Source organism: Anticarsia gemmatalis, chromosome 11, assembly GCF_050436995.1.
Source record: "Anticarsia gemmatalis isolate Benzon Research Colony breed Stoneville strain chromosome 11, ilAntGemm2 primary, whole genome shotgun sequence".
NCBI lineage: Eukaryota > Metazoa > Arthropoda > Insecta > Lepidoptera > Erebidae > Anticarsia > Anticarsia gemmatalis.
Window position 1 is genome coordinate 13,009,549 of NC_134755.1, and position 288,358 is coordinate 13,297,906.

Sequence of the window (288,358 nt, forward strand, 5' to 3'; positions counted from 1 at the left end):
ATTGATTTTGTTATATAAAAAAGCGGACTTTGCATAGTATTGCCTTTTAGCGTACGTAGTCTTAACATATTCTGTCGGTGCAACGCGATGTTTTCGTCTTCTTTCCGTTAGAAGTGGCTTGTAGGGCAATACTTTGTGTAATTTTATCACAGTATGGAGAATGAATAATTTTCTGACTGATAGTATATTGCTGAGGGAATACAGCTCGTTGGTTGGAAATCTATATGGCTTGGAATACATGACCTTTATTAGAGACCTCTGTGCTCGCTCTAGCTCAATGAACTTCGTCTTCGTTGCTCCACCCCATACGGGTATGCAATAAATCAGAATTGACTGAGCCAAGGAGACATAGATTTCTGTCAGCATTTTTTTAGTCATTACATGTCGTAGGTTTTTAAAAATCCATATCAGTTTCCTGGTACGGGCAATGGTCATGACATTAACCTTTTGCGAAAATATGATAACATTTTTGTGTCTGGTTAAGCAACGTTGCTTAAAATGGGTGTTGGATGGGTGACTATCGCAAGTGTAGGTCAGTATCCTGTGTCTTTGGAAAGGTTGTTTTAAAAGCAAAATGATTTTTTCATAAAATACTCCTCAAAAAGATCTGTAGAAACATTACATTAAATTGTAGATCATTACCCTCTTTGCTTATTGAAATATTTATTTATAATCATTTATTTAGTTTCTTATATGTGTTGTATTACACTATTTATTATAAGTAATTAGGGTGTAGGACACGATAAAATGACTCCATATTTCCAAAGAAGTAGTCAAATTTGAAAAACGTCACTTTTAACTTTCTCTGCAAGCTTTTTATTCATTCACATTTCGAATCATAAATTATAACATACATCATTCAATTAAACCTCACAAAATAAATTATACAATGTATAAGACAAATAAATAATTAATATTGATAACTTTATAAGATCATTCGGAACTATTGACCTGCATGCAAAAAAAAGTACCAATAAAACTTGACCTCCTAAATAACACATATTACTTGAAACAAAAGGTCAACTGAAACTGGTTTTATTAAAACAAATATTTTGGTACAGATTTGTATTTGCGTAATTATTTCAATTAGTAAACAGTTTAATGCACTTAAGTTATTGTTCATAATGTGGTTTTACTTCAAGTCGGACTGATGTCAATTAAGATAACATGTCAAAGGCCTTTGTGTGACACAACTTTGACACCTGTTAATAAAATAACTTTACATCTAAATATAACTCAAAGGTGACTGACTGACATAGTGATCTATCAACGGACAGCCCAAACCACTGGACGGATCAGGCTGAAATTTGGCATGCAGGTAGATGTTATAATGTGATGGGGTGCGTCTTGTGGTACTAGCTTAAAACGGTTATGCGGCTTTGCGGAAGCGGTTGGACACTCGTCAGGTTTTTAGTGGGCTCTACGGTGGACCACATACCCCGCTTGCCAGTGCGGCGGGGACCTAGCCAGCGGGTCGACTCTTTACAGCGGCCCTAAAGGGTTTCCTTGACGAAAAAAAAAATGTAGATGTTATGACGTAGGTATCCGCTAAAAAGGATTTCAATCAATTCCCGGACAATCCCTGAAATCCCGGCCTTCTGGCAACCCTAGTGTGACCGCGTCAACGGTTGCTTAATCCACTGATCAATTACCGGTGATAGTCACTTAATCAAAATAACGGTAAGGGTTTTCTCGATCGTGTTGTAAATCTTTATAAATATTATATAAAATTGTAGAGTTTGTTTGATCGTGCTAATCTCAGGAACTACTGGTGTGAATTGAAAAAATATTTTACTGATGAATAGCTTATTTATTAAGGAACGCCATATAACACGCTAAGACCAATAGGAGCAGAGTACCAGTAAAAAATGTTACAAAAACGGTGAAAATGAGGACCGATTCTCTCTTATGTGACGCAAGCGAAGTTGCGCGGGTCAGCTATATAACATATAACGGCTTATTTTTTCTCCAATAAGATATTTTTTAATAAAAAACTATTATGGTCAGACCGCAAGGCCTATTAATATAAAGTTAATCGTACTAATCAGTTAAATGTTTGTTTTTTTATACTGTTATATAACTTAATTAATATGATAAACAAACAGTTTTTTTAGATGATTCTCGTTTATTTATTATCAAGAGATAAAACAGTTAAGGTTGCGATAAACTAAAAATACTTGGAATTGGACTTCAATTAGAAGTAGGTAGTAATTAACAAAGAAAAGGAGATTCAGTGTGTGAACTGTTATGTAATAAATGCTTGAAGTCTTAGTTCTAGAGGCGGTTCACCCCGCGGACCTATTGCTGATTGAGGGCTTTTAAAAAAACCGGCCAAGTGCGAGTCGGTCTTGCGCACGAAGGGTTCCGTACCAAAAAGTTAGGCTTATAAGATATAGCCTGGAGACAGACAGACAGACAGACAACGGAGGCTTAGTAATATGGTCCCGTTATACCCTTTGGGTACGGAACCCTAAAAAAAACTACCAACTGGCAAGAGTTTGACTAGTTTATGAATCATATTTGGTGTAAAGTACTCTAGAATTACTATTAAAAGGTCATTTGTCGGCTGTTCTCAGAAAGTAGTCAATATGTGGTCACTCACACAGGCTTTTTAAAACCTTGATGCCTTTCTTATATAGGAACAAGATTTGCTCGCGACTTCGCCTGTCTGGAGTACTTTTTTAAGATAAGAGGCTTATGCTACATGTCAATGTGTGATATACACACAGACATAAATACCTACATATAAATTTTGACAAAATGCTCGCCCCTGTATGCTATTTGTTATAATTTTTACTGCAATTACATAACAAGACCCTATTTTTTACAAACAGAAATTAGGCCTCCTTATTTTTTAAACTATTTTGTTTTAAGCCCCTTTAATTTAAGAAGTAAACATATTACAGACACCATAGAGTTATGAGGTATTTATGTAGTACTACAATTTTAAAGTATTAGCAACTTGATATGGACATTAGCACAAAGTATATGTATGAGGAAAAATCTGCGTATCTATGCCTAGAATCGAGATACCTTAACCATGATGTAAGGATATAAAAATAAAGATATACATATATTAATTGAGACATGACAAAAACTACCAAGTGCGTTAAAATTTAAACATTATCCAGATAACATAAACATTTAATTATTAAAAACCTCTGATCAAGGCTGCCTTCATAGCGTAGTAGTTTAGGTCGCCACGCCACTATCACCGCTCCTCGAATTTTTTTATTCAAATCGATACCGGAAATTTCAATTGTCGTAAAGGACAAAACACGAGTTTTCAGTAGAGGCAAAAAACGAAAAAAAAAAAAGTTTTTGTGTAATATCTTTGTCAAACAAAATAGTATAATTATGATGTCAAAAGACACTCCGACTAATTTTTCATGTTCTATCCTTATAATTTAACTAAATAAATCAAACTTAATTATTTACGAAAATGAGAGTCCTTTACAGCCCACAAAAATCGAACTGAAGTACTTTACAGCCACGAAAAATTGGATATGATAAAGTCAGATGTGTCGTAAAGGAGTAATCTTGATCATCAATGGGTAGTGCAAGTAATAAAATTAAAGACCAAGGGGGTAAAAGGAATAAAAAACCTGAAGATCTAACTAATTAACAACTACAATAGGTAGTAAATGTATATTATATAAAAGATTTTCGATTGGTTTGTATTTATTAATCAAAATATTTAGTACAAAAGTGGCAAAAAATGTTATTTTAACAGAAACTCAAAATTTAAACAAAATGTAATGCTTTTTATTTATTTAAATCGTAAACAATCATTGCTGTAATGCTGAAAAATTACTTTTTTTTTTTTACAAAGGTTTAAGCATTGCCATACAACGTGGCATTGCTGCGAGCATTCTGGGAACGTTCCCCGCGCTACCCTTCTTTTATATTCTTTACTAGCTGACCCGCGCAACTTCGCTTGCGTCACATAAGAGAGAATGGGTCAAAATTTTCCCCGTTTTTGTAACATTTTTTATTGCTACTCTGCTCCTTTTGGACATAGCGTGATGATATATAGCCTATAACCTTCCTCGATAAACGGACTATCTAACACCGAAAGATTTTTTCAAATCGGACCAGTAGTTCCTGAGATTAGCGTGTTCAAACAAACAAACAAACAAACAAACAAACAATCAAACAAACAAACTCTTCAGCTTTATTATATTATTATTAGTATAGATTTTTTTTATATATTTGTTTTTTTTCGTCAATGTGTATATATAGTTTTAATTTTAATAATCTAATGTAAATATTTAGTTATATAAGTTCTGTACTGTAAAATAATCTTATTTATTAGTAATAAACTAGTGTCCATTTTTAGAACAATCAGTATTTTAAGTAATCTATAGACTAGTCAATAATTTATTTATGACTCGATAAAATTATAATTGTTTTAAAAACAGTTTTAAACTTTAAATAAAATATAATTACGAAAATGATTATTAACTTTTCTTACACCAGAGGCCTTTACGACCTCATAAGTAATTAAAACATGACTTTACGCTCTGTATTGAAAATTAGTCTTACGATACATCCCAAATAGTTAAAAAAAAAGAGCTAGAGCTGTTGAAAATCCAGGTCGTAAGGGACTTTTTTTTAAAGATAGGATTATGTTAAATATACCAATCGATAGAGCTCGCAACGCTGATTCCGAATATATATATAACTCATTTTCGTCAAAATGTCCTTTACGACAATTGAAATTTCCGGTATCGAAATGGTTCGTGAGACAATGATTGATTCCTTTTTTGATGATCAAGGAAAACGCTATGGGGAAAACTTAGAATCGAAGACGAGCTACCTAGGTATGTATAATAATGAGTAATAATTTTTATTCATAACTTGACTTGAACGTTTTAGAAGTAACAATTTCTCAGCGCTGAAATAAATTGTAGCCTGGGGAACGGCGCACTTGAAAGACGTAGATCATAATAATATAAATGTCTTTCAAAACCCTGGTTTGAGCCAAAAAGTCTTTTCTGAGATTTCTGTTAAAAAAGAACTCAGTCAGGAAGTTGAGGTCGTAGACCTCCGTGCCTCGGAGAGCACGTAAAGCCGTCGGTCCTGCGCCTGACTTCTCTCTGGTCGTGTCCAAGTCGTCACACCGGACTAAGAGGGAAGGAATAGAGAGTGTACCTGTGTATTGTGCACACACTTGGCCACTATAAACAAAGTTCTGCACAGTTCGGCCTGATATCAAATTCTTCAAAAACCGGCCAGGACGATATAAATGTCTTTCAAAAGTGTATAAAAAAAGCAAGCAAAATAGTTCGTAGAGTATGTGGCGTTTCATTAGTTTCTGCAAACCTTTATAGGAAAAACGTCTCATATAGAGTCCATCTAGTAGAAAGTACCTTTCAAACAGCGAAAGTTTAACAACACATACACCGGATATTACTATTGATACACTTATATAGGAATATCGATTGAAAATCGTTCGCAAAACATAGCCAGACTAGATAAATATTTGGTCCGTATACATATAAGAATTGAACCCAGGACACGAGGAGTAATGATAGCTACTTTAACTATTGCACCACATTTGTCGTCATAATTAATACTGATACGAACAGGTTTCTTTAATTACAGATTTAAATTCAAATTTTCAAGATTACATCACATAACATCGTAATACATACATTATTAGGTCGTCATTAAATTCAAATAGGTCGTGGTAAATCCCTAATTTTTTTGTAGATATAGGTACCTTGCTGCGTTCGACCAGTGGGTTTGCCCGCGTAAAGTAAATAATATATGCAGCCCATAATTTCTTACCCCGGTATAATATGAAGAAGCAAAATTTAAACTTGGTTTTAATACTTTTAATAGTTAAGTCCTGAAAGACATAGTATAATTTTCATTGGTGTACGCAAAATCTGCTGAAAAAAATTTGTTGAAGTTTAGTACGCAGATTATAAACCTGAAAACTTTTAACCCGAAAAATCTTTTCACGCGAATTGAGTAGCGCTCAGTATCTAATAGTCTACACAAAGCAAGCAAAGGTCAAAGGCGTAGTACTCGTAACCGGCGGTACTGTTTGACAACATGTATAAAATGCGAATAAAGTATGGGTAGTTTGTAAGGATCCGTAGCAAGTGAGATTTTCTGATCCCTACCTACCCCTATAGGAAAAAGACGGTAATTTAGTTAATTATTTTCTATCATATAGTTAAAATAAACTATGAATGAGATACAGTATCGACCCTGAACTGCGTCGAGGTCGGCTCGTGAATTTGGCACCGGCGTCCGACTGCAGCGGCTGATGATACAGTTAAATAATAACACAAGTGAGTTCAGTTCGTGTATTAAATTGTTTTATAAAGATAGGGTTCCTTTCGTAGTTTAAGATAGGTGTGTTAAATAATAACACAAGTGAATACAGTTCGTGTATTAAACCTTTAAATATAAGTTTCTTAGTTTGAGAAAGGTGTAGTGAGAAGTGTGAGACGATAGATTGGCATTTTTTTAATGATCGTTGTTACATACTTTGAAGTTTTTTAGACTAGTAAATAAGAATTTTTGATAGTAAAGCGTGGTTTATATGGCGGCATTTTTTTAAATATACAGTGAATGAAGGTCGAACAGCAATGGTAAGTAATGTTTCGTGTATTGAAGAAAAATAATGTTTTCACTTTCGATGTTTAACACTGTTGAATAAATAGTGTTAAGTGTACTAACCGCGATAGTTTAAAAACGTTTAATGTTAACGCAGATCGCCATTTCGCTAACTGATGTTAAAGTCCAGGCTTTTTAATGATTAAGTGCTAAAATTCAGATATATCTGGCTTTTTAATGATTAAGTAGGTTAGAAAACCCTAACAAGAGAGCTCTTTAAACAGTTTTTGAAGGCATGCAAAGGTCGCCAAATCACACATAACCACACACATTGCCGAGTTGTTGGACTCCGCAGTCCACACTTCTATTTCATTCTCAGCCGCCTTCGCCCAATAGTGGGACACTTTTTTTTTAAAGGCAACTCTCACTCTTATTATTGCTTTTGTGTCGCGGGGACTTTTACAAACATATTTTTTTGTTAGTGTATGTGTAGAGAAAAATTGCTGCTGTCGATTTATGGTATTAGTAGGTATAGGGTCATTGACCGCATAGTCTGGTCAGTATGCCCTGTATTTGAACCTAGGTATCCTGCGTGGGATGTGCTAAAGACTGAGGTAAGTGCTAGATTAATTTATTTACATTACTCAGTATGGTGTGACCTTAAAAAATATTTTTATTAAATTAGCGAACTTTGTGATTCTTTGGCAAATATTCTAAAAAACTACACTTTTTTTTTATAAGGAATGTTTATTTCAGTTTAAGTATAAAACGTGAGTACAAGTTACGATTCCTGTAAAGATTTTAATGACTTAATTACGTCAGGGATACTACTAAACCTATACTAATATTATAAAGCTGAAGAGATTGTTTGTTTGTTTGTTTGAACGCGCTAATCTCAAGAACTACTGGTCCGATTTGAAAAATTCTTTCAGTGTTAGATAGCCCATTTATCGAGGAAGGCTATAGGCTATATATCATCACGCTACGACTAATAGGAGCAGAGTACCAGTGAAAAATGTTACAAAAACGGGGAAAATTATGACTCTTATGTGACGCAAGCGAAGATGCGCGGGTCAGCTAGTACATACATAAAATCAAACCTTTTCTCATAGGCATAGGCAGAGACCAAATTACTTCTACCTACTGTTACTTTTACCATGATGAATTGTGTGATCCACAATCATTTTATCACTGTTCATAGAGCCAGTATATTGTATCCTGCCGATATAAAGCATTCCAAGGTTAAGGCGGGTTCTCGTTGATTCCTATTATTATGAAATATAAAAATATATAAAAAGAAAAAAAAAATACCCATTAATGTCCCACAGCCGGGCAAGGGTCTTCTCCCGTAATGAGGGAGGGATTAGACCTTGAGTCCACCACGCTGGCCAAGTGCGGGTTGGGTTATTATTATGATAAACTAGAAATATATTCTTTATAAATTATGAGCATACCTTGTGGCCATTGTTAGTTTTTTTTGTAAAAGTCTTCGAGACACACAAACAAATCTTATTGCGAGAGTTGTCTTTAAATGGAAAAATAAAATGTAGGTATGTATATTGTTACGCGAATTTTAAAGATTAATTAATCATTATATTTCAAGTCGCGCAAATAAAAAAGCACAGCATCTTCCTTATTTTTTAACAACGAGTTCGTTGATCTATCACTTTATCCTCATGAAAACATCCTTACAAATATTATAAAGGCGAAAGTCTTTCCGTCTGTCGGTGTCTTCTACATGCCAAAACTACTGAACAGATTTATGCCTGGTTTCTGAGGTAGATTAAGCGGTAGTTTGTCTATTCAACAACGCTTTCTTATATGAGTTTAAACTCTTGAATAGATAAACTACCGCTAAATGTACATCAGAAACCGGGGGTAAGAGCTAGTTTTTAATAATAAAAATATACTCAAGTTTGTAAAGACAAAAGCTCATAATTTATATAAAATTTTGTGCTCGTTCAAATCTGTTATGCATTTTTTCATGATTGATTATATTATCAAACATGCACCTCAAATATACTAACATAATATTATATACTTTTCAATCGCTCGTCATACTATAATATAGTAATATACTATAGTCAAAAGCCAGCTTAACTTTCATCTTTAGTGACATAAACGACGAGAAATAGTTCTCGGATATCTAAAAAGTTGTAAAGATTGTTTGTTTGAACGTGCTTATCTTAGGAACCGCTGGTGCGAATTGAAAAAATATTGTAGTGTCTATTTATTGAGGAAGGCTATAGGCTATATAACATCACGCTACAACCAATAGTAACCTACTGAGCAATTACCTGTGATAGTCACTTAATCAAAATAACGGTAAGGGTTTTCTTGATCGTGTTGTAAATCTATACAAATATTATAAATTGTAGAGTTTGTTTGTTTGGTTGAACGCACTAATCTCAGAAACTAGTGGTGCGACTTGAAAAAATATTTTAGTGATGGAAAGCCTGTTTATTGAGGAAGGCTCTAGGTTATATAACATCACGCTACGACCAACAGGAGCCACCAGTAAAAAATGTTACAAAAGCGGAGAAAATTATGAACAATTCTCTCTTTTGTGACGCAAGCGAAGTTGCGGGGGCTAGTATTTTATAAAACTTGTATTTTTTAAACCTGCCATGTAACCGTGACCGTGAAACAATGAATTTGGTCAAAATAATAAAACCTCGCGGTGGAGCGCGACACACATCAGTTACACAATCGCGTTCATGTAACCAACAACTGTCGCGGTGCAGTTTTGATTAAAACATTTTGCAAAAGTTCTATTTTATTGTTTTTTTTTTGTGTGCTTGGACTGTTTTGTTTTGGTATGTCTTTGTTTTTTTATTAACTTTTACTGTTTTAGTTTCTATATTTTTAAAAGTGTTAAGCACTTAAATACATAAAAACCATACCACCACTATTTTTACCATATTTAGGAAGACATAAAAAATGTCTAATTACTACGTTATTGAAGAAATAAAAAAAAAAGTATGGTTAATTATATGCAGCATTTTTAAATATTGAAGTAGGATAATAAAATTATTATTATATCGTAAAAATATGCAGCATTTTTTTATTAAATGGTTTTCAAAATGTCCACAAACTAGAATAAAGTTGTTTTCAAGAGTTAAAGTAATTATACTAAATCTATTTTTAAATATTTTTTATACAATTTATAAAACAGTGACATTTCTTAATCAGCTCCATTAAGTGCCTCATATTATAACTTATAAATAATTAAACTATAAAAATATTAACTATTCAAATAACAGCTCTCGTATCATATTATGCAGGTTAATAAAATAATATGCTAAATAAAACCAATCTCGAAATAAATTAATTAACTATACACAAAGTAATGCCTAAAGCAGCTTTTCATAACTTGCACGTGTCATAAAACGCAAGCATTATTTTGAAGACCCCATTAGTAAAAATACAGGAGTTTTTTTTTTATATTACAATCTTAAATTAAAATACTGAAATGCAGTCATAATGTGAAGATTGGTGCTAAGTAAGAGTATCGATTGCGAGAGTTGGTAGCATTTACTTTTAATTTTAAAATCTAATATATTATTACTCCTCCGAAACGGCTTGACCGATTCTCATGTTTGTGAGCATATTGACTAGGTCTGAGAATCGGCCAACATCTATTTTTCATACACCTAAGTGACACATTTTTTTATATGGCATAGCAACGTTTGCCGGGTCTGCTAGTATTCATATAAAATTTGGTGGAACCCCATACACCCAACGCGAGTCCCATAATGTTGATTAATTTGACAGATGTGATAGCTGAGTTTAAGCAAGCGCCTCTCCTGAGAAATACTAGTTGAGTTTTTCGCTCTTGTATGCCTAAAAACTACTAAAATGGTGGTAAATCCGGTCCTGATTAATGTGTTCTGTTAAATAAACAGACTGAGCAATAAATAAGAGACATAAAATAATAATAATGTAACTGTATTATAACGGTATATGCTATAGAAGAAAACTTGATTGAAGAAATTATACCATCATTTATCTTTACTGACATTTTTAAGGCAAAACTTTGTTTATGCTACTGTCTATGACCACTAAATCGCTTTTCTCGAAATAAAGCATGAAGATACTTAAACTTGCTTAATAATTAAAATTACTTATATACATAATATCACGCCTGTTATAATGTAAAGTGTAGGCAAAAATGTACAAATGCGTGCCTTTTGAGCGCATTCGTAGATCTAGATAAAAGAAAAAATATTCCTCATTAACTCGTGTTAAGTTTCGAGAACTGTTACTGAAACGTAAGTTTGGGAATAATCCGCAGTAATGCTGATAAGGATCAAAGTTCCGTTACAACCCTAGTATACACTAGCCTAGACTACATAGTTAGCCAATTTTGTTAATTAAGCTATATTAAAGTAAAGCTATCAAAATAATTTTGACTGCCTCCGTGGCGCAGTGGTTTAGGTCGCCACGCCGATACCACTGCAACGGGAGGTCGCGGGTTCGATTCCCACACGGAGCAAATATTTGTGCGATCCACAAATAATTGCTTCGGGTCTGGTTGTGCTTTGTGTCCGTTGTTTGTATGTTTGTAAAAGTCCCCGCGACACAAGAGCAATTCTTAGTGCGGGAGTTGTCTAAAAAAAATAAAGAATAAAAAAAAATTAAAAAAAAAATTAAGTTACAAAAACCACATTTTTACAAAAATTAAATCGATATTAGAATAAATCTATTTATATTTCGCTCAAATTCCTATCAAAATTCAGTTAATCTCAAAACAGGCTATAATTATCTTATCATAACATTAAATTGGTCTAGACGTTCCGGAGACTCTGTCTGACATATAGACAAAAACTGATAATTACTTGCTTTGGTGCTTTAATTTGTATTAATGCGTTTTTATAGATTTTCATTATATCTTATAATTTACTAACTGACTCGCGTAACTTGTCTTGCGTCACATAAGAGAGAATGGGTAATATTTTTCCCCGTTTATGTAGCATTATTTACTGGTACTCTGCTCCTGTTAGTCGTAGCGTTCCTCAATAAATAGGCTATCCAACAATAAAAGAATTCTTCAATTCGCACCAGTAGTTCCTGAGATTAACGCGTTTAAACAAACAAACAAATTTCTTCAGCTTTATAGATTACTAGCTGACCCGCGCAACTTCGCTTGCGTCACATAAGAGAGAATGGGTCAAAATTTCCTCCGTTTTTGTAACATTTTTCACTGGTTCTCTGCTCCTATTGGTAGAAGCGCGTTAATATATAGCCTATAACCTTCCTCGATAAATGGACTATCTAACACTGAAATAATTTTTCAAATCGGACCAGTAGTTCCTGAGATTAGCGCGTTCAAACAAACAAACAAACAAACAAACAAACAAACAAACAATCAAACAAACAAACAAACGCTTCAGCTTTATAATATTAGTATAGATTAAATTAAATAATGTTTTCTGACACGGTTATGTACCGTTGGGTTTAATTTTCGAATGTTAGTATTGTTATGTTGAGAGCAGTGATAGCCGAGTGGTATAAGTTGGTATCTTCCACGCTAGCGGGTGCAGTTTCGAATCCGAGTTATGTGTGTACTATAAACAGTCCCGAAACAACTATTGGTGGATCGCACAAGTAAATATTTGGTTTACCTCCGCAGGCCGCGAACCTTGTATCTGACTGCCTCCATAGCGCAGTGGTTAAGGTCGCCACGCCGATACCATTGCGTCGGGAGGTCATGGGTTAGATTCCCACACGGAACAATTATTTGTGCGATCCACAAATAATTGTTTCGGGTCTGGTTGTACTTTGTGTCCGTTGTTTGTAAAAGTCCCCGCGACACCAGAGCAATTCTTAGTGCGGGAGTTGTCTTTTTCTAAAGACAAACATAAATAATAGTTCTTACGAAATTTCTCATTGTTATTATGAGTAAAAATATCTAGTAACTACATTATCAATAATGTGACTGTTTACTAAGGACACAAGGTTACCCAGAAACCAACGTTCTCTTTATTAGTCTTATATGTAATTGTTTTGTAGAACTCTTAATTTAATACCAATTATAGCTACTGATAGCTCTGTAAACAAAGATATAGGATATTATGACTAGAATATCCATACTAATATCCATACTAATATCTATACTAATATTATAAAGCTGAAGAGTTTGTTTGTTTGTTTGTTTGAACGCGCTAATCTCAGGAACTACTGGTCCGATTTGAAAAATTATTTCAGTGTTAGATAGACCATTTATCGAGTAAGGCTTTAGGCTATATAACATCACGCTACGGCCATTAGGAGCGGAGTAGCAACGAAAAATGTTACAAAAACGGGGAATTTTTTTTCATTCTTTCTTATGTGACGCAAGCGAAGTTGCGCGGGTCAGCTAGTATAAATAATACTGAAGGAACTCAGTCTGTTATACTTTTGATACTAAACCGATGGACCAATTGCGATGAAAAATGTTTAACATGAATTCATTCTTGTTACATCAGTTAGGTTGAGCTCACTTTTAGAGTATGTTCTGTGGATGGGTAACCATATAAAAACTGGAATACGATCATCTGATTCCAAACTAAGCAGAGCATGTACTGTTACAAAAAAACTGATATATAGAGAATAAGTATATACTTATTCTACATACTTATATAGATAAACTAACAACCAGGCTCAGAACAGATGCTCATCACATAAATTTTTGTCCCGGGTGAGATTCGAACCCACCACATGTGACGCTATAGTTACTGCGGGAAAGTGACCACGTGAGTCATATTTGCGTTAGTTATTTTACGATATAATTAATTGCATAGCTTAGAATTACAGATATTTAAAAAAAACTCGCAAAATGTTAACCGCAAATTGTCAGATCCTATTTAACTGACTTAATTAGATGATCAATTTAAATAATGTATTCTAATGCTGACATTTATGTAAATAAACATAAAACTTGTTTTTTTTTGGAAATTCCGTAAACATTTTGCTTAGTAATCATTACTAATGCTACATAAGCGAAAGTAAGTCTGTCTGTCTGTTTTATTAAAAAAAATACTGAACCGATGGCAATTGTATTTGTCAGCTTCATAGAGTATATTGTGTCAAGACGTACCTAGGTTATTTTTATTCTCAAATCTACACAAATATGGTGCCTTTCAAAGGAAGTTTCTCTTCATAATATACTAGCTACAGCCCGCGACTTTGTCTGCGTAGGATGGTTTTCCGGAGTAAAAGTAAATTTTGTGTTAATGTAGCTTATAAATCTAACTGTGTTTGTAGTTAAGTCGTTTTGGCGTGATTTAAAAAAAGTAAAAAAAAATGTTTATTTCGTTAGCTCGTACAACTTTTATTAAAGTAAACTTTAGTAAATCCTAAATAGAGACCTCCTTTTAAATAAAATATGAATACCTGTGCTAAGAGGTCCCGCTTTTCAATGGCAAATCATAAAAGGGTTAAAATGGTGTACAGAAAAAATATAAAAAAGAAAAACACAAAAATAAGAAACATTTAATTATTTTAGTTTGAGTAACAAATATTGTCCAAAAATCTAAATTATCTCATTTATCATATGGGTAAGTAGTAAAAATTCGATTTACCGGTCACGTGACCAAAACCTAATCAATTACAAACTTCCCAAGAAAAAACCCATAACGGTATTTATTGAGGATAATTCTTATTAAAATCAAAATTGATTAATTCTACAGTCTTATTTGTCTATACTTTAATATTATAACTACGAAAGTTTGTCTATCTCTCTGTTATGTGTTCAAGGCTAAACCGATAAAGGTAATGAAAAACCTGAGGTCAAACAAAGGCATAAAACGGGATGAAAGTTTGTAGATGAACGAAGCCGGGCAGGTAAGCTAGCTCGAAGCTATATTATAAATGCGAAAGTCTGGCAATCATAGCTTAACCGCTAGAATTTTGATGATCAGTACCGCGATTCTGTACTACAATCGACTAACGACAACCGGCTAGCTATCGAAATCTGACATTTAGAGTGTACTGCCCAAAAAGTTTCTGCGACGTCCGTCAGACGCGCTGATCAGATTTTCATACAAAATTTCTCGGTGACAGGTCGGTTGTCGGTAGTCGATAGTAGTAGAGAATTGAGCTACAGATGATATAAATTTCGATCAGCCATAGATTACTTTTAAAAAATCAGCCTTGTTTAAAATAGAAATGCGATTTTCGCAAGCGAAACTGCACGGAAAAGCTTGTAAGAAAAATATTACTTGGATTACAATGAAGGAAAACATCGTATGGAAAATGTATTCATATGAGTTCATTAACTGTTCTTGAAGAAATGGAAAACCTGATTGTTGCTAGCGCGTCGGATTCAAGGTCTTATCTCATTTCGAGAGATAGGGTGCGTACTATAAGTAAAGTTGATACCTCCCACGCGAGTGGTCCCAAGTTCGAACAGGGGGCAACACACCAATGACTTTTCGAAGTTATGTGTGTGTTAAAAATTATTATCACCTGTCCCAACGGTGAAGTAAAACATCGTGATGCAAAGTTGCATGCCTGAGAGATCTTTAGAACAGTTCTTGAAGGTATATAAAATCTTTTACCCGCATTAGGCCACTGAGATGGACTCAAGGCCTAACCCCTGCCTCATTAAGGGAAGACTCTTGCCCAGCAGCGGAACATTAATGGGTTACATTTATTTTTTATATCTACTGAAGCTAAGCTGGTTAGAGCGTATAGCGAATTGACCAATTACATTGCATGAAATCTCCACTTCTTCTCTAAGTAAAAAAAGTGTCATTGGTTGATGAGCTATCTGATACCGAGTTCTGCTTCCTTGGAAACGCACCTCATCTCTCGGTTGGGACCTACAAAGATCCAATCATAAGCACACGTGCCATTTGGACCATTAAATAATAATTTATAATTGTTATTCAGTGTACACGCGATCAATTTACATACTATATTATTATAAAACTAGTAATTTTTATGTTAAATTTCCTTAGTCTCGCAGGGCAGTATTAAAACTACACTTAAGGTTTAGCTTTGACTTAAGTCACGATTGTTTTATACTTTTTTCAAGATATGCTTAGTCAAGATAGACTTGCGGACCCGGGAAATATTATAAATTAATACTTTCCACGGGAATCTGTTGGTGAAAATCGCGTTACAATCTGTTCAGTAGGTTTTGAATTGAACGCGAACAGGCAGACAGAGTATATAGAAGAGTATTATGTAGTAACAACAAAATAGTAGTATTTATGTAGAAATCGATTTAAAAAACGCCTATTTTTAATTTTGATGATTCTAATATGCACTTAGTTTCAAAGAGCATCTGGGAAGCTTTTCTTTTAAACATATTTTATAGATGAAATGAATACATATAAAAGAATCGATGAAATAATATATAAATTTACTGGAAAAAAACAAGAAAAAAAAGTGTAATATAATAAATTCTTCAGCATTCTTATATTACTACGTCTGATCTATTATTACCAGTAATAATTGAAGATTACCAACTAAATTAACTGGACAATTATTATTTAATTGTTATTGGTATTATAAGTATTAAATTCTTATTATATAGCTAATCTTTTATTCATATAGGTCATACAATTACTTGCAATGGTCAAGGACTTCTTACCTACTTGCTCATCCACACGTGTTTAAAATATTATCCCTTTTTTCAACCCCTTAGGTGATGATTTCTTTAATACATACTAGCCTATATTAGAACCTGTTTATTAAACTTTCTTCATGCAAAATTTCATGAAAATCGGTTCATTGGTTCAGCCATGAGAGGGCAATAGATAGTTCAGAAGACTTTCGCGTCGTGACGGCGACGTTCCGGAACCCGCTCTCTTTCTACATATTTTATTTATTGCTTCGCTTTCTGCAGTGGCTTGAAAATTTATTTAGACACACATAATAAATAAATAAATATCATTGGACAATTCATACATGGTCATTTGATTCTAAACTAAACAGAGCTTGTACTAGGGTAACCAAATAACAATAAGTAAACATACTCGTACTTCTGTATATACTACTTAATACATACTTTATATAAAGTACTAGCGGACCCGACAAACGTTGTCATGTCTACATGACTTTAATTTGAACATTTTTTTTTTAATAATCTAAACCATTCTCAGATCCCCTTGAACACACACAAAAAATTTCATCAAAATCGGTCCAGTCGTTTAAGAGAAGATCAGTGACTTACAGACACTACACTTACAGAAGAATTATATATATAAAGATAAAGATCCTTTCACAATCAGAACAGATACTCGTGCTCATCGCACAAATATTTGTCGCGGGTGGGATTCGAACACAAACCATGCGGCGCTACGGCGCTACGTAGGTGACTACGTTAACCACTGCGTATACGTAATTAACTGGCATATAGTATAAACAATTATGGCTTTTATCCCCTAGATAAGAATATGCATGTAGCTATGAGATTAAGCCTAGTAACCTGTTTTAACATACCTATAATTATGCCTTAGTCCTAATCATCGTACAATGATAATTATTCTAATTTACACATACTTTTCCTTAGAGACTCGTCAGGGTTATACCTAAGAGGTATTATAATCAATTTAAAAATGACTTGTGTAACATTTTAATAGGAAAATCTAAGTATCGCGTTACATTGTAACATGGAGTCATTTGTCATTCAAAATGATGGATGGGCTGAGTTTGTATTGCATTCAAATGGTTCTGTACCTCACGTTTTAATACATACTAATACCTATTATAAAGCTGAAGAGTTTGTTTGTTTGAACGCGCTAATCTCAGGTCCGATTTGAAAAATTCAGTGTTAGATAGCCCATTTATCGAGGAAGGTTAGGCTATAGTATATCATCACGCTACGGCGATTAGGAGCGGATTAGCAACGAAAAATGTTACAAAAACGGGGAAAATTATGACCCATTCTCTCTTATGTGACGCAAGCGAAGTTGTGCGGGTCAGCTAGTACATATATACATACATGAAACCATGCCTTTTTCCTGCATTATAATATGTATGTAGTACAAAGATATTTATCATTAGTTAGCGCGGAGTTTTGTAACGTGTCCGGCAAATTGCAAAAGGTTCGTCCCCTAATTTATGGGACTAGGGATAGTATTTTTAATGGCGAAACATTGGTGTATTTCATACACCTCTTTCTACAAATTCGGTTATAGCAGGCTTGATGTTATGTATGTATGTACAAGCATACAAAAATTTCGGCAAAATATTGAAGATATTCGAACATAAATGGGAAAATGCAGTAGCCTAAATTTTGTCCAACCTGGGAATAAAACCCAACACCTCGTGATGAGCAATACACATTTAGTTTTAAATACTGAACCTTAAAAGACATGTGTATCTTTGCAACAAAGTAACCAATGAATTAAACATTTAGCGTTCTTTAATAATTGTTCTTATTTATATCATGTAGATAACAAACTAACTGCCAGTTATGTGAACTAATCGACATGTAACCATCGCGTATAAGACAGTTATTATAATGAGAGTTTTTTATTTATGATTTTTACATTCTACCCCTGTAACACTCGAAGGGGTAGGTAGATGTGTCTAAAACATACCCACGTTTCGCCATTAGAATGTCAGTGCCATTTTATAAGGTACACGCCTATAACTGTATACCGGTCATGTTACCAAACTCCGGACTTTGATTGAAAACATTTAAAGATAAATTATCTCATATCACTTTTTTCCAACCTAAAATACTATTGAATACTGAATTTTATAATACATTAAGAAACTACGGGCTAAATTAGAACATTCAAAAACAAATTCGGCGGATTTTCCCAATTTATATAAGTAGATTAAACTTTGCCCAACCTGGGAATCGAACTGATGACTGATACACACATTCTGTGAAGGACATTTATACGAATATGTGTATCTTTGCAACAAAGTAAGACTTGAATTAAACATTTAGCATTCTCTAATAATTGTTCTTATTTATATCATGTAGATAACAAACTAACTGCCAGTTATGTGAACTAATCGACATGTAACCATCGCGTAAAAGACAGTTATTATAATAGGACATTTTTTCATTCAGATTTTTAATTACATATTACGGCTGTTAATCCGGGGGGTAGGCAGAAGTGTCTAAAATACACCCACGTTCCACCATTAGAATGTCAGTGCCATTTTATAAGGTACACGCCTATAACTGTATACCGGTCATGTTACGAAACTCCGGACTTCGATTGAAAACATTTAAAGATGAAAAATCCAATAATAGCTTTTCCCAACCTGGGAATCGAGCTTCAGACCTCGACAATACTATTGAATACTAAACCTTAAAAAGACATATTAAAAAACTACGGGCTAAATTGGGAACATAAAATTTCCTAATTTATCTACCATATATATTAGTAGATTAAACTTTGCCCAATCTGGGAATCAAACTAATGACTAATGTACATTCTATTGTGATTATTTATTCTGTGAAGAAACTTTGTAAAGACATGTGTATGCAACAAAGTAATAGTTGAATTAAACATTTAGCGTTCTTTAATAATTGTTCTTATTTATATCATGTAGATAACAAACTAACTGCCAGTTATGTGAGCTAATCGACATGTAACCATCGCGTATAAGACAGTTATTATAATGATATTTAATTAATTAAAACTGTTACACGTGGACTTTGTATACAGTTATTTCTGTAAGTACTGATTGAGACTAACTATCGTTTATAAATAGACTGAATTGTTATTCTTGAATTATAGTTTGATTGAAAGAAGATCTAGGTATTATAATACTAGCGGTCAGTGCCGGTTTTACCTGAGTTTAACCGGGTTAACATTAAGGAACTATACACTAAATTCTTCCTTAAATATCACTCTATCTATTGATGAAAATCTCAATTGAGTCCGTTCACTAGAATTTGAGTTGATCACAAACAGACTGACTGACGCGGTGAAAGGCTTTATTTGTGATATGTAGAATATACTGGAATTATCGCAAATTTGCACGATATCTTAAATTGCTTGACGTTTCGGCATATTCCCAGTTGTCTCCTCTAGCCATATCCCAAGAATAAATACTGGGAATTGTCTTCCCGCTTGTGACACAGATGTCAAATTTTAACAGTTGTCCCCTTTCGAATTCGTGTCAAAAGGGGACAAATTGTAACGTTTTTCCCAATTATTGTCCCTCTTTCACTATACAGTGACTACTAGGAGTGTAGGGACAACTGGGAATATTCTGACGTCTCGGCGAAGTTTACATTGGCCGTGGTTGCAAGTAGACCTTATTACCATAGTTGTATGACGTTAAATATGCTACAGACAAAAATATTAAATTTTTACAAAATAAAAAATCCAGTTTTTAAAACGCCATAAACAAAGAAATATGTTATTATACACACCCAAATTTTTAACAAAAAAATGCTTTATGGTTTTTTGTAAATAATAAGGATAATAAATTGAAAAACAAATTATTAAAATTGAGTAGTCATAGGTATTTCCTTATAATAATAGGTTCAAGGCTTTTTGCAAAAGGGCACTACGCCGAAAACTTCATGCCAAAAGTACCAATAGTATATAGGTGGTATATATTGTTTTTTCTGTGGTCATGAATGGTTCAGCTACTGATAACGAGGTGTAGGGCTTGTTTCCCGGGTTAAGCAAAATGTTATTTCTATTAACAATGTTTGGTACATGGCAACAGGCTCACCCCTTTCTATTACATTAAATTATCATTGTAAATAGCAAAACCCCGTGAATTTTATACACATCTATCCACACCTTCGAGTATCATGTCGCCCTAGTATCGCTAGATAACGTTTGATATTTAGAATTGCATTAAAAAAGTTATTTTTCAACTTATACAAATATATATGCTTGAGTTGCTACGCGCTATCACCCATTTTCAGTCAGTAATTTTACAGTATAATTAGTATATCGATATTCCGGATAGGCAGCGTCTTTCTGTCTGTCTGTCACTTGAGTGTATTTCAATAACTAGATAGTTCTTTTTTATATGTGGTTCGGTACTAATCGGTCCAGCTAAAACAAAGCCGAATTTGTGTAAATAAGCCAATGCGAACAATTGTATGGTCTTGGTGTTCGAAATACTGCCGAATCGTAAGTGCCGAACCGAATATGACGTGTGTAGCAAGCCTATCGCGATGAGTAATATGCACAGATGTATTCGTAATTTACTGATAGGTACATAGATGTTATACAATACGAAGCTCTCATCCCCAAGATGAGTAACAAATACTAAAGGATATTTATAAAATAAATACTATAGAGGAAGTCAGATCTTGAATACTTAGTCACGATGTTTTTATTTATTTCTAAGAACTAAGCACTTACTTAATGACTATAGTATTTGAATGTCTCGAGTGATATAGTGTTATAGTTATCTTAAGTGTTGACTTGAAATATTATTATGTGGGATTTGAATTGATAATTTTATAATAGTATTTTATCTATAGTACGCGTGTTTTCTACTCACTGTTGGTTGTCGTGGGTTCGATTTCTATTCGAAGCAAATGTTTGTTTTGATAATTTTTGGAGGGTTATTTTTTTAAATTAAGAATTCTAGTATTACGTGTTACGAAATAATTAATACTCTAATCAATTATAAACTAAGTTGTAAGGCTTGCGAGACTGAAGGTTTGTGTTGGAGTGGGTTTCCGTTGTACTTATTCAACCAGTTTTTACTCAATACGCTTATGTGATTCATTTTATTGAAAAAATTAGCTTATGTCTTTTCCTCGTGATACTACTGCAAAATTTTATCCAAATCACTTAAGCCATTTTCACTTAAAAGAAAACAAACAAACACACGATTTCATTTATAATATTAGTATGGAAAATATGGCTATTTGATGAATATCGAAATCATTTTTAAAGAAAAATAAATATCATAGATAAGTGGTATTCGTAAAATAAAGAATACTTTAAGTTGAAGGTTAAATAACTTTATAATAAAAGCGATAGTGAGGTCGTTGAACTTTTGATTTGTTTTCTTGTATTTTGTTCAAATTTCCGCGAAGTCACAAATATCGTTGAACTATAACTTTTGAGAACGTATTTATTATGCAAGAAAAAATTGCTAAAGTTTTTAAGACATTTACCAATTTTTTAGATCATTTGTTAAATCACGAGAGGTTTTGTCTGAGAGAATATTATTATTACGTGTCAATGTAGAGTTGAGCCTTCGACAACGTTACCCAGGGAGAGTTGTAATACAAAATGACAAATATTCATTTAATTTAGCACCCATAATGAGTAGCGTCATTATATGATTTGTACCTAATATTGTTAAAACAATTTGGCAATTAAAAAGAGTGGCCAGGAGTTTCTTGCCAGCTCTTCTCATTGGCCCTACTTGAACTGGCGGTAAATTCACTCTCTGTATCTTTGACTATCATAAGTGTCAGCATTTGACCTATATGAATAAATGATTTTGATTTGGATTGCGTCGTTTTCAAGTTAAAAAAAGTAGCAAACCTCACGCACTTTCTTACCGAAATCAGTAGTATTGTACAATACACTGATGTGTTTTTTTTTACCCATTAGTGTCCCAGTGCTGAGCAAGTAACTCCACCCGAAAGAAGGAGAGGCTAAGCCTTGAGTCTATTATGCTGGCCAAGTGCGAATTGGGGAATTTGAATGCCTCCAAATTTATTATTTTGTGAATGTTTAAGCTTTGATTCCACAAAGTTGAACAAGTGCGTATCGGGGAATTTCATTTAGTCATAATTTACGCCCCTGAAACATTACATCATAGCCTTTCACGCTGTACCTGGAACCGGTACTCACTCTCGCCGGCAAACAATAGTGAGGCAAGCAACTTTCGACACGTGCATAGCCGTATGAACGACCTTCGAAACACACGTGGAAACAGTCTCGATTCAGCCAATTAACAGTAATTAACACAAAATTTAACGATTTTCGGCAGTTCAAACCAGCTTTGAGTATAAAAAACGTAGCACGAGACAGACAGACTGTATTTTGTGCTTTTAATGCGTGTCATTTAACTGTGTTTGTATGTATGGATAGCAACAAGCTTTGTGGAAAGCGAAACATATCAAAACTAAAGACGTAAGCAAGAAAGAAGGGTAGCGGATATGTTAAAACGACTACTAACTAAAACTGGCTAGCTGTACATATCTATACTAATATTATAAAGCTGAAGAGTTTGTTTGTTTGTTTGATTGTTTGTTTGTTTGTTTGTTTGAACGCGCTAATCTCAGGAACTACTGGTCCGATTTGAAAAATTCTTTCGCTGTTAGATAGCCCATTTATCGAGGAAGGTTATAGGCTATATATCATTACGCTACGATCATTAGGAGCGGAGTAGTAACGAAAAATGTTACAAGAACGGGGAAAATGATGACCCATTCTCTCTTAAGTGACGCAAGCGAAGTTGCGCGGGTCAGCTAGTCTATACTAATATTATAAAGCTGAAGAGTTTGTTTGTTTGTTTGAACGCGCTAATCTCAGGAACTACTGGTCCGATTTGAAAAGGTCTTTCAGTGTTAGATAGCCAATTTATTGAGGAAGGCTTTAGGCTATATATCATTACGCTACGACCAAAAGGAGCAGAGCAGCAGTAAAAAATGTTACTTAAACGGGTAAAATTTTGACCCATTCTCTCTTATGTGCCGCAAGCGAAGTTGCGCGGGTCAGCTAGTTTTGTATAAAAATCTGATATGTGTCCCTAGCGGGTGCCGTAGAAACTGATTTCGAAGAATATTTCAAAACTAGCTGTCCCGCGCAACTTCGCTTGCGTCACTTAAGAGAGAATGGGTCAAAATTTTCCCCGATTTTATAACATTTTTCACTGGTACTCTGCTCCTATTGGTAGTAGCGTGATGATATATAGCCTATAGCCTTCCTCGATGAATGGACTATCTAACACTGAAAGAATTTTTCAAATCGGACCAGTAGTTCCTGAGATTAGCGCGTTCAAACAAACAAACAAACTCTTCAGCTTTATAATATTAGTAAGTATAGATGAGAGCTGACTGTAGAAATCGTGCTACCGAAATCGTCTAATGCGTCGTTTTTCTATGAGTATGTCAATATCCGCTCTGCAGCTTGTTGTTATAGTAAGTAGAATAAAGTGTTGCACACTATAGTTCGACAACTTAGTGGAGGGTAGGTATACAAAATTTAAAATAGGGAGCAGTGACAGTGTCATAATTAACTGACGGATGCCTGTCTGATACAGCTACTTTATTATACTACACAAAATTCTTAAATTCACGTGACGCAGTAATAAAAGCCCACGCGACACAAGAGCAAATCTTAGTGTGGGAGTTGTCTTTTTCAATAGAATAGAAAATAGAAAAAGAGATTTCTTTATTATAGTCTATATAAAACGAGCATGCCAAGGCTCTCCACTAATTTCTCAGAAGCATATACAAAAAAATATATCACGAGACAGGAAGGAAAAAACAAAACGTGTCAACAATTTTGATGAACTCAAAAATATAATTAAGTAACACGTGAGGTTACTCGAACTCGTGTAAAAACGGGTTCTTGTTATGGACATACCAACACACTATGGCTTGCAGACATAAATTATATTTCGTATCATAAAAATATAGGTACAAAATATATTTTTTTGAACACGCGTCTCGACGGCGGCATTTTGAAAATGGGATTCCGGTTTTTTAAACGTGATATGAAGGATGAATGGTTATTGCACCACTGCTTAGCACGTGTGTCCTCGCGAGATAGGAAAGGAGTAAAGTCTCTGATCCTGATTTCTGAGCTTCATTTAGCGGTAGTTTATCTATTCAATAGCGTTTCAACTCATATAAAACTACACCGGTGTCAAAATATATGAAAATTATACTTGTATCGCACAAATAATTGTTCCGTGTGGGTACCGAACCCAGGACCTCCCGACGCAATGGTTTTGGCGTGACCTGAACCACTGCGCCGCAGAGGCTCTGCTCACGACATATTCCAGATAATAGCCAGCGCTTAGAAAAGCGGTAGTTCACCGCTTTATCATTATAATACCTTTAAGCTCAGTGATAATAAACTAGCACGTTAATAATAATATTTATTTCCGCCTAATTACTTGTAATTTTCAAATTATTATGTGGATATTTTTACAAAAACGAACAATTCAGTGTCTGTCAGTCAGTAACCTTTTTTTTTGTGTGTTAAAAAAAACTATTTTGAATCAAAATTACCGGGAAAAATAAAGCTTATTTTCAAGGCTAGACACAGATTTTAGAACTCTAAATAATTATTATGTGGGTTCTAAATATCTCAAAACAGATGATAATTGTGACGATAATGGCATTCTTATTAATTAAATTATTTTTGTTATTATCTTAATTCCTTGGTCTCGACCTATCCTGGGACAAAACAGTGATTTAACGTATAACGTATGTCTAAATAAAAAAAATCTAAGTTTGTAAGTGGGTCCTCCATTCCTTTCGAGAAATTTTACCCTATTTCACCGAATTATGATGATTTTATTGATTACAAGGGTATTTTGAATATCCTAGGTGAAAAATCCGTGAAAAATAATTTATTATTTGTTACCATAGACGTAAGTCGTGCACCCATTTTTGAGAATGGTTAATTTTATTTATGTACACAATGTTTTATTATTTTTTAATTCAAATAGATTGCAATCTATCAAATCAAGACAAAGGAAATTAAAAGCAGTCAAACTGTTATTCTAATTATATGTTAATAAAAAATATCAAGATTTAGTCGTTTTTGGGAATAGATTGGTGATAAAAAATTTATGAAAAATAATCTACTCACTATATCTGAAGGTGTAAGCTCAAGTAAGCTGAGATGTAAGACATACACCCATGTTTTTATGTTAGTCTCATTTAAAAGGGGGCATTCCTATTGCCTTATACAGGGCAAGTTACTAAACTCCGAGCTAAGAATAATAGTACTTTACCCGACCCGGGAGTCAAACCTACGATCTCACGGTCAGTACACACTACCACCTAGGTTCTAGATCACATAGAGACCATTATTTAGTTTAATATTATAATGCAACGGGTCTTATACGCGATTGAAAATTTAAAGGTTAGGATACCTTATTTCCTATATCCTAACCTTTAAATTTTCAATCGCGTATAAGACCCGTTGCATTATAATATTATGTGTACTAGTCGCGAGAGTTTAAAAACATTCATTATTTAGTTTTTTACAATAACACTTACATGTATGTATGTTCCTTTTCAGAATGCCCAGGTTATGCTGACATTGTGAATTCAAGATTTGAAGTGCTGGTGAAAACATCGCCATGGGTTACATCAGTAAAGGAAGCTATGAGCCGATCAAATCGCCCAAATGTAAGTAAATACTATTTATCCATACGTATTAACTGAATCATATAACTGCACGTTTAGCACAGTGATTGACTTGGTATGCTACAGTTATTGCGGCTTCTTCTTCTTATCATATGGTTAGTGGTCAACCTAGTGTCAAAGTTGTTCAAGCCGCCCGAAAGGCCTTTGACATGGCTTAACGACTGTTATCTTAGTAGACAACAACCGGGACCGACTTTTTACGTGCCCTCCGACGCACGAAGACGCCCAGCTCAAATACCACTATGCGGTCACCCATCTATAGAATGACCGCGCCAACGGTTGCTTCACCCACAGATCGTTGTCAGACCGGTGAGCGCAACTGACTATGGGCGCCTCGTTATTGCGGCGAGGTGACCGCTTTAACCACTGCGCCAAACGTGCAATTAAGTTTGTATTTAGAAGTATATTATAAGTAAGTTTATCAGTTATTTGGTTACCATAGTACAAGCTCTGTTTAGTTTGGAATCAAATGTCCGTGTGTGAGTTGTCCCTATTTAATTATACCTATTTATAAATGACCTATTAAATAGTTAATTAGGTACCTTTTTAAATTATCTTAAACAATTACTATTTCTATACGTTACACTATTTATAGTGGTCAAAGATCAGCTTCCTTGACAACAAATATATTATTATATTTAGATAATAAAAACTACTAAATGAAAAGAATGCAAATTAATAATTTTGGGCAATCAATTCAAATACCGTTATAAAGAAATAAAACAAAACAAGTCGTCTTTCTTTACGAATAAATTAATCATTAATTAAGACTAATTAACATTTTTTACATCAATTTGTATAATCGCCTATTTACATTATATTAAGATTACTTTAAGGTACGATTTTTATCACATTAAATTATAGAAATTCGGCCAAGTGCGAGTCTGACTCGCGCACGAAGGGTTCCATACCAAAAAATATGACAAAAACACGTTTATTATATGGGGTCCTTAAATATACACATTTTTTGGTATTTGTTGTTATAGCGGCAACGGAAATACATAATTTGTGGAACTTTCAGCGTCCTCGCTTTATGAGATACAGGCTGTAACAGACGGACAGACAGACGGACGGATAGACAGAGTTTAGAGTTATGGGGTTCTGTCTTTGACCCTTTGGGAACAGGACCCTAAAAAGCATATTAACATAAATAGAAAAAACGGTTTTATTTAGCACTAGCTGACACGTGCGGCTCCGCTCGCGTGAATTTCGTACTGTTGCTTATTCGTTTGAGCACGTGCATTGCGAAGCATTCGATACACCTGCACATAAAAATGCTAACAACTTTTTTGTCATCTAATGGTTATTTACGAAAGGGACCCGAAGGGCACACAATGTGACACAGGCTCAGGCAGGCCTGATTTCCTGTGGTTACCTTCTTTTCCGCTTTCGTCTGTATCCGTACCATTTTACAGTGTAAAATATAATACCTTATTATAGACTGACCATTGCTTACCCGTCTGGATTCAGAATATTATTATAGGTACAGACAGACCTATCTGCGCCGGAGCTCTTCACACGCGTAATAATGTAGGTATACTGGCGATGATACGTCCGAAACCGCGTAACCCGTAATTATTTTTTATATATCATCCGTTGTTTATTTTTTAAAACTTACCACATAGTCTGTTTCATTGCTATCCAATTTATTTCCTTAATGCAACCAATTCATTTGGTTATGTGTTACGAACTGCAACGCCATCTGTTAGTTGCGGCGAACAACGACAACAAACGTAATTACTCGGTTTGCCATCTAGGATATCCCGACCGCACCGGACCCACGTAAACCAACATTTTTGTGTAATATATCATACAACATTTATGTTTGAAAATCTTATAAATGTATAGCCTGTTGCAAAGGTATCTTTGTTACAATAAAGCAATCAAAATAAATTAATTAGAAAAAACATGCTGTGTTGCTACAACAGGTATCGATACGGCCGGCGCCGCGTTAACTAAATGCGAATGTTGTGAAATGGATTGCACGCCATCTATGGTCTCTTTAGGGAAACGCAGGTTCAAACGATTTCTACGTGTTTTTTTCAATTTTCTAAAAATCTTTGAAATTTTATGCGATAAAACGTATCCTATAAGTTGCTCCACTACTTATTCTATGCATATACCAAATTTCAGTGCATTCTATCCGGTAGTTTTTACGTGGCAGCGTAACATAGAGACGGAGGACAGACAGACAGACAGACAGACAGAAAAGAAAATTATAAATTGCAGATTCGGTATCAGTATCCGTTACTAAACATCCCCCATTGGTTTTTTTTTAATATATTCAATGTACAGAATTGACCTCTCTACAGATTTATTATAAGTATAGATAATCGTTACAGCCCGAGTTTAACTTGGCTTTGCTATAAAACAAAAAAATCCCAAAAATAAAACTGTTAGTGGTCAATTCCGCTACTTATATGCAAATTGGTACAGGATTTTACTTTTAAAAGCGGAACAGACAGAACAAAAAGAACTACAGTACCTAAGGGTTTTGATTTAAAAAGAAACTATTTTAATTTTTTCAGATTGCCTACCAATTGGTCATAACATTATGTTTTTTACCTTTTAACGTTCACTGAAACCTTAATCTGTTGACCTCAAAAGTTTAAAAACGAATGCAAGTGCATGAAATGTAAAGTGATTGTTTAACGGATAAAGAGAATTTTAATGCAAAAAATACAAAAATGCATTTCCTTGTATTTGAACAGTCAATTTTGTATTATTATTGTGACATTTCCTTTAAAGATAAAGCCTAAGAAAAAAGTCCCAAAGTTCCAAAGTTTAAACAAATAACTATTAAAATATATTATTCTCATAAATTGTCACAAGAGACGAAAAAAGAAATATAGCCTATTCACTTTCATGGGTTGAACTACTCGAATCGGGGATATATTTTTCTTATCCCTATCGTATCGATTGTTACTTGGAGTCGGCACTACGGGTTTCGTTGCAAAACGGAACTATGCTGATGTTTTTACAACTAGCCGCCTGCCAAACATGAACCTTAACTAAGAACCCTACACTAAACTGGAAATAGGAAGAGAAGGGTAGAAAAGTGGATGCGGGTTAATGGTATAGGAAGCTAGGATAAAGATGGGGCGGGATACAAGCGGCATTATTTGAAAGCTGTTCACGACCTACTGGTACTTCGTGCTTTTAAATAGGCGCCTTTCTACCTCATATCGCAAAATACTATCATACAATTAGATAGTTGAGTGTTCTTTTTACAGTGAATTCATATATTTTTGTTTATGTTTCAGTAAAGCTGTTAATCTGCACGACATTTGGGATCCTCTTCATGGTGTTGGTTGCATTGTCAATTATCCTGGACCCTGTGGTTATGTTAGCTAGATACGTAAGTAAATCAAATGATTATTATACATTGTTAATTTGTTTAATATAATTACTTTATGAAAGTAATTATTAGTTATGAACAAAGGTTATAGACACTGCTTTAAAATAGTAGTAGATGATGATGAATAAAGCTTTTTATTTGGGTAAAGAATTTAAAAGCAAGGACTTTAAAATCTCGCTACTTTAATTTAATGCTCGAATTATTTCACTGAAAGGCAAAGCAGCTTACGAAATGGTATCAATTTACAACTTCTGTCAATTCTGCCGCGATATCATTAAGCATAAAGTCAGTTCCATTCTGTAGATATTCAACTTTTAAAACAACGTCTTTTTGTCTTATTCCGTTTCTCCAATTTTAACAAGAAACCACATCAAACAACCCCTTCTTCTACTTTCCAGCTATCTCGCGTGGACTACGGCACGTTCGTCCACGAGGCCCTGAGCAGAGAGACGGACAGCGTGCACCTGTCTGTGTACCTGTTCAACGTGACCAACGCAGAGCAGTTCGTCAGCGGAGAAGATGAGAAACTCAAGATCCAGGAGGTCGGACCTTTTACCTATCAGTAAGTGATTTAATTATGACAAGATATATGGGTGTGAAAGAGGCAAGGCAAAATTATGACAAGATGTATCGTACCAAATGGCGTACTTTGGTTTTTATGTACCCCTATTGGATATAGATGTAATTTTTGTATATATGAAAGTGATTTAATTTAACACTGTTGTTGTTTTCTGTCATAATTAGCTTCTGCTCCCGATTTCTAAAAATGCGCCTGTAATTATTTTCTTCTGTAATAATCTAGGCCACACACTACATATGTATATTATTATGTTTACCATGTTTCATCTAAATCTGTTAAGTAGTTCTAGCGTGTTTGAATAATAAACATCCACTGTTTCAAAGATTTTACTCTGGGAAATCTTTTCATGCGAACGAATTCGCGAACAAGCAAGTTCTTATTAAATACGTAAGATAAGAGCAGGAAAAATCACCATCAATTTTTTATACTTTAATCTACTAAATGTTACGTTTAATTTTTCCAGAGAGAACCGCACAAATGAGGATCTGGAGATAGACCTAAAAGCCGGTGTGATGAGGTACACTCCTCGACACCGCGTCACCTTCCTCCCCGAAGAGTCTATCGGCAACCCCGAGGATATGATCGTTACTATGCCAAACCTTGCTATGTTGGTAAGTACTTTACCATAGTGCATATTCATTATGTGGGTTTTGTGTTAGTTATGTGTAATATAACAGTAACCATTTTTGTTCCTGTTTCATAATGTTTAACTTTGCTTCTTGGTCCTATGGTGATAAATATACTTAGGCACTGTATAATGGTGTCTTGTTTGATTAAGAATTCACTTATAAGTTTTAAGTATTGTACCCAATCGGAATCTGAAATAAATCGGTTTGAAGAAGTAGCAGCATAATTTACTAGTACATATTGCTTAATAATTTCAACCTAAAGATCTAGCGTAGTCAGATTTCTAACCACATTTTTTTATTTTTTATTAGCACCTTATGTGTCCCACTGCTGGGCAAAGGCCTCCCCTCTTTCCTTTCAAACCAAATTTTATACATTTATTTAAATTCCACCTCTCTACAAAAATTACATTAAAATTTTCAGGCTATGTCATCCTCAGTGACAACCTACGGCCTCCTAGCGAAGTTCGGCTTCAACATGCTGGCCTCTCAACTGAGGAGCAACGCCACCGTCACTATGAGTGCTTACGACTACCTCTGGGGCTACGACGAACCCCTCATCAGAACCGGCAACCAGTTCCTCCCTGGATGGATCAGTTTTGATAAACTTGGATTACTTGATCGGGTATGCAATTTGTAAAATGTGGACTGTGAGATAAAAGCTAATCGTGCCACTTCTTCTCTAAGCACGTGTCGTAGATTTGATTTCAATTCAAAAAAAAAATATTATCATCCTGAAATAGTTGGTTCAGTAGTTCGATTTTCAACTAATATCGACTGCCGGCAACCGACTAGCAAACGAAAAATTTTGTATGAACATCTGATCAGCGCCCTGACGGGCGTTGTAGGAATTATTTTATCAGTTCAGTTAAATGTCTTTTCGATACTCGACAATGCCGACTGTAGCTTAGAGAATCGTGCTACTAGTCTGGTTTGTATATTGGTTAGTTATTTTGTATGTTTGTTAGGGATATTTAATATCCCTGCAAGAAATAAAACAAAGTATTCAATAAGCAGCACATACACACGTTGCAGTATAGATTGTGTAGGTACTTAAATTGCAATTGAATTATTTTACAGTTATACGACAAGAACGCGACGTTTAGAATGGAGGTGAGCAGCAGAGAGGAAGACAAGTTCATGATCAAGAAAGTGAACGGCATCGGAGGTCTGAAACCTTGGGGATATGAGGATCCTGAAACTAGGTAAGACATACAGCCTTTACGTTAAGAAGTCAATTGTTAAAAAATAACTAAGAAATTGAAGTTTTTAGTACTACAGCCATTTTCTTAACTTCTTTATATCCACCTTTCCAGAACATCCTGTAACAGCTTCAACAACACCTTCGAAGGTCTAAGCTACCCCCCACAGCTGTCCCCCACTCGCCCCCTAAAAATCTACCGGAACGTCCTCTGCCGGTTCATGGAGCTGGAGTACCAGGGGACCACGAACACGGACATAGGGGTCGAGGGCCTGGTGTATAGGGTCACCAACAGGAGCTATGACAGCATCCCGGAGAATCAGTGTCTTTGTAGCAAGGGAATCTGTTATGAAGGGATCTCGGATCTGTCGCCGTGTATGTATGGTGAGTTGATTATTACGCTTGTTATATTAGTAGTGCAATTCTCTACCACTATCGTCTATCGACAACCGGCTATCTATCGTGCAATTTGTATGCAAATTTGATCAGCGCCTCTAGCGGGCGTCGTGGGAACTATTTTGACGGTACATTTCAAATGTCTTGTATATTGTCTTGTGTATTGACTGTACCGACTGTAGATGATCGCGCTACTGATAGTGCCGGTAATGTTTTTTCTCTCAGTGTTGTTACTTGTTTAACCCAGCAGCATTTTCAGCACTGACACGAGAATACTGACACTACCGCACAAATCACATTGGCATTATATTTTTTATTATGCAACGATACATTTCCCAGAAGCACACTCAATTAAAGAAAAACGCTAGTTAGCACTGAAATAATAATATTACCTAATATTTCAGGTCTCCCCACGGTGTTATCAAACGCGCACTTCTATGAAACAGACCCTTCCATCTACGAGAAGATTGAAGGCTTCACTCCCAATGAAGAGGAACATGGCAGCAAGTTTACTATCGAACAAGTAAGTTATTACTTAACTAATTTATTAAAGCACTTATAACTCTTTCGAAAACGGACTATCAGGATAGGATTATAGGACTATTAATTACCATTTTTTTCCTATTTATTCCCGACTATGCCAGATTATGGCAGAATTAACAGGGTCGCTGTCCGTGATTCTTAATATCGAATACTTAATATTTGAAAATTAATTCTTGAGAAATAATTATCACTCCACAGTTCCTACGGAGCCCGGTAGAGGAGCTAAACAGATTTTCGTGAAAAATTTTTCGATAGTTAGCTGGTTGTCGGTAGTCAACAGTAGTAGAGAATCGAGCTACAGCTTATTCTTTAACACACGGTATATTTACCAGCGAAATGGATCGGACGGTCAAACCGTAACCGAGGAAGAAGACGGCAAATATAATCATTATTAGAAACATTACTTACTATACCTTGTTGTTTGTTGTTTGTCGTATGGTTAGTGGCCAAAATAGTGTCAAAGTTATTCAAGCCGCCCAAGAGGTCTTTGACATGGCTTAACGACTGTTATCTTAGTAGACAACAGCGGGGACCGACTTTTTACGTGCCCTCCGAAGCACGGAGACGCCCAGCTCAAATACCACTATGCGGTCACCCATCTAAAATTCTGTATAATGTACAAACGTGTTTACGGTGTACTTGTGTGTTTCAGACTATAGGCATGGTGATGACGACGAAGTTCTCAGTGCAACTGAACGTGATGGTGCGCGACGTGTCCTTCAACTCCAAGGTCAAGAGCTTCTCCAACATGTTCGTGCCTATTGCTTACTTCAAAATTGTAAGTTTTGTTTACTTTAATCTATACTAATATTATAAAGCTAAAGAGTTTGTTTGTTTGTTTGAACGCGCTAATCTCAGGAATTACGGATCCGAATTGAAAAATTTTTTCAGTGTTAGATAGCCCATTTATCGAGGAAGGCTTTAGGGTATATAACATCACGCTACGTCCATTAGGAGCGGAGTAGCAACGAAAAATGTTACAAAAACGGGGAAAATTATGATTCTCTCTTATGTGACGCAAGCGAAGTTGCGCGGGTCAGCTAGTAAATAATAAATTTAACCCATTAATATCCCACTACTGGCCAAGGGTCTCCTCCCGTAATAAGGGAGTGGTTAGGCCTTGAGTCGACCACGCTGGCCAAGTGCGGGTTGGGGACTTTGCATGCCCTCAATAAATGTTTTAAACAAATTTTTAGGCATGCAAGGTTTCCTCACGATGTTTTCCTTCACCGTTAAAGCATGTGATAATTGTTTCTAATACACACATAACTTCGAAAAGTCATTGGTGTGTTGCCTCGGGTTCGAACTACTGGCGTTGGAGGTGTCAACTTATACCAAATTATTGGTCAAATAAATTTTTATTTAGAGTGTGATTTTTTTATGTCTGATCGACTATTGACTGTCTCATTGTGCAGTGGTCAAGGTGGTCGCCATGGTAATATATTTCCAATGTCTCGAGATGTTGTAGGTTCGATTCCTACACAGAGCAAACAATCAGATCGATCCACAAATACAATTTATTTTCTAATGTGCGTCTGCTTTGTGTCCGAAGTTATATTTTTTTTGTCCCCGCGACACAAGAGGCATTCTAAATTGTCTTCTGATATAAATAGAAAGCATTACTAAAAAATATTGTGAACACGACATTTCTTATAATTTAATACTCGACAACAAACAGAGTTTAGGAAACTGTTTCTTAAAAGTTTAATTAAATAACCTTAACTCGAGTAATTAATCGTCTTTACTATAAAAGTCATATAACAACACGAACACAGCTATAATTCTCAATATTATTTACAGGAGCAGCCAAAACTCGCAGACGACCTAGTCGCCACACTGAAAATGATCCACATATATTCCCCCTACAGTCTTCTCACAGCCCAAGTGATCCTCATCATAGCTGGTCTTCTTCTCCTCTCACACAGTGCCAGGATCCTTTACTGGAACTGGATATATACTAAACGAAACGGAATCGCGTTTCAAATGCAGACTAAAAACGCTAAGGAAGTTAGTAGCGAACCACTTATGAAGAGCTAGATTGCAGAGTTTAATAAAGTTACCAATAGATGGCGTTGTATGAAAAATACTACATAGTATAAAACAAAGTCGTTTTCTGCTACATGATCCTATGTATGCTTTGGTCTTTAAAACTACGCAACGGATTTTCATGTGTTTTTTTTTGTAGATAGAGTGATTTAAAAGAAGGTTTTTTGTAAAATAACCTTTTAGAGCGGGTGAAACCGGGGCGGGCCGATGGTGATAATTATGTATATAAGCTTTCACAGTACATAATGATTTGTATGAGTCACAAATTATTATTCGTTTAGAGTCTATTGTGTACTTTATTTGTTTGTAAAACGTGACACAAGGTTTGTAAATACCATTTGAGGGTGATGAATTGCTGAACATGTAATAAATCCATTAAATTAAATTTCAAAATTATCTTAACAGCAAAATTATATGTTTTGACAATTTTAGTTAACTATAAAGTGCTCCTATGGACTATATAGCCAATGGGAAGTAATATAATCATGTGTGTATAAATAATACGAGTAAAACCGCAGCACACTACCAAGTTTTGAATCAAGCTTTGATTTGATATTAATGTAAGATGTGAATAATATGACAGTCTGTGTTTTTTATAAAGCGACATCTATCGGTATGATTTAGCAAATGTATGTAATAAGTTAAGACGGGTGTACAAATTAGTGTAATGTATGGATATTATGTAAGTTAGTTATAAGTTTAATTTAAATGAGGTGCGTAGGGATCGTAGCCTTAGTTCCTGCCTATCCCTGTGGGATAAACCGTTAATATACGATAGAGAATTTAAATAAGACTGTAAATAATAAACTATTACTTTATATTCTGTCTCTTTTTTTCATCCTTTTATAAATTTAAATACATACTGCGTCTGTGGCGCGGTTGGTAGTGAATGGAACTGCTCGTGTATTCGATTCTCGTGTCAGGCAAGGTGCTATTAGTCTTTTCTGATTTGTGTTTGAATCTTTGATTCTTTTATATCTGTCGGCAACGACACGTCGCCACGTTTCGAAAAAAATAAAAAAAATGAAAACTATGCCAACTTTTAGTAGAATGTATTGTTTTGATGCATTTATTTCATTTACTATATTTATTTACCGACTACTATATTTATTATATTTACCGACTTCAAATAGTAGATGGATTGTTTTACTTCGTTAAATGACTAAAACTAGTTAGAGGACCAAGACCATTTCTATGAAATTGGTTTACTTACTTTACTATTATAACATTTGGTACTGACTGCCTTTGTAGGGTGTGCTACTGCCGCAATATTATATCATTTGGCAGACATACAATTATCCCGATAATTTACTTGTACCCGCTTTACTCATGGCTTAGCCTTTGTTCCAATCTATGTTGGAGTCGGCTTCCAGTCTCACCGGATGCAGCTGAATACCAGTGTTTTACATAGAGCGACTGCCTATCTGACCTCCACAACCCAGTTACCTGGGTTATAACACGATACCCGTCGGTAATACTGGTTGTCAGACTTTCAAGCTTCTGATTACTGTTAACAACTGTCTAAGATAATCGAAAGTGACAGGCGGGACCCACAATTTAACGTGCCTTCCGAAACACCCAGGGACTCAATATGAGTGGTCACCCATCCATAGAACAATCTCAGCAAGCGTAGCTTAACCTCAGAGGTCGAACCGCGCGGCTGTTATTAACTAAGCCAGCTTTACTAGGATTGTGTCAAAACAAATTAAAAAGAAACTATGTTTTTTTATAATAGAAATTAATTACTACATGCAAACTAGATTTTACCCGCGGCTCCATATTTCAAATGAGGAAATATTATTTTCAAAAAAAGGTAATGACCTCTAGAGTTACTACGAGTACTTATTATAATTTACCAATTCAAGATTAAGTGTGCTAACTGCTAAGCATGAGCTTAGCAGTTAGCACACTTGAATTTCCAAAATAATTCCAAAATAATCAAAACCAAGACCATGAGGTCTTGGTTTTGATTATCGGGTCGGACAAAGGGCTATAGATACTATAGGATACATACTATTAGGTACTATTAGAATAATTTTCGATAGGACCCTGGAGTTTGGTAACATGCCCTTTTTTTTTTTTTTTTTTTTTTTTTTTCGTCAGGAAAATGCATTACTGCATGTCCCGCTCCAGGGAGGTAGCGGGGGTCTGTCGGGCTCTCCCGCCGGCTAGGCGTTCCGGCTTTTAAGTTTGGGCATACCGACTAAAAACCTGACGGTGTTTCTTCAACTGTCACCATAAAGTGGCCAGGACGCGGTACCTCCGATTGGATACTCCGCGTCCTAGCCGGTGACGGCCGGCTTTGGATGCGGGCCCACCTTCGAGCGGGGGCGGGCATGAATATTGCCCCCCCTAACTCTCCACTTCAAGGGGGTATGCCAGGAACACACAGCACACCCCCACCTCTCGGACCTGTTCCCTGTTCAGGCGACGGAGCGTTCCGCCTCCGCCGCCCACAGGTCCGCGTCACGGGGGCCGGAGATCGTCCCGGCGCCTGCGACGCCCGGTGCGTCTAGCGCGGGATGGGAGGGGAGCGTTAATTTCCCGCTCCCGTTCCGAAGCCTCTTTTGCGGAAGTTACATTTTCGCAAAATGAGGCGACGGCCGACCACGCTGCCTCGCTCCCGACCATGGACAGAACCACAGCCGAGAGCGAGAGGTCGCTCCCGACCACCCCGATTAACTCACGGCGCTGCGACGACCACGCCTGGCAGTCTGCCAGCGTATGCAGCGCCGTATCGGGGCAGTCACCACAATGATGGCACCTGGGCGTCTGCTCACGGCCTATACGACACAGGTACTTGCCGAAACATCCGTGTCCGGTCAAGACCTGCGTCAGCCGAAATGTGAGCGCGCCGTGCCCTCTCTCCAGCCACTCCGTGACCGCCGGCCGCACGGCCTCGATAGTGACGAGGCCGGCGCTGGGGTTCTCCAGTCGTCGCTTCCACGCCGCCAGGACGTCTTGGCGGAGCTCCGCCCTGCGCGCCTCGACTTCTTGAGGCGCCGGCATGAAGCCTCCGCCTCGAGCCTCCTCCATTTATATAGTGACGCGAGGGCCTTTGCGTCCAGATCCCAGGGCGGCGTTCGGGCTAGTAGGCACGCCGCTTCGTATGAGATCGTGCGGTAGCCTCTCACGGCCCTGACGGCCATCACGCGCTGTGGACGCCGCAGCGCGGCGATGTTCCTGGCCGACAGGGCATTGGCCCAAATGGGAGAGCCATATAGGGCCATCGACCGCACGATCCCGGCGTACAGCCGTCGACAGTTGTTATTTGGCCCCCCGAGGTTCGGCAGCAGACGCGAGAGTGCGCCCGCCGCACCTACGAGTTTGGGGGCCAGCTGTCTGAAATGGGCTGTGAAGTCCCATCGACCATCGAGAAGAAGACCGAGATACTTCATCGACGGTGCAATGCCGATGCGGACTCCGCCTACTATTATGCTGGATCCTGGAAGCGGGCGGCGTCGGGGCCCGTGGAAAAATAGGGCCTCCGTCTTTTCGAGAGCCACCTCCAGACCCAGCCGCCGGATGCGAGCGACGACTTGTGCGACCCCAGCTGTGGCCAGCACCTCCGCGTCGCGGTGCGTCTTCCCCCGGGCTGTAACTAGCGTGTCGTCGGCATAGCAGAATATGCCGACGCCCGGCGGGAGCGCACCGCGTAGGACATAATCGTATCCTACGTTCCACAGGAGCGGGCCCAAAACCGACCCCTGTGGAACCCCACAAGAAACCACTCTTCGCGACCAACCACTTTGACCCGGGTAGACGATCGACCGCTCCTCCAAATAGGCCCCGATGATGCGGCGGAGGTAGGGTGGCACTCGGTGATATTCGAGTGCCACTCGTATGCTACTCCAGGGGAGGGTATTGAAGGCATTGGCGATGTCGAGTGACACCGCCAAGACGACCTCTCCCTGGACTACTGCGTCCTCCGCCAGGGCCCTAACGCGTGCAATTGCGTCTATCGTGGAGCGCCCTTTGCGGAACCCGTATTGTTGGTCCGCTAGGTCCGGCCCGACTTGAGTTAAGTGCGTGACGAGGCGGTCTGCGAGGATGCGCTCGAAAAGCTTGCCCACCTCGTCCAACAACACGATGGGCCGGTACGCGGATGGCGAGTCCGCGGGGCGCCCCTCCTTCTTCAACAAGACGAGCTTCCCGGTCTTCCAAAGTGCCGGGAACTCGCCCCTCTCCATGCACGCGTTAAAGAGCCCCAGTAGTCGGGGCTCGAGGGCCTCTCGAGCCAGGACCCACGCTCGGCCAGGAATGCCGTCGGGCCCTGGGGCGGTGTTCTTTGCCGCGAGGCGTTGCACCGCCACCCTCAGGTCTACCCGGGTCACCGGGGGAATCTCTTCCTCTTCCATCGTCGTCGTCAGCGTCCCAGCCGGCGGAGCCATGGGCGGCGGGATGTGTGCCGCCCTGAGAGGGAACAGAGTGGAGACCACGTGCTCGACCACCTGGGGCTGGAGACTCTGGGTTAATGGAGGGGCCCAGGGGCGAAGTTTGCCCCTGACCCAACGATACGGGCGCCCCCACGGATCCGAGTCCAGAGTCTCTAAAAGTGAGCCCCAAGCGGCGGTTTTAGCCCTGCTTTGGTAACATGCCCTGCCAATGGCACATTGCTCGTTCCCTAATTCATTGTACTTACATCGGACCTCCACAACCCAGTTACCTGGGTTATAACACGATATGGTAAGACTGGTTGTCTGAAATAATTCTCGAGTTGAAAAGTCATTTGTGCTAATGAAATACATGAATGAAGTATGTGTGGGTCAAATTTCATGTTTTTGTTGTTATAGTTTATGCTAACACTAGAGACAGACATCCGCATAACTTATCTTTTGCTATTTAATAAAATATTACCAATATAACATAATAATAGCCATCATGTAATCCCTGCCAGCTTGTGTTGTTTGTAATAATATATAGTGCATTCACATTATTAGGGCAATAGCCGGGTCTTGAACCCACAACCTCTGGCTCACGAGTTCAATGCCCTGGACTATCGCCGCTTCATTATATATATGTAAGTACTAAGATTTATTTTTAAACTAGCTTCTAACTAGATATTTAGCTCCAACTTTCAGACGAATGGTACATTAAAACAATAGGGCTTGAAACACCTATTCGGGTCGGAATTAATCAGCACAGCCGGACGGTAAAATTTAATAATATGTGTAGGTACATGAATGTTCGGGGAAAATGCTGAGCGTAAATAAAAACTGTCTTAGGTAGGATACTTGGTCAAAGAAAATGTATTAAAATTGAACCTGTAAAAGTTTAATAAAATGATAATTTGTTAATGTTTTGAATTTTTTTTTACAGACTGAAACATTATATTCGGCACTCACTTGAATCCAACGAATTTACAACATTGTGACGTCACTGTGTCGTATTTCTATACTAAAATGTTTTTTTGTGAAAGAGTAGCTGATTTGACTGGTAGACAACATCCCTCAACTTGTGACGATCGGACCTGACGTGACTACCCGATCGGCACAAGCAAAAAAAGTGCAGTTATTGTTTTCATTTCGTTCTGTTGTTCGATAAATACTATGGAACCGACCATACCGGCCCGAATATGTGTATGTGACAAGCCAAACTTAGACACTCATCATTTTCAGTAGTGAATATCAGTATTCAAGAAATGATTTGGTTTTGAGCTAATCAGTCTTTTATTTTAAGTTACCTACTAAACTAGTTGGAGCCGTTTTTCAGTTCATCGACCGCCGTTTGTTGTCAGGAAGTCCACTATAGTTCGACAAGTTAATAGACAATCTTGGCTCGCGTGTTGTATCTAAATACATTATAATCTATACTAATATTATAAAGCTGAAGAGTTTGTTTGTTTGTTTGTTTGATTGTTTGTTTGTTTGTTTGTTTGAACGCGCTAATCTCAGGAACTACTGGTCCGATTTGAAAAATTCTTTCAGTGTTAGATAGCCCATTTATTGGGGAAGGCTTTAGGCTATATATCATCACGCTACGACCAAGAGGAGCAGAGTAACAGTAAAAAGTGTTACAAAAACGGGGAAAATTCTGATCCTTTCTCTCTTATGTGACGCAAGCGAAGTTGCGCGGGTAGGCTAGTTAAGAATATAGTGTAGTTCATAAATAAAGTAGTAGTATCAGGCGGGCCACCGTCAGCTGCATAAGCCAACAGATCACTGAAGCTCTAAATTCAGATTTTCTTTTTCTCGATCAGCCGCGAACCTTGCACACAAGACTCTATACTAAGTTGTCAGACTATAAGGTCAGTGGGGCGTTACTATTTTGATGCCTATTACTGTATGTTGTGTGTCAATGAGGTATGTAGAAAAGGAAACTTTGAACTAAACCAAATCTTAAAACCTATATAGACCTTAACATCGGTACTGATGTTGGTTATAAACGTTTTTTAATTTTCTGTAGCTAGAATGAAACTGTCAGCAGCTTAAAAGTCTGACAACCGGCCTTACCGAAGGGTATCGTGTCATATCCTAGGAAATTGGTTGTGGAGGTCAGATAGTCGCTCCAGGAAAAACACTGGTATGAATTCGCTCTGGATTTAGATTGTCAATCATTTTTTTCTATAGCTACCGGTTGTCAGTAGTCGTTAGTGGTAGAGAATCGAGTTACTGCAGTACAGTTGCTACCATCGAGTATCGAGTATTAAAATGTACTGCACAAATGGTTTCTACAGTCCCCACTGAAGGGGATCAGATTTTCATGAAAAAAATATTTTTAGCTAGTTGGTTGTCGATACTCAGTAGTAGAAAATCGAGCTACGGGAAACGTGATCTCAAATGGATGGAGAACGAGCAATAGACAATACAAAAGTACAGAAAGGTGACAGATATACTAAATCTGTCACTTTTCTGTCAAATGACACTAGCACAATTTTCACGTATTGACAGACAGACAGATAGTTATTGATTAGTGTGCTTTACATAAAAAGTAAATATATATAATATATAAAGAATATCTCGTACACTTTCGATACGTATAAACTTGAACTGTGACGCGTCTCAAGACGGAAGGCTAAACATTGGCATTTGGAGGTCAATACTATTTCACGTAATATTTTTGATATATCTAATTATCTTATAACCAGTCAGCATAAATATTTTTATAATACAAGTTTGTGTGAATACATTAAATGCATTCTGCAGAGAGATCTTTGCAAATTTTGCTCTAACATTCATATTGTTTTCAAACAGTTCTTGAAGGAATGAGAAGTTAAGCACTGTTTGTTTGTTATAGTGGTTAACCTAGTATCAAAGCTTTTCAAGCCGCCCGAGAGGCCTTTGACATGACTTAACGACTGTTATCTTAGTAGACAACAGCCGGGACCGACCGGGACCGGGACCTTTTTACGTGCCCTCCGAAGCAGGTAGACGCCCAGCTCAAATACCACTATGCAGTCACCCATCTATGAAATGACCGCGCTAAGAGTTGCTTAACCCACAGATCGTTTACTGATCTCATTGGCTATGGGCGCCTTGCTAGTTAAGCACTAGGCCACCGTGATTTCCTCAAAACTGGACCTCTGTAACACTGAAGAAAACCAATCTTATTCGGAGAGGAGGCCTGTTTTTAATCATTAAGATAAATAGTTAAACGCAATTTATTACTGTCCCACTGATGGGTAAATCTCCTCCAGGAGTAACGGTGATGTTAGGTTTTTAGTCCACAATTTTGGCCAAAAGCAGGTTGAGAACTCTAAGGTAAAGTGAGGTTTCGTTACAACGTTTTCCTTCACAGTTAGAACAAGTAATAATTATTTTTAATACACACATAACTTCGAAATCTCATTAATGAGTTGCCTTGGTTCAAACCGTCGACCATTTGCGTAAAAGGTGAAGTCTAAACCACTATCATTACTCGTTAAGTAATGAATAAGAATAAGTGTAGCTTGTGAAGTATAATCTACCGATCCCTAAGAGGTCATGGCTCTAAATTATAAGCACTAAGCGTCAATGCGCTGTCCGGTTTTGAAAAATTATTTAGTCGCTAAATCGCAACCGTCATCGCTTGTTGTCAACTACTAAACAATAATAAATGTCGTATATAGTGCGAAATAAAAGTGTCTTGTTTAAAATTGATTGACTCGTGAATTTAATACCGTTTTATTAAATGTTTTTTCATATAGTTTTTTTTTGCGCACGTGTGATTTAAATTAGATGTTTTTGAGTTAAATAGTGTTGTTTCTGGATTGGGTTATTTCAAAATATTTTTAATTTTCGGTAAGTAGTCTTTTTACTAAAATGTTATGTTTAAAAAATGCCTAGGTTAATCTGGGATTTTTTTATTAATTCTAGATTTATTCAGTAAATTTGGACAGTAATAGATAATAATAACTTTAAAACTCTCGCATTACATGTGAATGTGTGAATTAAAGCGAACACGCATTTTCCCGCATTTTTCACATTTAAGATAATATTTACCTATACCGGGAAATATATATTTCAAATGAAGATAGCGCAACAAGTTAGTCAGCGGACTTGCGATCGAGAAGAAGCAAGTTCGTGTCTCACTTATTGCATTACTGACGAAGCGAGGGAGTCGAACAGAATCGCTTGTATTGTCTTAACTACATGTTAATATTTTTTTATAAAGAGAGGGGTGGAAAGTTTTATATAACAAGATGTATATACATAGACAAATAAGAATGAAGTTTGTAAGAATCGTAAGAAAAAATCCTTGGTCTCAAAAAACCCGAATGGAAAAAATATATTTTATGAATGATATAATAATACTTTTTTTTATTTTCATGTCGTTATTTAAATCCTCCCACAAGAAAAGTCTTTGAAAAAACGTTGTAAACTTTAGTAATTATATAAAAATCTAGAAGTTCTACTGAAAAGTAAATGTCATTCCCACAATCTACAATAGGTGTATAATTAGTTGCCATTGAGTATATAAATAAGGACAACACCTAACAATGTTTATGCACTAAATTTACTACTTTATTTCTATAAAGAAGTTGGTACCTAACGCATAGTGAGAGCCGGCGTTTTCCTTCACCGTTAGAACAAGTGATAATTATTTATAGGTAGCTGACCAGCACAACTTCGTTTGCGACACATAAGCGAGAAAGGATCATAATTTTCTCCGTTTTTGTATCGGTTTTGTAAGATACCCTTCGGCCTATCGAAGTACCGAAGTCAGAAGCTTGAAAGTTACAACTAGTTAGGACAGTTCTGTTAACGATTGTCAAAAATTTTCGAAAATGACGGCCGGGACCGACAATGTATCTTTTTTTACCTTACGAAACACGGAGAAACTCGAAATGTATGAAATGGCCACCCATCCACAGTACAACCTCGGCAAGCGTAACTTAACCTCAGAGATCGAACCGCGCGCTTGTTGTCAACTAAGCCACGAGCTCCTCCTACGAAATACTATGCAGTATTTGTTCATAAAATTTGGTTTAGGTAATAGAAAACGGTCTATAAACTACTAAATATTCAAATAGTTTTCAATAAAAATAAATAAACAATTGCTTAAATTAAATTAATGAATATGACGAATAATTAAAAAGTATTTTGTGAAGATAATTTATTAAAATTGTTTCACATAGCAATAGGTTATACAAATAGGTAATTGAGCAAATATAGTGCCCGTAGCTAGTTGCGCTTACCGCTCGCTAAACGATCTGCGAGTTGAGCAACCGTTTGCGAGGTCATTCTATGGATGGGTGACCGCATAGTGGTATTTGAACAGGGCGTCTCCGTGCTTCGGAGGGCACGTTTGATATCTATTACGATAACAACCGTTAAGATACGTCAAAGGCCTTCGGGCGGCTTGAACAATTTTGACACTAAGATGACCGCAGTAACTATACGAGGAAAATAATTAAATTTTTCTTCTTATCGTATGGTTAGTAGTCAACCTAGTGTCAAAGTTGTACAAGCCGCTCGAAGGCCTTTGACATGGCATGGGCAATGTATCAGTAAGATAACGACACACCCACTTTATGCGCTATAAATGTTCGCCACATACATAATTTTTTATAACAGGGGGCGTGTTGATAAGCCTACTTTCTTATCTAAGGGTTGCTAAGAAACATGTTTTTGTTTTTTATAGTCTTTGAAAATTGTTGTCGCGGGGACTTTTACAAACACACAAATAACAGACCCAAAGTACACCCAAACTCGAAACAATTATTTGTGGATCGCGCAAATAATTGTTCCGTGTGGGATTCGAATCCATGACCTCCCGACACAATAGTTGTGGCGACTACGGTCTGGTTTCGGGTTTGGTTGTACTTTGTGTCCGTTGTTTGTATGTTTGTAAAAGTCCCCGCTAACACAAGAGCAAACCTTAGTGCGGGAGTTGTCTTTTAAAGAAAAAATAAATAACGCTGCATTCATAATAATTATGTCATTTTAATACACGAACCTAATAATAAAATTATATATATTTTTATCTTAATAATTATAACTGAGTAAAGAGGTCGTCGTACCAGTGTGACCGGTTAAATTATAATAAAAATCCTTATTATGTAGGTATGTAAAAAATGCACAAGACTTACATTTCCATGACTCATAGTCAATCGTATAAACGCACTATGCCAGGTGCACTCACCGGTCGGAAAACGATCAATGGGTTAAGCAACCGTTGACGCGGTCATTCTATAGATGGGTGACCGCATATTGGTAATTGAACTGAGCGTCTCCGTGCTTCAAAGGGCACGTTAATAGTCAGTCCCGAGATAACAGTCGTTAGTTAAGCCATGTCAAAGGCCTTCCGAGCGGCTTGAACAACTTTGACACTAGGTTGACCACTAACCATACGACAAAACAGAATTGTATAAAATACCTAAGTTTTCGTTCCATATTTTGGTAAAGTCCCCGCGGTAAGATTATTTCCTCGTAAGAGTTTAAAAGGGTTTTCCTTTGAATCCAGTTCCGTTCCGAGAAGGGCCGGCTTTATTTTTTGTCATATTATAATTAAGTAACATGCCTAATAATACATTTTACCTGCAGTTTTGATGCAAAAATTAAAGTAGTTTATAGTCCATTCGCGTGACTTGACATACTAACTACCCACGACAATATCATCTGCGTAGGTAGTAAAATACATGTGTACCAAATTCCAAACGTTGTTTTGCCATAAAAATTAAATAAAAAAACATTGTCCAGCAGACAAAATTGTGAATCTAAACCATTCTCAGATCCCCTTGAACACACACAAAAAATTTCAATAAAATCGGTCCAGTCGTTTAAGAGAAGTTCAGTGACATACACACTTACAGAAGAATTATATATATAAAGATGAACTTTCGCATTTATAATATTAGTAGATTGGGATCTTGGACCAAAAATGCAGTCAACGCTAGTGTAGATAAAATCTGAATAACAAGATATCTTCTCGAGTCTTCTTTCTGAACATTTTTATTAAAATGTACCTATTATTAAATCATTATTTTTAATAGTTAAACTTTATTACAAAATAAAATATTTAAAACTATGATATAAACTGTAAAAATTAACAACTATGAAGATAGTCGCACACATATCTGTTGCTAAGCGAATAATTGGACTAAAACAGCATTCGTTAGCCGTAAACTCCATCCTGGCGGCTTAGAAGACTACAGCATGTTGCAATCGGCTTCCGCGTCGGTAAAACATATGCTACAAGCTTTATATGCAGACAGTTTTATGAGTTAAATTCTAAATTTTTAGACGTCACAGACCCGACAGTAGAATTTTTAATATTTTAGACAATAGAACTAGTTTTTTGGAGATTATTAGATACTATTTAAATATTTTACCGAAATTTATTTCATAATTACAATAGCAAGACACGTTTTGCTTGAGTATGCAGCGATATATGACATTTACTGTTAAATATGTATGTGTGTATATACTTATTTAAATATAAATTGAAAACAGCATTTTTTTTTAATTTTTCGAACTTGGTCGCTGAAACCTTTGCGAATCATTTCATCTTTAAGCCCTTGTAATATGATCCTTAGCTATCAACAAAAAAAAATATACTTGATAAAAAATTGAAAGTGTAACCTAAATAATACATTTAACATCAGTTTTATTGAAATGATGATAAATTATCAATCCGAAAGTTTCCAGTCGTAGCGACCACCTAGACTCACCATCACTGTCACCAGTCTGACCGCTTAAATCAGACAAGCTAATTAATTAAATATAACAGTAAACAAACTCTCAACTACTTGCTTCATTTAGGACCAATAAAAGCCCAAAAACATCATGACGTCAAAAACAATAATTACGATGTTTATCTTCAAATGTATCCCACGATTGTTTATAAAAATATTTCCATCATCATAACACGTTTTAATGCTACTTCGTTAATGGAGGCTAAACTTAACAATACTTTTGTGCAAATCTTCCGGTGTCAATATCCGCAAAAAATATAATAAAATCATTCCTTGTTCCCATGGAGATTGGCAGAAATGAATGAATATGGTACGACCTTAACAAAGTTCAAATTCATATTAACATAATAATATGTAAATATGGACATGTACTTTTGAAGACCATCTCCGATATATTTATTAAAAACTAGCTTACCCACGCAACTTCGCTTGCGCCACATAAGAGAGAATGGGTCAAAATTTCTCCCCTTTTTTTTTAATTTTTACTGGTACTCTGCTCCTATTGATTTTAGCGTGATGATATATAGCCTACAGCCTTCCTCAATAAATGGGTTATCTAACAATGAAAAAAATTTCAAACCGGAAGTAACCAGTAGTTCCTGAGATTGGCGCGTTCAAACCAACAAGCAAACAAACTCTTCAGCTTTAGAATATTAATATAGATAAATATAATAATTATATGACGTATAGATGTGAATAAAGCAAAGAGAGTTTGCAAGGATCGTTCCAAGTTGCGTTCTTTGGACCCTGGTTTTTGGAAAGAAGACTTCATCACGATGTTTCAATGTGCTGCCGCGGGTTTGAACCATCAACCATTTGTGTGGGAGGTGCGATCTTATAACACTCGGCTATCACTAAATATTATATTTGAATAAATTATTATAGCTATAATGAAGACAATGGATATTGATGTTCTTCTCACGGAAATAATACTTTAATTATGAACTTTTAGACAATTGACGTAAATTGTATCGGAATACGCGCTCATAGTTTTAGTCGCAAAAGTGACGTAGTTTTGATGTTATCTTTGCTTCAACCCGTTTCATTTATTAAAAGAAATATGTAATAAATTATAGCGTTTATTTGTCTTCATATTCTTTGAAGAAACAAACCTATTGTTCTAAATTGGTCACATAAAATAAAATGATAGTTATATTTGGAAAATTTTAAGAGTTTCATATCTGTGTCCTTATTTGACAGTATTTTCTCCGTTTTTATTTTTTGTAAGTAATAAGGTATTATGGTCGAACTTATTATTATATTAACTTATTAGTGTTATATGATTTGATTATTAGGCCTGTGCTAACATTTTCCGGAGAAAAAATATGAATGAATACAAGTTGTAAAGTTAAAAATAAACAAAATAATATTTCATTGATTGATTGATTGATCTGTGGGTCAAATTTCATCAAAATTTACTATTATTTGTGTGATGAACAAAAAATATTGTTCTAAGACTAGATGTAACTTTGTCTATATACTTAGAAGTATATAAGTATGTTTATCAGTTGTATGGTTACCGTAGTACAAGCGGCGTTTAGTTTGAATTCAAATGACCGTGTGTGAGTTGTCCAAAGATATTCTGGCGTTTGTCCTTCAAGCTGATGAAGAAAAGACAATCACTCTTGACTTTTTTCAAGAACTGTTTCTTAAACCTTTGCATTAAAATATTTTCTTCTTGTTTCAGAAATATGGCCGGATTTATTGACTAGCTGATACCATAGAGAAAATTATTAAGCAGTAATTTAAGAGAACGCATAAGATGGTGCTTATAACGAGAACAGATGCGTTAAATCGCCAAATTATACATAGAAGTAAGTTGATTTTGTTTTTGGAGATAATGTTTTGGTTCAAAAAATTGTTATAAAAAATCTTACTGGTTTTATTTTGGACACAGTCATTTGCAAAAGTGGTTAAAATCCTTAATGTTTTCTTAGCCTCTTTACTTTGTAATTTTGTAAGGTAGGGCCCTGAAAAACTCAGTAAGGATGGGTAATTGGTAGAATTGTTATTTTTAGTCAACTGTTTTTACTAATGATATAATATTCTTGATTCAAAATAAATTTCTTCAGCGACTTTTGTATTTGACTCTACTTTATTGAATTATCTAAGAAAATATTTAAAAATCCTTTCTAGCTTCATACACTAAGCGAATGGAATAAAAATAAATAAATATCTAACAAGACATTCCCACATCGATCATATCGTTGATGTTCATCAATAATTCTCACAAAAATAATTAATTAAAAATGTTTATAAGCACGTTGATACCAGATGAACAAACATTTAAATAGTTTTTTTTTCACCATTAAAAAAATTACTTGCTGCAATCAACATAAAAACACAGCAATAAAAAGTTAATTATTTTATTATAGTTTTAAAGAATGTAAATAAGATTATTTTGGCAAATCGTGCCTCGTTATAAATGACTAGCTGACCCGCGCAACTTCGCTTGCGTCACATAAAAGAGAATAGGTCATAAGTTTCCCCGTTTTTGTAACATTTTTTACTGGTACTCTGCTCCTATTGGCCGTAGCGTGATATATAGCCTATAACCTTCCTCGATAAATGGGCTATCTAACACTGAAAGGATTTTGTAAATCGGACCAGTAGTTCCTGAGATTAGCGCGTTCAAACAAACAAACAAACTCTTTAGTTTTATAATATTAGTATAGATAATTATTGTAAAACTATTAAAACTTATTTTAAAAATAAATATTGCTAATGATGGACGATGGAGTCAATTCCTCAATTTCCATTCTGAGCTAAAACTTAAGTTGTTTTGGATTGCTATTGATTCATGACGCACTGTGAATCTGCCATCCTTGATTTATAGGAGTGGTTGATTATTTTAAAATATCTATATACCTATTAACCTCCAGACATGGTAGTAGCAGCATGACAACCAAATTATTATCTCTGAATTATAAATCATTTATTAATTCATTACATTTTGGATATAACATTATCACCACGCCGCAATAATCCTAGCACCGCGTGTAGCGGGTTCGAATCCCATCCCCGGAAATGTTTGTGTGATCAGCACGTGTATCTGTTCGAGCCTGCTTGTTAATGTATCTATAAAAGTATGTATTTAGAAGTATATAAGTAAAATTCTCTTTATATTTTCATTATTAATGAGTTGTCCAATGATATTAATTTATGATATTTATATATATTTTATTTATTTATTGTTTCACCAAAATCTTTCTATTAAGGCGTGTGAATATTCATTATTAAAAAAAACTTTTTGGTAGTATTCACTATCTCTAAGTTATTGTTGTATTGTTTCAGGTAAAATTTTCAAGGCCTTATTGTTGGGCATCGCATCTTTAGTAGTACCAGTATTAATAATAGTTATAGATCCTATACATACTATAGTCAATTATGTAAGTACTAAGACCAATGACGATAATATACTTATAATTTCTAATATCTAAATATTGCATTTTTAAAAGAAATGTATTTATCATCTTTTTAGTTGTCTTTTTAAATATTTTTATAGCCAAGCAATTGATGAAAGTTTCCTAACAACGACTGAAAATATTTCAAGCAGTTTTACTTACATTCGAAATTTTTAATTACGAAAGAAATCTACTAGTGAAGACTTTAACTCCAGGGTATCTAGTAGCTATTGAAAAAAAATACATGAAATCAGCGCCTCTGGAGTATGCCGCATAAACTACTTTTTATTATTATTTACTTACTTACTTATTACGAAGGATTTGATAGGCGATTTAATGTAAGCATTGATGACGGATCGCATTTTGCAAATTTAAAAAGACCTTTTTCCCAACAGAACCTCCGATTAGGCAAAGGTTCCATGCTATACAACATCCTAGTGAACGAGTTCAAAGCGGCACAGTTATCTATCTACATCTTCAACATCACTAACGGAGACAGGTTCCTCGCTGGACAAGACCAGAAGATTAAAGTGGAAGAAGTTGGGCCTTTTGTGTTTCAGTAAGTAAAAAGTAGTGTAACCTAGAGAAGTCAGGTGATTTTCGGCGAAAATTCTGGACCTTAAATCAACTTCAGAGCGGTCGCTTCACAATGGCAATTGTGAATTCAAGCATTATTAATTATAATTTTATGTTTCCCAGCACTGTCAGAAATTAATCAATGTTTGAAATTGTCGAATCTTCTAACTTGGGTCAAAGCGATCTTACAACTTTTGTGCCGTACTAACTATTTCTCCAGATGGCCTAGCTCTTTGTTGGCCGGCACTTTTAAAAAAGCCCCAGAAATCTATGGAACCTGAATGATCTCTTTTGTCACACATCTCCCTCAAAAGTGAAACTCCCATGACAGGATACCAAAGGACTTGCCATTTGAAGCCTCTTCTATGCGTCATCTTATCTCATTTCCCACTTCGAATACCTGTAGTAAAACCAAAAACCTTCGATCCGTTATTTTAGTATTATAATCACCTGTTCTTTTCAGAGAATACCACTGGTATGAGAATGTGGAAGTGACTGAAGATGGCTTAGAAATGTCAATGGATCCGAAGTACAGAGCTGACTTCGTTGCGGAGAAGTCCATCGCACATCCCAAAGATATGAACCTTACTCTACCTAATTTACCTTTACTTGTAAGTTACGATTATTATTAAGTTATAATTATTTACTGTATTTTATTTCACTGCTTCCGTGGCGGTTAAGGTCCCTACGCGAATACCATAGCGTCGGGAGGTCGTGGGTTCGATTCCCACAAGAAAATTTTTGTGTGCGTTCCACATATAATTATGTCGGGTCTGGTTGTGCTTTGTGTCCGTTGTTTGTATGTTTGTAAAAGTCCCCGCGACATAAAAGCAATTCCTAATGCGGGAGTAATCTTAAAAAAAAGTATTTTAAAGAATAGTGACTACATTTTAGTCAGGAGGTCCTTCCTCGTGCTTGTAAATATAACTTATCTTTAGAATTTAACGAGATCCCAGCGTTCGCTGTAACTGCATTTGTATGATTCAGTAAAAAATAACCTGTTGTGCTGTTATAGATACAACATTACTGAGTTTTAAAATTCATTGTACTTGATCTACGTAATAACGTGATTGAACAAAACATATTTAATTATGAGAACATTGACTAAAGATACCTTTTATGTTATTAAGTTGTATTTTTTAAAGTTATTTAAGACCAAAGGTGCTAAAAAATATTGTATAAAAGCACAGGATTTTAACCGACTCCAAAAAAAGAAGAGTCGCTCTAATTGACGCCATCATTTATTGTAACTTCCGCTTTACTCAAAAACGCATAATCCAATTTCATTTCTTTTTGGTTTTTTCTCAGAGTGCTACCTCAATATTCTCGAACTACCCATACTTCATTCAGTTCATGTTCAGTTCGATGGCCGCGAGCTTGAACTCGAAAGTCATCATCAACACGGACGTACACAACTATCTGTGGGGTATCAAAGACCCCTTGATCACGATGTGCAATAACCTCGCTCCTGGACTGGTTTATTTTGATTCTGTTGGGTTATTGGATAGGGTAAGTGGTTCAGATTTTTTACTTTTATTTACGGTATGCAAAGTCTCCAACCCGCACTTGGCCAGCGTGGTGGACTTAAGGCCTAACCCCTACCTCATTACGGGAGGACATTTCGGGACATTAATGGGTTAAATTTATTACTATTTGCGGTATAATTTTGTTCCTACATTATGATTGCCAGCAATATTGATCGAGCGCGGATGCAAGGGTACAATTTAAACAACTTGCAGCAGTGCAAGTTTTGTAGTCTGTTTCGCTTTTGGATTATGTGACAATACCTGCATGTCCTGCATATAAAGAAGTATGAGGCTTCTTCTAGTATCATTCAGATGATGAAATTCTAGCCTATGATTATTATTTTCTTACTGAGATAATCTGAGAAAAGTCAAGCGAATAAATTACTCAGAACCTTGCTTCAAGCATTGCAGCTTGTAGCAGTTCAAACAATAGCGCGTAGACCAGTCTTGCCTCCCAAGAAGACTTTTTCAAAAGTTTCACGATTGTTTTAGCTCTACGACAATCAATCAGATTACAAGATAGTAGTAAAAGCAAGTAAGGAAGAACGGTTCAAGATCAAATACGTGAATAAGTATGTACACCTGCAGAAGGGAGGGATCGAAGATGTTGAAGAAAGGTGAGCATTTGGCCCTTTGTATACAAGACTACTGGACCACTGAAAATTTATTCAGGCCTTGCCTTCATTTTTTCAAAGGACGTTATTTTTGTAGTGCTGTGTGCAGTTGGGCGAGTTTAAGCTTAAGTTCAAGTTTGTAGAGTCGCCCTATCTCCCGGCCGCCATCTTGGAAAAATTAACCAACTAACTTTAACTTAAGCTTCTACTCACCCAACTACACAACACTAGCTAGCCGTGCGGGTGACCGCAATCGAATATTTGTACGAGAATGTAGTTCTTATTCGCACTGCGATGCGGCTGCGCATTCCGGCTAACCGCAAAGTGCGTAGGTGCCCTTAGGGTTTTATTAGAGTTGAGGTTTGTATACATTTTGCCGCCGACATCAGTCCTACGATTGGATTTGTATGACGGTAGTTGCTTGAGGATTAAAATCGTTGATTTGCGTAGCCTTGTGTACGAAAGGCCTTACGCAAACATTTTTTATATCATTTATTCTGTTGCCATTGTTAAGTCAATACCTTCGTTCTAGCTTCCGAACCTTAATGTGATGTTTTTGTCACGTGTTTATACATGTGAATATATTAACTCATTAAAGCCTTAATGGCTATTGTTTAAGATTTTTTTGTTTATTTATTCTATTATTCACACTTATTTTGGTACCTTTAAAGATAAACAAAACCATTCTCTTAATATTTTACGACAGTTACCCGTAAATGATTTTATACCCATTTTATCGCTCATTAAATCAAATCATAGTAGGTAATAAAATAAAAAAAAACACAAATTAAACACTTTTCTAAAACGGTAAAAAAAATACTGTAGGTACTTATATTTTTCTTAAATCTACGTTTAATATTTAATTATATAAGAAAAAGAAAATATTAAAATATAAATATATTGAAATAAATCATCATGAAATATCCGCATCGCAAAAAAGATTTAAAATAAATTAAATGACTTTCAAATACTTAGTACAAAGATTTCCAAAAAAGGTTATTTAGTAATTTAATTTGAGTTTTTTAGTCAACAGAATTTCACGAACACCTACGAAGGGCTAGGATACCCACCAGATATGGCCCCAGGGTTACCTATCAACTTATATCGTATGGGGATCTGCAAGACCTTCGACATGGAGTACAACAGGACTAAGACCATGGAATATGGTGGTGAAGGCCTGGTGTATACCTTCAACAACCGCACCTTCCAGACTATGAGGAACCCCATCTCGGGAAAGATGTATCATGATGGCTTGATGGATATCTCCACTTGTTATTATGGTAAGTCTTTTTGTTTGTGAGTAGGTTTGTAAACTGTTGGGGAGGGTTGGATTGTTTTTGGTAGTATTTTTTGTTCCGTAGTTTTTTTCTTTATGGAGACATCTTGCTTTTGTTTTCTGTATTAAAAATGTGATGTTGTTGTAATTGCGTGTGATATGTATTATAGACTTCTGCTAGCTCATTCGTCTTCTTACAAATAATTTGACATAAGAGTCAGAAAATTTTGTTTGTATTATCAAATTTTAAAAGGAAAAAAAGACCGGAAATTATATAGAAACTTATTTAGAATCATTATAACGAGTAGACCTATCTCCATATTTTACTGTAATAGTTAATGTCTTTGAAGCTCTAAGCATATTTCACACTTTGTCCTTTGTACATCCGATTCAAAATATATTTTGTTCCCAGGTCTTCCATTCGTGGTGTCCGTGTCACATTACCTGGACGCGGATCCTGAACTCCTCAACTACGTGGAAGGCATGAAGCCGGACAGAGACCTTTATATCAATGAAATTGTCATAGACCGAGTAAGTGTAGAGTCAATGTACTCTTAATAATCACTATAATATAGTTATTACGATAAATAAAGTATTAAAAGTGTCATGATTATGTAATATATTTATTAAAATGAATAATATAACAAATTAATAGTTTTGTAGCACTCGTAGCAGTAATGACATTGATAATGGAATAATAAATTATTATGATTAAGAACAGTTTAGTAATGATTTCTTAGGCTAGGTGTGTGAAATACAGATGCCATTTTTCTTTCCGTTAAATTATGCTATTTAAGGTAGAGTAAAAAAAAAATGCCTTTAAAGAAAACGGGGTCTTTAGCTATATTCGTCGTAAATTTCGTTAAAATCATAAAATTTTAATCGAAATCATTAAAATCGAAAGCTATAATCTATTTTAATTTGTAAGTTTATAGTCCCTTGCATAAAAATAACTTTTCTGAATGGTTTAGATGGTCTATACATTGTATAGTCATTAATATAGTTTTGCAGGCTTTAAACTTTCAAAAATATTAACTTAATAAGTTATCTTACCGGAACCATGAATATCAGAAAGAATGCAATTGTAAAGACTTACATACTTTAAAATATACTATGTCATTCAAGTTACACAATAGTTGCAAGACGTCACTATCTAGAGATAACTATTATCTTCAGGTTAAATCTCTGACTGTCCTTTACAAGCTTCTTCCTTTCAATTAATTATAATTTCAACATGATATGTGTTATGTAATAATATTAATTTGTTTATCAAATAATTTGTACTACTTTGACTTTGGAAAAAGGCGTAGTACTGTATATGTGTATATTGCAACTACAGGTTTTTTTTTAAATAACTCCCGCACTAAGAATTGCTCTTGTGTCGCGTGGACTTTTACAAACATACAAACAACGGACACAAAGTACAACTAGACGTGAAATTGTGGATCGCACAAATAATTGCTCCGTGTGGAAAGCGAACTTACGACCTCCTGAAGCAGTGGTAGCGGCGTGGAGACCTAAACCACTGCACCACGGAGGCAGTGAAACATTCAATTATGTCTAAACAGCCAGTAACATGAGTGTGTTTTCCAGAGGGTAGGCGTGACCTTCAACACGAAGATGAACCTTCAGCTCAGCATGGTGCTGGATGACCTCAGTTACTACGGTGAAACCAAGCAGTTCTCCAACCTCGTTGTGCCTTTGGTCCGAGTTGAAGTGGTATGTTTCAAAGATATTTATTTTGTCACTCAATGATCAGTCGCGACTAAATCAAGAGGTAAATTTGAACAATGTAGCATAGAAAATGAGGTTTTTGACTACCATCATAAACTGCGTATCAAAAGGATAGTCGTCACAATTACTGACTCTTCCACTAGCTAGAAAAGGGGCTAAGAGCCTTCCCCTACTATCCCTAGCCGGCCCCTACTAGAGGCGTTGATCAGATTTTCATACAAATTTTCTCGATAGACAGCCGTTTGTCGGTAGTGGTAGAGAAATCGCACTGCCGCTGTTCCCTTCCGGGTTAAACATTTTATTTAAGGTCCCAGGGCGCTTCTTCCCTACACGTACTATTTAGTCGGCTACCGGGGTGGTAGTGGAATACCACATAACCCGTAATTTCTACACCCAATCCCCCCTCCTCCGTTAAAAAAAAGAAAACACACCGCTTAATTTTATACACCGCGCTAGTCACGTGTAAAGTAACAATACATTTTTTTTAAATTACCCAAACACGTTGATATTTTTTTTATTCCATCTTCCTACGTCATTTTCTCTTCACGAAAATATTTTTTCTAAATCCTATTGTTACTAATTAATAAAATAATTATTTAAATACCCGTTTGTTTCAAGATAATAATAAATGTGTTTACGTAGTTTTATCCATTAAGTTGATCATGAGCAGATAGTATCTATCTACACGTGGTTAATAATAAAGTTATAAGTAAAAAATACTGTAATATTCACAACATTAATTTATAGTGTGTTGACTTTGATGAACCTTTACCATTAATTACAGACCTGCCATTAAACAATAGTGATATAAATTATGATAGTAATATAATTGTTATAAAAATGAAGATTTCTGCTTTATAATTTATCACATACATAAAAGAACGCCTGTTATATACGAAGGTTTAGACAGGGATATATAAAATACATACACGTTTAGCTATAAACAATGTTAGTTCCTTATACTTAGTAAAAACTTCAACTATCCCTACCTATGTTTCCGTAGGTTAGGTAACATTATTGGCTAAAAAATATAAGAATTGAATCCGCAGTTTTCAAGAATAGCTAAAACAAATTAAGATTAGAATTTTGAGGGCCTTCGTGGCGCAATGGTAGCCACGCAGCTACCACTGTGTCGGAAGGGCGTGGGTTCGGTGTTCGATACCCACATCACAAATTGTGGTTCTATTTGTTTACACCTTTAACTACTAAAATTTATTTGATATATTTTCTCTTTCAGGACCAACCAAGAATGTCAGACGGGACAATGCTGGTGTTCTACCTCGTATACAAGATCGCTCCTCCCGCGATCTTGATCACAGAAATAATCCTATGTATCGTAGGTCTAAGTTTACTGGCCTACGCTGCGAAGTCTATGTACGTCAACTGTACGTTGAACTCTCAAGGAATGGTGTTCGAAACCTCGAGGAATAAGAAAATGTTGACTGAGAAACTGTCTGACGTTCCTCTTATTACTGATAGAAGAAGAAGTATAACTTATGAATTTTAGTGCTACGGCTTTACTTGAGCACGACGATTCGTGTTTGCGTAGTCGCGATAAAAGTTATAGTTTGTTACATGACGAAATGCCTGCCCTCATCAAAAAAAACTTGAAGAAAGAAAATGCGATAAATAATTTCTCGCAAAACACGGAATAGGTGGTTGCTAATTTGCTAGGTTTAGTTAGCTTCGTGCGATGTAGCCAACAGCTCAAACTTTGTCGCCACAAAATGATGTCCGGCAAATTAACCAATGGCGGCGCCAAAGGTATTCTTATTCGCGAAGATTATTTCCTGTAGAACGAATACTTTTGGCCCGACGTTATCGCGATAGTGTGTCCCCAGCATAAGAGTGATCTATAACAGGACAGTTAACTATGCCTGCTTTATCACTACATAGTAAAAAGCAAAGTCGCTTTCCGTGTCTGTCCGTATGTCTCTACGTATTTATACTTAGATCTTTATAAGACTTCGATTAGAGACGAAATTTGTTAGAAATCGGAGATTTTAGTTGGAATGTTGACTTGATATTGATCTTGTTTCAGTGTTTATTTAAAAAAATATAATATATGAAAGAAATATTAAAGATTGAATTTTTGGACAGTCATTTTTTGGTAAATCAGTCAGGGATTTTCAAAGGTCGTTTTACGTGAGGTAAGTAGTCAAGCTAGTTTCAGGTTTAGGTTCAACTGAAAGCGTTTATGGTGGTTTTAAGGAGTCTTAACATCAAAATCGTCGACCCACCGACATACACCGACTCCTTCAGATCTTTATACTGAGTAGCTGAATATCAGAAATAACTGGTATGCAGCTACATCCAGTGAGACTGGAAGCCGACTCCAACATAGTGGGAAGAAAGGCCAAGCTAATTTAAATAAAATTGAGCTGTCTTATTTCGGAAGAATCATGAACTGCCATGAAATTTCTTGCAGACTGTCTTTACAACAAGAGCTCCAACATTAAGTCGTCATGAAAAGGATGGGTCGACGATCATGGTTTTGAAGACTCAATTGCGAGTGATATTCATTACTGAGGTTAGGTTATTGGAAATGGACTTAAAGACAAAGTTAGTTAGATTAACTGAGATTTAATGTAGAATAAATAAAGACAAGCTGTGATCACCGGTGTTATATTTAATGGAAATGGTACAAAACCTCGTGACTATATTAGTTTGTACAAAATATCACGGTGAAGAGTTATTGTAGGTAAATTATTTAATAATTGTACATATATGTATCTGAAGAATAAAGCTTTAATCTAGGTATGTGTTGTTTTCTTTTAGAAAATAATTTTTTATTTACTGTACTGTAGTACTCTGTCAAATCGATGCTATATTGTATCTCATCATCGTCTTCTTGCTTTCCAAATTTTGAAATAATTTGCTTACTAACATTTTTTGACCGGGTTACACGGGTAAGCGGAACGCATTCTTTTATAGTAATCTGGTTTTTATTTCCAAGTTGGTGGAAATACAAGTATGCAGTTTGCGAGTTTAACGAAATCATTCATGGATTGCCTCCGTGGCGCAGTGGTTTAGGTCGCCACGCCGCTACTATTGTTCGTGGGTTCGATTCCCACACTGAAGAATTATTTGTGCGATCCACAAATAATTGTTTCGGGTCTGGTTGTACTTTGTGTCCGTTGTTTGTATGCTTGTAAAAGTACCCGCGAAACAAGAGCAATTCTTGGTGTGGGAGTTGTCTTTAAAAAAACAAGGTGATGTTCCGCTCGCGGTGGAAATGGGCTTTAGGTATTAGTATTAACTACCACGATATGACATCAGTTTTATTATTGCATATTTTCTGCACCTCAAGAATTCAAACCAGTTAGTTGTTTATCCATGACCTGGCTTGATCCTGTTATCTGAATGCAGCTTGTAATTAATACCTTGTTGATCTTATTTTATTTACCCACTTTACTGTTGAAACAATTGTGCATGTTTAGTTCCGTGTACAGCTAATTTTTTAATTATCTTGATTGAATTAATTATATTTAAGTTGATGATGTGATTGTTTGCGAATTTTGAGAAAAATAGTATAATTTAGTAGTATTTGTCTGTATATAAGTGTACATACTTCAGTCATTCGTTACGTAAGATGGAACTTCAGGCTCCTCACACACGAGATACCAGCCACACACCAAATGGCATTCTGCCTGATTTTTCTGGCGTTATAGATGTTACTGTAAAAGCCCGAACTGTGGTAAATCCTAAGATTTTCCGGTAAAACCTAAGATATCTAAGATAACCTCTCAATAGTAAAAGTCCGAACAATTCTTTTATATCGAACTTTTACCACTATTCACTTGATGACGTCGAGATGTCGCCAGAGCAGGTATATAATTATACCGTAACATAGTTATAAAGAAGGAGTTTTGGGCAAACCGACATGGGTAGGTTAGGTTAGAAGGCTGAGGTGCAGGCACCTTAGCCTTCTTGGTTATTTATTTTTAAACCACCCAGAAGGAGGAGCCCTGCGAAGCCGGGCTCTGGCGACATCTCGACATCATCAAGTGAATAGTTGTAAAAGTTCGGAATAAAAGAATTGTTCGGACTTTTACCATTGAGAGTTGGTAAATCTTAGGTTTTACCGGAAAATCTTAGGATTTGCCACAGTTCGGGCTTTTACAGTAACAAAGATATGACTGTTATTATATCGTAAAGGAAAGGTTCTTCCCACTTCACATTGCCTTCATCACCTACTCAGGATCGGCAGTATATAGAGGGTAAGGGCTAAAGGTCAATGCTAAGTTATTAAGACCATTTTACAGTATTTATCAAAACGTCAAACTCAATCCTAGATTTCTTTTTTTTAGCAGGTAATATAATTAGTTAGCAGGTAATATAAAACTGTTGCTAAGTATTTGAACATTAAAGCTTATGACTATCGATTAAACTGTAGACCGCATTACGTTTATAGGTCTCTATTAACTTGATCTCCTTATGGTCGGCACTCACTGCTAAATCGCAAAGCATGTCTTTATAAACCTAAGGCATCGTCAGGATACCTCGGGATATCATGGAACTCTACGACTGCCTGCAGAGCACTCCTTAGTATGTACGTACAACTCAAAGTCTCGGATTTGAATCCCGGGCCAGGACAAAACGTTTTTTTCTGAGTTTTTCTGGTACTGGCCTGCATGAGCGTTAAGTCATAAGGCATGAAAGGTTGCTTCAGTTTCAAAATTAAGGATAGCAATCGGGATGAAACATTGGGACCTGGCATTCGACACGTCAGCATTCCTGAAGTCCTCAGGATCGGCATTTATTTTCAGTATGCAGGAGCATTTCTTGCCTTGCTGTCGACAGTGTGCACCGGGCCTTAACAGGTTAATCTGATCCTTGCAACCCAATTATTTGCTAATAGTTCTTAATTACGTTATCTAGAACATGATAATTGTGATAACCTTACAAGTTAACTACTATTTAATTCAACTAGACATATAACCCGGTGTTATACGGTTTTTCATTACCTTTATAAAATTATTGTAAATTATAACGATTTCAACATCTTGAGAAAACTTTGCAGCCTGAAAGTATTGAACACAATTATTATTCTTGTGAAATGCAAAGTACCATACTCACACTTGACCAGTAGGTATGCTAAGCTCAAATTTCAACAATAAGAGACCAGGGTGGCACATTGTCTACCTAAACAAAATAAAAAGGAACTTACTCCTTTTAAGTGATAAAAAAACAAAATCGTACCTTAAAAAAATAGGTATCGAATGAAAGACTAAACTTTATTGACAACAAACAACAATCCGACAAACAAATAATAAAACTCGTTTTCGCATTTAATTTATTTTTATTTGAATTATTTGTCAACAAATAAAATTAAGGGACATTCCGATACAAAAACAAGCTACAAATACAATAAAATACAGGCATACACACATACATAAAATAAAGGCTTTTCCTTGAAAGGGAAAGGTAGAGACCAGAGAACGCCACTTAGTTACTACAAACTTCCTTTGCTTCATTCACATCCATACACAAGATTATAAAAATATATTATATACAGATTATAAATTATCAAAAAAACAATAGGTATTTTAGTTCCGGAACTGGTTTTCTTCTTATATCAACAACCTTTTCAAATACACCACACTTTTATTAATATCTTTTAACAAAAAAAATGGGGTTTCGGTACTAACAATAACAAAAGCTTTATTAAAAATAACTCAAGCAGGTACTAAAAATAATGTGCGTTGTAATAATCGCATCATTAAAATCTTTGACGTACGTTCATTACACGATCAATAACAATGCCATTAATAAGGAAAACTAATTTTAGGTCAGGATACTGTTTGATAGATAACGCGAAAATATTATTTTCTGGGCTTTCAAGGGTCAACACATAAGCAATTAGATTTGAAATCAACAGTAGTCAACTAATAACAAATATGAATTTAAGGCGCAACAAACTCTTATCACTTACAAAAATTAGAATATATCTTAGGCACTTGTCCCACCGCCGACGAGAAAACTACAAACTATCGGCTATTTTCTCGTTCAAGAAACGTACAATAGATATGCATTTCATGTAAACAAAAGAGACACATATACAAACAGTTGATCGCTGACTATAGCGATCATCTCTCTACGATGATGACAGTGTGATGATGATGCGAGTAATCGCTCGCCTCGCTCACGCACTCGCTTGTAGCAGAGTTACAGAACTATCGCAACTACGCACACGCTCACCCTGGATCGCCAACTCGTTTCCAATGCTAGCTCATTCTAGCTCTACTCATTACTCGTTCACCGTTGGCGGTGGGACAACTGCCTTAATGATTACCTAAAGGAGAGAGAGAGAGAGCAGATACAAAACAGACATTTAATTTAGAAGACCACACTGACATTTGTTCCGCGAAAACTAGCTTACAAACTCACGACCTAGTGTCCATCACAGGTAAAGCACAGAGAACATCACCCTTTCACAATAAAAAAGTATTTGACGTAAATTTCCATTGCAGTATAGGATCATTACACGGTATTAATGTCCTTTGATATGAATAAAATCCTCATAATACTGCCAACTACCATAATCAGTATACTCACTATCATCATACGAGCTAGAAGAATACCTTGGCTTCGGTTTCTTCTTTTTGAACTTCTCCCATCTTTCTTCATCCTTCTTTATCAACTTCCTTATCTTGTCAAGCGATGGGTGATTATGGATCACAGGCTCGTAGTACGTCCTCATTGGGATAACTATCGGCATTTGAGGATAGATAGGTATTGGTATTGGGTATGGTATAGGCGGCGGCATTGGTCTTGCAACGGGACAGGGAGATGTCGATGGTGTAGCCGTGGAAGAAGTTGTTGGTATATCTTTTGTGGTCATAGTTTCTGTTGTTTGTATTTCTTGTTCTGTAGTTGTTGCTATAGTAGGTTCATCTGTTTCAATTTCTGGAGTATCTTCTCTCAAATGTTTCATTTTAACTTGTGCTGGCTCTTGTCTTCTACCATTATTAGTGATTAGTGATATTGGAGGTATTTTTAGTATCAATATTGAAGAAGGCAGAGAATAAGTTATGTTTTCTGATTTGGTTACATTTCTTATAGTCTGTGTTAAATGCGGTTTTTCTATAACTTGAGCATTGTTTGGTGTTTCTTTGTAAGTAAATGTAAATTCTTTATTAGGGTCCAAATTGTTGTGCGGATTGGTTTGAAGAGCTGGCTGCAAGTTAATTGGTAAAATTGGATTTGGTGTGTAGTTGAGACTGACTTGAAGTGATGATTGTCCGTTTAGTGGTGGAAGCGGGATAGTATTAACTTCTGGTCTGAAAGCAGATTTGACAGTTACTGTTACTGGTTCCAGGTCTTCAATAATCTTTTCCCTTTTTCTAAATTCTTTCGGTATTCTGATAACTAGTGTTTTAGGTTTGGTTACTTCAGGCTGTTTCAGTTTCGGTTTAGCTTTTTCACCTCCGAAGTGTTCAGGATGTTTGGAGTAAATGTCCAGTATTTTGTTTTTGAAGTCTTGAGGAAACTCCGGTGGGAGAGTTTGTATGATGCTTTCGAAATCAAAAGCGAGGCTTTGAGATATGATTGCTAGTTGAACTGTTATTTGCAGGATTTCCATTTTTCTGAAAGTTAAAGAAAAATTACGATTACAATATTATTAATATTATAATATGAACTATATCATTAATGGCCTGAACTTTTCTATCATTAGCTCCTTAAAGGAGAAGAATATTATTCATGAAAATACCTGTAAATAATAGTTTATGAAGTCACATTTATTAACACTATTAAAAGAATAACTTAAAAACGGTTAGTTCTTAACATTTCTACTCCAATAACGCGAATAAGCGAAACACTGAAAAACTGCACTTCAGAAGTGCGTATGGTTATATAAAATGTAATTGTTCATTATTCTGAAATAATGGCTCCATTGTTGATGTTACTTCATGAAGGCTTATCGTAGTTCAACCTACTTTACGTAACCATGTATAATAGGATCTGCTATGATCTTATCTTATGGCGTAAGCATAGTCCTTTAGAACAGGGCAGATATCAAAAATGTCCATGGTTTGTTTTTTGATGTTATGCGGTGCAGTAAACATGTTATGTAAGCGACAAAGAATAAATATACATACAATTTGCTAGTTTTACTTCTAGTTTTTCTTTCAGAATCCAAGTAACGAGGGATCCTTAGTTGTCCCTAAAAAGAAAATCATTTTCATACATAATAATTTCTAAATAAAAAGATTTACAATATATACCTACAAAGACGAGTGCGTCACGCGTCGTAGTCTCCTCATCATCGTCGACCGGTAACATACCCATAATGCTAACAGCATTGCCACGTTGGACAGCAATTGGTGTGTTGTAAATTCATGTTATTCTATCTATTTTACAGCCTAACCTGGCCATCGTACTCTGGGTTTCATAAACATTCTCAAACAGCCTGGATTAAACAGCTAAACAAAAAGAACAGTGCCTCACTCGTTACGACATAGGAGAGCTGTGTTAGTTTTCTCTCCACAATGCACCATTGTGAGACATTGTATATGTGTATATAAGTGCCCACCTGCCACTGCTTCTATTCAATCGAACATGTATCGATGCAGGGATGGTGCCAGTAAGTTACAAATATTTTAAAACTGTTATAAGTCACAAAGCCGTAGATTTATTCTAAAGAGACAGTGATAATTTGATCTAATTTTAGTCTTTTCCGTGATCGTTTTTACCAAAGCATTGTTAGTTTAATCTGTCTTGAATCAAAAATGGTATTTTGTATTAAATTCAGGCTGCAAGTACCGTACGTTTATTTTACACATCAATCTATCACTCATAGATCTGAGAAAATCTATACTAATTTTGTTTGTTTGTTTGTTTGAACGCGCTAATCTCAGGAACTACTGGTCCGATTCGGAAAATTCTTTCAGTGTTAGATAGTTCATTCGATCGAGAAAGGTTATAGGCTATAAATCATCACGCTGCTACTAATAGGAGCAGAGTACCAGTGAAAAATGTTACAAAAACGGGTAAAATTTTGACCCATTCTCTCCTATGTGCGAAGTTGCGCGGGTCAGCTAGTATTTCATAAAATTCTGTTTGTTCCAGGATGCGTTACAAAAATGGCCAATTGTGATATTTGTAACGTTGGCGGTGGCAAATCCGCAGTTCCCTATGCCTTATCCCATGTCAATGTACCCCATGATGATGCCAGGCCCTCACAACCTCATGCCAGTACCCGTCCCAGTCCCGATGCCCATCAGTATAGCTCTTCGAGGATCAGATAGCAAGAATACAAAATGCTCCACCACAACTACTACTACTACTACTCCTAAGCCGACCACGAAAAGGACCACCACCACCGAGCGGTCCTACAAAGATAACATCGGCGTGGCTATTCCTATGCCGATGCCTATGCCCATGCCTATGCCCATGCCGATGCCTATGCCGATGCCCATGGCAATGTCCATGCCAATTCCTATGCCAATGCCCATGCAATCTCAGCCAGTACAGTTCGCCATCCAAGGCGTGGTGCCAAGCTTCTGCAAAGACAGGAGAAATAGAAAAAATCCGAAGTGTCCCGCGTGTCCGCCGTGTTCCTGCAACCCATGCACTCCACAGTTCTTTTCTTACTGCTCGCCGTGTCACAAGAAGTGCCGATGTCGAGATCCCAATCAAGTGCCCATGCCACTACCACCGACGGCGCCAATTCCTCTTCCAGGTCCCGCCTTCCCTATGCCTCATCCTGGCCCTCTACCCCTTGCTCCACAAGAGCTCACCTACGTACCTTTTTCACGTAAAAGCGGCACTCATCGTTCACGTAATAATAAAAATCGTGACTGCAGACGCCATCGGGCTTCCAGAAGTGAGGAATACTATAGTGAGGAAGAAGATGATGGTTCAAATTTTTTCAAACGCTTGGGACAATACATAGAGATTGATCACAGTGACAACGTCGTCGTTCCAGAACTTGCTTATCTAAACGAAGATGGAGAAGTGAAATTGAGACAACGGTTAGATAAGAAAGATGCTAATTATCTAATGGATGAAGATAGTTCGCGGCAGAGAGTGCAAGTTATTGCTGGCAACGATTCTAATGATAGACCGAGGGTAGCTGTGATGTCAGATACTGAACATAGAAGTCATGAAGGAGAGTCTAGGAAAAGCCGAAGAAGTCGGTCAAAACACGACAAGAATAGGTTAGTGCTAAAGAAAGGCACTGAGCTACGAAAGTTGGGAACTGGCAGAAAGGAGCTCGTGTTCAGACCCCCGGAGGACAAGATGATCACAAACCTGTCACTGTCGTTCAATGTAGCTAGATAGATCAATTGTTTTTCTATTTTTTTACTTTTCTATGTGAATTTATTAAAAAAAGGAAAATTATCTGTTATTTTCATTTATGCAATAATTGATAAAAACATTCAACTATTATGCGACGGAAAAATCTCTTTTTCTCTTAAGTTTTGTAATAAGCTTTCTAAAATTGGTATCATATTGGTTCCAATTCTATAATGGTCTTCTAAATGATGAGTGAATGAGATCGTATTATGCCTTAAATCTGTACGTTTTTCAACAGAAAAACGTACAGATTTAAGGCATAATACGATCTAGAATGGATAGCAAGGTTTATACGAATAGGGTTGGATATCTTCTGTTTCAATCTGATCATAAGTAGCTGTGCTCTGAAAACACTAGGTCAATAGTAAGCTGGCAATCGATAATCGAAACCGAAGATAAACGAAAATAATAAGCTTACAAGTATTTAAGGCTTAAATGCTTTACATAAACTTCAGCCCACATAAAAATCTTATTATGAACTAGAATCTAAAATAAATAAAAATAATATTTTGAGACAACCGAGTAAATATATGTCTATAAGTAAAATTTTCGAAGGCTCCAAATAACATAAAAATAAAATACAGTACCTACAGGCTCTTTAAAAGAATTTATAGTGAAAGCGTGTATAAAGATATTTCGGTTTATTATTTGTTAATCTTACTGTTAGCCAAAGAGAGGCTTATCTGCACTTACTTTGACAAAAATAATTATAATTAGTTACAAGTTTATTATAACTTTTAACTAACCATCTCATTGTGCCTCACTGTAAGGTAGAAGTCCTAGAAAGTATTTCATCAGTCTCTATATCCCACAATTTTCCCGTAATCATCAACATTTTCTCGGCCTTTTTCGATTATAAGTACCCAAGGCATTAGACATACTTGATTTAGAATATTTTGAAACATAAAACGCTCTATTAATTTGCTTATTTCTGTAAAGATATTATTTTCACATCTCATAAATCTCAATCACATATTTTCATAAAATTATTTTCACAATCTGTTTACTAATGTTCATCCCCTAAATCCTTTAGCAGTCATATTCTTTTTGGGTGCGTTTGTATATTACAGACACACCTGCGATCTAGATAAGTAAGAGAAAGTTTTTTTGGGCTAAGGAACTATGACCACAAATAAACTTCTGATTAAATAACAATAATCACATTTTATTTCCATAATACAAAAATACAAAATACGAAAGGATAACACTACAATTTTGGATTTTTTCTGCGTCGAAGTCTCTTATGAGGTTTTTCTGTTCTTGGTGATTCACTTGTTTCATTTATTTCTACACTCTTATCTTTCTTTTCTCTCGATGCCTTAAGACTATCTTCTCCTTCACCCTCGGGAGGTAGATGTGAACCGGGCGTCGGTAAATCCATAACTTCAAAATCCCGATCGACGTTTATAGCCTCATTTGCCTTAGTTTCTTCTTTAGGTCCTAGCCAATCTTTCGCTTCACTCTTAGTGATCTTCTTTTCAAAGATAACATACCCATCTTTTGTCACATATTGGAGTACTGGAGTAAGTAAGTCAGCTTTCTTTTTCTTCTTCCTGATAGCTTGGTCTCTATTGAAACGTCTGCTGATGCCATACTTCTTGTGGCGACGTTTGTGTCCCTTCCACCACCCGTCACCTTCTGTGTCTGATTCATCATCAGATTCCGTAGACTCCTCTGGGTAATCGTGATGATAATGTGGATGTGGCTTCTTCCTTCGAGGAGGCCGTGGAGGTCTGCTGCGAGATCGGTCAGGAGAATAGAAAGGCATTACGATTACTGGTAGTTTATGTGGAGGCCCGCCCACTACAGGTATCGGCATCGGCATGGGCATTGGTCCAGGCATGCCTGGCATTCCCGGAGGTCCAGGAGGTCCGCCATTATGAGGACCCATAGGACTCATTCCAGGAGGCCCCATGCCGGGAGGTCCCATGCCTGGTGGCATAGGGGGCATACCACCTGGCATAGGGAAACCTGGCATTCCAGGAAAAGGTGGCATTGGCATTGGAGGCGGCATGTCTTCTGGTGGAGGACTCTGGTAGTAAGGATATGGTGGTGGAGTTAGATAATCGCTGTCAGCGTTCCTCGGCATTCTGCAATGCATCGGTAGCTCTTGTGGGAAAAACTGGAGGTGTCTCGGACATGGTGGAAGTCCTACTTCGTCATTCTTAGCCAATGTAAGTGATATTTTGATGAGGACTAGATAGATGCGGAGCTTTCTTGCCATTTTACCTGAAAAAACACGTAAAAGTTGTAAAATAATTATTTAATTAATTTAATTATTTATCATATATTGCAAACGTTTTTAGTGTATATTTTGCATACCTTTTTCTTTCCATGAGATGGTGCCTTAACCTCCTCTTTCAGGAGTTGAATGGCACAAGCATTTCCGTGCTGAGCCTTTTGTAACTACTTCACAAACAGGTGTTGGCTGAAACAATAGAGCAGTAAGAATTACCTTATGTAATGCATCAACAATAGCAAATGGGTTACGTATAGGCTTCTATTTTTTACTTGTTTTGGAGTTATCCAACTTTTCGTTGTTTTCCGTACTGACACTTGGTTAGTTCTAGATCTTTATCATTATGAAGGCAGAAAGTCTTTGTTATAGATTCTTAGTCGTGTTTTTGAGAGTCAAAAAGCTTAGGCTTTTCTTGTACCTACATGTACTTGTTAAAGCCAATGTTGAAAAAAGCATTGTCCTCACCTCGCATGCCAAGTGAAAGAAAATATCGAAAATAAGGTCTCATCTTGCATATTATTTCTTTATTAATCTTTCATCTAATATGAAGAAACCATCAAAAATTACGATTGGTGATGAGCAAATGCAGAGGATGCTGTTAAATAGTTAGTTACTTTCTCGAGTGTGATAGGATAAATGGTATTCTAAGCCTCTTCCAAGTATTCGTTCTCAAGGAACATTGTGGACGACAAATATTTTCTATTGATATTTTTTCAAAATTACATAATTGTCTTTAGCCAAGTCAAAGAACTATGTTATGTATTGTCGTAGCCCCTGAAATGCTGTTTCACCTCCTCCCCAACGGCCATTGTGCGGTAACATTACGCTAGTATTTATTGGGTAAAAAACTGGTTTCCTCCACAATCGACAGCCATATTCCTCACTAGAAACCATTTCATTATGACGTAAAAAATTTTGAAAGCAAGGTATGTAATATGTTATAGTTAAACACTTAAAAAAGAAGAGTAATGAAGAACAACAATAGCCTATATTTTAAACGAATGTGTTTTTCTACGGAGCAGTATAACTAAACAAACTACTCTTGTATTTCAGATGCCTGTTCTAATCGTATGTCAGGTGATCCTGACTCTCTTTGCGACAGTAACAGCACAGTTCATGCCGCAGATGCCACCTTCCATGTTCCCCATGGCTCAAAACCCCATCATGCAAATGGCAATGCCTGGAGCCATGCCACCAGTTATGAGCCACCCGATGATGCCGAACATGCCGCATCTACCAGGTATGCAGCCACCTATGCCAATGGGCCAACCGATGTCTCTACCAATGAACGGGGGAAGACTGCCCATGGTCGTGATGCCGCATCACACAAAAAGAATGGACAACAAAAGACATAAGAAACGTCGGTCGAAGAAGCGAAGTCATAAACGCCCCAGAGTAAGGTTCAGTGGATCTAGCGAGGATTCATGTGACTCCGATAGTGACTTTGAGTTCAAAACCAAGAATGACTTGAGGACACCTACAAACCCTAAGGCAAGGAGACAGGTTCTGACTCCTGTAGTTTCTTATGTCACGAAGGAAGGCTATGTGGTTTATGAGAAGAAGATCAAGAGGGATAAAGCGAAAGACTGGCTGGAAATGACTCAGGGTAGGAGTGGAGAAGCCAGTGATGTTTCTCGTAAGAGCCACCGGTCTCACTAATGTTTACAGTTTTTGTACATTTTGTATAGTAATAAATGCTACCTATTCGTTTTTTATCTGAATTGTTGTCATTGTTTTATTTCATAGCCCCGTTTTATCAAATTATATAAAGTTACAAGGCGTAATGAACAAATGGATATTTAAACGACAACTTGATTTTGAGTCGTTCAGTTTGTCTGAAACAATCGAGAAACGACCAGCTAAAATAGAGATTTGCTGACTATTACGTGGTCTAAACCCTTTAATAAGACTTTTGTAAATGGACAACTATTTTTCCTTTTAACCATTAACTACTTACATAGCGAATCTGTCACAGAGTCAAAATCTAGCGTAAGCCTTTTTCTCATTGCATCGAGATAGTTATTGAAGATGCACTGGCTGAAATTCTTGATGCTGCCAATCATGATAGTGTCGTCTGCGCGCGTAGTAAGGGTGTGCGACAGGTGTGACGTTGATAACGAGCCTGTAGACTCACATCCCAGGCCATACTGGCCCTGGGTTCCTGGGTACAAGAGCGACAAGCCTGGTTATATTTGGCCGATGTTCTTCTCTGCCTAATTTATGCTTATCTATAACATTTAAAGTCTTTGTTTTTAATAAAATATGTTTTTTTCAAATTGTGTTTTATTTATGCCTAACGCTTTTTGATGATCAAAACGCTAAATAGAGTAAACATTTTTCTATCAGGCGCGTATAGTGATTTTGCAATATTAAAGTAAAAAAATGTTCAAATAATTTATTTACCTAAATATGGTGAACGGATGACAATTATAAAATAATAAATTGTAGCCCGTAAATAATATTATCAATTGACCTACAAACAAATTGCACACACAATAATTTTGTTTCACGTACCTACATACATATTTTGAGTTACATGAAAAGTACCTTCGTTATAGTGTTATCAGCCAAGTTTAAACTTACAAAAAGAAAAGAATCACAACATTGTTAAAATAATATATATAAAAGTATAAGCGACTGCTTATTAAAACAACTGCATATGTATATCAAATAAAATAAAGAGACTCGTGTGATTTCCGTTACATAGCAAATTTTCATTGAATATAAACGCTATAGATAAATAACATTAGTTATCTTCCTATTACGTATGTATTTAAATTCTTATCAGACTGTTTGTAATATTATCTATTGCGAGAAACAGTGCGTGAAACGAAATTTACTGACGTTACAGATTTGACAACTTGACATTCTCGATTTGTCAGTCGCGTGAGGAGACGTGGGTGCACGTCCTATTTGAATATTTTAATGGACTACCGGTTGTTATTTTCATGAATTACTCTTGAAGATGCCCTTTAGTGTAGAGTATATCTCTAAGCAGTGCTGTGCTAATTCAGTGGGTGATTAAAGTGAAATACAAAGTGCAAAAAAGAAAACTATGTGCTAGTGAAGTGCGGATCTCTAAAGGAAGAAAAAAAAAGTTTTCGTGTTTTCGAAAATGGATGGATTTGGGGACAGAGATTGGAAGAAAAGCGTCGGTTTCCCGATAAACTATAGTTCGGCGAGTTCCGACGATGATTTGTGAGTGTTAATTTAATTATCATGTCGTAGAAATTGCGACGAATATCGCAACCATTTTGGCGCCTGAAAAGTTTTCTGATTGACATGTTTACTTAGATCTTTTGCTCTGATAATGATTTTGTTGGTTTTATACGGTTTATTAAACATTAAACTTGACGTTGAAGGTGCGTAGAACATACTTACAGTATTAAATTTCGCTGTAATACGTTACCTATAATTAAAACACAATTAACTTGCAAATTACATCACAGATATGAACAAAGTATTGTATATTTACTATCAAATGTGTGGTATGATTCACTCTATTGTTAGACTAATAAAACTTTCAAAACAGGCATTACCACAACCAAACAATTTCTATAGCCTAAAAACCAGTTTTTAAATCAAGTTTGGAAAGCAAAAGTTTTTACAAAAAATATTTTGGTAAGTAAGACACCTAGTTTGCAGAAATAAGTACAGACCTACATAGCTAGCTAGGTAGCTACCTTCATACTTTTTATATTGCATCTTTTTACATAGTGGAACTCCCAGCATTGTTAATTCAAATTTGAATGTCATTGATTACCACCAAGTCATTAAACATAACCTCAACGGAATACAAGCACAAATCTGGTTATTATTTCTATTCACCACTGAGTCTATGCAGCGAAGACTAACCATGAGATGGTTTGTAAAGTCATCAGGATATCACGTGCCAATGTGTTATCAGATCTGTGTATCAACTGAGAAACATGAGGTACCCACCCTCTTTGAGAGCTCTCCATAAGCTTTAAAGTCCTTATTGCCTTGCACATTTTATACTACACCACCCGAGTCAGCACCTAATTGATTACTATCTTGGTATGAAATATGTTGATTAACTGCATAAAATCGATCATACCTAAATTATTTTGTCACCACTTTCAAGGTCCGGTCAGCATCCTATCGTCATTAAATAAGGTTTTATGCATTAACAATAAATTATAAACCCATAAATATATATAATACAATCAACATTCAAGTACATTTCACTCATATAGATGGCTGTTAAACCGTAGATTAAGTTATCAGGATGTGCCTATCAATGTTATCAGGCTATTACTTTGCCGTCTGATTCACGCTAATGTACTGTTAAATGGATAAACAAACAAACCGTGTGCGTGTTGTGAACTGGATTTATTCGCCAATGAATAATTTATGCGGATATGTTTCTGTGAGTTATATTTTTTACTTTATAAAATTTTACAAAAATACTAACATAAGTAAGTACTATTATTTTAACATAATACTTATGTAAGTGTCAAGTCACCTTTGGACTTAGATTTAATGAGGGTTGAAGGTCATTAATAACATTTAAAATATTTAAAGATAGTCTAAATTTTAATGTTAATTTTATAAATAACTGCAAGCAACAAACAATAGCTTACATGTGTGTTCATTTAATTCCAAGCCCCATTTATTCATAAAAATACCAGTTCTGACAAATTATAGGTTAGCTTTGGTCAGTTAATGCGGTTTATCACTCTTAGAAGTAACATAAAATGACTAAAAAGGTAACCCAAGAAAACACCTTTTCGTTGTGACGTGCCACGGAAATGGCTACATCACTAACTACAAGATGGATCTCCCAATTGGCTAGCTCCCATTATGTCAAACAGGTTTCTAACCTACCAAGGTTTTAACTCATTTTTCCAAGATGATACTGGTCTGCTAATAAAGTTCTGAGTTTGTAAAAAAATATTTAAGTCAACTATTTTGCCCGACAACATTATGACTAAGTAGTTTTGCACATCAAACATGGACTTTGATTTGTTTGATTAACTTTGTCAATGCAAATCACTATTACTTAAAAAAACCTAAGTAATATCTTAGCTGTATAATTTTGCTACTTCATTATGTGTTTATTCTTGCCGTTTCAATTGTACTAACTGTACAGTATACAGTAATTTAAGATTCATGTTAGAGCAATTTTTCAAATAATGGATAGTTGAGAAACATCAAGTAAGTAGTATTTGTAACCAGCAGTTCTGTATGTAACAAATACACAATATATGGATGTGAAGCGAGGACAGTTTAAAAAGTTCGTAGCAAGTGGAGTTCTTTGGTCTCTTTCATCGCTATGGTAAAAGAACATAATTTTAAGTGTGTATGGAAGTATGTATCATGTAGCTATTTATGGATAATCATAGTCAGCTCCATTGACCAAAGTAAAGTTCAGTATTCAAAGCATAGTTAGTTCATTTGTTACAATATTCTAATGATTTTGACTTAGAAACATATTATAAATGATTGCATTAGTCATTATGAATTAGTCATTATTAATATCTTTAACTAGTAACAATGCTCAATTAAAATATTTGTCTCTTTGTCATTGCATCATTATGATTTAATTTTCATAGTTACTGAATATATTGTGCCCTTATCTGGAGGAGCTCGTGGCTTAGTAACAACAACCGTTCCATCTCTCAGGTTAAGCTACGTTTGCCGAGTTTGACTAATGAATGGGTGACCGTATTATAAATACATAGTTCTACCGTGTTGCGGAAGTGACACCTAACTTAAAAAATCTTTGACAGTCCTTATTAGTCAGAAGCGTGAAAGTCTGACAACCAGTCTTAGCGAGGGGGGTTAAACTGGAAGAAGAAGAAGAGTCAGCAAACGGCGTTAGAAAATATGTACGGCTGATGAAATTCTTACAAACTTGTGCATTTAAGTTCATAGCAAAGTTGTTAATAAATCAACACTATTAATTTATAAAGTTATTCTGAGCTATGTAATTCAAAATTGTAGGTACTTTATTAAAGAATAGTTGTTCAGTTTCCCTGATGTAATATTATTCAACATTATTCATTAATTAACCATTCAATACCTCAATCAATAATATTTCCTGTCCGTTGGCATGATTGTTGACTGTACTGATGAATGAATGAACCGTTATGATCACGGTATCACTATTTAGATAGATAAGCAATTACATGGGCAGTTTATCTGTATATGTATGTATTATGGAGGGATAATGGATGATTATTTTTTCCTTTAGCAGTTAATCTGAAGGCACGTGTAGTGTAATGCTTTTGGCCGTTGTTAAGCCGGTGACTGTGATAAGGGGAAATGTTTTGATTGTGATTTTGAGGTGGATATTCGTGTCAATGAATTGTGTTTAGGTAAGATGAAGTATTTTGATACTAGTGCTCTTTCAGTAAGAATAAGGGGCAGGCCGCAATACTGAGTTGCGACGATGCACCGTCAAAATCTACGACGTCATTTTTACGGTGAGTTGTCTCAACGCATTGTTGTGGCCTGGCCCTAATTAACCTTGTGTTAATGGAGCTTGTGGTAATGGAGCGAGTTTGCAAGTAGTTATTTGTTGTAAACGAACTAGGTATCTAGGTAGTTACCTAGATACAATCAGTGTAGGAATTGAACCCTTAACCCTCGCTAGCTAGTAGAGTCAAAGTGTTCACTATAACCACTGGATGTAGGAATGCAAGGTGAAAGTTCTAACACCGTAAACATTGTTGGAAGACAACACCCGTAGCGGTCACCCTTTTAGTTTAACCGTTCACCCTTTAATCTAGAACCAATCAAAGCCGTTACTTAATACGAGAAACCACAATACGTCGGGGAAGACCCACAAAGACTTCCGTCAAACACACTATACCTAGTAGGTACCAATATAAAAAGTATCCTGACGAATTACAATAACGTTTAGGACGTGCCAACACTGCCGACTGTCAATTGTTTTCCTCATGTCGTGCATACGGTCCATTGATTGGGAAATCCGATGTGACCTTTGAGAATTTATCTAGTGTGTCTCATGTACACGTGACGTAAAGAGTTCTGATTAGTGTATGCAGATTAGGATCTGAAAATGATATAAGATGGGAAATAGTAGCGCAGAAAGATATAGAATTTGTGAGGTTTCTAAAGACCATGTTAAGTACAGAGTGAAGTGGCAGAGAAAAATAATAAGGGTGACTCCACCAACATATGGTTAAATAGCTCAGCAAGTTAGGGCCTTGAGTAGGGAACTCTGAGACTATTATAGGTCCCGAAGACAAAGAACGAAACTGAACCGCTTTGAAACCGCGATGAAGCTCGGTGTCTAGGAATTTGTGTAACGTTGCCTTACTCTTCGTTTGGTCTAAAGCGGGTTGATATCCTTATCTCCGTAATTTGGGACAGGGACTGTCCAGTGTCGAGTGCATGGCAAAAGTGATTAGCTACAAAAGTAATAGAAATGTCTTGCATACTCTTCATCACACAACTTTCTGCTCAAACCGGCGCGATCGATCATCGTCAATCTTCCTGGATCCAGAAATAAATATCGTGATTAAACATTAATATATCTAAGTACGTATACGGACGTCTAAATAATTAGTTAGCATAGGTAATGACGGCCGCACACCAGTCCAAACAATATCGATTGTGTTAATGACGCAGACGGCATCTATTAATATTCTCTACCTGCAGTTCTCTACTGTTGGTTTTATCAGTTGTATATTTGTTAAAATGGCTGGATGCGCTAAATTTTTGTATTATTGATTCATGGTAGTGGTCAACCTTGTATCAAAGTTGTTCAACCCAAAGGTCTTTGGCATGGCTTAACGACAGTTATTGTAATTGACAATAAAAAGGACCAAATTTTCTCGGAAGTACGAAGACGCTCAGCGCAAATACTATTATGCAGACACCCATTTATGGAACTTCCTTGCCGAGTTTGATAAACACCCTTGATCGTTTATACTGTACAATCTATATCGTCCCAAACCTGAATGTGTCTACTAGGATACCTCGTACTGCTCTCTACAGTCTGCCTGTTCAGTTAGGGGGAGGATAGTGGAATAGGTGCTGTAAAAGGCAGTTTTTCTCTAGCAGCGAATCTCGGATCGCATTAGCAATTCATTACAGCCTGTGGTCCAGTTTGTAATCGGCTTGTTTTGTGTTTCTTTTGTTTTGACGACAGATTGATCCAGATTTTTGTTCTGGTATTTTCTCGTGTTAATAATTCGTTGACACACTATTTAATTCTAACTGAAATTGTTATATATTTCCATACGTCCCTTTATTTTCTGTTCAGTTGTATGCAACATTATTACGGGAATTGGCATCAACACATATTTTACCATGGAATGCCTGAGGTTTCGGTGCAGGATAAACTGATTTGTCACAAATAAATAATTGAAACGGGCCTATGCTGCCTATAAACTTCAGAAGGGTTAAATGGAGGATTTTTGATACTCTGACACGCATGTAGGGATGAAAGGTACTTAGGTGGGAAGATGAAATTAAAGTAAGTGCGTAGAATTTTAATACGTAGGTATATTTGGCATATCAAGAATTTATTCCAGGCAAGTGAAGTTGCAAAAATGTTGAATATTTTGAAGATCTACTGCCTATATTATTATGCTGTCTATCGAGTGATAAATGATCACAAATGAGTAACCCACGTCTATCTACTAACGGTATTTATTTAAACACTTCGGATAGGCGATAGATTTGTTATTTATTTAGTCTGCCTGTAAGTGGCTATGTAGCACTCAGTATATTACTGAACCGTTAATGGTGTAGACGTGGAGAGATTTATAGCTAAAAGGTCGATAATTACTTGGCTGTGGACAGGCTTTTACTGGGTACTTAGGGAATACTTATGAGCAGCTGTTAAATGTAAAAGGCACTATTTATGTACCTACATAGATTTGTACCAGTACTGTCTCTGTGCAAGGAAAGGCTTTCCACATTGAGGGCGGGTTAGGCCCTCAATCCACCGTGACCGTGAGTTTCTTGCTAGCTCCTAAAGCTCTACCCCTTTTCCGAGCTAGTGGTAGATTCAGTAATTGTAACGATTACCATAAGACTATAAGAGTCAACATTTGATCTAAATTAATAAATGATTTGATTTTGATTTGTAGTAGTCGCTTCAATCTGATCTAATAAGTAATCCACGCGTTGCCCTTCGGAATGTGTATTTAGTATAACAGTGCTTTGTAGTTGACAATTTACACCACACATCGGCTTAATGCATTTTATCGTACGGTTAAGTAGTACTTGCGTGGAATGTAAAGTATGTTGCCGTCTTTATATTCAGGCCGCGTGTTGCGTACTATGACGTCATTACTGTTTGTTTTGGTCACATTATTTTTTGTGTTGTTATAGAAGTGTTTATTTCCTTATTAAAAGTTGACATGCCTATAGTTTCCTACCTATACTTTTCATGACAGAAGAAAATGAATTAGTGTGCCTCTTCCTTTCTATGATCAGAATCACCATTAAAAAAGGTTTAAGTTGTATCTCTCATTAATTGTATATTACTGTTGAAACCGTTTTTAGATAGAACGCGCTTTCCTTAATTAAAACTAGGTTTTTGCAAATGCCTTTGCTAACTGTTCAGAATATAATATTATCAGTTAAAACTAGGTGTACCTAGTTCTTACTAGTCAACATTAGTTATACCTACTTGTCATTTATATTATTTACGCAAAAAATCAAATACCTGGTGGGTAGGGTTTTAAAATTCTGGTGGGAAATACGACAAAAAAGTCTTTCTTTTCACGATTTTAAACTATCGTGGCTTGTACACATAATACTAAGATACACATATATTTTCATTGAAATCTTATTGGCCGGTGCCAAGGCCATACAAATATGTTCCATCATTCTATCCGATATTGAATGAATACCCAATACAGTCGTAATCTCTATATCGAATAAGATAGAGTTACAGATTCCTATATCTTTCAGTTGTCAGGTAAGAGTGTTTACGTCCAAGCTGCGTAGATGTGATGTTCTTAAAATAGCCTATCTCATTATAAATACACGTAAGAATGAATGACTTTGTCGTGTTTTGTATGATTTTATTTACATCAGTCAGCTCGTGACCACGGTCGTTGTAATGCGATCGAAACGTCGGGCAGCAAATAAGGTATCCTAACCTTTAAATTTTCAATCGCGTATAAGACCCGTTGCATTATAATATTATGATTTTATTTTCACTCAGAAAATTAGACTTTTGGAGCTGACTGTACAATCTAATAGGGATTATAACATTTTTATTTTTTTGTCCGCCTGATAGATTGATAAAAATAAACACGTATTTTTACGTCATTAGCCCCCACTCTATAACCTTAATGCTTTTTGAGTAAGGCACTTTTTATAGTTCTTTGATAAAAAAAATGTTGAATATTATTAAACAATCTGACTGACGCACTACCTACCTTGCATTACTGCATGTCCCGCCCCAGGGAGGAAAGCGGGGGTCTGTCGGGCTCTCCCGTCGGCTAGACGTTCCGGCTAACTTGGGCATACCGACTAAAAACCTGACGGTGTTCCTTCCACGGTCACCATAACGTGGCCAGGACGCGGTACAATCGGATACTCCGCGTCCCAGCCGGTGACGGCCCGCCTAGGATGCAGGCCCTACTTCGAGCGACACACTACCTACCTAAGTAATTAGAAGTAAAACATCCCGATTGGCTACATAAGCCACCATTGGGATATATCAGTGCTAGTATGATAATAGTCGAAGCCGTTGCCGAAAACGGTCGGATAGATCCTTATCATCATCATCATATATGTACCGTATTTCGCTTTAGATGCTTATTTTAAAAGCCTTGCCAGTAAAAGATGACAAACGTCTGTTACATAGCGTCTTTATAGCTATCTCATTTTTAATTGGTCTCTATAAGTCACTAAACTTGACCTTTAGAAATACGATAACGTTTACGACACAGTTATCAAATCATCAAAGATAGTTTAACTTACCGAACAGCGTTTGTATAGGAACTAGTTCGTTAAATATGTATCGAGGCACTTCTTCTAATCAACTAAGTACTGTTACTTCCTTGTGCTATTTGAACAAGCAATTTATCATTTGTATAAGATACCCACGTGACGGAAGTGGGATAAGCAACTGACGGATATAAAGATCGCCTTCTTATCAACAATATTTACTTATGATGAAATATATAACGTTTAATCCGTTATGTACAAGTAGAGAAACGTCAATTCGGTTTCCTCGACCATAAGGCTTGTTATACACATATTTGGTACGGCATGTTCGGTTCGGCAATATCGAACAACAAAACCGACTCGACTCACTTGTTCGTCATGTGCCGATCGGGTTCATCTACACATCGGTTTAGCCGGCTAGGCAGATTAATGCCGAACCGAATATGACACGAAAATAAGCACTCGTTTTCAATTCAACAGTAAGCCTTCGTTTTTAATTCAGTAAAAAATTGAATCTACGTCAATAGTACTATATGTTAGTTATCTAACGATCGAATCGGTTGTTACTATGCCATAAAAACAAACACACAATCAATGAAGCTCCGATGAAACATGAGTCAGCAAAACTTAGCCAAATCGAATCATCATTGACCAAATTTGATGATTGCACGGTGCCTCAATTACATAGATCTTCGTTTAAATTGTAATCCTACAAAAAAACATTTTCGTTTAAAATATTGCCAAGCCCAGAGCATATACATTATGTAGCTCGCACTGTCAAAATTAATCAGATCTCATGTAGAGCTAAGTTTATTACCCTACATGCCTAACTCTAAATCTTAATATAATAGCACAAAGGTGACTGACTGACTGACTGTACTGTATCTATCTACGCGCAACCCAAACCACTGGTCGGATCGGACTGAAATTTGGCATGCAGATAGATGTTATGACGAAAACATCCGCTATGAAAGGATTTTGATCAATTCTACCCCCAAGGGGATAAAATAGGGTGTAAAAGTTTGTATGAAAATTCTGTTATAAATCTAAAAACATTCAGACGAAGTCGCGGGTAAAAGCTAGCCTATGTTTAAGTCCTAATTTGACACTTCTGTCGCGGCTAAATACTAATGTGTAGAGTTTGTAAACTCTTTACGTGCAGAATAAAGGGTTTAATAAGGTTCATAGGTCGACATTGACATTGTAAGTTCGATGCAACTGATATCATTACGAATGTTGATTGTTTACTATGACTAATGACCATGACAACGGCTCGTTGACTAATACCACTGTATTGCCGCAGAATTGTTACGTAATGTGAATCTATGTTGTGGCTATTAATCTGCTATTGTTGACCTTTAAATGATACTGTTAGAACTTACAGAAGGACTAATTAAGTTTTTTTTATCGAAGGGTTAGTGGATTCCCGTAACGGGGGTTGTCTTATTCTACCCATAATTTCGAATATTGCGCGAAGGTTTCAGAAAATAGGGGTAGGTAGCTACCTAATCATGCTCCAGCATATCCCGCCACACATCGTAAAGCGATCGTGAGAACACGTTTAAGTATGTCCGCCCTTCTGGTGGGAGAGTCCTACATAACCCTGCACTCCACCCAGGGTGCAGTTGCATGCTTAATACATTAGCCACGTAAAAAATGGTACCCACTTCATACTATTTCATTATTTGACACTTAAAAGTGTTTCTGAAAGTTTGGGATTATAGTCGAGAATGCTGAGTATCAGCATAATCAACCAACTTGCGTTTAAAGAATACAGTTGAAATCATTTCCCTTTAGACAAGGTCGAAGTTGTTTGAAATTTCTACATGCAAATAGCAGATCCTCCACCAAATAAACACATGTTCATAGGTGTAATGCAGTCAGATATAAAACAGAACTGAACGACGCCCACAGTTTACGTCAGGCGTACATTCAGATTGACCTGTACTCTACTTCAGAAAGGTCATCCGCTAAATCTGTGTAAATTAGATGTACTTATTGACGGAATTACTAATAATATGCACAGATTCTTTGCACCTGACCTCTAAAGCACGGAGATAGACATTTAAGTATTTATGTAGAAGTGAAGTGCAACTTCCTGATGCGGTACTGAAGATTTAGTACAATGAAAGAAGAAAATATATTTTTTGGGAAATGCTCGCTTTAAGTTCCAAGCATATTACAATCCTGTTTTTAAGAATTTTAACCTTTCGTCGAATAGAAAATGAAAACCCGTAATAAGGTTGCTTAAATATTTATTTATCGTGGTCATATTTTTTTCTCACTACTATAACAGGAGAAAGTCCTCCCTGTTTTTTCCCGCCGTTCTGCATCACTGGCGCACATTTCTTTCCAGAAAGAAGTTTACTACCTAGTACCTATCTAGTTAAATACTCTCATTTCTTCGAAATCAGATGTTGTGTATTCAAACTGTCACAGACCATTCCTATCTGAAGATATACCTATTCATTGTAACCGATAATCCACAAATCTCACTTATCTATATTATCTTTTATTTATATTTCGTGTTAGTTTTCCTTATGGAGTTAGTGATACAGTTTATAATGGATTTGGTTCAAGCAAAACCGCCCCTTATCGGTAGCGGCAAGGGAAAAAATCTTTTGGCATCCCTACATGCATGCTTAGAAACGTCGAGGAGTCTTTACCCATGCCGAGGTATACTCGTATATTCCGACAGAATCGTTTATTGTATTGTACGGTTAGAGGTCAACCTAGTGACAAAGTTGTTCAAACTAACCTTTGAAAGGCTTTGTGACTGTAATTTCAATTGAAAACATTAAAACCGCATTTTAACATGCCCACCGAAACTCAGAGACAGCTCAGTTCAAATACCACTATGCGATCATCCATCTATGCAATGACCCCGCCATGGGTTGCTTATCTTACAGATCGGTTACCGACCGGTGACGTTATGAGCACCTCAGTTCCCAACGGTGTGCGCTTGCATAAATGGATGCTGATAGATCTTTTTTCTTGCCGATGCCGATATTGTGCAAGTAAAGGTCAGGACCTCAAGCTCATGACCTTCCAGGTGGTTATCACGTCTACCACACATGCACGGCCAATGTACGCTGATAAGGGACTGATAACAATGTTTGTATGATTTATTCGTTCTTAGAGCACTGGTTTAATAGCTGCTATTAGTATTGTTTACGGTAAATAGCGCTTGAAGGTGAGAAATTTAGCAGAAAATTGTGATAAATTGTATGAGGAGTTAAAGATCCTTTGAATTAGGCAATTTCAAGGTTTTTCCAGGCATATTGCTAATATAAGTTACCGTTAGTTCAGTTTATTCCTGCAGTATTAAGACTAAAATACCTTAGTAATCGATCAGCATTTCAAATATTTAACAAATTATTTCAGTTATGCAACCATTCAGTAATTATCCCACCATAAAGAGCCATTCTCAGTGGCATTGTTGATAGGTCATGTCAATGGTTTCCTCCTATCAATAGCATTTCTTACGATAATCACGGGTAAACGGATTCATTAATGCAATGGTTTACCATTTTCGCAACGATACAGGGAAAATAGCAACTCAATTGTTGGTTCATCATCTCCCAAGGTAGACCACTTTCGTACCGTGATGGATTCAGTAAACCAGTCACAGATAATGATAGCCAAGGAAAGGGCAGGTGTTTTGTCATATGGTAAACAGAAGCGGCCTTTACGCTATGGATGACCATATACGCAAAAAACAAAAAAGGCATTGAGGTCATCAGGTCCACATTCTACAGCCACGTAAATATTAAAAACAAACCTTTACTTTTTAAAATGTCTATATGTATATATTTTAAATCTATTTTTTACGAATTTATGCTGCGTTTATGCTAGGAGAGCCAAGCAGGAGCGGAGTACGAGCCAAGCACAAATTTCTTCTAAAAACGCGCTCATTCGAGGCTCTTAAGTCAGTCCACACTAAACAAATTTGTGCTCGGCTCTTGCTGGGCTCCTCCAGTGTAGACGTAGCAATCAATAAGTAAGTGAATTTCTAATCGTCTTCTTCTCTTCACCAGCGACTGCAAAGATGTGGTGTTCAGAAACCCTCGGCATTCCTCCAAGTTCCTGCTGGCTGACTGCGGGGATGGAGCCGAGGCTGATCTCCTCGGCACCACGCCGCCGCGCTCAAGGATCCGCGACAAGGAGAGGGGCAGAAAGTTAGTGTGGCTTAACACTTGATATTCAAATAGCACTCGGTCTTATTCACCAGACCGCCCGGTTGACAAACAGACAGGCATTTTCTTTGCAGAGAAAGTTTCTTTTAGGGAAAATACAACTGCAAAGAGAAATGGTTAATTGTAACGCGAGCGTAAATCTTTGGTCGTGGCTTGCTTCAATAAGAAAATCGTGGCATTATAATACAATTTTCACATGCACCGGATTACATGATCCCAGCTGCTAAATCTTTAATATTTTTTTTGTAGTTTATTTATCTTCAGTATTTTCATATTCCCGGGTCTAAGACCTTCGGCTGAATTGCTCTAAATTGCTAGTACTTTGGTAGATAGTCGAGTCATTGAGTGCTATTTGAATACGCTGTGATTAGTCATTATGTGTGTTTGTCTTAAATACATATTCCTATTATATAATATCACTCCTTATGTACCTATTACGATATATGTTTAACATGTTTTATTGTTAACCCTTAAATACTAAGTTATTTATTTCTGTGTGGCGTTTTTCTTGCATGATTGCTTTCACCCTTTCCTTACACCATTGAATCCGTGAGTTTTAATAGGTCCTAGCTAAAACACTTTTTGTGCGTATTTTTTACACCCATAGAACTATCCCACTAGTCCCGTTGAGGGTCCCGCGACGGGACAACTGCCCCTTTTTGTTCCATTTGTCCGGGGGTTAGCGAGACAATTGCCATTTTCTTGGTGCCAGCTGTCCCATTGCAGAATAATCATGGGGCTAATGAGACAGACGCAAGATTGAAACCCACTGGTCCTGATGAGTTGTCTCTTAATTGGACAACTGGGACAAAATAGTATCAGTGGTCTAGTCACGGGAAAATTCACCGGAATTGGTGGAAAAGACAAGTATCCATTTAGTGATTTGATGTTTTATAAATATTTGTGTTAAAATTATCAGTTCCTGTTACGTAAGAGATTATGTCGTTATATCTATATTTATCATTGTGGTATCTTCACTTTTTTTTCTGTTACATATATTATCTATTATAATAATGTATTTCAACTTCCTGCTGTATTAGGAATGCCTTTAACTACAGACTTTTTACACAAAATAAAACAAAACTAGTAAAGTCTATATTATTACAACCACGCAATGGTATAACATTATCTTACTCATATATTCTAACATCATAATAACTGGGACTATATAAGGTATGCACAATATGTCAAAATATATACTTCACATTATTGCAAGAAACATAAAATGTTTTATGCAATATGGTTACTAAGTGACGTTAATTCATGAAACATTTCGCAATTATATTATTGTCAATGGATTTTCCCTCAACGAGAAATCCCCGCGATTTCGCATAGCAATAATTTAATAAAATATATTTAACGGAGAGTACTTTTCAGATTGAAGTCGTTTGTTTGCTTTAATTTCTTGTATACAGAGCAAATAATTGCAATTTACGTCATATATTATTATTTAAACAAAACAAACTTTTAATGTTGCATTTCGACACCTTCAGCGCATAAGATCGTAAAACCTTTTTTATCGTCATTCTGGGTACGAGTTTAATAGATCCCTGAAATTAGAATAGTATTAATTACTTTTAATTAACGAGTTTTATAAAGGCATACGGTCGTATATTTTAAAAGTTACCGCGCATAGGATAGTATTTCGAGGTTCGTTCCTCTGACGGTGATGTTGTTACGGAAAGTACGGGAATATTTGAAGCCTAAAAGTATTATATGTGACATAGGCTATAGGTTCACCAGAAGCAAAATCAAAACACAGTGATCTATGCAGCTTGTTCTTTATATCAATCGATATTCAAGTACATAGGTATTTTAAACACACGTAGTTCCTATTGTTCAATATAGTTATGTCCGTTGGGAACGAAATAAAACATAATAATGAACGAATGATTAGTGCGTGAAATGTCTATTGTGTTGACGCGGCGAACTGTGAAGAGCACATGTTCGTACTTGTTGAAATGTATTTATTTACAGTAAAATTTATATACCTACATACGTCAATGTGTGTGCTAACTATAGAATAACTAGCTAGCTAGCTAATGCTTTCTGGCTTTTGATTATTTATATTAAGGAGTGAGTTTTAAAGCTGTAATGTTCCATAGGTTCCCTTGATGTATTTTAAAATTTTGGTTTTAAATTTGAACCTGCGACTTTTCATTTAATTCGGTAAGTAACCTGTTTAGTAGTAGCAGCACTTGTAGAGAAAACATTACAAATATATATTTAGAAAGGCATGTGTCATGTATTTTTTCTTTTCTTTACGCGCAGTTTATGATCAACCTAGTGGTAAAAATGGTCTAAACAGCCCGAAATTCTTTGACTTTTTCTAGTATTCGATCTTGATTAAAACAATAAACAAAAATTTATACTATCACCTAAAATACTACATATATTATATATATACGTTTATATAATTGGTATGATTATTACTATAGTGTTAAGTTTGAACTTGTAACTGTTTTATGTCCCAAATAAATAAATAAATAAATACTACTACCTATGACGCACCCATACCAGCGTATTTATGAAGTGTTCGCACCAAAAGTTGCCACTGATCGTTTACCGACCGGTGAGCATTTATAGTTATGTATGAATAATGGACATAGTTAAACATAATTGTTGCTAACTATAGACTATAGCGGAAGTGTGATCGTTATCAGAATAAGTACAGATAATGATGATTATATTCTTATCTGTTCACTCCATATAATGTTTTACCGCATTGGCTGTTTGCTCTCGCGTGTTTTAGGGACTCCTCATGTGGGTAGATAGTCAAAAATAGATAAACACCTGAGATTCTTGAAAAGCTTTAAAAGTGGCAGAAATCTGAAGAGGGTTGATGAAGAAGGAATAAAAATAGCTCTGCGCTTAAGTTTTAGATTCGAGGAGAACAGTATCAAGTCTGCCGGATCCGCTTTCAAGCTAGTTTGTCTTTATTTCCATTACTTAATTCTTATCGTAAAGAAAAAATGATGTTCTAGTGAGTTTAATATCAAGAATGACAGAATTGTACTAATTGAAACCTGCATTATATTATGTGCGCGTGTACCGTATAGACATGCATACCTGGATAATCTATACTATATAATATATAATATTATAAAGCTGAAGAGTTTGTTTGTTTGTTTGTTTGAACGCGCTAATCTCAGGAACTACTGGTCCGATTTGAAAAATTCTTTCAGTGTTAGATAGCCCATTTATCGAGGAAGGTTATAGGCTATATATCATCACGCTACAACTAATAGGAGCGGAGTAGCAACGAAAAATGTTACAAAAACGGGGGAAAATTTCACCCGTTCTCTCTTATGTGACGCAAGCGAAGTTGCGCGGGTCAGCTAGTGTACACATACAATTAATATTATGGAGCTGCAAATTACCCTAACGCGAGCCAAACTAGGTCGGGCATAATACTTAGGTACTTAAATAAATAAAATAGTACATTTCTTTACTATCAACAATGTCTAGCTAAACTAAGGAAAACGTGACTCCACTCTCGTTGAGGAAAGTCCGTTCTGCAATAGACTTTAGATGTATTATTTACATTTACTTCTAGAATATTTCCTCTCAATAGGTAAAAACGGATTATCAGATGTTATACCACCTGCTGATAATTTAGTTTTTACTTATCGGATGGAATTTCCACAGATTATTTGGCTAGGTATTGAACTTATTTGTATTGCGTGCACACGGACACCTGTTTCTAACCTTTGGTTTCTGTTTAAATATGTTGTAACTAATTTGTACGTTAACAATCGTGATAGTATTATTATTGTATCACTAGTTTTTGCCTGTGACTTTATCTGCGTGGAGAGACTTTCGTGAAAAATGTATATTTTACTCACAGGTTTCGAGCGCTCTACTTTTTGGCTTGTGTTACTCTTGCCTTGTGTATCATCACCTTACCTCGTTTATTCAGAGAATATAAAATAGGTACTGGTACAACAAATAATGTCTAAATATTTTTAGCTATTTTAGCCAACAGAGAAAAAGCTAATCAGTCATCTTATCCTTTAAATATTTGCGTTTATAATTTAAATAGATATTTAGCGATAGAATAGTGTATTAAACCCTGAAGAAAATACAATTAATGTAAGTCCACAATATTCTGCAGAAAACCCATCGTAGATGTTAATTTCCGCAAACAACACCGTATAATACGATTACAATGAATTGTTATCACCACTTTATAGTGTGTTAGATACTAAGAAACAAATAATATTATACGTATTATACATAACTCTGTTCTTCAAGATTAAATGGTACCTGATTTATATTTGTTAACCGAAATTTCTTACCCGCCGAAGATAGCTTCTGGGTAGGTTTTTAAATCACAATTCTTGCTTAGTAACCAGCCAAGCAAGGATTTTCATTTAAAAGGAATTAAAAGTGTTTAAAGATTATTTTGTTCTTTGCAGATCATTGCGAGATCACTGAGATTTTTTATCAATTATTAAAGGAATGCAGTGACTCTGACTCACTTGGTCAGCGTGGTAAACACAAGGAGTAATCCCTCATTGGTCCACTTTATGAAAAACTAATCATAAAAGTAGCAAAGAAAGCATTTCTTGTAAGTACTTTTAGAAGATAGTTTATGAAAATAGCAAGTTGTTTCGAATTTGCTCCTGTAGTTAGTAAACCAAACGCAGAATAAATTTGAGAAAATGTGAAAATCTTGGAAGTATTATGTAACACTTTATCCAAAAAGAAATAAAATATTTACCTAACGAATTCTCGACATTCTTCACCAGAAACTTAATCGTGATATTTGCTTATATCTTACACAAATGCTCTACCTGGAGATAACAAACATACATACATCTACGTAACTATAACTGATTAACATTACAAATGCACAAGGCTGTCCGTTTGTTACCCTTTTTCGACTAAACTATTGCACCCATTTTCTGGAAATTTTGCATGGAATTAACTGAAAACCCAAAATCAAAGATAGTTTGTTTTTTATCAAAAACATCCCTAAAGGGTCTGAAATAGGGATTATATTTGATGTAATCTGTAATGAAGATACCTAATTCAAGATATGGAATCAAAGGTGGATCTATTTTCATTTTTTAACTCCTATAAGCTGATGAAAGTTTTCCTGCAAGTGAAGCCATGCGAGTTAGCTATACGAGAACGTACATAATTAGCGTATTTACGACACGATAAGACGAGTGACGGGCCGCCACGTCAGTTATCAACTTATCAGTTAACAGCCGCTCTCGACTTTAATGCTATAACAATATGTAGGAGAAGCGTTGTCATCAAATCTCATGTAATCCGTACCGTGTGATCTGTCGGACTGCTTGTCACTTTGTTAGACAACTTCCGCTCCCCTAAAAAGGTGAATTGCAACGATTATTTCTACAATATTGACTTAAATAAATTATTTTAAACCCAATGTGTTGATTTATAAACTAGTGATTAGGTCCTTTTGCTAATAAGAAGCGTTGTCCACAGGAAGGACCCTTATCGCTATCACTGCTCTTTTTGATCTCCGAAACTTTAATTAAAAATAATTTGGTAATTTGGTCTGTACATATACAGCTTAGAACTTGTGGCCTAGTAACATGTCAATGTATTCACTATTGTATTCTCACCGCGCCGGGGCCTATTGTGTATCTCAGTCGAATAGATACACTACACTACTGGCTTGACGTAACAGATGAATCATCAAATTTTTTAGTGATTTAAATCTATACTTATATTTTCTTCTTTATAATATAAAAGAATCATTTAAATCGATCCTCCCCGTAATAAATAAAAAGCAATAAAGTAACAGACTTAACAAAATACAGACAAATTGAGGACCTGCCGCATTTTTTGAAGTCAATAAATATATAGTAAACGCTGGCTAACCATATTTGTTAACTGAGATACATAAAGCATGCTCAAATCACGGCATCCCCATTTAAGATTTCACCATAATATCACTTTATTTCACATCCAAGATACCTGTCCTCAATTTGAACGATTAAATTCTCAAATATAAACAGTGGTACAAGATTGTTTCATAATATTTGGCAATAAGTATTTACATTTGCGTATCAACAAGATGATTGTACTATATTTGACTTACTTTATTACGAGTTCCGAATTTTAGTTCCGATGTTGCAAAGAAATCTTCGACGGTTTCTTTGCTGTGTCATGATGATCAGCTGATAGATATCATCGAATCTTTCCTTAAAATTGACGTAGATACGCCCCTTGAAAGGTGAACGCGTCTACAAATTAGTTACCTATAAGCTTCAGTAATCTATAGCCAGTTTTATTGAAACCAACTATGTAGGACTTTGTTTATACAGTGTTAAGTGTGTTTGTGTGTTTGCGCGGCATTCGCATAGACTACCGTCCGCGCCACAGAGGCAGTCAATAGGCAGTTTTCGATATATCTGCTTATCTAAGGCAATGTTTTAGCTGTAGCTAGTCCAAGGTAGCGACTATTTACGTCCTTGCATGGAGACGTTTAGCTCAAAAGCCACTAAGTCTATGGAGTTTCCAACTGTCCACGCCAAAGGATCTTTAACCCACTGATCGTTTTGTGACCTGTGGGTGCATCTGGCTAGAAGTGGCAATAAGATTCCTATTTTCGAGTAGTAGAAAACACGTTTTGACTAAATTATGCGTGTGTTAATACATACAGGAAGGCACATTAAATTGTGGGTCTTGGCTGTTATTTTCGAAGATCTTGGACAGTCGTTACCCGTTATCAGAAGCTTGAAAGTTTGACAACCAGTTACTGAGGGGTATCGTGTTATAAACCCATGTAACTGGGTTTTAGAGGTCCAATAGGCAGTCGCTCCGTGTAAAATACTGGTTCTTAGCTGCATTCGGTGAGTCTGGAAGCCGACTCCAACATAGTTGAAAGAAAGGCTGGGCTGATTTTGTAATACATCCTACTACTTTTGTAAGGAAATAAAGTGTTTTAAATATAAATAGATTTATCGTAGTTTTTACGTATTATCGAATATGGCGCCGCCAAACACGCATTTAGTATTCTATCTGGGTGATAAGAAATATTTATATTTTGCTGATATCATTGTTCGTTTGAAAGCTGTGTATGTAGGACAAAATCAATAAGTGTGTAAATTAAGTGGCTGTTATTGTTTTTATTTTTACTTTAGTAGTTTGATAACAAGTTTTAGCTACATAATTGTATTTCGTTATTGATAAAATTTGTCAGAAACATGCCCGGTTTCAAGGATTTCACCAATGACCTGTAAGTATAATCACTTGTCAGAGAGAATTTGTTTTAGAAGCGAATCTCTTCTAACCTAGACGTAATGATCGAATACTGAAACTCAGATACTGTATTTTATCTCATACTAAGTGTATTCTAGTGACATAATATAGACAGATGTATGGATGTGAATGAAGCAAGGAAAGTTTGTAAGGCAAGTGGCGTTCTCTGGACTCTGCCTACCCCTACGGGAATAAGGTTTTAATGTAATGATTTAAGGCTTTTAAGGCTTGTTTTACTCCTACGCTGTTGACGGTCGACCCACTATCGGTCGTATGAAACATATGTTGTGAACGTCAGCGTCGCAGTGCACTGCCCTATAGATAATATTTGTACATTCGACCGATGTTCGCGACCGATAGGAAGAAATGAAACCTTAAATTCGTACTTAAATGAAGGTTCCGCATTCGGCCAGTGTTCTTTTCACCTCATTTTTAGAATTCTATACACAAAGCCGCTGTCTGTCCGTCTGTCTCTAGGTTGTATCTCATATACCGTAATAGCTAGGAAGCTGAAATTTTCACAAATTATGTATTTTCGATGCCGCTATAACAAAAAATACATTTTTTTTTTAAATAGGGAGGTCCCTTTACAATACATGTGTTTTTTCCTATTTTTTATCATTTCTGATTCACAGCCTCTTGCAAATCATCCGAAAATATGCACTCTTATTCATTCACAAGTGTTATAAAACAAGATCAAAATGTTATCGTACTGAATGAAATGATAACGTGATAATTCGGTCATGACTCACGGAAATAAATACGGATTTTAGCAGTACGACCTAGAATATACACAAATAAATATTATTGGATAATATTGCTTTCTGGTGACATCGGAAATATGTGTTGCGTCAGTAGAAAAGTGGGTTTCAGCTGTGAGAGAGCAACTAATAGTCATTGATCGCGTTTAGTTTTAAAATATAGCCAGAGCTTAATAAGCGTTTATAATTAGTTATTAAAAGTCCTGATGCTACACTAATTCCTGGTGAACTCACCTGGTGAAACACTGTAAATGAATAAATCTAACCCAGTAATGTCCAATTGCTGGGCCAGGGTCTTCTCCCGTAATGAGTGAGGTGTTAGGTATTAAGTCCACCACGTTGGCTATGTGCGGGTTTTCGGTATTGTTAACACCTGTTTTTTGTTAAACAAAAATACTAAGTAGTTACGAAGTTATTTAACCAATGAAAATGCAGGTTCTCTAGTCGATGCGATTTTTACATATAGATACTTAGTTAGGTAGGAGGATAGATGTACTTACATATGTTCCTAGATCTATTACATGTATAATAAGAGCTTATTTACTTAACTTTATGCTCATTTACACATACCCAAGCCACCGGTCGGTATATTTAGACAAGTCTTGACCTGGAAACATAGACAATAAACTAAACTGAACGTATTGTAGGTACTTACCTAGATTTACCTCAGTCTAACTAGTTTAAACAAAAAACAGAGTTTGAGGTAATCGATATACTTTAACTTAATTATGTTTATTCGGCAGGGTCATTGCCTTATCTGTCCTTTATCGCGATAGGATGCATTTTATCTCCTTTTCAAGATTAATCAAGATTGAATTAGGGGAGTTGCGGGATTTTACATTAGGCAGGGTCGAGTCAATTTTAAATAAATTTCTGTGTGACTGTGTAGAGGTCATATTATTACAAGGATCTCAAAAAATAACTTCATGTGTTGTATACCTAATTTATAGGTATCTGATTTAGTACCTAGGTTTTATTGTGTGACCGAAATGACTGAATGAATGAAACTGAATTCGATTCCTGTGTAAGTCACTTTAGAGTTTATTTTTGTAGCTAAGAGTTGGTTAATGCTCTCGTTATAAGGCAATAAGTAAGGTTAAAACCTTATTTATTTACATTTTATTTTGTACAAAATGTTAAATAAATATGACGTTACAATATTACCTAAATAGGTATTGAGTAACACATCCCGTTAGAAGAATAGAGACAGGAAAAATAGTCATTATTTTTCCAAAAAAAGTGGATGTAATTCATAAAATATCGTTGCTACGTCACAACATATGTACATTAGTATTGCGAAAAAACTTATATGCGATGACCTTGAAGAGATTTTCCTGTTAATTCAAGTTTCTCAGTAAAATGAACGGGGTCAATGACTTGATTTACATATTGGTAATTTTTATTCAAACAACATTGTTTACTATTCGTTCCAGTCTGAGATATTAGTTATACTAGGTATACTTATTATAAGTAGTAATGGATCTGTGTGATGGACTATTGGTTTATTAATATCGAGCCTTTTCAGGAAGAAGATCATAACCGCCATTTTGCATATTTTACAGGAGAACGTTTTTATTAAAAATATTTCTCAAAATATTTGTTTCAAATTAAAAAAAATAGTTACATTTCTACTTTGAACTCTAAAGTAAGTGCCATAAGATGCAAAATCAGTAAATCTGGCGGTTAATTTTGTAACACTTTTTTGGGATTTCTGGCGCTTACGATGTTCTTCCTGAAAAGGCTCGATATAGTCTGACAACTTAGTAGGAAGGCTTGTGTGCAAGGTTCGCTGTTGGCTGAGGTTGACAAAATTTATGTGTTAGCGATTTTTTAAATTACCTATTTCTGGCCGATAACATTGCGGTTCACAGGAGAAAAATAAATTGAACCTGTGATTGGTCCGCATAATATTTTTTTTCTCGACAAACCTACCATGAGTACTGCCTTTTTTTCTTCATTCAAATGAAAACAACTCATAAGAAACTCATAGCCTTTTGAATCATCATTTACACAATGTAAATATAAACGTATATTACCTGCCATAATAATAAATGTTCATAATATAATCACAATCAGTGATGAACACTAAACATTAATAAACTGATGAAAATATAAACACACCTGACACAGGATGCGTAATGACGAAATATCACATTTGTATATGTATCAGTTTTATTGAGTGCTATTTGTTCGTGTGATCTATGAATCATAGAACGAAAACATTATCAAACATTATCATTATAAGCGGATGTATTTAATGTGGTTTACGAGGTTTCCGGATGTAGTGACAAATACATATAGGTACTACTTACAATCATGATTTTCTCCAAAGACATATTATTATCTTGACATATGCTGATGATCATTATTTATTTATTGTTTTAGATTTAGAGTCATTTCATTGATACCAGTCAACTCTTCAGGACTTAGCTTATTATGTACAAATCTCTAGATTAGATGAGATTTGGCTCGACAAGCCACTCCACCTCCCCTTAAATGCTTCACGTAATTAGTGGATGCCCCCTTCACACAATGTACAAGAATACTCGCTATTTTATCTCTTTTTAACCCGATGGGAAGGATTATAGACAAGACTGGCAACAGGTCAGGCCCAGGACTCATGGTTTTACGTGTTCTTCAAGGCATAAAAGTCGGCTTAAACTTCCCAATCCTCGCTATCATAAACATTTATTACCGAAATATTTTCCCACAGAGCGAGTCTTATCAGACCCCCTCTAACACTTTAAATAGATTAATATTCTAACGATATCTTCAATTAAAAATATTACATAACCTGTTAAGTAATTGAATCATCAGTTATATTGACCAATCCTTTGTTGTTCAATATTATCTTAATGGCTTTCATTAAGAGATACAATTATATGCAGTAGACGGCTGCTTGTCTAAGGTAGCTGTCGTCTTCGCGCTGTATGTGAGTCTGTACATTTATTTTTATTTCATCGTATGGTTAGTGGTTAGTGGTCAACCTAGTCTCAAATTTGTTTCCACCGAAAGGCCTTTGACATGGCTTTACGACTGCTATCTTAATTGATAATAACCGCGACCAACATTTTACGTGCCCTCCGAAGCACAAAAACGCCCAGTCCGAACACTAATAAGCGGTCACCCATCTATAGAATGACTGTGCTTAATCCACAATTCGTTTACCGACCGGTGAGCGTAACTAGCTCTGAGCGTTTCTTACGTAAAGAAAAATGATTTTAAATGTTCTTTTTCACTAATGGAGGAACGTTTACTCTTTGTAGCCAGCTAGGACGGTAAAAATGTTACGTCAAAGTTTGTAACATGTAAACATTTTGCATTCTTCATATAATAAACGCTGGAAACGAGAATTTCTCTAGCATTCTATGAACATTATTTTATGTGTGCTAATATATTCCGACTTACAAGATTACATGTAATGGGTCTTTGTAAACAGGAAGCACTTGTGTATGTTAGGCTACCTTTACTCCGACGCGACGTTAAATCTGCCGCGGACGTCAGTGAATCTTTGCAGTATTTCATACAAGCGAACATATTAGTACATATACTTGACTATCATGACCGTCAAAAGAAGAAAAAGGCCTAATTATGAATTACGTATACCACTAAAAGGAACCTTAAAAATACATTTTATGTGGGAATGTTCTTGTAGGAACGACTTTTCTGAACAATATTTATTTAATAAGTTTATCACCATTAATTACCATCCTCGTGTTTTAAATGTTTATTGTTTACCAACACATTATCAGCTACTAACATTGACCTCAATAAATAAAAAGAAAACAATAAACAAACAGTCGTGTGTAGAGGTGTACTTATTTATTTACTTTGCATGTTGCAGAAATCATCTTGATTCAACGCCCGGCTTCCAGCGGCTTCTTCGGGAGAAGAAAGAGGCGGTGGAAAATCAAGAACACGGCTCCCCAAGTAAGTATCAACTTCTTTGTTGGTCTTTTCTTCACTTCCACATTATTATGATAAATGCTTTTTTCTGTAAACGTTTTAACGGCTAATTCGCATTTGCCGAATTTGATGAAATATTGCATTGAAAATGATTTAAGACCCGAGGACCAAGCAAGGTCAGTCTTTAAAAAATTAAACCTTAAGGGTCTTCTATAGGTGAAAAGATTGAAACTTCCAAGACGTACTCAACCGCGTACGCTTAGTTTGTAGCAAATACTCTAACATACAATACTTGAAAAATAAAATCTTTACTTGGTAACTCTATCTAAAGTAGGCCTATCGCTAGCTGTGGAGTTGAAAGTCTAAATAATAAACGATAATCATAAAATATCTTCTGTTCCAGTGTCAGATCGTCTAAAGAAACGTGCCAGCTTGAAGCTGCTGCGCACCAGAGCGAGGGACAGCAAGCAGGACATGACTCACGACGTGAGAGCCGACTCCCTACCCTCGCCTAACCCCATGCCAGCTGTACCTACGCTAGTAAGTGTCTTATAATTATACCTGGTAGTCATTCACAATTATTTTCTGATGGCTCTTGATTTAGAGGATATAATGAATGATAAAATGGTGGCCTGGAGGTACACTCCATCAGAAACTGTGGTTCAAGCTTGCTTGCTTCAATAGGTGAGCGAGGATTCTAAATAGTGCACCACCACCTAAAACAGATCCAAGTTGACTTGTTAACAGTTAACAGAAGCCCAGAAGATTCTCTTTTAAAAAGGCGATTATATATTCAGTTTGTTTTACATGAACATGCCATTTCAGCGATACATCTTACGTGACTGTAAGCCGGAAGAATGGAATTTAAAAACTATGAAAATTGTCAAGATTGTAAGAGCTGCATTCCTTTTAAGTGCCATCAGTAATTATTGCATCCTCCAAAGACCACATCTGCCATCAATTAAAAACTTATCTATTAAACACCATCATACCTTTCCAATGACACCATAAGTATGCCCCCCTCGTACTATTGCAGGTGGAATCATGCAACCGGTTCATGTCACTGACCTCGCGGCCTAAGAACCGGGAGTCCTGTCAGACATGTCCGGACAAGTCGCTGCTGGGCGAGGTGACTGCTGAGGAGCGCTGGAGGTGCGACGGTGATGAGGAACTGCCGCCCAGCCGCGTCAACTTCCACAAAACTTTTAGTTTGCTGATCAATATGGGGAATATTGAGAAGGGTTGTAAGCGAGCTGTTAGTATAAAAGTTATTTATTTATTTGTAGATAAAACAATCTGTGTATTTTTGTCTAGATTCTTCCATAGATATGGTTAGACCTGCTTTAGAAAGGCTTTTTAAATAAGTAAGTAGGTAGTCCAAGCCTCAAAGTAGTGTCTGCAAAAAACATATTTTTTTTCTTTTAGATTGTAATTTTTTTTGGAGATTTCCTATAAATTACTTACTGTACTTGATTCTTGGGCCGGTTTCTCTGACAGGAAAATACACTATCAAACCCTTTTATTAAACTAGTTTTTTTAATACATGTAAAAAAGTACAATTTTCACTATAAATCTACATTACTACTTAATCGATATTCAACACGTGATTTTATAAATATGTCCCAAAAAAAGACATGAGCTAATATCCCCTTTGTCTTACAGATAAGTCGTGAAGAGCAAGTATGGCAGAACGAGCTCAAAGACCTGATCTGGTTGGAGCTGCAAGCTAAACTAGCAGGTCGGACCCTCGCGCAGCAAGACGCGTATCTCTGTGCGCAACGAAACATCGTTCCTACTGTGATTAATAATATTATGGAGTTTAAGTAAGTTTTTGTTTATAAATCATTTGTGTTATACGTCTTTTTGGTGTTACGCTTGCCTTTCCTTAAGTAGTGTTAGAGGAGATATAGGTCTTTCCAGTTAAATGTTGAACAAATAACTGCTTTGGTTTACAATTCGTATATCCGTTGGAAATTATTTCAAGATTTCGTAGGTGCGTGTGAAGTGTACGTGCACGTATACGTAGTGACTATTACGTACGAAATCATAAAGAATATATAAAGTGACTTACGTAAAGTCTGATCACTAGCTGCCTTTCATGATTATATTATGTATTGTAAATAAAATTTAACTGATCAAAATGAGCGTATATATAAAATTCAGAATGGTTATCATTTTCTCAGAATTTTGGCATGTTTAAGTTAGTAATTATTAATTAACTTTCTCTATTGTTTCTAGGTTTATAAACACGAACCCGTGCAAGGCGACGTACAATCGCTCAGACCCACAGAGTTCATACGAAGATCTCACTTCAGACCAGTTTGAAGACAAACATGAACTTAGTGAAGGTACTATACACAATTGAACACATCTACTTTTTATATTATGAACACAAGTTACTTTGAGGTAGTTGAATGTAACTGTTGAGTAAAGGTTCAAATACTAATCTCTTGCCACCCAAAAGTTATCATACTGACTGCTAATTTTAATACCCCTCCTTCATTCCGGGAGGAGACCCTTGCTCAGTAGCGTTAAATTAATTTATAATCAGTGACCAACCTATTACCAAATTGTTTAAACACGTCTGAAACGCCTTTGCCTTGGCTTTACGACTGTTATTTTAATTGACAGCAACCGGGGCTGACTTTTGACGTACCCCTGAAGCACAGAGACGCTCTGTTCAATTACTGAGTGGTCATCTATCTGTGAAATTAATTAAATTATAATGCAAATTTCTGTTAACAGAAGACCAGATCTACGGCTGTCTATCGCTAGACTGCCAGCAGTGTTCGGACGCGATCGGCAACGCGATGCGTGAGGTGGGCGCGCTGCTAGACTCGTTCTATAACGCGGTGTCGCTCTACCCGTCCAGTCGGAACATGACGGTGGAACACCCGCAACTCGCTACTGCTCCTTTTAATAATAGGATTAAGGTGAGTGCTATAAAAAATTGTTTTAAAGCAATTTGATGTAACGAATATGCGGCTTTTCGTGTTGACCTGAAAACTCTTACTCTCACTCACATTGTTGAAAGTTGAAATTATTATTGATTCTTATCTTATCTTAGGGGTGGGGGTGCCAGTTAATGCCTGGCTGACACTTCGACCATTCCTGATCCTTTGTGTCACCCCCTCCTTTGCTACTCTAGACGTTGGGGGGCAGGGCAAAACTTATCAGTTTTGCTATGCACCCCACCGGAAGCAGCCTGTAGTCTTCCGGTTTAGGGTAACCGCATCCTAGAAGATCCATTCTTTTCCTTCCTAAAGCATCACACTCGCACAGTATGTGTTTCATGGTTTCTGCTTCTTCATTGCAGTGCCTGCATTTAGGGTCATCTATGGCTCCTATTTTGTTTAACATGTAGTTCGTGCCGTAGTGTCCTGTGAAAGCACCAAGTATTTTCTTGATGCTGTCTTTGCTGAGGTTTATTAGGTTATTACTCCAGCTTTTGTTGACGTTATTTATGAACAGTTTCGAATGGGTTAGTCCAGATATGGCTTTCCATTCTTTCAGATGCTGGTCCCTGGTGAAGTTGGTTATTGCCAGTTTGACTGTCGCATCAGGTAGTCCAATTATTGGTTCTGGACCTATTGGGAGTGATTCTGATCCTTTCCGTGCAAGTTCATCAGCTTTCTCATTCCCATCTATGCCCGCGTGGCCTGGTACCCAAACTAGCCTAACGTTGTTTGTACGACCTACCTTGTTCAGGTTCTTTATGCAATTCAGTACAAGTCCCGAATTGACCTTAGAACAGCAAAGAGCTTTAATTGCTGCTTGACTGTCGCTGAGTATATAAATGTCGCGATTTTTTGTATCTCGTTTTATAATCTCTTGGGTGCATTCGATGATTGCGTGTACTTCTGCTTGGAAGACTGAAGCATATCTGCCTAGGCTAGTACTTATGCTGCAGTCCTCCGAGTGGACGCCTGCTCCTGTGCCGTTCTGCATTTTGGAGCCATCGGTGTACCATATCTGTCTCGATTTGGTTTGTGTGTAGAGACCTTGACTCCATTCTTCTCTCGTCGGAATCGTCATCTTAAAGTTTCTGTGAGTGACTAGTATTGTCTGTATTTTGTCAGAGTTCATATCTAGCATCTCTTTTAGATGAGGTTTTATGCCCATGTTTGTATGGTTGCACGTCATCATCTTCCTTGTCCCGAGGTTTGCATCTTTGAGTCTTTTCAACGCATTGATTGCCTCTCTTTGGACTGTAAGGTGCAATGGAGTGATTCCAAGTAAGGTTTCCATTGCTGCCGTTGGTGTTGTTCTGAAGGCACCTGTTATAGACATGCAGGCAACCCTTTGGATTGTGCTGAGCGCTTTCTTGCATGTCTCTTTATTGGTTCTTGGCCACCATACTACACTTCCATACTTGATGATGGGTAGGATCATCATTGTGTAGATCCAGTATAGTACCTTTGGTTGGAGTCCCCATGTTTTGCCATAGGCCCTCCTGAGCATGCCAAAAATTCTTAGGGATTTGTTGGTTATATGCTCCTGGTGTTTTTTCCAGGTCAGATCTTTGTCCAGTATTAGTCCTAAGTATTTGACCTGTGTCGACCATTGTAGTTCTTCTCCGGCCATCTTTAGGCTTTTGAAGTTTTTGAGGTCTCTTTTCCTAGTAAAGTACATCGCGGTGGTTTTACTAGGGTTGATGGATAGGTGGTTATCTCTGCTCCATCTTTCTGCTATTTTGATCGCTTCTTGTGACAACTGCGAGACGATCGTCGGAATTTTTCCGTTGACCATAATGGCTAGGTCATCTGCGTAACCTACCGTGTAGAATGGCCCTGTGTTCAGTTCTTTCATTAGCGAATCGACCACTAGGCTCCACAGCAGAGGTGACAGCACCCCTCCCTGTGGGCAGCCTCTGGTTGTTTTGACGTGGATGGTATCGCCAGCTAACGTGGAACTGATAACTCGGTTTTGCAGCATTTTCCCGATCCATCTGCAGATGGTTGGGTTCACACCATGTTTTATAGCAGCATCTTGAATAGCTTCGAAGGTGGTTCTGTCGAAGGCCCCTTTTATATCTATAAAGGTTGCCACGCATATTTCTTTGCTTTCCAGTGCTGCCTCTGCTCGTTCTATCACTAGATGAAGAGCTGTTTCGGTCGATTTCCCTTGTTGATAAGCACATTGCCTAACATGGAGTGGATTGTTTCTTAAAGGTCCGTCTCTTATATGTTTGTCAATCAGCTTTTCGATCGTTTTAAGTAGAAACGATGTAAGGCTGATGGGTCGATATGACCTAACATCTTCGTAGTTTGTTAATTATTATTGATTAATAATATGATAATTACGACAAGACCAGCATGTCTATCTCGATTTTTGCTTTAGGTTTTGGCGAGTTGCATTAGCAAAGTGGTTAAAAAACAAGAAATAATTAGGGTCAACATATTGAATCTTATTTTCCCATATTGTTATCTAACATCCCAGATTCAGCCATTTTAAAACACCCACACAACTCCCTGCAAAAAATTGCCTTTGAAGAAATGAGAATGTTCCCGTGTTTTATGTAGACTTAACACATAAATGTTCTGATTCATTTTTTTTTTTCCGCAGGCTATGTGTCTATGGTACAACACAGCGCTACACATGCGCATGCGCCTGCTCGCCATGCGACGCATGATGCGCTCCATCAGACTCAAAAGTGAACGCAGAGTGCACCAGAGAGCCTCCGTCGACTCTAATATTAGCAGGTAATGATCTCCTAGCTGATCGTCGACCACAGCGACAATCCTCACGAAAGTTATTTAAGCAATATGGCAATAAATTCATAAGACCATGGTTAAAAATTATATCTGTCTGTGTTATGTGTCTTATTCTATTAAAAATATTGAAACCCTTTTATTCATAAAAATATATGAAGTTATGAAAGGCTTATAAAGTGTTTTGTTTCTTTCACTACTTAGCGAAATGAAAAAGAGAAAACCTAGTTTAGTAGCTTTTTAACAAAAATACTAAAATGTGTTTATGAATAAGAGGGAAAGTGTTTATAAGGATCCCAAAACTAATCCGCAGAAGAGTCTTCGTTATTTAAGGCATTATTTCTGTTTGAAAATCTTTTGTATTCTATACTTTTGCGATGAATTTACCAAGTAAATTATGTCGAAAGTAAACCACTAAGCTACCATTATTATGATTACTCCTCGGCCAACATCATATTTAGGAGGCGTCCATAAATACGTGAGAAATTTTAAAAAATACCACGTAATTTATGGACGATCGCTTTCCTGTGGAATGTACGGAAATGTCATGAAAATATATTTCCACAGACAATCATCTGAAAACCGTCAATGTCAAGTGCGGTTCAACGTGACAGCGAACCCTTCAGACTCCAGCGGCAGTGACTCCTCCGCGCAGTCGGAGATCAAAGAAGAGAGTAATGAGGTGAAAGAGGAAGAGGACCACAGCGGGAAGGACGATGTTGACAGTCGATGTAGTGAGTACCTTGTATCATATCAAAACTAACGGCCCGCCCTGGCTTCGCCCGATTTAAACAGTTATTTTATAAAAAAAAAAATACTACTGTTATACATACGTTTCCAGCTCTAATACTGGAAGAGTATCTATACAAAGTTTCATACACTTTTTAAATCCTCGGAGAGTGATTTTTCAAAATATTTTGATTGATATATTGATTTATTTCCAATGTAAGATCTAAATATCAACCGTCTTATTCATAAAAATATATGAAGTTATGAAAGGCTTATAAAGTGTTTTGTTTCTTTCACTGCTTAGCGAAATGAAAAAGAGAAAACATATTATAGTAGCGTTTTAACTAAAATAGGTTTATAGTGTGTTTATGAATAAGAGGGCAAATCTTAATGTCTCTAGCTTTGAAAATTACGCACTTCTTTACAACTTTTCATCGCCAATTTGACCCCCTTAGGGGTGGAATATTGACAAATCCTTCTCGGGTTATTCGGGCTCACGAAATGCACCCTTTGAAAAATTTTCATTTTTCGATCTCAAGTAGTTTAGGAGGAAACGGTATGTTAGGAGACGTCACATCGCACGCAGGAACGAAAATCTAAGAAACTTATCAAAGTTTAGAGCTCTGTAGCTTAGCGATTGCTGGTCCTATTTCGATGAAAAAAAAATTATAATTATTTCCATAAGTACGCGCATTAAATGGGTTAACTAGTATGATTATAATATATTATTATTTAGATGTGCTTGCGTGGGTATATTGCCAGTTGCCCATGTAACGAATTTTCTCAACTGTTCCCTTTCCAAATCACGCTAATGGGGACAAATTGTCATCCGTGAGACAAGTGGGAACAAAATTCCCAGTTGTCACCTTGAGCAGGCTTCTGTCACCCGAAGTTCTTTCGCGCGCTAAATGCCAACTGCTGATCGGGCCACCGGCGGCCCGATCAGCAGTGCGTACATACCTTTTATTAACTTGGTCTGAGTTTTATTGAGAGTTATTATTTATGAGTCACTAATTTTATGGAACATTAAAAGTTCCCTGCCTGTGGCAGTTCTTGTAGCTGTGTTAAAAATTAGAGACAACTTTTGCAAATAATTTTGTACCAAAACATGAAAGAGAAGCCCGGATCTACGTTTACGAAATAAAAAAAATATACTATTCGTTCCTATTGCCCCTGCTTCGTAGTACATATTTTGTAATCTGTGCCTCGAGTGACTGTTCTAGAGGGAACTACTGGGAATATACTCTTGTGTGACTCATTGTAGCAGTAGAGAATTAAACAATGATCCGGCTTGAATATGTTTATAATAATCTTAACTCAATGCGTATACAAACAAGAAAACAACTAATTTCACGGCGTTCCATTCGAAGCACTGGGCGAAAGGAGTCTTTGAGTAGTGGTCGTTCCAATGCGGAAGCAACGCGAGGCGTGACAGACTCTCTCCGTTGAACTTGTCCGCGCGTCTTATACAGTGCAGCGCGGCAGACTTCGGACGTTGTCGGCAGCCGCTCGGGAAGGTCCGTGAGCAGCGAGGATGCAAGCCTTAGCGACGTACTGGCCACGCGTAAAATTTAACTATAATATGTGCTACACGAGTATTTTCCCTTCCTAGGTATATCAGTGCAGTCCGTGCAGTCCGTGGTGAGCGGGCCCAGCAGCCCGGAGCCCATGCCGGACAAGTACAGCACGCTGGAGTCGCTGGAGAGCGGCTACGTGTCGTCGCTGTCGTCGGGCAGCAGCGCCGAGGCGCCGCGCCCGGACGCCTTCGACGTGGGCGCGCTCGCCGAGCTCACGCACATGCGCCTGCTCGACAAGTGCCCCGTGTCGCTGTACAGGTGCGTTAGTAGCTATAAGCATGTATATCGCGTGTTGTGTGACGTGTGACGCTGTACGGTACTCCTTCGACGTGGGCGCGCTCGCCGAGCTCACGCACATGCGCCTGCTCGACAAGTGCCCCGTGTCGCTGTACAGGTGCGTTAGTAGCTATAAGCATGTATATCGCGTGTTGTGTGACGTGTGACGCTGTACGGTACTCCTTCGACGTGGGCGCGCTCGCCGAGCTCACGCACATGCGCCTGCTCGACAAGTGCCCCGTGTCGCTGTACAGGTGCGTTAGTAGCTATAAGCATGTATATCGCGTGTTGTGTGACGTGTGACGCTGTACGGTACTCCTTCGACGTGGGCGCGCTCGCCGAGCTCACGCACATGCGCCTGCTCGACAAGTGCCCCGTGTCGCTGTACAGGTGCGTTAGTAGCTAGCTATAAGCATGTATATCGCGTGTTGTGTGACGTGTGACGCTGTACGGTACTCCTTCGGCGTGGGCGCGCTCGCCGAGCTCACGCACATGCGCCTGCTCGACAAGTGCCCCGTGTCGCTGTACAGGTGCGTTAGTAGCTATAAGCATGTATATCGCGTGTTGTGTGACGTGTGACGCTGTACGGTACTCCTTCGACGTGGGCGCGCTCGCCGAGCTCACGCACATGCGCCTGCTCGACAAGTGCCCCGTGTCGCTGTACAGGTGCGTTAGTAGCTATAAGCATGTATATCGCGTGTTGTGTGACGTGTGACGCTGTACGGTACTCCTTCGACGTGGGCGCGCTCGCCGAGCTCACGCACATGCGCCTGCTCGACAAGTGCCCCGTGTCGCTGTACAGGTGCGTTAGTAGCTATAAGCATGTATATCGCGTGTTGTGTGACGTGTGACGCTGTACGGTACTCCTTCGTGTGGAGCCAGCGTTAGGCCCCTCGCCCACGGCGACATTTTGTAGCGATGCAGCCGCGATGATGTCGCGCGTAGCATCGATAAAGACGCAAAGCGGTCGCTAGCTGTGTGCCCTCGCCCACGGGTCTAGATTCAGTCGCGATGAAAAGGCGATTCAGTCGCGGTGCAAACGCGATTCAGTCATGATTCCCACTTACGCGCCGCTCCCTCCCCCTCCGTTCTCTCCCCGATGTTGCACAACGCGGTCGCGTTTGTATCAATACAGTCGCGATGCAGTAACGCGTTGGTATCGCTACTGCTGCAAAGGCAACTAACACGCGTTAGAAGCGTGACTGCATCGCTTCAAAAAGTCGCCTGGGGCGAGGAGCATTATAGTTTTTTAGTAATACCTGTCGCTGTCATGTGACGATTTCATTGTTACTACGGATTCCTTCAAATAATTTCCATATAATACTAGAAATGTTCCTTTTATAATACAATGCCTCTTCATCACAGAGAATACCACCGTGAGATATTGAAGACTCAAGGCGTGCGACGATGTATGATGTTCATCGACAAAATGAGACACTATCTACTCGACAAAGTCTACTTGACGCTTGAGAAACCAGACGTAAGTTATAAGTTTTATTATTCAACACATACATAGTTTATAAATACCATTAAAACTTCCAAACATTTTAATACCTGCATAGATTTTCAATAGAGCAAAACTCTTCTTCGATCGGTCTTTCTGTTGACGAATTGCGATGCTACTAATTAACACATAGATCGGAGATCAGAAACAGAGAATCTTATAAATAGTCCTCTTTTTAACTCTGGGTCTCATAATCTAGTTTTTTATCAAGATTCAGGTTTAAATGCACTAAAATTCATATTTTTAATAATACTGAAGCCCGTGAATAAATATTTTAGATAGATTTTCGCAGAAACTCCATCCAGTCTAAAATATTTCCTTCGTTTTAAAAGTTTCTTTTCTAATAAGGTATTCGAGAGTAAATGTTAATTACGTGTGTACACGTGCACGTATACCTGCACGTATACCTTTTTAAAAAGCTAATTGAAATTTGTAAGTTAATGACTAAATGATGTTTCAGGCGGCCCAAACAGAATCATTTGCTGAAGAAGACAGCGAACAAGTATTTGAAGACTTGAAGTATGAACATAACGATGCGAAAGATGAAGATGAGTTGAGGACTTATGAACTAAGACGGTAAGGACTTTTCACAATATTGTAGAACGTTTAATTTGATTGCATAGTTCATTGTAGACAAACGTTTAAATCCTAGTATATTTGGAGTAAGTTACTTTTCGTAGTTTTAAGAAAGGGAACAGTTAGATGTGATTTTGCTTAATTAAGATATTTCTTTAATCTAAGTTAGTCAATTTATGGGAACTTGATTATGATGGTTATGAGTGGTTTAAGTTGGCACCTCCCACTCAAGTGGTCGCAGGTTCGAATCCAAGGCAACACACCAATGACTTTTCGAAGTTATGTGTGTATTAGAAATAATTATCACTTGCTCTAACGGTGAAGGAAAACATCGTGAGGAAACCTTGCATGCCTAACATTTGTTTAATACATTTATTGAGGGTATGCAAAGTCCCCAACCCGCACTTGGCCAGCGTGGTGGACTCAAGGCCTAACCCCTCCCCTTCGTTTGGGAGGAGACCCTTGCCCTGCAGTGGGACAGATATGGGTTACTAAAAAAAAAAAAAAAAAAATATTATAAATGCGAAAGTAACTCTGTCTGTCTGTCTGTCTGTCTGTCTGCTACTCAATCACGCCCAAACTACCGAACCAATTTGCATGAAATTTGGTATGGAGATAGTTTGATACCCGAGAAAAGACATAGGCTACTTTTTACCCCGGGAAAATGACGCATTTCCCGGGAAAATTCAGGTTTCGCCACCGAAGTCGCGAATAATCAATATTATAATGACATTGAATTAACAAAATTCCGTTGTCATGGCAACAGTTTTAATGGCGGATATGCTTTAGCGAGAGTTATATGAGATATAAATAATTTTGAGAATATTTTTCGTGAAAAAAAGCATATTTTGTTGTTAAGGAATAATTAAGCTTTGTATTAGTAAAAAAAAATCATTCACGCGAGCGGAGCCGCACGGGTCAGCTAGTAAGCAATAAATGATGTAAATGAGAGGAAATTATTATAACTATGTATTTTTCTGTAATAGCTGCATCGATTCTCAACCAGAAATTTGACTTAGTTCTTGATTTATCTGATCTGTGTTTTACTAATATTCGTTTAACATTAGGTTATTTAAGTAAAATAAGCCCTTTGGAGTTAAAACGGCTAACGAACTTCAATCAAAGACTTATTTTTTTATTAAATTAACAAAAAATACATGTTTTATAGTTTACTATACACTGAAAAGCGTATATTTTATCTAAATAATTATCCTTTTCTCCTAGGTACGGTTCCTGGTCAGAAGAATGTATCGCCATGCGTCTACCGTCCTATCGTTCACACTTTCTACTGCTAAGCAGCGTGTGTATGGAAGCTGTTCACGACTACCTCTCCTTCAGGCTGGAGACCAGGCCTGAACATCCTAGCTGTCTTACTGTTAAACAGGTAATTTAATGTACTAGATTAATAATAATAGTGTTTGGCTAATTTTTTTACCGAATTTATTCATTTTCTTTATAAAAAAATACAACTCCCGCACTAAGAATTGCTCATGTGTCGCTGGGACTACAAACGGACAACCCACGAACACAAAATACAACCAGACCGGAAACAACTATTTGTGGATCGCACAATTAATTGTTCCGTGTGGGAATGTAACCCACGACCTTCGGACACAAATATGTGACCTGAGAAAGTGTTACAGAAAAAAATTATTTATGGGTTATTTTTTTTGATGATTTTTCGTGTGTTGAATTGCACGTACGCGTATTAAGCAATTAACGTGAACGTTTAATTAACTATTTACACATGAATTTCCGTCCTTAATTTTTTAAGTATGGATAGATTTATGTTCGTTACTCTTTAACGAAAAAACTATTAGACAGATTTTAATGAAATTTAATACACTGAGACTACCACATAGGATACGCTGAAGTGCTCATTCACGTTGACTCGCGGGCGCGGTGGCGGGCGCGGTCACGAAAAATCAAACATATGGCGTAGTTCCCAAGTGTTCACGTACAAACCGTACGCGCGGTCTAAGTAGCGGGCAAGTTCGCGGTGTCGCGCGCGGCCCGCGCGGCGCGCTCTCGGCAATATCAAACGCGTGAAGATGTTCGTGTGTGTTCACGTCGAACTAGCGGTGACGGGCGCGATGTACTCGCGACGCCAAGTAAGTTCAACCAGTTTGAGCCAGTTTGAGCTGGTCGCTAGAAACAAACGCCTGGCGGCCAACGTGAACACAAATCGCCATGTCCCCGCGCTCGCGACCGCCACCGCGCCCGCGCGTTCTAACGTGAACAAGCACTTACCCGAATAAATCTCTTAGAACGGACTAAGTTGCATACAGAACCGTGTAAAGTACACAATAATAATAATACAAGTACGTTACAGTTGATCCACGAGCTGCGCGAGGGGCTGGATATCTCGTCGGAGATGCGCGCGGACTACGCGCGGCACGTGCGCGCCGCGCTGTGCGGCCGCCCGCCCGCGCCGCCCGCGCGCACCGTGCTCGTGCAGCTGTCGCGCACCTTCGACACCACCGTCGAGACCATGCTCAAGGTAACACTACTCTTTATAACCTTATATCTGTGCGGCCGCCCGCCCGCGCCGCCCGCGCGCACCGTGCTCGTGCAGCTGTCGCGCACCTTCGACACCACCGTCGAGACCATGCTCAAGGTAACACTACTCTTTATAACCTTATATCTGTGCGGCCGCCCGCCCGCGCCGCCCGCGCGCACCGTGCTCGTGCAGCTGTCGCGCACCTTCGACACCACCGTCGAGACCATGCTCAAGGTAACACTACTCTTTATAACCTTATATCTGTGCGGCCGCCCGCCCGCGCCGCCCGCGCGCACCGTGCTCGTGCAGCTGTCGCGCACCTTCGACACCACCGTCGAGACCATGCTCAAGGTAACACTACTCTTTATAACCTTATATCTGTGCGGCCGCCCGCCCGCGCCGCCCGCGCGCACCGTGCTCGTGCAGCTGTCGCGCACCTTCGACACCACCGTCGAGACCATGCTCAAGGTAACACTACTCTTTATAACCTTATATCTGTGCGGCCGCCCGCCCGCGCCGCCCGCGCGCACCGTGCTCGTGCAGCTGTCGCGCACCTTCGACACCACCGTCGAGACCATGCTCAAGGTAACACTACTCTTTATAACCTTATATCTGTGCGGCCGCCCGCCCGCGCCGCCCGCGCGCACCGTGCTCGTGCAGCTGTCGCGCACCTTCGACACCACCGTCGAGACCATGCTCAAGGTAACACTACTCTTTATAACCTTATATCTGTGCGGCCGCCCGCCCGCGCCGCCCGCGCGCACCGTGCTCGTGCAGCTGTCGCGCACCTTCGACACCACCGTCGAGACCATGCTCAAGGTAACACTACTCTTTATAACCTTATATCTGTGCGGCCGCCCGCCCGCGCCGCCCGCGCGCACCGTGCTCGTGCAGCTGTCGCGCACCTTCGACACCACCGTCGAGACCATGCTCAAGGTAACACTACTCTTTATAACCTTATATCTGTGCGGCCGCCCGCCCGCGCCGCCCGCGCGCACCGTGCTCGTGCAGCTGTCGCGCACCTTCGACACCACCGTCGAGACCATGCTCAAGGTAACACTACTCTTTATAACCTTATATCTGTGCGGCCGCCCGCCCGCGCCGCCCGCGCGCACCGTGCTCGTGCAGCTGTCGCGCACCTTCGACACCACCGTCGAGACCATGCTCAAGGTAACACTACTCTTTATAACCTTATATCTGTGCGGCCGCCCGCCCGCGCCGCCCGCGCGCACCGTGCTCGTGCAGCTGTCGCGCACCTTCGACACCACCGTCGAGACCATGCTCAAGGTAACACTACTCTTTATAACCTTATATCTGTGCGGCCGCCCGCCCGCGCCGCCCGCGCGCACCGTGCTCGTGCAGCTGTCGCGCACCTTCGACACCACCGTCGAGACCATGCTCAAGGTAACACTACTCTTTATAACCTTATATCTGTGCGGCCGCCCGCCCGCGCCGCCCGCGCGCACCGTGCTCGTGCAGCTGTCGCGCACCTTCGACACCACCGTCGAGACCATGCTCAAGGTAACACTACTCTTTATAACCTTATATCTGTGCGGCCGCCCGCCCGCGCCGCCCGCGCGCACCGTGCTCGTGCAGCTGTCGCGCACCTTCGACACCACCGTCGAGACCATGCTCAAGGTAACACTACTCTTTATAACCTTATATCTGTGCGGCCGCCCGCCCGCGCCGCCCGCGCGCACCGTGCTCGTGCAGCTGTCGCGCACCTTCGACACCACCGTCGAGACCATGCTCAAGGTAACACTACTCTTTATAACCTTATATCTGTGCGGCCGCCCGCCCGCGCCGCCCGCGCGCACCGTGCTCGTGCAGCTGTCGCGCACCTTCGACACCACCGTCGAGACCATGCTCAAGGTAACACTACTCTTTATAACCTTATATCTGTGCGGCCGCCCGCCCGCGCCGCCCGCGCGCACCGTGCTCGTGCAGCTGTCGCGCACCTTCGACACCACCGTCGAGACCATGCTCAAGGTAACACTACTCTTTATAACCTTATATCTGTGCGGCCGCCCGCCCGCGCCGCCCGCGCGCACCGTGCTCGTGCAGCTGTCGCGCACCTTCGACACCACCGTCGAGACCATGCTCAAGGTAACACTACTCTTTATAACCTTATATCTGTGCGGCCGCCCGCCCGCGCCGCCCGCGCGCACCGTGCTCGTGCAGCTGTCGCGCACCTTCGACACCACCGTCGAGACCATGCTCAAGGTAACACTACTCTTTATAACCTTATATCTGTGCGGCCGCCCGCCCGCGCCGCCCGCGCGCACCGTGCTCGTGCAGCTGTCGCGCACCTTCGACACCACCGTCGAGACCATGCTCAAGGTAACACTACTCTTTATAACCTTATATCTATCCCTCTAATCCAGTTGTTCCCAACCAGTGGTCCGTGGGAGTCAAAATATGGTCCGCAAAGTAAAAGTAGTCCCTGACTAGATTTTATTACAAGTTCATGCATACTATAATGCGAAAAGACTTTTTCCCCGACCTAATATCATTATTATTACTGAAATTGAATCTACATATATTATGTATATGAAATTTGTGTGTACCTAAGGTACGTGTTTTTAAGGACCCCAAAACTAATCCGTAGAAGAGTATGAGTTTGTTAAAATAAACGATGTAATTTATTATTGCAGCAATACCTGTCGTACCTGACCACGATGTCGGAGACGGAGCTGCTGACCCGCGCGCGCCTGCAGGCCGAGTGGGCCTTCACGGCGCAGCTCGCCAAGCGCATCAAGTGCGCCGCGCAACTCGCGCCCGTCACCTTCTCGTTAGTATACAGTATACACCTTGTTCAAGAACTAATCGTTCATTTAATTGTACATATGGCATAGTAGTGCACACTTGCCGCGTGTGATGGGTTTGAATCCCACCCAGTACAAATATTTGTCTGGGTATAAAATTACTATTTCTGAATGAGTATCGATTAGTTCATCTAACTGATGTAACTGAAATTATTCGGTAGATAAAAACCCTCTAACCTGTGAAATTGGTACTTTAACTTGTGTTTTGCATAACTGTGCGATAAGAAAAATGAGATTTTGGAATTAAAGTGTAAATCGCAATTTTAAAATTCCTGTTGTTTTGTTCCAGAAATATCACGTGTAATCAATTGAACAGACTGCTGAAACAATTCGAGCTCATCGGTGCGGAGGATCATGAAAAAGAAACTATGGAACCAGACAGGTAAATATATACATACATTAATTGTTAACTCCTAACTGCTAGGCAAGGGTTCTTCTTCATTGAGGGAGGGGTAAGATTTTGCGGCCTTTAGTCCACTACGCTGGCCATGCCACATTCACTAGATCGAAAGGTCGTAGGTTTCCACACGGATCAATTATTTGTTTTAAAGAAATATTTTTTAATGGCCTCTGTGGCGCAGTGATTAAGGTGGTCATGATGCCACTATTAGTGCGTTGAGAGGCCGCGGGTTCGATTCCCAGACGTTACAATAATTTATGAGATCCAAAATTACTGGTTTCTGTTTTAGTTTTACTTTGTGTTCGTTGTTTGTACGTCTTTAAAAGTCCCTGCGACACAAGAGCAATTGATACTGCCGAAATTTTCTTTAAAAAAAAACAATTCTAAGAACGGGAGTTGTAGTTCTAGAACTAATATTGAATCGTTAACGTATTATATGTGTGTGGTGCAGGCACGCGATCTACGCGGTGTGTCGCTCGGCACAGAGCATGTACGCGCGCTTCCGCGACGTGGCGCTGCACACGGCGCAGTGGGCGCGGGCGCTGGCCGCACGCCTGGCGCGCGCCCCCCACCCCGCATACATGCGGGAGAGGGGACAGATCTTTGTGAGTATACATTTCAAACCTTCATTCATGATGATGATGATGATCTCTTTGTCACACTGCCGGCCTGAGATGGCTAGAAGCTAATTACAGGCTCAACATTTTCGTTACATATAATATAAGATTAAAATATATGACACCCCTTATGTAGTTACACAATATGACACGTCTATTGTGACGATTGTCAACCGGCTAGCAAAAAGCGAAGTCACGGCACTGCGTTACGTCGACACATTACAAAAACGACGTCACACAGAAATACTTGAACTAATAAGTGAATTTTCATTGTTCGTAGTATTTAAACTGAGCGTCTCTGTACTTTGGAAAGCACGTTTGAAGTCGATCCCGGATGTTGTCAATTACGATAACAGTCAATTAAGCCATGTTTCGGGTATCTTGAACAACTGTGGTACTAGGGTTAACCATCGTAAAAAAAAATTAAACTATTTTATTTTCCCCACAGGACTGTCTAATGTCAATCCGCGACTTCATAGTGAAACACATCCTATACATCCTGGAGCGCAGCCGCCACGCCATGGTGGAGCACGCGCACCTGCACTGGGACGACACCGTCGTGCTCAGGATCAGGGAGCTGCTGCTGCAGATATACAAGCTTGGTTTTGAGGTCAGTGATAGTTATGCAGCTATAGGGCACCGTAGAATACGCTAGTTGCCTACCAGTCAAATCAGCTACTCTTTATGAAATATCAAAAACACATTTTAGAATAGAAATACGACGTAATGACGTCACTATTGAAGATTTTCGTTGATATCAAATTAATGTCTAATAAAATGTTTCAGTCTGTAATAATTACAATTTCAACATTATTTACGAAAAAAGCTACATAGCCCGAGCCTTTTACGAGTACGAGTTTAATAATTTTTCGTTAACTCAGGCAACTACCCAATTAGATGGCTCTTGTATCTACGGGCTCGTACACATAAACAAGCTACGCGGTAGCTAGTGGCTATCGTTCCACGGTAAAACGTCGTATCGTGCTACGACGCGGCACCACTCTACGGTACTAAGTCGTATCGTTCTACGACGCGGCATCGTTCTACGGTACGAATTCGTATCGTGCTACGACACGGTATCGTTCTAAGGTACGACGTCGTATTGTGCTACGACGCCGTGTCGATCTACGGTACGACGTCGTTTCGTGCTACGACAAATTATGTATCGTAGGAATTATGTGACCTATTTACAGTAACATAACACACAATTAAGAAGAAAATATAAATTAAATATGAATTGCACGTTCAATGTTTATATTACACGCTTATTTTTATCAAGCTTTGCATGATTATTATATTCTTTAAATTAAATATTATTATAGTAATAAATGATTAATTCCAACTAATGAGAAATAATAGCATGTTAAAATTTAATAACATGTTTTAGATTGCATGCAGAAAATAGTTATACAAACCTCACATATTATGTGTTTCTTTTACTTTCGTATGTATTTATTTATTTTCGTTTCACAGCACCTATTATGATATAAGTGACAGTTGATGTTATTGTGCAAAATTATAATTTATAGTGGCTAGTACATTCAAAAATAAATCTAGCCATTTTAAGGCGTATGGTACATAAAGTCGTTCGGAGAATTTTAAAGTCATTGCATTAAAAGTAAAATATCTATTGGATATTTGAGACATAAATATAGTTATCAACCACATTATATTGTGTACTTTAGTTTAATTTAATTTCAATTCTAAATTACAAATTGCAATAAGTTATAGATTTATAGTTTTAAATGTATTTCCTATCAGATTATATAACGACCTTTAACAGCCTCATTTACAAAAAAAAAACCAATAAACTATTCCGAAAGTCATTAAAATAAAGGTGCGTACACATAAGACCAGCTGTCACACGCCGCACGTTGTCCGCAGCTGCACAAAGAGCTATACAAGTACGCGCACCCGCACGGCGGGCGCGACGAGGCCGCGCGCCGCTCGCGCCCCGCGTCGCTGCAGCCGCCCGCCCGCGCGGTGGAGCGGCGCCGCCGCCCAGAGACCATGATACTGCACCATGCCTTTAATCCTTTGGTATGGGGCTAATATGGTGTCTTTGGTTGATTGGTTTTATTGTCTTGTGTATTTTGTGCTATGGTGTTGGTTTGGTAATTCGGAATACAGTTTACTCCGACAGGCTTGCTAGCTACTAAAGTCTAGGGCCTACATAGGTTAAAAAAAGTAATTTCTTGTATATTCGCAAGCCAATAATCCTCTTTACATACACACCGCGCGAGCGCGCGTGTAAGGGGAAAGGAAAGATCACGCGCCGCGCTCATCTGTCCGCGCCGATAGTCTTTGTCTGTATGTCTTGAATTCGGTTTTCAGTAGTTCGGTAACTAATTGTGTTATCGAGTGGTTTCATGTTAATATGTAAGCGTTTTGGAGTAAAAAATACTGCAGTCGTCAGTGATGTAACCGATTTATCTGTCTTGAACTTTTTGTCTTTTGTTTGAATAATGTTAAGTGATTAAAGGTAAGGATTTGTGACTGTCGTTCTCGTGATATTTCAGTTGTGGTTTTCTTGTTTTATTAGTATACTTGGTGGGCTTGGATGAAGTATTATTAGTAGTGATTTCAGATTATCCGTTTGGCTGTATTTGTTTGCTTTTACGTGGTATATTGTTTGAACTGGTTGTTGTGTTAACATTTTCTTCTTTTATTTTGTATCGTCGCTTTATTAATGTTGCACTAACTTAATAACAATATAATATTTACTAAAATAAACTTTTTAAAATTTTAAATATTAAACCTTAAAATACCTTTTAAATTTGTTCTATAATTTATAGATGCACAAAGAGCTCCATCGTTTTGTGAACGAGGCTCCCGCTCGCCCCGCGCCGGCCCCGCGCCGCCCCGCCGCCGTCACGCCGCCGCGCCGGCCCCGCTTCATGCGCGCAGAGAGCATCGTCGATGAATACGAGAACAGCGTGTTTGATGAACGACTGTTCGATAATATACATAATTTTGGAGAAAAACAGGTAAATATCGTTTTAACGGTAGTGCAGTAGTTAACGTATTATGACGTGAATTCTATTGAGTTAGAAGGTAATTTTAGATTATCTTTTAACTCGAGTTGCTTGTTTGAAAAAAAATATGGCCATATTAACTACTAGCTGACCCGCGCAACTTCGCTTGCGTCACATAAGAGAGAATGGGTCATAATTTTCCCCGTTTTCGTAACATTTTTTATTGCTACTCTGCTCATATTAGTCGTAGCGTAATGATATATAGCCTATAACCTTCCTCGGTAAATGGACTATCTAACACTGAAAACATTTTTTAAATCGGACCAGTAGTTCCTGAGATTAGAGCGTTCAAACAAACAAACAAACTCTTCAGCTTTATAATATAGTATAGATAATATCGCCATATTTTTTATAAATAAAGATTATAAAACCGCACTAAGATTAATACTAATTAATCTTAGTACGGTTTTATAATCCTTCAACTTTCAATAATTGAAAGATTAAAGCAGCCTAAAGGTCTACGTGGTGGCTTCGGCCCCACGCACGCCTTCCAAATGTCCGGGGCTCTGTAGTCCCGAGATATACAAAAGACATACAAATAATAGTAACGTGCCGTTACCGACAAACTATAGCAAGCTTAATAGTCGTTCAGGGCACGTGTATTGAGACATATTACGGGACAAATCCTCTAATATGTACCTCAAAAAGTGTAAACTTATAAAGTTCGAAACTTCCAGACTCAGAACAGCATCGAGCTGCTCCTGTCTGGTGAGCAGCCGGCCAGTGACGAGGAGGTGGAGCTGCGGGCTCCAGCACCTCGCGCCGCCAGCCGCGAGGAGAAGCAGTGGGCGGCGCGGGTGGCGCGCGCTGTTATACAGTTCGCGAGGTGCTGGATGCGCTTTGTGGTGGAACGGTGTGATCGTGGGAGGGGACTGCGGCCTAGGTACATTTGCTTAGACTTTTTGAGATTCATTTACATGTATTTATTATCCTCTTATTTTTATCTGGTATTTATTTATTATTATCAGGTAAAAGGCCCGTCCCAGTTGTGCCTCGGTTACAGTTACCTTAGGACATTTTACCCTTAAACATTCTTAAAGTATACAGGATGATTTTAAAAATATTTACAACTTCGCAGGAGAAGATGGCTCTAGATATATCTAAGAGCTACGTAAAATTCCATAAGGAAGATTTTGATTTTTGAGTTAATCGCAAACAGATTGACGCGGCAGAAGGCTTTGTTTCATAATTTCTTATAGATAGCTTTTCTCTAAATTTATTTTAAAATGTACCTTTATTGTTTCAGATGGGCGAGTCAAGGTCTAGAGTTCCTAATGTTGGCGTGTGATCCACGAAACACGAAGCACCTCAGTGACGAAGAATTTGAGGTAATACATACTTACACACACTACAATACCTAATTATTATATAAAGCAATTACCCACCGAACGGATGTATATTTCGCGAAAAGTCTGTTTGACAAAACCTTTGATACACAAAGGTCTATAACTTTAACTTCTTTAGTCTGGGCAATCACTAAGAAATTCGACGCATAAAAACTCAAAATAAATATTTTTGACCCACCCGGGATTCGAACCCGACTACACTACAGAGAATATTGTAGAATTAAACGTATCTGTAGAAATGTTATTAAAATCGTATGTTTTTAAGGTTATTTATTCAATGTATTGTTTCAGGAGCTGAAAACATTAATGGATGGGTGTATCTCACATGTAGTGGGCTCTCGTCCGTCACCACTAACGGCTGCACACTCACCACGCCCACGGACCAGACTACCTGTAAGTATACTCAGAGAAATTATATCTCTGGGCTCGGCCGGTTGAGTATCCGACTTCGTTCGTTCGTTGTATGGTTAGTGGTTAACCTAGTGTCAAAGTTGTTCAAGCCGCTCGAGAGGCCTTTGACGTGGCTTAACGACTGTTATCTTAGTGAAAACAGCCGGGACCTACGTTTTACGTGCCCTCCGAAGCATGGAGACTCCCAGCTCAAATACCTCAATCACCCATTACAATGACCGCGCAGGGGTTGCTTAACCCACAGATCGTTTACCGACCGGTGAGCGCAACTGGCTATGGGTGCCTGCTGACCACAAGTTCCCGGGCACGACTTCCAGATTGGACAAAGTGCTATTAGTCTTTTATTAATTAAAACTAGGTTATTTTTTATAGTAGTCCAGAGTAAATAAAATATTATCGAAGTTTGAACATACAGTCTTGAGTTTCCCCGGCTTAATCAACGGTAGCTTGCTAGCTAACCAGTGTTTATCATGCGCTATTTTAGACATAAAAAGTTAATCGAAACCCGATTGAGTTCAAACTCGATTCTTTTAAAGAGTTTGGTCCAAAAGTACTCAACGATTTTAATATATAACACATTATAATGTGTGTGTGTGTCTGTATGTGTCAGAGCCCGTTCCCGGGCGGCAGTTCCCGCGAGGCGGCGGCCCCGCCCACGCCGCCGGCCGAGGCCGAGGCGTGCCCCGCGCCGCCCTGCCTCGACACCTACTCCATCAGCGACGCCTCCTCCTCCACCACCGCAGGTAACTACACGTGTCTTATGCAATGCTATGCGATGCCCAGCGTTATTCCAACGTATTAAGAACTTTAGTGTATGAAATACTGCGTACTGGCGTAGGCAAGAGGCTTCAGAAAAATAAAGTTATTCTAAGACTATATCTAGTTGCTTTTACATCTTGAATTATACCTTTGTAAGGTCGTTTCTCGTTTGTCTTTTTTTTTTATAAAATTTTCAGTTCGACCTAGAATTTAGATCCCTTAACTATCTGATAAAGGAATTATCCCGCTCATGACTCTTACTCTGGCATTCCACCTCACGATTAGATACAGAGTCCCAAATCAACCCAGAGGCACTCAATTCAATTCAAAATTAATAGGAGTACCATGCTTGACTTACGTCTTATAATCATAACTTTTAAATTCTCGCGTTGCATGTTTAATGTATAATAGAATACGGGAATGCCTGCGACCACGGCGAGTGCAACCTGCGCCGAAACGTTAGGCATTTTAAGGTAAAATGCGTGTTCGCGTTAATTCCCGCATTCTATTATACATTACGTCTTATAATTTAATTACATAGTACCCATAAAGTTAGGAAATGGAAATTCCTTCTACATTTAAGAAATAGGAAACCTCTTTTCATCATTAAGACAATAGCTAAATAATTTTAATGTATGTATTTGTCACAGCTCGCAAACGTCGCGTACTCCGCGCAACCCAGCAAGTGGACCGCGAGCGAGACGCGCGGCTCCGCGACGCCAAGAGTGTGGGGCGCGTGCTGGAGGAGGCCGTGACGTATGAGCCCAAGCTGCGGCAGCTCACCTTCAAGTGGCAGAGGGGACTTAAGATCGGCGCCGGGACCTTCGGCAAGGTAAATTACAGACTAGTTATTGGATTATGAAAAGTGGAATAAAATTACATTTGAATAAGTTTCTAGGTTCTTTATTCACTCATGTAACAAGTACAGAGGCTTGTACTTTAATGCTAAACAATATAAACAACTGACAGTTGACTAATTACACATATTTGTATTACCTACATCAAAACATAAATTGGGTACTTGACTACAGTCAAATCAGCTACTCTTTATGATTGCCCCGATACGGCGCTGCATACGCTGGCACACTGCCAGGCGTGGTCGACGCAGCGCCGTCAATTGACCGGAGTGGTCGGGAGCGACCTCTCGCTCTCGGCCGTGGTTCTGTCCATGGTCGGGAGCGAGGCAGCGTGGTCGGCCGTCGCCTCGTTCTGCGAGGAAGTTATATCCGCAAAAGAAGCTGCGAAACGGGAGCGGGAAATCAACGCTCCCCTCCCATCCCGCGCAAGACGCACTCCGGCCCCCGTGACGCGGACATGTGGGCGGCGGAGGCGGAACGCTCCGTCGCCTGGACAGGGAACAGGTCCGAGAGGCGGGGGAGTGCTGTGTGTTCCTGGCGCACCCCCGTGAAGTGGAGAGCTAGGGGGGGGCAATCCCCATGCTCGCCCCCGCTCGAAGTAGGGCCCGCATCCAAAGCGGGCCGTCACCGGCTGGGACGCGGAGTATCCGATTGGAGGTACCGCGTCCTGGCCATCTCATGGTGACTGTAGAAGGAACCCGTCAGGTTTTTAGTCGGTATGCCCAAGTTAGCCGGAACGCCTAGCCGGCGGGAAAGCCCGACAGACCCCCGCTTTCCTCCCTGGGGCGGGACATGCAGTAATGCATTTTCCTGACGCAAAAAAAGCTACTCTTTATGATATGTCAAAAGCATATCTACTATATAAAAATAAGTCGGGTTTTCCTTCCTGACGCTATAACTCCAGAACGCACGAACCGATTTCCACGGTTTTGGATTCGTTGGAAAGGTCTCGAGCTCCGCGAGGTTTATAGCAAAGAAAATTCAGGAAAAAATTCAACAGAAAGGCGAAAAAACAGAGAAAATCATTTTTCTCATACAGCGCCATCTCTGATACATAGCATGTACTACATACCAATATTTGTATCGTATTTCTTTTAATATTTTTATTTGACAGCTACTCATTGTAGATGGTGCCGGTGCGTGATATATTGTTTGACAGAGAATTTCATGTGAAAAAACGGTATTGTGTTCAAAAAAGTAAAAAATATAAGTTATTCGTTTCCTAACATTTTAATTGGAAACCAACAAATCAATTACGTGTATTGTGCAGATTTTTATTCGATTTCAACAGCAGGCATTTTGTCTTTAAGGTGGTAAGTTAAACTGTGTAAATTATGTGGATCGTGCATTTGAGGTTAAATTCACTACTCTGTCCATAGTCCAAAATGCCTAGAGGACGACGTGCGAACATCGGCCGCCGCACAAGACATGCAAGCCAGCAACAAGTGTATTCACAGAACTTAAGCGAAGTAAGACAAAATATAATAAGAGAAAATGCCCGATTAAGACAGCGCGTGAGCACACGAAGATCATTGGCATCATACAATCGCTTGGCATTCCAATATGATCCCACTGCGAACTACAGTAATGATGAAAATTTAGATATTGGACCAATGACGACTGTATGCCGATATTGTAATGCGTTAAAGTTTAAAAGAGAAACGGCTGGATTGTGTTGCGCAAGTGGAAAAGTCAAACTGGATCCATTACTTACACCACCACAGCCACTGAAACAATTGTTCGATGGAAGTGATCACGATTCCTACCATTTTCTTCAACACATCCTTGAATACAATAACTGCTTTCGCATGACTTCCTGTGGAGCTAATATCATTCGAGAAGGCGGCTTTATGCCGACTTGCAAGGTAAAAGATACAACACACAGAACCAATCACTCACACTAACAAAATGAATTGCAACAATAAAAACTACATATACACCAAACACTACACCATCACACGATCAGAAGTTACACCGTATTCTTCAACAAATGATTGTTTGCAATTACAGATACAAGGACAAATATATCATTTGCATGGTTCAATGGTGCCATCACCGGATGAGCCGCATCAATTTCTGCAAATATATTTTATTTCGTCGATGGTGGATCAGCTGAATGTGCGTTGCAATATACAGGGAACACAACAGTTAAAGAGACGAATTATAGAACAGTTGCAAGCATTTTTTCACGCTAATAACGCTGTGGTTAATATGTTCAAAACAGCATTGGAACAAATGCCATCGGATACGCACAAATTTGTCATAAGAGCGGATTGTACCCCAACAGGTGAACACGTGCGAAGATTCAATGCACCCACCGTTAATGATGTTGCTGCAATTATTGTTGGCGATCCAACTAAATCGCGAGACATTGTCGTTCAGCGAAGAAGCAATATCATGCATCGTGTAAACGAGACACATCGTTTGTACGATGCGTTACAATATCCAATCATTTATTGGCAAGGGCAAGACGGATACGACATCACGTTGAAGATGGTCGATCCAATTACAGGTAAAATATTCACACACTAATTATATTGCTATTATTGGTTTCTATTAACAATTCATTTAATTTTGCATTTTCAGGTGTATCAACGAATAAAAATCTAAGCGCAATGAATTACTATGCGTATCGTTTGATGATTCGTACACATGAGGAGAATGTCATTCTGAAGTGCCGTCGGCTATTCCAGCAATTCGCTGTCGACATGTATGTCAAAGTCGAGACCGAACGTTTAGCGTTCATCCGATACAATCAGGCAAAGCTACGATCTGAGGACTATATACACTTGCGTGATGCTATTCATTCAGATGGCGATGTTCAGAATGTTGGACGTCTGACGATTCTTCCATCATCATATATCGGAAGCCCACGCCACATGCACGAATACGCTCAAGACGCTATGACGTACGTGCGAAATTATGGAACTCCGGATTTGTTTATTACGTTCACTTGCAATCCGAAGTGGATGGAAATTGAACGTGAGATGGAACCGGGACAAAAACCGCAAGATCGCCATGACATAATCGCCAGAGTATTTCAGCAAAAACTCAAGGTTATGATGGATGTGCTTACTAAGTATCGAGTTTTTGGTGACACACGTTGTTATATGTACTCGGTGGAATGGCAGAAGCGTGGACTACCGCATGCTCATATCCTAATTTGGTTGCTGAACAAATTACATTCAAATGAAGTGGATGACATCATATCAGCTGAAATTCCTGATCCAGTCACTGATCCCCATCTACACGACATTGTGACGACGCAGATGGTGCATGGACCGTGCGGTGCTTTGAATCCATTATCGCCTTGCATGGCTGATGGAAAGTGCACAAAACGATATCCGCGACCGTTAGTTGCTGAAACAGTCACAGGGCACGATGGATATCCAGTTTATCGTCGGCGTTCAAAAGAAGATAATGGTCGAACTATTAAAGTCAAAGTTCAAAATCAAGAGATTGAGATCGGAAATGAATTCATTGTACCATATTGCCCGCTGCTATCACGAATTTTCGAAACACATGCAAACGTTGAGAGTTGTCATTCGGCCAAATCAATCAAATATTTGTGCAAGTACGTCACAAAAGGCAGCGACATGGCTGTGTTTGGTATTGCGTCGGAAAATGCGAATTATTGCGTAATTTGAATCCACCGCGACTTTGCAACGGTACTCGACTTGCGGTAAAAAGACTTATGTCGAATTTGATTGAGGCAACCATCATTAACGGAAAGTACGCAGGTGAAAATGTATGTATTCCTCGAATACCAATGATTCCGACCGATCTTCCGTTTGACTTCAAACGATTACAATTTCCAGTTCGCCTTGCGTTCGCAATGACAATTAACAAGTCGCAAGGCCAATCGCTTAGTGTTTGCGGGATAAATTTAGAGAATCATTGTTTTTCACATGGACAGTTATACGTTGCGTGTTCACGAGTTGGTAAACCATCCGCTTTGTTTGTGTTAACGTCAGACCAAAAAACAAAAAATGTGGTTTACCAAAGAGCACTTCAATGAATCTTCGAATAATTTGCGGACACGTATAACGCTTCGATTCAGTATTTACTTTGGATTCACTTTCATATACTTAGAGAAGTTCAACTAAATGACACTTCATTTTTGTATTCAAAATGAATACATTACTGTTGTGAAATGCAATATTTTTTTTTCCTTTTCAAATATAAAACATAAAAAAATGTTTCTTCATCTCTTAATCACAAAACGAAATGTTACATAAAACGAAGCCATTTGGTGGCGAAACGGAGTTCGCCGGGTTTGCTAGTTTTAGTATAGGAATACGGTGTAAGACGTCACAGTTAAGTATTTTCGTTGGTATAAAATGAGTTTCTTTGCAATTTGCAAATACAAGTTAAATAATATTTCGTTAATCCAGTCAACTACTCAATTCTCATCATCGGGACTGGCAGCTGCGCGGCGAGCACTTTCTGTCTAAAATAATTCTAAACATTATCAGCATGATTAAATCCGGGCCTGCGAGCGGTTTATGTAACGTTCAGAGTGTCGTCCAGACGTCGAATTCACGTTATAATACATGGTGAGAGTGACGAGTGTAACGTGTAATGTAATCACGTTACACTCGTCTGGACCCGGCGTAAGAGACTGAAATCGCGAGGTAAGTTCTAAAACGGCGCGGCCGCCTGCGTTGACACGTGTAGCCGCCCTTTTAGCGGCACTGACCGCCTATCGCTGAGGGCCGCTAACTGTCCTCTGACATTCCGGCTTCAATTAAGTAATGATTCAATTTATTATGTATTTGTGCAGGTGTACACGGTGGTGAACACGGAGAGTGGGCAGCTGCTGGCCATGAAGGAGCAGTCGGTGGGCGCGGGCGACCGGCGCGCGTGGCAGCGCGCCGCCAACGAGCTGCGCGTGCTGGAGGGGGTCATCCACCCGCACCTCGTGCGCTACTACGGCTGCGAGCTGCACCGGGTAACCACATACATACATGCACACATACTTACATACAAACATCATCAGCAACCTAGCCTTTCTTCCAACTATGTTTGAGTCGTCTTCCAGTCTCACCGGATGTAGCTGGATACCCGTTTTCTATAACAAACACTAGCTTTTCCTGCTGTTTCATCCGAATGAATGCCACTTGAAAAAAAATATCCCGTTCTCTTTCCATCTTCGTAGGAATTTCGAAAAACCCACTGCCTTTAAACCCCAAAAAATCTACATACATGACATTCCTATGTTCAGTAAGTAGTTGCAGCTGTGCATTGTATGTCAGTTATTCTATAACCGAAGAGATCATTTACTTGTTGATAATCATTTGGATAGTGGTCAACCTAGTGTCAAAGTTGGCTTAGTTTGAAATGTCCCAACGACTACAATATAGAGAAACAAATAAGAGCGAAATTTTACGTGCTAGTCGAAACCCTCTCAGATGCCACACCATTGTTTAACTCCAAAATTGTTTACTCACTTCTAATATTTGTAATATTAGTGCTATAATAAACCAATACAATTGTTGTATCCAGGAAGAGATGTTGTTGTTCATGGAGCTGTGCGTGGAGGGCTCGCTGGAGGCGCTGGTGGCCACGTCGGGCGCGCTGGCCGAGCACACGGCGCGCCGCTACACCAAGCAGCTGCTGTCCGCCGTCATGGAGCTGCACTCGCGCTCCATCGTGCACCGGGATATTAAGAGTACGTGCATGTACATTATTATAATACTGCCTATTAACTATCTCAGTGTGTACATATGTGATTACCACGAGTCGAACCAACACATTATTTCACAGTTTCTTGGTCAAGAAATGCATAGTGTTTTATTTATTTTTAATATAGGTCAGAAGAACAATACTAGTTTGTGCCCGCGATGTTGTCCGTGTAACAAAAATTCTTGTCGATCTAAACAACCTGAAAGTTTTGAAGTAATTGAGTAATAAATAGCAATATGTCTATAGAATCTATACTAAGCATCCGAGTAAATAATATAGAAAAGTAATTATACCGGCATATCAAATACCCGATAAAAATATAAACTTCTGATCTATAGCTTCTCTATCAATAAATAATTATTGTCTCCAGGCGGCAACATATTCCTGACGAACGAGGGCCACTGCTTGAAGCTGGGCGACTTCGGGTGCGCAGTCAAGATCCGCGCCAACACCACCGCGCCCGGCGAACTGCAGGGATACTTCGGCACACAAGGTACGTCAAATCAGCTACTCTTTATGAAAGCATTTTAGTGTAGAAATACTGTCATAGTGACGTCACAAGTACAGTATACTGCCCCCGAGGAGTGAAATGACGCATCCAATATAAAAAATAAAGACAATTCCCGCACAAAAATTGTGTTAGGGGCACTTTTTGAACCATACAAACAACGGGAACAATGTACAACCAGATCCGAAACAATTATTTGTGAATCGCAAAAATAATTGTAGGAAAATTATGATTCTCTTATGTGACGCAAGCGAAGTTGCGCGGGTCAGGCTAGTACTTTATATTTATAACAATATTTACTTGTGTTCCCAGCGTACATGGCTCCGGAGGTGTTCATGAATCAGACAGGCCACGGTCGCGCCGCTGACATCTGGTCGCTCGGTTGTGTCGTTACCGAGATGGCATCCGGCAAGGTATACCATACTTTATATACTTTTATACCAGGTTCGGCTCCTGATTTCGTTTGTGTGTTTCGACACAAGCCTTATAAGTGTAATTTAGATTGTAAACTTGAATAAAAAAAACTTAAAACAAGGAACGGATTGATTATTAATAAAAATCTATCTGTGCTCTGTCTGTCTGATACGTAAATTGTAAGTAATTGTTCTATGCTCTGTGGTAAATCCGGTGAACAGATTTTGATGCAATTTAGCATACAGCTTCTTAAGCAACCTCTATAACCTTTTTTTACCTTACCGAAAATACACACGGGCAACAAGAATTGGCTAGTTTGGCCCAATCCTATCAAAAAAGAATTAAATACATACGTACGTACATACATACATACATTACAAACTTGCCTTACCTCATTCACATACAAACATTTCATCATCATGTCAAAAAAAAGTATACAAAACAATTTTTTCCCATTCGCAGCGTCCATTCTACCAATACGACAGCAACTACCAGATAATGTTCCTGGTGGGCAGCGGCGGGCGGCCCGAGATCCCCGCGTCGCTGTCGGCCGAGGGCCAGCAGTTCTGTCGCGTGTGCCTCACGCACGACCCGCTCGTCAGGCCAAGGGCCGAGGCGCTCACCATGCACCATTTTCTTATGGTAAGCTGAGTAAGTAGTATTTTGTTATTAACAATCGGGATGGGTATATGTATACTAGTTTTAGCTATGGATGATGACAGAAATTACTTGTAATTATTGACTGATTCATTGGTTGATTTACTGACTGACTTATTGACTGACCGATGGACTGATTGACTGACTGATTGATTGATTGATTGACTGACCGACCGACCGATTGATTGACTGACTGATTGACTAACACATTGATTGACTGACTGTCTATGACACATTTATTGACTGATTGACTGACTAACTGACACATTGATTGGCTGACTGGTTGACTGACTGTCTTATTAACTAACTGATTGACTGACAGTAGTCTAGTAGTCGTAGTCTGAGCCTTTTTTATGAGTACAATTTTAATAGTTTTTCGTTAACCTAGACAACTACCCAATTCTAGTTTATACTAACACTTTCGCTTACATTTTTATATTAAGACTAATTTATTTTATTAATTATACTTACTAATAAAATAATCATTACAAATTATCATCATTCAAACCTTATCATTTGCCATTTAAAACGCTTTAATGTCAAACTCTCGGTACTAAAGCCGGAAGAAAGCCGAGCTACTAAAATGTAAACGGTATTTAATAATAAAATTATAATGTATGTTTTTCTTTCTCTTATTCAGGTGAAAAACGACGACGACTGCAAATGCGAACCTGGTTTCCTCATCACGTAGATGACGTCACACACTAGTCGACTACAGAATCGCGGCTTCTACACATAATAACTAAATTTCTAAACGTCGGGTAACAATAGGTTATTGTAGCCTTTAAAATTCTCATCGAGACAATAGGTTAGATGGCTACCAGTCAAATCAACTTCTATTTATGAAATATCAAAAACATATTATAATTAGTATAGGAATACGAAATAGTGACGTCACAGTTCGTATTCTCGTTGGTATCAAATGAGTGCCTAATAAAATGTTTCAGTCTGTAGTTATTACAATTTCAACAATATTTACTAGCAAAATGCAGCCTGGGCATTTTATATAAACTTTTTTCGAATAAAAGTTTAATAAGTTTTAGTTAACCTAGTCACCTACCCGATTCTCGACCGACCCGTTTAGCAATTTGGTGTTATATATACGGAACTAGTTTGACCGTTTAGTAGAACTCACGGATAAACTATCTATTAGATAAAGGTAGCAAATTAACGAAAAAATACTGTCAATTATGTACTTGACTTCGGTCATATGCGTAGAACTAAACGTAGCATGTTTGAAAATGTGTCCAAATTTTGATTTTTTTTCGTTATAATTTGGTAATGTATGGCTAAGTTTAGACTGCTAAAGAAATTGTGACGTAAATGTGAACAAATAAAAAAAATACGTCAAAGTCCTTTACAGTGGACTATCATTCAAAAATATATTATATTACAAGAGTTTCTTTCTTGAAAAAAAGGGAGAGGTTAGGCCTCGAGTCCGCCACGCTTACCAAGTGCGGGACTTCGCATCCTTAAAAATGTTTAACAATATCTGAGCCATGCAAAGTTTCATCTCGATGTTTTCCTTCACCGTTAGAACAAGTGATAATTATTTCACACATAACTTTGAAATGGCATTATTGTGTTACCTCGGGTTCGAACCTGCAACCACTGTATTTATGATTTATTTATATTGTGTATCTCTCGCCTCATAATAGCTATATTTTTGTACTAAAAGTGCAGCAAAATTGTATGTTAGTAATTGTAAAATAGAGAGGTTTTCGTATTGTAGCTACCATTTTGAAAATTGGGTATTTGACTGCTAGTGGAATAAAATACTACTTAATGTTTTAAACCAATGGTTCCCGACCAGTGGTCCGTGGAAGTCAAAATATGGTCCGCGAATGACTCTAAAAGTAAAGATTTTCAGAATGATTACAACACTTTATTTTTAATATACTTACATAGTGGTCCCTGCTAAAAATAATTATATAAAAGTGGTCCCGGACTAAGAAAAGGTTGGGAACTCCTGTTTTAAACTAACGGAAATTTCAAAGTTTATTTCAAAGCTGTCAAAGATGGTTTTAACATATTATATGTATTAATCTGTTTAATAGGGTAGAATAAAAAGTTTCAGTTATTGATTTTAATACATGCTCACTTGGAGCAAAAGTCTAGCCCCATGCCGTAAAACTTGTCTTCGATGCTTTAAACTTAAATGTGTAAGAAACAGACTTGCGAACTCTTTATATTATTGTGCATTAACCCAGTCAAGTACCCAATTTGTAAAATAACAAATTAATTGTATATAGAAAAGAATATTATGTAGATAATTATATTTTCATATGTAATCCTACTTAAGTAATAAGTGCACTTTTAAAGTGTTAACACTAAGTTTAATCTACGTAAGACAGTTTCAAGAATAATTTTGACATTTTTGACAGGTGACATACAGCTGTCAGAACTGTCAAATCTTGCAATAACGCTCACGTTGGCCCCAATATTGGCCCCAACGTTGTTCGTCCAACGTGTGGATCTAGAAAATGGCATTGGTCCCAACGTTGGAGCGAGCGTTGGGACTAACATGTGGAGCAAACCTTAAGCTACTCGTTACACATACTCAATAAATAGCACGAAAGCATGCTTCTATTGAACAATTGCTAGTAATACTCGTGTCAAAAAATTGCTTATAATAATAATAAAGTGCTCACCGGTCAACGATATGTGGGTAAAGTTAGCCTTGGCGTGGTCATTCCATAGATGGGTGACCACTTTATGGTGAACAGGGCGTCTCTGTACTTCGGAGGGCATGCAAGAAGTCCCGTTTGTTGTCTACTATGATAACAGCCGTTAAACTTTAACGAAGTCCTTTCGACGGCTTGAACAACTTTGACACTAGGTTGACCACTAACCATACGATAATAAAAATGCTGGTATGATCATGTCACTTTTAGGCATGTATGTATAGTAGCATGTTTTCATACTAGTATTGAGCATGTGTAACAAGCTTTAAATTATTTGACTATGAAAAAACAGACCCTTAATAGCAGTATTCGGTGTAATGGGTATGGTCGCTGACTGCGAGGGTCGTGGATTTGATTCCCATACAGAACAAATAGTAAAATTCATAATATTTATTATAGTATGTATTTATTTATGCAAATGTAGTCTAGTCTTATATACACCCGCCGATTGAGGTTTTGTCAATGTTATTGACTAGATGGCACTAGTGGGTACTGCATTTTAAACATAACATTTAAATTGTATAAATTAGTGAAGAAATATGGTTTTACTAGCTTTTGAAGCATTTATATAAAGCATTTTATGATCATTCCGTTGCAAAAATATACTTGCCGTTATTTCTTTGTAGTCTCACCAACGCCACCTAGGGTAAACATATTGATACTTTCGATCAAAAAACTTATGTACAGTTCGACAACTTAGTAAAGAGCCTTGGCATGCACTATTTATCTTAATTTGAGTGAACAGTAAGATTTATTCCGTGGCGCAGTGGTTTATGTCGCCACGCCGCTTGCGTCGGGAGATCGTAGTTTTCATTCCCGCACGGAACAATTATTTGTGCGATCCACAAATAATTATTTCGGGTTTGATTGTACTTTGTGTCTGTTGTTTGTATGTTTGTAAAAGTCCCCGCGACACAAGAGCAATTCTTAATGCGGGTAGTTGTGTCTTTTAAAAGAAAAAAAAAACTGCGTCCCCCGGAAGGTGACTAATATTCTAAATATATATAATTTTGTATGCCTCCGTCAGCCACGAATAATGCGTACAAGGCTTTCTACTGACTTGTTGAAGTTTTTAATGTATTTAATACAGAACAATGCAATTATTTTAACAATCAAACAATGAAACAAAGTCATGATTGTGTCATAAAAATGGATTTGCAAAACGATTTTAAAGTAGGTAGACGAAAATTAAAACACTACAAAAATATACCTGTCTCGCTCTAACTGTATGAATTGTAATATGAGTAAAAAAGAAGGTCGATCTTTGTGTTAAAAAAATGTATTTGCAAAATAACTTAGTAGTAGGTAGGCGAAAGTAAAACACTACAAAAATATACCTGTCTCGCTCTAAATCAAGTGTATTGTAATATGTGTGAAAGAGAAGGTAGATCGTTGTTACACGTTATAAAATTGTATTTAAAAATGTATAGTTATATTGACTTATGAATTGATAATTTGATACGGTCATTGAAATAAATGGATCACCGAATATTATTTTTTTGTTTTATTCAAACCAATAATAAGACATTCCTCTAGGGTATTATAAAAATAACTCTCCTACATAATATATATGAAATCACGCCCTTTTCTCATATAAGTCGACAGAGACCAGACAAAAAAATTATACTGCCACTGCTGGACAAAGATTTTCTCTCAGAATGAGGTAGAGTTCACTACGCTTGTCAAGGACAGACTCAGGTCTTAGCAACTTCAAGGACTGTTAAAGAACTTTTAGGTATGCAAGGTTTCATCAAGATGTTTTCCTTCACCGCTATAACAGGTACACATAACTTCGAAACGTCGTAAATTATTCAATACTATTCATGTCCATTCTCTTTAGGTTACTTCGAAGTAAATAAACCACGAGGATATTTCTTAAGATAGGTACTACTATTTACAGCATCTGCTACGAGTTTTACCGTAGCAAATAATGTAGGTATCGTAGCACACGTAGCATCATTTCAATCTATTCTTAGATCATTATCTGTTCTATTAATATAAAGCTTAAGAGTTTGTTTGTTCGCCAATCTCAGGAACTTTTGGTTCGAAATGAAACAATAGTTTAGTGTGTATTTAATGAGGACAGCTTTAGTTACATCATCACTGCATGACTAATTGAAGTGGAGCTATATAATAAGCTGTATTATATTATAACGAATTTTACCGTCTTAGGAGAAAAAATTTCAAAAATCCTGTCTTAGTGCTCATTTACTTACACTTCCTAGGGAATCTTCATAGCAAATTTCAACTATCTACGCTTAGTAATTTCGGCTGTGCATTGTCCATCAGTCAGTCACTCAGTAACATTATAAAGTTAGATAAAACTGATTAATAATTATAATTATACAGTCCGATAACCTGATTTATATGAACTTTAGCGACGACCGTTTCATAGTCGTGTGTGAATATGTCAGATTGCTGTAAATGCGGGACTTCCCCGGAATCCTTTGCATGGATTTTTCCTTTAAAGTCGGGTCATTGAACTGTTATCTATAATCGTGTAACTTGCGTCTACCACAAAGTCCAACGATAGTGACTGTAGCGACAGATTTTAGACAAATCTTTATAATACTAGTTATTTCTATCAGTAGGTATTTAATAATGTTAGTCCCAAGTAATAGGGGACGAGCCTATTGCCATATACCAACCGGACAAGTAAATAAATTCCGGGCTACTATTTAGATAAATTTTATAAACACAAATTAGAAAAAGTCTAAAGAAACTTAAGCCGACCATGGAATCAAACCCGAGACCTCTGTGCAGCAGTCGCATGCATTACCGACTGCGCCACAGTGACATATAATAATAATAAAATTAATAGGTTTTCATAAAACTTTAAATGCCTTAAGTGAAAATTGAGCATCGAGTACCTATGTATTTTGTGTTTAAATCTGACCACAAGCCGAAAAGTGTTTCAAAACAATATAATATAACTGTGGTTTTTAGGGCTCCGTACCTAGAGGGTAAAGACGGGACACTAATACTGAGACTTCGCTCTGTCACCAGGCTCTATAAACTAAACCGTGATTGCAAGTCAGTTGAAATTTTCACAGATGATGACGTATTTCTGCTGCTAGTATAACAGCAAATTCCAAAAAAAATACAATAAAATTAGTATTTAAGCGAGCTCCCATACAACAAATGTTTTAATCGATAATTGTACGGAACCTTTCGTACGCGAGTGTAACTCGCACTTGGCCGGTTTTTTTATCAGTCGACGTACTGGTAATAAAGAATACTTAACAATATTGTTATCAACTATTACTCATACCGTTTATCTAATCTATAATTCGTATATAAAAGTGTATTTACATTAACAATCAACACAAATTTTTCGGCAATAACAAGTGCTAAAATGCACTCTTACGCCATTCTCTTTAAATGCTGCCTAGAACAGACTGCTTTAAGAACTTCACAGGCATGCAACATTTTATTAAGATGTTTTCCTTCACCGTTCAAAATTTTTGTCCATTACTGTCCCAGCGCTTGGCAAGGGTCTCCACCCGTATTGAGGGAGGGGTTGGGCCTTGAATCCACCACGCTGGCCAAGTGCGGTTGTTAACTTCGCAGTCCTCCAAGAACTTTGTTAAAGAACTCTTACGAATATAACATTATATGACAATGTCTCCGTGGCGCAGTGGTTTAGGTCGCCACGCCGATACCACTGAGTCTGGAGGTCGTGGGTTCGATTCCCACACGGACCAATAATATAATTTGTGCGATCCACAAATAATTGTTCCGGTTGAGCATTGTGTCCGTTGTTTGTATGCTTGTAAAAGTCCCCGCGACACATGAGAAATTCTTAGGGTGGGAGCTGTCTTTAAAAAAAATATGATTTCCTTTACCGTTAAAAGGCAGACTGCATCGGATTCGAATCATCGACTACTTTTGTAGAAGGCACATATTTATATTACTCGGCTATCACTGTTCTCACCGTTAGAACAAGTTATTCTAATATAGAAATAACTTCGAAAAGTAATTGGTATATTACTATGGGTACGAATCGTCGTCCACTTATATGCAAGGCTAAATGCTGCAACTACTTATTATGTAGTGTAAAACATTCTTTATTTAGTCAGATTTTTTGTGTGTCTGAGTACTTGCACTATCTTTCACTGATTATAAACATCGTGAAGTGGACGTTACGCGTTTGTTTTGATGTGTCCAACGCTATTAATGCAGTTTAAAATATACTGGTGTAGTAGCGAATCAATACAAAAATATACTCAAACCTACAGTTCTATTGGTGAAAGTTGTGTGTGTTAATAAACGTTTTGGTAAGTGGTATAAATAGGGTCATATCTATACTAATATTATAAAGCTGAAGAGTTTGTTTGTTTGTTTGTTTGTTTGTTTGTTTGAACGCGCTAATCTCAGGAACTACTGGTCGGATTTGAAAAATTCTTTCAGTGTTAGATAGCCCGTTTACCGAGGAAGGTTATAGGCTATATATCATCACGCTACGACCAATAGGAGCAGAGCAGCAGCAAAAAATGTTACAAAAACGGGGAAAATTTTTACTCATTCTCTCTTATGTGACGCAAGCGAAGTTGCGCGGGTCAGCTAGTTTCAACATAAGAATTATTTTTATACTAACTTCATCCGCGGAAAAGATTTCTGCGGCGAAAAAATCTCCGATGTATTAATCTAGGTTTTATTATTGGGTGTCTGTGGAAATACAAACATAGCTTCATACCTAAATAAAATCATGATAGTTTTGCCCGGATTAGGCGGAGGTGTAAGATTACTTAATACATCGCCATTACTAACGGTAGTCCCATGTAATAACTCTATTGCGATTAACCAGCCACGTTATGGGAACCAAACTCCAGACTACTATTGAGTAACATCTAAATGTAAATTAGAAAAGACCTATTTACCCGAAGCCGGCAATCGAACCCGAGGTCGCACGATCAGCTGTCGCTTACACTACCGAAGTATCAACCTCGTCACAGAAACAAAAGTTAATGACCTTTAAACATTAAAATTTAACGCGAAACACATCACAGACAAAATAATATGGTAATTAATTTTGAGTCACGAATCAATGCTAAAATCAACATAATGAGCACTATTCAATAAATCAATCAATTCTAAATTGATAAGAGTGATACTAACACATAATAATAAGTATCTATAAATACAATGTTGTAACTACAGCACTAGGGAACCGATAGCCAGTTTGCACAAGGCCCTCGTTTACACTGCACGGGACACCATAAAACTCCCGCGCTGTACATTATAACCTAAAAAATCGTATTTAAAATTTAAATATAGTGATAAAACTGTAATAAAACTGTAAGTAAAGTGATGTTTATTTGTGTTAATTATTTTAATAATAAGACGGGAATTTAAACTTTGTATTTTCAGAAGAATATTATAGAGCTTTCGCTTTTAAAGCAGTGTTATTATAAGTTTTTAAATACGTGCTCTATAAAATTCCATTGAATATTTTATTTGTAAAAAATATAGTGATAAACTTTCGCATTTATATTATTGTAAACATAGATACACGACCTATTTTTTTTTTCTCTTTTATTTTTATGTGATAATGTGTAAGTGCGAGCGAGAGAGTCCGATAAAATGACATGACGTAGTTCGCACTTTTGATATTAATGTTATTCGAGTATGGAGTTGTTTTTGCGGTTAGTGACCAACTTCGTATCAGATGAGTCACTGTCGCGACGACCATGAAACTTTTGTTCACTCTAAAGCTTGATTAATATTCTGTTCGTGTATTTTAATGATTGTTTCCAGCTGTTTTAAATATAATTTGAACTTGTAAAAATCCTAGTAAGCGAATTATATTACTTTCTAGCTGACCCGCGCGTCCCATTAACTTATGAACAGGTTTTTTTGCATTTCTTTTGTTTATTTTTCTTGTCTAAATAGTTTTTAAAAAATATGACAAAAATAATTAGCCGAATTCCCGGAGCCGCTGACGCTTAGCAACACATTTCGTTACTCATTATCGGAGTTCCGTACCCAAAGGGTTACAGCCTATTACCGAGGCTTTGCTGCCTATCTGTATGTTATTTGACTGTATCTCATAAATTGTGATAGTTAGACAGTTAACATTTTCAATAGCAAACAACTGGCTGCTATACAACAAAGGTATTTTTTTAAATAAATACTTGTGTGGAACCCTTCTTACGCGAGTCCAACTCGCACTTTACCGGTTCTTATTCATAAACAATAAACATGCAACGTGAAAGATTCACAGATGTTTTCGAATGTTTTCAGCGCGGTATGTTTACACTTAAATCATGAAATTTTATGTAAATTCTTGAGGTTTTTCAGTGAATTGTGCTTGTTCTTCTCAGAACGTTTCACTTTACCACATTTTATCCAAATTTTTCAGTATTTTTCATGAGAAACAGGCACAAACACACACTCTGTTACGCATTTATAATACACTAGCTTCTGCTTCCAACTTCGTTAGCGGTAAAATGTTTCCCGAAGTAGAAGTATTATGTGTGTTAATCTAGATTTTAAGCTATCAGTGTGCCAAATTTCATTGAAATCCGTCCAGTACATTTTTCGTGAAAGAGTAACAAACATACATACATATATACGTACACACATACTAACATAAATATATACATATACACACAGAGACATATATTACATAATACATAGATACATCCTCATAAACTTCCGCATTTATAATATTAGTAGGATACATAGTATAGATACACTGTTGCACATATAATTATCTAATCAATTTATAGTATGGATTATGTTTAATACATTACAGCGATTGTAAAGGCGAATAAAGATGGAGGTTACAGAAGATACAGATACACAAACACCTCATGTTTCTAACAGGTATTTATCTTTTTTATTTACTTTTAATAACAAGTCCCCAACCCGCACTTGGCCAGCGTGGTGGACTCAAGGCCTAACCCCTCCCTCATTACGGGAGGAGACCCTTGCCCAGTGGGACAGTAATGGGTTAAATTTATTTATTATTTATTTAACGCGTCTAATTAACATTTTCAAAATTATATATAAAAGTTGACACCTCCCACTCAAGTAGTCGATAGTTCGAACCCGCAACACGAGTTTCCGAAGTTATGGGTGTATTAGAAATAATTCTCAATTGATCTAACGGCGAAGGAAAACATCGTGATAAATACTTAAAAGGTTTTTGAAAATATACAAAGTCCCTTGTCCGCGCTTGTACAGCGTGGGGGACCCAAAGCACAGCCCGTCCTTTATTCTGGGAGGTGACTTTGCCTAGGCGTCGGGCAAGAATGGGCTACAGCCTACATTTACTTAATTTTGACTCTTTCAGCGATGGTCAGGAACTACGTAACGACAGTGGTACTGAATCTTTGTCTCCGACAAATCCTAATCCAGAGGTAAGTAATTATTTTTAACCTTACTACGTAGGTGTTTATATATTTTATTAAAAAAAAAGATCGAATGTTAAAGTTTGGCGGAGCTATTTAATTTGTTATAACAACATTGTAATTTTTTGATAAATAAACAGATGTACACAAAATATTTCATACATATCTGCCTACACATTCAGGTATAATAGGCGTGATAAGTATAAGCTATTTAAGCTACATATTATCACTTTCACATATTTATGTCTAAGGAGTGCAGTACGTCCTCGCTAGCTCCACCATCTCGGGTCTTGAAGCGCCCGACCCCATGTGACGCTGATGACCAGCCGGAGCCAGGAGGCGTCGTGGCCGAGCCTTCCAGCAGACAAAACCTGCATAACACTATGAACAGACTCATCAACATCGTAAGAACTGAGAAAGGAACTGCTAATGTGACTACTGTAAGTATGCAGTTACTTATAGGACCGACGATTTTACTCTCCGAGGCTCTGACGTCTGCTAGACCCACTTCCAAATTTAGGCAATTACTAAAAAATATTTGACAGAAAAGCTCAGAAGTAACTTTGTTGAACTGAAACCTTTTCGTAGTATACGCCACTGATGCGATTTATGGTTTGCATTCTTCGAAGAACACGTAAAAAGTCGGCCTCAGTTGTTGACTAGTAAGGTTGTATAATAGTCGCTTAGATTTGTCAAACGCCTTCGAGTGTCTTGAACAATTTTGACACAATGATGACCACTAACCATATTATACATATATGCAAAGAAAAAATAGAAAAAGAAAAATTCATCAGTTTTATTATTTTGCTTTTCAGGTGAACACTAATGAGCAAGCTATAAGGAATAAGTACATTTCCCTGCTCTGGTTGGAGGCCAATGCGAAGTTGCTAGGCAAGACCTTACTCCAGCACCACAATGATCTTCAGGAACAGAGGAAAATCGTCATGAAAGCTCTGGACATAATAATTGGATACAGGTGAATAACTTCTGCTTCGACAACTTATAAATTTCATGTATATGTAGTCATGTTTTTTCACGGTATTTATTCGTAGATCGCATAAATAATTGTTCCGTGTGGGAATCGAACCCACGACCGACGCAGTGGTAATGGCGTGGCGACCTTAACCATTGCGCCTGCGATTTATCACTCTGCTAAAGTTTAACTCAAGTGGTTTACCCCCGGTTTCTGAGGTACATTTAGCGGTAGTTTATCTATTCAATAGCGTTTAAACTCATATAAAAAAACGCACTTTTTTGTATTTAACTATATAATATATTTTTATAAAGTTATTCTCACAGGATGTAGAATTTCAGAAAAAAAACTTCTATTTGTTTGTTTGTAATTCGCGTCTTTTGTTTCAAAAGATTTTTTCATTTATTATATTTCGTCAGGTTTGTAAACACTAGCCCGTGTAGACCGAAGTATCATAATCGTGGGTCAAACGACACATCTGCTTCAAAAGAACTGGTTTCGTACCAATCTGAAGATACACAAGAAACGAACAAAGGTAAACAACTAATAAAATACTAAGTTATTGTCCGACAACTTAGTAAAGAGTTGGAATGTAAAAAATCTTTAGCTAGTTAAGCGTATTGAATGAATCAAAAGAAATGTACAAAATTATATTTAAAAATTAATGGATAAATATAATAATACGCATTAAAAATGGGATACGGATCACTTCTACACAAACAGATTTTCGTGTAAAATTTTGTCGATTGCTGGCTGTTTGGTAGTGGATAGCAATAGAGAATCGAGCTACAGAGTACCGGACATTTGGAAGGCATGGGTGAGGCCGAAGTCATCACGTAGATGCCTTTATCGACGACACTAATCATTCGAAATAAAAAAAAAAAAATTATATGTGAAAAATTTATAACCTCCTCCTTTTCTTAATGTCTTTTAATAATATCTTACTTTTTCCGTAACAGATGAGATTATTTTTACCTGTGAGACGTTGGACTGTGAACAGTGCTTCAAGGCAATCGGCAGAGCCATGAGGGAGGTCGGGGCCCTCCTCGACTTGTTCAAGAAGGCTTCATTCCTCTACCAGTCCGACAAGGAAATGATTAAAGACTATCCACTAGTTGGCACCGATGAGTTTCAATACAGAATCTCGGTAATTTAAATATTAGGTCGGGGAAAAAGTATTTTCGCATTATAGTATGTATGAACTTGTAATAAAATCTCTTTGGCTTCAAGAATCACAAATGAGTACACGGTTCATTAGGTTTCTTTCAGTGAGCTTGTGAGATAGCCAAATATAAGGTATTTTGTGTAGAGAAAAGATTTTATTACAAGTTCATACATGCTATAATGCGAAAAGACTTTTTCCTCGACCTAATATTAACCCTCTTATTCATAAACAAACTATAAACCTATTTTAATTAAAAAAGTACTAAAATATGTTTTCTCTTTTTCATTTCGCTAAGGGGTGAAAGAAATAAAACCTTTATAAGCATTTCATAACTTCATATATTTTATGAATAAGAGGGTTAATGTTCAACTTTCCGACTATTTTAGCCCATGTAAGTTTCCGAAAAAAACTCTTGCCGTGGAATGTATGCACGTTTGGCGCAGAGGTTGAAGTGGTCATCTCGCCGCAATAAACGTAGCGCCGAGTGTCGTGGGTTCGAATCCCACCGGGACAAATGATGAGCATGAGTATATTCTGTTCCGAGTACCTATGTATTTAGAAGTATTTAAGTATGTTTATCGGTTATTTGGTTACCATAGTAGGTACAAGCTCTGGTTAGTATAGAATCAGATGACCGTGTGTGAGTTGTCCAATAATAATATTAAAGAAAAACAATGAGATCTTATGAGAAGTACGAAAGTACAAAAAACTAAAATTTTAAAATGTATACGTTGTTTGTATCAGGCACTGACAGCGTGGTTCAACGGTGTTTGTAAAATGCGTATAAACATGTTGGGCATGAAACGGGACGTGGACGAGAGAATCGCTTGGGAGAAGAAACGACAAAATATGTATAATGTCAGGTAAATATTTACATAGAAAATAAATCTTACTTATTCCAACGGTGAAAGAAAACATCGTGACGAAAAATTGCATGCCTAAAAGTTCTCTATTGTATGCGTGTTCCCGTTAATTCTCCTATCCTATTATATATTAAACATGTAACGCGAAAGTTTAAAAAAATATGAAAACATTAATAAATAAATATAACCCATTAATGCCCCACTGCGAGACAAGGGTCTCCTCCCGTAATGAGGGAAGGGTTAGGCCCTTAGTCCACCACGTTGGCCAATTGCGAATTATGAAAATATTATTTTATTATAATTTCATAGTACATCGTCTGACCCAAATGGAACCCAGAATGAGTCTGAAATGAGCCAGGATTCTTCATACTCCAGTCAAGAAAGCTCCGGTGAAAGTACATCGCCCAATGATGAAGAGAAAAGCCATGAGGTACCTAAAACAGGAGATGACGAAGATGATGTAGAGGAATATTGTAACAGTAAGTACCGTATTTCCTTATAGCCGACTTTTGGCTATGTCGAGCTAGTTTTATTGAAGTGTACGGAGAGACATTGTTCTCAAATTATTTGACTAAGAATTTGACAATATCGGTCCACGCAACAAAAAATGAGAGATTTTTTTTACATCTTACAGTATATAGCTTAGTGTTCCAATTGTTCAAGTCACCTCAAAGGCTTTTGACTTGTCTTAACAACTGTATCCTAATGGCGACAACCGGGACCAACTTTTTACGTGCCCTCCATGCTCAGTTCAAATACGTCAATAAGCAGGTCACCCGCTGCGCCAAGTTTTATAAGCGGTCACCTATCGTTGTAATGACCGCGGCAAGGGTTGCTTAGCACTCAGATCGTTTGCAGACCGTTCACCGCAACTGGCTATGAACATCTAAACATTATGAGGAAACAAACAAATTTTAATATACACTAATATACAGACGTTTTCAGAGATTGAGAACGTCCCGCTTTTTTCTAAGTCGGTTAAACAAGTAACATGATTGTGTTATAGGAGAAGTGATTGATGCTGCACTAATCTTGGAAGACAACTTGCATGACGCCGACGTTTGCTACGAGTACTCAGAGCTGGGAGACGAACGGAAGGCGGCGAAGAGCATGAGGACTTTAGCAGAGATCATTCACCGACATCTGAAGGAGAAACATGATATGGCAAGTTACAAGTGAGTAGACGAACAAAACGCTCACGTAAAAGTGCCATTGTAGTGTGGTTTATATATGCACTAGCTGACTCGCGCAACTTAGCATGTGTCACATAAGAGAGAATGGGTCAAAACTTTCCCCGTTTTTTGTAACATTTTATACTGGTACTCTGCTCCTATTGCTCGTAGCGCGAAGATATATAGCCTACAGCCTTTCTCGTTAAATGGGCTACCTAACACTGAAATATTTTTTCTAATCGGATCAGTAGTTCCTGAGATTCAAACAAACAAACTCTTCAGCTTTATAATATTAGTATAGATTTGACTGCCTCCGTGGCGCAGTGGTTAAGAGCCCTGCCTCACTAGGACGTCATGGCGGCGTCACTCTAAGCAGTTAATATTGAAATGTATGTCAATTGTCACCTAACTCACGTGGCGACGGTGTGGCGACGTGACATTTCAATATTAACTGCTTGGATACGTAGCCAGCGACGCCGCCATGGCGTCCTAGTGTGGCAGTGCTCATAGGTCGCCACGCCGCTACCATTGTGTCGGGAGTCGAGTCTCGCAGTTTGTCAGTCTTTCAAGTGGAGTCAGCCTTTTCTAATTTTTATTAGAGTATTCTTAATAGTAGTTTAGAAACCTAAAAAAAAGGCCCTCCATATAATGACGGCACCAATATTGTTAACAGTGAAGCATGGGTGCATTATAATACACAATCCCCTGCACCTTGCTAACAGGATAATTCTGAGAACAACCCCGAGGCACGGAGGTCTCCAACCACAACTTAGAGAGACAAACATCTCTATAACTTTGATTCGAACCTGAGAACTCTGCATTGTAATCTCCACAAAGTATTTTAATTCGTTTTTTATATTTATCCAGACAATACTACATGTCAAAAATGAAGGGAGTGCGCAACTGTTTGGTGTATGTACATAAACTAAGACATGAGTTGCTTAGGCATGTATACTTGGCTCTCGAGAAACCTGACGTAAGTATTTACTTTAAATTTTAATACTCCACTATAACTATCACTACATCTTATATATAAAAATTCCATGTCACTATGTTAGTTACCGTACTCCTCCGGAATGGCTAGACCGATTCTCATGAAATTTTGTGCATATTGAGTAGGTATGAAAATCGGCCAACATCACACGAGACGTCACGCGAGCAATTCTTAGAGCGGGAGTTCTTGTAACAAATATCTATCGAATTCTGCAAACTGTCGCATTTTATTTACGCTTAAGATGTAAATTAAATAATCACTCAATGTTTTGACAATACGATAATACCGAGTGTAATCGCACTACTAAACATATATTAGTGCTTTTTGTACACTTATTCTTTACCAGCGAGATAACAGGTTTAAATCATTTTTACAGCTGATCCACCCAGATTTACTGCAAGAAGGAAATGGAAGAGTGTTCTCTGATTTGAAGAATGTAGAAGATAAGTACGATATAAAAGATGAACCAGCTGATCACCCGATGTTTGATATACACAAGTAATTATTTTATCTATCATGCCTCGGTCAACCTATTGTCAAGCCCTTAAGGCTTTAAATCCGGCCAAACGATTATATTATTACCTAATTGACAACAACTGAACTTTCAGCGTACTTGTACAATCCTGACTGTCACTGCCTCTGTGGCGCAGTAGTTTGTGTATGCGACTGCCGCGCAGATGTTACGGGTTCGAATCTTGGGTCGGGCCAAAAAATATTTTCTTACTTTTTCTGTTAAGAAATTCTCAAAGATTGCCCGGAGTTAGGGGGTTGAGGGCGACGGGCGACTTCGGTGCCTGTACAGCACGTAAAGCCGTCAGTCCTGCCTGACCTCTTACTGGTCTTGTCAGTTATCCATCCCACCGGATTAGGCGAGTAAATACTTGGACACTATGGACAAAGTCCTGCGCAGTTGGCGGGTTTCAATGAAAATAGTCACCGCCGTAGCCGAATATAGGCCAGGAGGACATAATTAAATTATTAGAATGCCGAATTAATGCCAAAGGCATTTTCTCCTAGTCTACCTTGGGGTGACGCCGGGTTTAAATGATGTAGGTTTCACTAGGTGTACAGTCATTGTCCCTAACCCGCACTTGGCCAGTATAGTGGACTTAAGGCCCTTCCTCATTTATTTCGTGAGAAGATGTTTGGTAAGGGTCTCAGTTGCCAAACATTGGTTAAAAAAATGCGCGTAAAAGAGTAATTTAAGACTTAATTAAAGTATTTATTCTGTATAGTTATGGGTGTTGGTCGGAGCCGTGTATCGCGATGGGATTGCCTTCATTCCGCTCAACGTTTCTGCTGCTGAGTAGCGTGTGTATCGAGGCTGTGAACGAGTACCTCTGCTCCCGGCTCCAGAATATACCTCCAGAACCAAGCTACTTCACTGTGTTACAAGTAAGTTTGACCACAATATCCATACGTTCATGCTACGGGAATGGATGTTAAGGTACTTGGGTCAATTTCTTTTTAACCCGTTACTGTCCCACTGCTGGGCAAGCGTCTCCTCCCAAACGAGAGGGAGGGGTTAAGTTAAGCAGTGATAGCCGAGTGGTTTAAGTTGGCACCTCCCACGCAAGTGGTTGCTCTCACGGTGAGGGAAAACATCGTGAACATTTTGTTGAAGGCATGTCCAACCCGCACTTGGCCAGCGGGGTGTTCAAATATGGCCAGCCGTAAAATATGGCCACATACCTTTTTTATTTGCTTATTTATTCATAAAATATGTACCCATGTTCTAGTTGATAGACGAGCTTCGAGAGAGTTTGGAGGTGTCATCGGAGTTGAGGGCGGACTTCGCTCGACACTTACGGGTCGGTTTAGGGGACCATCCGCCCTCCTATGGCGCCGCGGTACGCCTGCAGCAACTGCTCAAAGACTTTGATCTCACTATAGAACAAATGCTCAAGGTAACTTATAATAAGCCATAATGAGCCCATAGCCAGTTGCACTCAGCCGCGGGTAAACGATCGGTGGATTAACCTTGGCGCGGTCATTCGATATATGGGTGACCGCATAGTGGTATATGTGGTGCTTCGGAGGGCACGTAAAAAGTCGGTCCCGGTTGTTGTCAATTAAGATAACAGTCGTTAAGCCATGTCAAAGGCCTTGGGGCGGCTTGAACAACTTTGGCACTAGGTTGACCACTAGCCATACGATAAGAATAATCAGCCGATAGCCACATACGGCGGGTTTCATTCAAACCAGCGGACTGGTCAGGACTTTGTTTAAAGTGTCTAAATGACGTGTGTAACACTTTATTTGCTTTAAATTATCTAATTGACTTATAGCGATTATTAAATTGTCATTTTCATTCGAAGAAGTGCGATTGAAAAATTATTTTCGACGCTTTATCTTCCCTTCACTTCTTACCTGAATAATATATTTCAGCAATACCTATTGTACCTGACGACGGTGTCGGATGCCGAGCTGGTGACCCTCAAGGTGTTCCAGGACGAGTGGGCCTTCACTTCAAGGCTCGCTAAACGTATGAAATGCGCTGCTGACCTGGCTCCACTCACCTTTGTGTAAGTAGCGCTACCTTTAAAACATGAATCTTGCTACACATATTCGGTTTTGTATTAATCGACCTAGCTGGGCGGAAAACTGAATATGTGTGGATGAATGGTCGGGAAAAATGCCGCTTGACATCGCCGCATCTGAATTTTTAAAACGAATTCTGAATTATCCTAGGACCTGAAGGAACTACCCGCACAAGCTAAACAAGTGCAGTAATTGCTTCGAGTCGGTTTTGTTGTTTCATAAGTACTGCCGAAGCGAATGTTTGTGTAGCAATCCTAAGTCATGAAAGTAAGAAAATTTTTAACAGTAAAGTACAATTTAAAGGCCCGATTTCATCACTTATAGATAATTTATCAGACAAAATAGTACTGTGCTGCGTTAATGGAAACGATGGCGAGAAAGCCCTAGAAAGACATACACAGATCATATCGGTGATGTCTTGCAAAAAGGTCAGGCGCGTAGTGCTCGTAACCGGTCTGTGCCTACCCCTATGGAAAGGTGTGACTTTATGTATGTACATTATAATTGCAGAGATATCACGTGCTACCAATTAAACAAACTGCTGAATGAGTTCAATGAACTAAGCGAAGAGCCTGACACCACACCGGATACGTGAGTATAAATCATTTACCAACCTAATATAAATAACTTTCTTTTTGTTTAAAAAGACAACTTTCGCATCCGTCGTGGTCGTAGGTTCGATTCCCACACGCGTTAATTATTTGAAAAATCCACAAATAATTGTTTCGAGTCTGGTTGTACTTTGTGTCCGTGGTTAGTATGTTTAAGTCCCCGCGACACAAGAGAGACACTAAGTGCGGGAGTTGTCTTTTAAGAACACTAACACAAATGTATTACATTTATGTATCGATGTTTATTTATCGTATCAGTATCGTGCCGCGGCTGGCAATCAACTCAATGTTGCAATCAGTGAAGACCTTTTTAGTCCGTCATCAAGACACGGTACTGAAGACCGCACAGTGGGCACGAATGCTCTCCATCAGGCTCGCTCAAGCTGACGACGCCTTCCAGGAGGACAGAGAACAGATCTTTGTAAGTCTTAATTTTTTAGTTTCAATTTATTTTATCGTATAATTATCCAAAGTTGTTCAAGCTGCTGTAAAAGACTTTTACATGACTGAATAACTGAAAGCCTAATTAACGAATACCGGTACAAAATTTAAACTTGCCCTCCGAAGCATAGAGATGCACAGGTCCCTCAGCTGTTACCAATCGATGGAACGTCCGCGCTAAGGGTTGCTTTACCCACAGCTCGTTTACCGACCAGTAAGCACAATTGACATTTTAAACAACACGTCGTAAATCATTTATATGAACTTGTAATAAATATATTGGAAATCATAAAGAGCAAGCTGAAACAGTCAGAAAATTAAATGCCTATTTCAAATATTTTCTACAAAGTCAAATAAAGGATATTTTGAATTTATTATTTGTTTAACAGAACTGTATGATGGCAATTCGTGACACTACGCTGCAGCATATCTTCAATCTGGGCCTCAGTAAACCTGACACGTTCGATATAAGCGCTGAGTGGAAGGAGTACTTCAATAAGAAAATCTGGGACGTCCTGCTTGACTTGTTTCATTTCGGATTTGAGGTTAGTAACTTCTTTTTAACCCGTTAATGTCCCACTACTGCGTAACGGTCTCCTCCCGAACGAGGGAGGGAATAGGCCAGAGTTGTTAATTGAGTCCACCATGCTGGCCAAGTGCGGGTTGGGGACTTTGTATACTCTTAAGAAATGTATCTTTTTTTGCTTTTCCTTCCAAAAAAATTGCATTTCTAGCTTTCGCCAATTGTGGTCACAGGCTGACGGATAATGTGTACAATAGCGCAATTCTGCAATACTTTTGACTATCGGCAACCTGCTAGCTATGGAGAAATTTTGTACGAAAATTTAGGTACTAGTTTTGCAGTACATTTTTAATGTCTAACTCTCAGAATTTATATGAATATCAGAGTTTAAAATCGCTAATAGTAAATAAAATAATTATTTTATTCAGTTACATAAAGATATCCATCGGATGGTGAATGGGAGTCTGAACCAGCCCGAGGTCACTACCAGCAGCCCTCCAGCAAGGAGGCTCAGACTGACGCCAGCTGAACACATGGAGCATGATGGAGAGGAACAACAGGTTAATATGATAGGGATACTAGCTGACCCGGCGAACGTTGCTTTACCATATTATAAACTAGCTGACCCGTGCGGCTCCGCTCGCGTGAATTTCGTACTGTTGCTTATTCGTTTGAGCACGCGAATTGCGAAGCACTCGATACACATAAAAATGCTAACAACTCTTTTGTCATCTAATGGTTATATACGAAAGGGACCCGAAGGGCACACAATGTGACACAGGCTCAGGCAGGCCTGATTTCCTGTGGTTACCTTCTTTTCCGCTCTCGTCTGTATCCGTACCAGTTTACAGTGTAAAATATAATACCTTATTATAGACTGACCATTGCTTACCCGTCTGGATTCAGAATATTATAATAGGTACAGACAGACCTATCTGCGCCGGAGCTCTTCACACGCGTAATAATGTTTACTTGCGATGATACGTCCGAAACCGCGTAACCCGTAATTATTTTTTATATATCATCCGTTGTTTATTTTTTAAAACTTACCACGTAGTCTGTTTCATAGCTATACAATTTATTTCCTTAATGCAACCAATTAATTTGGTTATGTGTTTCGAACAACAACGCCATCTGTTAGTTGCGGCGAACAACAAACGAAATTACTCGGTTGCCATCTAGGATATCCCAACCGCACCGGACCCACGTAAACCAACATTTTTGTGTAATATATCATACAACATTTATGTTTAAAAATCTTATAAATGTATAGCATGTTTCAAAGGTATTTTTTTACAATAAAGCCATCAAAACAAATTAATTAGAAAAAACATGCTTTGTTGCGAGCTATAACGCCATCTATTGGTTGGTGCGAACAACAGGTATCGATACGGCAGGCGCCGCGTTAACTTTATGCGAATGTTGTGAAATGGATTGTAACGCCATCTATGGTCTCTATAGGGAAACGCAGGTTCAAACGATTTCTACGTATATTTTTCAAATTTCTAAATTTTTTTGAAATTTTTTGCTATAAAAAGTATCCTAGAAACTGCTCCACTACTTAATCTATGCATATACCAAATTTCAGTGCATTCTATCCGGTAGTTTTTACGTGATAGCGTCACATACAGACGGAGGACAGACAGACAGACAGACAGAAAAGAAAATTATAAATTGCAGATTCGGTATCAGTATCCGTTACTAAACATCCCCCATTGGTTTTTTTTTAAATATATTCAATGTACAGAATTGACCTCTCTACAGATTTATTATAAGTATAGATATAGATGTTTTTCAAAATGTTAGGGGTATCACTAAGGAATATGAAAAATAGATGATGGCCTATTCTCAGACCTACTTAATATTAGGTCAGGGAAAGAGTTTTTTCGCATTAAAGTATGTATGAACTTGTAATAAAATCTATTTGGCTTCAAGAATCACAAATGAGTACACGGTTCATTTGGTTTGTTACAGTGAGCTCGTGAGGTACCCAAATATCGGGCTTTTTTGTGTAGAGAAAAGATTTTATTACAAGTTCATACATACTATAATGCAAAAAGACTTTCTCCGACCTAATATGTCACGCCCCTACCTACATTGCCGTTTTGGCTGGCCCCGGTTTAGTGTCAGGCAGGTGGCTGGTTATAAATAAATCAGCCAAATCACCTTGAGAGCATGTTTTCTGAGGAATAATTATTCAGTGTCAACTCCACTTCACGTGAGATAAGGATTAGAAAAAGATTATTATTTTTAACTTTCTCGAAAATTATAAATATTGACCTAAAATCTAACCATATGTTTTCTTTAGGGTGGTGATGATGTCACAGCAGAAGTTGGTGCAGCTACAAAGGGATGGAACCCTACTGTGGCAGGAGCAGTCACGGAGTTTGCCACCTGCTGGATGATGTTTGTCATCGCCAAGTGTCGTAGCGGGCGAGGATACAAACCTAAGTACTTATTAACACGTCACGATTCTTTGGTATTTGAGCTGGGCGTCTCCGTGCTTCGGAGGGCACGTAAAAAGTCGGTCCCGGCTATTGTCTACTTAGATAACAGTCGTTAAGCCATGTTAAAGGCCTCTCGGGGGCTTGAACAACTTTGACACTAGGTTGACCACTAACCATACCACAAACAAACAACAACGATTCTCTATCACTACCACAACCGGCTAGCTATCAGCAATAGCATATTGTGATCAGCGCCTCTAGCGATCGCATCAGGAACTATTTTTGCAGTACATTTAAAATGTCAAACTTAATCGACTGCTTCCGTGGCGAAGTGGTTTATGTCGCCACGCCGCTACCATTACGTCGGGAGGCCGTGTCGATTCCCACACGGGGCAATTATTATTTGTGAGATCCACTAAGTTTCAGAACTTGTAACCAGAAATTGTTTCTGGTTGTAATTTTTGTCCGTTGTTTGTATATTTGTAAAAGTCCTCGCAATTAAAGAGCAATTCTTAGTGCGAGAATTGTCCACTGCGCCAGAGAGGCAGTCGAATATAAAGTTTATTATAATAATAATATCTAATTATATTTGTTTACAGGTGGACTAGTGAAGGTCTACAGTTTCTCTCACTGGCAACTGATGCTCGGAACACGGTACATCTCAGTGAAGATAAGTTCAAGGTAACTGGACCAATAGCAACCTTTGTCCATCCCGGGAAAAAATACCGAAACCTTGCAATTAACTTAAGGACGTTGACCCACGAGTCACAGAGGCACAAAATATACACAGCTTTTAGCTGTGCGTAGTCCATCAGCCATCAACCGGTATCATCAGTCGCTCGGTAGCGGAAGAGTTTTATATTTATGCTAGCTTTTACCCGCGAATTCGTCCGCGTCATTTGTGATTTAGAAAATTGTCATTCAAATTTTCATCCCCTATTTTATACTCCCAAGGTAAAATTGATAAAAATCCTTCTTAGCGGATGCCTACGTCGTAACATCTACCTGCATGCCAAATTTCAGCTCGATCCATCCAGTAGTTTGGGCTGTGCATTGATAGATTACTATCCCCCGGTTTCTGAGGTACATTTAGCAGTAGTTTATGTATTCAATAGCGTTAAAATTCATAGAGAAAAAATGCTGTTGAATAGATAAACTACCGCTAAATGAACGTCAAAAACCGGGGGTAAGTCAGTCAGTCATCTTCGAGTTATATAGGTATATTTAGATTTTGATATATGTACTATCGAACCAACTGAATCATGACCCATTTTGCCGATAATTCGTTTGACACCGTCAAAACAGTAAGAATTTCGTCTCTATCGTCAAAGTTGCACTTAGGACATTTTAAACATGCATACGACTGTGTTATGATGTATTACGACTACAGACAACTTTGACCTTTGTTATTACAGTACGTAGATACATTTTCGATAAATCACTCTTAATTTGAATCTAGAATGTAAATTATTGTAAATAGTCTAAACTCTTTTCACTGTGAAAAAACCTATTTGTGTCAAATATCAAATAGCACGTCATTTAGAAATCTCTGAAACGATTAGGGTAACCACTATAGTCATTGCCCATCATACAGTGATTGATAATGTTAAGAAATAATACGTTTATTTTAATTTCTAAAGTAACCAGTTTAAATTAATTGCGATATATGTCACTTTCAGAATATGGGTAAGATTTTAATTTATAGAACTCATGTCCGACGTTTGTGCGACAGGTGTGTATTTCGAAAAGAAAAAGTAAGTTTGTTGCAATTTTTGTTAAGGATAACACATTTGAATTAACAGTATTCGCTAGTATTTCTTGTTTTTAAGTGTTTTATATTGAATTAGTATAAAGTTATTGAAATAAACGACTGATGTTCTTTTAGAAAGAATATTTAAGTTGCGATATAATATAATAGAGTTCAAGTCAATGTTTTACTAAATAAAGATACTATTGACCAAAATTGTGTATCAATTCCTTAACCGGGTAATAATTATGCTGGTTACCCTATATTATTTTAATTTTTATAGTAACATTATTTCCTATAAGGGCCGAATAAAACATGTCCCGAGTGGGTATCGAACCTACTCCTGACGCGACGCAGTCGTAACATCAACCCACTACGCCACGGAGCCTGTTGAAAACGGTAGCAAAGCATTATTGTATTGGCGCACAAAGATTTGTCGCAATAATGACAGATAACAAATTCATTACCAAGGAAACGTGGGTGCAAGCCAATTTCGACCTAAGCGTATATAGACGTGTTTTAGAAAATGAGCACATGGTGGGTCATGATTCAGTTTGTTCGATAGTACATATAATGATGAGATTATTTGTAATTTTTAGGAGCTAAGGTCGTCGATAGACGACTGCATGGCTCACCTGGTCGGTGCCGACTCCGCTCCTCTTGAAACCCTGCTGCCCAAGGTGCTAACCGCATCCATCTTCGATCCCTTCACGGAACTACTTCCTGGGCCGTCTCGAGACCCTCAACAACCAGGAACTCTTAAATCTGATGTTGACTATGAGCAAAATCTTGTATCTTACGCAGGTAACAATAATAAATGCACTAGTAACTTGTCCCATTGCTGGCTAAGACCTTATACAGAAGAGTTGTGGACGATATAGGCGCGAACGAATTCGCGCGAATCGAGCTGTGACGTAGTCGCTCCTTCCGGGCGCGGTTTTCGTGCCTCCTCCCGGAATGAGGGAGGGGCTAGGCTTTGCATCGACCATGCTGGCCAAGTGCGGGTTAAGTTCTTTTCTAAATTTCTAATGAATGGAGAAATTTTCGTGACACGATTAATTTGTTATATCAACAACATTGTAAATTATTTCCCGATTGGAAAGAGTGGCCGTGAGTTTATTGCTAGCTCTTCTCATAAGGCTGTATACCTAAGGGAAGATTTAGCTACTGTAACACCTATGATATTAACAAATTATTAGAGTTTGGTAAAAATTGTTCATTTATTTATCAGAACGGAGACGTCGTGTCTTAAATGCTATTCAGCATTTGGACGACGAGGTGGAGCGTCGTACCCGCAGGTACATGAGGCTGGGGTACCCGAAAGACCGGCCACGGAACGAGCTCAGACTGCCACAGGTCGCCTTCAAGTGGCAGCGGGGACAGATGATTGGACGTGGCGGGTTTGGAAAGGTACTTTTTTATTTTCTTTTTAAAAAAGACAGCTCTCGCACTAACCCCTGCTTTCTGAGGTACATTTAGCGGTAGTTCATCTATTCGATAGCGTTAAAACTCATTTAAAAAAAAAACGTTATTGAGAAGATAAGCTACCGTTAAATTTACTCAGAAACCAGGGGTAAGAGTTGCTTAATGGTAGTAGCGGAACGGACCCATTCACGTTGGTAATCAAGCTTAACCACTGCACCACGGAGGCAGACAAACTTGTAAACTTAACACGTTTCTTGAAAATATTGTTTCTTTTTGTATTAATTCGCTTACAAACATTAAAATAGCAAAAATAACAGTTGTTAACCCATGTCATACTTTCCGAGGGGTTTGAAGAACTTTGACACTAGGTTCACCACTAACCATACAATAAAAATAAACAGCGCAAATACATGATTCGTAAAATACGTTTTTGTTTTGCAGGTGTATGCTGTGGTGAACACAGAAACTGGGCAGTCATTAGCTATGAAGGAACTGTCGATTAAAACCGAGCAGCTGAAGGAGGCGATCAACGAACTGCGCATCCTAGAAGGCATCAATCATCCTCATCTCGTTAAGTGCTTCGGCTGCGAACTGCACAGGGTACGTGTGTTATCATAATTTTAAAATAAATATTAAATATTATTGGACAACTCACACACGGTCATTTGATTCCAGCTTGTACTATAGTAACCAAATAACTGATAAACATACTTACATACTTCTAAATATATACTTATATAGATAAATTGACAACCAGGCTCAGAACAAATACTCGTGCTCATCACACAAAGATCGGTCCCGGGTGGGATTCGAACCCACCTCACGCGGCGATACGGTTGTTGCGGCGAGGTGACCGCTTAAACCACTGCGCCAAACGTGCAGTTATTAATATAATTCTTAACGCTTTCGGAAGGAAAACAATGGACCTTTTAAATACGGATATTAATTCAAGGTTTTTTCAACTAAGGCATGCCAAGGCTCTCTACTAAGTGATTCGGCTATAGTAGATTTCCCGTTTTCACAACATTATTTATTGCTGTTCAAATACTATTAGTCATATCGTGATATTATTATAGCCTGTTATAGAAAATGGTCTATTAAACACAATATTACTTTTTTGAATTCGAACAAGCAGTTCTTTTAAACAAACAAACTTTTCAGCTTTATATTTTAGTATAGATATAGCAGAGGTGTACATATACACTCAGGTTTCGCCATTTGTAATGTTAGTCTCATTAATAATTTTATTTATTTGTTTAATGGGTAGTGGGCCTATTGCCAGATACTACATCTCGCGAAACTTTGAGCTACTATTTAGAATAATTTAATAGAATAGAATAAAATTTATTTGCATAAAGACGGCTACACTGTTGGTGGTATATAAAAGTAAAGATTTATCATGTTTTGCTTGACATAATAAGCATGCAAAAGCAAGCAAGCATGCATATTTTAATAATAATGTACATACAATCAGGACAAGATGCTGTTATTCATGGAGCTGTGCACGGAAGGTTCCCTGGAGACGCTGGTGGTCAAGATGGGTCCGCTGCCGGAGCAGACGGTGCGCGTGTACACCTTCCAGTTGCTGTCCGCGCTCAGGGTGCTGCACTTCAACAGCATCGTGCACCGAGATATTAAGAGTAAGGTCTTATTTATAGTACCTATATGTATGCCAGTGTCTCTCGTAGTGTGAATTTCTTTGGTAAGGAAATACATAAATAGTATATTATAAGTTTTTTAGTAAACAGGAATTCAGAATTCTTACCCGGAACAAATATACAAATATAGGTTTGTTCCATTGAGAGTTGTTTCGAACCTGGTCGTACATTTACAAACATATATTATAAACAACGGACGTTTGTATGTTTGTAAAAGTTTAACAAGAGCAATTCTTAGGGCAAAAGTTGTATTTAATAGCAAATTGTACTCCTTCACAACTAAACATCGATTTGGATACGTAGAAAGACTAGTCTTAGAATAAACCGTGCGAGCAGAGCAAGGGGGCATAAACAAAGTGAATTAATGGCGTAATTAAAAATAAAAATATGCAAATCCCCAACCCCCCTTGGATAGCGTGATGGACTCAAGGCCTAATTCCTCCTCAGTTCGGCAAGAGATCCTTGACGAGCAATATAATATACTTATAATTCATTTTTTTTATTAAAAGTTTTATTTCAGCTGCAAACATATTCATGGCTCAAGACAATAAGTGCGTGAAACTTGGTGACTTCGGGTGCGCCGTGAGGCTGCGAGCCTATCACACCGCAAGGGGGGAACTCGTTGACAGAGTTGGCACCGATCGTGAGTATCATGCCTTTTATACCCCAAGATAATAATATAGGCAGAGGCGTTTGAAGTGCCTCCGTGGCGTAGTGGTTTAGGTCGCCACGCCGATACCACTGCGTCAGGAGGTCGTGGGCTCGATTCCCACACGGAACAATTATTTGTGCGATCCAGAAGTCCCCGTGACACAAGAGCAATTCGTGGTGCGGGAGTCTTTAAAAAAAACTGAAAAGAAAAAGTACACCCACTTTCGCTCTCGACAAAACTGCCAATCAGATTTTGATGAGTACATAGATCATTTATTATAGCATGGGCATTGAGGGCACGCAAAGTCCCCAACCCGCACTTGGCCAGCGTGGTGGACTCAAGGCCTAACCCCTTTCTCGTTCGGAAGGAGACCCTTGCTCAGCAGTGGGACGGTAACGGGTTGAAGAAAAAAACGACATGTTTATTGGAAAGTCTCGGACCGTTTATTTTTCTGCCCCTCGAAACACGGCGACGCTCATTTTAATACCATTCTATGAAATGTATGCGCCAAAGATCATTTACCACCCTATGAGCGCAACTGGCTATGACCGCTAGTAAATATTTAAATAAATCTATGTGCTATAAGCTCCTTTAATAAATACTTAAATAAACCAATATGTTTCAGCATACACGGCTCCGGAAGTGTTCTACGATAAAACGGGCTCAGGGTACGGACGAGCTGCTGACGTATACTCTCTGGGCTGTGTCGTCACTGAGATGGCGTCCGGAGAGGTAACATTTAATTAAATTAGAATGTGATTCTAGTACAAACATAAATATATTACACAAAAACGTCACGCCTGTTTTACCGGAAGACACAGGCAGAAGTGTTTGAAATGCACCCATGTGTAGTGATAGCCAAGTGGTATAAGTTGATACCTCCCACGCAAGTGGTCGCCGGTTCGAACCCGAGGCAACACACAGAAAAAATTGTCACATGCTCCAACAGTGAAGGAAAACATCGTGAGGAAACCATGTATGCCTAACATTTGTTAAATACATTTATTGAGGTCATGCAAAGTCCCCAACCCGCACTTGGCCAGCGTGGTGGACTCAAGGCCTATCCCCTCCCTTAATATGGGAGATTTTTGGGAATTCCCCTTCAAAGGGGGTGAAATTCCACGCGGTCGGAAAGGTACATAAATATATTTTTTGTTACTTCCAGCGTCCTTTCGAGAAATACGAACATGGCTACCACATCATGCTTGCGGTGCACAAGGGCGAGCGGCCAGCGATTCCCTCGTGGCTGTCAGACGAGGGGCACCAATTTTGTCAGTCCTGCTTCCGCGAGAGAAATGACAGGCCAGATGTTGATGAACTACTGCAACATCACTTTGTTATGGTAAGGGTAATTGTGCTTTAAAGATAAAATGACCCCAGCGGATCAATCTCTGAGGTTAAGCTTCGATTGGTGAGGTTGTTACGTGGATGGGTGACCATATTAAACATTTCTAATTTCGCCAAGTTACGAAAAGCACTATAAATTTAGGGCCCCGGTTGTAATTTTCAAAGACATTTGACAGTCTTACCACCACTGGATTCACCACTTAGGTCTTTCCTCATTCCAGGGGACTCCTACCCAGCAGTGAGGTATTGATGAAATAAATTTATTTTTTATCTCTTATTGTTACAGTTGCAGAAAGCCGACGATCAAGAATTCAAGCCTGGCTATTTCTTATCAGCAGACGATATGCCGGTTAAGTAATAACTTTCTAGAACTATTTCAAATTAATAATAGCTGAAGAGAACTGATTATTCCGATATGCGATTATGTGGACTTTTGTAAATAAAAACATGTTTGTTTCCTTGAAATAAAACTGTAATAAATTACATATTTTTAGTATTTTTCTTATTAACACAGCTTATCATCAATTTCATCAATCATTAATGGAACGTTCAATATTAGCATGAAGAAAGTATTATAAATAATTACTACTCGTTTGATAAGACTGTCTCCGTGGCGCACTAGTTAGTTCCAATTATGTTAGAGTCGGCTTACAGTCTAACCGTAAATTTTAGAATTTGACATGGAACGACTGCCTTTCGGACCTCCACAACCCAGTTACCTGGGTTATAACACGATACGTTTCGGTACGATTGGTTGTCAGACTTTCAAGCTTCTGACTACTATTAACGACTGTCAAAGGTTTTCAAAAATGAAAGCCGGGACCCAAATTAACGTGCCTTCCGAAACATCAAAAATGATCTAGTTAATCATGTAAAATGTTAGTAGTTTTCCTCAAAATGTGGGTCAGAGCACCACCATACAATGACAATGCCCTTTATATACTGGTAGATAAGTAAATGACTTCTCAATGACATTTACTATTAGTTGACTAATGTACTACTAGACTAGTTCGTCTACAGGTTGCGTTCTTTGTAATTTATTATAAACAGCTGCCTATGCAGTGCGGTGCGGTAGCAGTGTATATGGTTGTCGGGGATATGACTCAAGTTTGAATCCCGGGTCGAGCCAAACAGTTAACCTCTGTGTCTCGGAGAACACGTGAAGCCGTCCTTCATTCGTTTGACCTCTCACTGGTCGTACCGGTTAACCGTACCATGGAGCTATGACAAAAATAAAACAATTTTGAGAATGGAAATAAAAACCTAACCTACAAATGGCCGGCGTGGTGGACTCAAGGCCTAACCCGGAGGAGACCCTTGCCCAGCAGTAGGACATTAATGGGTTAAAAATATTTGTAATAAATAATAAGTAGCTCTTTTTAATCTTGAGTATTGAGATATCTTTCTGTAACAGACAGAGATATATACTTTCATATTCATATTATTAGAATAAATATCTGGTAATTTATCAATCCATTAGTTCACAAACAAATTTCCAATAAACGAGATATTTATAACACATTTATTTTGTTGCTCTTGACGATGCATCTTCGTATTTTATTATTTTTCTTTTTATTAGTAACAATATCCGTTGATTGTAATATTATTGAAGTCTTTCAATCACGGTACGATGTAGTGGAACCACCTGAATGCAGTACAATTCTTGAACCGGTAAGTAATAAACAAAAAATCTATACTTACTAATCTATACTAATATTATAAAGCTGAAGAGTTCGTTTGTTTGTTTGAACGCGCTAATCTCAGAAATTACTGGTTCGATTTGAAAAATTCTTTCGGTGTTAGATAGCCCATTTATCGATGAAGGCTATAAGGCTATGTATCATCACGCTATGACCAATAGGAGCAGAATTCCAGTAAAAAATGTTACAAAAACGGGCAAAATTTTGACCCATTCTCTCTTATGAGACGCAAGCGAAGTTGCGCGGGTCAGCTAGTAATAAATATTATTGGAAAACTCACACACCACGGTTTCACAATTCACACACATCATTCGATTCCAAACTGAGCAGAGCTTGTACTATGATAACCAAATAACTGATAAACATACTTATATACTTCTAAATACATACTTATATAGATAAATTGACAACCAGGCTCAGAACAGATACTCGTGCTCATCACAGAAATATTTTTCCCCGGTGGGATTCGAACACACCACACGCAGCGCTACTGTTATTGCGGCGAGGTGACCATTTTTGCCACTGCGCCAAACATGCATTTAAATGGAAAGGCATACATAGATCATATCGTTGATGTCTTGAAAAAGTGTCAGGTGCGTAGTACTCGTAACTCGTTCTGTATGACAAGATTTATGAACGTGAGTGAGGCAAAGGAAGTTTGTAAGGATCGTACCGAGTGGCGTTCTTTGGTCTCTGTCTGCAGGAAAAAGGTGTGAAAAAAAAACTGTTAATTTTAAATTGTTAATCATGTTTTGGTTTCAGTGTATGAGCTCTGAGGATTGCTGTGGTCCGAGCAGATGTTCCAAATACTTCCAAATGTGTATATCTAAATAATATTCTCATTGCTTAATATACTGGTGATTGTATTCGCGTTGTTTTAATTATATAACTTTACTACTGAAGATTTCTGACTCTTGCTCATACCAGGACCTTATGAGCTGTTCAGAAAACGCCGTCCACGTAGCTGAATACTAGGCTGGCAGTGTATAGCAAGACAGAAAGTGTCATACACTATTTTCAGTTTTAATACTACAATTTGTTTGCCATCGACACGCTAAGAAGAAGAAGACTATTGAAGATTGAATGAGATCTAGAAACACATATACTATACAAAAACTATAAAAACCTTGCTCGATTTATCTACTTACAGTATTTGACTTCCTTATTTTATTATAAACTAGCTGACCCGCGCAGCTAGTCTATACTAATATTATCTATACTAATATTATAAAGCTGAAGAGTTTGTTTGTTTGTTTGAACGCGCTAATCTCAGGAACCACTGGTCCGATTTGAAAAATTCTTTCAGTGTTAGATAGCCCATTTATCGAGGAAGGCTACAGGCTATATATCATCACGCTACGACCAATAGGAGCAGAGTACCAGTAAAAACTGTAACAAAAACGGGGAAAATTATGACCTATTCTCTTTTATGTGACGCAAGCGAAGTTGCGCGGGTCAGCTAGTTTTACTCTAAAATATCTTATGGCGGCTCCACATTATTGCCGTGAATTCACGCGCGTATTCTCGCCGTGAATTCACGGACCGACTCCATGCCCTCCACATTCACGGAATGCTCACAATAGTTCGAAGCCCTCCGCGAAATGGACGTAGAAGCTGCTGCTGCGATAACTTTATTTGCTGTGTCCCTATACCACTATATACCTAGATGTCAAAAACAAGAAAGTTATTAAAAGAAAACGTTCGAAAAGAAGATGGTGGATGACAGAAATACATCGTAATTATATAATAAATAATTATAGTCCACAGTAAACTGCGCCGGGGCCGTGAATGTGTATGTGTATGCGTGAACGCCGCGCGAACCCTTCGTCACGGGACTAAATACCGACTCTGATCGGGGAACAGGCGTGAACGCGCGTGGACCCCGTGAAAACCGTCCACATTCACGTTCGCGTCTGTTCACGGAGCTTCACGGCAATAATGTGGAGCCGGCATTATGTGTTATAATATCTTATTCACGTTATAAGCTATAGAAAGGTTAAAATCCTTCCTCTAGTTTTTTCGCGAAAGAATAACAAATGTATAGGTACTTACTAATTCTAATTTTTAGTAGGATTTTTAGCGACTTCTAAAATATGGTTTGATGAGTCATCGTGTTATGCCTATAGAAATATAAACCTTATCTGACATCGACTCTTAAAGGATCGAAATTATTTTAATTTTTAAGAGATTTTTCAAGGCAGTGTTTTTTATTTAATTTACATCATCACGCCGGTTACACCTGAAGGTATAGGCAGAGGTGTATAAGATTCACTCACGTTTCGAATTTAATAATGTTAATCCTATGTAATAGGGGGCGAGATTATTGCCTTATACCGGATGTTACCAAACTCTGGGTTACTATTTAAATACTAAATAGCAAATACTTCAGGGTTTTAGTATAGCCGAAAAGTTATTTTAAATGCCCAATAGCGATATTGTAAGTGATACCTATGAAAAACATTTCAAAAATCTGTCATAAGTCCGTGTGTCATGGTAGAATTTGAAACATTGGGACGCAGGCATAAAAAGCATTTGTCATCAATATTTACCGCAAGAGGGAATTGAACCTGCAACCCAGATTACCTCATAACGTAAAATAAAGCCACATCATAATGCATTAATATTATAATGTAACGGGTCTTAATCACGATTGAAAATTTAAGGTTAGAATACCTTATTTGTTCACCCGACGTTTCGATCGAATTACATCGACCGTGGTCACAAGCTGACTGATGTGGCTGCTGCATAATGTATTTGTTAACATTATACGTAATAATAGACACATATTATTCTAAACAAAGTACACAATGTAAATTAAAAAAGACTCATAGCACCATGCCCGGTTCGGGAATCGAATCCGAGAATTATTATTAAGAAGAATGAAGAAGGAAAATGCTGCTCGACGTCACAATGCCTATATAAAAACCGAATTGTAACGATCGGACCCGAAGGAACCTGAACAGCATAAGCCACGACCTAATATAGTAGTAGGTAGGTACCTACTGTATCTCGATTCATGCAGTGATAACCAAGTGATTCAAGTTGCGCCACCCACGCAAGTCGTCGAGGTTTCGTACCCAAACCAATGACTTTTCAAAGTTATGTGTGTATTAGAAATAATTATCATTTATCATAACTTCTAAACTCTCGCGTTGCATGTTTAATATACAATAGGATGCGGGAATCAACGCGAACACGCATTTTACCTTAAAATAAGCGAGTGCAACTTGCGCATAACGTTAGGCGTTAAGTTAAAATGCGTGTTCGCGATTATTCCCGTATCATGTTAATTATATCATTTATTCCAACGGTGAAAGAATCTCGCATGCCTGAGAGTTCTTTAGACCAGTTCTTGAAGTAATGCAAGGTCCCAAACCGCACTTGGCCAGCGTGGTGGACTCAAGGCCTAACCCCTTCCTCATTCTGGCAGGAGACCCTTGCCCAGCAGTGGGACATAAATGGGTTATCGGGTTGTCTTTTTTAAAAGAAAAAGAAGAAGAAAAAGTTATTTTGCTAGGTATCAATAAGTCTCTAGGTCAGTCGGACACGATTATTAGTAATGTAAACGCGTACGGATGCACTAAAAAGTCCAGCCAAAACAAAACATACTTATATGTACATATATACATAACATATACATAAGTATGTATGTAGAAGTAAACCAGTATTGTCAGTATTCACATGTTTTTATACTGGCAAACGTAAACAAATCGCTTGAGGAAAACGAAACCATGCTAATCACAAAATGTATACTTATATTTAATGAGAATGTCTTTCTGTTGGTGATTATTGTAGGTGTAAATGTAATACACTATTGTCGCCATTAATATGTTAGTTCTATGTTGTAGGGCGCGATCCTATTGCTATATACCGGGTACATTACTAAATTTATATAAATTGGAAGTATAAACGCGAACGGGAACCAACCAATAGCACTTTTCCCGACCCGGGAATTGAACCCAAGACCTCATGCTTAGCATCATTCACTAACGATCGCGCCACAGAAGCAGCCATTTGTGGCGCGACGTTTTATGTGATTTATAAGTTTCATGTATTAAAGGGCACGACTATTGTCATGTGAAAAAAAAGATTTTTATTTTAACGTTACACTTTAGCCTGACAACCAAGGAAAAAGCCTTGGCACGCACAGTCTATCAATGTTATACCTACTTTATTAAACTGTGTATTCCCAAAAAGATTTAGTTGTATCAAAGAGACCACTGCCTGCATAAGTCTACAGATCATTGATATTCTACACTCTGATTTATGTATACCCGCCGACTACCGCCTACCGGCTAATCTTGCATACCTACAATTACTGGTATATTATACTGGTTATATTGGTTGCACTACATCAAAAAAAAAGCCACCGCACATCCAAAATTCCCAAGCAAAACCGCAAACAAACACATCCTTTAAAATCCGTACAAACTTCACCCGTTATCTACACACTGGTGTGACACTGAGTATAAATACCGTTTGCACTTTATAACCCGTTAGTACGCACCCAGTATCGTTCACAATGAGTCGAGTATTAAGCTTTGTTTTGTTCCTCGCTGTAGCCCAATGTGTAGTATGCAGTTTAGTAGCACTACCGGCTAAGGAAGAAGAGAATAATGTAGTCCTGCCAGAAGAAACGGGGGAGCCAATGCCGGTTGTACAAACGCTTGCAGCGAATAATGTTGCTTGTGCCCAAATTGGAGAGCCTGTAAGTATTTTTTTCTTTATTTTACCAAGCATATACTAGCGTTAGCTGTGATAGCCGAGTGTTATAAGTTGATACCTCCCAAACAAGTAGTTGCAGGTTCGAATCCGAGGCAACACACCAATGACTTTTCAATGTTACGTGTGTATTAGAAATAATCATCACTTGCTCTAACGGTGACGGAAAACATCGTGAGGGATCCTTGCATGCCAAAAAATTGTTTAATACATTTATTGAGGGCATGCAAAGTCCCCAACCCATGGTGGACTCAAGGCCTAAAACCTCCTTCATTACTGAAAGAGAGACCGTTGCCCAGCAGTGGGACATTAAAAAACGTTAGAAAAACGGAGAAAAATTTGACCTGTTCTCTCTCATGTGACGCAAGCGAAGTTGCGCGAGTCAGCTAGTTGATAAAATATTTTTGTTTTATTTCCAGTGTATAGCCCACCGTGATTGCTGCACTAACGCGTGTCTCGGGTACATGAAGAGATGCGTCACGTGAACAGTATTGATCTTATGTCAGAAGTTCATCGACCTTCCATCCAAGATCTAGCATCTAATCATAATCATAGACTTGTCACCCAAATTATTGTATTTATATGATTAAATTATTTTATACTGATTTTTGTGGTTATCTTTTTACTAACCTCTTATAAGTCTCTTATTAGTGTCAGTCTTAGGTTTGGTTCCCGAGTGTGGCTTCCAATTTCCAATAGAATAATAGCAGCCATGGCTTTGCCTATGAATTAAAACAAATGTTTTTGAAAAGACAACTGCCGCAGTAACAAAAGTGGGAATCGAACCCACGACCTACCTACAGGCGTGACGATCACCTTAACTGCTGTGCCATAAAGACCATTGCACCTTTAATTTTGTATATAATACGTGTAATCGTATTATAACGCAGGTAACTGGGTTATGGAGGTCCGATAGAAAGTTGCTCCACGCACATTCGGTGCAAAAAGTTATTGTTTTTAGCAGTTTTGTGAAAAATCAGTAGTCTATAAAGCCATCTATGACATTTATAGCAGTCCTGCAGCGATTTTTCATAATTTGGATAGAGTTATCCAAGTCTTACTGCGGTATATTGTCCCAGGTCCGGCTAAGATGCAAAAAAGTGGCTCTTCCGTTGCAATGTTCGCAGGGCAAATCCTCAAAGCCCTTCTTTGGGGCATACTCCACGCGTGCTCTATGGGTTTTAGGTCAGGTGATAGAGCGAGCCAGCTTAGGCCGATTTGTCGTGTTCCTGCAACCACCTCGTCACCGCTCTTGCTGTGTGCGACGGGCGTTATCGTGAATGAGGGTGATTCTTGGCCCATTTGAAGTTTATGGGGGTAGATTATCGGCATTAGCACCTCATTACGGTATTTTTTAGCCGTAATGGTGTTTCTGATCCAAACGCAGTCTGTTCGTCCACCGAGAATAATTTCCGCCCAAACCATCATTGTCCCGCCGTGCTATGAAGGGACTTCCTGAGGAAATTGCAGACGGCTATCACGACCAGAGACTCGCCAAACACGTACTCTACGTGAATCGAAATGAAAACCGAACCGGGACTCATCGGTAAACAGTAATACAGACTACGGGTTATCATCCCAGAGCAAAAGTACAGGGAACCCACTCTAGTCTTCGTCCGCGATTTCCTCAGCAAAGTGCTGGAGTACGAAGCGGTCTGCGAGCGTGAAAGTTATCTTCATGCAGCATTTTCCTCGCAGTTTGGTCACTCACAAGCAACTGGTGCTCTGACTGGAGCCTCCGAACCAACTGCATGGCCGTAACATTTGGTTCTCTTCTCACGGCAACTTGCAAAAATCGGTCTTGTCGATAAGTGGTTATTCGCTTTCCCCCTGGATATCTTTCAACCACTTCACTAGTAGCACGGTAGGATGACTATAACCTAGATATCACGTTTTGTCTTGTTCCAATCTCGTTAGCAATACTCCGTTGAGCAGCCACAGCGTAGAGCACGCCCACTGCCCTTAGCATTGCTTCTCTCGTTATACAGTATGACTGGTGAGATACCTTCAATATTTGAGGACGTGATAGTATGCGAACATATATCATGGAATAAAATAACATAAAAACTAAATATTAAATAACTTCTTAGTAAACTTCGTACACAGTAGGTACACCGAGAGTCCAGTATTTAACTGCAGAATAATTGGACTATCGCAGCGCATTGCGCTATCAACACAGAATACATGGGCGAGTCTATTTTTGACAGCTTGTCGTTTAGCAACAAAACTAGTAAAGCGTATCGTGAGTAATATCCAAATTTTACTTATTTTTAGAGAAATTTCGATAAAAAATTAAGCTTCTATTTGTTTCATATCAAGTTAACGAAAATCGAGTACCGCGTACTTTACATAAGTATTGAAGGTATCTCAGTCATACTGTATAGCGCCGCTGCATGATGCACACAATAGATTTAACTCGAAATTAATCGATAACTTGTTATAAAACTTAAATCTGGCACAAAAAAATATCCCGATACTACAGTAGATAAACAAAACTTGCGGACTTCGCAACCATTATGCCGCGTAAATATTTTATTTTTAATTATTTTTTATGAATTCAAATTTAGAATCATCCAAAAAGGTTTAAAAAATAGTTTTTTATCAAAAGATTCTTAAACTGGTCAGTATTTTTTGAGTTTAAGAACTTTATACAAAATATCCCTAGACGGTGTTGATGTGTGTATAGTGTATCCAAAAAGATAAAGATGTTTCAAAGAGCCTACCGTCAACATAAGTCTGCCGGTCACTGATGTTCTACATTCAGAATTTTGTATACCACCGCTAATTTTGTATACAAGGCTCTACTAACACTAAATAAAAAAAAAGCCACCGAACATACAAAATTTCCAGGCAAAACCGCAAACAAAAACATCCTTTAACATCCGTACAAAATTCACCCATTATCTACACACTGTGACACTGGGTATAAATACCGTTTGCACTTTACAGCCCGTTAATACACTTTATAACCCAGTATCGTTCACAATGAGTCGAGTAGTCAGCTTTGTTCTGTTCCTCGCTGTAGCCCAGTGTGTAGTATGCAGTTTAGTAGCACTACCGGCTAAGGAAGAAGAGAATAATGTAGTCCTGCCAGAAGGAGCGGGGGAGCCAATGCCGGTGGTACAAACGCTTGCAGCGAAAAATCTTCGTTGTGCCCAACTTGGAGAGCCTGTAAGTATTTTTTACTTTATTTTATACATATACTAGTGGTAGCAGTGATAGCCGAGAAGCCTGTTATAAGTTGATACCGCCCACGCAAGTGGTCGCAGGTTCGAATCCGAGGCAACACACCAATGACTTTTCAAAGTTTTGTGTGTATTAGAAATAATTATCGCTTGCTCTAACGGTGAAGGAAAACATCGTGGGAAAACCTTGCATGCCAAAAAAATTGTTTAATACATTTATTGAGGGCATGCAAAGTCCCCAACCCGCACTTGGCCAGCGTGGCGGACTCAAGGCCTAACCCCTCCTTCATTACTGAAAGAGCGACCGTTGCCCAGCAGTGGGACATTAAAAAACGTTAGAAAAACGGAGAAAAAATTGACCTGTTCTCTCTTATGTGACGCAAGCTAAGTTGCGCGAGTCAGCTCGTTAATAAAATATTTTTGTTTTATTTCCAGTGTATTTTCCACCGTGATTGCTGTTCTAACGCGTGTCTCGGGTACCATAAGAGATGCGTCACGTGAACTGTATTGAGCTAATATCAGAAGTTCATCGACCTTCCATCCAAGATCTAGCATCTAATCATAAACATAGACTTGTCACACAAATTATTGTATTTACATGATTAAATTATTCTATACTGATTTTTGTGTTTATCTTTTTACTAACCCTTATAAGTCTCTTATTAGTGTCAGTCTTAGGTTTGGTTCCCGAGTGTGGCTTCCAATTTCCAATAGAATAATAGCAGCCATGGCTTTGCCTATGAATTAAAACAAATGTTTTTGAAAAGACAACTGCCGCAGTAACAAATGCACAAATATTTTTTTGGTGTGGGAATCAAACCCACGTTGTTATACAGTCGTTATACAGCCTGATAGTTGCATAAGAGACGTTCAAATGCTGTACAATTCTCTATAAGCTGTATACTAGCTATTTAAAAACCCTTTAACAGCTAGGCGGGACAGTAGCCGTTTAGTAGGAAACTAATGACTTTTGGTGATATATGAGCATGTAATTGCATCGCTATACAGCCTAGGGAAGTATAATTGAGTTAATGGAATCTTCTATAACACCGTTAACTGTATAAGGGGACTTTAGGAGATAAAGGAGTTTAAACGGAGTTATGCGTTGCGCTTATAGCGCTCAAGAGCGTAAATAAGCTTTTTGTAATGCCTTAGGTTCTATAACAGATTTTTTTAGGGCTAGTGTATTACTCATCTATAAAAGAGTTGTGTACTTTGTGTAGGTCTTTAATAGCGCCTTGAGCGTTATATCAGATATTTATATGGCTTCTGTACGGCAAGAAACATTTTTACAGCCATGGGGATTACAGAATTATGTTAAAGCACCTAAAGCGCTCTAACCGAGTAATATACCTTTATACGAAAGCTTAAAATTATTATCATAATATATTTACATAGGTGCAGTGGTGGTTCAATCTGTTAACTGTTTTCAAAGAATCATACTATAAATTGACTATCAAACCATTTTAATATTCAACGACTGACCCCTTAAAGTACGAGTAAAATGCTGGTGTGCGACCAAAACAGTTAAATTGAAGCACTCCTATGCCACAACTGCAAAACCTTGAAGTCTACAACAGCAAACACTAGAGCCTTTGTACAGCTTAAGGCGCTAGAGCAGATGTAACCAACTCTGAGAGCTGCTTGATCGAGACGCCATTATAGCATTTGGTAAACATATTTTTTGAGGTTATTACGATCTTTTGAAGATCATATAAATCTATAGCCTGGTAACGTTAACATAATTAAAATCATTTTTTATTACCTATAACCCTAATTAAATTATCTGTAACCCTCAAAGTCTTATTTATGTTCAAAATACAATTTCCAAATCCACATATTATTATCTATATAATTTTTGCATTTAAAACTGAATATTTTGAGGGCGCATGAAAATATTGATGATAATATACATATATATTGACAGCAAACTGGAACTCGCACTTTCATCACGTACGTACACAAAGAAATAAAAGCGATAGACTACTTGTTATTTTAATAATCCAATCCGTAAAAATAAAATGTCTCCTCATTTGTCACTGATGATTCATTTTAATACAATATATTTAGTACCAAATATACCACCAAAATAAATCGACCATATTACTAATTTAGAGCGTTAGCATTTATAACCGTAACACAGTAGCGCTAAAATAAGATAAAGGTGGTATAATCGCGCTACAAGAGCTTTTTCGAACGCTCGTGGCGCTAACCACCTCCGTACAAGAGCCGGTTAGCGCCACGAGACTTCGAAAAAGCTCTTGTAGCGCGATTATATCACCTTAACTTATTTTAGCGCTCCTGTATAACTACTATACTACGTACTATTATAATTACTATTTACGACTACTGTAGATCCAATTTAGAGCTATAAGCTGGACAGTATGGGCCTATTTGACGCTACAAGAGATCTGTAGCCGCTTTTAGAACTACTATAATTCTTACTAAGCAGCCCAAAGCCGTAATAAATTCCTTTATCCGGTCATTGTGCAGCTTCTTATAGCGCTTGTGTGCTAGTTTGGTGGAAACCGACTCCAACATAGTTGGAAGAAAGATTAGGCTGATTTAGGCCCGGTCTCTGAGGCACATTTAGCGGTATTCTATTCCAACTTTTTATATGTTTTTAAACGCTGTTGAACAGATAACTACCGCTAAATGTACCTCTGCTGGTAATTATTGCAGGTGTAAGTGGTGCTTTACACCTACGTTTCGCCATTGAACTGCACGTTTGGCGCAGTGATTAACGTAGGCACCACACTTCAATTACCGTAGCGCCGTATGTAGTGGGTTCGAATCCTACCCGGGACAAATATTTGTGTGATGAGCACAAGTATCTGTTCTGAGCCTGGTTGTTGATGTATCTATATAAGTATGTATTTGGAAATGTATAAGTATGTTCATCAATTATTTGGTTACCATCGTACAAGCTCTGCTTAATTTGGAGTCAAATGACCGTGTGTGAGTTGACATGTCATGTTGTTTGCTCGCCCCCAACAACAACCTATTGCCATTAAAAGGGCATGTTACCAAACTTCGTGCTACTATTGAGTACTACTCTAATATAAATAGGAACTGATATATTAACGCAAACGGGAACCAACCAATTGTACTTTGCCCGACCTGGAAACCGAACCTGAGATCTCAAGATCAGCAGTCGGACCGGTCGCCTCACCTTAGAAACTGCCTACGAAGACATTATACTTAGTGAATCTGTGTACATATACAAGGTGTGGCATAAATAATGGATAATCCTTTACCAGCGGATGGGCGACCACCCAACTGATCTAAAAATTAAAATTTATTTCTGGCACAAGTATCACAGTTTTTGAGATTTTGGCCATTTTGTGTGTTTTTTAAGAAAGCGATTTACGCTCGTACTTTTTGATGCTGTGATCACAAATTAAGGCTTTTTTTAAATCCGTTTTTTGCAACTAAATCCTGAATAGATGTGCTATTGATCCAGAACGCGCTTAGCGTGCAAAAATAAAATTAGTCGACCGGCAAAAGTGTTAATAATTTAAGTTCTTTGTAATATTTTGACAATAATCGGACAAGTAAGTAAAATTTAACTTTGAATGCATAATTAAAATAAAAAACAAGTAGTTATAACAAAACAAGATATTATGTTCAATAGCACATCTATTCAGGATTTATTTGCAAAAAACGGATTAAAAAAAAGCCTTAAATCGTGATCACAGCACCAAAAAGTACGAGCGTAAATCGCTTTCTTAAAAAACACACAAAATGGCCAAAATCTCAAAAACTATGATACTTGTGCCAGAGATAAATTTTAATTTTTAGATCAGTCGGGTGGTCGCCCATCCGCTGGTAAAGGATGATCCATTATTTACGCCACACCCTGTATATCCAAAAAGATTAAGATGTTTCAAAGAGCCTACCGTCAACATAAGTCTGCCGGTCACTGATGTTTTACATTCTGAATTTTGTATACCACCGCTAATCTTGTATACAAGGCTCTACTAACACTAATCCATCCGTACAAAATTCACCCATTATCTACACACTGTGACACTGGGTATAAATACCGTTTGCACTTTACAGCCCGTTAATACACTTTATAACCCAGTATCGTTCACAATGAGTCGAGTAGTCAGCTTTGTTCTGTTCCTCGCTGTAGCCCAGTGTGTAGTATGCAGTTTAGTAGCACTACCGGCTAAGGAAGAAGAGAATAATGTAGTCCTGCCAGAAGGAGCGGGGGAGCCAATGCCGGTGGTACAAATGCTTGCAGCGAAAAATCTTGGTTGTGCCCAAATTGGAGAGCGTGTAAGTATTTTTTTTCTTTATTTTATCATGCATATACTAGCGGTAGCAGTGATAGCCGAGTGGTATAAGTTGATAGCTCCCACACAAGTGGTCGCAGGTTCTAATCCGAGGCAACACACCAATGACTTTTCAAAGTTATCACTTGCTCTAACGGTGAAGGAAAACATCGTGAGGAAACCTTGCATGCCAAAAAATTGTTTGATACGTTCATTGAGGGCATGCAAAGTCCTCAACCCGCACTTGGCTAGCATGGAGGACTCAAGGCCTAACCCCTCCTTCTTTACGGGAAGGGACACCCTTGCCCAGCAGAGGGACATTAATGGGTTAAATTCATACTAGCGGTAGCAGTGATAGCAGTGTTATAAGTTGGCACCGCCCACGCATGTGGTTCGGACCCTAGACAACACACCAATAAGGCTATTATTTTGTTAATTTGAAGGTTTTATTTGAGTTACGAAATATAGTTTCAAATAACGCTTTTGCCATAGTGCAAAGATTTATCACTGATAATGCTTTATGTTCATTCGTGTTTTGAATTTAAAACAGGTTATATTGAGCAAAATTTCATTAATTTAAAACCAAAACAACTTCCCTATAGAGTTCAATGAACTTATCCTTCTTTAAAACTAATTTATCCTGTAATTTGTCATTCAACTTCTCCTACACTGTAATCGAACCCCAGACCTCATGATCGCAGTTATATACACTGCCCCTCCGAACTTTTGTCCTTGCATTGTACCTATATCACTGCCAATATTATAAGTCAGTAGCCGTGATGTTGTCTTTGTTGTCAGTATGACTTTGTATCGAACATTGTAAACATAATGAGTCATGTCTAAACGTCGTCTTTATACAGAGCTATAATGCCTATATCGCACTAATAATACAATAGCGCTATAACTCAAAATACAACTTTTACTAGAATCGACGAATAACTTATTTATTACTCTCTATTATGGGTAGATAGGTACAAAAAAACTAAATGTACTTGTGATTTAAAAATGAAATAGAAGTTTGTCACTTTTATTATTTTGTCACTAATAAATAAAAAAATATAGGTTTTTTATAGTTGTTTGTTTGTTTGTCGTGTGGTTAGTGGTCAACCATTGTGTAACATTTCAATGGACTACTAGTACTACTACTAGTGTCAAAGTTGTTCAAGCCGCCCGAGAGGCCTTTGACATGGCTTAACGACTGTTATCTTAGTTGACAACAACCGGGACCGGCTTTTTACGTGCCCTCCGAAGCACGGAGACGCTCAGTTTAAATACCACTATGCGGTCACCCATCTATGGAATGACCGCGCCGACGGTTGCTTAACTCACAGATCGTTTGCCGACCGGTGAACACAGCTGGCTATGAGCGCCTCAAATAAAAAAATATAGTATGGTTATAGTGTTAAGTCTAGTTGAAGTTGTGTCGATGTATTTTGAGTAACCAGCTGACCCGCGCAACTTCGCTTGCGTCACATAAAAGAGTCATAATTTTCCTCGTTTTTGTAACTTTTTTTACTGGTACTCTGCTCCTATTGGTCGTAGCGTGATGATATATAGCCTTAGCCTTCCTCGATAAATGGGCTATCTAACAATGAAAGTTTTTTTAAATTGGACCAGTAGTTCCTGAGATTAGCGCGTTCAAACAAACAAACTCTTCAGCTTTATAATATTAGTAAAGATTAGTATAGATAATAATACAATTGTGTATCAAATTAATCTCTATTGTATTATTAATTATTCATGCGATATGTTGCAATCGATTTGTGATTAATGGTGTAGTAAATAACATCTTAGTTAAGATAAGCCTTCTACCTAACCTAACCCAACCTTGCAATTATTGTTACAAGATTTTATCGTTTTCGTTCTGCCTTTGTATGCAACTGATAACGAGGCTCATGTTCAATTCTGTGTTACAAATAAGATTTATCTAAAAAGTTGTTTTGTTAACTGCACGTTTGACGGTTAAAGTGGTCACCTCGCCGCGTGTGGTGGGTTCGAATCCCATCGGGGACAAATATTTGTGTGATGAACACGAATATCTGTTCTGAGCCGGGGTGTCTATTTATCTATACATCTATATCTATACTAATATTATAAAGCTGAAGAGTTTGTTTGTTTGTTTGTTTGTTTGTTTGAACGCGCTAATCTCAGGAACTACTGGTCCGATTTGAAAAATTCTTTCAGTGTTAGATAGCCCAATTATCGAGGAAGGCTATAGTCTATATAACATTACGCTACAGTTATTAGGGCCGGAGTAGCAACGAAAAATGTTACAAAAATGGGGAAAATTTTGACTCATTCTCTTAAGTGACGCAAGCGAAGTTGCGCGGGTCAGCTAGTTCTATATAAGTATGTATTTAGAAGTATATTAACGTCTATCAGTTGTTTGTTTGCCGTAGTACAAGCTCTGCTTAGTTTGTAATCAGATGTCCGTGTGTGAGTTGTCCAATGATATGTATTTAAGGAAAGGGTCTTCTCCCAGGACGATCTTAGACGATGTATGAATAATATATTTTTGTTTTATTTCCAGTGCATAAATCACAGTGATTGCTGTTCTAACGCGTGCCACGGGTACCTGAAGAAATGCGTCACGTGAACTGTATTGAGCTAATATGAGAAGTTCATCGACCTTCCATCCATGATATAACATCTAATCATAATCATAGACTTGTCATCCAAATTATTGTATTTATATCATTAAAATATTTATACTAATTTTAGTGTTTATTTTTTTACTAACCTCTTATAGGTTTTTTATTAGTGTCAGTCTTAGGTTTGGTTCCCGAGTGTAGCTTCCAATTTCCAATAGAATAATAGTAGCCAGGGGTTAGTTTAAGTGCCCACAACAGGCCACGCCACGCTATTAAATGAGCACGAAAACGAATATTTTTAAAAAGACCGGAACTTACAATATATTGTACAAAAATTTGTTCCGTGTGGGAATCGAACCCAAGACCAATCCACAAATAGGCGCATGACGATACCTTAACTACTGTGCCATAGAGACCATTGTACCTATAATTTTGTATATCATACGTGCAATCGTGTTATAACGCACGTAACATATACTACATCCGGTGAGAATGGAAGCCGACTCCAAATAGTTGGAAGAAAGACTTGGCTGATTTATGCCCAGTTTCTGAAGCACATTTATAGGTAGTTTCTGTATTCAAACTTTTATATGAGTTTTAACACTATTAAATGGATAAACTACCGCTAAATGTACCTCAGAAACCGGGGGTTAGATAATGACGTGTAATAAGGAAAAGTAATAAAAGTCTAAATCCCAATGAACGTTTATTGAGAGCAACATACAATTGACACATACACTTACTAACTACTAGTGTTATATACCACAGTGTATAAACTAACAATACAACAAAAAAAATATTTATGGTATCAATGAAACCTCTTTTCTTTAACCGACTGCAAGTAGTAGATTAGTGATGCTATTTAAGACCACTATCCTTACTTTCACTTAAAAAAAAAAATGATAAGCGCCTCTATCGGGCGTTGAGTAAACTAATGGTCAAATACTCGAACTTAGCTCAATTTTAAGTGATGACCAATACTGTTCATTGTTATATCTATCGCTACAAGAAGTTGAAGTAACAACAGCACAAGACTGAAGTATGAAAATTGAGTGGCGTTTGAGTATTCAATCATGTTGAAAAGTTTTTTTTTTCTTTTGCAATCTCAACTGTCAGTACTGTAATTGTAGACATTTGCATAATCTGATTTTAATACTAAACTTTTCTTAATATTAACAAAGATTTTTATATCAGAGATCAATCATGCCACAATTAAGTATACTTCGTATAATTTAATAAACTTTCACTGAAAAAGTTGGTATACTGGTAATTTATAACGTTTGTTGTACTGTTATTTTCTACACTGCGTCCTTTACAGGTACTGGTGACATCTATTACATATATAACATTATATAATTCGTCTTAAAAGCACAACAATTACTATACATTAATAGAGAGCCGTACTTTTGTTCACAATTAGGTAGTAGTATACATATACGATAAGTGGTTTAACGGCTTCGGTTCATAGCACACATATTATTATTGGCTCCTTGAAGACTAGCCACCTCATAGATGCGTTTAGTTTTATTCGTATAATATTTTTCTGCTACAACGCACATTAATCAGTGTTGTTATATCTTGGCGTCGCGTCGCTTACAACTGACTAGTGATAGCCAGTGGTAAAGGAGCTGCAAGCGCGACGTTGTCTAGACTCTTAGTTGAGTCTGAAGTAAAGAACTGGTTTGCTACCAAGTAATTATCGAGATCTTTACATGGAATTGATTGGCAACTGCTAATATATTCCACAAGCCATGTCTATTAATGATTATTTATGTTAGAGCTCCCTTTTTGATCGCACCGAACGATGGCATCGGTATATCAGCAAGGAGGAAGAAGATACAGTGACGATTGTCCAAATTCATATGTGTGCTACGAACTTTACTAGGATTTTTTATTCAACAGGTATTATTCACAGAAATATGTAGTTTATAATACTATATAGCACTTTCATTGCTATAGTGCAACATATTAACAACTATGTTTTAATAGTGAAGATTATTTTTATACTGGACATCAATATCGGTAAATTATAACTTATGCTATATAATATATTTTGATATGTTTTTTTATAATTACTAGATAATATTATATTATTCCTACGCTAGTTTTTACATGTATTTATTCAATGTGCAGTGCGACACGCGTGTTTAACTGTAACTAACAGCAAAAGTTTGGAACCACGATAATTAAAAGTCTGGAAAGCTATTAAGAATAGTAATGTATTATCGACGTAAAATAGTCAAATTGGGCATTAAAATCGAACATTTGGGCACTAAAATCAGTCCGAATCTCTTCGAGTTATCGGAAATATCGTTCGTTCGTTCGTTATATACTTTGAAGAAAGTTGGCAAATTGAGAACTTTGCCCTTTTTTTAAGTTAGTTAAAAACCTTCTATTTTATACATGCTTGTAGTAATAGTGTGTTAATTGAATTAACACATAAGATACTTTTTACCCCTGGTAAGAATTATCAGAGACGAAATTGTGGGAGAAGCTAGTTACAATTTTTTTTTCAGTAAAACATCTTTCACTGTCGATACCGATACAAAGATTTCTTTTCAAAAACACTAAAAGTATTAGTAAGTTATTGCACTAGAATTTTCCTGTCTTTGAACCTAGGTCACAAGCCCGATAGCATAGACTGTTTGTAGGCATACATATAGAATAACACAGGCAGTGGTATTGACCGCATTGTACGCACTGATAAGCGACACACGCGCTCTAAATAGTCGGTTGAAATTGCAGATTACTAATTATTTAACTCATTACTGAAATTACTAGTCAGTTTGAGATTAGTTTAGCCTTGGTTTACTTTAAAATAAGTTCTTTGCCTAACAAATTTACCTCACGTGAACATTTTACTTACGAAAAACTTAAATTGTCTTTTTCCACGGAGTTGCATGGCGATTTGAAATAATTGAACTTCTCACTAGAGCATTTTTTGCATCAGCTTTACTTAAACTTTTCTAAATTTGGATAATATATCTAGCGGATAGGTTATATTATTCCGGAACTTTAAAAATGGGCCTAGATGTTTCCCGCTTGTTTTCTCACGTACCTATATATCTTTATATATATAATTCTTCTGTAAGTGTGTCACTGAACTTCTCTTAAACGACTGGACCGATTTTGATGATTTTTTTTGTGTGTGTTCAAGGGGATCTGAGAATGGTTTAGATTCACAATTTTGTCCGCTGAACAATGTTTTTTGTATTAAATTTTTATGGCAAAACAATGTTTGCCGCGTCAGCTAGTAAAATATATATTTACTATTGGGTAGTATGTTACATAATTTATTCGAGAAGAACAATCGTTTTACCAAATGAATTGAACTTTGAAATTTTTACTTTCCCTAACAAAAGTGGTTCCAAACTTCTAATAATCCTACTGCACTCTTTCCCCTACACTAAAGAGCTATTTATATGATAAAACATTGATATTATATGACTACAAATAATTAACATTGTCAATAATATTTTTGCAAGTTTTACTTTAGCTTACAACAGATATGCGCAATATTTCTATTACTTTGTTCACCCCCGGGTTCTGAGGCACATTTAGCGGTAGTTTATCTATTAAAAAGCGTTTTTTATATGATTTGAAACGCTATTGAATAGATAAACTACCGCTAAATGTGCCTCAGAAACCAGGCATTAGACTAGTAACGGATAACTGTATGTTGGCGTGATATTCATGTTAGTTATAATACTTATAATATAACTGGTTTACTTGTAAAATACAGGACTTATTGAATGTATTTTTGACACAATAAATGAAATGTTATTACTACAAATTACCGACTGTGTAACGAACTTTAAAGTCATAAATATATTTTAATCTGCCTCTAATCTGTGCATGACTAAGGTCATTTATAGGTCTGTAAGCTTGGCATTTGAAACTACTTTTAGTATTGATATACTGACTATATAACTTGTGGCACTATAGTACAATCATTCTAACGTTCGTGAACACACTTAATAATACTAGAATATAATCTAAATATTACTTATATAATTTTTTAAATATATTATTATGTATTTTTAGTTATACGATTTGATAGACCAATTAAAACCGACCCTTGAAAACTTATATTCAATCATTTATAGAAATGTATGCCGTGTTTTCAAATATATACATAGCAAGTATCGCTTTTTATTCAGGTAAGAACTAGGCTTCATATTATTATTAATATTTGTACAAACTTTCATATTTTCGCCCGTCAAAGGATATTTTAATAAATTTTGGTAGCAGTTAGTAGTGGGGTCAGTTTAATTGGTAATATTATCTGATCGTAACTATATTTTCTAAAATTCAATTTAATACATCAATTAACATTAAATAAAATATAGAATATTGTATCATTATGAAGCACAAAATATTATGAGCAAAATATAATTCGTTGATTTTGTCTATTATAATAATTAAATAATGTACACTGAAACATAAATCAATATTAAAATTATTAACAAATATTCTAAAAAGAATGTTTAAAGGGTAAAAACTGTATAATATCTATAATATATATTCTAAGTAAATACACTTAATAATTTGTGCCTGGCGGCTTTTTATATATTCAACTACGTGCTAGAAATAAATACATATAAGTTTAATAAATATATAGGTCAGTATTTGCCATTTCATGGGTTTTATTATTATAATAACGATTTAAAGAATGTCCGATTAGCGTCACTTAATTCCAAGCAGTAAGAAAATACTTGTTTTCTGGATAATATAATAAATAATATCATGTTTGTTGATTTATATTATTATATTCCTGATAATTTTGATAAATAAATAATAATAATAAATAATTTTATTCCATATACCTAAACAGTTTGGGAAAATGACAACCTACTGACCTTATATTATATCCAATTAATATTATAATTGACTAGAGTACCTACACTTATATTAGTATAATAATACAGGTCGTATGTATATCATACGAAAATTATTACGGCAAATACATGAATAAAATGTTTAAATAAATGAATAATTATATCGATAACAAACAATTACAATATACATATAATAATATATAAATCATTATAAATAAAACCAATATTTTTCAATAATACTAATTCTCAATTTGCTCCATGTAAAACACTGGTATCCAGCTGCATCCGGTCAGACTGGAAGCCGACTCCAACATAGTTTGGAACAAAGGCTAAGCCAATTTATAATACTAATTCTCAATTTGATTAAACAACACATTTTTTTAAATCAAGATATATGTTTTCAATTAAATATGATATATAATTTGTATATTATTAAAAATACGTCAAATATATATATTTTAAATGCTTATAAATACGTAAAATGTTTGTAAACACTACACTTATATCTATGATATGTTTTCATTACAGGCTACTTCTTAATCCTAGGCTTTGATATGTTTTTGATATTCAAGGTCACGTCTAACATGATTGTTTGACATTCTGATATGTTTACGTTACACTAATATTATGTATATATAATACAGTGAACCCTCAATATAACTAGATTTTTTTATGTATAGTTATCAATTTTTTTTCAGGCGCCTGTGATGTATCTTTGAAGTAGTCAAATGACATTATACGGTGAACACGTATATTTTCAATATTTTTAAAGTAGTAGCAGTATAGTACAATTGTATCCCTTTAATTCCATTCCCGTGTAAATTTTTATCTAGACTTAGTCTTGTACCATACAATAAAGCATGCAATTTTGTTTAGTTGCTCAAAAGGTTTGCACGTACTGACATTCCGAAGATTCATTTTTATTTATGTAGTGTACATAAGTTAGCTTGTCCGTTCTGCAGGCTGTTTACAACAAAGCTATGTAACACTTCCACAATTCCCACTTAGAGATATGATTAAGGAACCGTTGTAAAAATGGCTCAAATTTGTATAAATATATCGCGTTCTTTGATTACATGAAGACTTGTTTGATAAAGCGGGTATTTTTTGTCTGAAAGTTGTGCATTAATGAAAATCCACTGTATTATAAATATAATATACTTAACCTAACACCAGTATAATTCTGACGAAGCCCTAGACTGCTGTAATCATAATAATATATGTATGATGCTGCCACAGCTTAAGGATTTTTATTACAACGATGATGTTTTGTTGTAGGAGTCATTTCACCAGTAAGATATTTTAGTATTTTTATTTAATATCGCATAGATGTTAAAATTATGACTTTTGTAAAACTGGTCTAGGCTTCGCCAGATTTAAACTTGATACTTATAATATAACATTGATATGTATAATATAATTCAATTAATAATTATTAAAAATAATCACAACTTTGGTAAATTATATCACGAAAAAAATATATCACATAATTTGTGTCAAATATATAACAAGTATATAAACACGTTAAATGGAAATTATAACAAATAGTTAAATAAAGTAAAATGGCTACACATTTAGTTTATATTACAAATCTAAATATTATGTTATCACCACAGCATTGACATTATCATTTCTTATTATTAACAATTATATACCCAACCAGTTTCATTTACTTCAAAATATATGTACAAACTTTAAGTCCATAATATAACCATGGAAATCATTTACTAGAGCGATAGTCTCAAAAAACCCTATCTATTAAAAGCACCGCTCCATTAACAAAAACAATTAGAATCAACGTGGCAATGCTGCCAGTTATCTGGGCACGTTACCCGAGGATGGCGATGCGGAGATACTTTATGATGCCTTATTTTAATAATAATTAAATATTTTCTTCTTCATTTATATCTGTGATTTAATCACTAAATAAATATTTTACAACATTAAAATAATAATTCAATTAACAATTTTTCATTCCTAAGAAATAATATATTCAATAGATATACCTAAATAATATCGCAAATAAAATTGGTTGGGTATTTCTCAATAATATATTAAGTTCTAATATAATAATATATTCCTAGGACATTGAGATATATTGTGTAGACATTCATCTATAGTCTATACTATGGCGTATTATTATATAATCGTGCATTTCATTTTAGCATTATTTGGCTACGTGTATTACGCGTTGAAGTTTTTAAGGTTTTAAGAATATATATCGAGATGAATTTGTCATAGATGCTATGATAAATTTCGATTAAAATTTTGAAGAAAAATCAAAATTTCTTAACTTTTTTCTGATTTTATTTTGTATATTATATTCTTGTTCAAAATGTTCGAATTTGTATGTTACATTATCATTAACGTTGACTTTATTGATAGTCAATAATTATTACTTTCAGTAATTGAAAATTTTGGACATTTATATAAATAATCAAATTATTTTATATTTAAATATAAGTAAAGAGATCATAGGATTTAACAAGATTTTCATTAGAGAGAGTACACCCTGTGGTTTGAGTTAACAAACATGTCATTTTAACAAGCTGTAACCATCTGAAACTTTGAATTACGGTCAAAACATTCCTTAAACCTTTTACAAAAGCCAGAATAATTTTTATACCAACATAATTTTTGCATTAAGTTCGTCAATATAACCACAGTATGTCCTCATTTCTCAAAGTCTAACACTACAAGGTTTAATAGATAGAACAAACAACAAATGTATAGATATATGTATATAAATTGTAAAAGCTCTAAATGTCCTCCATAACATTTTAAATTCATTGGCTTACATTTTGATATGTCGAGATATTTTCAGTCAAAACAACGAGAGGTTTTACCCGTAATATAGATAAACGGATATATTTAAAAGTCACTTGGATATATTATATAATAATCGAGATTGATATATAATTTTAAAATTCATTTATAGAAAGAGTTGACTTTCGCAAGCAGTGCAACACTATGCTTACTTTAAAACTATAAAGTTATATACACAAGTACGTCCAATATATTTGATTTATATATTCTATAGTGCTCTAATTTTACTATAAGTATAACTACAAAAATCTAATCAATTGACGTTGCAGTTTCAAAACATAAGCGTTGAAAATATATTCGACTTATAATTGTATTATAATATCAGCTAAACTGGTAATATATTTATTTATATTCTTAATAATATATAACACCGATAACTGTGTAATAATAACTAATAATAATTGTTATTTTACAATAAACTATGGAACGGTGACCAAGCCACCTCAAAATAGCATAAGACATAGAACGGCAACAGTTTGATAAAAACTATTAATAATAAATAATTATTATAATATAATAATAAATTATAATATCATCTAAATTGATTAGGCTTTGCTACACACATAATCGGTTCATCACAACAATATTTATTGAACAACAAAACCGACTCGACTCACTTGTTCGGCTTTTGCCGATCGGGTTCATCTACTCACATTCGGTTTTGCCGGCCGGCTAGGCATATTAATGCCGAACCAAATATGTGTACAACAAGCCTTTCTAAACGACTTTAATAGAGTATTAGATTTTTAGCGCGTTTAAATCAATACAGTATGTACTTATGTTATATGATTAATTATATTTCGTGTATTTATGTTATTTAAAATACACAAATATCTTCCGTGCGTTACTTTAGCTTTCGTGCGTACTATACGTTTTTTTATGATTCAATTCAATCATATTTACTTCTGAACGTTCGCCAATTAATGATTTGGGATCAAATTCAGAATTTTTAGGTTCTGTATAATTAATTAGTTACTATTAGTAACTCATTGAAGATTGAAAGAGTTACTTTTATAAATATTATTAATTTATTTCTTTTTTAAGAACTTTAATTCTCGTTTTCTTAAAAGCACATATACATATTTTTTTGTTCTAATTAATAATTTATTTAATTTCTCAGTAGATAATTGCCAATTATTATAATAATCTCACACTAGACGATTTTCATACTTTTTACTTTCCTAAAAGTCCATTCATGATATGTTTTCAATTTCTTAAACAATGTGCGTTTATATAATTATAACTAAATAATATAATCTTAGAGCTTTAGAACAGTGTAAATAATTGCATTTTAGTTTAAACCTGCAGTTTTTAGCCAAATATCTTAGCTATATATAAACATATCCAAATATTTTATACTATAGGACAGATTGCTTGCACTAACTTTTAAGATATGTACGCGATATACAGATAAATTTAAATAAAAACCTTGAGCTAGTTTCAACGTGACGCTTTTCTTTATAAGCGCTTTTTTAAATCTCGCTTCAAATTGTTAACTTTTTAAGCGGTTTATTGTTTTGTACAATTGTCAATGTTTGGCTACAATTATAATGGCAATGTCATGGTTTAACACGAGCCATCAGCGCTTGGTTTGCCCTGGATAACCTGTATAATTGCGTTACTTCTTTCAGCGTATCTGTAAAAACAGCCCAAGGTATTTTGCAGCCGAAAATACTTAAAATATCTCTATAAAAATAACACAAGCGAAAACCTTTCCAAAACAGAACAGTCCCTTTCCACAATAGTGCATCTATATTCTTCTATCAAACCTGGTGCAAGATTCTTCTCTTCTTAAGTCTCCACCTTCTTGGCTTGGAACATTAGTTTCATGGAGTCGAGGGCTTCTTCTAGAGACTGTCTAAAGGCTTCCGTGTTGGTGACGCTGGAAGAAGTAAAGGAAGCTATGCAGAAGATTACCGAGTCCTTCTTTGGGTTGTAGCTGCAGCCGTAGCCGTCGGGACAGACTGCTCCGTAGCCCATGAATGTGCCGTCCGTAGTTGTTGCAACCTGAAGAAGAAGATACAGTAGTTATATTGTACGAATACCTAAGATAAGACCAAAACAGAAAATCTTTTTTTATTGTGTACCCACTTAAAGCTAGTTGCGATCACTCGCTGATCAAGAAATGAATTATGTTTAATGACTGCACGTGATACGTAAGGCATTTGAATTTAATTTATGTACCTCTATATCGTCAGGTGTCCTCATTGTGGAGTCAACTTTTAACGTACATTTAGGATTAATACTATTAAGCACATATAATAAAATAAGATTAATAGCATCACGCGAGATACCTGTATGGAATGATGGCATCAATCACCGATTACTGAGCGCAAATATAAATGAGTGCCTTTTTAAGAACAGTTGTTTACAAGTTATCAATTTTACCTCACCTGACTGGTACTCATCTTGAACTCAAACATCTGTTTGTAAGCGTCATCGCAGAACACTGGCGGCAGTTCCCCCAGGGTCTCCCGCGCCATCTCCCTCAGACCCAGCAGGTGGTTGTCGATGCCCTTGCCCAGGATGTTGGCTTCCATGATCGAGGTCTGCTTGCGAGCTGCCTCTTCGAATAACTCTAGTTTCTTTTGCTCCTATAAATAGATTTATCAAGGTATAATCCGCTAACCCCCAATTGGCCAGCGTGGTGGACTCCAGGCCTAACCCGGGAGGGGTCATTACGGGAGGAGACCCTTGCTTAGCAGTGGGACATTAAATTTACTTATTTTTTTAGAGATAATCTAGAAATTATTACAATCAGTAGGAATCTTTCTATGAAGATTCAAGATATATTTTTTCCAATTAAATTGTGATAAAGCTAAAAAAATCTACTAAGCCTTTTGTTTAATATTGTTTTGTGCAATAAGGCTATTTAAGCAGCATACGTCCATACGTCTAAGGTATTCACTAAGGACAATAATAAGATGAAAGACAAAAAAGAGATATAACAACAAGGGCAAGACTCATGAAAAATCTATTGTATATTGTGAACAAACAAATTCCTTGAAGAATAGAGAATACTAAGAGATCCAGAATACTAAGATTCCCTTTCAGCAGTTTTCCAATATCTATTTTAATCAGCAAGCATTTACCACGTTTACATAATTACAGAACAAGTCCTTACCCCATACAGATTGAAGGACACCTTCTTCTGCCCATCATCAGTGCCGTCGTTCAGCGGGGAGGTCTCCGCGGTGCACATGGCCGCAGCCCAGGCCAGCGCGGGGCCGTGAGCTGACCTGATGTTGTCAACACGACCTTGACGGAAGCGCCGGAGGGAAGCCGACTCGTATGTTGTTACCAGGTAGCCGTACATCCTGAGAAGAGTGTAAGGAACATTGAACTAATTTATAGCTTTTCTATATATTATATTACTAGTTACTGTACGTATATACTAGTTACTATATGTATAGGTATAGGACCCCTGCGGCTCTTCTCACGTATTTGTTAGGAACACGAAAAGTTGGCTTATCTTCTATTTAAACCAGGTAGCGTATGATTTTCCGAAAACACTAACGAAACACTGACACATGTGTCTTTTATTGCAACCAAAAATCCCAAAAATGCACATTCATGCTCCAGTTCGGAAAATCACGAAATCCATACAAACTTTATAACTTAGAGGTGGATTAATTTAAAATCCTATCGTAGCAGCTACATCATAAAAGATCTAAATTGTACGTTTTCAACTTCTGTAGTTCAGGCTGTGCGATAATGATTTATCAGTCAGTGAACTCTTACTGATCGTGTCGGTTTAGCCTACCAGTCTATGAGAGTGAAGGAATAGAGAGTGTACCTGTGTATTGTGCACACACTTGAACACTATAAATAAAGTCCTGCATCTTTAGCCAGTTTCTAAGAAATTGGTCGCTGTACAGATAACAGGTAGGAGGATATTATAAGAACTATCCTTAATTAAGACTTATGACTTTTGCTCTGTGGTAAATTTGTTTAGGTTTTTAGGTAAAGGAAAATAAGCGAATATTTATTATTATATTGTTGTATTGTTAATTATCAAAGGTTTTTTGTGTTTGTGTCTACGCGTACGGAAAGGCATTTTATTCAAATACAACTCCCGCTCTATGAATTGCTCTCGTGTCGCGGGGACACGAACACTTTTAAACAAGGGACAGAAAGAGTTACCAATCACAAAACAACAATTTGTGAATCGCACAAAATAATAATTTTCCCGTATGGAAATCAAAAATGTTACCTAACTGAAGCAACCAATGTTTATAAACAATATATCTAAATGTATTGCTAAGCGCAAAACTCAAGAACGGCTCAACCAATCCGACTTATTGTTTTTGTAAAATTGTAAAGTCGGAAAGACACGGGAAAGGTTTTTGTGGCAATAATAGTCGCGGGGGAAGCTGCACGGGTCAGCTAGGTAGCTAGGTATAAATAAAATATATAACTCACTTGTAGTAAGCGTACTGTATCGCCAGCTGTATGTAGACATCAGGGCTGGTGCGGCAAGACTTCATGAACTCGCGCCCGTAGCCGCGGTATGTGTACACCTTGAAGTCCAGGTCTGAAATAGCACTGTGGAGAGAAAAATATGGGGTGATATGAATTAAGAAACAGTGTTCAATTTTATCTATAATGTGTCAAATAAAGGAACAAGTGTTGTGCCTTATTGTGAAGGATAATTCGATTGCGCTCAAAATATTAGTATTTTAGTATTTAAACCATCACGGTTTGTAGTAGGTAAACCTTAAAATTCACATTGCCTTTAAGACTCGTTAGCAATTTTGTATTAAAAATGTTTTTAGTTTTAAATTTTCAGAGAAAAAACTAGTTGATAAAATAAAAAAAAATGTCACATCTATAATAACTGTAGTTCACTGAAGAACAAAAGCTCGAATCGCACGCTACTAAACTCGACTTTTTTCATCCGGCGCCAGTTGCCTGCGAAAAAGTCTAATTAAAAAAGTACTTCAAATACACCTACCGATCTAAATCCCTAGCAGCCTGCTCAATATTCCTCTGCACTTCTGCAGTAATGTTCCACTTCATGGCTTGCGGGGCGGGCAGCAATGCTGGTGGTGGTGCCGGACGGTCGGCCACCTCGGCCCTGGCGAGAGCTCGCTCAGCCAGGCGGACCACCGCCACGCCCTCTGCGGAGCTGTGCTCGTAGCACATGCCTATTGTGCCGTCTGATGATATTATCAGCTGGGGAAGAAAATACATTTATGTAGACTAGTACTTGCAAATTGCAATTGTTGGCTTTCAGGCCCTGTACCTTGAAATATTTTCGTTTTGTATTTATGTACTTCATTACCAAGTATCATGTACCAAGCAAAGGCTTATGAATGATTCGGTGACTGCAAGTAGCTAGTCTTTCATAGAGATATACAAAAAAAGACGGTTATTGTTATGTAGTAAGCTCGTTTCTATAAAATCAAACATAATAACTACAAAGGATGTATATAGAGGCAGAATAAGTTATATCCGCGCCTTTTTTTCTCTTATTTTGACAGTAACTAAGTAGTCTGAGCCACCAACACCGTGACAAGCTTCTACTATGTATACTGGCTTGCTTAGAAAGCCTCGGAATCTAGTATTTATATAGCATTCTGTTGAAAAGAGGGGAGAGTATGGGAAAATGGCGTGTTCATGATAAAAAATATTGTTGTATATGAGCATTGCTTCTCACCTGAACAGTCTTATCAAACCAGCGGTTGGCGGAGTGATGCCTGGTGCCAGCGCCGTGCATGGCCCGCAGCATGGCGTTGGTCTCCGGGTCGGTGTCCGCGCGGTCTCCGCCCGCCTCGTCCAGGCACAGGATGCACAGCGCGCGGGAGATCAGCTCCAAGTTCATGCGGTTCATCTCGTCTGGGAAACAGACGTGAAAGTGAGTATAATTTTGTAATTTTGTTTTGATATTTAATTTAGTAATAAATGTACGCTTCAATGTTATATTATTAACAATAATTTCTGTAAAAGTGCTTCCTGTTTTTTTACTTAAAATAAATCCTGTTTTAGTTCCTTCTATTATCGTACAGCAATCAAATCGTTTAGTTCCTTCTATTTGAAGAAAAGTAGCTATCTGCTTTGCGCCCAGGTTTTGAAACTCAAAAAATTCTTGAGAGCGATACTGAAGTGTTAAAACTACTAAAGTTTACAAATTACTAAGTGCTTCAAGTGAAAACTAAGATCCATAAAAACACGAAACTTTTTTTATTATTTACTACTTTACTAGAGTATGGAAAAATTATTTAGAAGGTCTAACATTGATCCTAAATAACGTTAGCTGTACTAAAATTAAGCTTAAACAACCGAATAAAATCTTGATGCCATAAAACATTTAGAAAGTACCTTTAATCAGATGTTCCCTGGCCCTCGCCCACTGGTCTCTGTTCATGGCTGTGAGGAGACCGACCCTGGGTGCAGGAGGAGCTCCTGCCGCGTCCACCATGGCGTGGAGCAGCTGAGCTTGGATCTCGCCAGGAGTCAGCCGGCCGCGGTCTACTGCCTTCACTGGGATCGGGTAGAACTGGAGAGGAATGGTCAAATTAGGGAAACTTGTGGATCTTGAAGATTTTTTTTCTTGGGGTATACATCACATGGAAGTATTTTTAAAGTGTGTTAAGGCATAAATATGTTCGTTTGATTGAATAAGGCCATTTTAAGTAATAAATGTACATTGCAATACACACTGTATCTTACACATCTTGAAAATGTGTAATGCGATCTACCAAAAAATTTCGTAATAACTATATGAAATCGATTGTTGTCAGTCTGAGTATTACAACCATTTAAACTTTATTCCTTCACTACGTAACATGCAAACCCGCCAAACATATTATCGACACCAACTCATTAATTATCTAAGAATGCATTGAACTTTTACATTAACGAACCAATTTTTTTAACAGGGAGCCGTAGCTTTGCAATTTCCTCAAGTTATACGAAAACCTAATAAATAAAAAGTTATGCCGAAATTTCAAAGTTATGTATAATGCATTTCCCCGAACACCTCCTCTACGAAACTTGGCGCATCTTGTTGGAAACTTTACAAAATAAGTTATTCTAGCGAGGGGGACGTCTCTCGCTTAAGTGATAAAGCGCACCGCGGCGACTAAGTGCTAACTAAGTTATATCCGTCTAAGTAATGGATTTACTCTTGTTATTGAACGAGTAATGGAATTTGGCGGGTTAGATTTAAAGTTTGAAATATTTTCTTGTCTTTGTGTGAGGGAAAGTTCTAGTTTTACAATGAATCGATTGTATTGACTGCTAAAAATATGGTAAAAATATTTTAATTATTTCTATATTATTATGGTGGGGCCTTTGTCTGACCAAAACACATTTAAGATTTGATTACTCTGCAAGGATTTGCGTGTTATAAGAAACAAAAGGCGCTTGTAGCTAGTTGCGTGGGTTCAGCAACCTTAGCGTGGACATTCTATAGATGTTTTGAACGTCTCCAATGTCCATGCTTTAGAGAACACGTGATAAGATTGACCCTTTACCTGCTATTTCAGTCACAGACAAACAGCTTAGGCATTTCAAAAGCCTTCAGGCATCTTGAACCACTTTTACAAGAGCCATGATGAATAAATTAATGAAAAGATACAACAATAATATTGTTAACTTACATAGTTCCTGCAGGCGACGACCACCAGTTCCTCCTGCTCCTCAGTCCCACTCCTGACCGGCGGCATCTCCTGGCGGTCTTTTCCCACCTCTGGTATACGACAGACCCCGAGCAGACGATAGAACTGCTCCATGCAGAGAGGCTGGCCTTTCTCGCGGCTCGTGGCTCGTTCTAGAGGAAGCTCTCCTCTGGAAAAAAAATATACGTTTTAAAATGAAATTAAAATTATATGAAATATGAAGTTTCCCTGATTAATGTCTTTGATGCTGAATATTTTTCGATAAATTATGTTTATTGGAGACAATTTGAAATAAAAAATGTATTGATGGAGTAGAAATTCGATAGGTCTTTTTACTTAGTGTCAAGGCAACCCAGTAAGTAGGTCAGAAGTCTGATTTTGGTAGATACCTCACTAGCATCAAATTGCTAAAACTATAAAGAGCACTTATTTTACCTGATCTTAACATCCCAAATAATAATTGGGTCCTCAAATGGGTCAACAGTTTTAATATGCAATACATACTTATATGGGTAGGTATCTGTTTGTATGTCTATGTCTAATCACAACGGGCGACGTTTGTTAAATCTCTAGATTGAAACCGGCATAATTTCAAATAATATTTGTCTAACCTGTCCAGCATTTCCTTATAATCGAGTATGTCATCGATGAACAGAGCTCCGAGGTCGGCGACCTCCTCCATCTTGGCGAAGTGTCGGCGAGGGAACACCATACCGGGGTTGGAGTTGATGGGGAGAGGCAGCCGGACCTTCAGGTACATGTCGTCTAGCCACCAGTTCGTCACCTAGGAATTAACGTAAAGATGAGTAAATTATAGTATTGTTTGTTGGTAGGGGGAAAGGTTTTAAATAGTTGTTGTGCAAATTGAGAGATTGATTTGCATTTAAGTTTACAAATAAAAAGAGTTTTCGACAATTTATTATGTCACTCATTATAGTATTTGACATATAAAGTACTCTGTGTTTGACATGTTATTTTATTATATTATTTTTATTGGGCTCGCAGAATCAACAACCAAAGCATTTAAGCTTTGGTTGTTGATTCTGCGAGCTAAGCGACTGCGATTCTAAGCTATGGAGACTCTCACATTATAGCCCTTCTCCCATTACGATACGCCCGCGCGACTCTAGTCTCGGAGACTAGTCGCCACGAAGTATCTCACATACATTTGTATGGAGACTCTCACATGACGATACTGGTATTCTACGCGTTCGCGACTAGTCTCGCGATACCCGCCGTGTTGGTCGCTTGTGCGTCGCGTCTCGCGTAGACATGCGCTCATGTTCGGGAGCGGATTGAACATGGAATCATTCATTTCCTAATTGGAACTATGTTCAGGAAACATGTTCGCGGAACTATATAGTTCCACCACGTTTCAAGTTTGACAGACTCCATACAAATGTATGTGAGATACTTCGTGGCGACTAGTCTCCGAGACTAGAGTCGCGCGGACGTATCGTAATGGGAGAAGGGCTTTAAAGAGACAGTGGTTTTGTTGTGATGATCGGGCGTCATCTTATCTTACAGCTGGTTTTGTAAGAAGAAAATATGACCACATAAATCTAATGGAATGGTCATGTAATTTGTGATGCGTATTATAATATCATGTACAAAGTTTATTAAAGAGGCTTCCAACGGGGTAAGAGAAAACAACATAATATATTTATTAAAATTATTTATTATTATCTAAAATACAAGTTTTTATTTTGTTTAATTCATTCTGTGTTATAGATAATTAACTAGAACTAAACATTAAATTAATACATTAAATAATAATTTTATATGTACAAACGAAAAAAAAATAATAATAATAAAGGAACTAAACATAAACAAAATTAAAATTAAAATAAGGCATCATAAAATATCTCCGCATCGCCGTCCCCGGGTAACGTGCCCAGAAGGCTGGCAGCATTGCCACGTTGAATGGCAATGCTTATTCTTTGCCCTAAGTAAAGGCCAGCCCTCTGGTCACGTGTCGTGCTGATTATTCGGCGAGAGATATCAAAGAAAATTTTTTTTGCACTCGGACCCCACGACCCCATCGTCTCAACTCCGAACGGCTCAAATATGCAATCACCAATAAGATTTGCATATTTGCGCCGTTTGAGGGACTCTGCAGCTGCAGCAGCAGCGCCGGAGCAAATCGACGTGCTAGGAAGATGTGATGGCGCAAGGGTATCGACGCAAGTTGCGTCCCATACCAAAGGCCTACCCATCTTCCAAGGTAGCAACGACATACCATCAGGTCTCTTGCCATCGTCACGTGCCAGCCCATTAGGTTCAAGAACAGCTGGCACGCCGGCGGTGACAAGAGCACGACGAATTATGTCATTTAAGCTGCAATGACGTGAAATGCGGCCGGCGCTCCTACTACAGGAGACTTACTTACTTCTTATCTTAATATATCTTCGAACTTTTCAAAGCTAAGCGACACAGTTGGACTCAAAAAGAAAATAGTTCTTCTCCGTCTATGCGTTCTTGCTGGTCTTACAGTAGTCGTTGTAGTGACTATAGCTTTCTTATTACTTCTTCTATAGTAAAATTGCTCAGGATTCATGTTCACTAAGGAATTACTTATAGGCTTCTGGTAACTAATGCTGACGTCATTCAAAGATCCCCGAGGTTTCACATATTCAGCTCTGTCTAACCTCATTCTTAAAGAATTGATCCTATCTCTCACAGCATTCGGGTTCGCATATATTATCTGAGATGTGTAAGGCCTATCCATCATGTTGTTCAGTCTCATTGGCTTCGGCAAAGTAGGGATCACGTCTCTGTGAAAAGCTTCTTGGACAGAGTTGATTTTCTGTTTCCAATTAAAGCCTTCTGGGTGATGGTGAGTAAACTCTTCTCGGAATATTTCCTCTTCTTCCCTTTTAGGAAAGAATAAGGTTTTCGCTCTGTCAAACCTTTGTACTCCATCTTGCATATCAAATCGAGGATTTAAGATAGAGATTCTAGGAATGGGAGTTAAAGGAACTCGGTTCTTCACGTACTTCGGACGTGGTTGAAAGTATTGTGAGAGCAAACCTGGCGTCACAAAACGATGTTGAGAAAAAAAGTCTTTTGTATTCATTGTCATGATGTCCTTTTTCTTAAAGCCACCTATTTGCAAACGTTTCATCTTCCTCACAGGCTTTCTCGTAGATACTCTCATCATTTTAACAGGTTTCACTGGGTACAAATGTGTCTTATCTAAAGGATCCATTAGTACTTCGGTAGAAAATAACCTGTGTCTGTACGTTTTCTTCGTGACAAACCCTGGTTCTTTAATTTTATTACCGAAAACATTCGATTGTGTATTCCTATTTATTTTTACAGGGAAATGAACGAATCTGTTGATTTTGACTTTTGGTCGTACTGTCTGAAATTCTGTAGTACAATTTGATGCTTTTAAAAATGCCTTGAATTCTAGAGCTGTGATGAACTTGTGTCTCAGTGTTTGTAGTATAGCGCATGACGTTTGAGGTTGTGGCCGCAATTTAGTCTTACGTTTCAACATTTCAAGATCTTCTTTGGTCGTTGGCTGGTATGTATTATATTTAATATTCCTCGTCACGAAATCATCAGGGTGCAAATATCGATGTCTATTTATCCTCGAACTGTATATCTTGACTTTATTCTTATCTAACAACTGAGAATCTATTAATTTCGTGAGAAGGTTCTCAAAATCTGGTCTCCTCGTATTTTTTGCGGTAGATGATTCCGAATAGATAATTTTATTGACTTTAGCTATAAATTCATAGGGTTTTTTCGCAATTGGTAAAGTAAAGACTCTATCAGTGCCTTTCTTTGTATCTTTAAAAGTTAGTTTACCGATTCCCGGCGTATAGGCATAAGAAATATTCTTCAACCCATCTTGAAGGCTGATAACGAAATTAGTTTTGGTATTGGTCGCGTTTTCACCAACTTTATTGAGTGTTTCACGGACGTAGAATACAGATTTCACATCACCTTTGTGTGCTAGATTTGTTTTCGAACCATTATTTAAAGTAAACTTGTTGGCAGTGTTTGTAGTGTTCGTATCAATTTTTAACATTACAATATTAGTTAATTTTGTTTTGCTTTCTTTATTGTTTAGTTGTTTTTCAGCAATCGTTTTAATATCAGGACTTGATACAATTTCTTTAGAAGTTTTACTACTAAACAAGACTTTGCCTGTGTTATCAATAGTACCTGTAATTGTACTTTCTTCTTTTATTTTATCAATGAAATTATTCTCATCAGTAATGTAATTATCAGTCACTGTTTCAACATAAACTTTAGTAGTAGATTTTCCGTATATTTGAGTTTTAAAATCAAATGCATTGACATGTTTTGATATTTGTTTAGTTACGTTATGACGGTCCAAAACAAATTGACTTGTTGTCGGATCTAAAATGTATATGTTTGGAACGAAATGATTGGCGAAAGTATTTTTGAGTGGCACTACTTTTATATGTGGATGTAATGCTAGGTCGTCTTCTTTTTCTTTTGAATCAGTTATTTTTATGTTTGATACTAAAGTATTAGCTTCTTGAGTTTCGGTATTCCATATTTCAGTTTCCATATATTTATTTTTAGTCCCAGCAATAGTTGTATCTTTTTCTGTTTCTTGTCCATAACTAGTATCATATTCTAGTAGAGGATTTGTATGTATTTCAGGTAGAGCCTCTTTGGCTGTAAATTTGGGAGTAGTTAAATTTTCATTTAGTTCTTTCATATTGTGATCAGTTTCGTTATTTGGTGTTGTATGTTTTAATTCTCCACTGTTAGTTTCAGTAGAATCTGATGTATGTATTTCATTTGACTTTGTCGTATTTATTAGATTGAATAATGTATTTTCAGATGCATAATTTATATTAGTTTCATTGTCAACCATTAAAGATGCAGGGTCGGCACCGTTTTCTTCTCTTTCTTTATTTAGCAGTGGTTCTTTAAATATTTCAGTAATAGGTCTTGTAATTTCATTAAGTTCATGATTCGATTTACTATCATAAGCTAGCGTAGACTGCGTGCCGAATAAACTATCATAAATTGTAACATCTTTATGTTTAACTCCATATAAGATGTTTTCTTCTGTGTCACCTTCAAATGCTTGGAAAATGCCTGTTGTATTTTCAGTTTCTGTAATATCATGGATACCGAAATATTGTATTGTGTTCGTGTCTTGGGCCATAACATCATTATTTTGTTCAGTAGATGTCTCAACTTTCTGTGGAAAACCGGGTTTATGAAGAACAACATTCTGTTCAGTAGTTATTTGCCATTTGTCCATTGTGCTCGGTCTATTTTCTTCTTTATTTTGTGTTTTTATGTTAGATGCAGTAAAAACGTTTGTCATTTTTAAGTTGTCTTCATTCGCTGTTTGTATTATATTATCACTCTTAGAAATTACTTTGCCTGTCTCCAAATTAAGAGCAACCGTTTGGTTATTAGGGAGATTCAAATTAGTTTCATCATAATTTTCCTCTAGTAAGGTATTATCAGTAACTCCCAAATTTTCTAGACCTATGGTAGACGGTGACGGTGTTTCAGACAATATTGTTGCTAAAGAATTGGTTTCATATGGTTGTACTAAGTTTTCTTTACCAAGCGTTTCCATACCTAGCGCAGTTGTTTGTTTGCTTGGTACATCTAAATTGTTTATGTCATATTTTTCTTCTGGTAAAATTTGGAAATTTTGATTTTTCTCGGTAAATAATGATAGTGAATTTGGCAACGTTTCTGAATTAAAATTAGTTTCAGATAATAGCAATGAGTCTTTCATATCTTTTGTAGATAAATTATTTGCAGAGTGCTCTTTTATACCTGGTATTTGGTTTAAATCACTTGTAGTGGTCAAATTATTAACTTTAGATTCTCCATCTTCATCGCTATAATTTTCTGGTTCTATTACAGCATTGTTTGTGTTAGTTTTCATATCTATTGTAGTCGATAATGAATTATGGATATTGTTTGGTGTAGTTTTAGTTATTTGCGTCCTAATTGTAGTACTTTCAGTGTCACTTGATATGATTTCATTGTTATTTATAGTTAAATCGTCATAAACTTCAGTATTTTGGACGCCGTTCATTCCATTAGTTGGAATAGGCATTTCCGAAGTTGTTTCATATTTCTCCATCTGTAAATTGTTGTTCATAGTTTCTTCTACATCATAATCAGTACCCATTTCATTTACAGTCTTCGTAGTATTATTTTCATCAAACTCGTTACTGATCAAAGGTAATGTATAGTTATGTACACTTGAATCGATACCTTCTGGTTCTAAAATGTTATCAATAGTATTTGACGGGGTGAGATTTTCATTAAACTTATTGTCAGTACCTTTTGAATAGATATTATCAGAGTGAAGCTTTGCAGTTTTGTGATCATTTTGGCTATCTTCATTGTCACTTGTTTTTATTTCTAATGCGGTTGTAGATAACAGTTGTTCTACGTCATCATATTCTGGTACTTGTACAGTGTTTTCTGTATTCAATGTATTTGATTTATTTTGATTATATTCATAGTCACCTAATTTCATCTCTAATGTTGCAACAGGTGTTGTAAAAAGCTTATTTTGGTCATCAAATCGTTGTTCTTGTAAATCATATTCTTGCTTTGTGTTTTTATATAGAGTTTTTGTATTATTTAATGGTAATGGTGCACTGCCATACATATTTTCTGAATCAAATTTGGTTTCTTCATTCGATGGATTTATAGTTACGTTTGCTTCACTATTGGGTAAAATATCATCAGCTTCAGTTGAGTCACCATTTGAATCTAAGTTATAACTCTCCAATACAGTTAACGGCAGTTTGGTCGTTAAAGTATTTGATATATCGGTTTGTTGAGAAGCTGTAAGAGTCTCTTTGGTATCTTCAACTTCATAAAATCTGGTGTTTATATTACTGTTGCTCTTACTAGTAAAATCAAGATCTGTCTGAGTGCTAGAATCTACTGCATCTTCCTTATTTAGTAAAGGACTTACAGTACCGAGAGCAGGAGTCGAAGTGGACTCACTATTTACATTTTCTTCGTGAATTTCATCTAATTTTAAGTTTTCGATTGTACTATGATATGGGTCTTTCATATTTATTTCATCATTAGAAGGATTTGTATTTGTTATGACATTTTCATCGTAACTCACAGTACTGTTAATAGTTGTTATATTTCCACTTATATCTTTATTTACAGGTGAAGCATCATCAAAGTCACTATTAACTAAAGTACCAAATTCATTCTCAGTATTATTTTCTTGATTGTCTAAAGAGCTAATGGTTTCTTTATATACATTGATCTGATTCGTCATAATGTCGGCTGAAGGCGTTGTTACCCCAATCATTTCGTATGATGAATTAAATTGCGTGTCAGGTAAAACACTTAAAGATTCCTGATCTGTCATTTCTCTCAGATCTTCAGCATTACTTCTTAATACATTATTGTCCAATCTTCTTTTAGCAAATTTTCTAGCTGTTTTAGTGCTAAGACTACGATTGGTTAAATAAGGTATGTTTATGTTAATAGTAACAACTTGCTTTTTACTTTTAGGAGAAGGAGAAGGTTTAGTTTCTTTTGCAGATGTAGTTTGTGTCTCAGTTCCATCAATGTTTTTACTATCAGTTGGACTTTCTTTTTGGAACATACTACGTCTACTAAGTTTAATATTTAAAGTGGTAGACTTTTCTTTGTTTCCAAGCTTTGGTGTTCTAGTTGCAAGCTTTGTGATCTTATCTCTTATGCCTATTTGATCAAAAACATCTGCAGGAATTTGGTGCGCCATGTTTCTTCTCGTTTGATTAATGAATTTGTAACTTTCAGTAGAATTTTCAGAGTAATTTGATTCGTTAATATTCATACCCCATGGGTATTTCGAGTTGGCTTCAGTTAATCCTATCTTTGGTGTGCTTTTTCCTAGAATATTTTCATCAACGGGTAAAGTTTTCTTTGCCATTTCGTTTAAATCAGATTTATTTTGAGCACCTGATGTATAATTTTCTTTAAAATGAACACTATTTTTGTGCATGTTAAGAGATCTTGTAATTTCTTTACTGGCATTTTTAGGCTTTTTCACAGTATTATTCATTATAAATTCAGAACTGTCGATATCCGCATCATTACCATCTGTGTTCCATATTGGTTTGTATAGATCAGAGCTGTTCTGCCCGCTTTCATTTGACGAACTTAAGTTTTCATTGTCAAGAGTACTATTAATGTTACCGTTTTTCATATTTTGTGAGTATTTTCGATATAACGCTTCTAGATTTTCTACTGACAGAGGGTCTATCAAACTGCCTGGTCTAATTCTTGCCGTCTCTTTTATTTGGTTTATCTTTGATGCATTTGAATTATTAAAGGTATTGTTAAGCTTTAGCTCTTCTTTCAGTTTAAGAATATTAGCTGTGGAAGTATTATTGGATTTATTAGTAAGCGTAAGATTTCCTTTTCCTTGTTTCATTTTTTGTTTCAGATTTGATCTTCTTGTTAAATCATAATAGCCGTTGTCCGCAGTTTTATTATTATCCTCAGATCGCAGTACCGTTACTCCAGTTCGATTAGTTTCTTCAAAATCATTTGAAATGTCTTGTTTTTTTGAAACTGTTTGATTTATTGCAACAGTGTCATTTTTAGGATTTTCATCTATACTAAGTAACGAAAATTTTATCCCATCTGTAGCAGTTTCTATACCTACTTTAATACTTAATTGGACCATATCAGGTTCAGGTTTAGGTGTAAACTGTGGCTTAGTTTTTACGTCATTATTCGAGCTCTTATTACTAGATGTCTTTATGATTTCTTCTTTACTGATGTCAATGGTACTGGAGTCTTCTTTCACAGAAGTAAGTGGATTAGTTACTTCTCTGTCAACTATATCGTCATCCGTCAGTTCTTCTTTGAAAAAATAATCGTTTTCGTCACTTAGGTCGTGACTTTTATTAGTTTTTATTAATGGTAATGTAATTAGTTCATCTGAGTGTGCCCTCACGAGGAGCGAAGTGCTTAGCTGAAATGGTGTAGTATCTGGATACATTTTTTGTAACTTTTGTGCCATACTTTCATAAGAAGTTTCGTCTTTGTCTTTATATACTGGTTTTTCTATGGCACTTGTAGAACTAGGTTCAATTTCAACCGTTGGTTGTGTAGCTTCCGTGGTAATATCGAATATCAGGTTTGAAGTTTGTAAAGAATTCGTTATTGGTTCTAAATATTCTTGAATATTGCTTTTGGTTTCCTCTTGACTTTCTTTTGTTTCATCAGTAACAGTTAAACTGTTCAGTATATCTGATGTTATATTTTTTGGTTCGTTTTCAGTGATATCTTTATTAGAAATTGCTTTTGTTATGTCTTTTCGCGTAAAATTTTCGCTGTAGTCGAAAATAGGTGGCGCAATTATTACGGACCTTTGTGTAGTTTCTTTTAATAAGAGAGAACTAGGGACCAAATTGTTTTTCACAGTTGTAGGTGTTACATAAGTCAAGTACGTTTCATGTTCTAGAGTTTCTTCAGTTGATATGTTTTGTGATGAAGTAAGAGGTTTAGTCACATTCATGTATGGTTCAATACCTAAATTAGAATCTATTGGTGCTTCAACAGTTACCTCGTTTAACATATTTTCAGTTTTTAATGTTGCATGTGTTGAAAGTGCTGCCGTAGTGGTTAAAACATTTGTAGACATAGGTATAGTAAGTGATTCTTTATCTGTAAATGTTTTGTTGTCATTCTCAGTAGATTTACTTGAAGTTAAAGTAAAATTGTCTGGAATACCAATCAGCATATCATCTGTTTCAATTAGTGTTGGAAAATCGTTGCTTCTGGTAGTATTAAGTGCCTCGGTTAAAGCCATTGACTTGAGATTCAGGTCAGGTACTGTCTCTAATGGAACTTCGGTAGTTAATGTTGCAGCCCGTATGCTTTCACTATTATAAATGGTGTCTTGTTCTTGATAAGGTAATGATACTGCCAGATTTTTTATTGTATGATTTTCGGATTGTGTTTCAAGAGTCATTGGTTCTATAGTTGTGGTGTCTGTTTTAGCTTCATATGGTATTATATTAGATAATATAAATACATCTGCAGTTTCATTAGTTGATGATTGTTCATTTGATTCAGTTTTCACATCATTTGGTAAAGGTGTTGTCGAATTAATTTCAGTTTTTACTTTTATTTCAGAGTCTACAACACGGTCGGTGTTAGGTTCAGTGCTATTTATAATATTCAAACTTTCATTGAATTTTGCTAGTGTTTCAGTTGTACTAAGATCAGAATTTACATTAACAATTGTGCTTTCAGAATAGTCAGCATCTTTCTCAATACTTTTGGCACTATATGCTGAAATATGTTCTAAATCATAATCAAATAGTTTTTCGTTGTCTTCGTCAGTTGGTTCAGTAGTATTTTCAATCACAACATAATTTTGGTTATCTTGTTTGGCTGTGAGTGTATTATTTATATATTTATGATTTGTTACTTCAACTGAATTGCTTGTATTCATAATTCTTGCTTCTGTGCTGATACTAGTACTATTTATAGAACGATTATTTATGGTATCTGGAGTAAAATGAGCTTTTTCATCGTACACTGTATCATTTGAAGGTGCAGTTTTAGATATAGTTAGTATTTGTTCTGTTGGTATGTTCATAGAACTGGTAGTAGTTGAGCTAATTTGATCTTCAGCTGTATCAAATATTGAAAGTGGTGTGGTAAAGTTACTTTCTGTATTTATTTCTGTTTTATTAGTTTCGAGGTTTGTTTCTTCATATTCATAATCTTCATCAGGTGGTAGATTATCGTTCAAATAAGCTAAAATGTCAGCCCCCAGACTATGCGGTGGTTTAACTTGGTATTTAAACGAATCTGCAAATGTCAATGTATGTGCTGGAATGTTTGTAGTTACGGAAGAAATATCTAAAGGTTCTGTGTTTTCAATCAAATATGGTTTAGTTTCAGTTACAGATTGTGTTGTATCTTCAATACCTGGAATTAAATCTATCTGTTTGTCATTTTCTGTTGAATGTTTCTCTTTTTGGGAATTTGATATAGAAGAAGCCTTTTCTGTGCTATTTATTACATTTAAAACAGCAGTCTCTTCATTAACTTTCATTATTGATTTAGACGGTTCCATATCGTTGTTGGTAGGACCAATTTGAACTACATTGTCTAACGCAGGATTTTGGTAGATCTCCGTAGGCGCTGAATTTAGGTCGGTTGTATCTTTAATATCTGGATTCAAATCTATCTGCTTGTCACTGTTAGTTTGCTGAATCTCTTCTTGTAAACTTAATGTCTTTCCCGTGTTATTCATTTCATCTAGAACAGCAGTTTCTTCTTTAAGTTCAACTATTGACTTAGAGGGTTCAAAATCTTGATTAGTAGGATTAATTTCAACAATATTTTCTAACTCTGAATCTTGATAGATCTCTGTAGCAGCTGGGTTTGGTTCAATTGTTACTTCAAATGTACTGTGTTGGCTTGCGAAGTTCTTCTTTATTTTCTCAGTGTTATTGATATTGTTTAAATTATTTATACTGGTAGTTGTGTCTGGGGATGATTTATGTTCTTCGTTAAGAGCTGCCTCTTCTTTCAGTTCAGTAATAGACCTAGAAGGTTCAATACTTTGATAAGTAGGATTCATTTCAACAATATCTTGTAACGATGGATCGTGATAGATCTTCGTAGCTGCAGCTGAGTTGGTTTTGATGGTTACTTCAAATGAATGATTAGGACTCACTAAGTTATTATTTATAATTTCAGTGCTTCGGTTTTCTATATTATTAGGTTTATCTATAGTGACAGTACTTCCGTAGCTATTCGAACTAATAGTTTCACGTGTAAATGTGATATTCTCGTCAAGAATCGCAGCCACTTCATTTACTTCTATTATTGATTTGGAAAACTTTATAGCTTTATTTGTAGGATCCATTGGAATATTTTCTAAGTACATCTCTGTAGTACCTGGTTTCGCTTCGCCTGTAACTTCAAATGTACTATCTTGATCTGTCAAGTTCTTATTAATTATTCCAGTATTGCTGTTATTGTCTATTTCATTTGACCTATTTATAGTAGCGGTAGAATCAAAGTTATTCATACTAGTTGTTACTTCAGAGAACCTTTTTCCCTCGTCCAATTTGTCAAAAACTGCAGTTGCTTCTTCAGTATCTTGATTTGTAGGACTAACTTGAATTACATTTTTTAATCCAAAATTTTCGTAAATTTCTGCGGCAGCTGGTTTTGGATCAGTTGTTACTTTTAATGAATTCTTTTGACTTGTAAAGTCTTTATTTATCATTTTAGTATTACTAATGTTCTCTTCTTCATTAGATTCATTTATTTCCAAGGTATCCATAACAGTTGTAACTTTGGATAATCTTGTATGTCCTTCGTTCGTGTCATCAAAAACAGCAGCTTCTTCTTTCAGTTCCAATATAGACTTAGAAAGGTTCATGTTTTTGTTAGTCGGATAAATTTGAACAACATTTTCATTTGGTTCAATTGTAACTTCAAATGGACTGTTTTGACTTGTCACGCTTTTATTAATCATTTCAGTAGTACTGATGTTTTCTGCTTCGTTAGATCTATTTATTTCCAAGTTTTTCATAGCAGTTGTAATTTTGGCTAATGTTGTATGTACTTCGTTAATTTTGTCAAGGACCGCAGTCCTCTCCTTAAGTTCAATAATTGAACTAGAAGGCTCTATATCTTGATTTGTAAGACTGATTTGAAGAACATTTTCTATCGCTGGATCTCGGTAGGTCTCCGTAATAGATAGATTTAGATCAGGTTTAAATTGACTGTCACGGCTTGTAAGGTTCTTGTTGATATTTTCTATTTCATTAGATATATTCATATCGACAGTAGTTTTGAAATTATTCATACTAGTAGTGGCATCGGAGAATGTTTTATTTTCTGCCTCCATTGTTCCAAGAACAGCAGCATTTTCTTTTGACTTAGAAGGTTCATTATCTTGATTGGCAGGCTTAATTTGAACAACATTGTCTAATGCATAATCTTGGTAGGATCCATTAAATTCAGTGGCAACTGTAACTAAACTATTTTCATCCGTCAAGCGTTTATTTATCGCTTCAGTGTTATTAGTGTCAATCTCATTTGACCAACTTATATCGGTAGTAGGTTCAAAACTATTCATACTAGTTACTGCATCGTATAATGATTTATTTTCTTCCTCCACTTGGTCAAGAATGGCAGTTACTCCTTTTAGTTCCATTGTCGGCTTAGAAGGATAAATATCTTGATTGATAGGAACAATTTGAATCACATTATCTAACGTAGATTTGTGGTATGTATCTGTATTAACTTGATTAGGTTTGGTATTGTTGATATTTTTTAATTCATTAGATACATTTGTGATGACACTCTGTTCAAAGTTATTCAAACTGTTAGTTGCATCAGAAAAAATGCTGTGTTCTACGTTCATTTCGTCAAGAACCACAGTCTTTTCATTTAGTTCGAATGTCGGCTTAGAAAGATGGATATCTTGATTAGTAGGAACAATTTGTATCACATTATCCATCGTTGGTTTTTGGTATATCTCTGTGTTAACTGGATTTGGTTCTATAGTAAATTCTAATGGATTGTTTTGACTCGTGGTGTTTGTATGTACTGTCTCAATATTATTTTGGTTTTCTGCCTCTCTGGGTTTATTTATTTTAATAGTATTTTCTAAACTATTCATGCTAGTTGTTGCATCAGGAAATGTTTCACGTTCATCGTTGATTTCTTTGATAACTGCGGTCTCTTCTATAAGGTCGATTATTGACTTAGAAGGTTCCATATCTTGATTAGTTGGAATATTTTGAACATTTTCTAACACTGGATTTTGGTAGATTTCTGTAGTCATTTTATTTGGTTCAATTGTAACTTCAAGCAAACTGGTTTGGCTTGTAATATTGTTGTCTAGTCTTTCAGTATTATTAATATTTTTTGTTTCATTAGAGCTATTGATATTATTAGTAGTTTTAAAGTTATTTACACTAGTAGTTATTTTATGTTCATCGTTGATTGTGTCAAGAACTGCAGTTTCTTCTTTAAGTTCTAATATTGACTTAGAAACTTCAATACCTTGATTGATAGGATTCATTTGAACAACATTCTCAGAATCTTCGTATAAAATATTGGGTTTGGTTGTCACTTGAAATAAAATATTTTGGCTTGAGAATTTTTCATTAGTTATGTCCTTATTGTTACTGTTTTTTGTCTCGTTAGATTTATTTATATCGATAGTAGTTTGGTAGTTGTTTATACTAGGTGTTACACCAGGGAATATTTCACGTTCTTTGGTATATTTTTCGGTCGTAGGATTTTCAGTTATGTATGTTTCGTCAGATAAAACTTCATTAAATGTGTTATCAATTTGAGCAGTTAATTCATCAGTGGTTTTACTTACAGTAGCAGTAGATATATCATTTTGAAGATTTGGTTTATTAATTTTCGTAACATTATTACTTATTTTCAATACATTTGTGAAAGTCGTTTCAGTGGTTGACGGCGGAGTTATAAAATTATTTATTGTGTTTATTTCTGTTATGTTTTCTTGCAATACATTTTGTTCGAGTTCATCTTTTGAATCCTCGTAAGGTGTCATTTCGTTCACCAAATCAAAAATATCGTTAGTTATATTTTGATATGGTTCAATTTGGATCGTATTCGGCGTCAGGTTCCCTGATTCCGTTTTTTCTGATGACAAAGTACTTGGTAGAGTACTATTCAATGTTGAATATGGTTCTGTACTTGTCGTTAATTTAAAATTTGAGTCATTCGGTTGATCGCTGGCTTCAGCTAAGAATGGCTTTAAATTAGAATCTTCCGTTTCTTTATTAATAACAGTATTGCTTGTAAGTCCTACTTCATTTAGTGCATCAGTAATATTATATGTAGGCGGTGGAATAGCGGTGGAAGAATTCTCATCTACTATCGTTACACTCGTTGCAGCGAGATTAGGGCTTACAGACCCTGGATACTGGTCAGTCATATTAAGTTTGGGAGATTCTGTTTCACTTACATACTTATTATACTTATCATCATCATTATTTACAGCTGTCGGTGTGATCACCAGATTTGGTAAGATGGTTAATACTTCTTTGTTGGTTGAAGCTGTATTGGGGTCGTTTGTATTTTCCATTATTGTAGTTATTTCTTTAGATGTATGATCTTCTTTCTTATTATGCCCTAGTTCAAAAAGTAAACTTGTTTCAATAATGCTCGCGTTTTTATTATAAATTGTATATTTGTTTGAGTTTATATGGTGTTTAGGTTTATAAGTGTCATTTAACATACTCTTGTTATATTTTTCAGTTCCTTCATTTTTGTCTCCCATAGTTGTGTCAGTTATATCAAAATCCTCTTTCACGTGCGAGATATTATTGTCATTGATTGTAGGTTCTTGAATTTGGTGTCCTTTAGTAGTGTCAGTTAAATCAAATACTTTGTTAATTAAATTAACATACATATCTGAAGGTACGCTTGGAATGTTTATATCATCGACTGTATTACTATCAGGTGTTTCTAGTTCATTATCAGTCCACATACTTACAGTCGTCATTGGAGTAGTAAATGTTGCATTTTCACCTGCAGCTTTGCTGCTTCTGTTAGATAACTCCTCGGTATATTTCGGTTTACTCTCTACTAATACACTATTTTCATTTGTAAGGCCTTGATTTTTTTCTTTTACTGTTGTATCAGTTAAATCTAAAATTTTCTTTATTAAATTGTCATTTATTCCAGGAGGTACATTTGTAAGGCTTTTATGATCAACGGGTAAACTACTAAATGCTTCTGGTTTATTTGTAGTTGTTATGATACCTACAGTTGTCATAGCATTAGTTGATATTATATTTGTCTCAGCTGTTTGAATGTCGTTAGTAATAAGTCCCTGAGTGTATTTTGGTGTGATCTCATTAATAATTTCAGTAGTCGTAGTGTAGTCTACAACTTCATTGTCTTGCACACCTTCAGAACTCATTGCAGTTGTCATATTTTCATTAATTAACTTATTAATCTCGGATATAGTATTTATTTTTTCAGTATCGGCTTTCAAAGTCATGTCTTCGGTGGTTTTTGTGCATTCATGCAAAATATTGGAATCATTCATATTATAACCATAACTTTTCTTATGATTTAAAATAGTTATCATAGGTAAAGTACTTAATGTGCTTAATTTTGTGACTGTAACCGTTGTGAATGTTTCGATTTCTTCAGTGGAGTTAAGCGTGTTTTTTGTAATACTTGATGTTGTTTCAACATCAGTAGTGCCGACTTGTGAAATTATTTCATTATTCATATCATTTACTGATGAGTTTGATACTGAAGTAGTAACAACTGATTTCATAGAAGTGGTCGCAAGTTCATTATTTTCATTGATATTTTGAATAGTGGTCGATTTCGTCACGTTTTTTATTGCGTCTGATGTTTTACTTTTATTATTTTTAGTTTCATTTTCAACTGTAGTAGTAGACATATGTGGTGTTACGTATTCATATAATGGAGGCAAGCTAGTTGGTAGTCCTTCTGATTTATTTGATTTCAATGTTGTTGAAGGAATTGTAGTAAAAATATTATTTATAGCTGTAGTATTCAATAGCTCCACATCTACCTTTTTATTTTTTCGTAGTTTTAAATTATGTTTAGTAGTCTTCGATACAAAATCATTTAACAATATAATAGCTCTTGAAACATCTCTTAGTTTGAGAGGGTCTTGTGAGTTCGCTTCTAATTCTGAGATACTGTTTGTCTTAAAACTGTCCTGATCAGTTACATTGTTCCCTTCTATAGTTGTAGGATAATTTTGTAGAACATCACTCGTTAATTCTTTATTGCCTTTATTGTGTACAGAAGAATCATTATCAAAGTTCTTTTTCACATTATCATTTAATTTCTTAACCAACTTTTCAATTCTTGAAATAGTCATTTTATAATCATAATGTAAACTTGTCGATTTGTTTCTATTTAAACTATAAGTACCAAAGTCTTCATCTGAATCTAGATTTTGGATCGCATCTTTTTTACAAAGAGGAGTTATTTTGCCGTTTTCACAACAAATGTTTACATAATCCGAATGATTTCTAGTTGTTATAACTTCAATGTACACTTTTATAGTGTTACTTTTGCGAAGAAATCTAAACACTTTTGTTAAGTTTTTCTTTTCGCTTTCAACTAAATAAGTATACAATGATTGTAAATTACAATCTGAGAAAACTTCAGGTAGAGCTACTTCCTCGCTTTCCTTCTCTTTGTGATCATATTTTGTATCTATAATATCTATTTCTATACTAGAGTTTGTATGAAGCACTTTATGTAAATCTTCTTCTATCACATTGTACTTTCTTAAAGTAATGTCTTGTTTTTCTGGATGTAGTGTCAATATGATTATAAGACTATGTTTCATAGAGCGTCTTACCTGAGGTTTGATTCTACCAAACAGATTGTATCTCTTGATAGTATACTTATGATGACGTCGCGTCTGTACGAGAGCTTTGAATAAGATGTGATCTAGTTTAGTTCTGAGTAAACTCTTCACGGCTGATTCATTGTCACTGTCTTGTAAACGATGTTTACCACAATTAGAATGACCGAACGCTTCACTCGAGACATTACTCTTTTTAGTCAACTCTTGCCTTAAGTTAAAACAAGTATTGTTGTAAATCTTTTTATAAAGATCTAAAACTTTGACATCAGTATTATGAGTATCACTTGGGTCTATTAGATTCTTCTCATTGTTGAAGATTTCTTCTTTAGCATTAAGTGTTTCTCGCATACACGCACAGAGACTTTTTAGTAATTTTAGCGTCACATCTAGTAGGTGTTCATCACTGGTCGCCGCGTCGATAGATTGTAGAATTTTCATTAACAAAGGGCTATCACTGTTTGCTAAACTGTTCTTTAGTTGCACTAAACCTTCGTTTCGGTTCACGAGAGTGACGAGACATAGTATGAGTAGTCTAATGTACATTTTAAGTAGGTAGTTGTATTGACGTCATGTTGCCCGTGACTGTGGGGGCCGAGTAAACTTGTTCATGTAACTATGTTTTGGCTTGTAGAGGTAAACGTTATGCGATAAGGAGGTTGTTTCCTTTTATTTGTCGAGTTACGGCTCGTGGGTCGGATGTAATGCTTGTCCAGTTGAGAGGAAATTTTGAAATGGTTTTTCTTTTTTTTGTGAAGTTGATAGTCGTTAGTCTACTTTTAGAGCTATTTATACTGTTTCCGGGTAGCTGTTTTACTACCGTTTCAAATATCTAACCGTTAGTCACAGATAAGTTAAGCTGTTTAGGTATTTTTACGATAAACAAAATACAACGTTATTTGTAATTAACACATTATTTTTGATTATTATTAGTTATTGTCGTCGTTACGTTTTTAGAGGACTTATTCAAAGAGATTTATTGGAAAAAGATTGTAAATTAAATATAATTAATACATATTTATATGTATCAACCGAAAAACACCTTACTTTAACACCAAGAAGCCACTCATCAATGAACTACTCGTTATTATCTAATTAAAGATGCATATTAAGAGGATGATATAATTTTCTAGTTTCTGATATCCTAGCTAGCAATTAGTTTAGCATCCTTGCATAATCACGTTAACTTCCGTATGATAAACCACCATCGTGCAACGTTAAGTTTTTTCTGTTGTTATTCTATCTCTCACCCAGTTGTCCATCTCCTTCTGTCTATCGAGCAGCATCTCCTGCAGGCGCGGGCCCAGCTCCTCCATGAAGCCGCGCGCGAGGCCGCGCGAGTGCTCCAGCGCCTGCTGGCTCACCACCACCGACGCGAACTCCAGGTACACCTCCATCGTCGTCTCCAGCTCCGGGACTGGCAGCTTTGGGAGCTGCACATTCTGAGAGGAGAATATGAGTTAATTTACTAGTTATTTAGAACGTATTATCAAAATTTTGTATACTTCTGTAGGGAGATTAGTGACAATAAGTACTTATACATCAATTGGTACGATAATATATGCTATCTAACTGGCAGACGCGTGATTTTGGGTTAAAAAAGGGTTCTCAGATCTAACTAAAAAAATTATGAATCTTGGGCTTTAGGTTATCGGTTGGTTATCGCCAAAAACGGTTCAGTAGCGCAATTCTCTACATTCTTTACTGTCGAGTATCGAGAGTCTTACGGAGCCCGGTAGAGGCGCTCAACAGATTCTCTTAAAAATAGCTCAATATCAAGTCTATTGTCGGCAGTGGATAGAACTAGAGACTCGAAATACAGAAGTCTACTTGAAGACACTCGTTCTACTGACCTGGAAGTCCTCGTCTTCGGAGCCGTAGACCTGCGTGCTCAGCCACCTCTTGGGCAGCGACAGCAGGGACTCGCCCCATGCTGGAACAAACAAAATAAACATACTATAACATGTTTTAAATGATCAGAGAAACAACCTCCTAGTAACCGAGTAGCTACCGAGAAATTTTATATAAAAATTGTCTAATTCCGCTAGTGTATTTCGAAAAAAAATAGCTGTAGAAAGTAGGTATCGAATATAGAAAATGTACGTTTAAATTTACATTTCCCCAAATCCGTAAAACAGTTTTAACGTGAAAGAGAAACAAACAAACAACCATAAATCGACAGAAACTTTTACATTTATAATAATAGTAAGATATTTCAACTATACGGACATACACATTTATACATACATATACATATACCTACTGTACCTCTACCAAAGGGTAAAAGATTCATGTAAGTGGCAATATCCTGAAACGTTTCCGTGAAGCGCCTGCACGTGAGGTACGGTACTGTTTGTTTAATCAATAGAGTAAGAGGATTTATTGATTAAAAGCCAATAAGGTATAAACCAGAGCATACAAAGCTGTAAAATTGTATAAAAATAAATTGAAATGAAAATGCACTTTTACGAACGTAGAAAAACGTTATTCCTCAGATATCTAACTTAAATAGTGACTTTAGAGAGAGAATCTTTAGACAATTTGTAATCAAATTATTAGTTAATTAAGTAAGCTTCATTTGCGCAAAATTATTCATTCTTATTTTAGCCGCTACGGGAACGATTTTTTAAGACTATGTCATTATAAATCTTTTACTACCATGTTAAACTACATCAACTATAGCAGACGGACAGACAGTCTAACTTTCACATTTACAATATTAATACAAAAGTATAAATAAATTCGCTATCATAAAAAAAATGTCGCCATTTTTATTCATCTTCATCAAATTAAACAATCGTTCAAATCCATGTATCTTCTAACTAATAAACAGAATGAATGAATACTATTTGTCATTGAATCGCTTCGTCAGCGAGCGCCGTATTACTTGCAGTGACATCAATCGTGTCCGACCCCAGTACCAGTAGGGATGAAGATTGAGTGGTTAATTTAATACTGGCCGGGGTTTTTGCTCCTTCGATTGGTAGTGGGGACTTTGTATTAGCTGCTAGATTAATGTAGGAATAAGAAAGTGTAAAGATTTTTAGTCTCATAATATTGGCGTTAGACCGAGTTGGGCAGAGTGAGTAAATTAAAATATTTTTGAGTTTTGCTTTTATGACGCTCATACCCCCCACATCTTAGTGCGGTCATTCTATAGATGGGTGATCGAAGTGTGGTATTTAAACTCCAAACTCCAAATTTCCGAGCATCTCCGTGCTTCGGAAGGCACGTAAAAAGTCGGTCCCGGTTGTTGTCAACTAATATCGTTAGTCGTTAAGCCACGCCAAAGGTATTTCGGGCGGCTCGAACAACTTTGACACTTGGTTGACCACTTACCATACGATAAGATAAATAAAAATAATTTTGTAATACCTTTTCTATTTTTCGTGTGGGCGCTACGCTCATGTTAAGCAATCTTCAACGAAGATATTTTATAGATAGGTCGCGGCTAAGAGGTAGGTAAAGCTAAGCGTCTGCATGGTTGATGAACACTAACCAGACGAAATAAGCCTAGCAGGTTAAAAAAACTTAAAGCGACAATATCAAATAGAATGGTTTTCGGTTTAACAATAACTTTATTGTCCAATATTTTCCCAAAGCTACACAACACAATAGCCTTACATCTACAATATATCGGAACAAGAGACAGACTGCATTATCCTACATTACACTCCAGTGCATTGACGTAACTACATTTGTAGCGTACATTTGCGAGTGGCCAGCTGTATCGATCAATAACGGAATAGGGGATGTAGCGAGTGATGCTGTGACTCTGTACAGTGCTTTTGTATTTATTATTTTGTAGATGGCTTGTAGCTAAGTACCAGCAGCCACGTAGATCAACCTTTCAGGTTAAGCTATGTTTGCCGAGGTTAGTCTATCGATGGGTGCCCTTATTATACGTATCGAATAACCGTCGCACCCTGTAATTCTTTCCAATTTAGTCGAGCCAATCTATACTAATATTATAAAGCTGAAGAGTTTGTTTGAACGCGCTAATCTCAGGAACTACTGGTCTGATTTAAAAAATATTTCTGTGTTAGATAGCCGATTTATCGAGTAAGGCTATATGTTATAAACATCACGCTACGACAATAGGAGCAGGGTAAAAATGGGAAAAATATTGACCCATTCTCTCTAATGTCACGCAAGCGAAGATGCGCGGGTCAGCTATTCTTTAATATGTAGCGAAACTGTTTATATAACTTTGCGGCAATTATGTAAGATATCTTATTTCTATGTTACCATAGCCAAAATGGTGGTAGGAATAAACAAAAACATCAGTTTTCACATTCAAAACTTAATACAACCCGTCCCGGCAATAAAAACCTAGCAAACTTACCTAACTTATTCTATCTCTAGAATTGCACAGGCTTCTCAATCCCGCGCCGAGTACAAACTCTCAAACGAAATAACTTGTTACTTCAGGAAAGTTTTTCTGTACGTATTGATTTTCTTGCACGTCGTTATAATGCCGTGAGAACTTCACACCTGCTAACGAATATTAATTATAGCACCCCTGCACAACGAGGGTGGAGGTACAACCGTGTTTGTTTATAATAAAAACATGTAGCATGATAATATGGAATAAACTTTTATCGGCGCCTACAAACCTATGCAAAAATATTTTGTTAGCCTATTATAGTCCACCAACTTAGTAGAGAGCCTCGTTTGCAGAATTCGCGCCTGAGGTGTACAAAATTGAGAGTTTATAACATTAGTGACCTGTAGGCTTATGCAGCTGACGGTGGCCTGTTTGATACAGCTACTAATTTGAAAATCTATACTAATATTATAAAGCTGAAGAGTTTGTATGTTTGAACGCGCTAATCTCGGGAACTACCGATTTGAAAAATTATCTCAGTGTTAGATAGCTCATTTATCGAGGAAGGCTAGATATAGGCTATATATCATCACGCTACGACCAATAGGAGCGGAGTACCAGTAAAAATGTTACAAAAACGGAGAAAATTATGACCCATTCTTTCTTATGTGACGCAAGCGAAGTTACACGGGTCAGCTAGTAATGTATAAAATTATTAATTATAACCTATATAAATCATGCATGCCAAGACTCTACTAAGTTTCAAATTTCATCTAAATCAGTTTAGTCGTTTAGAATATAACGTAACAAACATGAATACATTCTAATATAGACCTCATATCGAGCCTTCATATTTATGATTTTGATGTAATGAAACACTTTGCTATAATATATTTATCAGGCGCTTTCATTATGCACGACCGTTTTAAAAACTAAAATAATGGACTAAATCTTTGATTGAATATATTTTAATTGACAAATGAAAATAAATATTATTAATAATAGTTTATCAATGAATCAAAGCCCTTGATTATTGTATGTCGTGTGGAGTTTTCAATATTTTGTTCAGACAATTACCTAGATGTAATCTTTGAATGCGTGACTATGTTATATGGGGTGGCGATAATCTTTTTACAATCGAGTAGTTATTTATATTTGCTATTTGAATTAACGAATATATAACTATTTAAACTATTTTGTTCAGAGTATTACGTCTTTTGCATATGAAGGTGCAGGCAGAGTTGTCTGATGTATAAAATAATTTCGTCATTGGTTACAAAGGACCACCAAGGACAACTGAATACCTACCTATGTAGACAAAGCAGGGAATTGGACTTAAGTAGGTACCTCAGTATTGGCAATCGCACACTGTTTTACCCACAACAAATAAAGTCACAATTATGGTAAGACTAAAGACTTCACCGGTTTTTTTCGCCTTCGTCATGTTGTTCTACTTACATGAGAAATCGTACTGATCTTTTTTTATGTGTATGCCTACTTATTGTACGTTACCATGGGACTGACATACGCTGTCCCTAATATTTCAAGAAAGAAATCATTAAGCCGAAATTACAAACTTCCATCATTACATCAATAGAAAAGACATTTGAAAATTGAAGAGCCATCTAAACTAATTCAGAGCCAGAAGAGCGTATATCGTATACAATCTATATGTAAAGCTGTCAGTATTCCGCTGAAGTGGTGCTCGGCCTACATCGGGCCACGTTTGTGCCAAGTTTACAAGCAAATGTCGTGCCGCTGTGCTTTCCTTGACCTCATCGCTTTATTATGCTTATATTGTAGTAAAATTGGATTGGGTTAGAGGTTTACATCGCCTTATATATTTTCAGTGCTAAGTAAAAAAAGGTAGAGAGTAGGAGAGTTTAAAAGTTATGAGGCCATCATAGACTTTTTGTTTTTTTGTCCGACAAAAGGAAAAGCTATGAATACAATACAATTTTATTTGAACCAAAAAACCGAAACTTCGTTTAAATCCTCTTATTACTGCAAAGAGAGAACCATATAATACCAAAACCAGACTTTTAAAGCATAACACTATTAGTCCTTTTTTCCACCGAGCCTGTCCGAGGTGGTAATACAATAAAAACCGTCTGTCCGTCGGTCAGTTGAAACTTAATTATGTACAAGTGCTGTGCCCCGGCTTGCCCCGGGGGATGAGGCGAGGTGCCACTGACAGCGGACTCATAAATCCCGGAGTTTAGTTGCTGGTAGAATATTTAAAAGGTAGAGTTATTGCGGGTCTAGATTATTTGTGGCTTTCTTAGGCTTGTACATTTTGGAGCTACTGTTGAATAAATGCTAGCTGTAAGGTGGCTTTTGCTTATTATGTTGTTTTTAGGTTGTAAAACTATTTTAAAAATAAAATTTGTTAGTTATAATTTATTTTTCGAGCCTAGGGAAAGCGAACGATAACATTTGATTTCGATTTAAATATTATAAACACGTAAACCTATCTGTCTGTACATAACATTTGTAACGCTTTCATTGCTAAACCGAAGAAACAATTTTGATTAAAATGAACATGGAAATACATGAAGACTCAGTATAAAAGTAATGGCAAAATCTATACTAATATTATAAAGCTGAAGAGTTTGTTTGTATGTTTGAACACGCTAATCTCAGGAACTACTGGTCCGATTTGAAAAATTCCTTTAGATTTAGATAGCGCATTTATTGAGGAAGGCTATAGGTTATACATCATCACGCTACGACCAATAGGAGCAGAGTATTAGTAAAAAATGTTACCAAAACGGGGAAAATTTTGACCCATTCTCTCTAATGTGACGCAAGCGAAGTTGCGCGGGTCAGCTAGTATGAAATATAATATCAATAAAATTACACCTAAGGTGCTTAAAATAGGGAAAATTATGCGTGAGCCCACCAGGATAATTTTTTCATGTAATATTATTTTAAGATTTGCATGTTTTTAACCTATCATCGCTCATAGCGCCTAATAATAATTTCGAACGCACGTTTTATAAAACCACTCTTAAATTTTTATATAAATATAACTACTATTCCATCATCCCTCAGAGAATTTAATATAATAATGAATCTCAAAGTAAACCTTAACTAATTGAAACTCCGACATCAAACAATGAATTAATTAATATTACAACGCAATTATTTTTAATTAGTACAAACAGTCATTGATTAAATCATCTCATTACATTTTCTTTATTAAAAAGAACAAAGGAAAATTATATTCTTTTTTCTTTACGATTTTTTACTTTCTGTAACAAGCAAAATGTTATTAATTATAATAGACCTTGAATGGTGTCCAGTATATGGTTATAGCCCCTATTTCTCTTTTAAATAAATTTACATCTTCATTATAATTTAATATTATTTATTGCGAAATTTGTAAGTATTTTATGTACGAAATACTCACTCGAAAGTGTTTTTGGGATATAAATTGCCTGATGTCATAAATATATAATACAAAAATGACGACAGGTTAACATTCAGCTATAATGTTCAAAATATCTAGTTTTACCTACCTTAGAAAAATTGCAATGTCTGAAAAAGGCTACTAAGATTGTCACCACTCTAATATAAGACCTATTTCTGTATATGAGCCGAGTCTTTCTTCCAGACTATGTTAGAGTTGGCTTCCAGTCTCACCGGATGCAGCTGTATGCCAGTATTTTACATGGAGCGACTGCCTATCGGATGTCCACAACCCAGTTACCTGGGTTATAACGCGATACCCTTCGGTAAGACTGGTTTTTTTCCCTCGATATAACTTAGTAAGCAATAAATGATTTTCTTTTAATTTATTAAAATTGCTGTGCTGCCCGCTCTCGCTTCCGCTACCCGCTTACACTATGACCTGCACGGTTTGTGAGCCGGTTGCCATGGCAACGGCAGGTGCGATCGATCGCAGGTGCGACGCGACGGAACACCTTTATACTCCAATGTGTTCGTTAGAAAGGGATAGAATATACGTGTAGTAGTAAGAGTGAGAGAGACGGAATGTGTGAATTGAGTTTGCGTACGTATGTGATGAAGAGAAAATGAATTGTGTATGTGTGTGTGTGGGTCTGTGAGATTTGGTAGTTGGGTGGTTTATGAATTGTGTTATGGAAATTATTGGAAAGTTAACTATTAGTACATATTAATATTGCCTGAATATATACTTATAATGGAGTATTTTTAATAGTGGTTTCTGAAATTAGGAACTTAAAGCTTTGGTTGTAGAGTCACGAAAGATGGCAGTTAAATTAAATACTCGCAAACGAAACAAATGACGATCGAGTGCAAGAAATTTAAATTTAAAACTTAAATATGCTTTCTTTTTCCTTTAAAAAGTCCCATATTTAATAATTATTAATTTTTATTTTAGATTCCATACATGCTTACATACATACAAGAAAATTACGTCTTCTCCCATATGAGTAGGCAGAGGACCAAGAAACGATAATTTAAGATTGTACAACTATTACTTCATTCAATTATAAATGCCTAAAACATAAAATGTCACAAAACAAGAAAATGTTCCCTAATTAATGTCTATTTCTGAAAGCCTCGAGGCTATAATGGCGTCGTAATAAAAATAGCGTTTGTTTCGTAGGCGCTCTACCGTGACTCTATTACCGGCTCTACATCTGGCGTAGCTGTTGTCTACACAGTTTTAATTAACTTGCTCTACTTAGCCTCTTTGTACTGAAGAATAATTACTTTGCAACTAGTTACAAGATTATTTTGAAAATAAAGAAAAAGCGTAGAAATTATGGTCACTATTCTATACATTGTTTGTTAACTTAAATAATGACGAGTAATATGTTATGTCAAAGCAGCAATGTACAATAAGCATGCGAAGTAATCGTGTCCGTTGGTCCTGTATGACGAGTTATATGAATGTGAATGAAGCAAGGGAAGTTTGTAAGATTCATTGCAAGCAGCGTTCTTTTGGCTGGCTACCTACCCCTTGGCTTTATGTATGTACTAGCTGACCTGCGCAACTTTGCTTGCGTCACATGAGAGCGAATGGGTTAAAATTTTCCTCGTTTTAGTAACGTGTATTACTGGTACTCTGCTCCTTTTGGGCGTAGCGGGATGATATATATATATAAGTCTATAACCTTCCTCGAGAAATGGACTATTTAACACTGAAAGAATTTTTCAAATCGGACCAGTAGTTCCTGAGATAAGCGCATTGAAACAAACAAACAAACTCCTTAGCTTTATAATATTAGTATAGATGAATACGAATTTCACAAACATACATTTCGTGGGAATCAAACATGGCGGAAAACGAATAGCAAAGTTTTATACAAATAGAGTCTTTCGAAACTCTAACTAAATTTTCATTCTCTACATTTGAACAATGTGAAAACCTAACGATGTGGTGTGCTAACGAGCTTCGTGTTGACTCTACGTAGTCTATGTAGAGAACGAATACAGTTTGGTGGTTAGTTTCGGAAATATAAATAGAAGAGATTTATGGAGAGCGATTTTTATTTTATACTAGCTGACCCGTGCAACTTCGCTTGCGTCTAATAAGAGAGAATGGGTGAAATTTTTTCCCGTTTTTGTAACATTAATTACTGGTTCTCTGCTTCTATTGGCCGTAGCGTGATGATATATAACCTATAGCCTTTCCGATTAATGGACTATCTAACACTGAAAGAATTTTTCAAATAGGTCCAGTAGTTCCTGAGATTAGCGCAATCAAACAAACAAACAAACAATCAACAATATTAGTATAGATATGAAAGTTCTTTTTAAAGTAAAAGTAACTGTCATTATTATTACTTTGCCTGCCTCCGTGACGCAGTGGTTTAGGTTGCCACGCCACTACCATTGTGTCGGGATGGCGTGGGTTCCATTCCCACACGGAACAATTATTTATGCGATCCACAAATAATTGTTTCGGGTCTAATTGTACTTTGTGTCCATTGTTTGTATCTTTGTAAAAGTCTCCGCGACACAAAAGCAAATCTTAGTGCGGGTGTTGTCTTTAAAATGAGTTTTTTTATGCCATATACCTACCTAACTACTAACTACCCTACACTTTTGGTAACTATGTACAATACACGTTTGGTAAAAAAATCTTACAGCACGGTATTGTCTAACTGATAGAAAAAAATACGCTTAATAGCTGTTATTGTTTCTCATATATTATGAAATTTTCTTCTAGTAATAAAAATACCCTTTAATTTAGAATATTTCCTCACACATATGACAATAACACACACTCTCCTTTTCTCTACCTTCAAAAATATACCCTCGCTTGTTCTCAAAGGTCACTTACTAAAAGGTTAGCGGAAAAAACGCGATGGAAAATATGTCTCAACATTTTCGTAGCAAATCGCCTACGTCACGCAAAGTCTACAACGCTACGACATGACGTAGCATTTTGCTACGAAGTGCTACGTTTGAATAAGGTTTAATGAAGGTGAAATATGATTTTATTTTAGTACTTGATTATGAAATTCGCACCCAAAAAGCGTGATTTAAACCTTATTCAATTATATAATTCATTTAGGAAATAAGTATAAATTTACACATAATCTCAGACTGGCCTCATATCAAACGAACATACAAATCTTGAATATAAACATGAAACTACCATATATCGTATAGATACACTAGCTGAATCTCGTTGTTTTACTCGCAGTTTAGTGATTGCTCCGTTCTTATAAGGCGTAGTATGATAAAGCTTATAGTTTTTAATATGTCATTTTCAAAAATAAATGATCTACCAATAGCGTCAGACTTTATTTCCTACTAGCTGACCCGCGCAACTTCGCTTGCGTCACATAAGAGTGAATGGGTCAAAATTTTTCCCGTTTTTGTAACATTTTTCACTGTTAGTCTGCTCCTATTGGTCGTAGCGTGATGATATATAGCCTATAGCCTTCCTCGATAAATGGTAGACCATTTAATTTCTAATACTGAAAGATTTTTCAAATTGGACCAGTAGTTCCTGAGATTAGCGCGTTCAAACAAACAAACAAACAAACTCTTCTGCTTTATAATATTAGTATAGATTAGTATAGATAATAATTCAAAGAAACTCTTTGGGATTATCATATGTGCGGGAATCAAATCCCTAACTGTTTAATCCAAAGTAAGCAGAAATGTAATACTACATCTGATTCTAGCGTCGTCCAAAAATCCGTGAAACGTTTCCTACCTATAAATAGGCAAAGAGTTTCGTTCGAAGGCTTTACAAAGTCCCTACAAGTTAGCAGTCACGTAGCGCGATAACGTAAGCGATAGAGCCTTGAAGGCTTACGACTGAACTCTACAACTCGGCTCTAGTTCGCTGCAACTTTGTAAAGCTATGTATTATGTTTCTCCGTTGATGAAAAAAGTTTGGAAAAGCGTTTTTACATTGCTTTAAAAGAACCTTGCTAAAAATAAAATAATTTTGTTTTTGTTACTTAATAAACTGTTTTTTTTTTCCGCATATTTGATTCACTATATGACAGTATATTGTCTGTTTTACTCTCCCTTGCATTTTGGTTTACTTTGAACTTAAATTACTTTTCTTAGGTTTGTAAACTCGTCGCATTGTAACTATCAATTTTTAGCATCTATTACAAACGGAGGCATCTTTTACCTACAAATATAGGGAAACGTAGGTATATTTCTCACACCTCTGTTTGCACCTTTCGCCATAACAGGCGTGATATTATGTTTGTAAACAACAGGATCCCGAGAACTTCATTATTGTTGCAAGTTATATTAAGTATGGTCAGTTTTGATTTTACTGGTTCTTATTTTTCGTAATAAAGTGAAGTTGTAAGTCGAAAATAAAAAAGTAATTTAAAGTATAGTTAGTACCTACTATTAATGGTTAATTTTGATATTACTGCAATTTGCTTCTAAGAAAAGCAAAACTGTATCTCAGAAAAAGTTAAAAAAAAATTACCCTAATAAAATTCGATTCAAAACTCCATAAAATGTAACGTTGAAGCGTAAATAAAACACTTGAACTTGTAAATTAAGGGAGACCCTTGTTAAATTGTCACGGGTGTCTGAGCCGGTGTTGCCACCCTTTGCCGCTATTACTGCCGGCTTTTTACCCAAATAATGATGACGTGATTTATTGATTGGCAACATTTTTTATTGCTGCAGTAGAGTGTTTTATTTCCTTTATAATGTAGGTCATTAATGACTTTTCAAAGTTGTGTGTGAAATATTAATCACTTGTTCCAGCGGTGAAGGAAAACATCGTGATGCAACGTTGCGTGCCTGAGAGTTCTTTAGAACAGTTCTTGAAGTTAAGCAAAGTCCTAAACCCGCAATTGGCCTGATTGGTGGACTCAAGGCCTAACCACTCCTTCACTACGGGAGGAGACCTTTGGTCAGTAGTGGGACATTAGAGGTTGAATTTACTTTATTTTATTTCAATGACAGCAATCAATTCATAGAAATAATCTCGTAAAAATTTGAAAAAAAAGGCACTATAAAATACTATTGGAGGCCAGGAGTTTCTTGCCAGCTCGTCTCATTGGCCCTACCTTCCGAACTGGCGGTAAATTCACTCTCTGTATCATTGACTATCATAAGTGTCAGGCATTTGACCTAAATGAATAAATGATTTGATTTTGATTTTATATATACTTCAGTTTTTCAATAAATAAAAATGCGTATCCTTTAGACAGCTGTATCTGTACCTAAATGTATACACGTCTCGCCCCCCGGCGCCACTCGAATTAACAAACTGAACGCAGAGAGTCAAGGGTCATCGATCCTGTTTGTGCGTCCCCGGTGTTTTTACAGCTTTATACCGAGCACCCTTCAACATAAGTGCCGTGAAGGTTTTTGGATAAACGAAGGCTAAAAATAACAATGTATGTTGGACAGTTGGCTACAAAAAAATGCTAAATAAATTCAACTTTTCATTATTGTATATTCTGAAGTATGTTTACGGGATGTTCTGTGTCTCTGCGTGTGTATTATTGTGTCATTGGGAGTCACTCGCGTCGAGATTGAAAACGATAGATAGACTTGTACTGAAATATTTATTAATAGAAATTGCCCCAAGTCTATCCACTACCGTACTAACCAGGCAGCGCGCAGTAACTGCCGGTGACGCTAACATACTTCACGCTCACACACCAAACTGTCAATACATCATTTCTTATATACTTACAGAGTCCCTACATATGTATTATGAACCATCAGGAATACAATTTAGATTGATTGCAATTATTAATTGTGACCAATTCAAGCTTTGCTTTGATTTTTTTATTATTATTACTTATTGGGTAAACTAACAATACCACAATATGTTTAACATGAAATAATGTGCAGATATACAATATTGTTGAAGTACATTTAAAACCACAATGTCAAATCACTTTGAAAATATTGTTTTCCAGCGTCTTATGTAGTTGACGGTATCTACATAATAGTTCAAAAGAAAATCCAATTTATATTGCCTTGATATTATTATGTATAAATAAAACTGCCTCATAGATATTTATTTTAAAAGACAAATTCTTAGTTCTCGCAACCAGCAGTCCTGTACGACAAGATGCATGGATGTGAATGAAGCTTTATAAAGATAGTACCAAGTGGCGTTCTTTGGTCTCTGCTCACTCTCATAAGAAAAAAGCATGTTTGTAAGTACGTATTATTCTGATATTTTATTCTATACTTGTATGTATCTTTACAATACAGTAGCAGTGCCTCGATTCTCTACTACTATCGACTACCGACATCCGAACTGTCGAGAAATTTTGTATGAAAATCTGGGGGGCTATCACGTATCTCAGTTGACATTTACTTGAAAGCCACTATGCTGTACATTGTTTTCTCTCTTAGAATATAGAGATTAACACGTTACGTCAAAGCAGCAATGTACTGAATAGTGACAATCAATTTGACGTACACTAGCTGTCAACTGAGATACGTGATAAGCCCGCTGATCAGCGCCTCTGACGGGTGTCGTAGAAATCATTTTAGCAGTACATTCTAAATGTCAAAATTTCGATAGCTAGCCGGTTGTCGGTAGTCGATAGTGGTAGAGAATCGAGGTACAGGTTACTCATACAGAAAAACAACACATTTTTTTTCTAAATGAACATCAAAGTGTCTAATGGATTAATTCTTTCATTCATCCCAGAATGTAGTTCAAACACATTTGGCCGAGTCCCCCGCGTTCATCCGTCTGTCCCAACATTTATACAAAACACGTACCTCCAACTAATTTGACTAATTACTCCCGATAACAACCTCTCCGCGCCCTGCAGCTAAATCAACCCTTATAACTAGCGAACAAACTAATTTCAACCTAACCACAAAATAAATAAGACTTAAATTGCTTTACAACAAAGTTAACTAGTTTAAAATTGGTTCGTCATCAAAAATGGACCTTAATTTCTATGGATTAAATTTCCTATTCGAATTGGAAAATTTTGCCAAAAGTACCGCAGTAAAATTTTGCAAATTGTTGTTCTAAAATAAATTTTATTGCAAGACGATATGGTTTATTTTACTCTGGCAATGTTCCAAATTGAAAAACCGAACTAATTGCTTGATTTGAATATAGAACGTGTAGGTTACCATGGTTTCTCGAAAGAGATTACTTTCGAAAGTTCTCGAAGTTTCGTCGTACTAACGATCGGAATGGATGTAATTTATCATGAATTTATCGCCAAGTTTCGGGTGAGGGCGTCACTCGGTGTTCGTGGTAAGGGCTCATTTGTAAATATCTTTATGTTAATCTAGATTTGGAACGTTACGCAACATTGTAATATAAAAACTTACCCTCAAGTTGAAAATGTTTTTGTATTGCTTACAGAACGGTTGAAAATTATTTCATTTGAGTATTTTGTAATGTGAAAGGCAGATTTTTTTTTATTGGAAATTTTTCAAATGAATGAATCAAGTAATTATTAACAGGTCAAAGTGAGTGGGGTCCTACCTACTATGAAAAAAGGCCTGTTATGTAGCTTGAATATATTTTTTTATTTTATAGCTATGTTTTCCACAAGACGGAAGCCAATGATAATAATAGGGTCCAAAAATAGATCGAAAGATTTCTCTTCATTTTTGGGTTATGTGTATTTGTGTAGGTATGTGTGAGAGAGAGTGTACATATGTGTGGTTGTAATTTAAACAGTAAGATATAAGTCAACGCAAACAATTATGTTTATAAATAAAGGTTTTCTTTTGGAATAAATAGAAGACAATAACAACAACAATTATTTTTTGTCGTAACAATTTTATTCGATCACTGATTTTGAGTTTGACCACTTTACATACAACTAGAATAGAATATGTACGGTTATAAGATATTTATTTACTAATAATTTTATAATTTCGTTACCACTCACTAGTAGATATACGCATTACTAATACATTGAAAAATTCAATACGCATTTTAACAAAACCATTCGAATCGCGTATTTTTAATACGCCGAGTGAAATGTGAGAACCCGTAGTACTTCATTTTGATTCGCATACGATATATGTTTAAAACGGTAAATTAATACATATTTTTTTGAACTCGGGGTTTTTTGTATGTACCGTTTTTTCATGTTTTCAGTTATATTTTGTAGTATTATATCTTTCAATGTATTTTCTTCTAAACGTCCAACCAGATATATTACATAGCTATTCCAAAAGCCATAACATATACAATTTTTAAACAACAGAAAAATGATATTTTTAATTTTAACAATTATTTCTATGTATTTTACATATTAAAGTGTTCAACTATTTTTTTCTAATTTCTAATAATATAATACGGGTCTAATGCATGAGTATGTATAGTGATTATAATGCCTACTGTAATAATATGCTAATAATGACTATTATATAATTTTTATCTAGATTTTAAATCTTAATAATTAAACTTATTAATAATAACTTTGAAAATAATTTTCAAAATAAATTTTAAATATTATTATTAATATTAAACGATGTTATAATGCATTTTATTTGTAAAATGCGAGATTGAGTTAATTTTATACAATAAGCTAAGTTTGCTAGATATAACCTGATTATATTCAAAGCATATAAGACCTAATTTTACCAGAAGAGAAAATTTTTATATATTTCAATAATAGTCATAAAAAATTGTAATATTGAAAAGAAAACAGCATATTATTATATCAAATACGAAATTATATTATGAGTTATATTCTTTTAAATATAATAATAATTACTTATATACTGTGTACTGCATTAAATTAGTAACTAAAAAGAAAATTCATTTTCAATTCTGGTAAATCTAAATTAATTATAATAATACAATTATATTAAAGAAGCCAATTGTTCTGAGGTACTTCGATTATACATTCATTTTATTATATTTTTACATCGAAAGCTCTGCGAGAGCGTATTATTATTTTATAATAATGATAAATCTATCTTATAATAAGTGATACTAACAAGCTTTTCATTAGCTGAAGAGGGTCTATTATTATTTATTTGGAAAGGGACAGAATTTAGTTAAGGAAATGTATAAAGATACGCCAGAATAAATATTATATAATATATGAGATAATAATAATACGATATGTATAATAATTATATGTTATAAATATATATTATACGTAGATATAATAAATAATTAAATATATGAACATTTCATAGTCCAAGTTTTAATAGTCTAATAATGTTTCATTCAAATATAATGTATACCAGTATTATTGTGTTATAAGGGTCATAAATACACCCGTTAAGTCCTGTACAAGTAATATTCGTTCACGAATCGTGATATAAATAAAATTCAATGGTTAACTGCGATATAAACCTTTGTGTTAAATGGTTATTGTGTGGCGTTATCGTTTGAAATGCCAATAAAGGTTGCCGTTAAATACATATTACATACGTTATATTTCTTTAATAATAATATATAAGTATTAGGACGATAAATACGTATATTGTTATTCATGTTTATATAAAATATATTATTATACTGTAATATAAATATTATACAGGGTGTCCCATAACTCAACGATAATCCGAGACAGGATGAAAGGCCAAGTCATACCGGTTCTAGGAAAAATAAAAAAAAAATTCCATATCACTCAGTTCAGCAATAATAGACACTTTTCAAAAAAGTTGAAATTCCATACCCTTGGTCGCATTTTCAAGTCCTGTGATCACCAATGTCACAATTTCGCTGTGTTTTTTTGAATTTCGTGATCTTCATTAAATATGCTATTAATCGTAAAACAAATTAATGCACAAAACATTGTTAATTTAATAAAAAAAGTTAAGTTTTAGTGAGTCATGGTTTACAAAAATATCGTTAGTTAACTTTGTCGCTTCATATTGAAAAAAAAATGTACCACACTACCCTTGGCAAGTTATTTCAAAAGTTGGCGCATTTAATCAAGATTTCAAAACGGTGCAACACTTGTCACTTTTCTTGCCATTAAAAATGTTATTTTTATTTGAACGACGAGTATCCTCGAAAATGGATCGAACGCAGTGATACAATTGTATGGCGTCCTCGTTCCCGCGATCTAAATCCAGTAGATATTTTTTACTGGGAATGCGTAAAAGAAAAAGTCTATTCGAAATCAGTACAAAATCTATCAAAACTTCGCCAGAAAATTGACACAGCGTCAGAGGTAATAAATGCAAGGAATTTTGCTTGACTGGTGCAAAGGTTTTTTGTAAGGCGTTGCAGAGCCTGTATTCGTGTCAGAGGAAAACAATTTGGAATTACTTTAGTTTAAGGAGAATAATTAAATAAGAACGATGGTTCGTTCATTCTTTTTTTTTATTATCATTACCTATTATGTTTATTACATTAAATATTTTCACTAAAAATATCTTTACTAAAAATAATTGCTTTCCTCTGGCACGAATACAGGCTCTGCAACGGCGTACAAAAGATCTTTGCACCAGTCAAGCAAAATTCCTTGCATTTATTTCTTCTGACGCTGTGTCAATTTTCTGGCGAAGTTCTGATAGATTTTGTATTGATTTTGAATAGGCTTTTTATTTTATACATTCCCAGTAAAAAATATCTACTGGATTTAGATCGGGGGAACGAGGAGGCCATACAATTGTACGACTGCGTTCGATCCATTTTCGAGGATACTCGTCGTTCAAATAAAAATAACATTTTTAATGGCAAGAAAAGTGACAAGTGTTGCACCATTTTGAAATCTTGATTAAATGCGCCAACTTTTGAAATAACTTGCCAAGGGTAGTTTAGTACATTTTTTTTTCAATATGAAGCGTCAAAGTTAACTAACGATATTTTTGTGAACGATTACTAACTAAAACTTAACTTTTTTTATTAAATTAACAATGTTTTGTGCATTAATTTGTTTTACGATTAATAGCATATTTAATGAAGATCACGAAATTCAAAAAAACACAGCGAAATTGTGACATTGGTGATCACAGGACTTGAAAATGCGACCAAGGGTGTGGAATTTCAACTTTTTTGAAAAGTGTCTATTATTGCTGAACTGAGTGATATGGAATTTTTTTTTTATTTTTCCTAGAACCGGTATGACTTGGCCTTTCATCCTGTCACGGATTATCGTTGAGTTTTGGGACACCCTGTATACACATATATTTTATATATAAGCGTATCTTTTTACAGTAGAATAGAGAGTGAAAAGGGGGTGATATTTTTATATTAGATATAATATTTTTATCTGTACTAATGATTTATTATTTTACTTATCACTCGTACTTGTGTGGGTGTCAAACTGCTATATATACAGTTATTATTTAACTAGCATTATAGTATAATAATGGTATGATATAGTACGAAGTAATATACGAATGAAATTATATGTATATATATTTTTGTGATATACATATTAATTTATAAATATAATAATATAATCAAAATGTTATGATATTTTGACAGTTTGATATTGATATACATATTTTTTAAATAAGTAATATGTTTCTAAATAAATATTTAAGATACTTATACATAAATTGATGAAAAGTTTAAATAAAATTATTAAATGGAATACCTAATTCGTTGGAATATGAGATGTTATAAATGTAAAATGTAAGGAATATATTTAGAACTAGAATGTAAGCGAAGCAAGATCTAATAGTACGTTAAAGATAGTGTAGACCTAACGGACGGGTACTGACCTAAGCAGGACTTGTAACTGCAGAATATTTAATATAATATAATAATTGTTATAATAAATATATTATTATATTCAGATATATTATTTATATGTGTATAATATATAGATTTTAGATGATACGCATAATTTTTAGATAGATACATTGATATAATAATAAAATATTATATAAATTAATATATATTATAGTAATAATTGGATGAAAACTTGCAAATCCGAGCTCAGTTAGAGACGGCTCAGTTGTTTATATTCTGAATATAATGAAATATATAAAAATGTAAATATATTTTTATAGATATAAAGAAGTTGTTACATAAACATACATAGGTATTTAAATACTATAAATGTATATTATATAAATAGTATCTCATATATTTTGCAGTTACATTCCCAATGAAACATCGACTACCTAGATTAAGGTTGATATTATAAGAAGTAATTTAAATTTATATTAAATACTCTCAAGCCGAAACCAAACGGCAGAGGCCATTGTGCGTATATTTAGAAAAGATGGAAATATTTAGACATTTTGTCCTCTGAGGCTAAAGAATATTACAGGATAAAGTAACTAAGAATAAATATATATTAATATATAATTTTATATACATAAATACATACAAATATTTTTGGAAAGCTCCCCCACGGTTGTATTATAACAAACTATATCGGAGCTTTGTCCAGACTGCTGATAAACATACTTATATACATACATAAGTATATATCATTAATATTATCACAAAATAATTTAATAATCTCTTTCCCCATTTTTAATATTTTATAAATCAATAATATATTTTTGTATAATAGATAAGATACCTACTATATTATATTATAAGTTATATAGAACCTCAGAGGACAACACTTTAGCTACACACACAGAGACGAAAGAAGGTCAAGTAAGAAATACTATCTCAAAGACTATCGAAGGAATATAGACAGAAATATACCTACACTAAGATAGATTTAAAAAGCTTCCACAAGAATTTAGTTAATTAAGAAAAAATGTTAATTAGTTAACATTTATGGCGAATTCAAAATAATATAGCACCAATATATTTTTTCGAAATCGACGTTAAAATTTGAAAAATTATAATTATATTTGGTGCTAATTTTAAAAAGTGAAAGAATAATTCATATATATTGTTATTTAAATTGATATAATAACATAACATATAATTATTATTGATACATATCATTTAAATAAGGTGACATTGATAAACACCCCTTAATTAAAAAATATACATTGCAAATATATAATAATATATACATATTTACGAACATTGACAATTAAAATATCTTGCGCAGTAATAAGCGCATTATAGATGATATATATACCATATTATAGCGCGACAAAACATATATACTCAACATAATATATTATTTTTATCTCGATAATATATAATTTACACATTCAGATATGATACTCAAAACCTTCCTAGTTCGTCGCGCCAATAAATTGATCAACACAATATAGCCTTTTCAGGGCCAAGATACTATATATAATGCAAGATATACTATATCTAAAGAGCTATTTTACTTCAAAATAAACCCTTGAATACAATTCAAAAATGTGTGCGAAATACACAGGATATATGTAATGTTATATATCAAAAAATATACTTATATAAAACTATGACTATATTGTATATTCTTAGACTAGTGATATGTCTGCGATACTGGCTGTTATTGCTGATATAAGTATATAGTATATAGTACAACATCTATGAATAATTGCACATTAAGTACACACAATATACAACGTAGTTTTATCGCTCGTGTGTCCTGACAGAATTAAAAAAAAATTGTTATATAACATATTATATGCGGTCTAAATTATATACGTTGATAAAAGTCTATAAAACATAAATAAGTCATTTTAAGTTTCAGATATATTTAAAACTGAAGGATAAACTGTTTTATTTTCAAGTAACTTAAATACCGAATACAATGCCTTCGTAAATGTAAAATTACAAAAGTTTCAGAGACTTTTCTTTTATTATTTTCTTTCAATTCGTTTCAGTTTTTTTCAGGCGTTAAAATCTTTTCTCTAGATGTTTCTCGATTTACATTTCGCCTTTGTTGTATTTCTAAAGCAATAACAATGGAATATCTATCAAAACACACGGAGCAAGTTAATACGTACTTAAGTATACAATAAATTACCTCTTTGTGCTCACAATCTACTAATTAATTGAATTTCGGGAGAATTTGACACGAAAATTGACTCTAAACTTACAAATACGTGTGCGAGAGAGGCTCTTTGATCCTCTACAAACAAGATATTAGCATTAATATTATATTCAGAAATGATTACCCAACCGAAGTACACGTTGAAATTATTGAACAATAAATTATATAATTTCAAAATGTACTACACATTTGCCGTCGATCTAAACCGAGTCCCTCTCTCTTTACCTAACAGTTGAAAGTATTTGTGCGAAATTATGAAGTTGTGCCTCCGACACTACAAACACTATTGTACTTTGCAGGCTAGGTACTAAACCTCAAATTATTCAAAAGTACCATTTATGAACGTTCCAAACTATACCGGACTGTGCGAAAGGCAAATAATGAACCTTAGCGAATTTTATTTTAACGTTTTAACGAATAATATTCACAATAATCACTTTTTTTTAACTTTATACACACTTTCAATTGACATATCGGGCGCGTCACTTTTTCTTGTACAATTATTTTTAGTTATCCTTTAATTTTGACTCTTGTTGCTCAGTCGTCTGCGAAATATATAAGTGTTGACAGATCGATGACGGAGTGAGAGTCTCTGATATGTATATTTGCAGTCTTTTAGATATGTATCGAGTACTTCATTTGTGGTCATTTCCATTGACTGATAATGTCAATAGGAAACTTCTTTCTTCAAGTAAGTTAGTAGTACAATTAGTATTTTGGAAAATCTTGCGACATCTTAAAATATTTGAGAAAGATCGTGATTTAAGTCTTCAGGAATTTTAATTAGTTTCTCGATCCGTCACCGGCTTGTCGACACCGGCCGTGCTGTGTGTCTGTTGGTACATACCTACTTAGTAAAGACAACGACAGAAACATACTACCTACATTATATACACTTAGACAAAAAATACACAAAATTATATATCATATATTATATCCATATGTATTATAATACCTTATTCTACGTGAATCAAAAGATTCTGATATGTTTCGTTACCTTGGTTGCAACTTATCACAAGTTGATTACTAACTTACCTAATTGATTTTATAATTGATATATTTTTACAATTAATTGATATTATGATAAAAGCGAGATATGACACTTATACTAATATTGCTGATATAGCAGACATTGTTATATATTTAGAGTTTCTAAAAATATATTTAAATTAATATCGCGGAAAACTGTTAGTTGTATAAACGAGTTGACAGCGATTATATACAGATTTTATATACGATTATCCATGCATTATAGTATTATATCTGTATATATTTATATACGAAAGTATGTAATTATAGATATATTATACTATAATGATGTTTTGGTAAGTGCCAGAAGGTTTTAAATGAATATTTTAGGCCCTTACGTTAAGTGCAGTGCATCGTATCGTGCTGAATCTGCGTCCTACCTTACATTAGTACGTATCTATTACTACTTAGCGATACAATGTGGAATATTTTATATTAAACTTGTTTTGATTAAATGTTTATGTGTTCGCATAACAGTTATATAACATGTTACAACTCATTTGATGTTATTTACGCTTAGTTTCTTCATTATAATATCCATTTAGCGTAAAAAAATAGGAATTCAAATTGTTCACTTTCGTCTGTTGTTGTTGTTGAAAATTCCTTAGTAATTGGTTGAAGAATATTTTATATATTAGTCATGATTATTATATAACTGCTGTGTGAAAACACCTTTATAATATTCAATTATATTTCTGTAGTACAAAAACACACAAACATTACGAAAGGGATTAATTACGAGTGCCATCGTAAAGAATAACACGCCTTAATTCTTTGACTTAAGGTTCAATTTTCCTCGTACATTAGTACACACTTACCCCGCGTTTGTTGTTTTCATACTGATATCGACTTACACATAGATTTTCTCACATTTTAGATAATCTATATACTATAAGAAGGCATAACAGTTGTATTATATAAGAACAATACAAGATCAACAAGAAAACAACGGTTAAATGCGATAACACTTAATGTTCACAAACTCACCTTAATGTATTTGTTCCTTCAAACAATATGTCACTTTTTGCTCCTGTGTAAGTAATCAGCGACTACTGTAGCACAATTCTCTACAGTCGGGATTATTGAGTACCGAGACGAGACGAGACGAGAGTTTGACGTTTAAAATGTACTGCAAAGATAGTTCCTACGCCGGCCGCTAGAGGCGCTGATTAGGTTTTCATACAAAGTTTCTCGATAGCTAGCCGGTTGTCGATAGTCGATATAGGTAGCGAATCGCGCTAGTAAAAGTGTTAAATCACTTTTTTGTAATTTAGTGACGTTTTCACAAGAGCACTTTTGGTTAAAAAGCTTATCCAGATCTTTCTTTTGAGTGCTCATTTATTTTATTCTCTTTCTCATTCTCTTTTTGGATTACGCACTTGATTTGTGGTCTCCTAGACCCACGGGGGTTTGGAGGACCCTTAAAAATTTCGATGGTTTTTAAGTTTATCCTTTTTGTATGTTTGTAAACAATAGCGTTATCGCACCAGCCGATAAATATTCTACATTACAAGCACAGCTAAATATAGACATCTATCAGACATTAAATAACGCGCCGCCGATACAAACGGCTCAGTGATCGAAGTTCTAACACACACTGACACTTTACATTCACTTGCCAAGCCACTTACACCGTCAACAATATAGTCAGTTATCAATATAACCCTTTTTTCTCTGGTGCTACCTTCTCTTAACAAATGTTTACTTTAAGTAATTATTCAAAGGAATTATTTCCAATCAATCTCGCATTGTCAATATTTGGTTGATGTTTAATTCAGATTGCATTACTTCATTAAGTATGTGACCGCAGAGTGTGGTCAAACCGTCAACCGAGTTAATTGCATGTACGTGGTTACTCCTTGTCGTGTTCACTTTGAATAATTATTTAACCCACAATGGAGAATGTTACCTAATTTTGATTTTTAGCACTCCATATTCTCGTTTAAAAATAAAAAATACTGGTGAAAGAATTACTTCGATAAGTCAATTAGTTTTCGATTTATAAGTAAAACAAGTTGTAACCGCACGACGCTAGCTCTCGGTGACGGTGTGACGTCACTCTACACTTGCTCAGTCTGGCTCACACAGTCCGCTTGAGGTCGCGCGCTCGGTGCGTTGAAATTATTCCTAAATACTTTTAAAAATGTTCAATTCAAATACTAGGAAATCATATGTTCTGCCTAAATGTAATTTAATATTATGTAAGTAAGTACATAAGTAATAATAAATAACTTCATCTCATAATGAAACAATTTCTAACCGGATTGATCGCGAGTTTATTGATTTTACTGTGGCAGGAAAAATGTAAAATCGATAAGTATACGATTATTTCGGTTAAAAACTGTTTCATTATAATATGCAGTGATCGTAAATATTTATCTAACATTATTACTTATTATACCTATGTATAATATACTAGAAGCCGCCCACGACTTCGTCCGCATGGAAACCCTTCCCGCGTAAATCCCGATCCTTCGAGAACTCGAGGATAAAAAGTAGTCTATGTGTTATTCTGGGTCTTCAGGTATATATCAAATTTCATCGTAATCGGTTCTGTCAAATTTGCGTGAAAGTGTAACAAACATCCATACATACTTACATACCTACATACCTACATACTTACATACTTACATACATACATACATACATACGTACGTACGTACACACATACATACGTACATACATACATACAATGACATATGTATGTCATTGTATGTATTACTTATGTACTTATGTATGTACATATATACATTCTCACAAACTTTCAAATCTATAATATTAAGTAGGATTTCGGAAGCAACAAAACCTCTATTTGTTTCACAAATAATTCGCAACCATTATTCCATTTATTTTAGGTACATTATCCGATTGCCCTTTTTAAAATCCTTTATCCATTTTATTAATCGAATAGTATTTACTATTATTATAAGTTATTTTATACATAAGCGGACGAAAACACAACAAAATACTACGCAAGCTATTACACCTACAACAACGATTGGCGACTTAATACTAAGCGGGACGCGGCCCGCGCGGCGCGTTAAAGTAGTATGACGTCACAGCCGCTCACGCGGCTGTTAGCGGGACTCGATATTTTTCGAAACTTTGAATGCTTATAAAATCAAAACTATTTGGTATTTTTGACTAAAACAAAAACTAGTTTATATGTATACATACAGGCTATACTGTGTCAAAATTTCAAGCGATTTGGCATACCTAGTAACATTCTCCATTACAAAGTGTTACGCAAGCAAATGTAACGCAACAGTATGCACGTCTACCCAAATAGGACATTTATAATTACACAACAAGTAAATTCAAAAATATCGACAACAACACTGATTTTGGAGCGAATTAGAAGCCTTGCCGGAAGGGGTTCTTTATGGTGGGCTGCGGCGCGGGCGCGGGGGCAGGCGCGGGGGCGGGGGCGGCGGCAGCGGCTCTGAAGGGATTGCTGGCCGTCGGTTGAGGCTGAGCCGGTAGCTGTCGCTGTTGGCTGTACTGCTGCTCCTGGTAGCCCTGCTGCTGATAACCCTGCTGCGGCTGCGGCTGCTGCTGCTGCTCATATCCTTGCTGACTGTAGTTCTGATAGCCTCCTTGATAAGATTGGTCGTAAGAATAACTACCAGCACTCGAGTCCACGTTCGATTCCTGCGTGTCAGCCGCCACTTGCCCTGATACGTTGGAGTACTCCAGGTGGTTCTTATACTCCCCGTTCACTGGCCTCTGGTCCTGCATGCTGTACGTCTGGTACTCTTTATCTGGTGGATCAGCCATCAGGATATTGGCCTCGTCCTGGAATGGCTTGAAGTCGTAAATGTGTCGGAGGTACATCAGCACTGGGGCGTACAGTAGGTTGCTGAAGGCAATCATGAAGTTCAGAGCGGTGAAGCCTATGACTTCCACGATCTCTCCGGCGATGATCGGCCCGACTGCGTACGCGAAGGAGTACGATATATCGGCGATGGCGTAAATGCTGCCGTACACTGACACGTATCGGACGTCCACCAAGTATCCAAGTGTTGGCAACAAGGCGGTATCAATCAGAGCTATCCCGAAGCAAATGCCGCAGATTGGGATCATCAGCATTTTGTAGGAGTTCGCAAAAGGTATGATGAAGCAGCACAAACCTTCTAGAGCAAGTCCGCCGGCTGCCATGAGCCACTGATGTTGTGGATACTTTCTCGCCATCTTGACAGTAATGATTACTCCAAGTACGTGAGGGAAGAACGCCGGCAGCCAGATCATACCAATCTTCCAGTTGTCTTTGGTCAGATTGTCTTCCATCCAGAGCGAAATCGTTGGTTCTAAGAACGCTAATGCAACGTTGGACATCATCAGAGCTCCGGCACACACGGCGATGTAGGGGTCCATCAGAAGCTTCCAGATCGGCGTGCCGGCTGGTTTAGGCTGCTGCGCTTCTTTTATCTGCGTCTTCAAAGGTTTCATTACGAGTAGTAACATGAAACCGTCCATCAGTGATATCAGTGCAAGAATTAAAAATGGAACTTCTTTTCCTGCAAACTGGTATAGAGCACCACCAAAAGGCGGCGCCACTAAACAACCAAAGCTGATGAACGCGAGGGCGATACCTAAAGCTTTAGATCTCTCCGATTCTTCAGTAAACCTGTCCGCAATCATGGCCAAGCCTGACGTGTCGGCAAAAGCGGAGCCGACGCCTTGCAGACTTCTCGCGAAGAACAGCATGCCGTAGCTCCGGCCACACGCAAATATCGATGTCGAGAGGAACATTATAATGAGTCCGATCATCATGGGCACGTCGTACCCGATGCGGTCGATTAAGGCACCAGAAAATGGGTTGATCATGAGTTGAACGATAGCCTTCGAAGCGAACAGGACGCCCGTCGCAGAGTCCTGGCCTTCATGCGACGCGGGGATGATCATCGTCGGAGTGATGGTTTTATTGCCTTCCTTGTAAGGCGCGAGGGTGACGACGTGGTCGTAGCTATCCTCGCCCCACGCGCCGATGTACCTGAGGTAGTCGGGGATGATGGGCACGATCACCATGTACAACATGTTGTCGAGCAGCAGCGCTATGGACACGATGACCAGGATGATCTTCCGCTGCGAGGTGGGCTCCTGGATCTTCTCCCATAGTATCTCCCGGACCTCCCTCACCTCGAGGTTCACCACCGGGATGACCGAGTTGTCGATCCTCTGCCATATTGACTGTGGTCCCTCCGCCATCTTGGATTCTTTGTATCACGGTTATAAATTCTATCTATGGTAGGATCCTGAGTTCATCTTCAGTGGAGGGTCAGTCCCTCCTGGTCGTATTGACGTGTGGGGCACACATTTACGCGCGGTCCGTCGGTGCGACTCTCTTATGGGAGTTCGGAACCTGACAACAAACAGAAATGATCATTGTATTATCATTTCGTGAGAAAGCGAGGGGGTGCGCGGGGTGTCCGGCGCGGAGGGGGGCGCGGTATGTTTCAAAAGGATTTTGAGTCGATCTTTGTTTCTGTTAGTTGTCGTTCCTCTGTCCCGAGCGGTTTAACGAAAAGACGCCGACTTCCAAAGACGATTCAGAGTCCTTTTGAACATAAAGAAATTACTAGTTTATTAGTAAACGTCACATAGACAAACACGTCACAAACAGTTAAGAACCAACATATACCTAGCAATTATATGTAGTATAACATCAAATCATGTCTTTATTTAATTTCTATGGCCAAAGTTTTGTACCTTGCATGCCTGCATGTATTACGTGTTATTTACTCATCTCGATGGATAATGTAATAAATAATAAAAATAAATTTAACCCATTAATGTCCCACTGCTGGGCAAGGGTCTCCACCCGTAATGAGGGAGGGGTTAGGCCATGAGTCCACCACGCTGGCCAAGTGCGGGTTGGGGACTTTGCATGCCCTCAATAAATGTTTTAAACAATTTTTTTGGCATGCAAGGTTTCCTCACGATGTTTTCCTTCACCGTTGGAGCATGTGATAATTATTTCTAATACACACATAACTTCGAAAAGTCATTGGTGTGTTGCTTCGGGTTCGAACCTGCGACCACTTGCGTGGGAGGTGTCAACTTATACCACTCGGCTATCACTGCTCTTATGGATTATGTATGTATGTACGTATAATTAAATTGTTTGTAATTTGCACTGCAAATCGTTTATACAGCTTATAGACTTCCTAAAGTACCTTAAAGTAACATTTTACTTTTAAAAAGCTCTTTTTCTTTCCAAAAACCTATTTCCTATAATACCTACTTTAAATTCAAATCCCGCAAGCAGCACAAAACTAACTGATTGACATCTTGTTCGGTGGTCCACGGGACGTAATTGTAACGACTTGTTTAGCGCAAATCCAATTTGTTGGGGTCCCCGAGACCCGCCGCGCGCCGTCAGCGAGGGGCTTGCGACGTCAATGTCTTTATAGTAATGGTATCCTATTAAGATTGCCACGTTTTTGAGATGTATTTTTTCTAGGGAAATATTTTAATGGTGTTGTATTTGTCGTAGTGGTATTTTGAACGTAAATAAAATTAATACTTACAAAAATATTTGGAATTGGAATTACGTGATCCACTCTTGTTTGAATTAGTTATATTAAAAAGTAGTATATTTTTGAAATTAGTAGTAAAATATTAATTTAGAGTTATTTATTATTAGGTTATTTAAAACGTCCTTTATACCGTTTTATGTAATAAAAATAAAATAACATTTATAAATGTCTTTCTTAATTGTGATTTATTCAAAGCTCTCCTTTTGGCTTCCTTTTATTCAGGTGAAAAGAGTACAAAAATTACTCCCGGAAAATTTCTTCTTAGCAACAGTCAGATAATAAAAGGCTTCCCGTTCCCTAAAATCTAATCCATCCGAGGAAGTAATCTTTGGAAGCCGTGCCAATACTTTCTTTCTTTCTTTCTTTCTTTCTTCAGAGGGTCGTTAGGGAGGCAAAGAGCGGTAAATCCCTCCGGTAAGTCATCCTGTGTTGTATGGAATCACAATGAGGTATAGAGGGAGTTTTGTATGCAAAACGTAACACCCTGTTGTGTATACAGGGTGATGTTTAAGAGAATAATGTTTTTAACACTGTTCTTTCTGTACGTGTGTATTGTGTGGGTAATACGACGTGGCATTCGTGTAAATATAATTAAAGCCTTTTCTCGAAACACGTTTTGTTTGGGGTAAAAGACTGGCTTGGTTATTTTTTATTTAGGCAATATTGTGACGGCAACTTAAAATGACATAATCATAACTAGACTTGTAAGATATTTCACATTTATTTCTGATTTCATGATCATGATACACAAGCAATCGGAAAAGAATAATCATGTAACAAACCTAGATTTCTCATATTGCAAATCGTGCTAGTTAGTAATCAATCGTGGAAGGTTTAAAGAGTTTTGAAGTCACAAACTTAGCTATCCTGTACTTATACATTAGTTTCGAATCACTCTCAATATACCTCTAGTTTCCCTAGTTGATTAAAACATAAATTCTTACGTCGACGAATAATGAACCCTACAAATACCAAACTCCAAACGAATACATCACTAGTATACCTAAATATAGCTATACAGTCAGACTAATCCTTCTTCTTCTTGTCGTATGGCTAGTGGTCAACCTAGTGTCAAAGTTGTTCAAACCGCCCGAAGGCCTTTGACGTGGCTTAACGACTGTTATCTTAACTGACAACAACCGGAACGGACTTTTTACGTGCCCTCCGAAGCACGGAGACGCCCTGTTCAAATACCACTATGCGGTCACCCATCTATGGAATGACTGCGCCAAGATTTGCTTAGCCCACAGACCGTTTACCGACCGGTGAGCGCAACTGGCTACGGACAGACTAATACAATTCAGTAATTCAGTTGTTAGAACGATCAGGCCAAGGCTATGTCGACGTTACAAGGCAGTAGAACAAGCGCTTTGAATATGTGCATGTAAAAAGTAAGGTTATGTAGTGTAAGTAGTAATTTGTTTGCTATATGCAAGGCTGTTGTGAAGTTATTAGTTAGTTAGGTCTTCTGATGACCTTGTACGGCTTAAGTGTATTTATTATAGGCTTGCTTATGTAGGTTTTTTAAGACTATAAATCACTACGAACTCGCAGAACGAGAGTTATTTTTACAGTAAGAGACTTATAGATGCAACGCGATTCTGTAAGTACAGTCTTTACTATTAAGTCACAAAAGATTGGCAACAAAAAATTTCTGACGCAGATTTTTATATATTTTTTTCGATAGCTAGCTTTAGATTGATTCGTGATAGATTCGTGCTACTACCACATTAATGCAACAAAGATAAAATGACACTGTCAATTTAGCTTTATTTTCTTCTTCAGTTACAAAATGAAAAAGATTATAAAATTCTAACATATTAAATATTTTTATACTTCAATCTCAATAACAAACTTCTCTCAAAAAATTATGTTATATAACTGGCTGTATCTTCCAACTTGTTCTACAATTTTCAAAGTGTAAATAATCACGACACAATAAAACGTAAGCGTCGCGTGCTAAAGCTTTCAGGTGCTTTCAGTACTATGTAGTTAACTGTACCTCACCTTCATAGGGTATTATGTAGTTTGGGTAAAACAACGATGTTTCTGTTTAGTTCAAAACTCTTGTTTGTGAAAAGGTTATAGTGAAGTTAATTTGATGTTATTTTTATGATATGTTAAAATTGTCATTTTGACAATATTTGTTTCGAGTGGTGGTCTTCAAGCCTTACCCCTCCCTCGTTCGGCAAGAGACTCTTGCTCAGCAGTGGGACCGACAGTAATTGTAGTAATAATACTTTTGATTTTAATTCTATTTAAAAAAGAAGGAAAAAGACTGGCCGCAAACAAAAGCTCATATTCCAGCATACACAGAGATAAAAATCTATAAATACATTTAATATCTGCACTATGCAACACCTCCCACGCCTCCCACGCCTGCCCACGTGTGACGCGTCCCCTCACTGCATTCACTTAATCAATTAGCGCGTCCCACAGGGGTGGGTTCTATACGGTCCAGTCGTGTGTGAATGTAGCCTATTGAGCACTGAGTTCATTAAGATAGCTATTCGGGCTTGTACTAATAGGAATTTCTTTCAATAACTGGTAATTCCGTCTTTCGGAAGGCACGTTAAATTGTGGGTCCTGGCTGTCATTTTTGAACATCTTTGACAGTCGTTATCAGTCACGTCTGGTAACATTCCAAAAGAAATCTTCAATAAAATTCTTTTTGGTAAATTCGTTAGTTAATCTCACCTTATATTAATAGTTACTCTAAGATAAGCGCCTAGTAAAACAATTAAGCTGCAATATCTCAGATGTAGTAAAAAAGGTGGAAATGGATTGTTTTACATACATTAAATTACCTTTTCCCTTTTGGGTAAGCTGACACTAAATAATACCACTTGTTACGATTACTACGAACTTTTTTTCGGTTCAATCGAATTGACTGGACCGCCGGTTACGAGTACTATGAATAACTATTTAATTGTTTATAGGTTTAAAATACGAATCTGAGTTTGGCTTTAAATATTTATAGACAATTCGGGATAACGTCGAAAAAAATGATCTATAGTACATACCTCTATATTAGTCTATATATTAGTTTAATACATAGTAGTTTAATTAGTTACCAACCACAGTAGAATAATGCCTTGATTCTACTCTGAAGAATATTATTTTATAAAATACTTTTGATTTGAACATTCACGTAAAACCTATGCATAAAATTAACAAAACCACCCTTCACTGCCTATAACTAATGAATCATTACTCCACTTTTTCCCCAAAAGCCTCAACGCCAAGTGATGACTTTGCAACCAACCTTACAACACTATAGCCTCCTACCACTATAGCCTTCTACCCCAATATATAGCCTACATATTAAGAGGTTAATGAAATAACGACTATGGTTATGGTACATTATGGCTGCTATAACAATATAACTTGATTTTGGACCAACTTTACTGGGTTTAGATAGCAGGGGTTCTTAAATTTAATAGTGTATTTAGGGTAAAGTTCTTGGTAGATTTTCACACTCGTTTCGTAGAAAGAAAAAACACGTCATATTATATAAATAGGCTGTATATACCTATATATTATGGAAATAATGATTTTAGATGCTCCATACATAAGAAAATCACATTATGATTACACATTTTACGGTATCGAGTTCGATTTTCGGTGATGCAAGTAGATTAATAATATGTCTGTTTAATTAAATCAATTTCAATCGTTGACAATAAATGAGTTTATACCACAGGTTATTTGTTAAGGACAATTGAATTTATAGTTATACTGTTTTTTTGTATTTGTTCTTATAGCGGCAACAGAAATACATAATCTGAAAATTTAACTATCTCAGTCCACTAGATACAGCCTGTGTGATAGACAAACAGCGAGCAGTCTCAGTAATAGGCTCAAAGCTCCTGTGGGCTTATCACGTATCTCAGTTGACAGCTAGTGTACGTCAAATTGATGGTCATTATTCATTGACGTAACGTGCTAACCACAGTATTCTAAGAGAGAAAACAATGTACAGGGTAGTGACTTTCAAATATTTGACAACTGAGATACGTGATAGCCCCCCTGGTCACATTACTAGTGCAAAAACGCATTTCGAAATTTTTAGAAAAGTCAATCTGAAGTTCCCAAAGCAAAATCCCCATCCTTAAAAACATACCGTATTTCTTTCGAAACCCTTCTGGAAAGTATTTTCACGTGTATTCTCAAGGTAGGAGCAAGTTATCGACCGGCTAGCGTGACTGTTCAACACGCGAACTACTGAGTACTGACGTGAAGCCGTTATACTTGCTATAAGAAACGTTATGAGCGTTTGTTTTGATTCCGAATACTATTCGAAGGTTAGATTGAAGTTGTGTAGATTTTTTTTTAAGGTCTAACTTTGTATATGTGTGCTCGGTAGTGTTGGTAGCAACTTCTTACATCATCAATGATTAAACCAAATAGAAATATTGTTTAGACCATTTGGCGATTAAAAAGACTGGCCAAGAATTTCTTGCCAGCTCTTCTTACTCTTCTTATTAGAGTGTGAATTTACCACCAGTTCGGAAGATAGGGCCCTATCTTCCGAACTGGCGGTAAATTCACTCTCTGTATCATTGACTATCACAAGTGTCAGCATTTGACCTAAACGAATAAATGATTTGGTTATTATTAGACGGTGTTTAGAAATCTTGTTAATCCCTACAGTAAAACTTGAAGGTTTGTAAGTTGTTGGAAGTTCGTATCAGTAAAATAAAAGGTGGAATATAAATCCACGATCTTTATTCGCTAGTCTCAAGCTGTTATAGATTTAACATATTCTTTATTCTGGACTATTCATTCTAATATTCTATAGGGATCTAACATTTCAGGAAATACATACATCCTACGAAAAAACAAATTTTAATGATCATACAATGATGTATTATTTATTTGAGTTTCGTTGTAACTAGCTATCCAATTCAATTGCAATTCTTTAGAACGTTTACTGCAAAAGCTCACGACTCTTAAAAGACTTAAACATTAACGCTCTTTTCAATCTTAAAATCCTGAATATCAATATACATATATTCAAAATCTGAATCCACAACGTAACTGAATGCTAAACAAATAAACCCCTCACTGTAATCCAACATCGTTATAGAACAGAAACAACTTGCCTGCAGTGCAGGTGCTCTAATATAACAAACTATTCGGTATTAACGTTATCGCTCGATCTACCGCCCACCGCGGTTTTGGGTTATGACTTATGTACTTATACGTGTTATATAATAGCTTGTGTAATAAATGTAACCTAATTGCTTTTCAACTATTTTCTATGACCACACAACACCAAGCTGAGTATTTTGCTTATTAAAATTTCTTCGCATTTATGGTGATAATAATGATATTCCATAAATAGCTGTCTCCCGCAGTTCTGCAAACTTTTCGAGTACGGTATTACTTTTTTCAGGTGGCAGCGTTATGTTACATCGACTATTTCCTACCCTTCCCTATGAAACCGAAAAGTATTATTTCAAATCAGACTGGTAGTTTAATCACTTTTAACTTTCGCGATACGTGTTTTATAAATATAACATATCTACTGGCAGGGAGCCTACAGCGATCCCATCCAGTCGCTACTATCGAGTGTCGAAAGTTTGACATTTAAAACGTACTACAAAATTAGTTCCTACGACGACCGCTAGAGGCGCTAATCAGATTTTCATACAACATTCTTCGATAGCTAGTCGTTTGTTTATAGTACCTAATATAAAATCTACTACGAGGAAACGTACAGTAATTCAAGGTAAAATGCAAGTTCGCGTTAAGCCTCATATAATATAATTTTCTATTGCAAACAAATTTATTCGTAGAATAACTAATAGCTTTTACAAATTGCAGGTTTGTTATAAATCATAGTTCATGTATTGTGACCTTCTAGTGTGCAAATATGTATTGATCGTAGCCGGAGCCCTCGCTAGCAAATATTATTATACATGTTCGTATAAGCCGGTGGTTTAAGCCTAGATTAACTTTGGGTAGTAAAGGGTGAGTGTGGCACTAGGGTAGGAAGTTTTATGGGTGGTTTTGCCGCATCACTACAAAAAATAATTTTTGTAAGTTTTATAAGTGGATTTCTATCACATAATTTACCTATTGTATAAAATTCAAATGACAATTTTGTTTATAATCTAGTTTTTACATGAGAATAAACACAAATCATAGGTTACCGTGGTTCGCTTTGAATTTTGGGCAAAGGTATATTTATAAATTTATGAGTAGTTTTCAAGATTTAGCTTATTCCTTTATAGCAACATAATAGTTTAAAAAATATCACCAAAATCTGTTTTTAACCAAAATAGCTCTGTTTTACAAGTAGGTACCTAATGCTTGTGTAAAGTTACTATTTGAGATAAATACAAAATATTTTATTCGAAAAAAGGGCTTACAATTTTCCATTTTACTTTGCCATTTACAATAGTAGACGAGCTATTTTTCTTGAACACAAAGTTGTGTACACAATGAGTAATATTATTCTGCCTACCCCCTAACTGGATTATATTGAAGGTAAACACTCGCATTAAAACGAAATGAAATTGCAATTTCTATGGCGTGGACTCCCCGTGGAGTGTACACCTACATGACAATGTTGATGCACGTTCAAATGCAATGCAAATATTTGAATATTGGTTATATTTTAGAGCTGAAAAGCTACTATGCAGTATTTCAGGGTTTACAAAGTACTAATAGAACGTCTTCACAAAATCTATGATCCTATAACCCTACCCTACCTCTATCAAACAAAAACTAAATCTCACAATACAAAAAAAAGAAAAACGGCTTACAAAAAAGCGAACAATAAGAAAAAAGGAAGCCGGCACAAAAACATTGTAGAATAAGCTTCCATTTAAAATGTAACAGGACGATTGTTCGTAGAGAATGTTGGCAAGCAATTTGTGAGTGGTCTGTGACGTCAGCAGATTGCTCGAGGCAGTGCCTCTTTGTCCCCATGTCCTCTGTAATGGTCCTTGTTGAATATAAAATAATATTAGCTTTGAAACGTTAGGTCAGTTGTGATTGGAGTTGGCGTATGTCTGTTGTCATGTTAGCTGGCTGGTATGATGTTCTTTGTTGTTACCGGCTTATGATTAAAGGTGTTTTGGAAGCCGTCAAATGATTTTGGTTACAGTAACTTTATTACACAGGTGTATTTTGGCATGGCCTTTATTGTCCTTGATACCTTATACCAATTTTTTGTTACAGGCAACTCACGCACTAAGGATTGCTCTTGTGTCGTGGGGACTCTTACAAACATACAAACAACGAACCCACGACCTCCCGACGCAACGCCACAGAGGCAGTCCATTTTGAAATATGAACGACATTAGATCCTTTAAAAGCTGAACCTCTCACACGATTCGGACATATGGTAAAAAGGTCGTTTCTGCCGGCGGTCATAGAAGTTTTGTTTAACACTCAAGGTACTTACAAAGTCTATGATTATTTCTCAAAGTAAAATTAGTGACTTGCTTTTCTTTTCTGGGCCAGAAACCAAATCTAATTCCCAATAAACAAGCCGAGGTAAGCCAATTATAACCGAACAGCCAAGTCATTACTTCAATCATCTCATAAAATAACCATAAAACTATTACGAGCCAAAATGCCGTTTAGGTGTGCAGTCGGCTTCTTCAAAGGGCAGGTGAGCGAGGGTGAGTTAATTTCGCAGGGGTGGTTCCCCCTCGCGGGAGGGAGGGAGTGCCCCGGAGGTCTCAGGGGGCGAAGGGGGCGAGAGTGACCTGTCCCAGTCTAGGGGAGAGCCTTTGAATTTTTTATAGAGTTTTTTGGCAGCACTTTGCGAATGAATTTTTGTTTCAGAATATTTCTGTTGTGGGGTATAAAATAATCTTGTTTGGGGATGGACAGCTTTCACTCAGTGTCGCGTACAATCTATGTTTTATGTTTATTTTTGGTTTTGTTTGAGTCACGCTGTCTGAGCGAGACAAATAAATAATTGACGGAGAGAAGTAATACGGGCAAGATATTTATAAGTTTTGCTGTTAAAAAATTCACTGTTGTTAAAACCGTAATGACATTTTATACTTACTTACTTAGTAAATAAAATGAGTAGTAAATAAATATAAATAATACTTTAAAGTCGACCAAGCTTGTCTTCTGTTATGAAGCACATTTTTCATTCTTCAAAACTTTACTCGTTGCAACCTTACTTCTAAACGTGAATATTATTTTGCAGATACCTAAAATGAAAAAAATAACCTTATAGCATAAATGTTCAAATACTTGTATAAACAAATATTGAAACCTAAACTACTAAAGATTATTATTTTGATACACACCTAAACACCGCTACATACAGTCATACATCAATACTGTATGAAAGTGAATGGGGGCAGCGTCATTCATTTATTAATGAGCCCTTCCCGCTCGTTGTTGCGTGTTGTATGAATTAGTAATACACTACCGGTTATGTTCAGATATTGTGTACAATATATGATACAAGTGAAGCAATCTACGTGAATACATAAACGTTATCATGGCCAGGTACAGTGCGAGATACTGGTTATCAGCACTATTTAGTATCATAATACAATGGATTTTGGGGTTGTTTCTTTGTTAGTTTTAATACAAGCGATTTATTTGATCCTTTCTATAACGATGTATTTGTTAAACTATTCACAAGACCTTAAATCTTCGGCAAGGGTAGAGATTGCATAAAAATATGTGCTCTATTAGTTTCGTCAATTTTTTGTGATAGCAAGAAAAAATACAAAAAGCACGGGAGTTTTTTTCGCTTTAGGCACGGATTCATGATTCTTTATATCAACTAGATGTTAATATATGCTTGAAGTTTCAGTGACAGGATACGAAAAATAAACGTCTTTCATATCCTCGCCATTAGATTAATCAATACCCTTCTAGAAATCTTTTAGTTCACCGTCTTTCAGGAGTTCGTTTTCAGTTTCAAGTGTACAATGCCTAAATATTTCACATAGTTCTCTATAACATCTATGTATACAATTTCCACGTCCATACTCCCAATACAATCACATCTAGCGCGTGTCAGCGGCACGGTCGCCCGCTGTGCGGTCACAAAGAGCGCCGCCGCTTTGATCAGCCGCCGGCGACGACACGGCGACGAAACGACGTAGCGACGTAATATACCCCCAGCTGTGTGTCAAACCATCTCCTGGATTTGAAGCTCTTTGTCTTTTGAGAGAGGATTTTAGGGGTTGGTAGTTACGTGGTGGTCGGCTTTGCGGAATGGAAGCAAGAATAATTTTAAAGTAGATATTTGAATGACTTGGGTTCAAAAAAATTATTGTAAAAATAATAAATTAGTCAATTCCTTTATTGTATTTCTTTTCTACTCTGTCGTTTGGTTATTGGTCAACCTAATGTGAAAGTTGTTCAAGCCGCCCGAATGGGCTTTTGAAATGGCTTAGCGAGTGTTATCTTAATTGCCAACAAACTTGACGGAGATCGGAGAGTTCAAATACCACTATGCGGCCACCCATCTTTGAAATGACCGCGCCAACGGTTGCTAAATGTTTATTCCTTACTAAAGGGTATTTTATGAGGATGGCGAAAACTCTGAGTCTGATGCGAGTCTTTTATAGCTTCTAGTTCTACTCGGTTCTCGTTCATCGTTGGCGGTGGGACAACTGCCTGAGACACCTTCTTGATGTTTCGAACCCACAGATAAAATCAAACCTATTCACTGAAAACTTCTACGATACCTTTTTTCATTTGAAAATGTAAACAAACTGCCTATCGCAATTTAAATCCAGTCCAAAAATCCATTTCCAAACCCTATCTAGTTACAATTTCCTTGGCGGTACTAGCATGAAATCAATTAAAAAACGCACGTTCGTTCACAAAGGTATCGTGCCGTATCGCTGCCCACCCCCCAAGTGCTTGAGCGTGAGGGTACTGAGGGGTTACTTCTTTGTTGTCAACGGAAGTGGGGTTAAGTTCTATAACTAGTTTTCAATTGGTTTTTTATTGTTAATTTTCCTGCCGATTCATTATTTGTGAGAATATTGATGGAATCTAATGTATAAAATTCTCGCGTCACAGTTTTCGTTGCCATACTCCTCCGAAACGGCTTGACTGATTCTCATGAAATTTTGTGAACATATTGAGTAGGTCTGAAAATCTGCCAGCACCTATTTTTCGTACACCTAAGTGACACATTTTTTTTTATATGGCGAAGCATCGTTTGCCGGGTCAGCTAGTAAAGATATAAATGTTTTTACAAGACTTTGTAGAGACACATGACTCCCGACTCTCACTTGGCTCGCTCGATGGACATGCCACTTGCCAATGGTATTATTGTAAAAGGTTATATCTATTTACAAGTATTATTGTGCCCCGTCTTTGTAATTCTTAAAAAGCATTGTTTTGTTTTTATCAACATGGATAGAATAATCTCTTGCTTGTTTCTAGTCCGCACAAAACACAAAAACACTTTTATTTCATAAAATAATTCATTGTTACCAACATTCAGACATCGAAAATCGAAAAAAGAAAAACAATTTTCAATTACAGTTCTGCCAATCTAAACTGACTCTTACAACAATCAAAATAAGAGCTACAATACTAACACCAGAACACGAAACTGCAGGCCGAACAAGTTAAAAAAAATACCAATTTAACAATGCACAAACTTTTATACAAAGTCACTCTTATCACGTAGGAAATAAGAGCGAATACAAGTATTTTCGGCGGCCAACAACACCAATTTTTAAATTGAACAAGTTGTATTACAAAGTCAGTCTTATCACGTTCAAAATAAGATCGAATTCACCTTGTTTTGCCTTTTTGAATTTCGTCTCATTCTGAGAGGAGAACGGGGCAAACTGGATTATGTCGGGCTGTCCCCAGGGAGCGGGTAGAATGGGGTTCAGTGAGAAAAGTTTACGTAAGTCAGCTGTAATCTCGTTTGGCTGAAGGGTTCTGTATTTATTTAAGCCTGAGGCCTGCATTTTGATGTTACCCTTGAAATGTAAAGCACTATAGTTAATCAGCTCTGTTTGAGTAACGTACATTTTTAATGGGGTCTGTTGTTGAATGTTGAATTAATATTGTACGAGGTCGAGGTAGGTCTAAAAAGTACAATATTTTAACAAATGTTGTTTCTATGGTCTAAACGGTAACGTATGCAACTGCTGATCACGAGATACTGTACACAGACAACTACAATTTGCGTCGGAAACTTACATAAAATAAATCCACTCTCAAAGTTCTTTAAAACAGAATTGACGTTAAACTGAACTTATCTTAATTGAGACCGTAAAAAAGTTATATTAAAAAGAACATACCTATTATCGTATAAAAATATTAGCGAATTTAACCAACATACCTTTGGACAATACCACTTCTTAAGAAAGATTAATAGCTTGCGGCGTATGGAATGTGCCTAAATATTAACTTTTATGATTTTCATTTCACTCAGAAACTAAAATCCTATAAACTAAAGTGCATATAATATAAAAAATTAAATTTGTCTTCTACACTGAACACAATAGCTAAGTCAAAGCACTTGATCGCGGGCTCAGGGAGCGGCCGACCCTCAGCTCAAAGGGTTACGTACAATACTTGATAACTGTAGCGAATTGTGTTTATTTATGTGTAAGGTCGTAGGGCTTGTGTTTATTTAGGTAAGGCTTTGTGTTGGACTAGTGACATATAGTAATTCTGATTGGAAAGGCAGAAATGTGTGTATAAATTTTTTAGGCAAAGAATGTATAAAGATCTTAAATTTTCAGTTAAAAAATGAAACTTTCCAAGCTTTTACACTTGGCTGTGGAAATGGAATGTTCTAGCAAAAGAACTTATTCATCTAAGCAGTCCAAAATTGAACACAATTCGGACATAATAAAAGACGTCACCTCAAATAGGATAATCTACTTTTCATTAATCAGTTTGCGATAGTTGTAGTTCTAGGAAATCGATCCAGTTCTTAGTTGTCAAGTTAATTAATTCATATCAATTCAAACGTTTTACATTACATCCAACTATATTAATTTCCAAAACTGTTTCTAATAACGACAAAACTAGCACACCATCCAAAAAGTACCAAATAAAATTGCCTCAATCAAAACAACTTCCCATCGCATAAAAATAACATTATTTCATTCGAAACCAAATAAGAAATAGTCAAAATCGCGCTTTCATATTCCATTCCCCCTGCAACAATACACCTCTATATTTATACATATTACATGTTTTATAAAACACAGAACATCAACTGTCACTTAACACTACCTTCAGAATAAGTGGCTTGGTACAGAATAGTGTGGTCCCTATGGAACAGGTAAGATTAAACGACGTCACACTACGGCACATGGGTAGTTTGAAGACTTATGACGTCATTCTACAGCGTATTCCAGTGTGTTGTATTATACAGGGTTGTTATATAAGATAAGTTTATAGGGTGCTGTCCTACGTGACTGGAGAAAGAAGTTCGAAATAAGAAGTAACACTGGATACTTCGGAGACAGGTAGAAAATAGGTCGTTGTTGTTTCGGTAGACATAGTATTTCTATGTCTACCAAAATAACAACGACCTATTTACATACATATAACTCTACATTTAAATGAAGATTGAAGTATGCGTTGGGTAAGTCCAGGAAATGCTGCATTAAAAAACAATTTTATTGAAAGTGGAGAAAAAGAGATGTAATCTTTCAATCAAACGGCCAGCATGGCAATATTAAAGAGAAAGTTTTTTGTGCGTAACATTTTAAAACCCGTACTTACGGCTACCAGCTGAAAAACGCTGTTTACTACGATAATCTCTACTAAATTCTTTAGCTTCATCCACATCCTACACTAAACAACTACGCACCTGAACTCTTCAGAAATACAACACCGATATTACCCATGTATGTTTATCTAGGACGATGAAACACGATACCCAATACTCCCACTATCCTAAACATCTTACCAATAAATAAACTGACATATTAATCCAGCAATTTACCTGCAAACACTCAAGCATCCCTCGTAACCCGACACACACTCTATGACTCACCTCTAGAGGTCGCAAGATAAACCTGAAGATACCCGAGGTTACCCGAAGACCCCCGAGACCCCCGACCTTCTCACCTTAGAATACATTATGCGTTACGTGAACAGCTACTTCAACATGTCGAATAAATGTAGCAAAATTATTTGAGGACATTGACAAAATTTTTGGATAAATTGAGGTCGTAAGGTCACATGTCGCCTGAATTTTATGTTTCCATTGGATTAGTTTGTTTATGTATTTCAAAGCTAAACTCTTCAGCAATAATTGGGGTTCTTAAGGCACTATGCTTGTCGTATCTATATGATAGAAGAGGAGTACCAAAATAAACCCTACTGAGACTGTGAGAAAAGGGGAGAAAGGGCGTTGCGTTTTCGGAGCTGCACTTTAATGGCCCTACATCAAGTATTTTCTTAAATTATCAAGATGTCTATCTGAAAACCCATTTATTACAAAGTTTCAAAACCCCTTTCTACTATTTGGTTAGCGCTGTCATAAAATATACCACTAAAAGCTACAATTTCTCAACCTCTAAAGACACATTGTACTTTAAGTTCTTATGAACAAGCCGTCATTTTGATATTTCTGGTATTCTATATGATATATTTATTTATTGTTGCATTGAAAATATTAGTTAACACTATCACCAATAAAGTATATCTTAACTACTCCCTGTTCTGTATCAATTAATTTCCACATACACAAGTCTTTTTCCAGCATCAGCTTACAACGGAATCATTATTTACACCAAACTACACATCTCGTGAAATTGGACCCTACATCCCATTTGTTTCTCCAACATCTCATTTACAAACACACCTTATTACAACTATATAGAGCCTATTTTCATTTAGCAGTATTCTGACGTCACTTTGTTGTACAACTTTATATTTGCGGTTACAATGAGCCTTACGTTGTTGGCATAAGGTAGTTTTTCGCTCGTAGCTTGGTTGTGTTATGTTGGTAAATGTTTTTCCTAAGAGAAATGGCTTCATTTGCCCCAGCCTCCCCCGTCTGTTTTACAGTGTAGTGCAATTACCGCGGTGTGTTATTACACCGCCGTGCAAATTTAATGACCTCGTGTAAGATGTGTTAGTTGTGTTTATACACTCAGCGGCACGGAATCTTGGCCAAACACTTATCTCGCGATAGCAAAAATTTTAAGTGTTTCAGTTGACGGTTTGTAGTGCAGATAGGTCAAAAAAATGTTTACCTCAGCTCAAGAGGGTAATTCATAACGATTGAGAGCACTATGACGTTAGTTCTGAGCTTTAGTTGGTTCGGGTCATTTGAGCGACTAAGTTGCAAGTTTGATTTTGTGTGATGTTAAAGGTTTTTTGTTACATTTTTTTACTTTTGTGATTTCCTGTTTGTTATTTCGTAAGTAGGCGTGCTTTTTACCAATAAAGGATGCCCCTGACACCTGCAAAAGTTGCACAAGCTATAGCACTGATTGACCAAGGGATGTCACAGCGTGAAGTTGCTGCTGCACTTAATGTACCTCGATCATCAATGCAGTATGCCCTGAAACGATACCGAGAGACGGGCGGGCACACCCGCAGACCAGGTAGTGGAGGCCAAAGGTGCACATCGGCTCGAGACGATCGCTTTATTATCTTAGAAATTCTAAGAATCCGCTACCTCACCGCAGTTGAGATACGCCAGCGACTTCAAATTTCAAGAGGTGTGAATGTGAGTGAGGGTACGGTGAGAAGACGAATTGAGGAAGTTAATTTAAAAGCTCGTAGGCCAGCGCGAGGTCCACAACTCCTCAGACAACACCGAGTACCTCGACTTCGCTTTGCGCGAGAACACGCTAACTGGACGCATGAGCAATGGGCAAACGTATTGTTCAGAGATGAGTGTAGGATAGCTTTACGTGCTCCTGACGGTCGGGAACGAGTGTGGAGAAGAAGAGGAGAGCGATTTCTACCAATCACCACCACACAAACAATGAGTTTTATGGAGGCTCAATAATGGTTTGGGAAGTCATTAGTTCCGATGCACGCACGGAGCTGGTTATTGTCGATAATCGCCTTACAGCTATGCGATACATCGAGGAGGTTCTTGAGGAACATGTTGTGCCTTATTCTGGATCCATTGGACACGAGCAATTCAGATTAATGCACGATAATGCACGCCCCCACGTCGCAAAATGCGTTGAAGAATACCTGGAAGAGGTCAGTATTCAAAAACTGATATGGCCAGCGCGAAGCCCAGACCTAAATCCAATAGAGCATATCTGGGATATGCTTAAAAGGAAGATTAAGTCGGTATCCAACCCTCCCCTAACTTTAAACGAACTTCAAAGTGCAGCAGTATCCGCTTGGAACAGTATACCGCAAGTTGACGTCAGAAACGTCATTCAAAGCATGCCTGATCGAATGCAAGCGGTTTTAAGGGCGCGAGGAGGAAACACACTATATTAAAATGCAAAAACTTTAAAGACATTTCGCTTAGTTTCCAGTTAAAGTGGTTTTGTTTTTGTGGAAAAAGATGAAACTTTTTTTCGTGAAAGTAAAAAACTTAAAAACTTTATTATTGGTGAGTTAATCTTTTAATTACCACTTTAAATATCATAACAAACACTTAATTAATCAATCTACCATTGATTTAGTAATAAAAATATAATAATATAAAAAATATCGCCAAATTCGTATGTGGCCAAGTTTCCGTGCCGGTGAGTGTAGTTTTATTTTGTAAATAGTGAAAGCAAGTACACCCTTGTTCCCTAAAGAGATATTTAGTAAGTCTATATGACCTGTTTATCTACAAGTGATATTTTTGTGTGACTTTAGTATTTGGACTGTTAGTAAAATTACCGGTCTCCTTGTTGTTCAATTGTGTAAAGAACATTTTTCTGCGAATATTTTTAACTAGCTGCTCTTCCCGACATCCCACGGTAACCTCTATACTGATCTATAAAAAGTTCCATTTCACACTTCATCTGTTTTACAAGCAACAAAAGACTACACACACTACCCACTTTATACTTGGCACTACAAAGTTATCTATCCCAAACCTAAAATAAAATTTTATCGCAACCTACTATCAGATCTAAAAGCAGACGGAACTTTATAGGCGCAAAAACGCGAATGAAAGTCGTAAATCTGTAGTGGGAGACCCTTCGGTACCCGTAACGAGTAGCCCGCAGGCAATAAAGCCGTTACAAGCCGAAGATAGCCGAATGCGTTCGGGCGTTTCCGCCGTCAGCCATTTGAAATGTCAGGTCGCGAGGATTGGATCAGTAAGTTTTATTGAAATTATTGTCGTTTGTGTTCTCATGCTTTGATCGGTTTTAAGTCGATATTGTTAGATTGTAAATTGCTTTGATGTTTTGATTTGTTGTTATAATCTTATTAAGTTTTGATTAAAAAATAACAAATTGGTATTTTTAAGTAACATCTTATGTGGCCGGAGATGTACAGCCATCTACAAATTTATTAGCAGATCTTTAGCTGCTGTCTATAACCCTTTAAATCTTCGTATCCAGACATAAATTGTATTATATTAAATCCAAAAAAATACATTAATTTTCTTTTAAGTTTAAACTTTTATACACAGTGTCTTAATCCCTTTGGTTCAAAGCCAGTTGCGCTCACTGATAGATGGGTATGCCATAGTGGTATTTTAGCTGAGTATCTCCGTGCTTTGGATGACACAAAAAGTCGATACCGGTTTTAATTTAATTAAGATAATAGTTTTTTAGCCATGAAAAATGCCTCGGGCGTCTAGAACTACTTTGACACTAGGTTGACCACTGACCATACGATAACATAAAATAAAAAACTTCTCTTTGGAATAAACAAGTCGTATTGCGTATACAAAATCCAAAATTAAGAAACAAAGCAAAAGATATTCCACAAAAACCACCCTTATCTCAAGACCTTTAAACATCCAGTGTAATGTTCCTTTCTATTTGCAGCCCCTCATAGTAGGAACTATTAGCATCGTCGTTAGGGGACGACGGGCACAAATCATTCCGCCGGCACATTACTGATGGCTAATTTAACAAGATAGGGGAAGCTGACCGTTGCATCGCTTTTTTAGGATCAATGTCTTGATGGGCTTAGGTTGATTGTGTGGTAGTTCGAATTTGTATTGTTATGTGTAAGCCGTTGGAAGCCGATGGCTTTTTTCTTGGATTAGATTTTTTACCAACTTTTATTTGTATAGGTTAAGCCGGACTTGCGAGATGGTCAAAATTATATATAAGAAATATAAAACTTATAGAAATCAAAGCCATAATTATAAAAGCCATATTTCTTTTACCGTTTGTTCTTTGGGTAGGTTTACTTCACACCCTTCATATGAAAAACCTGTTAATCCCAATGTTATGTTTTAAAATAAGCAATACAGAAGGATTATCGAAGCATTTTTCGGAATTCGTACTCGTTCAAATGCTAAAAATATTATGTAAACCAAACTTTAATATACTTTTCGATCACACTTTGATAAAATATAATGTCCTCCTAGCCGATATACGGCTACGGCGGTCAGTTTCATTGAAACTGGCCATCTGTGCAGGACTTTGTTTATAGTGTCCAAGTGTGTGCACAATACACAGGTACACTCTCTTTTCCATCACTCTCATAGTTTGGTGGGACGGATAACCGACACGACCAGTGAGAGGTCAGGCGCAGGACCGACGGCTTTACGTGCTCCCCGAGGCAAGGAGGTCTTCGACCTCAACTTCCTAACTCCGGGCAATCTCTAAGAAATTCTTAACAGAAAATCTCAGAAAAGACTTTTTGGCCCGACCCAGGATTCGAACCCGAGACCTCTCGCACCGCAGTCGCATATACTACCGACCGCGCCACAGAGGCAGAACTGATAAAATATACTGCAAATTCTAGTGTTATATTTTCAAACTTTAAACTGCAAATAAATTTTCCTTCTATTTCAAATAAAACCGAGATATTTCTCAGCGGTAGTAACAAATCACCCGTGACTGTCACAATATCGGTGCTTTGTTATGATAAACGTGGAGGGGACGCCATCTTGCAAATATTATCGCGTCATAATACTTCGACAACTACAATATTTCAACTCTGCCCCACACTGTGGTGTAAGGCGTGATAATAGTTTAGATCGTTATTTTTCATGGATCATTTGAGATGTATTTATTTTTGTTGGTAGTTTAGCTGTTTTAAAGCTTTTTGTGGTGACGTGTGTGTGTGTGTGTGCAGTTTCAGTGCTTAAAAACTTTGGGCTACTTAACGACATTATAGTTAAATATAAATAATTATAAAATACCTGCTAACTAGCTTCTACCCACGGGTTCTTCGATTGAAAAATTTCCAGGGCTAAATAGTATCCTATGTGTTAATCCAGATTATTTATTAAATAATAACTAATCAATGTACCAAATTGTGTTTAAATCCGTAAAGCAGTTTATGAGATTCATTTACAGGCATACACACTTACATTCATGATTCTCAAACATTTAAGCATTTATAAAAATTATTAGTAGGATATTATGAACTATGTAGACAAAATCCCTTATTGAGTTTTATTTTACAAACACACTATTTTACTACGACTGAATATGAATCTAGTCCTTTTATTCAAAGACTAGTAATTAATTAAAGCTAGGTTTAAGCTTAGCATTTATATTGTAGTACCAGTGTACGAAACAAAGAGAACGAATGAATTTTTAATTAAGATGAATGTGTCGTCTGTTTCTGTGTTCTGAAAATATTACATCCCCGGATTACGACGTTTTGTTGGGCTTTTGTCACAGTGAAACACGATTTAAGGTTTTGTTAATCACCGAATGAAAGTAATATTCAACATTTATATTTTAGTATTTTTGTCCGCAGGCGAGTTCGTGTTGTATAGTTAGTTAGTTAGTTTAAGTTACTATAGAAATACACTATCGGTAAAATACATTTTGTTAGGCTAAGCTACTAGCATGGCAAAATAATAATCTATCAATTTGCGTAATCTAAATTAATGATGATAATTTAATTTGAATTAATTTAACTAAATAAAGTATATTTTATTGAATAATTCATTCGTGAAAGAGTCACAGACAGACACAGTTACTTTCGTATTTTTTGAATTCCTAGTTTTTTTTGTATATTACATTAGACTGTCTTGTAAGCTATTACATACTTTTTAAATTCCTTCAAATTAGTTAAAAAGGCTATATTTTGAAACTCTGGAAGACATTTTACCAAAAACGTCCTACACAGGCTTAAAAATACTATATTACACATAGTTTGTATAGAAAATGGTCAGCCATTTTGTTTCTCGTCCCACGTAGATAGTATCACCTGTGAGTTCCCAGGGGTGTCGTTACGTCCCCGTGTCGGGCTCGTGATCGATGATACCAGGGCTTGTAGAGTCGCTGTACGAGTGTGGAATATTTGAATATGATACGAGTACTTATGATCCATTAATAGTTAATGTGATATAGTCCAACAACTTAGTAAAGAATATACATTGTAGGCAGAGGTACACAAAACCCAAAATTGAGGATTTCAGTGACTAGTTGACTTCTGCAACTGAAGGTGCCTGATCAATGCAGCTATTATAGTCTATCAGCCGGACTATTATAGTCTTTTTTTTATTTTGCAGTTGGATCAATAAATAAGTAATAATTTTCAGAATTCAGGAACCTTGTACAGCATAATGACCTTGACTTTAAGACCATCGTATTTTGTGAACAAGAGATCTTTATATAAATCTAGACTAAAACATATTAGACAAGTTACAAACTAACAAGAGGCTTGTAACAAATTCTAACATTATCACATTTATCCTTTAACCCTTCAATCAACACAAAACATTTAAATAAAATAACAAAACATCCGCAACACAAAACCTCAACCCATTTGCTTAACAAATTGAGACCCACAAAGGCATTCCAGTTGGATGCTCAACACACTCTTGTCGAACATGAAACAATGACGAACAAACCTAATCCGTTTTAATGAACGCGGGGCGAATATTGCCCCACTCGCCCCTTACGCCGGTTCCACACGTTGGCCCAAAAACTAACCCCAACACTTGTCCAACGTGTGGATCTGTAAAATGGCATTGGTCCCAACGTTGGGGCGAGCGTTGGTAGTTGGCCGACTCATGTCGGTTTCATCAAAAGAATCTGCGCCAACGCTCGCAATCTGACGGGACAAAACTAGTTTATTAGCCAACGTGTGTTCGCCTCACCGAGTTGGCAGTCCAATGTTGGTACGAGCGTTGGGACCAACATGTGGAGTCGGCCTTACATTTATTGTCGTTCGTACCGCAACAATGGAAATACACCGGTGGTACAATGGACGTGTGGGGATGTGTGCGGATGTGTGCGGATGTGTGCGGATGCCAAGGGAAGATGGGGCGATAAGGAAGGGGTGTTAAATCACAAGTGTGATTCTTTTCGCTTCCGATTATGTTGTAATTTTGTGTGGGCGATTAATTGAGCGGAAAATTTTTGTGTTCGATATTTGGTTTGGTTTTATCGCTTAAGTAATTGTTATTGCTGGTCATCTAGTACAAATTATACCGATGGTAATATTGTGATAGTCTTGACACAACTTCATGAATGTGAGTATGATTGTGTGTGAGTTAAATGAAATCACTTCGTGTTAAAAACTTGATAGGTTTAGAATTATAAGTTTCTTTTTTACGCGCATACTAGCCCTAGGTCTTCGTATTCCTAAAGCAAAAATTGATTTCAATCATATTATTCCTTTTCCTATTTGTACAAAACATAACAAAACGCGACACGAAAAGCTTACTAATACAGAAATACCAACAAATCTTCCGATTCCCAGATAATCTCAATTCCCAATCTTATCAAAATTCCACGCAGCAGAAAGAAAGTTGTCAACAAATTCACCTCACGTCGCAGTCGTAGGAACACGTAGGCGAGGGGAGAGTGGGACAAAATGGACCCTCGGAAGCGCTCAGTATGAGATGAGATAAATAGCGCTGTGAAGGGACAACTAGGATACTGGGAATTGTGTTATTATTGACGATAAGAAAAGGGGTCAATATAAACGATTGTGGTTATTGCGTTGTCGTAATACTGGGGTCACACCCGATCAAGATTTTAGCGTGTTTTTTGTTTAATATTGCTGTTTTAGAAAGTTCTAGCATTGTACTTATCTGAGAATAAAGAGGCTAGGAGTTATTTTTAAGTAGGTTTTGTTAGGAACATACGTCGTAAAAATTGGTTTTGCAAATTTGCCTTTGAAAGGTTAGTCAGTCAAAACACTCTTGAGTCTATAGAATCTTTTTAGATGTAATTAAGTTCAGGTAATAATTAAATATTTATCGGTTTTTTTTTAAGTTTAAAAACTCTTTTACTGTCACTAACTACAGATATTTTCCCAGAAGGTTATCAAAGTAACCAATTATCTTCGTAAGATTAAGTATCTCTAACGTTCATCTAAAAGTCTCACTACGCAATGCAAATTAAAATACAATCGCATAAATTCCCTTCCTAATATTAATGGTACACCCAATTACAATTAAAACGATTTAATTTACATATCAAAACACAAGAGCCTGTACAAAAAGCACCATGACCATCGCCACGTGTCCCATGAACCAGCGAGTACAGTTGGGGTTATTCGTCACGGTGGGTCAGAGTACCCCTTGAACGATAATATGGTATGATTGTACCGATTTTAGATACGGTTGTGAAATACTAATGTGAAGTGTTGAATAGTTATTGGTTGGAATGGTGGAGAATTTAGTTTTGTCGTTTTGTGATCAATGATCAGGCGTGCATTCAAGTGGTGAGTTCGCTTGCGTTTTTGGTTTGAAATGGCTAATTCTTAGCGATGCTGCTACTTTTTTTCAGTTGCACGTATACTTTTTCTGGATTTAAACGTAAATAGCGTGTATTTATTTAGAAAGTTACCGTGACCCAAAAAAATTGCAAAGTAGGATTGGCATTATCATTCACAGCCCAATTCTACGCACTACTGAGTACCTATAGGCCTTCTTTTATCTATGTTACACTCCCCTATCTCCCCAGTCATGCCACACGCATTACCTATTAGATTGTATTTATAAGAACTATACAGATAATCTGCAAATATTACCCTCTAGTCCCACGTTCGAATCCTCGTAAAGGCCAATTTTTTGAAATAGAATCTAGCCCTCTTGCGGTAACAAGTAAAGAAAATATACCGGTAAAAATCGAACTCAACACAACCTTGAACACATACAGTCAACAAAAGTAATTGAAAAATCAATAAAACTAGAAAATCAAAGTTTCAACACATAATAGTCCACTTTAAAGTCAAGTGGACGTCGTTTCAACTCTAAACCAAATATCATTATTTCTGTTCCTGATTGTGTCATTATTATATTGAATAATGATTGTAACTTTGTGAAGGTAGACAAGGGGAAATTGTCCCGTCAAGTGATTAATATACTTCCTGTTATTGATGTTTTGTGCTACTGAAGAGCGTGTAAATTACGGCACGTGTAGTTAAGTGTCTAACAGTTTAGTAAAATAAGTGAAGTATATTTTCGTATATTTTTATAAAGAGTATTTTCACAAAAAAAACAATTTTGTACGCTATTTTTTTTTTATTATGTGAAAGAAAAACGAACTGCCACATATTCATACAAATTTTCCCATGAATACTTAGTAAGGCCTTGAGTTCTTCCCTCAAATCAGGAGGAGACACTTGCCCAGTCGTCTAGGACAGCTATAGGTTAAAGCAATCAATTAAGGAAATATGTAGTTGCATGTTTATTTGATATGCCCGTGAGTATAGCAGCACCCACTATCAGCACATTAGTGACATAAAGTACTTAGTGATTAAAATAAAATAGTTCAAGAGAAATACGCTATGGGCGCTGTACCGTTTGTCATTTGAAATTTATCAATAGTGGTAGAGCCCCACTGAACAAAAATACATATAATATGTACCAACGACTATCGCAAAATAATACCTTCTATAAAATTCATAGCATATCCACTTATTCGTAGAACACACTCAAATAGATTACTTAGGAAACAAGTATCGTTTCGTATGAATTCCCGCCGCGTAATAAAATATTCTGTTCTAGTGATCGCTCGATATTTTCCATTACTATTGAGGCCTCGGGCGTGTTTGCTCAGTGAGCCTTTGAATACACGTGTAAGGGAAAAAATGTATTTCTAAATTATGTGTGTTGAAAATAAAAGACAAATGCTGTGCAGAATAATCTTCAATTTGATTTTAAAGAGAAAAGCATACTGGTATTCACTTAGGTTATCTTGCGAATTAATGATTTATAACCTTTAAATAAATATTTCTTGTGAATTATAAACTAGCTAGAAGGTTTGAGAAACGTAAATTACGGCATAGTCAAACAACAACCTCGATGTCCGAATTTTGCTTGAAAATTAATTTGAAGTTACACGACTATTATTTCACCTAAAAGTATTCCAAGAGCTCAAGAACCAAATAGAGAACTTCTTTATTACACCATAGCTATTATACCCGAAAGTATAGATAGAAATTACTTCCACGTTAGATTAGAAAAGGTTTAAAAATACCCCAATAGACCATTTCCATTCCCACTTCTCGACACGAGAATCGAAGCTGGCACCACCTGGGGGACTACCACGTCTCTCAGTTGACAACTATGTGAAAGCCACTGTGCTCATTGCTTCCATCCTTAGAATGTAGTGATTAACACGTCGAATCAAAGCAGCAATGTACTGAATAGTGACTATAAATTTGACGTATACTAGTTGTCAACTGAGATACGTGATAGCCCCCCTGATCAGCAGTTGCATACTGTCCACTCAAACGATACAATCGAAAACTACTATATCCTTTCGATCGATACCTCAAGTGCCATCCACGCGTTGTTACCGCGAACATTTGCATACTACCTACAAGTACAGTCGGTGTAGCCCCGGGTGATATCAAATATTCATAATACAGGGTTGATCCCACCCCTCCCGCTGTAACAAGAGCTCTGTGTGCTACCTGATGTTGTGTTGTGTGAATGTAACCAAATATAGTGTTGTGAAGGCCTACGGATAAGTTTCGGTTAGCTTATCCAGATATGTTTATTTAGAAGACGTAAAATTTAGGTCCTTGTGGATAAGTGTCATATTATTTATCTGATTAAATGGCAGCAAATATATAAAAAATCGGTCAATATTTTGAAGAGGTAGAACCAAAAAAGTTTTCTGTCTTCCTATTATGTTATCACGGCTAAACTGACTTTGATAACAATTTTTGATTTTTTGTTTCAACTGTAGGAACACTTTAGTTACCTTTAAGCCACAATAAACTAATATATTTGAGAAGCTAACACATCATAAAAATATTTCGGAAAACTCTTTTTTCTATTAAAAGCTACTTACGAAAAAAATAAAAACATTTTCACTATCTTTAAAACAGATTTACATTTAAGATAAGTGTTTTATAAGCCGATGTGCTAGTCTTATTGCAGTGTTGCGCAACTGTACACTACTGTAGCTAGGTTAAGTCGTCATATAAACTTTCATGACCTTTGGCAAGTGAACCTGGCATTCAGCCAACACCACTATCTCTGACCTTAAGCCTTTTAGTTTTTTTATCAAAAAATATACAGCGTTCTTTGTATTTTCTATAAAGACACACAAAATATAACTAAATATCTTTAAATAATCATTTGATATTAATAAATTGTGTATGTATATGTGGGTGTATTTTATACACCTCTGCCGAAGCCAATGGGTAAAATAGGCGTGATATTATGTCTATATATTTACTACTGCAGCTAAGTTATATACTTAAATTTCCACTTAAAAAGACTAGTAACTATTGTGGAGTTTCTTTAAGAAAAATAAAATTGTTCTTGTCTGCCTTAGGTATAAACCAGTTACATTTTATAGCAAAATTATACGCGAGCATTCTTTAAAACCCTTATATCTGTATAAAAGCTATCTTTGACGCGACATAAATAAATTCAAACCAAGCAAATCCAATTTCACCCGTCCCCAGACAAAGCTCAAACGTCAGCATACATTGCTCGTTTTCTTTGACGACACGTAACTCCACTTACGTAGACACAAACAAAATCCGCAATGTGTATCAAACATGATAACATTCTCATTTATATTCTACGTTTTATAAACGTAACGTGATGCGCGTTTTCGTAATCATATTTGGGAGATTGCTAAAATGGTACGTTGTTTTTTATGATCTCAATTTTGTTCTGGAAATAGAACTTTTTGTTTGTGTATTTACGTGTAGTAATTGAAGACTTAGAAGCAAAATCCTCGCTTTATAAGCCTGTAAGCTTAGCTTGAGTAATTATCAAGAATACCTTTGGGTAACTCACATTGTTCATCTCAATACACTATTATAAGTGTCGGTTTTATCATGGTCATAATTTACATTTTTTTAAGATCTCTTCACGTACTTTCTTCATTTTTTTAAACTTTGACCTCAAAAACTATTGCTTGATCAAAAAATATGGACCTAAGTGTAAAAATTATGTTTGGAGCTAATTCAATTTGCAATAAATTATTCCATATAACATTTATTCTACATAATAATATTTGCATTTAACCAATTCTTGCAATACTTAATTTCATAGAAAACCCTGCAGCAATCCCGAAAGACACAAAGGTCTTAACACACTGTATAATTAATAGCCACCTACAACTGTAGTTTACGAGCAATAACTCAACATTTGTTATTCAGACCCTTGCTAACGAGTCCTTCGGGATTGCACGGGCATATAACAGGGACCTTACTTTATTGTTTATTCATTTAAATGTACTTTCAAACGCGTTTACCTTTATGAAAGTAGAATATGACCAAATAACACTCCATACGTACATACAAACAAACATACACACATACATAAATACATATGTACATAATATCACGCCTTTTTCCCATAGAGGTAGGCAGAGACCAAAGAACGCCACTCGGTACAATCCTTACAAACTTTCCTTGCCTCATTCACATCCATATGTCTTCCCCTATAGGACGGCCGATTACGAGTACTACGCAAGTAGCAAGATTTGCCTTGACTGCCTCTGTGGCGTAGTTGGTAGTATATCCGACTGCTGAGGTACTGCAGGCCTTGCAAATGCTATGGGTTTTTCTAATTTAATTTGTAATGTTCCTCAATAGTATCCTTGAGTTTGATATATGAAACTGTCATCTATTCTAATACTAATACTATAAAGCTGAAGAGTTTGTTTGTTTGTTTGAACGCGCTAATCTCAGGAACTACGGGTCCGATTTGAAAAATTCTTTCAGTGTTAGATAGCCCATTTATCCAGGAAGGCTTTGTTTTATATAACTTTACGCTACGGCCATTAGGAGCTGAGTAGCAACGAAAAATGTTACAAATACGGGGAAAATTCTCTCTTATGTGACGCAAACGAACTTGCGCGGGTCAGCTAGTTGTTAATATAACATGGGTGCATCTCATACACATTCAAGTATAAAAGGCGTCGTAATAATAAAAAAACTGTTATAATATTTGAAACTTATTTCCATCATATATAGATCGGTCGAAAAGTAGAAGTTCTTCATCCACTATTTTCGTTATTAATAATAATGTAATACCTATTATTTTCCACATAGTTCTACAACTGTTCATAACATTTTCTATACTTTGATAGGGGAAGAAAAACGCTCTATAATAGTCATAATTTGTATAATTAAGTATAATGTCCCGACAATTTGGACAGAGTTGGAAGGTTGTTGTCAAAATGGTTGTTACTACCACGCAATTAGACTACCACGATGATAACAGTGGGTTGGATGACAAATTCGGGTACTGTTACATTATAAGAAGGACTTTATAAGAATAGATTTTGTTTTAAAAGACTAGACTTTAGACATAAACCTTTAGAAGGGAGAGGGGTCCAGAGATCTCAATATTTGACTTAAATGAGTAAGGGATTTAATTTTCTCGGTTTCGGATTACTTTATTTTCCGAGCTTTAATTCTCTATAACATAGAATCTTCCCAATGTTACTGCCTGATCATTTATCGCAACAATAAAAAAAAATCTGATGAAAATATTGTGACTAATTTATGTTCGATATACGGAGTCTTTGGCACAACAAGAATCTCAATTCCTACTAATTTATCATTTTTAGGACAAAAAGAAACAAGTTATCAGGATGATATACTTCACTCTAAAAAAGAATGACACAGCGTAAAATTCCGACTATCCAAAACGTATTTCGAAAAAGAGCCACATATTTGTGCCGCAGAATTCCAAACAGCGGCCAACATTTCGCAACTAGCAAGTACACAGATATTCCCGGTCACGGCGAGTAACCCCTCTCGCAGTCACCCCCGACATCCCCTAGTACCTGCACCAGCAAGACGCGGTAATTGATACAATTAGTGCCCGAGGGTGCCGGGGAGCCTTGTGGCGGGACGCAAATATTCATGCTGGTCGCCGAGGTTCGGATAAAATAGAGGTTTTAGACATTCGAATAAAGCTAAGGGTTTTTCTATCCGGTGTGGGTAGTCTCAGTGAATGGATGGATTCTTAAATAAAAACTTATCGGTGTTAAGATTTTTAGTAAACTATAATTGAAAGATTGTGACGAAAGATTTCGCGACAAGATGCAAAGTCCCCAACTTACTAGCACGCACTTGATCAGCGTTGTTGCCTGATTTTACTGTCTTCTGATGTTATTTCCAATTATTAAAATTTCTATGCCAGCCTGTCATTAAAGCACTACAAGCTTCTTGGTAGATTAATCAAGAAGTTTTCTTCCTACCGTTACCTATACATTTTCTCGAAAATAGTCAGGATATCAAAACAGTTTTGATTTTTGATCTCTATAAACTAGGTACTTCAGTCTTGGAACCTAAAAAATATCAGCTCACTTGATTGACACTTTCATTTTCACATTTTGCAAAATATTTATTTTACTTAATTTTCGCATCAATACGCATCACCGAATCAACCGCAGCAAACAAACGCAATTAGCTTCTAACATTTAATCAGAGCGGTTGTAAGAAGTAATTATGTAAGGATCGGCCGCGCTTGATCGCCGCCCGGTGATTGAGATCGACGGACTAATTGGATCGCTCCGGGAACCCATCTGGTTGGACCTTCAATTGGTTTAATTTGTCTTGTAAAAACTTTATAAGATAATTTCAATATAAGATTTTAAATTGAATGTGAAATAATGGCAGTGTTCGGGCCAGAGCTGAGTTTGATTCCATAAAAAATAGGTAAGTATTACAGTTATTTTTAATACTAGCTGGACCTTGTTATCTTCTGGACATTGTTAAGCTCTCTTTTATAATAAATGTATCGTTTTCAAAAAAAAAAGTAGCTACCTACCCCATGATAGTACTGAAAAATATCTTTATAGCTCTTTTTAAAACTAGGTGAACCTTGTATTCTTCTGGACATTGTAAAGCTCTCCACAATTTAAAATATACGCTTTCTAAAAAAGGAAAAGTAGCTATCTACTTCATAATATTATAGAAAAAGGGATCTTGTACGCGGATAATATTAGATTTAAGGTGCCTCTTTAAGGTAATCCATTTAGTCACAATAGGAATGATAAGTAGTTATTATTATGTACAAGTCACGAAAGCATGAAAACCTGTATTCATCACCTAGCTTCTCAAAAAATATTCTAGATTTTGTGCTAAGATAAGACAAGTAATCAGTATCCAATTACTATAAAGCCTTAACGTGTCTATTTTATCTTTTCCTCTTACAAGAGAAATTACAACCGATTGCTATCACAACGACGGTTGCTCCTTTATTTGCATTACGTCACCCACCCCCAATTTACTTTATACTACCCCAAATATTTGCTTATCGTTAACTCCAAAACCATATATATTCTCATATAAATAAGGTTGATATTCGCATATTTTTTGGCTCCAATGTTTGTTCAAACTCCCTCCGCGAAGTCTTAATATTGTAAATAATAAAGGCATTGTTTTTTTTGGTTGTTGCTTTGTTTGGCCAATGTTGGTCCGTGTTGGGGTCGTATCGTGATACGCGGTACAATGCGACTCATCCTGTCTAAGTACCTTGTTTAGATGACAGTTTTATGGGACTTTAAAAGACATTTAAGTTATAATGTAGAATGTTTTGAATAAATTATATTCCGGAGCAAATCAGAGGTATATTAAAACCGGTTCTTCGTTAAATTATTTAAATGTTATCGTAATGTTGTAATGTTTGAAAATATTCAATTTAAATATCAGATATTTAATTTAAAGTTCTCATAGAAATTGTAAGGCCTACCTCTGAAAAACAATCACAAAACATCGTCATAACAGAGTGGAACTCTCAAACGTAACTCAAACTCATCATTGCTCAAATATTATTAGAGAACCACAATGGAAGTATGTAAGCACTTTAAACTTAAGTTATTCTACCAAAACCATATGAAGAAGAAAGAGAGAGAAGATTAGCTTAAGAACTAGCTTTTCATTTCACAAGCTTACGTTTAAGAATTCGACTCCGTATCGTGGTAGTTGGTACTGACCTGTATCTCTGAGCTGCAGCGAGCCGACCTTGTTGGAGAGGTAGCCCCGGATGGAGCTGGCGACCCTCGCTGGCGAGGCGGCTGCGGCACTCCCCCGCAGCGCGCCACCCAGCCGCCCTAACAGCGCGCCCCCTTCCGCCTCCACGATCGACACTTACTAACCCCTATTACAAAATAACCCCCTAAACACTCCTAGTACTAAGTCTAATTTTTAAATGTATATCGCGTGTTTGATAGTTTAAGTTATTCAGTGCTTTATTTGATATGTATGAGTTGTGGGCTCAGTTCTCCATGGTGTGTGCTCTGAAACAAATAAATTGATCGTTAGGAATGCTATTTTTGTTGTGAAGTTATTTTAATTTATGGTAAACTGTTATTAATGGAGTTACAGTGTGAAATGGTCACGTGACGTGTTAATTATGGTAAATCTGTGAACGGTTCATGAACACATGCATACAATCACGCTTAGAGGTTTCAGCCTAGTTCTTAACGTCTTTAAAAAGCGGTTAAATATTCTTATAGCCAATTAACTGTGGTCGCCTCTGCTAATGCACAAACTGCCTATCCCTATTTCTACCACATCAAGCGTTATTATTATTAATTTTAGAAAAAACCCTCAACCATCCAAAACATAAGTGTATTAATATACAAACAGTTATTTCTACTTATAATATTAGTGTCGATCTTTGAACACACACGTACAATCACGCTTAAACACAAAACCAACGTAGTTCTAAGCTATATAAGAATGAGGTTTAGTATTTGTTATGTAATAATATAAGTGATGGATCTAGCACTGCTTTTTCCTTATTATTTACGTTTTTCTATAGCAGTGCATATTTATAATTTCTACATTTTGGACCACAGTTAATTGACACCAAATCTGAATTATTAATGAACAAAACGCGTGAAAATCCGTATCCGACTGAAACAATTGATGATTTTATTTTTTTATATTATTTTTTTACTGGTGATAGCTATATTTCTATGTACTCACAGCCTTAATAGCAACAAAGGTCATGAGCAAAAAATCAAATTCCCTAATCTCAAGATGAGAGTCTGAGCGGATGTGTGGTACCGGAAGCCGCCACTCAACCAACCTCCGGCGGCCATCTTGTGGCCGGAAACAGACGCGGTTTACGACTTCCGCCCGCTTTGTGACGCGAAAACGTAACTTTTGTGAATTATATATTAGAGCTTTTGTTTGAATAAAAGAACGATTTGTGGCTGAAAGTTAAAAAGGGGGTGGTTTAAAAAGCCCCCTTTAAAAGTGATTTCTATTTTTTATTTAATATTTTTACGGATTGATTGTCTCTGTGGCCTGGAAATAGTGTATAGAAACGTTGATATATTCTGTGTTAATCTCGAAATCGATTTTCGGTCGGAAAAGTATTAATTTCCTAATTTGTATGAAATTATTTCAGGTCCAGAGTTTGGTATCATAGCTCGCGCGTAAGAATGCTCGTCCCCTATTAAATTATTTCCCCTATTTTCGGCACTGACATTATTTATTATAATTCATGCAATCCTTCGTACACGCTCGGGTAAAGTAGACGTACAAACGTAGGCGAAAAAATACCATTGAAAATTCTTTAAAAACTGTATTTCTATACATTTTTTCCGTATTGAATATTGTATCGTTATCTTCGCGTTGTCCGTCGGCAACATTCAAATGACAAGAGCTACGGGCCGACGGCTATGTCACGTAGACGTACTACGGCGCGTAGCAATGTTCTACGAGATCTACATTAACATCATTAAGTCTACACCGAAGTCAGTAAATAATAATTAATGAAAAGAAATTGTATTTTATTTTGCAAATAAATATTTTTTTATAGATTTATACAAACTGTTAAAACATTTTGTGCCAAAGATGTTCAGTTTCGCTCAGCAATTTTAAGTTGACATATTTGATCAAACAATACGACCCCTTATATTTTTGAGTTATTCTTTTTCTGTAAGGTATTACTGTAAACTTTTGTGGTTAATTTTAAATCCTTTTAAATATTATTATAATTTATTAGTTTTATAACAGGAACCCTAAAACCCTTCCCTTCACAAGCCTTATTATTTTATCTTCAAATTAACAACAGTTGTTCGTTTCACACCAAATATGACAATCATAAATCAAAAGTACAAGACACACTCAAAACACTCGAATGTTGATCAAACAGATTATTCTCCCCTCTGAGAGTCGAACCCACGACCCTCACCGTTACAAATTAATAATTACTCGTTCAACCGATTTCTAAATGTTATTAGAGAAACAGGGCACGTACGAACAATTTTGTACAAATCTTGCTTCATAATAATCTTTAAAAAAATGCTTAAATCTTAGGTAATTTTTCCAAGAGCTTTTTTAATAGAGTTCTTAATATACAAGCGGCACGTCCTGGTTTTGGTCGAGTTTTGCAAATTTACTAGCATTTTTTAGATAATATACCCTTATAGCTTCAGTGGATATACCCTTATAGCTACAATAGAATATCCGATTAAATACATTTGAAAATATAAATGTCCTATTCAAACTGACCCCGTGACTACCTCTTACATTAAATAAATTGTCTCTAAACAAATGGGAATAGTTAATTAAATACTGCCTTTATATCCTCTCATTTTGGGAGAAGACACTTGCCCAGCAGTGGGACAGTACTAATTGTATGTACCATTAGACTGGCTAAATGTAAGCCTAAGATTTTCCGTCGGCTCCGACACTGTAAAAGGCTATAAAAAATACCAAAAAATTACGTCACAAGCTTCAATTTGTCATAGAACCTTACCGACCTTCAGTCAGCTACGATACCCTACCTACTCACCCATGCATACGTCACGCACACAGACACAGCGCGACTATCATTACGTAACTATTATATAACACATTGACAAAAAAACTATTTAACAAACGCACACATACACACCTACACACACTAACACACTCTATAAATATACACTTGACAAATCGAAATTCAAAAAATCGATAACGACCGTTTCTTTAAAAAAATTACACAGAAAACTGGCACTAAATAAAAATGACACTACAATATTGCCGCGGTATTAAAAATAAAATCTAGTAAAACAAAATGGTGGAATTTGTAGAATTATAGAAAATTTTATATTGACCTTTTGTCTGAGTTGGCGGTTACTCGCACACCTGGGAACACCTCGCCCGGACTGCTAAAGCTCGCCAGTGAGCTGAAAAGGCTCTCGAGGCATGCGCAGAACCGCAGCCTCCCATTGGCTGCTGTATCGGCGTGACGTCACACCACCCCGTCCAATGGGGTGGCTCTGAAATTTTCACGTAGGTACAGATCGCTCGATGAGTAAAAATAGGTTGTGACGGTCGATGGAGCGAGGTGCTATCAAACATTCATCTGGTTTATTTGAGACTACTACTTTATATGCTCATGTAAATCGTCGCCAATTATTTCTGGGACACTTTATGACTGTTAGACCAATCATGTCTTTATTCTTATGAATAAATTGAAGCATAACATTCTTATACATACTATCACGCTTTTTTCCCATAGAACTAGGTAGAGACCAAAGAACGCCACTTGCTACGATACTTACTTCCCTTGTCTCATTAATATCCATACATCTTGTCATCGTCATCTTATGCAGTATTTTTTTCTCGTAAGTTTGATTCTCTGAAATTATAGGTTTCTATTAATATAAAATGCGATAGAAAGGTACATATAATAAGTCTTACCAGAGTTGTTTACTGCGAACAACACAATAAATTAGAAGAAAATATAAATATATTTGAAGCATAAATCATTATGGAATATTGCAGTTTTAATCCGTTGTATTGGCAAAATTTAGGCTTCTAAGAGTTCTACAGGAAAATCCCATTAACATCTGCTAACAGGAATGCACTCTAAATTAAGCCTAACAGTCAACTAGCGCGCTTTTCACGTTTGAAATAATGTCTCGTTGTGTTTAGCGGGTAGTGTATTTGACTTAATAATGGTGTTCTAGTTCAGTTTAATTAACGACTGTGAGTCACAAACTGTCTAATATCTAAATGAGTGACGTGTAGCTCGATTCTCTACTACTATCGATTACCGACAACCGACCTGTCATGTAGAAATGTAAAAAAATCTGATCAGCGCCTCTGACGGGTGTCGTAGGTAATATCAAAATTAAATATCAAAATTTCGATACTCGACAGTACCGGCTGTACAGAATCGCGCTACTGTTTGTGGTACGTCGGTTTGTTATAAAACTAGCTGACCCCCCCGTGGTTTAGCAGGCGTTCAAAGTTTTATTCCCTTCTTCAAACGCTTAGGGGCTGTATTTAAAAAAAGCCAAGTGCGAGTCGGATTTAGGAACAAAGGGTTCAAGTACCAAAAAAGATGGGGTAAAAATTTTTATCAGCGCCATTACATTACATTTTAAATGTCAAACTTTCGGTACTCGGCAGTACCGACTGTTGAGAATCGCGCTACACTGTTTTTAGCCCAACCCGCATTTCTTTCTACACGATATCTCAGTACTAATCCTCAATATTTCTTTCTTGTAAGAAAAAGCCTTAAAAATCCATCTTTCTGTAAGATAAGCAGCTGTAGGTATTCAGGAGATGCGTCGCGTCTTATCACTGGAGGGATGTAAATCAGGCTCCGGTACTAAAACCTCCCACGCACTTGAAACATTTGTTTGTAAGGCCTTGTCTTAGCATTTTTGATATATGTATTTCTTGTATTCTTTTTAGTATAGTTTATCTCGACAATAATTCAAGATTGAAGGGATTTACACTTCTTATTTTTAGGTTCAGTCCTCGCTATTTTGTCTGTTTCTGTGTTCCACTGCTGAGCAAGGCTTCTCTTGGATTTGTGTTCTAGTTGAGTTCTTGCGTCCGGCCATCCATCCTATCCTATCATATGAACGCGTCCAGGTCATCACGCCATCCATTACTTTTATTAATGGTTAATTCTAGGTAAAGGTTTATGTGTCAAAGATGTAAAGGATATTTTGCAGGGCGGGCAGCTAGTATTCGTCAAAATATAAAGAAATCTCTTCAAATCAGTATTCTCCGCGACATTTCCTCCGCTGTTACAGATTGCTCTAGAATCAATAAATCTAGGCAACACGGAATATTTATGGAAACGTTTGAGATGTAAATATACCTCAGAGATATTGAAGCGACGGCGCAGAGCTCATACAACTTCATACAACTTCATACAAATAGATTGAACTGTGTTGGACGGATATTGAATGTGCTTGATTGAATTCTGACTAGATTTTAAAGAGAATAAGTATGTGAAAGTTATACTCATGTGAATGTGTTTGATTACAGTTTTAAGGTAATTTAAAGTATATTAATACGGTATAAACGCAGTCATTGTTGCAAGAGGATGATTATAAAAGGAGACTACTTTGAATCAAATGTTTAGTTACAAATACATTTAAACCAATTAGGGGTATAAGAACCATGTATGTAGGTAATTGACAAACTTTTAACTAACTATCTAATGACACACTTAATTACCCTTATTACTAATTATTGTCTAAATTAAAATTTTTGTTTCATAATTAGTTTTAAAATATTTTTATACATGTAAAAAAACAAAATAGAACATAACCAGAATTTTGAACAAAATTTAATACCAATCAATAGAAAAACTAATATATTTAGCAGAAAACTGCTCAAATAACAAATATATTAATTAATTAGCAATCGCCCCCAAAACACAGTTTAAACCTAATTGGTATCTATAGCCCAGAAATAACTGGTCATCTCAGTGCAGCAGTACTATAAATACTGTTCGGTCGATGGCATCGCGCACGCGCTGTGACGTCACCTCTCTATCACATACATACATACATACATACAAACATACATAGTGTCTATGTATGGAGTGATAACAATCATTATATCATGAAATATATTGATGGGTTAAATGGAAAGTTCGTGAGTAATGGTTGAAGATTTGGTTTGTTGGTAGTTAAATATGTATGGGAATTACTCTTGATTTGTAATTTTGTACAATAATATAGTTTGATTTGTGTGTTATAAATATATTTTTTAAGGTTCTTGGAATAATAGAATATCATTGGACAATTCACAAAACTAAGCAGAGCTTGTACTATGGTATAACCAGATAACTGATAAACATATTTATTTATTATATATAGAACTAGCTGACCCGCGCAACTTCGCTTGCGTCACATAAGAGAGAATGGGTCAGAATTTTCCATGTTTTTGTAACACTTTTTACTGTTAGGTACTCTGCTCCTATTGGTCGTAGCGTGATGATATAAAATATGCTTTTTTTTCACGAAAAATATTCTCAAAATTATTTATATCTCTTAGTATAACGAAGTCGCGCTAAGGCATATCCGCCATTAAAACAGTTGCCATGGCAACGGAATTTTGTTAATTCAATGTCATTATAATATTGATATTTCGCGACTTCGTTTAATTTTCTGAATTTTCCCGGGAAATGCGTCATTTTCCCGGGGTAAAAAGTAGCCTATGTCCTTTCTCGGGTATCAAAATATCTCCATACTAAATTTCATGCAAATTGGTTCAGTAGTTTAGACGTGATTGAGTAGCAGACAGACAGACAGACAGAGTTACTTTCGCATTTATAATATTAGTATGGATGAACTACCAGGCTCAGAACAAATACTCGTGCCATCACACAAATATTTTTCCGGGTGGCTATTTTTGAATTATATGTTAAACACCGAATTTTATTTGATTTTTACTCTTTAAGAAGCATGAAAGTTTTCACAATATTTTCGCAACTAAATGCCTTTTAAACACTTTTGTATGGTATAATATGTAATCAAACTCCCGATATTCTAAAATATAACAACTCGATACTGTAATTGGCTCTATAATGTCCTCCGGGACGATTTTCTTCCACAGCGGCCAGTTTGATTAAAACCAGCCAACTATGCAGGACTTTGTTTATAGTGTCCAAGTGTGTGCACAATACACAGGTAGACTGGTTTGATGTTTAGCCGCAATTGAGAAAAATAAAAATAGCTTTTTAAGAAATTAGGTATGTGGGTGTTTCAAAAAGTCTAATTTAAACTAATTATACTCAAACAACGCTCAAGAGACTATGTCAGACTCAAAATGGTGACAAATGTAATAAACAACTCCATTTACTAAAAGTTGTATATAAATTAAGATTCATGTAAATTGTTCTGATGTAACATTATACCTTTCTTAGAATTAGGGACAAGGTCACCACCTGACCTTTCAAAGGTCATCAAGAGGACCCTTAAACTTAAGTTTGTGTGGGTCTTTTCGGGATTTTTAATTAATATAAAATCATTTTATGAGATTGGTCATTTCAGTTTTGTTTGCGAAAAAAAATTGTTTAATAGCGTGTTTTGACAACATTTCTACTTGCACTAGATATTGAGCAATGAATTAGCTCGCCTCAATAGGTTATCAGTATATATTATTTCAGTTTCAGCGATACATAACACGCTGATTTAAAAAAGGAACACGTTCAACTATCTACAATCGACAATTTATAGCAAATATTCTAATGGTACGATTTTCTACAGTCGGCACGATCGAATATCGAAAATTATACATTTGAAATGTAAGTACTTCAGATCGATCAGATTTTCATACAAAATTAAATAGGCGATACTGTACTCCTACTAAATATATATACAAGTACTTTTAAATGTCATACACTCTCTGCCTGATAATGCCGAAAGTAGAAAATCGCAAATCAGTTTTCGACCATCATAACGTTTGTAAAATCACACGCAACACAAAACACTCGTAATTACCCCATTTATACCTAAAAAAAGTACTGCAAAATCCCGCTTACAGTTAAAAAATAAAACTGTTTCTGCATAAAACGTTATTTTTTCATTCACACTCACAAAAGCGTTTTATTTAAACAGAACATTACCGCTGCGAATAGCCTTTTACATATTCAGAGAGTACTTCTGCTGAAACAAAGACTGTGAATAAGGTTCTATTTGCTATGTGTGTAGTGTGAATGGAGATGGTGTGTGGCCTTTTTGTAGGAGGACAGTCCTGAGTTCTTGTTATAGGATTTTGAGCCTTAAAGTGAATTAATTTGAAGTATGACTGGTCTACTGCAAGGTTTTTGCTTGGAATGGGGAAAAAATTGGGCTTTAACCAAGTTCACCAAGACAGTCAAACGTCGTTTGAAAACTTTGCATTTCCCCAAAAACTGGTGTGCAAAGTTTCCTCACGATGCTTTCCTTCACTATGGCGTGATAAAACGCTTAAGGACACTGCACCGCTACTATAAGGCGCACTTTGTCTTGGCTTCGATTCCTACACAAAACAAATATTGGTGTGCGCAAATAGTTGTTATGAATCTGGTTACATGTTACTAGCTAACCCGCGCAACTTCGCTTGCGTCACATAAGAGAGAATGGGTCATAATTTTCCCCGTTTTTGTACTGCTTTCACTGGCACTCTGTTCCTATTAGTCATAGCATAATGTTATATAGCCTATAGCCATCCTCAATACAAATAGGCTATCCAAAACATAAATATTTTTTCAATTCGCAATAGCGATTCTTGAGATTAGCGCGTTGAGTTTTGTAAGTAATTTCTGTCACTGATTAAGACAGCGACAATTATTTGAAAAACAACCACTACTTTTATTATTAAAACTTAAAAAATCCACTCAAAACCATACAAACCTGAGTATAATAAAACAATATCAATGCAGTACAATGAATGCGCTTCAATAATGACATTAGCATACAGACAGATATCCTCTCCCCTGGGAATATAAACGTGTAGAGCGAGACGAAGCTATTATTGTTGTTGTTGGTGTCTCGCTCTTGAAACATTTATCACCCTCTTGTTATACAGAATAAAGAGTAACATGTGATAACTTGCTTCTTTAGAGACACATATTTAGGAGTCTGCTTTGACACGTTCATTAAAACCAGCTAACTATAGTCGGGACTTTACAAACGTGCGAACTATGACGTAATAAAATTAAAAGAATAAAATGAATGTGACAATGTTTAAGTGCGAGCGAGAGACTCCGATAAAATGACATGAGTTTGTTCGCACGTTTGAAATTGCCCAACTATAGTTATTAATTATCACTTGTTCCAACGGTAAAAGAAAACATCGTGATGCAATCTTGCAGACCTGAGAGTTCTTTAGAGCAGTTCTTGAAGGTATGCAAAGTCCCCAATCCGCATTTGGCCAGAATGGTGGACTCAAGGCCTAATCGCTCCCTCATTACGGGAGGAGACCTTTGTCCAGCAGTGAGGCATAAATGGGTAAGATTTATTTTTATTAACTGTTGAGGAATTGGTTGTTAATGTCCAAGTGTGTGCACAATACACAGGTACACTCTCTATTCCATCAATCTCGTAGTCCGGTGAGACGGATAACCGACACGACCGACCATATCAGACGTGCGAGTGACGTTAACCTGCTATTCGATTAATGAAGGTCGTTGACCCAAACTTACTTTTAGGCAATCATTAACTATTACTAGACAGTAAAACTCTTTTTTGGCCCTCGCCGGGATGCTAACCCGGGACCACTAGGCAGCCACAAAAGCTGTTTTCTAACTAGTGTCTGGAAGACACTTCTGAAATCTAATTTAATTCTACACTATACCCTCAAAAAAACAACTTTACATAAATCAAAACCCTGAACCTTTTTCAGTCACTCTCACTAGTAAACAGCATGTGACAGTAGGAGGCCCTTATCCCAGCCCTTCGGAGGACCTTCGTCATTACACTAACGAACGACGGTTACTTCTGACAAAAAAACCTTTGTTTTACATAACCAAGAGAAATATATTCTGAAGGATTTGTATTTTTCTTGTGTGAAAAATAGACCAAAAGAGAAAATTTATTTTATTTTAACAATTTTCTCGCAATTTGTAGGTTAAATTGTTTTGTTTCTTCTCTTACCTAGATTTCCCCATTGGCCTATTTAAGAGAAAAATACTTTTTAAGAGTAATTATATAGAAGCTCCTAGAATCTTAACTTGCATTGACTCTGATTGAAAATATATTTCGAAGCACGTTTTGCCACCAAATTCTAACATAAAAAATACGAAAGTTTTGTTACTCTTTCACGAAATAAACTACGGGAATTTTTTTTTATAAAATTGTTACTCTGATAGCTTCGAACCTGGATTAACACATAGGATACTTTTTACCCCTTGAGAAGTTTTTACGCGAACTAAATCGCGAGCAGAAGCTAGTATCTCATAAAGAATTCAATAGGTCGGTATTTTATAAAGACCACCACCTACTCAATATCAAATACTCGTATCATTTTTCAAATTTTTGATTGAGCTTGATAAAAAATGTTCTTAATTTTCCCCAATCACTTAAACAAAAATGCCAAAAGAAATACTTCAGGCACACAATTTATCTTAAGCCTCCATCAAGCAAAAACTGATTAGTGGCGCACAAAACCACAACTCCGACGAGAATTTTCTACTAAAATACTACTTGTAATCCTTTTTTCTTTCGTTCAAGATGTTAGAAAATTTCCTTATAAAACAACCATTTAAAATTCCTACCCTATATAAAAAGCTATAAGATTCAAAATGCAACGGAACAAATATAAGTCCAGCTCCTTCACAAAAACTTATAGCAACATCTTAATTTACTTTCTACATTTGAAATTGAACCTTATTTTTTGTAAGTTAAGGTTGTGATTTCTTTTGCAAATAGCTCCCAAAAGATTATAAGGACTTCCTTCTTATGAAGAGTAGGTCTTAGACAGAATGTTAGAGTTTTTCTCGCGAATAGAATTTTGTATGAAGCTCTTATTGAAGTTGTTTCACTTTGAAGGCTTTAAGTCTGAAACACTTGATTTATATATCTAGAAGATAGTGCCAGATTTAGTTTCTGTTAAAAGATTTACCTAAAATTTCCAGTTAAATGTAATCTATGTTTTGCTGCGATCTACTGCTTCCGTAGCGCAGTGGTTAAGGTAAGCATGCCGCTACCATTGCGTCGGGAGGTCGTGGTGTCGATTCCCACACAGAACAATAAATTTGTGTGATCCACAAATAATAATTGTTTCGGGTCTGATTGTACTTTTAATTCTTTTTAAATGAAATTACCTAATCACAAGCAGATTTACCTATTGCTTAAATGGGAATTTATAAAGTGATACTGTACTCGTATAATGTATTTTTTAGTTGTTGAAATAAAGATTAATATTTTTTGTTACTTTTTGTCTGTTGTATGTATGTTTGTAAAAGTCCCCGCGACACAAGAGCAGTTATTAGTGCGGAAGTAGTCTTACTAAAAAAAGAAAGAGTTAGAAAATTTGTTGATAACTAGTCGGTCGTGTCAGTAATAAGAAATCGTCACTCTAGTGCTAAATAGCCAAACAGCGATATATAATATTTATAAGTACTCCAAGCTTAAGCAAGACTTTTTCTTTTGATCTATTCGTATACTCTTTTTTATTCTACTGGGAAGCAACCTTTTAAGTTGTAAAGATGAGCGTTATTTTCCTAGCAATTAATAATGCATAAAGCTTTCTTGTTTAATATCTCTGGAATTTTCCTTTGTACGCGATGAATAGAACGATGCTACGATGCTGCGATGCAAGGAAAAAGGAACTGGAGCAATTAATTAGATGCTTCTAGAAAATGTTTGCTGTTTATTAAGAGCAAACTTTTTGTAGGAAAGCATTTGCCGACGCCTTTGAGAAAATATTCTTTTGATTCTTATTTATTTATAGATTGAATGAATTGACTGCCTCCGTGGCGCTCTGTGGGTTAGCGCGGGAGTTTGTGGGTTTGATTCCCATACCAAACAATTTATTTGTGGGATCCACAAATATTTGTTTCGGGTCTTGTTATACTTTGTGTCCGTTGTTGTAAAAGACGGCGCTACACAAAAGTCATTCTTAGAGCGGGAGATGTCTTTTTAAAAAGAATAAGAAAGAAATGATTATTTTATTTCGTAGTCTTAATGCCAAGGGCATTTTCTGCCTGCCTACCCTGGAATTGTGCAGAATTTTGAAAGTGTTTAAAAAAGGAAGGAGAGTAACTTGAGAAAGAGTATACAAATAAATTTTATTTAAGTTTTTTAAGAATATTTAAAAAAATGCGTTATATTTGTAGACCAACGAATCTATAAAACAAATTATTTATTTGATCTAAACGTAGAGATGTTAATGACGTCTGTAAAAATCCCACGTTTTCGTTTGGTAGTAGGAGTCGTATTTTCTATTCCCACGCCCAACAAATAGTTATTTTAGATCTGGTTGTAATTTGAGTCCGTTATTTGTATGTTTGTCACTATAAATAAGATTTATTCTTAGCACGGAATAGTCTTTTTATGACAGAATATTCCAAATATTTAATTTTACATGAAACTAAAGTGTAGCATTATTATAACCAAACTAGCTAAATCGCGCAACTTCGCTTGCGTCACATAAGGGTCAAAATTTTCCCGTTTTTGTAACATTTTTTACTGGTACTCTGCTCCTATTGTTCGTAGCGTGATGATCGCTAAATGATAAATGGGCTATCCAACACTGAAAAAATTTCTTAAATCGGACTAGTAGTTCCTGAGATTAGCGCGTTCAAACAAACAAACAAACGAACTCATCAGCTTTATATTATTGGTATAGATGACTTTTTATCAGTAGTGTCTTTAAGATTTAAGTTTCCAGAAATCTTTTACGTGAAACTAAAACTTTATTTAGCCGAATGCCTTACTTGTGTAAAACGTTGCTGCAATATAAAATAAGGCAGTATTCGACCTTGGCAAGGTTGGCCATACGCCAAGCCCGGCCCACCGGCTCTTATGAAATAATCATATTTCAATCTCAACGCCTAATGTTCTCTTGCTGCTAACTTTGTGATTGGTTGAATACGGGTATCGTTTAGAGGCTGCAGTAACATATACATACATACAAATATACATAAAAAAGCGTCTTTTTCTCATAGAGGTAGGCAGAGACCACAGAACACCACTTGATACGATCCTTACAAAACTTCCTTTGCTGCATTCGCTAAAAGGTTCATATTATTATAATAGTAACATTTGTTATAATATATGATATAAGGTTATTTTATGTGTCTACATGGGATAAAAGAAATGGGCCAATTTCCATAAAAAACAGTAATTTCTAAACGAACAATTTTTTTAGAATGTATAGTCTCTAATTAATTCAACGATTAGTGTCGTAATCAACCCTATTGTAGCGTAACGTAACGCGTGTATATTTTACTTATTGACGGTTATCACAGTAACAGTTCCTTACATTTTCACAAAAATACTTAATATAATAGACACAAACTACAATCAGCCTAAAAACAATTAAGTATTAAAAGAAATGAATCACTGCGTTAGGAACCACTCGCAACGCAGTGATAGCACACTAACCACTATGCCCCGGAAACCGACTCCCGCATAGTGTACCCTCATTTACTTAGTATTTCCGTTTATAAAACCCTATTTCAAATGTTGGCGACACATCCGGGAGTCAGAACGATAGCAATTTAACTACGTGTCCGGATTACGCGGGATTATCGCGACGTCACCGGGGAGTCCCGGGGAGTCCCGTGATTTACCGCCGCGGCGCACCCCTAGTGCCCGGGATTGTGGACTCGCATAAATCACGGCAAATCTTCATGTTTTATAACTGATCTCAACGTGCTGATATAAATTATGATAATATTTCTGGATTTTAGACGTCTTTCAACGGTTTGTGTTTCTGGATACAACTTACGTTCCGGTATTCAGCCATTAAAGTAGGTTTCAATGTTAGTACCTTCCACGCAACGTTGATAAAATTTTGCACACGGCAGTCTATAAACAGAATTACCACATAATAATCTAATTTTGGGACAAAACACAACGACAATAAATTATTCGATTACAAGATGACTAACATATCCACTTTTGAATCAAAACCACAGCGGCAATTATTATTCGATTATAAGAGGGGATTATGACTCCCCCTTAGGTCACTACTGTTTTTTTACAGAATGAAATATACATTTTCGTTCTTTTCTCAGATACGGTATATCAACCGCTCTAAAATATATGCGATACCTATAAAAACCTATTATTTTGTGTGGGTTATTTAAAATAACACTTTTAAAACAATAATATGAAATAATCAAGCAATTTATATTATCTCTATCTCACTAATAACTTAAATAGTATTGTAATAAAATGTTAAAGTTCTCATACAACTGTGAGACGACTTTGTAACCACTTCCCTCTTACAACGAGATAGGGGGAACACACATTAGATCACTTATTTAATACAGAATGCCTCTGGTCCTATGTTACCCTTTGTAAAGCCAAATATTATTATCGACACGGCGCTTGAATATTTTAGTTTATCGGGATGTACTTGATGGTTTCTGCTTGCTTTCATTCGTCGTCTGAACTGCTAAACCGATGTAGATGAAAATTCGAATACTTAGAAATTTCGAATTTCGTATCTAACAATCGCAGTTCAAAAACCATGGATAGGTCAACAATAAGCCACATTTTATTTAAAAAAATAACTTATTGAAACACGGATCGTATTTTTCGAAACACGTATCGTATGTTAAAATGGTCACCCACCCACATAACTACCTCGGCAAGCATCGCTTAACCCAAAAGATCGACCCGAGCAGCTGATGATACTTAGTCACGAGCTCCTCGGGCTTAATGCAAGCGCTACTGGATAGGTTAATACAATTGCTAATCATATTCTATACTATCACTAATCGTTATAACAAACACACATGCCATATGAATTTCAAACTCCCTTCAATGTTACAACGAACATTCGCTAATACATTACACTACAAGTTAATCAAATGAATCTCTACCTTGTGCTCTGACCTCTTGTCTTATTTGACCTTGCCTAAGTCCTAAGTCAAACAAGTCATCGGACAAAGTCAAACTTGTATTTGTATTATGCATGTTGCAATACAATTGTATTGGTCTGGCTCGATATTGTTAAGATTTGTAGCTTCAATTAAAGAAAGAGCTTTTAGAATAATTTATTGATGCAATAGTAATATACCTTAGAGACTGTTTCTTATTCATTGAGTCGTATTAAAAATTTATGATGATTCTGCAAGAATATTTCAGCAGAATTACAATTAAATTGTATTATGCTGTAAATGCCAGCATATTCTTTGGTTTGTTATGCTTCCTTACCTAAACACTTGAATAAATTAGGTATGAAGACAGATAAAAAAAATCCGGAATAAAGCAAAGGCAATTATTTTTCAAAAATCAGTCCTTACGGGATTGCAATAGAGGATGAAATTTCATTCAGTAAACAAGCGCGGTTTTGTTTCATCTATTAAAATATACCTATGTTTAGTTCTAACATTTATCTCAGAAAAGGAAGCTATAATTAAAAGAGATTGTAGACGGAGCCAAAGTCTTCAACTAGTATACAATACTAATGGTCTAAATGATAGTAATTTATCAACCTCCAAACGCTCAACAAAAAGTAGACATTTATTAAAAATTTAACTGACATCAGAAATTCAATTTAAAAAATGACCACAATTTCCGTTCCTTTATAAAGAGTAATGCCACAGTAGTGCTGTCCCTTTTCATCGTTAACCGTCGTTAAGTCGTCCTATTAAAAGAGCATCATTAGTGATGTGAAAAGGGTACGTAGTGTTGTACTCTGAATACTAAATGGGAGAGGGTAAAAAAGGTAAAATGTGGGTAATGCTGGTAACTGAGGCTTGAACAATGGTTGTATAAAAAGTAGAGAATTATTCTGCTTGAATCTGTTGTAATAGTATGAATAAATTAGGTATATTACGTATTTGCTAACCACGAAGGAAATTTTGGGCATATTATTGTCATTTTTGTTTATGCCTTCGTGGCGCATCCGTTAAGGTGGTCACCATGCCACCACCAGTGTGTCGAGAGGTCATAAGTTCGATTCATACAAATATTTTTGCGATCCACAAATAGTTGTTCTGTTTCTGGTTGTACTTTGAGCCTGTCTTTTTGTGAAAGTTCCCGCGGCACAAAGGCAATTTTCAGTGCGGAAGTTGTCTTTAAATCTTTTGTAACTCAGTGTGACCGGTATGTTATAAAATAGAATTTCGTGTGTTCATATTCATACTATGAACATATACGTTATATTACAGACACAGACTATTTTATAGACATAGGCTATTTAATTATTTGTGTAAAAAATACGCAAACCAAATAAAACTACTGCACGAATAAAATTGCATGCAATTAACCGAGTATGAGATAGTTTTGCAATTAATGACCAGCTTCATGTTGCCAATGAGGTTTGATTATGTGTTCACTGAACTGCGGTCAGCACATTGTGATATTAGCCTTTGATAAAATATTCATAATGACTATGTGGTTAAATAATGTGTTAGTTAGTTTACGCCCTCGACTTGGTCTGCGTGAAAATACTTCTTTGGATTGTTTGATTATGTAATTTAAATGGCTCTTAGTCGTCAATGGAGAGCTTTTCTTCGTTAATTTAAATGTATAGTACATAGCTCAGTAATAGTACATATTTTAAGGTATGTGAGAATAAAAATAATTTGTTTTTTTAAGTATATCTAATTATCTTAATTCACCATTAGTAAGTAGATGTCTGTCTATACCTACTAGTGTAAGCCAGAGATTTCATCTTTCGCTTTTGCTTAGGTATTTTACTAATTATCTCTACCAACTAATATTAAACAAATTCATGAATACCATAAAAAACCTAAACTTAACACACGCAAATACCCAAATACTAATAAAATAACTAGCAAGCCGTAACTTTGTAACCTTCTTAAAATACGTTAATCATTACATACCGGCCAAGTTTTTCAGCACGTCTCTACGTCTGAGTATCGACCGGCCACGCCCACAGCCACCGCCCCCCTCACCCCGCGCTCCACCACGCCTGACTCCCCCTCCCTCCTCCTCCCTCCCCCGGGCCGGGTGCCTCACTCCCCCCCCCCCCCGCTGTAGTAGATGGCAATCGAAGCGATTGTATAAAACCAATCAATGGTATGTACGATTGTGATCTGTATTAGTTAATTAATCTGATAACAGGGGTGAATGGAAATGTTTGTGTAATTCCATGTATGTTTGTATTGATGGGGTTAAATTTAAAATAGTAGCTGTCGATAATGGGTGGAATTTTCCTAAAGCTATAACAGACATAATTCTCGATTTATAGCAGATCAGAACAGTTAGGTAAAGTTGATATAATAATTGTTTAAAGATCTTGCAAGTGTTTGTACAGAGATTCGGGGAAAAAGAATTGGATTGTTAGACTGTAAAACAATGATTCGGCCGGCATCCTTTTAAAAGTCTAGTCTTTTAAGTAGAACTTTATAAACTGTAAGTAAACTTTTATCTCGTAAATAGTATAAGAGTGTAACATTAAGTGTTATGAGGTGCGATACTTTAGCTAAAAGGTTCTACTTAATGGCTAAATATAGAGGTTTACAGATATTACTGTAAGTTTTAAAACCTCTTTGGAGTCTAACCTTTTAATCTACAACTGGAGACTAGTTGACAAAAGTAGCCAAATCTTAATAAAAACTAATTTTAACCCATTAATGTCCCAGTGCTGGGCAAGGGTCTCCTCCCGTAATGAGGGAGGCTTGACTCCACCACGCTGGCGAATTGCGGGTTGGGGACTTTGCAAAAGTTTGTTTGGACTGATGTATAAATGTATGAATGAGACGCCCATAGAAAGTTGCACTCACCCAGGTAAACGATCTGTGAGTTAAGCCTACGTTGGCGCGGTCATTCCATAGATGGGTGACCACATAGTGGTATTTGAAGTGAGCGTCTCCGTGCTTCGGAAGGCACGTAAAAAATTGGTCCCGTTGTTGTCAATTCCGATAACAGTCGTTAAACCACGTCAAAGGTCTGCGGGCGACTTGAATAACCTTGACACTATGTTGACCACTAACATACGATGAGAGAGAGAGAGACATTTCATTAACAAGAAAAACACGAAAAAGTACTCAAAATATACATTTACTCATAGCCTATGTCAATAAAACATCAAACAGATTGTTCCCCTCAAGACATGGGAGATTCAACATGTTTTAAAAGATAATTGGACTTTTTCTCTCAATGTGCCTCGAGCGAAATAACATTGTACTCGTAATTATTACAAGATATCCCTTTTGTTTTATTACGGTTTTTGCTGCTAGGGTCCATCACGTGCCTTGAAGGCTTTGTCCAGTTGCTTTGTTCGGTATCAATCGGCCTAGCCGGGCGGCAAAACCGAATATGTGTAGATGAACCCGATCGGCATAAGCCGAACAAATGAGTGGAGTCTGTTTTGCTGTTTGATAAATATTGCCGAACTGAATATAGTTGTAGAAGACCTTTATGATTTGATTACTGGGTAAAGCAACCTTTGGTCTGGATTCTGGAGACGTTCTGGTTCTGGAGAGAACACAAAGGTGCATCCTCAAAGTAATGACTGGCAAACCGAGAAGATTCCCTACAACAGAACTATACTCGCAAAGCAAATATCTAACAGTCCGTCAATTGTATATTTACCACCTAATTCTACGCACTCACACTCAAACGGCTTGCGACCCATCTTTCATACAAAATACACGCAGATCGGACAGAGTTCACCCAATTAGAATGTGCAAAACTGCTCTTGCATCTCGCCAATATTACTTTATTAGCCCTAAGCTGTATAACAAGGTAAATAGAGAAATATCTATCTATCCATTAACTTTATTTAGATGTAAAATTAAAGTATATGAATGGCTCCTGTCACTGAATTATACCCAATGCGAAGACCTTATAATATGAATGAACATATTCCAATATATAATTACACGCGCATATGCACATGAACACACATACACACACATACACACACACACACGCACACACGCACGCACGCGCACACACACACACACACACACACACACACACACACATACACACACACACACACGCACACACCTCTGATGAAATAATCTAAACTTAAATTGTATAAAATACTAGCTGACCCGTGCAACTTCGCTTGCGTCACCTAAAAGAATGGGTCAAAATTTTCCCCGTTTTTGTAACATTTTTCGTTGCTACTCCGCTCCTAATGATCGTAGCGTGATGATATATAGCCTATAACCTTCCTCGATAAATGGGCTATCTAACACTGAAAGAATTTTTCAAATCGGACCAGTAGTTCCTGAGATTAGCGCGTTCAAACAAACAAACAATCAAACAAACAAACTCTTCAGCTTTATTATATTAGTATATAGTATAGATGTGTATTATTGTGTCCTTAACTTAAGTATCTCGGATGTGGGCGTAAATGGCTACGACACAGTTTATACTACTGTAGCCATTTACGTAATAATGTAACTACATTAGTAACAAAGGTTTGCTCAATAAAGATTTATTATTATTATTTGGTGCCTAACGCTTAGGCTGAGTGTCTCCGTCCTTAGGAGAGTATAATTTTGATCTGAGTTGTTGTCAATTATGTCTTTAATAGTAATTAAGTTATGTCAAAAGCCTTAAAACTAGAACACAAACTACTCAAAAGTTAAAAACGAGCAACGACAAAAACGAACCGACGAGCATCAAGATTTTGAGTAAAATTTACTGAATAAGCAGTTCCTACGGCTCCCACTAGGGGCGCTGATGAAGTATTTCATACAAAGTTTGTCGATAGCGGTAAAGAAACGCGCTACAATAAAATACGTAACAAACACAAGCAGAGTCACAAAAAATCGCTAATTTACGACACTTTACATAACTTGATGTAATAAAGACATAATGAGATGTAACAAACTTATAATGATCTCGTGTAACGTCTACCGTTACTCTTACATGTTAGTAATTAAATAATAATTGTTTTACTTTTATTATCTGCATAATATACAAACACTAGCGGACCCGACAGACGTTGTCCTGTCTACACGTCTTTAATTTGAAAATTTTAAACTTTTTTAAATAATCTAAACCATTCTCAGATCCCCTTGAACACACACAAAAAAATTCATCAAAATCGCTCCAGTCGTTTAAGAGTAGTTCAGTGACATACACACTTACAGAAGAATTATATATATAAAGATAATCACGCCTTGTTGCCATAGGGATATGCAGAATGTATACAGAGTCAAGGTAGAAGTAAATTAGTTTCTGATATATTACTAACCTGATAAATTAACAATTTTGTTTCTAACTTACCAATGTATTAATTACATTTTGCTTGAATTTTAAAGTTTGTTTTGACTTTCTCTGTGTTTTTTTTTTCGAATTATACATAAACTAGCCGACCCGCGCAACTTCGCTTGCGTCACATAAGAGAATCATAATTTTCCCGGTTTTTGTAACATTTTTCACTGGTACTCTGCTCCTATTAGTCGTAGCGTGATGATATATAGCCTATAGCCTTCCTCGATAAATGAGCTATCTAACACTGAAAGAATTTTTCAAATCGGACCAGTAGTTCCCGAGATTAGCGCGTTCAAACAAACAAACAAACAAACAAACAAACAAACAAACTCTTCAGCTTTATTATATTAGTATATAGATTAGTATAGATTGTGCCGCAAAAATAAGCTAGTCATTACCAAGTTTAAATTCACATATTTCAGGCTCCGGAATGGCCTAATTAGTACTTACCAGCATTTAAATAATCCCACTAATTATAAAATATCTCTGTGAATGATATCGAAGGGAATCCCAATAAGCAGATATATGGCTCGTCTGATCGTACAAGACGTTTTATACATAATATGTCTTTAAAATAAATAATATCATAAATCAAGTTAATAACAGCATCCTTGCAAGATAATAAATACCTATTATAAAACAAAAAAATCTTACCGAATCTGTCTGTTTATTTCCGATTATCTCCAAAACTACTGAACGGATGTTCAGCAATAAACAATAACGCGATTCTATGCAGTCAGTACTATCGAGTACCGAGAGTTTGACATTTAAAATGTACTGCCAAAATAGTTCTTACGGAGCCCGGTAGAGGCGCTCATCAAATTTTCTTACAAGATTTCTCGATAGCTAGTTGGTTATCGATAGTCGATAGTGGTAGAGATTTACTCTACAAAATGTTTTAGATTCATCGCCTAAAATATCATGATAATGTTAAAAATGATTATTAATGAAAATATCTGGATTGAACTATATTTCTTGTTCCCCTAAGTCTTGAAAAAGCGAAGTAAGTAATCACTAAATATAAATGCGAATTGCGAGTAAACCAGCAGGACGTAGCTAGTTTCGTATAAAATGGGTGCTGACCAATATGGCTCGAATCATTTGTCGCATCATTTTACAATAATGGGAGGTGATTTATTACATACTAGTGATATAACCTGACATACAGCTTTCAACTTTTGATTACTAATATCCCGCATGTTCGGTAATTGGCTGGAGACTACAGTCATAGGTCATTACTTCACCAGTGGTCATACTTGCACACAAATACGCTTTTTCGATTCTCAACAGTCGGTACTATTGAGTATCGTGTTTGACAATTAAAATGTACGGCAAAATTAGTTCACACGGAGCCCGCTAGAGGCGCTGACAGACGATAGAAAATCAATCAATCAGCCTAGCCTTTCTTCCAACTATGTTGGAGTCAGCTTCCAATCTAACCGGATACAGTTGAATACCAGTATAATACACGGAACGACTGTCTATCGAACCTCCACAACACAGTTACCTGGGTACCCGGTGCCCTTCGGTAAGACTGGTTGTCAGACTTTCGAGCTTCTGACTAATGGTACCTAGCGGCTGTCGATGATCTTTGAAAATGAAAGCCAGGGCCCACTATTAAACGTGCCTTCTGAAATTCGACAATTGCGAACAGTATAGGATTAAATCATTAAATTATATATTATATATATTATATTATATATAAAGAGACAGACATACAGACGATCCTGACGTATAATTTTATAGAAATGTAAATGGAAGTAATAAACGGATGTCCACAAGGGCACATTCTGTTCATGCCGATAGCGATCAGTGGTGAACTTTCAACGAGAGTTATTATAAACTTACTATTTAATTATTATATACCGGCTATCCTTCTGATAACACTGTATTGAGAAAACCGAGATAAATTCTTTTTGGATGTTAACTACTGTCTCTATTTGGTCAGTAGTGTATATGACTGTTGATGTTGAGGTTTCGGGTTCGATTTCCGGGTCATGCATGGTGGTATCAGTCTATTATTTTATTTATTCTCGATAGTAGTAGTAATACCCGAAGGTGTAAGCAGAGGTAGTATGTAATACTGTCTATGTAATATGTTCTACCAAGTAATGCAATTAATAATGTTTGGCACATGGGAAGGGGGGTTTAGGTAATAGGGGTGTTCCTATTGCTAGTTATGTTATCAAATCCAGGATCACTCCTAAAAAAATCCTTCACCAGACTCAGAAATCGTACCTGAAACCTCGAATTACACTTTCGCGGTTTATTTAAAATATCATTAAACAATTATAAAGGTTTTACTTCTCGAAACGAATACAAGTGTCGTATATATTTAACTAGACTTAATAATGCGTTATGAGGTTGATGACCTTAATGAAAAATTACATTGAATGGCAGATAATATGCAGTTAAATACGTAGTTTAAAGACTACATGTCATGTTAATGGAATAAACGGATAATTATTGACCACTTTTTTATCAAGGCTTATACAGACAAACATACAGTTTTATAATTTTGATCTTGTGTAAGGAGTAATCTCCGAAACACTGTATGCTTATGCTTATGTATGTTAGCAGGGGTTCCCAACCTTTTCTTAGTCCGGGAGCACTTTTATTTTATTCTTGTTAGCAGGGACCACTATGTAAGTATATTAAGAATAAAGTGTATTAATATCATCCTGAAAATTTATAATTTTAAAATTACTCGAGGACCATATTTTGACTTCCGCGGACCACTGGTTGGGAAACACTGGTCTATAGAGTCGTGCTGCCCGTATTTATAACGTATGTGAAAATGAGCGACACTAAGGCTGATTGTCTGCTTTTCTAAACCATTCAAGTTAAGATTGTACCTGTCTGCAAAGTAAGCGAGTCCATTCATTAGTAGATCATTTATCCCTTAACTTATACACTTTTACTTATTAAAGTACCATTGACTATTCATTGCTTTGTGATTCGTGCGGTGCGTCAAAAACCTAGTATATTTCCATCGTAAAGTCAGCTCCAAAAGTAGCTGAACAACTTCATATTTTTAAAACCTCTGTGTTACGTAACTTTAATAAATAACTGCTCAAATTCAATAAAATGAGTTAGAATTAAACATTTCAATCAATAGCAAATGGTTTTTCCACGGAATAATGTGCACACTTCAGTATATAGGGTTACAAAAGATTGAGTATGATCAGCTACTTTTGGAGCTGACTGTACATTAAAATCGCAATTGTCAGTTTCATAGCTTATTCGTATATTTAGCTTGCAGCGGTTTAAACTAACAATAATACAAATATTGTAAGAATAATCTCATAAATTATGCACAATAGATTTAAAACAAAGCTTTCATAGTCATAAGTTTTAACGCCAGTGTCGTGGACGCGGCGGGCGGCGCAGACGATGACTGTACCGCAGAGGCTACAACAAACAGGTTTGAGCACTACTTGAACTTGGCTCATTTCTCACGATACATCACTGACCGGTTACACAGTGTACACCGTAATCTTGTACTCGAACTTTACCATAACCAACACACATCTTCTTCTTATGAATAAAAATACATCGCCAAATGTATTGCTAAGAGAAACTCAAGAACGGCTCAATCATTTCAATTTATTGTTTTCCTAAGATTGTCTTTAAGATACGGAGAAGGTTTTTCTCGAGATTCAAAAAATCGTGATCGGAGCTGCGCAGGTCAGCTAGTACCGAATTTTGATTGACATTTCATGACTTTGATGTGTATGTTACAAAATTGCAACTGATTAAAGCAAGTGAAAATATGATAGGTATAATGCCTTCTAGCTCTTTCAAATTAGTAGTATAGATAGTTTATTGAACTTTCCCGGATAAGTAGGCTCCCTGTTTCTGAGTTGAGTAACGTGCCCGGGTTACGTTCTGGGCACCTGGGTTCGCCTCCTACATCAAAGATCTAACAATCCTTATTACATGAAATCAAACGTTATAGAAATAAAATAAAAAGAAAGAAAAGGTATTGAGGTTCTGCACTTTATACCACTGTGTGCCTAATATTCATAATGTTAGTAAAATGCAAGTTGTTTCTCGTAACTATTATACGTTTATAGACCCTAGACCCTAGGGTCAAAATACCAGTAGCTATGTGTTAATGGTTAACTAGTTACGAGAACAGTGGTAGTTCACCGCTGTTGAACTCTAATACGAGTTTAGGTTTATTTACGAGTTAAGTGTGCGGTGCTTTGAAATTTAAATTTACTATATTTTTTATATCGTATGGTTAGTGGTCACCCCTTGGTCAAAATTGTTTAAGCCTCACGAAAGGCCTATGACACAGATTAACAACTGACAACTTACTGACGTGCCCTCTAAAGCGCGGAGACGCTCAGTTTAAATATATGGTCACCTATCTAAGGAATGGCTGCGTTAATGGTTGCTTAACCTACAAATCATTTACTGACTGCGCTACTTACTGGCTATTAGAGCCCACAAAATGATTTGTTGAAGCAGTAGGCGTTCAAGTAAATTGTGTCAACAGTTCCTATCTTTACAGGGACCAGTCACTCCTGGCAATAATTACATTCCATTCATATTTTACGTGGATGTTTATAGTAACCAGTGATTAATCCAGCCATTTAAATCGCTAATTTAAAACTCGATTTTCTTCTTATTATCGTAAAATGACTCCAGCTTGTCAAGCCATGCACTATGATTATAATTGACACTTCATCTTCAATACAAAGGTCAGTCACATTGTTACATAACTTTAATAACGGGTACACCCATCACTACGTATTATAAAACAAAGTGAGGCGCCCATAGCCAGTTGCGCTCACCGGTCGGTAAACGATCTGTGGGTTAAGCAACCGTTGTCTCGGTCATTCCATAGATGGGTCACCGCATAGTGGTATTTGAGCTGGGCGTCTCCGTGCTTCGGAGGGCACGTAAAATGTCGGTCCCGGCTGTTGTCTACTAAGATAACAGTCGTTAAGCCATGTCAAAGGCCTTTCGGGCGGCTTGAACAACTTTGACACTAGGTTGACCACTAACCATACGACAAACAAACATTAAACAAAGTCTCCGCGTCTGCCTGTCTGTTCGTGATAAACTTAAAATATACTACACAGATTTTAATAAAGTATTTCCCAACAGATGAGGCGATTCCTAAGAATTTTTTTTGTGTATAATTTAATAACATCTTGTGTAAAAATCTTACAATACGTTGAAGAAAAACATCGTAATGAAAACTGGCATACCTAAAAAGATCTTTAAGCCGTTTTTTTCTACCATGCAATGTCCCCAGCCCGCGCTTGGCCAGCGAAGTGGGATCGAAACCTGGCTCCTCTCTCTCATTCCGAGACAAGACCCTTTCCCAGCAGTGTGATTATAGGGGGTTTAACAATTTTTTATTGACTTTTTGACCCGGTAAAATACCGAGCAATTCGCCAGTAACTTATATTAAATTGCCTTTTAAACGAAACTCCCATAATCATTATATCTATGTACTAGCTGACCCGCGCAACTTCGCTTGCGTCACATAAGAGAGAATGCGTTATAATTTTCCCCGTTTTTGTAACATTTTTCTTTGCTACTCCGCTCCCATGTCGTAGCGTGATGATATATATAGCCTATAGCTTCCTCGATAAATGGACTATCTAACACTGAAAGAATTTTTCAAATCAAATCAGTAGTTCCTGAAATTAGCGCGTTCAAACAAACAAACTCTTCAGCTTTATAATATTAGTATAGATGTCCCAGTGAGAATGTTCGGTGATCACACATTACCTAACTGTCACGAACTATTACTTCATACTAATGTAGTAAGTAAGTGTTTACTTGTCTCACAAGTAATGGACATACTAGTGCGTTCTGTTTTCTCATGTGAGATGTTCGTGGGCTCACCGTTCGGTAAACTGTTGCTGCGTGCTATCTAGGTAAAAAGGTATTTTTATAAAGATTGTGAAGACTCAAAATTCGTACCTATTTAGTAGATTTGAAAATGTTGATAACGGAAGAAAAACTTATTTTGGAAGACGAGAAGAATTTGATAACTTAAGAGACTGAATAGACTGTTAACATTAGCGCAATTTTATACCCGAGGTACATTATTTCGTTTTTTTTTATGTGTAAGCTAGCGATCAGATTAATATAAAAAAGGTGTTTCA

At 36.6% G+C, this 288,358-nt stretch overlaps 9 protein-coding genes and 1 long non-coding RNA gene across 14 annotated transcripts; 7 read left to right on the top strand and 3 right to left on the bottom strand.

Moving 5' to 3' along the window:
- The first annotated feature begins 9,277 nt into the window (after nt 1-9,277).
- LOC142976674 (scavenger receptor class B member 1-like) lies at nt 9,278-35,425 on the top strand. The gene is made up of 11 exons (XM_076120170.1): nt 9,278-9,389; nt 25,728-25,837; nt 29,119-29,213; nt 29,612-29,775; nt 30,257-30,404; nt 30,844-31,044; nt 31,500-31,624; nt 31,736-32,004; nt 32,421-32,539; nt 33,212-33,337; nt 34,360-35,425. The coding sequence occupies exons 2-11, from the start codon at nt 25,789-25,791 to the stop codon at nt 34,594-34,596; spliced, it is 1,533 nt and encodes a 510-aa protein (XP_075976285.1). The 5' UTR covers nt 9,278-9,389; nt 25,728-25,788; the 3' UTR covers nt 34,597-35,425.
- Nucleotides 35,426-42,702: 7,277 nt separating this feature from the next.
- Nucleotides 42,703-58,583, top strand: LOC142976673 (scavenger receptor class B member 1-like). Its single transcript, XM_076120169.1, has 11 exons — nt 42,703-42,824; nt 48,408-48,534; nt 50,015-50,109; nt 50,520-50,683; nt 51,164-51,311; nt 52,009-52,209; nt 52,719-52,843; nt 53,867-54,120; nt 54,529-54,647; nt 55,710-55,835; nt 57,088-58,583. Exons 2-11 carry the CDS (start codon nt 48,483-48,485, stop codon nt 57,355-57,357), a joined length of 1,554 nt encoding a protein of 517 aa, XP_075976284.1. The 5' UTR covers nt 42,703-42,824; nt 48,408-48,482; the 3' UTR covers nt 57,358-58,583.
- A 2,919-nt stretch (nt 58,584-61,502) lies between these two features.
- On the bottom strand, nt 61,503-63,657 carry LOC142976736 (uncharacterized). The gene is made up of 2 exons (XM_076120265.1): nt 63,565-63,657; nt 61,503-63,439 (listed from the first exon to the last, which is right to left on the bottom strand). Exon 2 carries the CDS (start codon nt 63,433-63,435, stop codon nt 62,344-62,346), a length of 1,092 nt encoding a protein of 363 aa, XP_075976380.1. The 5' UTR covers nt 63,436-63,439; nt 63,565-63,657; the 3' UTR covers nt 61,503-62,343.
- A 3,702-nt stretch (nt 63,658-67,359) lies between these two features.
- LOC142976824 (uncharacterized) lies at nt 67,360-68,559 on the bottom strand. Its single transcript, XM_076120395.1, has 2 exons — nt 68,475-68,559; nt 67,360-68,381 (listed from the first exon to the last, which is right to left on the bottom strand). The coding sequence occupies exon 2, from the start codon at nt 68,374-68,376 to the stop codon at nt 67,360-67,362; it is 1,017 nt and encodes a 338-aa protein (XP_075976510.1). The 5' UTR covers nt 68,377-68,381; nt 68,475-68,559.
- A 689-nt stretch (nt 68,560-69,248) lies between these two features.
- LOC142976766 (uncharacterized) lies at nt 69,249-70,082 on the top strand. Its single transcript, XM_076120319.1, has 2 exons — nt 69,249-69,317; nt 69,445-70,082. The coding sequence occupies exon 2, from the start codon at nt 69,445-69,447 to the stop codon at nt 70,048-70,050; it is 606 nt and encodes a 201-aa protein (XP_075976434.1). The 5' UTR covers nt 69,249-69,317; the 3' UTR covers nt 70,051-70,082.
- Nucleotides 70,083-71,271: 1,189 nt separating this feature from the next.
- Nucleotides 71,272-129,966, top strand: Mekk1 (mitogen-activated protein kinase kinase kinase 4). 3 transcript variants are annotated; one of them, XM_076119713.1, is made up of 32 exons: nt 71,272-71,589; nt 83,334-83,474; nt 95,340-95,425; nt 95,805-95,941; nt 96,435-96,656; nt 97,064-97,224; nt 97,640-97,749; nt 98,147-98,334; nt 100,967-101,103; nt 101,680-101,846; nt 103,454-103,676; nt 105,060-105,174; nt 105,659-105,774; nt 106,999-107,158; nt 108,107-108,274; nt 110,929-111,065; nt 111,389-111,481; nt 111,951-112,104; nt 112,565-112,726; nt 114,001-114,156; nt 114,912-115,103; nt 115,829-116,034; nt 116,398-116,479; nt 116,789-116,890; nt 117,519-117,651; nt 118,318-118,499; nt 123,308-123,475; nt 124,030-124,195; nt 124,580-124,702; nt 125,030-125,130; nt 125,594-125,773; nt 126,429-129,966. In XM_076119713.1, the coding sequence occupies exons 1-32, from the start codon at nt 71,507-71,509 to the stop codon at nt 126,477-126,479; spliced, it is 4,602 nt and encodes a 1,533-aa protein (XP_075975828.1). In that variant the 5' UTR covers nt 71,272-71,506; the 3' UTR covers nt 126,480-129,966. The 3 variants fall into 3 exon arrangements, with proteins under 3 accessions (XP_075975828.1, XP_075975829.1, XP_075975830.1); XM_076119714.1 differs by having other exon boundaries at nt 96,438-96,656; XM_076119715.1 differs by lacking the exon at nt 83,334-83,474.
- A 2,642-nt stretch (nt 129,967-132,608) lies between these two features.
- Nucleotides 132,609-154,860, top strand: LOC142976629 (mitogen-activated protein kinase kinase kinase 4-like). 2 transcript variants are annotated; one of them, XM_076120099.1, is made up of 29 exons: nt 132,609-132,749; nt 135,230-135,300; nt 135,770-135,836; nt 136,079-136,267; nt 136,643-136,803; nt 137,220-137,335; nt 137,760-137,947; nt 138,710-138,828; nt 139,138-139,307; nt 139,835-140,003; nt 140,868-140,976; nt 141,371-141,492; nt 142,230-142,389; nt 142,734-142,901; nt 143,383-143,519; nt 144,046-144,126; nt 144,405-144,567; nt 144,977-145,132; nt 145,539-145,670; nt 147,419-147,561; nt 148,157-148,238; nt 149,904-150,108; nt 150,536-150,714; nt 151,171-151,329; nt 152,204-152,369; nt 152,908-153,030; nt 153,665-153,771; nt 154,205-154,381; nt 154,673-154,860. In XM_076120099.1, the coding sequence occupies exons 2-29, from the start codon at nt 135,251-135,253 to the stop codon at nt 154,742-154,744; spliced, it is 3,870 nt and encodes a 1,289-aa protein (XP_075976214.1). In that variant the 5' UTR covers nt 132,609-132,749; nt 135,230-135,250; the 3' UTR covers nt 154,745-154,860. The 2 variants fall into 2 exon arrangements, with proteins under 2 accessions (XP_075976214.1, XP_075976213.1); XM_076120098.1 differs by lacking the exon at nt 132,609-132,749 and adding an exon at nt 133,656-133,770.
- Nucleotides 154,861-155,371: 511 nt separating this feature from the next.
- On the top strand, nt 155,372-156,952 carry LOC142976744 (uncharacterized). Its single transcript, XR_012959675.1, has 2 exons — nt 155,372-156,057; nt 156,849-156,952. It is a non-coding gene; the product is annotated as an uncharacterized LOC142976744 (long non-coding RNA).
- An 11,096-nt stretch (nt 156,953-168,048) lies between these two features.
- On the top strand, nt 168,049-170,988 carry LOC142976653 (uncharacterized). The gene is made up of 2 exons (XM_076120143.1): nt 168,049-168,277; nt 170,804-170,988. Exons 1-2 carry the CDS (start codon nt 168,092-168,094, stop codon nt 170,867-170,869), a joined length of 252 nt encoding a protein of 83 aa, XP_075976258.1. The 5' UTR covers nt 168,049-168,091; the 3' UTR covers nt 170,870-170,988.
- Nucleotides 170,989-178,108: 7,120 nt separating this feature from the next.
- On the bottom strand, nt 178,109-265,284 carry LOC142976408 (vesicular acetylcholine transporter-like). 2 transcript variants are annotated; one of them, XM_076119742.1, is made up of 13 exons: nt 265,224-265,284; nt 262,104-262,406; nt 205,381-205,460; nt 204,778-204,969; nt 186,762-186,934; nt 186,133-186,319; nt 184,850-185,027; nt 184,188-184,366; nt 183,483-183,703; nt 182,951-183,073; nt 181,653-181,845; nt 180,922-181,122; nt 178,109-180,535 (listed from the first exon to the last, which is right to left on the bottom strand). In XM_076119742.1, the coding sequence occupies exons 4-13, from the start codon at nt 204,922-204,924 to the stop codon at nt 180,320-180,322; spliced, it is 1,818 nt and encodes a 605-aa protein (XP_075975857.1). In that variant the 5' UTR covers nt 204,925-204,969; nt 205,381-205,460; nt 262,104-262,406; nt 265,224-265,284; the 3' UTR covers nt 178,109-180,319. The 2 variants fall into 2 exon arrangements, with proteins under 2 accessions (XP_075975857.1, XP_075975856.1); XM_076119741.1 differs by lacking the exons at nt 178,109-180,535; nt 180,922-181,122; nt 181,653-181,845; ... (6 more) ...; nt 204,778-204,969; nt 205,381-205,460 and adding an exon at nt 223,196-231,500.
- Between the last annotated feature and the right edge of the window lie 23,074 nt (nt 265,285-288,358).

What these genes read in the sequence shown, in the direction of transcription:
- LOC142976674 (XM_076120170.1), top strand. Translation starts at nt 25,789, where the DNA reads ATGGGTTACATCAGTAAAGGAAGCTATGAGCCGATCAAATCGCCCAAA. An exon ending in AACTTGGATTACTTGATCGG is followed by an intron (nt 31,045 to 31,499) that starts GTATGCAATTTG and finishes ATTATTTTACAG; the next exon opens with TTATACGACAAGAACGCGAC. An exon ending in CTATTGCTTACTTCAAAATT is followed by an intron (nt 33,338 to 34,359) that starts GTAAGTTTTGTT and finishes TATTATTTACAG; the next exon opens with GAGCAGCCAAAACTCGCAGA.
- LOC142976673 (XM_076120169.1), top strand. Translation starts at nt 48,483, where the DNA reads ATGGTGCTTATAACGAGAACAGATGCGTTAAATCGCCAAATTATACAT. An exon ending in TACATACTATAGTCAATTAT is followed by an intron (nt 50,110 to 50,519) that starts GTAAGTACTAAG and finishes TTTTCCCAACAG; the next exon opens with AACCTCCGATTAGGCAAAGG. An exon ending in TACCTAATTTACCTTTACTT is followed by an intron (nt 51,312 to 52,008) that starts GTAAGTTACGAT and finishes GTTTTTTCTCAG; the next exon opens with AGTGCTACCTCAATATTCTC.
- LOC142976736 (XM_076120265.1), bottom strand. Translation starts at nt 63,435, where the DNA reads ATGGAAATCCTGCAAATAACAGTTCAACTAGCAATCATATCTCAAAGC.
- LOC142976824 (XM_076120395.1), bottom strand. Translation starts at nt 68,376, where the DNA reads ATGGCAAGAAAGCTCCGCATCTATCTAGTCCTCATCAAAATATCACTT.
- LOC142976766 (XM_076120319.1), top strand. Translation starts at nt 69,445, where the DNA reads ATGCCTGTTCTAATCGTATGTCAGGTGATCCTGACTCTCTTTGCGACA.
- Mekk1 (XM_076119713.1), top strand. Translation starts at nt 71,507, where the DNA reads ATGGATGGATTTGGGGACAGAGATTGGAAGAAAAGCGTCGGTTTCCCG. An exon ending in GCGAGTTCCGACGATGATTT is followed by an intron (nt 71,590 to 83,333) that starts GTGAGTGTTAAT and finishes TCTCTTCACCAG; the next exon opens with CGACTGCAAAGATGTGGTGT. An exon ending in TCAAGAACACGGCTCCCCAA is followed by an intron (nt 95,426 to 95,804) that starts GTAAGTATCAAC and finishes CTTCTGTTCCAG; the next exon opens with TGTCAGATCGTCTAAAGAAA.
- LOC142976629 (XM_076120099.1), top strand. Translation starts at nt 135,251, where the DNA reads ATGGAGGTTACAGAAGATACAGATACACAAACACCTCATGTTTCTAAC. An exon ending in ATGATGGAGAGGAACAACAG is followed by an intron (nt 145,671 to 147,418) that starts GTTAATATGATA and finishes TGTTTTCTTTAG; the next exon opens with GGTGGTGATGATGTCACAGC. An exon ending in GACGTGGCGGGTTTGGAAAG is followed by an intron (nt 150,715 to 151,170) that starts GTACTTTTTTAT and finishes TTTGTTTTGCAG; the next exon opens with GTGTATGCTGTGGTGAACAC.
- LOC142976653 (XM_076120143.1), top strand. Translation starts at nt 168,092, where the DNA reads ATGAGTCGAGTAGTCAGCTTTGTTCTGTTCCTCGCTGTAGCCCAGTGT. An exon ending in GTGCCCAAATTGGAGAGCGT is followed by an intron (nt 168,278 to 170,803) that starts GTAAGTATTTTT and finishes TTTTATTTCCAG; the next exon opens with TGCATAAATCACAGTGATTG.
- LOC142976408 (XM_076119741.1), bottom strand. Translation starts at nt 231,346, where the DNA reads ATGGCGGAGGGACCACAGTCAATATGGCAGAGGATCGACAACTCGGTC.